Genomic DNA, 288,358 nt, shown 5'->3' with positions numbered 1-288,358 from the left:
TTTTCTTGACTGATACTAATGATAATAGTAATGAAATAATCTGTTGGTACTTGATAGTGGCTTTAATCATGATTAGGAACATTTTTCTTCTGTTGAATTTCATGCAGTAACCTGAAATACTCAGTACTAAGGGATACAGTATTCAGTGTGAAGTAACTTGTATTTCTCAGTCAGATTTTGCATTTCACAAGGGTGTACAATACCCAAAATGCAGCAGTGGGTAGATGGTCCCAAACACCTGCAGCAGTGTATTTCATGTGCTCTGTTGTGTGTCCGACGTTTGGGGATGTGGTTTGTGGGTCATAACCGCCACATGGTTGTTCTGGCTGCTTTCCAAGAATGATAATATTTGGCAAGAGGTAGAGAAATAGGGAAGTGTTTCCTCTTTCATTAAAAGTTTTACAAAAGCATGGCTATGTCAAGCAGAGGCCACATTCTGTGACGTCTCCATGCTGAAAGTTTGTCTTAAACATAGTTGCATTTCAGGTTTTTTTGCAACTTGGAATTACAATTAGGGGATAGATATTGCTTATGCAATTCTTAAGCATATCGGGTAGGAAATGTTTGGTAATTCACTGCTACTCAAGTGTGTTTCAGGAAAGTCATTAGCATGGAACTCTTGGGTTTTCGAATTGAGGAGGAAAAAGTCTTTCATAGTACCTTCAAATCAGGTTAAATTGAATGCCAGTATGTAGTATAATGTTTGTATAATGTTTTATTTGTATGTCCAGACTTTCATTCCATATAATGCTCTTTCTGTAATTAAAAGATGAGTGAAACTTCTCCTTAAATAAACATTTATATTCTTCCCTGGGGAAAAAAGAATAGGTATTAATCATTAAGTCTTGTTAATTAATTGTAAGATAGCAAAAAAAAAAATTGGAGATATTTTTCTTCAGGTTTGAAAATGAAGAAATCTTTGGTATGAGTGTTTTGAAGTTACTTCTCAGTTTTTGTCATTTTCACAAAACTTGGATGTGCTTGTAAGAGCAGATCGGTGGTTTGTGAAGTTGTACATTAAACAGATTCCTGTGTAAAATCTTAGTTCCCTTAAATATGGTCAGGAAGTATGCTAGTTTTAGCAAGACTGGTGTTTTTTGGTGGTGCAAGGGAGAAGAGGGCAGGTCTATGGAGTGAGGTGGAAGGACTCTCATGTTTGTCAAGGCTGGGGACTTAAATTGGGTGTTATTAATTTCAAGTGGTTTAATCTATGATTTTTTTCCTTTCCATTTTTCTCCCAGTAGAACTTGAGAAAGTTTTATTTTACTGTCGGATGGGAGATGCTTAGAAAAGCACGTATATGAGTTTCACTGCTTGACTGTATTGAGCTCTGTCACTGAATCAGTGCCTTCTGCAGCCAGGTGCAGATTCTTTTCTGTAATGGGTTTGTGATGCAGTCCTGTGAACTCTCAGTGTTGGAATAAAGTCAGTGAGTATAGTTTACTGAAAAATGAGCTGTGACTTCTACAGCTGAGCTCAAGGCTACAGTCTAGATGTGTGAAATAAAATCATTGGTGCCTTCTTGTGTTTGATGGTGGTTGTACTGACTTTTAAGGTATCCCGTTGATCTTAACCTGGAAATAAGGATTGTTTGGCTTTGTACTTTGGTGTCTTCAAAGTGGAGGTGGAGCGTGCTTGTGATGGCCTTAGTGTCAGGTAAATGCCAGCTGTCACTGGAGCCTGTTGTACCTGGTGACAACCAATTATGCAAGGGACCGAGGGGGAGTCTTGAGAGTTTGGTGGTTTTCTTGGTCTTGGTGTATGGACTGTGGATCTCCTGGTAGCAGGGTATAAAAAGAATGGTCAGTTTAGTGTCATCTCTAAAGGGAAAAAAATCTGGCTTTCAGTATAATTTTGTTCTTAATAATTTAATCTGCAAAGAAACCTACTTGTGTGCTCCATAAGCTCTTCAAGGCCTGGCCGGTTGTGAGGCAAAATTAAGGTGATAGGGAGTTTGTAACAGGTTTTTAATTCTGCTACAAATTCCTGGTGTAGACACATCTGGTACAAAGTAACTGTGCTGTATCTCATCACAGTTATAAAACAGAGGCTGTGTGATTTTATTTTTTCCTTGGATAAATTCATCAGCAAAGCTCCTATTAGCTGAACTATAACATTTAAACACGTAAACTGTGCAGATCAAATCAATGTTCAGAATTTTGTTGCAACAGGCCCATTTTGGTGAAGTATAAAACCTGTCCTTTGCTACTTTGTACAGCTGTCTTCCGAAATGGCTGTAGGTGACAAAGAGCTGCTTAAGATCTCATCTTCTTGCATTGTGTGGTAAATGAAACAGAGACCTGACATAATGGTTTTTTATCAGAAAAATTGCTACATCAAAGTATATATACCTTGGATATTTTTGGAAGTATTTTGTTACAGGCTTGGAATTTAAGCTATGATGATACTGATGATATTTGGAAATTAAAGCTCATTACATCTGTTTTCACCACAGGAGGAGAGACCACATCCTGTTAAATGTCATATGAGTAATTTAATTTTTACAAATAACCACTTAATTGCAATTTCTAAATACTTTTCCATGATGATGTGTGATGCAATAGCCATTTCTGGGTTAAGCTTGTGGGATACATACATTGTTTCTTGGTTATGCTTAAGTTAATTCAGGATTAGAGGATGAGTTAGATGGAGGGAATGTTTGTCTGCTATGTGGAAAGTTACATGGAAGGGCAAATCAATTCTCAGTGTTTTGATTCTGAATGTGAATGTTTGTTTTTTTAAAACAGATTTTCTCAGGAAAGATTGAATCTTAAATTCTGGTCACCGAATAGAAATCCAGACTGCAGAATTTCTGTGGAGTGTTTTCTGATGACTGCCAAAGTCAGTCTTGAAAATATACCAGGACTCGGTTAAATATGTTTAGATTACAGAAATTGGTTGATAGTAATTCATGGAAGAAGTAGCACTTCAGGGTTGAAGCCTGCAGAGGTTGCATTTTTTTGGGAACAACGGAGTGGGTGGGTTTTGGTTTTCCTCTTATGAAGAAGAGGAAAGAAATTCACTGAGAGAGATCAGAAATTGTTATCTAATCATTTGACTTGAAAAGCAAGGACTTAGTCACAAAGTTTACTGTTATATAAATATATACATATAAAAAAATATATATATGTATTTGCCAGCACCTCTTGACTGTGGTGTCTTTGATGGATACTACTGCATACTTACCTGTCCATCATTTTATCTTTTAAATTGAAATTAGAAAAGATTATTATTTACAAATAACAGTGGCAAACGTAGGGGAAGTTTCCCATCAAGCTAAGCCAACCTCATGGTTCATTACTGCTGAAAAGTGATGCTGCTCCCATGCTTTACTGGTGGTGTAACTCTTCCATATCTTGTAGCATCAGTGTGGTTTTGCTAATCTCACCATCAGCTGTTAATAAAATCTGTGGAGGCACTAGAGATGCAGGCAGTCTCTTTCAAGTAGCTGTTGTTCTTTCTAAATTTTTTCCAAATTTAGTGTTTACACCAGTGCAATTTTAGTGTTTACACCAGTGCTGGGTAGGGGATGGTACTGCAGCCTGGGAAGTCAGTCAGGCTGAAATGTTTTCCACTTTTTTTTTTTTTTTTAGAAGTTTCTTACACAATAAAGTGTGGTTAAAAAATAGAAAAATGGTACTTCAGAGACTATCACTTAAAAAAACCCCTCCTACTTTTTTATTAGATTACTTTAACACTAGCTTGCATTCTGTCTTTTTGGTTTTTTGGGGGGTTGTTTTGGTTTTTTTTCTCTCTTGTCCAGCATTCTGGTATTATGGCAGCTGCTCTCTTAGGGATATTTTGTTTCTCATCTTAAACACTTTCTGAATACTGTGGGCTTTTCTTGCATACTGTGTAATGTATGCATGCTTTTCAACATAGCTTTACCTTCTTCCTTCTTTGGGAATTCAAAAGCAGGATGAAGGGAGCTGGTTATCTGTTAAGCATTCCAAAATCTCAGTGTGGTGTTAACAACTAAGGATGAATGGAAATGTGGAGAAAGGCTAGCTGGGGTGTGCAGGGCGAGGCTGGTCCTGTACAGCAGCAGCCAAAATGCTGCTTTGGTGGGTATTTTCCTATTAGGTAATTATTAGCAGGTCTTTTTTTGTTTGGGATGTGTTAGGGGGAGCTTTTTGTTGTTGTTTTGGTTTTTTGAGTTTTCTTTGCTCAGTGAGTTGGCTGTTAGTTAGGAGGAGCTCTCTTCAATGGAAGTGTTGAGGTATTGTTGCTGAGTGTAGTTAGAACTGCTCACTTTTAATATTGTTCTGGTTTTTTTATGTGTTTGTGCTGGTCTGCCAACTAAAATAAATGCCTTTGTGTGTTTACTGATGTAAAATGCTTTCTACACAGCAAACTGGAAAAAGGATGATAAATTGGTTCATTTGAGAGGCCCTGTATCATGCTCAGCAGTGTTTAGGTCTCCTCTGACTTCATCTGAATTCCCCACTGCAAATATTTGTGTGCCAGAAGCACCAGTGAGTGTTGGTTTCAGCAAGTGGTGCTGCTCCTGGGAGCAGTCCCTGAAGTTGCCACTGTGACAGGAGATTGATGGCCAGCAAGGCAGCTGCTGCATTGAAGGACCCTGAGAACTGTGGGTGGCTGTGGAGGACACGCAGGTGAAATAATGGCAGCTCAGTGGCACCATCAGCGATAACTTTGTTCCAGGAAGGACTTGAAAGTTGACCTCCCCACCCAACAAATGGTAGTCTTTGCTCATCTTCTGCACCCTAAAATGTAGCAGCATTTACATGTTTACTAGAATTGCAGACAGCCTGGGATAGCTATCAGCTAAAGGGTGCTGGTGTAACTGTCAGTGCTTGTCTGTCAGTTGCAAGGGATTTCAGCACTCCCAATTCTTACACGATTTTTGGCATTTCAGGAGATCAGTGTGAGTTTGTTTAGATGCAGTGTACATAGTAACTAATGGTGATCTCAGGCAGCCACTCTTCTGGGAGAAGTGAAACCAGGAGATGCTTTTCCTTTTGGTCAGTCTTTTTTTTTTTTTTTTTTCCCCCGCTCTGTGTTCTCACGTAGTAATTAGGTCCAGTGTGGGATCCACTTTGGGTCTTATAGATGTTATTGGCATAATAAAGAAAATTCTCTAACCAAATGGTCACTAAAAGAAAATCCCTGTGAATGTGAGCAGTGAAAAAGCTAAACCAGGCTTTCCTATGTTTCCTGGAGCATGTGCCAGCACAGTTAAAGTAGGATCTTATGTGCTCTTAGAAAACGCATTCACCACAGGCATCTTTAAAGGTCTCCTTGAGATCTCCTCATTCCTTCTCCAGATGTTGCTCAGCTTGAGATGGCAGTTTTACCATATTGGGCAAAGAAGTGGTTTGGTTTGTTTTGAGCATCTGAGATGTGAGCAGTGGGTGGACTGGTCACTCTTTTGGCATCCCCAGTGGTGGAATGCATATGTGGACAATCTGATCAGTCAGAGGAAGAGGAGAGTTTACTGACATCCACATTCCAAGGCCTGCCTTTCATCTCCGCATCTTCCCCACTGTGCCAGAAGAAAAAGTGAGGATAATTAATATTTTACCAATTTTAGGGACAAAGCTTGAGGGACTTCTGCTGCCTTCATCCCCTGTGTGGTCTGTGAATTCCTCTGAGCTGGGGTTTATGAGGTACCTGCACAGCTACAGTGCTGCAGATGATGCAGCCAAGGAAAGTTTCAGTGGTTTGGTATTCAGTCTTAAGTCCTGTTCTGGTTGTTTTGTTTTTTTTTTTTTCTATACAGTACTCAAGAATATGCATTCATGGTATGTGGCTTGTCCATACTAGTGAAATATAAAAGACAAATGCATGTTGCTGCATTGCTCAGCAGCCATATGTTGATTTATACTGCTTAAGGAAATAACCTAGATTTTATTTTTCTGCTTCTTGGGGTAGGGGCCAGAAATGTTTAAGGAAACTTGGAAAATTCCCCTGGATGATACCAATAAAACTAATCAAAAGATAGTATTCATGTCAGAGTGGTTAATGTGGTTGTCTCACCCCTTTATTTGTTTAAAAAAGATCATTTGAGTTGTAAGAAGATCCTTACAAACAGTTTTATAGGGTGTTCCTTATTAAGTATAAGGGACATGTCCGTTTGTTTCTCAGGAGCATTGATGGATTTGTTTCTCAGGAACTTGTTCATTCTTAAGTGTCATTTTCAGTGCATGTGGTTCCTTCATATCCCATTTTAAGAATTATGTGGTAATCAAGTTGTCTGTATGTGTGCGCATATGTGCTATATAGATACCTGGCCTAATTATACAGATAAATTCTTGAAAGTGCTTATTCTGATAATTGCAGGTATTAAAAACTGGATATAATAGAGTGCCTTAGTCTTATTTAAAGTTCACACAGGTTATACAAGCTTTTTTTAAAAATCAGCTTTTATTTGCTCTAAAAATACAAGTAAGTCATAAATACCATCTCTCAAATTTATAAAAACATAAGTTATACAGCAATTTTTCTGGGTTCTGAAAATGTTTTTTTGTTGAATACATATTAAATAAGTTTATATTCTGAACAGTACCATTAGGAAATAAAATACGTCCTGTGTTTAAATTTTTTCTAAATATTGAAAATATAAATAAGAAATATTAAAAACTAATAAATATTTTAAATACAATAAATAAGTTCCTAGAAGGAAATGGGAATGTATATAGATGCAAACCATTGTTACTATTTCTGGTTCTTAAAACAGAACAACACTGTCGTCTGCCACATGGCAGATTTGTAACAAAAGGATTGTGCCTGAACTAAAACATTCAAGCACGGAAACTCCTGGTGTTTTGCAAATAGCGCACAGCCCTCACTGTCTTCTCCATAAATGAAGTAAAATCTCGGAGGATGAGCTGGATGGTGATTTTCTCTGTCCAGGCCTTAATGGACTTCAGCTTTGTGTGAAGAGATTCCTGGGTAGCTGCATCTGGGATGATCACTTCTTCGGGATTGATCACCTGTGAGAAAGACAGTATTGGGGGGCCTTGGTTAAAACACTGTAACTGAGCCTGTTGGAGAGCATTGATTTGTATGTTCCCAGCCTGCTGCATATCCAGCCTTTCTGTACTGCAGACAGCAGCCCTGCCTGGGACCTGTGCTTCCCTCCAGCCCTGCTTCTGTGGAGAGGTGTGAGTAGTGCTGATGCCTGCTGTAATTGCTGTGTAGGTGTCCCTGGGCTATACTGTTTGTTCTGGGTGTTGCGGTCCAACAGGCTCTGAGCAGATCAGTACACCCCTCCTGCTCTCTGGCAGTCACGTGGTTGGTTAGGTGGGGACATGCTGATCGTGGTTTGTCCTAACCTGTACCTGCTCCATCCTGAGTCATAAGGTGTTCGGCTGACATTGGAGTACTCTCACATTTTGTAGTAGATTAACAGTTTCCAAAGATGTCAGACTTGTTTAGCTGCCTCATTCTTACTTTCCAGGCATTTAGTCACATGTGAGACTAAGTGCCACCAACTTTCACTGATACGTGAGAGCGTAACTAAAAGATGAGTAAAAGGAGTTATTTATCTAATGCTGACTCACAGAACTGTGCACCCAGTACCTAAAGGCCTTTGGAGAACTTGTCCCAAGAAGTGGGACTTCTGAAAATAGGAGTTACACACCCAAATCATAGAGCTCTTTTAGGTGATTTGGAGTCCAAAGTTCTACCGAGTGTCTGCTTAATCCTGTGTTTAGGATCTCTGCTACCCTTTAACAAGTGACAAAAACATGCAAACCTCCTTCTGGAACATCTTTTTAGTGAAATATAAGAGAAAAATATTCTTTCTATTGATACTACTTGGGAGTGGGTTCTGATCACACCCCCTTTTACTTGTATGCCCAGCTTCTTGTTGTGCTCTGTAAAAGTCTGTCTGGATATCTAGACTGCTGGTGGATCTATCTAACCATAAGTGATGGATTCTGGCTTTGTTGTCCTTGCCTTAAATAGCAGATTTTTCTCTCACAAAGAAAAATTTCCAACCTGAAGATCAAGGCTTTCTCTCAAAAACTCCATAGTTTCTACAAGTACAGGTTTTGCTTTTCATCACTGTGTTTAATTCTGCCTGTTTGGATTACCTTGATTAAAAAAAAAATCTAAACCCCCACAAAACCCCCGCAAACTTAACCCAAAGAATCTAGTCTCAGTTATGAAACAAACTTTCTGCAAACTTGTGTATCAAGCTGGAAGCCAGTAATCAGTTGCTGTTTTAGGACTATTATTCTCAGCTGGCAGAGTGTGAAAAAAAGCGGTTCAGCTTCCTTTCACATAAAGAATGATGGGCATAAGTAAATATGTTAGAAAAGGTATGGCAAACACACAATAGTCTTTTCACATGCCAAAAACTACCTTGAAGGAAATAATGCCCCAAGACTTCTGCAGTCCTTACCTGGGTGGTTTTTAATCAGGCAAATGGTTTACCCAAAGACAAAAGGGAGTGTTCATATTAAGGATTATTAATATGGGCAAATACTATAGGGATTGAGTGAATTTTTGAACTGTGATCTTTCAAAGCTCTCCAGAACATGAAAAATGTTTGTCAGAAATTAATAGCATTTTAGTTTACCAAATCAAAAGAGAAATGGATATTTTTATGACAGATTTTTTACAAGCAAAATACGTGTTTTTCAGTAGGGAGCTGTCTGGTGTATTGACAGCAATACTGATATCTCAATATACCATACAGCTTGGCTTATGTGTTAGAGAGTTTTAAAGATCATTAATATTGTAAAAATATACTTGTTTTTTAAATGTGGGCTTTTAAAAAAATTTACTGACTTCTACTTCTCAGTGGGTTCCAACATTAGGAGGTACAGGCTGATTTGCAGTTCCACAATTAGAAACAAGCACCCTGAGAAATCTTATTTCTATCAGCCAGTTTAATATATTTATTGTTAAAACAGTGATGCATTTGGTTGGTTTGGAAATTAGAAGAAACAACAGAAAGTGGGAAGAAGAGTTGTTTCTCTAAGAGAAGGAAACAAAACTTTGTAAAATCTCTGAGTCATGAGGGTAAGATCTGAGCATAAGGAACTGTCACCTGTTTTTTTTAAGGAACTGAAGCATAGCATCCTCTATTTCTGATTTCACATCAGTATTAAGCCCCCAAAATTATCAGAATGAATTTAAAACCAACTCACCATCTGCCTTATGGTACGTGCCAGGCGCTCTGTACTATAGGATAGTGATTCAACATTTTGGTTTTCACTAATAAAAGTTTCTTGTACGTATTTGAGATATGTCTGAAATGTGTAAAGCCCACTGGAGATTGTTCTCAAGCATTTATCCTGCAATGAGAGAAAGGTGAGAAAGTCACTTAGAATTCGAAGTGCCTTGATCTCAATGCTGTGTGCAGGTTAGAAGATGATGCTTATGTAGTGTGGAGGTCTGGCCAAAGCCAGCTGGAGCCGGCACAGATCTTTAGGTCAACTTCCACAGTTCTTTTGAGCAAGCAAAACCTGCCCCAAGAATACAGGATTAGACCAGAAAGGTTCCTTGCCTCATCGAAGCCGGCGAGCAGACACCCATCTTCCTTCGTCACCTTGGGGAGGCTGAGGTTGTTGTGGAGGAGCATTTCCATGCTGTTCGGGCAGATGGTGAACTTCTCGCACACCTGGGGAGAGACACGGAGAGGTTTGGTCGCACCTTGGCAGGAGGCAGCCGCGGCCGGGCCGGGCGTGTGAGCGTGTGCGAGCCCGCGGTGCGGCCGTACCCACCTCGTCCTGCAGCTGTGCCGCCCGGGCGTGCAGCAGCCGAGCCAGCAGCAGGCTCTGGGGCAGCGGCGCCCGCCGCGCCGCCGCCTCGTCCAGCTCGGCCTCCCCCGAGGAGTCTGCGCTGGGCAGCGGGGCGGCGGCGGCCCGCGGCACCAGCAGCAGCAGCAGCAGCGGCGGCGGCAGCAGCGCGGCGCGGAGGGCGGGCGGCCGGCGGCGGCCGGCGCGGGCACGGTCGCAGCCACAGTCCCGGGGAAACTTCATAGTGCGGCTTCTTCTGGGCTCCGGCCCCTTCTCGTCGGCGAGGCTGGCGGGTTGAGTGAGCTCTGGGCATCTCTGAACGTGTATTTATCGAGGGGGCTTCAAGATTATTCATGGCCTGGGAAACTCCGGCATGAGAACACGGGGGGGTGTGTGCACGGAGCGCGCCCGGTTTGACAGAGCTGCTCGAGAGCCGGGATTGTGAAACGGGCCGGAGGGGGCAGCCGAAAGCGGCCGGTGGGAACATGAAGTAATCGTGCTCCGTAACTCCTTGAGGGCCGGGCTGCCCCCCGCACCCACCGCCGGCTCACCTGCCCCGCGGGGTCCCGGCCGGGGCTGGAGCCCCCCGGTCCAGCGGCCTCCGAGCCTGCCAGCTCCAGCCGCACAGAAACTCCTGGAAATCATACATACATACCTACCCATATACGCACATACCTTATATATGCTATATACTTCCGCGTACTTTAATATTTTAGTGTGGTTTAATGTTTTATGAATTTTGTATTATGTATATCTTGGTATTTTAACTATTTTTATTATTTGTATGTGTGAAACTAAACACCCCTGTTTAGGTGCTGGGTGGTACAAGTCCTAAGTTGCCTCTTTCCCGGTGAGCTACTTGTGGGTAGAATTAAATACACCAAATGCTTTAAATGGACCAAAGCCAGTTCCTACGGGAGGGTAGCTGCAGGAAATGCCACGAAGTTCCCTGTTATCTGCTGCCTTATCTCTTTCTGCCTAGCTGGTAGGTGTTGGAGGAATTTTAACCTTTCAGAGGGACTCTTCACCCAGGGCAAGTGTGCCTGTTGGGGTCAATCTTGTAGAATGCAGACTGAGTCAAACTGTGTAAGGCATGCTGACATTGAACTTGTGGAATGTGTTGAACTGATTTTGGCCAAACTGCCTTTTTTCTTTTCTTTTCTTTTTTTTTCTTTTTCTTTTTCTCTTCTTCTTTTTTTTTTTTTTTTGGTAGTATTAAATCGGTTATGTTTTCTCACATAAGGAAGACCAGAGTCTGCATTGGAAAGTGCTAACAGGAGGGTACAGAGTGGGGAGAACAAGAACATGGGGCATAAGAGAAGTGTTAGAGACAATACAGAAACTGAAAAAAGCCCCAGATACTTCTTCATTTTCTAAGAACAGCCTGGAAAGAGAGCCTCAGGAAGGAAGCAGGGTACTACTGGTTTTTATTTAATGTCTCTTTCTGCCAGTAGCAGAAAAGCAGCTGCAGTAATTTTGCCCAGTGGAGAGATATTAGAGCTGGAACGCAAGTGTGAGAGAGCGGTTTTCAACAGCAGCAATCCGTCTCTGCCCAGGTCCCTGAGTGCAGCAGAGGGGATATTGCCAGAACAGTATCTGCTGTAATGTCAGCTCTGCCTTACCAGGTCTGTGGTGTTAGGCATAGAAGAAAGCATGCCACTAGCAGTACGTTTGACTAGTATCAGTGAAAAGATCCAGTTGAAATCTGCTAAAGGATTAAAACAGCCAGACCAGATGAGCTCAAAGTCTGGTGTTTGCTTCTGGATAACCATCAGAGGCAGATACATCAGGGAGGGAACTCCTGCCTACCTCTTTTTCCATTTGCGATAGCACAGGGATGTACATGTCTCGGGGATTTCCTTCCGCTGCTGGGCGACTCATTGGCTGTTTTCCTCCAGACAAACTTTTCCTTTACCTAACCCAAGTGAAAATACTGTTCTTAAAATGACAAAAATTTGGTAGAAGGCTGTGTTTCCTTAATAATACCTTTCAGCAAGCATTCTGTAATTTAGTCTTGTCTGTAGCTCTGTAATTCTTAATTTTGTAAATTTACTTTATGAGTTGTCATTTTCTTATTGTGTCATAAAACTTTCTGTTCCTTAGCAATTTTCAGAGAACCTTTTTGTGCTGATCACTGTTACACAGCCTTGCTGATGTGTGTAGTTACGTCTGCAGAGTGAAATAAAAGCAAATTCTCACTGTTCCCCATCTAAAAGTCTCTAAGCCTTCAGTTACTATTTTCTCATTTTGGAGTTTTGTTTACTTTTTTTAATATGAATGTCCATGTGACTTTTCAGAAGTACAAAGTATACTTACATGCTCCAGTGAAAGGTGCTCATTAATGCCTTAGAAACTCTGTTTGATAATCTAGGACAAAGCATAGCATTCAAGGGAAGAAGGAACTGGAATTTACACAATAGCATTAAAATACTTCTTCTATTGCTCTGGACAATTTCTTATGGAAAATCACTTATTTAATTGGTACTGTACTTAGAAGAAATACTTTTGCACTGATCTATCTACAATAATGGTTAGATTTTGGGGAGGACTTAAAGGAGGTCCTCACTGTATTACTAATTAATCCGCGCTGTACTACACTGAATTACACTGATTCATCAGTAGTCACGTTGTTCAAAATTTAGTAAGCCCCGAACAAACAGCACTTGCTTATGAGTTACTTACAGATCAGGGGATCTGCCTGGTATTTAAAGTGTAGGAGTAGTATTACTGACAGTCTAAGGCATAGTTTCTTGATACCAAGGAATTTCTTTCCCGCATAGCATCTTTAATACTGCAGATTACTGTTCTTGCATCCTTTTATTTCTATTGCACTTCGTTTCACTGTACAAGTTACTCATTTTTCTTTTCATTTATACTGTCAGCAAGATGGCTGCATCCGGGCATGTAAAAATTTCCTAAGGTGGGATTTCAGAAATTCTCAATGTTCAACAAACTTTTTCTTCTTCTGCTACTACTACTGCACATTTCTGTAGGAGCAGAGGGACCAGTTCTGAATGTTGTAAAAGATCTCTCAGATTGTCACACGTGAAAATTGTTCCTGGTTCCACTCAAGGGTTGGTTTATAGCCAATCCAGGATCATCCCAAGTGTGTTTTCTAGGATCAATGTGCAACTCACTGACCCATTCTGGAAAAGGTTCTCTTTCTTCTAGAATTGCTCTGCCTGGGTGCAAGCCCATGCCACTTTTGCTCCTGATAAACCTGGGAGATTTGCAGAGAGGAGCCTGTTTTCAGGAGAGGTGGGTGACACCAGCATGGAAATGCTGTTGCCACTGAAGAATTCAACAAACTGCAGAGCTGTCATGGTAAAAGCTTGTCTCCCCTCTTCTGTCAGCCATCAGGCATGTCTGAAAGGAGCCCACCATGTGCCAAGGCAAACCCCAGTGCCACTGGCAGCAGCAGCAGACCTTGCTTGCTGTGCTGTGAGTCAACATAAATCGCATTCCTAGATGGAAGAGTAGGTCTGTCAATAAAGTAGAATTACTAGGGTTGCAGTAAGTTCCACGCCGATTTGTGTGTTTGGTTTAACTGTCTTTTTCTTCCTAATAATCGCCACTATTTTACAGTAGTAAGAAAACCTGTAATGTTTATATGGGGATTGTGACTTAAAATAGTACTGTTGGTAGTAAGGGAAGAAATACAATGGAAAATGTGGTGTTCTTCTACAGAAGTGTTAGATCGTTTGGGGAAGATAATGCCAATTGTCAGAAGACCATTCAAGTGGGATCATGACAATCACTAAGCAAATAGCTTCCAAATATTTTGAATGAGGAGGAAAGCTGATGTCTGGTTCCCCTGACATATTTTTGTTCCCTGACATATTTTTGTAATGAAGGAACTGGAATTCCTACAGATCTTGTAAAGAGTGTCGGAGTTCTTTGTAATGTTAAACCAAGTTGCCCTGTGCTGTATTTGAAGTGAACAGGTCGAACAGGTCAGTAATACCCTGTGTGTTCATGTTTCTCATAAGCAAACATTGCTTTGACAAGCTGCATGTCACCAAAGAGTGCTGGTGCACTTGACTAATGACCTGTCACTTTTGTGGCTTTGCCAGTTCTTTGCTTCTCTGTTGGTTGTTTGCGAGGTAACTGCAGAGTTGTTTGGGGATTTTTTGGTGAAAAACTTTGGGGATTGCTCATTTTTCTTTCTTAAAGGAAGACTTGCATCATTTTTAAACAAGATTAAGATGTGTAGTAAGACTTGAATTTTTTTTCTTGAGTGCATCATATGCAAATACTATTAATTTCCTTGCCTTAAGCTATTCAGAGGTTTAGAGGAAAAGTTTTTACTTACCTTTAAATTATGTCCTGGTTTTCAGCTTTATCTGCCTAATTGCAAGAAGATAAATAATGCCATGATCTTCTCTAGTCACCTTCCAGCAGACAACAACTTCTGGCTGTGCAGTCTTAGGTGAAAGAGGTCCTAAACATAACTATTCTTGGGGAATATCTGAATGCTACAAGACACATCTAATGGTAAATAGACACATGTCCTTCAAGTCAAAATGATTGCAGGCATTTCAGTGCTGGAATGGGAACATTGAGACACTTGAGAGTGAAACCAGATTTGCACTAGGAGCACTTTGCTGCTGTGGCTGCACTGATAAGGAGGGAAGCAATTCGACAGACTTTTCTCATGGAAGGAAGGTAGCTGTTGCTTTGTCTCCATCATGGCATACTGTGCCTGGTAGGTTGGGTGGTGCCCCTTATAGGGCTGCATGACACACCAGAGCAGAGAGCTGGCCAAATTAGAAATACACTGATGGCCTTGGGTCTTTCATAAGCAGCATGCTGTTATCTGGCTTGTTTGTGAGCATCACCCATGAGGGCAACACACAGTTTTGACAGGGATCCCATTTTGTCAGCACTGTATTTTGAATTAGTGTAGGGCTGTACTTCTAAAGAAGGTCTCAGTCTGTTTTTAAAAATTAATTGACTGTCAGTTCCACTTGTGTTTAAGGAACTTCTCAGTTCCCTTTGAGCTCGCTTTCTAAGGACGAAAGATGAAAATTCAGAGAAATTGTATGATGAAGGAGAAGAGTGAGGTACTTCAGTCACCAGGGAAGATGATGGAGCTGAAAAGAGAACACAGTGAGGAGCCTGAGTGTATGGGACGTACTGAATTATGTAAGTATTTATCTTTATTGTTTGCCATTTTTAACATGGTACATTAGATGTAGATTGTGTTTTACAAAGGATTCAAAAGGGGGGTTTTCCCTCCAAGGAACTTGCTCAATGCCAAAGGAAACTGAAGGATATCAATGTTTATAATCCCACTCATGAACACATGCCAGTCTGGTTCACCTCAGTAAAGAGGATCTATTTCACTCTTAAATAAAAAAGTTCATGTGTCGTTCCATGAGACATCCGTAATCCTAACTGTGTTTACCTTGTTCATGCCCAATGTTTTTGTGCCCATAATCTCATTATCAGACTATTGTCTTGCTTGGTTTGACATTTAGCTGTGCGCTCTCTTGCATTCTCATTCTGCTTTTCCTGGTGATTGCCTTTCTGTGACATTGTAAATTACCTACACATAAGTCACTTAACGAAATTTTTATGTTTTCTCCTGGATAGCAGCAGTTTCTTTCTGTACTGAGAACAGAAGTTGGGTGGTGTCAGTGGTAAAAGTATTTTAACTCCATTGTCAGAATGAGATGCAAGGCTTCAGTACATTCCTTTTGGGAGATAACTTTTCAATAGCACTTTATGTGTGTTGGAAGTTTCTCTTAGCAGATGGGTAACTGCAAAACCAAAATGCATTGTGTACATTCAATAAGTGTGTGCTTTCTTAAAGGTTTTCTAGCTCAAGGGTCCTGTAGTGACACAGTGAAGCTGCTGTGGAGTTTGCCACTTTGGTCATACAATTTTGTTGAGAAATGTGAGTATCACTACTCAGAAAGTGCCTTACACATTGGGGATTTGAGTCTTTCTTCCTTTCTGGGTGAGTTCTAGCAAACTCCTTTATTGTTCTAAACTGAATTTGTGGAAGGGAACCTACTTACCATAGCAGGAGCACTTTCTAACTGCATGTAGCACACTCTAATAGGATTAATAGGTTGTGCTGGATCTGTAATAGTCACTCTTCCCACACTGCTGTTCTTGAAGCAAAAGCATCCTGGGGACCAGGTTAGCTATAAAGACTTTGATCCCATCACCAGAGGGTTTGAATGGTCTAGGTCCAACTAATTTTTTCCTTCAGATGGCTGGTTAGATGGTCTGATGCTTTTTGTTTAGATTGCTCAACCAGGATGTGGGAGATGTTGAATCATATCCCTTCCTTATTTAAAGGGATTATGAGCCCAGATTTACTCCATTACAGGAAAGTCTCCCAACTCCTAAGAAGAATATTGGCCAAGATGTTTTTCTATCCCTCCTCTTAAAGTGAACCATTTTTTTTGTCAGAAAGAGAAGATCAGGAGCCTGTGCCACCTCAGTGGGTTGACCTAGATTCCAAGGGAAGTTTGCTCAAATATGTAGTACAAGAAATTCAGACCTTGGGCAGAAATAGAAAGTGATTTCCAGGGACACGCTGACCTCAGAGCTATTGAGTAAGCCTAGGCAGAGGTGAAGGCTTCACTTCCTCCATGGGCTGCTTTTTGGAAGGAAGAGCTGGTTCCGATGGTGAAACCCAGGAGGATTGGGTGGATCCTCCCTGGGAAAGGGTCCTGGCTACCCAGGAGTCACACCTGCTTCCTGGGTGGGAAAAGCTCCTCTGCCTGGAGTTTCTTTTGTACTGGTGCAAGAGCTTCTCATGCAACACACCAGCTCTCACATACTCCTTCCTTGGCAGGGGCTCTGCGCACGCCTGGCAGGGGAACACCACAGCTCTGCCCGCTCTGGTCAGGCGCTCCTCGCTGTGAAGTCCCCTGGTATTGCTTGTCGAAAATGCAGAATGTACTCTGTTTCCCCTGCTGATGTTAAAATTACGTGCAAGACCAGAAGTTAAAAATAAAAACCAGAAGCAGTCAAGCTGAGCCGCTGTGATACGAAACCATCCCCGTTGCTCCAGCCCTTCCCTATGGCTGCAGCTATGTGTGACAATGGCGGTTTTGGTGTGGAGAGGCAACTGTTGGGAATCTCCTTTCGTACTTTAGCTCAGCATCATCAGCACTCCCTGCTTTTACTTAGATCTTCATTGTTACTTACAAAGGCTCAAATCTTGAGATTCCTATGGTCTACTTTTTTCTGATACTCTTGTCTGGACTTGTCAGTATTTTGAAAGTGCCTAGACTTTCAAAACATGCCTATGTGAAGGCAACATGGGGTATTGTCTTTCTTCTCTGTTAGTATGGGAACAATTGGCAAACATGAACAGAGAGCAGAGGCCTTGGTCAGAATTATAGGCATTTTTAAGGAAGAGTGAATTAGACTTTTATGTTTCATTTCACTCTATTTTCATGATCTGTTTGCAGTAGTCTGTGCAATTTTTCTCGTGAGAAGTTGCGTATTTGATACATTTTGCAAATTACTACTTTCTAAAATTTGATTTTCTACTATTTTTTTTAAAGTTGTATAGGAGACACCCCATGGAGACTGCTATGCTGTTACCAGCTGCATGCTAAATCTCCCATTTAGCCTGGGTACCACACAACAATTTAGTGAAATCTGTTGCTTTCTGCATAACATTTAGCATGCAGTTCCACAACTGTTACAAGCTGACATAGAAACATAGAATCATGCATTAGGGTGCTGCCCCTAGGCTTGTTTATTATTCAAGTTTAGTTTAAAGCTCTTTCAGTGAGCCCTGGTAACTCCTGGGAAGTGGAGACATGCTACCAAATGGGTACAAATGTGCAAAGGATGCTACCAAAAAAGAGTATCACTGCTAGTCTGCAGTCTGACTTCTGCCGCGAGTCACTTTTTCTCACCACCTCCCATGTGTGTCAGCACTGGTGTTTGGGACGTTATGTCAGACTGGGGAGGGGATCTAGTTGGAAAATGAACTACCAAAGGAATTTAATAGCCTTCACTTGGATCCGGTCTGTGATCTGAGTGACTCTCTGCCTGCCTGAACACTTGTGTCAGTATGATGGAGCAAGCTGCAATGCCTGACTCCTTGGACAGTATCACTAATAAATAATAAAAATCATTGTGGTTTTCTGGTGAACATGAAAAATATAATACCTCATTTCAAAATAACTTTCACCTCTCACACCTCCAAAGCAGTGCACACTCTTGAAAACAGATGAAAAAAAGAGAAAGTTTTAAGACATTGATGTGGTCATCACTTTTTATTAACAAACCAAAACTACTAGCTAAAGTCAATTTGAATTCATGATGACTTTTGTCTCCTCACCTGCTTTCAATTCTAGACAATATTTCGGACAAATTATTATTATTATTATTATTATTATTATTATTATTATTATTAGTCCCTGAGTGGTCTTTTTGGTCAGCTCTACCCCCTTGCCCATGGAAAGCCATTGCACGTTTTAAACTGTTGTAACTCCACTGATTTTGATAGAACTTCTCTTGCCTGATGAAAGAGCAAATAGAGTCATGCAGCCACATGACCACTGTCAGTGCATGCTTTGCCATCTGAATGGGTAAGTCCATAGCTGTCAATTTTTTCTGCTAAGCAATGTGATGGGGTTGCAAGACCCTTTAGACGGCAAATTTAATGAGCTGCTAACCCCTGGAAACAGAGCTGTTGGAAGGAGCATTGATGTGTGGACATATGATTCAACCAGAGCTCCCAGTGCTCTTGGGGCTACAGAGAACATCTGCAGAATAAAAAGCCTGCAAACAGCCTGGAAAACAAAGCTGGCCTCCCTAGCTTCTGATGATGATGGAAAAAATGATTGGAAGGCTCCTTTGACACTTCTGGAATTCCATTACTTTTTGTTCCATGTTTCATATCTTCCTTATTGTGTCCCTATTGAGAAAATTTTTGTAAATAATTTCAGGGAATCGGTCACAGGGGTAATGAAAATGTCTGCTTCTCAAAAGAGTAAGATTGGTGTCACAGAGAGGGAAAGTTGTTTCAAAACTTTCTCAAAGACAAGGTAAAATTACTGTAAGAAGGTGAACTCAATGACAGCATTTCTATTGAATTCATTATGAAGCTGGCACTGTCTTGTATGCAAAAGGAAAGACAAAGTGGAAAATGGCTTCTACAATTCCTCCTAATATCTGTATAATTTGTTCACTCTCTTCTGAGACTGAGCTCCTTCTCATGAGGCTTTGAGGAAACTCTTTTAAAAGCAGTACCATCAAAACCAAGGCTAGCATAGTAAGAAATATACTAATTTTTTTACATACCACAAGGAGGAAAATAAGTCAGATGATATCAGAAAAGGAGGAATTACTAGTTGCAAATATTAGATGACATCTGTTTGAAATCCTTTGCTTGCCATTGACACAGAACACTTCTTTGCCAGGGGACAAAGTCTCTCTGCCTGTTCTGCCACTTCTTCCATCAAGTTGCTTCCTTAAGCACTAGTAATCTTGATGTAGCCTGGAGTAAGTCTTCTTGGAGTGCGAAGATTAAATGTAACAAAGTACATGATGGAATCATGATATTTCCTAATTCCAAGATGAAGTCACAGGTTTTCTGTAGTAATAATCTTATTTTGAAATAGATTTTCTGTGGCCACTTGCCAGAGGTGATACTTACTGTTAAAGATTTTGAAATAGATTTTTTGTTAATTTGAAAAAAGGTTGTAACACTTCTAATTTGTTCAGTAAAGGCCTTTTCCTGAATAGCTGCCCCTGACATCTGTAGGAATCTGTAGCAATCCCACAGTCCCTTGATACTTCTGAAGTTTGCTGTTAGTTCTCTACTGATATGTATATTTTTTGTATCATCAACCCTCTCCCCTGCACCTAGGTTCAGCTTCACCAAATGTGTTTTCCCCAAAGTCTCCTTTTGCCTAGGATGTTCCTTTTTGTGGTATTGCATGTGGTAGGCATTAAAACAGCATCACACTACAAAGTACAGAGAATTTTAGCCTTTGACCTGGACTGACAAAGCCATGGAGTATCATTTCTTCCGATAGAATCAGATGATATTTGTTTTCCTGATAAAGCACCAACAAAGTCCTTTGGGGCAGCTCGTGCACATATTTAGTCTACTTTCTGCTCCTTCCTGTTGTATTTTTTACTTTTGCTTCTTGCTTTAGCATTTGCAGCCTGTCATTCTCACCAAGAGTTTATCAGGAAGAAAAAGGTCACATGAAAACCATCCTTACACTACTGCAAGCCAAGCCTTTCAAAGGAAATATCAGCAAGAGTTTTCATCACTTTCATTTTCTTCCCTTCAGTAATCTGGAATGGTTTTAGTAAATCGAAAGTTTTTTACATGAAACAGAAAATATTTCTTTTTTTCTGTGAATGCTCTAAAAAATCAGGAGTGGCTCCTGGCATGTCCAAATTGTGGGAAAGCTGTGATAGCTGCTCAGAGTTTTTGTCTTGACTACAAAGTGAATTAGGAATGAGAGTCTAGAATGGGTTTTTTTGGTGCTAAAATGGGGCATATTTAATGAGGTGGCTATTTACAAATTGAATGCATATTAGGTGATGTGTAAGTGATCACTACAGGGGACCATTGGCTCATGATGTCCCTTGCTCTGGAGCTTGGGGATGATGGCTGTAGTGGGTGGAACCTGAGTTGATGTACAGTCTTTTAGACTAATGACGCTTCTCACAATTTACATATTTAAACTGCATGGAAAGGCGGGAATTGCCTTTTGTCTGAGCTCGGCTGCTGGAAGCTGGGGGGTTCCGAGCCTCCCGGCCCCGCCGGGCCGGGCCGAGGCCATTGCCCCTTTCCCCCTTTCCCAACGCTGCGGCACGGACCCTGGGTGGCTGAGGGGACTGCCTCAGAGCCGCAGGCAGCTAAAACCAGCCATGGGCTGCTACACAGCTAAAACCAGCCATGGACTGCTCACAGCTCAAACCAGCCATGGACTGCTCACAGCTAAACCCATCCAGCGCGGCTTCTGGGGACCGGCGGGTCCCTCTCCTCTCCATGCGGAGCCGGCGGAGCCAGCGGGAGCCGGCAGAGCCTCCTGTCTGCAGCCAGCACACTTCGTGCTGAACTGAAGAAGACACCACGCAGCCAGCAGCACAAAGGGAGCGAGGCTTTCCCCACCGTAAAGGCTGAACAAGAACACCCTTCAGCATGGCGGCTTCAGAGTCAGAGAGAAAGAGAAGTGAGTCCCGTGGGACGGAGCTGGAAATGGCGACGGGAGAAAAGAGGGTGGTGCCGCGATTCTGGCGCGCAGCTTAAAAGAAACCTTCTTGCATGCCGTGGTAAGAAACTGTAATACCACAAACTGATTGTCTCTTTAATCCATTTGAAGAACATGGGGGGATGGAGAATCCTCGTGTGGCCTATGAAGATTATGAAGAGTGCCTATGCCAGGCTATATAGAAGTAGTAAGAGGCTTTTAGAGACTTGTGGCGAAGAAAAGCCTTTGTGTGCAGGCCAAAATAACTTATCTTTAAAAAGATTAATAACCCCATGTGATGGCCCATGTCTTGCAGGGTGAAGGAACTGTGGGATTTTCCATGGGAGAGATGTTCTACACCCAGCAGATTGTTTGTTTCCGGGCGGGTCTGCTGTTGGTGGCAGTTTGGGAACCACGTGCAACTGAAGGAAACCATTTTTTTCCTTAAGCATAGGAAAGAGACTTTTCAAGAACTGCAACACTGACTAACATCCCATGTTCTGTTATCCTTTGTGCAAGTTGGGTAAAAGGAGAGAAGTGCTGGAAAGGGGGGGGGGGATTTGCTTTAATTTTTTGTTATTTTCTCTTTACTTTTAATTCTGTTAGTAATAAAGCTCTTTCATTGTACTGCAACTGTTTAAGGTTTGTGCCTGCTTTGCTTTCTCCTAATTCTTATCTCACAGAAGGAAAATAAGTAAGTAATGAATATTTTGAACCAAAACCACTACACTTAATTGGTGTTTCTGCCTGATTTCGAACTCAACCCACTACAATGGCACACCTCACAGATGTCTGGGGTGAGGGACTGCTGTCGTTGCCACAGGGCCTAGTTGGCACTAAGTGCTGCCACAAAGGAGATGATTCAGAAACCACAGGGACGGACTTTCTGAACCACAGCTCCTGACATCTGTAATGTCATCCTCAGTGACACAGCTGTCCTCTTCCTGATGTAAAAAAGGAACATGATTTCTTCAGCTATGTCCCATACGTCCACTGTAGACAGCGCTGTGCTGCACTGTGGTGTAGTGAGACGTACAGTATGTCAGCTATACTGAGTAACAGGAAGGAGCAGATGCTGGAGGGGGTTCCCTCTCTGGGAGGGGAGAGCATTCCCACTCCCTGGGTTCAAGCTTCCTCGAGCTGATTCACAGCAAAGCTGCTGAAAACTCCACATGGTGTTTTACAGATGCAAACTGAGGAGAAGTAGCTCCTCTCCCTGCTGTGGGACCGAGAGCACGGTGATGACACTCCTCTCTGTAGTGGGGAAACTCTGGCAGAGGGATGGTCTCTAGTGTAAGTTTTAGCATTGGCTCTGAAAGGAGCCAGAGGATGGCCTCGGGCACTTCACATGGCCTGGAATTCTTCCTGATTGTTTAAGGGTCTCTGTTTGCATATCGATTTCCCCAGCTCTTTTCACAGGGTAGTCTTAGATGTGGAGGGAGAGCAAACAGGTACTTCGGCCCATGTTTCTGAGTCAGTCTCTGTGCACGGCTGGTGGCTGCAGGGCCGAACAGCAGTGGGACAGGTGAGGGTGTCTGCTGGGCCTTTGTCCTACAACAAAGGTTTTTTTTAGGGAACGCTGTCTGGAACCTTTAGCTTCAGCACACTTTTCTCAGCACACATGGAGCTGGCAGATGTAATTACCTTATTCTCAGGCAGAATTTTGTGCAACATGGCAGGAATATGTTAAATAATTCCTGAAAATAAATGAAAGCTTCACAGACTAAGCAAGAGAGCACCAGGAGAAAAACCATGCAATATCGTGGCACAAAGCACCATGTTTAGATATAGTAAATAGTCAGTTTTACATAAATAATGTAGTTCATTCCCATTACAAATAACCTTTCACATATGCATTGTTTGTGTCATTTCTCTCTGCTGACATCCAGCTTTCCAGTCTTTTGCAATTTACTCATTACAGTGAGTTTACAGTTCTGATAAATTTAATTTTTGAAAATTCGTGTGATATAGATACCATTTTTTTCCTAAACAAATAGCAGTACCTACAAAATTTAGCTTTTAAGACAAGTGTTGTTACCACTGAGCTGCAACAGAAGTTGAGGTTATTGTTGTTGGCAGTTTTTCTCATGTTTTAGGTGTTTTTTTTAATAAAGGTTTTGTAAAGGACTAAACAGATGAAAGAGTTGGGTCTGGTTTAAATTACTAGGATGGAATTTCAGAATTAGGATGCTTGTAGTATGTTTCAAGCAGATGATCAGGGTATTCATTCACAACTGTATTTGAATTTAGAAAGTGAAACTATTTAAATGTGGAATATCATATTACAACTTGTTTAAAAATCTATTTCTACATGGAGATTCTTTAAATATTACAGGATAGAGTTTTGCCTCTTCTAGAAGTGTTCAATAAAATTGAGGGGATGCCAACAAAATGCATCTTGTTGATATTCCCGATATTGCAAAACTATTTTAGCTATGGGTATTGTAAAAGTAGTGCTTGTAATTGTCTTGCAGGGAATTGTGATCGAAAAGGATAATACAGTGGGGATTATCAGACATGTCTCAGCGAAGAAAGGGATTAGAAGGAAAATTAAATCTCTCCTATTGGTGGTTAACTCCCTATTAATTATTTCACCTCGTCTCATCATTGTTTTTCCAGCTAGTAACTCCAGAAATGAAACTGCAGAGCTATCGAAACATTTTGGATCTCTATAACCTAACACAGAGGCTCTTTTAATAGAAATACAGTTGAAGAAATTTTTGCCTTCACAGCTATGAACATAGTGCCAACTACTGCACAATTTGTGTCTTGTTGCATGCTTTTGGGATAATTATAAGTAAATTTGGGTCTCAGTCATTTCATTATCAGTCATAGCCGTCACAGCTTCATGAGAGGGAAGTCCTTCTTATCAAACCTGATTTCCTTTATGACAAGGTAACCCACCTAGTTGATTAAAGGAAGCCAGTTGATGTAATCCTTTTGGATTTCAGTGAAGCTTTCCATACTGTTTCTCACAGCATCCTTCTGGACAGAATGTCCAGCACACAGCTGGATAAATACATCATCAGATGGGTGAGCAGCTGGCTCACGGGTCAGGCACAAAGGGTTATAGGGAATTGGGTCACATCAGACCGGCACCCTGTCACTAGTAGGGTTCCACAGGGGTCCATCCTTGGCCCTGTGCTCTTCAACATCTTCATAAATGACCTGGGTGCACGACTGCAAGTTCACAGATGATACAAAACTGGGAAGAGCTTCAAAGGCAGGGAGGCTGGCAGAGAGACCTTGACAAATGAGAGGCCTGGGAAATCACCAACCACATGAAGTTCAACAAGGGAAAGTTCTGGATTCTGCACCTGGGATGGGGCAGTCCTGGATGTATGGACAGACTGGGGAAGGAGAAGCTGGAGAGCAGTGCCATGGAAAGGGCCCTGGGGGTCCTGGGTGATGACAAATTGAATATGGTCAGCATTGCCCTGGCAGCCAGGAGGGCCAAGTGTGTCCTGGGGGCAGCAGGCACAGCATCACCAGCCAGGCAAGGGAGGGGATTGAACCGCTCTGCTCTGCACTGGGGCAGCCTCACCTCGAGTGCTTGGGGCAGCTTTGGGTGCCACAAGAAAGATACTGAACTGTTAGAGAGGCAAAGGAGGGCAACAAAGATGGTGAAGGGCCTTGAGGGGAACCTGTATGAGGAGCAGCTGAGGGCACTTGGTCTGTTCAGCCTGGAGGAGACTGAGGGGAAGCCTCATTGCAGTAACAACTTCATTGTGAGGGGAAGAGGAGGGGCAGATGCTAATCTCTTCTCTCTGGTGATTAGCAACAGGGAATGGCCTGAAGTTGTGTCAGGGAAGGTTTAGGTTGGATATCAGGAAAAGGTTCTTCACCCAGAGGGTGGTTGGGCACTGGAACAGGCTCCCCAGGGAAGTGGTCACAGCACCAGCCTGACAGAGTTCAAGAAGTGTTTGGACAACACTTATGGACACATGGTGTCATGTCTTGAGGATGGTGCTGTGCAGGGACAGGATTTGAATTCAGTGATCCTTGTGAGTCCCTTCCGAGCTCAACTGAATCTGTGATTCTGTGATTTTCTTTCTGGCACTTCTGTTGTTCAAGATGCCGTGAATGTATCGTTTTCTTCCAGAAAACTCCTGGATTATTGTGAGGCAAAGTGTGCCTCTGAATTCGGCAGGGACTGGAACATGAACACACAGGTCTGGTAGCAAGTATTGCTGGTTTCAGACCTCTTAGTTAAGGACAGTAACACACATATGAAGAAAAGCAAACTCGAGCCTTTTTGTTAAAAATGTGGGGAGAGGAGGTGACCCAGGGAGTCTTAAGTGGATGGCTGCAATATTATGCAAAGCTCTTAGGAAAAGTTTGAATGAAAGGCAAGTGGAGGTTGGGAGGTGAACTGGATAAAATGAAACATGACTTTGCAATGTTGGATTGTGTCAGCCCAATATACTCATTGAGAAACTATTTCCTACACAAAGGAAGCATGTTTCCTTCCTGGGAATGTCAATTAAGCCTTTTCATGGAGTCTTGTGGAATGCAGTGATTAGGGAGCTGGGAGAAACAGGCATTAGGTGTGCATGGAGCTGGCTAAAAGGGAGAGCACTGCTGAGTGTTAACAAGCAGATGGTGAGCAAGGAATTCATGAGCTGGGTGCTGTAATGGCAGCAAATATGCTGCATGGAAATAGCTGTGGAAGGGAAGGGTGCTGATGTCTATGCAGGTGTGCTGCTAAGGTGATCTTAGAGCAGTCTGGTGAGGTATATCCACCAGAAAAGGGACAATCTCACTGCTCTAATTCAAAGATATTAGTGAGATTTCCCTTCAATTTTGCATATGCTTGTGATTGTTGTGTGTCAAACATAGAGCAATGAACTTTCAAACATGAACTTTAACTGAAGGGTGCCCATAGTAGTCAGCGGGATGGAGGGCTTTGTGCTGGGAAGGAAATGGGAAGTGGATACTGTGTTTAGTCTAGCGAAACAAAGCCTCAGAGGGGACCAAGACAGTTTCTTATTAGCAGTGTAAGTACCAGAGAGGATGCCAACAAACAGATGGGACTAATCTAGCCTTGAATGGAAATGTGTTTTTCAAGTGGGAAAGTGCTTCCTAGCCATGGAACAAATTTTCTAACCAGAAAGGTGTTTATACAGTGGGACTAGTCAAGCACTGGCAGAAATGTGCAGAGGCTGCTGAAGCTCCATCCTTGGAGGTGTATGAAACTGGACTGGATAAGACATTTAGCATCTTGATCCTACTTCAGAATGAATATTTTAGTAAGCGGATGGCCGAGGTGGCCTCCAGGGGTGCCTCCTCCCTGAATGATCCCATGCTCCATTAGAAAAAAAAGTTCCCAGATACCTTCCTCAGCACATGAGTAAGAAGCAAAAGGAAAGAAAGGAAAAGTCCTTAAAACCCAAAATGCTATTAAGGCAGACCTTTGGAACAGGATTGCTTTGTACATGTAGGTGCTGGGCAGGAAAGAGACCTGAGGACTGAGTGTTCTTTCCAGGCTGTGAGCCTTACAGGGAAGACATGCAGGGACAAGACAGAACATGTCTTGCCATCCCCTTTGGGTCACACAGCTTAGCAGCAGTAATGAGAGTTTTTTGATAAAGAAGAACTTGGCAAATTATTTATTGCTTGTCTTTATCACTCACGTCCTCAATATAGTTTCCACAAGATTCAGGGTATTTTACTGGAGAGCAGAGAATGGCCAAATAATGAAAAAAAAAGAGGTGATGAGAGCTGTAAAAAAATCTAATTCTTCACTAAATAAGAGCACAGCTGAAGCAGAATTCAGATATAGAAAAGGAGTGGGTGGAAAAGCAGAATTAGGATATGGAAAAAGAGTGGAGGGAAAAGGAAAGAATCAAAAGAGAATTAAAGTGAAGAAGGAGAGAGATGAGGTCAGATGTCCATATTTGTTAAAGAGTTCTGCAGAATTGATTTTCCTTTGTACGTCCAATAGTTCAGCCTCTCCTAAATCATTTAGAAAGTGAAATTAAGTGGGGAAACAAATTGGCCTGGATTTTATTTTTGCATAGTGGAATTATAGAGCTTACAAAAGATGGGACTCTAGTCTAGACAGAGTAAGCAACAGCATTTTGACTCAGGCCTCTCTCCCTAACTCCTCATCTTCCCCAGTAAACCTATGTGAGCTGGTAGGACCATCTCTAGGAGAAAGAGGCAATTTTTTCTTCAGGCCTATCCATCCCTGACACCAGCAGGAAAGATCCATTTCTTGTTTGTAACACAGTTTTCTACCAGTGTCATTCCACTGAAATAAATGCAGGCAATTTGGCTTTTAGTCCATTAGACATGTTATTAACACAGAAACACGTGCAAGGACTGGGCTGATACTTTTCTGAACTAAATGGAAATATTATAATTGGATGCCCAGGAAAATATTTTTTAATGACTTTTTTTTTGCATTGAAGTAGCAAGCAAAAAATAAGCAAACAAAGGGAAATATGAGTAATTTAAAAGGTATTTTCATGTGAAATGATATCTTATTCACGGTTTATTTTTTAATCTGAAAGGAAAAATTTCTTATGCTTTTGGTAATTGGATTGAGCTACAACTGTTGTTTCTGATGCTAAAGGTGTACTAAGGCTCAGCTTACCCTAAGCTCTGGACCCAAAATATAAATATAAACCTTCATTGACTCATGAGGCAGTTCTCCTTTTATGGGCATGCAAGTCTTGGCCTCTGTGAGGTGCAGGACAGCTGTATATGCAAGATATGTATGGTTCTGCATCCTCTCCTCACAGCTTTTCTCTGATTTTGCAGTTTCAGCCTCGCACTGAGAGCCAGGGCATGGCTTTCCATCTTCTGGTGCCCTGCAGTGTGCTGCTCTCAGGTGCCCATCCTCCGGGCCCAGGTGGCTCAGCAGGCTGCTGGCAGCACACACACCAGTAGCACCGCTCTCAGCCTGCCCTGGGAGCTCTGCACGCATCACCTGTGTGTGAGCATGTACAGGGGCTGCTTGCTGGGGTGGCAGACACCCTGCTTTCCCAGCACAGCCATGGGCAGGGACACAGGTCTGAGAATTGAAATCAAAACCTCCCCAGGGAAAAAAGACCCATTTCTAATTGTTTGGAAGTGCCTTGTATTCATTGCCCAGAGGCAGACAACAGTGGATGGGCAGGCTTCTCCCCAGTGACTCAAGGGCTGCAGTTGCTCGTTTGCTGAAGGAAGATGTGTCATTCTGGGGAAAGCATCACGTCATTCTGCGGAAAACACCACCCACTTTTGGTTGTATTACCTGGCACCCAAGGATGTGACAACAGAGAAATGTTGGCAAGATAGCTTGGCAAGAGAGGCCAAGTGAAAACCGAAACGTGTCTCTGCTTGTATGGGAGAGGGATTCTCAGATACTTTCTTTCACTTCTCTCACTCTCAAGTTTCCCTTTTCCACTATAGTGAAAAAGGAGTGACTGTCTCACAAGCAATAACTTCAATCAGCTGCAGATCTTTGCCTCTGATAATGTCTTTATATTGCACATGTTTCCTCTCAGGACACGCTGTCATTCTCACCACAGCTATAGTTAGTAGGATTGATACTCTGAGTGGCTGAAAATTTGCTCTGCATCCTGTTCTGAGTCTCTGGTCTGTGAGAATCATCTCTTGAATGCATCCTTACTACTATGCCTTCTAATATCTCCTTTCAGCTTTAGGAGCACTCAGTCACTCAGTTCTTTGGATTTATCTCCTGCAATGTGGTTTCTGTGCCTATCTCCTGTTTCGGATCCCAAAGGCTTTCCCTTATTGGATCCACCTTTTCTGAGGGACAATCTGGCTGTGGCTTGTCTGTCTTAGTGGAGGATGCAATGTAATTTGAAGGCAGTGCTACTGCAGCATGCCCAAAAAACAGTGAAAGGAAAGCTGTACTATCTCCAGGATGCCAAGGACTCCTCTGCAGGATCTTGAATCCAATGCTGGACCTGATTACCTGTGCCTTGCAAAGACCAGTCCCACCTCAGGAGGTAAGGGTCGTGGCTGGTGCGCTACACAGAAGAAGAGAGAGGGAAGTGTTTGGTTTAACTTAGTGTGTGTGGAGGCAGCAAAGGACAGGAAGTGACTGGGTCGGTTTGGAAGAGAGGCCATAGGGACAGGGAGAGGTCTTGTTCAAGGACTATATGAAGAATCAGTCACTGGCAGCATCACCAACCTCTTGTGGGCTGCATGGTGGGTCAGTCTCAGGGATGTCAGACACATCTGACAAGCAGGGATAATTTCTACAGATGGCAATTGTATTCCTGATGTTCATTCACTGTTGGGAGAGGCCAATGTTGCTCAGGAGAAGGAGACATTTAAATACTGAGGGAAAAAAAATGAATGAAATGATTCAAAGGCAGTCTGTGTCTCTACTAGTGGAGACGGTGGAGGCTGTCAGAGGGTGTCTCTGGACAAGGACACTCAGACCTTAGTGTTATCAGAATATACTTGTCCCCACTTCAGGCTAAGACAAATATCACTCTCCAAAACAGTTTTTGGGCATGGTTTGGGGGTTAAGACCAATCCATGGCCACTCCTAAGAGGCAGTTTGTAAGCACCCAATCTAGATTGGAAGGTGAGATAGTTTAATAGTGTGAATATGAGCTTCAGTGCCTGAGAATGGTTTTACACTCACAATTCACTAGCAAAGTTGAAGCATTAGATATTTAGTAAAGTTTCTGGCACATAAATTAGACCATGAAGATCCTGGCCAAACTGCCTCAGAAATAGGAAATCCTGGGCATGAAGTTATTACAGGCTGGGGGCAGAGTGGTTGGAAGGTGGCCCAGCAGAAGAGGAGCTGGTGGTGCTGGTTGACAGCAGCTGAACATGAGCCAGCAGTGCTCAGGTGGCCAACAATAGTGTGGCCAGCAGGACCAGGGCAGTGATTGTCCCTCTGCACTGGGCATTGGTGGGGCCACGCCTTGAATCCTGTGTCCAGTTCTGAGTCCCTCAACTCAGGAAGGACATTGAGATGCTGGAGCCTGTCCAGAGAAGGGCAACAGAGCTGATGAAGGATCTAGAATGTTAAGTCCTGTGAGGAGCAGCTGATGGAGCTGGAGTTGTGTAGTGTGGAGAAAAGGAGGATCAGGGGAGCCTTACTGCTCTCTACAAGTGCCTGAAAGGAGGGTGTAACCAGGTGGGGATCGGCCCCTTTTCCCAGGCAACCAGTGACAGGAGGAAGGGACACAGTCTTAAACTGCACCAGGAAAGGTTTAGGTTGGGAATTAGGAAGAATTTCTTCACAGAAGGAGTGATTGGGCATTGGAATGGGCTGACCAGGGAGGTAGTGGAGTCACTGTTGTTGGGGTTCTTCCCTCCTGCCATGGGGTCCTGGGAGAGGGGACCCTGGGGTAGAGGCACGGGGTCTCCCTGCTCCCTGGTCACATGTACTCTAATTCTGTTCCCTGATGGTTATTTTGTGTTCCCCTGCCAGGGGAGGACCCTGCTTGTCCAGTGATTGCTCAGTTCTTCGGCAGTCCCCTGGCCATGTGGCTGGAGAATAAAGATCTCTGAAACTTCTGTCAAGAATCACTCCCTATTTCTTTCCACGGGCCTTGCTGTCTAACGCATGTTGCAAGAGACCCCACTGCAACACACTGTCCCTGAAGGTGCTAAAGGAAAGACTGGATATGGCACTTAATGTCATGGTCTAGTTGACACAGTGGTGTTTGGTCGTAGGTTGAACTTGATCTGAAAGGTCTTTTCCAACCGAATTGATTCTGTGATTCTCTGATTCTATTGAGCCAATCTACTGCACTGACTAATGACTTGTTTGGCGCCTACCTTGTAATTACCTGCAACAAGATCTCTATTTACCACCTTTGTATCTCTGTTTACCACCTTTGCCATGCACTGCCACAGCCTTTCTTTGTTTTTCTGACCAGTTGTGCCAAATACAGCTGGTACTCACAACTTCCCATGGGCACAGTGTAGCAAGGACCCATAGCCTAGGCACACCACTGGAATGCACAACCTATGTTTGGAACACAGGCTGGGACCAGCCCTTCTCATGCACCCCAGCAGACATGGTTACATCAAGTGCCAGATGAATCCTCCAATGTGTCATCTCATGCTTCTGTTGTGTTGCCTCATGCTTACCTCGGAGAAATTGACATTGTTGGAAAACACCAGTGGTCTCTGGCAGGTTGGTCCTTTCTTTTCCCTTGGAAAGGGAAGCACTTCTCAGGGGAAGCACTGTCAGTCATGATGGATGCAGGACACTCTCCCTTCACAAGAAGGCAGGGGACAGTGTAGATCTTGGAACTTGGCTGCACAGGCCCTTTTCAGGACAGTCAGGTCTGAGATGGCACAGAGTGAAAAAGTTCTTTACCAAAATCCCCTTGTAGAAGGGGCCCAATTGAGGATGCCACTTCCAGGTGTGGAAGGTTGAATGAGTGTTACAGCTACTTGGTCAGGTTTTGCTGCTCTGATTTCTGGTGGACAGGGGTTACAATAGAAGCACCAGTTGTTTCAATGTAGTTACCTGGGTTGTAAGCTTATGCTCATGATCAGGGAAACTTCTGCTTCAGTCAGCCTTTGTTCAAGACAGCAATTAAATGCACACAAGTAGTTGAAATACATGCCTAAGATTCATTGAAATTGAATCCATGCTTTAAATGTTTCCTTGATACTGCTTAATCCAGTAGCCATTTAATTTATTACCTCATGAACTCCTTTTTTTCTGGATTTAGCTAGATTTACAGCCCTGTAATTTAAGGACCAAACTTTACACCTGAGCATCTAAAAATATCAAATTAGCTATTATAAACCCAAATTATACAACCTGGCTTTGCACTGCTGCTGCACACAGTGAAGGAACAGCAGAAAAAAAAAAAGAAAGAAAAATCATTAGGAGATATATTTGCCCTCCAGCTGGACTATGTTCTTGTAAAAGCAATAATCTGCGTCAAAGTGATCTAAACTGAGCAACCAGCAAAGGAAGTGAAACTGTCATTCTTTGACACAGAATACTGCTTGATAAGAATGCAGAGCAGCTGTAAGCTAAATGAGCCACACAATACTTCATTTTTCACGGTGTCCTTTATACAGACTTCACAATGGTGTTACCAGCCTATGGCTCTTGTCTGGCAATTAATGGTTTGTGCTGGTTACTTATTTTTGCCATTTAAAAATGTATTTTTCATATTTCGTTGGAAAAGAAACTGGATAAACTGTAACTTGTAACTGCTTTTGGAATGTGAATTGCTTTCTTAGTCTTCTGAGAAAAGAAAACAAAATTTCCAGGCCTAAGTCCTAAAAAAGCAAAAAACTGAAACAGACCTACTAGTTTTTTACATGCATGGTTTTAGAGAACAAGTTTTGCTTATTTTATATATATGTACACACACACATATACATACATAAAATATAAGTTAATACATATTTTAAAAATGAAATTTAAAGGGAAGATAAAACTCCATCAAACAATTCAGTCAAACCCTATTCTCATTTTACCCTGGCTGTTTACATAATTTTAGAAGAGAAGATCTTGGCAAGTGGAGAAGCTAAAGCTTTCCCATTTTAAACTGCTTTATCTCTCATCAATTTTCAGTCATTTCAGGCAAGCTTACAGGAACTATTTCCTGGGATTTCTTAGAGTTGCAAAAACAACCTCTAACCCTCACTCTGCAAAAAAGACCCTCTTGAGTCCTAGCACTGAATGGGTCCTTCCTTGAAAAAGAATTTCATTGCTTTCTCCTTTGGACTTGAAGATGCAAATAACATACAGGGACTACTGTGCAAGTTAGATGAAGAAATGCTCTTTTTACTACTGTTCCAAGGTGGGAAGAAAATCCCCCCCCCCCACCATGACTTAGGACAGAATGGCAGTGGAAGTGCAGGCTGCTGCAGCAGCCTGGGTGCTGGGCTGTGCGGTGCTCCCAAAGGGGCTGTCAGGGGTGATTCTGCCTAGAGATGGGACGAGCGAGAGGATCCTCACCTCTCTTCTTCCCTCTCCACTGGAGCCTCCTCAGGCAAACTCACCACCTTTTTACTTTAATTCTCAGCCTCTGAAAGAGGGGAACTCAATCAGCTAATCCCATTTGTCCACTTCTGTTGTGTACTGTAGGTGGTTTCACAGCATGAGCCTTATCAGGAGGACACAATAACAGTATTGCCACAATCACACTGTGCATTAACCAAACATCCCAGGGAGCAAGGACCCTAAATATATAATATAGTTTTCATTTCCTGCATTTGCTTTACTGGGTACATATTTTGCTTTACTGGGGCATATTTAGCTGTTATTCAAACTCCTATCTATGAACACAAGGTTGACAATTGCTTCTTTATTATAATTACCAGTGGTATTACTATTAGTAAAAGTCCAGTCCACCTTAAAGACTCCGAAGATGTTAAAGCTTTAATAACACATATTGCAACCCTTAATAAAGTCGTGGGAGTTCATGAGGCTCTCAAATGAGTGAGACTGTAAATAAATGCTTGGCCTCAGCATGTTTGGAGTCATTTTCCCTGAAGATAACTTGGCTAAGGAGGAAAACACAAGGCAGTTAGAAATGTTGGTTTATTTCAGAATAAAATTGCAGGGAACATTACTGTCACAGCAAAGTTAAACATCCTGTCAAGCACGTGTAAGGCCTCAGGTCCCACTTCAGCTGAAGAAACATCTTTGCTGGCGTTAGTCTACTATAGCTGGGTTTTGCTCTGTAAAATGTCAAATGTTTCTCTTCTCTTTCTGCCATTCACAGTACTAATACATGGTAAGGATAAATGAAAGTTACATAACATTCAAGATTTGAAAATATCCCAAGAAAAGTATAATTCTTCTTGGCTGCATTCAGAGTCTTTGGTTGGGATTCTCTGTTCAGTAATGTTCCTTGTGTGTGTGAGAATTAGTAAACTAGTAGGAAGAGATTTTCAAAAAGCATAAATTACAGCCATGGGGCCATCTGCCATGGTTTTTACAACTGGTCTTGATTGGATTTCCAAAGACAAGGAGCTTCCTTTGCTCTTCTCCATGCTGATGCCCAGGTTGATGTGGTGGCTCTGATAGTAAGAGCCCCGGTCTCCTTAGAGCACTCTCCTTGGCACAGTCTCACAAACCTCACAGATGAGGAGGTGAGGCTCTTGCCCAGGGGTGTGGGTGATCTGCCCTCAGGGCAAGATCAGGAGCTGACTGGGAGCCTGAACTCACCACTGTCATTTTACACCTGAGCATTATGAGCTGCTGCTTTTCTGTTGTGCCCTTCTGCTGGTGTCCTGCCCCAACTGGACCACAAACTCATTCTACAGGTTATGCTTAGGAAGGACCTCAAAAGATTTGACCCTGACATCAAATTGTGAAATAAAAGACTAGAGCTATTCAGGACAACTGGTATACGCTCACCTCCGTGTCACCCTACAGAAGCCTCTGAGTTGGCTTGTCAGTCTTCCCATCTGCATGTTTTTCAGGGTCTATGAATAGCCACTTCCCTCAGTGAGCCTGTGATGATATAAGACATACATCAGCCTTGGGTGACAGAGAGGAACTACACAGGGACATGAATTTCAAGCTACCTATCAGACCAAAGTCTGTGTAGAGTTGTTCAGGGCTTTTTTGTTTCCTTGGTATTTTCTTGCAGTTAGTTTTGAAGTTTTGGGGAGCAGTGTTGTACCTTTGGATCAAAGCAAAGGAATGGCAGTGCAAGTAAGTCAGTAGACTGGTGAATAGTCTATTAAATTTTTCTTAGACTGATTTTTGACGTGTGATTAACCAACAGTAAGACCCCAACAAAGAGAAACACATGGTGAGGTATGGATTTCAGATGAAACACTTTCCAGGTCTGGTTCGTGCCTGTGCTGCTGCTGGAGAGGAGACAAAAGAGCGGGGGAAGAAGAAGAAGAGGGAATAAGCCGTGTGGTACTGGAAGGATTATTGCCATGTTTTTTTGTTTTGACATAGATCTTTCCTTAACACATGGTAAGCTATGACCTGTGTTGTAACAAGTGCTGAAGAGGGGGTTACTTTTCGGAGAGGACTCATAAGAGAAGCTACGTGCAGCTTTGAGCTTGCGTGCACAGCTGTCCCCAGGAGAGACACCAGTGAAGTCACGGTGGTCCTTGGACGACCTCTGGCAGTCTCGGTTGGAAACTGTGTTGCTCAGGCAGATTAGAAACCAGAGCCTGAGCCAGGAGCCTGACTTAGCTACATCTGTGAGTATGCATGCCTCATGCTTGCAAGTTGGATTTAACTCACTCCTGTAATTTCATCTGTAAGGACTGCTGACGCTTCCCACAGACAGTTTCTTGGCTCATCGTCTGTCAGAGGCCCAACACCAACAGGGTGTTCTAAGATATCGCCAGGGTTTGTCAGCAGAAATTTTGAGGAGAAAAACCCGCCAGCATTACCCATTTTAATTTCAGAAAATGCCAGAGTGCTGAGCAATGAGGCTTGAAAGAGAAATACAGCAACAAGGAAAGTGGTTGTTCACCATGACTGATGAAAATAACATTGCAGATCTCAGCTTGATTTTCATGGACTTGCAGTAAATCCATGAATACATCCAGTAAATAGGAGACTTCACAGTTTTTGCATATTACACTATTTCAAGTTCAATGACAGCATCATTTTGTCTTTACCAAATCCTACCTTTTCATGCTGCCTGTCACACGAAGGATCCAGAAACAGTGTGCAATTAGCCAGGTCTCTGCTGTGACTAGGTCATGTAATCACACCTGCCTCAATGTCACTGTGTGTCACCTTTCACTTTTCTGGTATTTAGTTATATTTAGGTTTTATTTAGGCTGCTTATTTTACTTAGGTTCCCTTTCCTATTTTCCTGCTGCCTATTGTCTGTATCTTGGGTTATAAAATCAGGGTGGGGAGTAGCGGGGTGGAAGTTCTGGTGAGTTATGTAACTTCACAGTGAGTTAGAGATGTGACATTTGCTTCTGGTTGGGGTGTTCAGACTGCTGTGCAACATCAAACAGTGAAAACAAAAACACTCTGTAGATTCATCTGAAGGGTTTAGAGAAAATTAACATTTCCTAAAACGTGAGCAGGACAGGCTAGAAGTCTGAAAACCTCCTTTAACTCATGTTGTGAGTTGGTACTCAGGTACCATTCATTGCTCCTCAGCACCACTTAAGGGAATCACATGGGAGAGAGCATTTGGAGAGCATCCTAGCCTCAAAATGTCTTTCTTGGGGATGAATCTTATTCCTATAATTTTTTTAACTCCGTGAGATGAAAGGTCAAAATAGGCAATCATCTTGGAACACACTCCATTGCTCCAGTGGCTTTGCTCGATTTCTCAGAAAAGATAACAAATGATTTATTAAAGGGTATATCCTCTTTTTGGAGAGATCTTCCCCTAAAAACACCACAGACTATAAAGCTGTGGTGGCAGATGTTCTTCCTCACATTTTCTTTTTTTCCTGTGGAAAAGCTGGTGATCCAGGTCTGCGTTATCATGAATTTAAACTGTGGTACATAGCAATCTTTATAAGCAGTCACTGTAAACCTAGATCCTCACATTGCTAAATGAAGGCTGGAAGGAGGGGTGAGGGAAGCAGCCCAAAGCCCAGACTTTCCTGACTCACTGCTGTGTCCTGGCTCTGTCCTCCAGCTGCTTCCACGCAAGTAAAGTTTTCTGCTGAGTCACAGTATGACAAGGCATTTTCTCCTTGTGATTAATCCCTCTTCTAAGAGCAAACCTGCTTCTGATTTCTGCTCTCTCCTGCTCTGAGGGAAGTGCCTGGGTCATGGAAAAAGTGGATCTTCCTCCTTTTTATATCACTTTCCCCTTTTTCCTGGCTACTGTGCACACCTCGCTTTATCTCTAGGGTATGGGAATAACCACATCTGTCTTAGGGAATCGCCACTTATCCCATTTACTATGCATCCTGTTAACCAACCTCTGCCAGACAATGTCTGTAAATGCTCTTTATGGGGATTTTCTTTGGCACAAACTGCTGTGGTAGCACAGTAATACTCCTGCTGCCTTTGCAGCTCTTACTGTATGTTGCAACAGCTTGCACAGCCAGTTTCCACACACTGTCACTGGCTAAATAATTCTTGGCACTAGTGGATAAGCTTTCCAGAACCTGTAGCCCAGCCCTGACTGAGCCAGGACAGGAATCCGGGTCCTGAGCTGTGTTTTTTCTCTCAAGTGTTTTGAAACATTTTGGATTTGACATCTCTGGGCTGACCTCACTTGGGCCACTGAGGAGCACACTGACCTCCCAAGTCACGGAGCTGGACGCACCTGTTTTCAGCAACAGCAAACAGCGTGTGCCGGAGCAGGCTGGGTCCAAAAGCAAACTGTGAGGTTCAAGTCCTGCTTTTAGTAAGCCAGGTGCTGATATGGGTCGGTGATTTATTTTTCTATTTATCACGTGTTTCAGAGAGCAAAGTGTCGGTTTTTATATTCTTTTGATGAGATTCTGTGGAAAGTCCATCCAGTGAAATCTGTGAGCTCTCCTGTAATAAGATAACATAGCTAAAGCCAGAGAACATCAGTATTTATGAGGCACACACCACAGCTTGGCCAGATGCTTCGGACTGGAGGCCTGTGTTTGTGGAAGGTGTTGTCATTTCTGACACTGGAGAGAGAAGGCAAAGTTGCTTTCAGCTGGAGACCCGTAGCCAGGGCTTGATTAAAAATTTTAAAAATGCAGAGCAGTACAAGTAGGAAATCATAGGGAAAAATGTTTGTATGCAAGTTGGAGAGCTGTCACATATTTGAACCATATTCCTTAATTTCCCTTGTACAAACTCAGATTCACAATGGCCCTTTTGTCATATCCCCCTGCTCTCTCCAGCTGGTCAGTCCTGACATAAGGAACAGCTGTCACAACACTGCTACCAACAGAAGGTTAAAATGAATGGGTATCTGGATATGAGCTGAATCTGCTGTATCTGAGGTCTGCAGTAAGGTTAGCAGGACAGGAAATGTGGGGTTAGTAGGGGAAATGTGAATGAAATTTGGCAATTGTGAAATTTCCAAGTGTCTTAAATATGAACAGAAGAAGAAACAGATGGGATTTTTTTTTTCCATTTCAGACTACCTTGCCAAACATTGGATGTCAGAGCATCAGAGACATATAGAATTATTTAGGTTGGAAAAGACCTTTAAGTTCATCCAGTCCAAGGCTTAACCCAGCTGCCAAGTCCACCACTAAACCATGTCCCCAAGTGCCACATCTACACATTTTTTAAATACCTCTAGGCATGGTGATTCAATGACTTCCTTGAGCAACCTGTTCCAATGCCTCACAACCTTTTTGGTGAATAAATATTTCCTAACGTCCAATCTAAATCTCCCCTGGTGCAACTTGAGGCAATTTCCTCTTGTCTTGTCACTTGTTACTTGGGGGAAGAGACCAACACCTACCTCACTTCAACCTCCTTTCAGGCAGTTGTAGAGAGCAATAAGGTCACCCCGAGTCTCTGAGTCTCCAGGCTAAACAACTCCAGCTCCCTCAGTCACTCCTTGTAAGACTTGTGCTCCAGACCCTTCACCAGCTTGGTTGCCCTTCTCTGGACATGCTCCAGTCCCTCAATGTCTTTCTTGTAAAAAGGAGTCCAAAACTGGACACAGTATTAGAGGTGTGGCCTCACCAGTGCCCAGTACAGAGGGAAAATCACAGCCCTGATCCTGTTCGCCACACTGTTGCTGATACAGGCCAGGCTGCCACTGGCCTTCTTGGTCACTTGGGCACACTGACAGCGCTTGTTCAGCCACTGTCTACCAGCACCACCAGGTCCTTTTCTGCCAGGCAGCTTTCCAGTCACTCTTCCCCCAGCCTGTAGAGCTGTCTGGGGTTGCTGTCACCTAAGTTCAGGACTCAGCACTTCACCCTGTTACATGTCATACTATTGGCCTTGGCCCATTGATCAAGCCTGTCCAGATTCCCCTGCAGAGCCTTCCTACTCTCCAGTAGATCAGCACTTCCACCCACCCTGGTGTCACTTGCAAGCTGAGGGTGCACTCAATCCCCTCATCCAGATCACTGATAAAGATATGGAACAGGGCTTGTCCCAGCACTGAGCCCTGGGGAACCTCTTGTGATTGGCCACCCAATAAACCTCAAGAAGCAACAACTCCAAAGCAATGAACTAGTGTAAGGTGTCACTGGAAGAGATGTGTTACATGAACAGAAGTTCCCCAGGCAGCCTGGTACTTCAGCAAGATGTGCTGCTGCTGCTGCTGCAGAAGCTTGCATTGTTCTGCTGAAAGTGCTGCTGCTGCTTTCACATCCTGTTAGATTTCAGGAAACTTTTCTCAGTCTCCCTGAAAGTGATTGACGTGGTTTCAATCTCATTGCTTGGCATATACTTTGTTCCGTTTCAGGGGAAAAAGTGAATAGGAATGTCTGTCCCTTGACCAGAAACCAGAAGTACCTGCTGAGAGTGAAATAGTGAAAATGAAAAGTCTTGCAGCTGGCTGAAATGCTGGAGGCACTCACTGTATTTCCTGGGGAGCCAGTGAAGAGAAAAAAGGGAATGTTATCCCCTTAAATCCCCTCCCCGTTTCCTAAGGTCTATGATCTGATTTTCTACAGGCTGAAGATGACTCACCAAATAACTCACCCAAAGGCGTTCGGTGCCTCTTGAGAGCTGCGGCTAGAGAATATAACATTGAGCCTGCTAAAGGGAAAATGCCAAGAGAATACAGCAGTGACTGCTCCCAGAACAAGGGCAAGAGCCATTGCTCACAGCTTTCCAGGATTGTGCAGGGTCCTCGTCCACTTCCTTTTTCTGTGGAGGAGACTGTGATGATCTTCCCCTGTGTGAAGAAACAGTGATGCCTGGCTGACTGCTAGCTGTAGTGATATTACAATAATAATCAAACTGGCAGTCCTTAGTAGGTTAACTACAGCTGGTCCCTTCACTGTACAGGCAGTGAATTGAAAATGCAAGCTCTTATCCAGACACAAAATGAATTAGTGTCAAAGCCCACATGAAAATTCTTCAGGCCAAATGCTAATTTCAAATGCCCACATTATCAGTTATATGCATCATCAAAAGTATTTAACTGATGTTTCATAGGCACATGTCTTTACTGATAATTCAGACCAATTAAAATTGATGATTGAAATTCCTATGTCTAACGTTAGAATTAAAGGTAAGAAAACCTTATGTCTGGAGGTTATTCATAAAATGCAATGACCAATGACCCTGAACCCAAGGTAATTCACTGCCTGTTTTCTAGAGATGGCATTTCAATGACCAGGATTTCTTAAAGAAATAACCATACCCTTGATGAATCTGCTGAATGCAAATATGCAGATTTTGCTCTGGTAGCATAGGCTAAAAAAGAGCCCAGATAGCTCTAATCAGAAAAGCAGCAGAGCACATTGCAATTACATAGCAGGCTTTTCTCGGCATCACCCAGAGCAGGACTCATTAAAATTAGTCTCTTTACAAAAACACTCTTCTTACTGTTCATAGCACTCTGGTACAATTGACCAACAGGTGTTTGGAGTTTAAACACATGAGAACTGTGATGGGTATTTTGTCATAGCAGTAAATATTATGCTCCATTCTCCCAGCTCCAGGGCTTGCTACGAGACACACTTGTTCCCTACAGCTTTTAAAAGAGCATAAGCTTTGTGAATTTTCTCTGGTAGCATAGACTGTATCTGAAGCTAGTGGGATTTTAATAAGCTTCCAGGTCTTGCAGGCTAGAACAGAAGTGTAGATGGCACTCTCTGAAAGAAGTTACACAAATTACAGTTGAAAAATGTTTAGCCTATATGGCAGCTCACAAGCACATTCCTCTCTATAGCTCTGCATTCAGATGTCTATCACCACAAGTCTAATCTTTCTTCTGTTTTGTTTTTAATAATGGTTATTTTTGCTGCAATGTAACAGGGTTATAGACACCAGGCAAAACTGGACAAGACCCTGCAAGTGTTTTGCGTTTGTCTGGAAGAATGGAACATGGTTGTTTCCCATGAGTGTGGGTGATTGCTTCATCCCAGAATCACTTCTTCCAGCTTCCCTCTTATCTAATTACCATGTACCACACAATGTAACCACAGCTTTTTTGGATTGGTTTTGGGGCTTTGGGCCTTTCAGCTAGGAAAGTCTTTTTATTTCTTCATATTTTCCCTGAAGCTGTTATCTTTCCTAATTTCCTTGTACATATAGGAGTGCTGGGTTTTAGCACTGGCTGACTGTCGTGGTTTCACCCCAGCCAGCTGCCAAGCCACAGGCAGCTGCTCTCTCACTCCCCCACCACTGGGATCACGAAGACAATCAGAAGTGTAAAAGCCAGAAAACTCGAGGGTTGAGATAAAGACAGTTTAATAGGGAAAGTAAAAGCTGTGCATGCAAGCAAAGCCAAACAAGGAATTCATTCACTGCTGCCCATGGGCAGGCAGGTGTTCAGCCACTTCCAGGAGAGCAGAGCCCCATCACATCTAACAGTTACTTGGGAAGACAAACACCATCACTCCATACATCCCTCCCTTCCTGCTTCTTCCCCCCACTTTATATACTGAGCATGATGCCACATGGTCTGGAATATCCCTTTGGTCATTTGGGGTCACCTGTCCTGGCTGTGTCTCTCCCCAGCTTCTCATGCACCCCCAGTCCCCACACCAGTGTTACAGTACGAAAAGCAGAAAAGGCCTGGGCTCTGTGCAAGCTCTGCTCAGCAATAACCAAAACATCTCAGTGTCCTCAACCCTGTGTTCAGCACAAATCCAAAACACAGCCCCATACCAGCCACTGGGAAGAAAATTAACTCTACCCCAGCTTAAACTGGCCTTGTGTCACACTGCTGGTCTTTATTTCTGTTCTTAATGGATAATTCTTACTGAGAAAACCTTCTTCAAGGGTTAATTGAAAAATTAATTAACTAAAGCATATTCTAAGGAGATAACAGAAGATAATTGTACCCTACCACTGGAGAGTGGTGTAAAACTCTCCTAGTTCTCAATGAAACTCACCAAGGGTTTTGACAGCTCTGCATACACCAGCAGGAGAAATTTCTGAGTGAAACTGGCCTGGCTCACTGCCATCTCTTTGGCTGTTGATGCTATTGCTGTATTTCCTTGGAATCAGTGAGATCACAGACTCTAAGTACTGCAGCTCCCCAGCTGGAAGAAAGGACCCGATCACTAAATCTTTTATAAATATTTAACTTTATATCAGTTAAAAGGAAAATCAAATTGCATACGCAAACATCCCTTCTGAATTAGGATGCACTTTTTCTGCAGTGGTCTGAAATCTGTGTGTCCTTGCCGTATCTCCCTATTTGACCACTTTGCTTGTTTTTCGGCAGTGATGGGGGCTGTGTCTCAGTGCCATTAAGATGGTAACCTTAAATGGTAACCAACCCTCATGGATCAAGTTTTTGTATTAGATTAATTGTGTCAAAGGACACAACTCTGGCAATCTGGATTTCAGTTTTGAAAATTTCATGGCGTCTCATTCAGAGAATCCTACCCCTCAGAAACCATGTTTTCAATAACCTCCTGAATTATACTGGAGTCACCCTTGTAGGAAAGACACTTCTACTCCCCTCTTCTAGAAAAGGTGCCTTTGAATATTCTTCTGGAAATGATGGTGGAGCAGAAGCATTATATTACTGGGTCACTGCATCCCCCAACAAGCAAGCCTTCTCACTTCTGAATGTCTTATGGTATTTCTCTAGAGTAGATCAAACTCAGGTATTTCTACTTACTGCAGCAGACATTGAGGGTAGCTGTCTAGTTTGGCACACAGAAAGCAGATGGGTAGCGAGCAGTTAGGAAGTGAGTAAGTTGCTCCATCTGAGTTTTAGTGGAACAAGTCATGGACCAAGGTAGCACAGGGCCTGGAAAGGCTAGCAAGCGTTCCTGGTATCCTCATCCCATTGAGGTCTCAGTTAAAGAGACAAGACAATGCACCTTAGTAATGTTCAGTGGCTACCTTAGTCCTTTTCCTTGTGCACTGTCTTTTTTCCAACCTTATTTCTCCTGTATGGCAGAATCAAAGTGCAGCATAGTCTCTCTTTGTTTGCCAAAGGTTTACAGGTGCAGTGGATGCTCTGAACTTTCTCTCTGACTGACTACATTTCCCTGGGCTGTGCCCTACAGGTCAATACAGACAGCAGGGGAATATGTGTGTGTGAATCACAGAATCAGTCTGGAAAAGACTTCTGATGTCATTGAGTTCAACTTATGACCAAACACCACTGTGACAACTAGCCAATGGCACTGAGTGCCACATCCAGTCTATCCCTAAATACCTCCAGTGACAGTGACTCCATCACCTCCCTGGGTAACCCATTCCAGTGCCCAATCACTCTTTCTGTGAAGAAATTCTTCCTGGTGTCCAACCAAAACCTTTCCTGGTGCAGCTTAAGACTCTGTCCTCTCCTCCTGTCACTGGTTACCTGGGAGAAGAGACTGACCTCACCTGGCTACACCCTTCTTTCAGGGAACTGTGGAGAGTGACAAGGCCTCCCCTGAGCCTCCTTTTCTCCAGGCTAAACAACTCCAGCTCCCTCAGTCACTTCTCGTAAGACTTGTGTTCTAAACCCTTCATCAGCTTTGTTGCTGTTCTCTGGACTTTGAATTTTAGTTTGTAATTGGGCTGAATAGTCCAGTTGTATTCTGACTCTACCTTTATTCTCTCTTATACTGCCATGAACACTGATGTAACAGTGACATCATGTTGTATGTGGAACTACCTGTTGTTCCATCATGATTCATGTGCTAACGCCTGTTCTGCTCGGGCCGCACTGGCTGTTTCCAGTCAGAGCTATTTCTCAGGAACAGCTTAAAGCACTTCTAGGAGATCTGCATGTACTATCTGTTGGAAGCCTGACTCATCCATTTCTTTGGCAGAAGCCCACCAAACTCCACAGCTTTTGGAAAACGGACAATTGAAAAATGTCTCTTCTCTTTAGAAGGAGAAAAACCAAAACCCACCGACCACTGGGGAGTGATACTTTTGCCAAAGTATTCCATTACTTTGAGATAAAATAGTTCAAGGATCACTCTTGGGCTGACTGTGGAAAACAGAATGACATTATGATAAAACTCATTTGCAATATGGAATACAATATTAGTCAGCTTTAAGCATGCTGCCTGTTTTGAAAGGGGAGTTCAGCACTTTTTACAGGGAAATGAGGGGGTTGAGAACCTACATGTTCACATCCCAATCTGTGGGCTGGCTGGGAGAGGAGCCTACTGACTCCCTTTGACCTCTACTTAGCAAGGGTGAAAACCTGCCAGTCTTTGCCTTGCAGGCTCTGGGAATGGAAATTACTGGAAATTGAAGGTGGTAGCAAAAGGGTTACACCAGGATTTTTGCAGTAAGTAATGAATGAGGTAATTGCAAGAAATAGCTCTCTTGAGCATCTTCTGGTAATATGTTCATGATAGAATGAGATTCAGAGAAAGTGCATAACTTTCCAAGAAATCTGTGGAGTTAATCGAGCCCTTATCCTAAACTGAGTATTGCAATGATTAGTTCAAAAGCTTAGGTATAGCAGGATATAGCTATCTAAAATATCAAACTTGTTGCAGTTAAGGTGTGACCCTTGCCCTACCCCTTATGTTTGAACAAGTGCTGCTAGAACAGAATGTCAGTACTGTATGTAGTCTTTCCATCAGGCAGGGAATGGAGGAGCACATGACAACATCCCCTTTGCTGGGTTTTGCAGTCAATCTTTGGTACTAACAGAATTTTGTATTGACTTTCATGAAAAAATAAAGGGATAGGAAATTCACTGAAGGCTAAATTCTCTGTGGCAGAAAGGCTGCCAAGATCAGGAGTCATCTTTGTGTAAGTTCTCCACAGGTTTAACTTACTCCTCTGCTACAGTGCTGGGCAAATGGTTCTTGTTTAGCAGCTCTGTTTTCGTTCCCTCACTAAATGTGTATTTTCTCCAGAATGTCTTGCTGATGTACATCTCCTGGGAAGGCAGGCAAGTTTTCTGGAGGACAGCCATGAGATACTCCCACGACTGGACTCTGCAGTGCTTCTGGCCTGAGAGAACGGCATGAGAAGCTGGGGGAGGTGGCGGCAGGGGGCTGGGGTAGGAGAGGAGGCTGTAAAAGGCAGCAGTAGGTGAAATGCTTGGGGTTAAAGCCCCAGTCTGGGGAAACACTAAAGCATCTGTAAAGTACTGAGTGTTTTAGCTGTACCAGGGTTATACTAGGTAGTCTTTTAGGGCCATCTGGAGTACAAGAAACATAAAATGGTCTCTGATATAGTGCAAAAATTGTGTCATAAATTGCTAACTTTGTTTGAAAAATTACTCTTTTTTTTGGCAGTGGAAAACTTCTTGGAGGAAAACGTTGTAAAAAAAGATATATATGAGTTTTTCAGAACACTGCATTTCTTAGGAATGGAGTGGGGTTTTTGGATCAACAGAGGAGGGTTTTAAAAATAGCAGCATGAACTCCTACTACTTTTCTAGCACTTAATCAAGTAGTCTTATGCCAGGAAGGATTCTTTTTATCAAACTTATATGAGGTCCTCTCTGACTGCTGAGTGATAACTGCCTAGGAAGCAGTAAAAAATAAAGAAAATTTTCAGAGTCCTATTTAAATAGCAGAACTCATGGTTGACCAAAATGGTTGAGACATTTCCTTATCTTAAGGTATTTATGAGTTATTTTTGCTCTCTATCTTGCACAATACTGCTACAAAACCTGCCGGGCATGTTTTCAGAAAGAGTCTTTATTCTCTAAATTTACTTTAACATCTAGGGAGTTCTCTGGCTGCTTATTTTGATGAGCCAGAAGTACACATCTGACGCTTAGTCTTTGTTCAAAGTCCTGCTTCATAGTTCAACATTATGTTCACTGTTTCATAAACCTGTTATTCTTCTTTCTGCTCCAACAACCACAAAAATCTTATGAGGACTCTTGAATAGGACACTCTGGCTGATATACTATGTTAAGGAGGTATGATACTGTACATAGGAAATGCAACCTGCAGTTCGTATTTTGAAAAAGGTTTTGTGTTCTTCTTAGGGTTTGTGTAATAATAATAGTCAGCCTAGATACATTGTAATGATCTAATTTTAATCCCTAAAATTCTCACTATACTAGCTGTTAAGACTCTGTTAAGGAAATTACTTTGGAAGCAACAGACAGAGAAGGAGGGGTGAATTCAGCTGCTTTTGGAGAAAGTATAGTAGCTAGTTAGTCTGGGAAGTTATGCAAAGATCAGTCTAAGACGGACGTGACGGCTGTGAATTGTGGTGCTTGCTACGTACATTCTCACATTAGGGCACGCGTTATTGGGCTTGTTCACCAAATTGTAAAACTAATAGCTTGTGCAATCCATGCAATTTGTTCCTTTCAAATTCCCTCCCTTCAAGTCTTGATGATAGTGTGTTCCAGTAAATCAACAGCAGAGGGGTTTTTTTCCTTCCCGGTATTTGTCTGAAGCTTCAAATAATGTTATTTTAGCCCTTACAAATTGAAAGTAACCAATAGTAGTTGGACACATCTCTCATTCCAAAGTTGGCAGACAAGCCTATGAAATCCCACACTCATACTTCTGCCAAGTGGAGAGGGAAAGCAAAATGAGGGCAGGGGAGCCACCACTCTGCTGTAGAGCTGGCTGGCGAGAGGTGCGTCAGCAGAGTGACTCCCACTTGACACAAGTCAGAGACTATGGGGAGGGCATGTAAAAAAAACACCATTAAGTTTATTTATCCTCAGGGCTTTATTCACTGTTGGAAATTACATGCAGAAAGGAAGAAGCAGATTTGGAATGAACTCTGAGGGGATATTTTTTGAAAATTTCGTGGTGCTGTAACCACCTTTACTGGAAGAGATGTCCCCTAATGTTGATTTGCTTCTGCAGAATGGTCTTGACCCTTCTAAAAATAATGAAACTCTCTTCAAAAAATATCTTATAGTATTTAATTTTTTTTTTTTAATTCTTATTTAGGGTTAGTCCTTTGAGCATTTTAAAACATCATTTTCCCTGAAGTATTTTATAATCATTTGCGTACCATTTATACACTATATATTAACGGTGCAGCAGCTGCCCTCCGAGGTTTAAGACTTAAAGGAAGATGTTCAAAATTACCCTCCTCCTTACTGAACCCTAAACCTAATACTGAGAGACATGCTTAGTTCAAAATGAAAAATAAATGAAAGACCTTAGTGTGGTGAACTTGTAAAGACACATTAATTCCTATTGCTCCTCAAAGACTTTTTTTCCTTAGAAGATTTTCCTGGAAGTTATCACCAGGAAGGAAGGAGTTAGGCATGGTCCTTTTGTTACCTTCTGTAGTAAAGAAGGTGAACCACTGGCAGTGTCCTATCTATGAAGCCCCTGCACGCCACTGATAATAGCCAGGCTTTAGAAGCTAAAACAACAGTGGTGGTCTTAATTTTCCAGATACCTAGAGCTGAAGTCATTGCAGTGTTCAGCATCTTTATGAAGAAACTGTGATATCTGAAGGAATGGAGACAGTATCAGAAGCGAGGAAGACCTGATTCCTCTACCATGAATTTATTTGTGTAGCTGAAGCTGTCCTGAAAACATTTTATTTCACAAATGAGGCAACTTTAGTGAATTAAAAGAATTAAACACTTTATGAATAGTGTTCCTATTTTATGGTTCACTCTATGTAAAGTCCCAGGAAAAACTCTTTGTCTTAATTTTTTCATGGGAGTGATATTAATGCCATAATTTCCCTCATGTAAATTAATACTTTTGTGTTTTTAGAAGGCTGTGGTAGAAGCCTCCTGTTGTGCTTAGCACCTCTCCACCATTTCAGGTGTAGAAAATTTCAGGAAAGACACAGATGACAATCGGTGAGAGAGGGATCAGCCCCTGTTGAACAGTGAGAGGGCTGAGCAGCTCTTCCCTTCCCTGAGCAGCACTCATCCTGGACTGTGCAGGAGCTGAGAACCCCCTGGAGAAAACAGCTCGTATCCTGCAGATAAAGGCAACCTCACAATGTATAAACCCAGGAGAAGTCAGCATCACGCAGGCCTGCTGATACACTTCAAACCCATTTTTCTTTAAGTGGTGTGTAATACCACAGAGAGTAGACATGATCTTGATGTGGATGATATGGACAGCATCTCTACAAAATACTTTTTAAAGGGCACATAGGTGATTTCACTTGAATCAAAATTCCGTTTCAAGTAAATAAAATTCATTCAAAACAGTTGGCAGCTCCTTTTTTAAAACAGCAGTAATACTGGTTTTCATTTCCTTTTTAATATATATGAAAAAATTGGTATTTCCATTCAAATTAATCCTTTTAAAAAAAAAATTCCTACTTTAACTCTATGGAGCAGGTTGGTCGTGATTTTCCCCATGTAGTGGAAGATCTTTTGGGTGACTCTGAGACTAGGCTTTGCAAGATCTCATGCTGAGGGGACAGAGATGTTGATTCATCTTTTCTTTGATGCCAAGATCTTTCATCTTTTCTTTGAGCCCAAAAGTTAACCAGCTAGTGAAGTTGAAGAGCTAGGAAACTGAAAATTGTAAAGGCAGAAACAATCTAGCTCAAAAAGTCATAGTTACTCAATTTTCACCTTACAGAGTCGGTCTTTACTTCCCTGGTTACCATCTCACCATCATGTATTTTTCTAGAACAAACAGGCCCTTTAGTTCTCTTTTGATGGCTTCTTTAATTTCAAAGTAAAACTAAAATTTTGGAGAGCAAACTATCAAGAAATTGTCATGTATACTCTTCTTGTCATAGCATATTACATGTGATTAAAAAAACCTCCTTAACAAAATCAGTTTATTTTACGATCTTTTGTCACCATTTTAAGGTAGTTTTTGTTTCCAATGACAATGCAGCACAGACACTTAACTGTCAGAAATTTGTTTTAAAAGGAAAATCACTATTCACCATAACAGGGTGAAGGCAGATCTTTTTCTTTCTGTGATTGGCACTGGGGTAGTCTGCTGATGGCAGGGGATTCAAAGGCATCTCCAACAGGTTTGTGTGCTCTTTAAATCTCCTCCCATTAAAAGTCAGTGTCGTGGCAAAGTAGAAAAATAAACACCAAAATACAGTTATTATTTCTGCTGCACGTCTCTTACACAGATGACATCAAATAAGGGGAAGTAGGAAGTGTCCCACATTAGTCAATCTTGCGGCTCAACAAAAGCTTTATTCTACTGCAATAGTAAAGCTGCAAATTTCCTTTAACCACAGTGGGATTTGCTAAATGTTTTTGCTCTTACCACACACAAACGAATGGTATTGCAAAAGGTAGGGCAAAAATTCTGAAAGATGGATATCCTGTTTCACTTGGATGCTCATAAAAGAAAATGAAAGCAAGTTACATGGTGATGAATTCTGCAATTAGTTCAAGAAAGGAATAGTGAAATAAAACCACAAGTCAACCTGAGGGAAAAACCCCCCGATTTCTGCCGGGTGTTTTGTTTTTGTTAAGATCTCTTATTCTATAAGGATTTTAAAAAATGCTCAGTATCTTGTCACATACTTAATTGCTGCAGTTACAGACTGATTTGACAGACTATGCCATCTCTAAGACTCTCCCACTCATAATTGGATTTCTTTCCAAGAACTTTTGCTGTCCTAAATTTTATGCCTTTTTAATTTTCTCAATACATTTGATCACAAAAAAATAGATTTGAAGTGCTTTTTCCTCTATTTTGTATGGTGGCATAATACATTGAGATAAGTTTTCTAGTCTGGTGAATATGTGACTTGTTGAATTTCCCTTCTGAGACATGATTTTTACAGATCAGCCTTTTTTACAGGAACAGTTTCTGCCTGCATCAGTGCAAAAATGTCGCCTAGCGTGGAGATGTGAAGCAGATACTGGACTTGGTGTGTGCTGGTACTAAAGACATTTCCCTGTGTGGCAAAGTCATGATGCCGTGACCCTGTTCCTCTGCTGTTTCCAGCACCTGATCTGCATTGTGTGTGTGCTTTGGAGCTTTTTTTTGGCCACTGTCTGCATGGGCTTTTGCAGGACCTTTTTCTGGTGCTCTTATCCTGGCTGAGCTCTGCTGCTACAGGACCATAACACCAGCAGAGGAGCAGAATGGCTACCACCTCTTCAAACACTCCAGGTACTTTTCCAGGTATTTTCTAATCAGAGATCTTATTATATCATAAAGTCATAGAATGTTAAGTGGTTAAAATGGGCCTTAAAGATCATCTAGTCCCAACCCCCACTGCCATGGGCAGGGACACCTCTCACCAGACCAGGTAGCTCAGGCTTTATCCAACCTGGCTTTGAACACTGCAGGAGTTGGGGCATCCACAACTTCTCTGGACAACCTGTTCCAGTGCCCCACCACCCTCATATGAGAAAAATTAATCCTAATATTTAACCTGAATTTGCCCTCTTTCAATTTGCACCTTGTCCTGTCACTACAAGTTCCTGACCAGGAGTCCACTCTCTAGCTTCTCTGTAGGCCCCCTTCAGATACTGGAAGGTTGCTATGAGGTCTCCATGCAATCTTCTTTTCTCCAGGCTGAACAGCCCCAACTTTCTCAGTCTTTCTTAGAAGGGGAGGCACTGCCTGCCATGTTATCAGCTTCCACATGGAGCATTAATAGTGAGTAGTAATCTGTGGATTTGATCAAGCTTGGCAGATTCTCAGCAACATTCCTGACCCAGGCTCCCAGAAGCCAATGCACCTCCCTCGAAAGCAGGTCAGGCCAACAGATGAGTACCTAATACATTATATATACACTATATTCATTAATTATATGTATACTATTGTATAAAACATGTAATGTAACAAGAATTTTTACAATATTTACATTACTGTAAATTAGGTGTTACAATAATTTGTATGTCTTTTAAAGATGTGTATTTTAACAAGCCATTTCCTCTTTCTACTGTAACCAGACATTCTGCAATTGCGAGGATGGTTCCAGGGAGTGACATGAATGGCATTTTATGAAACTTTTCATGGAATTATGAAACTGGTACTGGAATAATTTTAATTTGGGAATTTCCCTAAACATTAGAGAACAAAAGCCTACATCAGATCCCAGCAAAACCCACTGAAGAATTTGCATACAGTTGTAGAGGAAAGAACGGTACAGTGCAATAAGCATGACTCCAGTGGCACGTCCATCATCACAACTTCATTTTTTCCACGACTCATTAAAAAACCCCAAGGGCCTCTTTTAAACCATACTAGTCTTAAACATTCATGGAGCTGAAGCAGATGATTGCTCCAGACAATGGTGGCAAGAGAAAGGCCTATGTGTAAGGTGTGTTCTGGCCTTAATGAGGGGCACAGGTGGATCATGCCTCCTTCTTACTGGCAGATGTCCCCAGCAGTAGTGACATCCAGCCAGTCAAGTCAGGCTATGCACACCTCCAGGTTTTGGTGATGCTGGTGCCAGCACAGAGGCTGTCCCTACATCACAGCAGAAACCAAAGTGAATGTCCCTTAGCCGTGGTCCCATAATATTAAGGACATGCATAGTTCTCAGAGGTGTACGAGGCCACAGACTTGTGAGGGAGAATATTTTGGTGCTAAAACTGCTCACATAAGTAGTCATAAGAGTCTGCCTGGGAATCAGATGTCCAGTCACAGCACTGAGCTTCGAGTCACACTTGAACACTTGAGTCACATTTGAACACTCAAGTCACACTTGAGTCACATTTGAACTTTGCAAGTAATGGTGTGTGTTCAGTTTTAGATAGAGCCTGATGAGTTTTGTTCTGCAAAGTCCTAGACACAGGATACACTTTTCTTTGATAAGATCCTAATTTAAAAACCTATGTAAGACTTTATTTTCAATCCATTGCATTTTCCCCTTTTGATATTTAAATAATTTGTCATTTTGCTATAGTTTGTCTTTCACATTTGTGACCTGAATGTAATAGAAATTTTACCTGAACATACAAGAAGATTAACGCAGAGGAACCTGTTTTCTGTGGTTTAGAGGACATAAGAAGTGATAGTCTTTATATTTTGAAAAACAATGTGGTTTGTGAAGGAAAATATATAATCACACTTAATGAGTTAAATACTAGTACATGAATAAGAAAAATAGTGTATAGACATTAACATAATTTATCATATTTCATTTAATGGATGAAGATCCCATTTCTTCATCAAAGAGGCCATACAATTGCCCTTAAATGCATTTTACAAAGACATTTCTTTCCCCCTCTTTCAGCAAGCGGCTCCACTAAAGCTGCTGCAAGTCTAATGTGGAACAGCATTGGCTCTAGAAGAACAAGTTAACTGACCCAATGCTTTATTTATCTCCCTCAGTTACGGTTCTGGGGTGCATTGATGAAATTTAGGGAAAAGTGTCAGGACCTCGTGCAAAGCTGTGCACAACAAAGAGGAATTCTGCACTTCACGGTGTCCGAGTTGGGCTCATTCCAATGAGTGACTGCTTTGCTTGGCAGTGGATCCTGAAGGAGCTATCCCCTCTGTTACTCCAAAGATTGTCCCACTGAACTGCACTCCTGTGACAATCTGTTGTCTTCAGTTAACAAAAAAGGTTGATTTTTATGTTTTGTTGAAAGAGAGACTCCTTGAGCCTGGCTGTATCGGACTGAAGGAGGATCCTCCTGATGGCACATACACTGTGTGAAACCCAAGATCTCAGCACTGACTCTCGTCACAAGTTTTCCACTTGACCCCAAGGGAGGCAAACAACACCTCCCTCCCTACTCTGTTGCTCAGATAAAGTCAATAAAGAGAAAACTGGCAGAATTTACTACATTAAACAAGAAATAAAGCCTCACAAGACCTTAAAGGGGACACACTGATACAGTTACCTGATGTCTCATCTAACCCAGATTATTACTGTTTATATCTACTAAAATTGTCTGTTTCTATATTCATCTTGGGTAGCCTGTGTCTGCTTCTACCTTCTATGTGCTTTCCTTTTTTATTTCAGCTTAGTCAGGAGCTGTCTGACTCTTTCACGGGCAACTTCTTCCATGTTTGGTTCCCCGATATCAGAGTAGGCGTTACTTCAGAACTCTCCTCAACTCTCTTTAAGGTTAATTTGGAGATTTTGAGTCATTTCAGTGTAAGCCAAGTTTGTTTCCAGGCTTTCCTATAAAGTAAATGTTGCTTGCTGTGCAGAAATTGGAAGATTTGAGACATCAGTTCACCAAAAAAGATATTCTGAGGTGGTAAAGGAACTAGAGGTAGAGAGAAATATGACAGCAGAAACACAGTATGTATTATTGCATAATTCCCATGGTTAAAATGCTAGTCTTGTCCAATTCTGTCTCTTTTGGTCTGCAAGCAGAGCTGCAAAGGATGTTATGCACAGGGATTGTTGTTGGTTTTCAGTAGTTTCAATCCCCTCAAAATGAAGCCAAATATCTGCTAACCATAGATCCAGTTCCCATCACACATTGAGGGCTGGGATAGCTCTCTGGAATACAGCTGGGGGTGGCAGGAGCTTGAGCAGTGTTGCACAGGTCCCTGCTGCATGCACTGGTGGCCAGCTGGGATGCTTAGGGTGCAGCTGTGCAGTGGCTCCTGCGGAGCTTGGGTGGGTCGGACGGTCGGGACGGACGGAGCCGAGAGATCTCTGAAGTCAGATCTTGGAACATGCGGTTTATTGCAAAGGGCGTGGGTACAGGGGCACTGCTTAGAGCTGCAGCTGGCAGCTCTGAGCAGGCCCAAGAGAGCAAGAGTGTAGCGGGTAAGTAAAGAGAGAGAGGGGGAGTGAGAGGAATGAGAGTGAAGAAGAAGAAGTGATGAAGTCCTGGTTACAATACAATAAATCATCTTCTGTACTGAATATTCTAATTGTCACTAACCAATCTAATACAAGATACAAATCCTATAGCATTTACATACAGCCTATAAGAGTTCTTATATTACCATAGAGTGTTACATCTTAACTCCTAAAAACTACTCTTTGGACCCCTTCTGCTGAGCTAGTAGGGTCTGCTCTGACCCTTGGACCTGCCTGCAAGCAGAGGGTATTGTTCAATCAAGAGGGGATTACCTTCAGTCGGCCATACCATTGTTTTCCAGTTGTTCAGTAACTAAGATTTGGTATTTCAAAAGTGGCTTTCATTTCGATGTCGCCTGTAGTTTTCATATTCCCAAAATCTCCCATCAGGCAATCATATTTATAAGGCTTTCCTGTTTCATCTTCCCCAATAGCTCCACTGCACGCAGAGCCCCTGCAAGGGCTTCTCACCTCCTTCTCCCGTGTCCAGACCTGGTGCAGCTGCTGTGGCTCACCCTTTGGTGTTACAGCCCCTGCTGCTGGCCCTGCCTTTGAACTGTGGCAGTCAGTGTGCTGTTAGCAAGGCTTTGTCAAAAGCTTGTTAAAATTTGCTGACTCGTGAGGCAACTGGCTCGCTGATCCTTAGAGCAGCTTTATACCACTCCTAACCCACAGTCGAGATTTAATATGAGGCTTTATGGGACTAGCCTTAATTGTTAGAAAGGGATGACATGACGTTGATCTCCTGCCCATCTCCTCTTGCAGTGGAGACCTCTCAGTTCTGAACACACTGAGCACGACCCAGTCCTTGTTTTAGGGGGAAAACCCCCACAAACAACCCATATTAACCAGCAGTATATATACCACTGCATCTTTTCAACAAGAAGTATTTTGACATCAGAGAAAACTACTGGCTCCAGAAAACCAAAACCCTTTCATGGTTTGGGAGTAAATATCAGGTGATAAAACAACTGGGAATAAGGACAACACAGCCCCAGTTGCACAGAAATAATGTAGAAAAGGTGCTTTAGATTGCCTGTGGTGAATTCCATGAAAATATTGTTTTCATTTGGTATTAGCCCAATTTGTGTGAGTAACAGCTAATTAAAGAAAAAATAAAGGATGAAAAAAAGCTCCTATAACAATCTGTTAAAAAGGCTCTCAGGGGATTTAAGGAGGTAATATGTACTTAATGGAGGTGCTAAAAACACAGCTGCATGTAATTATGGCAGGAAAAATATTCCCAAAGCTGATTTGCAACTTCCCCAAATGGTAGTCAGTAAGGCGCCCTTAGGGAGATGGAGAAGAGCAATTTTTATATTACATCCTTCATGTGTCTCCTGACAGGGCCCTTCTAGCCCTGCTCCTCATGGGGCTGTGGGCTCTCTTTTAACCCTGGTCATCCAGGTAAGAGAACACATCCATCAGCTCCAGGCAGAAGGCAAATGCAGTCAGCATTTCCACTTACCATCAGCATTGGCTCTCTGTGGCAGCTGCTTCCCAGTCCCACTGTAGCTGGAGTTCCAGGCTTTGTCTGTCTTTTCCCAGCCCTGACACAGTGTGCCGTAGCCAAAGAACCCAGCAGCTGTCAGAGGAGTAGTCTTTCAATTATTTGTTTGAAAGTTATTTCCTGAAGTACATTTCTCATGCCACATTCTAGAGTATTTTCATGGCTGGAAGGCATTACCCATGTCTGGTTATTTGACCCAAACACCAGAGAAGTCCTTGATGACACGTGTATTCTGGAAGCTCCTGATTAAGAGGGGAGGTTCAGCCACACAGCCAATGCAGTATGGAGAAAATCCCATTTTCCCATTTTCTTTAGTCAAAACTGTGGGGTTTATTAAAAGACTGGTTTGTTTTGTGGGTTTCTGAATGTTTGTTTGTTTTAATTGTGCTTTGAAGGTTACCTGACTTGGGCGTTTTTGCTCTGTGGTGCCGCAGCCAAAGCCCCTCAGCATTTGTCAGAGAAGCTGTTTTTCAGTTAGCGGTTTGAGGACTTCTAATGCCTCAATCTAGAAAGAATTTGGGGGTTTTCTTTCCATTTTAAGTACCTTGAAGGCAGTTTAGTTCTTGCTCTAAGCTTGCGGACTTGTTTTTCTCGTTACAGACCGTTTCTCCGTGTTTGTGAAGCTGCATCTTTGTGCTTCCCTGTACCGTTCACGCTGAGCGCGGGCGAGCTGCGGCCGGGACACAAAGGTTTTTGATGTCCTGTAGCTGCCGCCGAACCTGCCCCGCTCCCGGTCCAGCTGCCCGGGCAGCGCCGGAGCGAAGGCACCAGGGGGAGCCCGCGGGCCGCGCCATCCCGGCCGCTCCTCTATTCCTAAAGGGAACGGGAATGACAAGCGTTTGGGTCACGGGAGAGCAGCCTGCCAGGCTACGGTAAGGAGATAGGAACCGAAATATTAAATATTTATAAACTACACCATCAATAGTAATATTTACCTACTAATCACTAATAATGCCATACCACAACAGCCAAAAGTTTCCCCGAGTGTCTGATGAATTAACCTACTCAGCTAAGTGTATTCTCAGGGATATTCTTTTGTCACAGGATGGATGTTTGGTGGTGTTTAATAATTTGGCTTCTTTAAAGTATTTGAGGGCAGAAATCAGAATAGTGCATCTCAACAGCACAGGTTGCCCAAGGTGATGAGCCAAGCACGGGGCTTCCCCAAGTGAACAGAGGGCAAGGCAGCTCTGCTCCTGTGCTGAAACACAAACAGCCTTTGGAGAGGTCTCCCTTGAAAGATGGGATCCAGTCACAAAAATGTAGGCCAAACTATAGAACGTTACATGAATAAACAGAGGGAAGAGGAGTTAATGGGGCTTGAAAGATACCTTCTGGATTAATTGAAGAGCTTTTTGTTTGTTCCTGTTCTCTTCCAATGAATAGGCTACAAATGGTGGAGGAGGGGAGAAACCTAGAAAGACTTACTTCACAAAAATGCCAAGTAGACTGTATTAACTGAGACCAATAGAAAGCCATTGAAAGTAAATTAAATTAAACAGAGATAAGTTGAAAGTTAGTCTTTTCAGCTGTGCCCTTTGGTCAAATGCTGAATCATTTATGATCAGAGTTGATGCTTTGTTTGGCTCTCTGAGGTGCTGAGCTCTCTGCTTTATCTTCAGCTTGGAGAAGCTTTATCTTCACCACTGGAGCAGGTGGGGGAAAGAAAAGGCTTTTGAGACATGCAGAATTAAAAATTCTGTGTAAAATAATATTTCTGTGTTAAAATTAAAACGGAAAACGTCTAGAACATTGAGAATGCTATTGGAAAGGTACCTGGCTTGTTCTTTTTGTGGCTGGATGGTATAACTTCTGTCCAATTCTTTGCCTCAAGCACCAGAGGAGTCCTTGGTCGTGCTCGATGACAGGTGTGTTCTGGTGGCAGCTTCTAATCCAGAGAGGATGCAGCCACCCAAGGTACAAATCCTATTTTGTGTGGCAGGATTTCCCATTTTTTGTACCCAAAACTTTGGGGTTTATTATAATTTCCTAGAAATAATGAAATTTCTCATCAAAAAGTAAAGTCTTTCAACCACCCATGAAAAAAGTTCTTGTAAAATTTCTGGCTACCTCTGGGATTTGCTTCCTAATTTACATAGATAATCCTATGCAAATTCAAGGGGGAACATGAAATAACCGTATTTTTAAAGGTAACTAAAACCAGAACAAAATCTATAGGCATTAGTTATACAAATGATGTATTCGGATTTAAGTTTTCAAAGCACAAACCAACTATGAAATTATTTATTACTGCTAAATTAATATGGAAAAAAGAAAGGGACATGATTGTTCCCTCTGAAAGATTGGCGAGGAGTGTGCAAAGTGGACAGCAAAGCTGGAAAGGAGGCTGCAGGTCCCTGGGTGATCCAGGCCAAGGCTCCATTGCTATCATGATTAATAGAGCTATAAGGCAACTGCTACAGACTGTGGCGGATCCATTGGTTCCAGATATGCTCAACAATCAGTATGCAGATATGCTAATTTACAGTGTATTAGTCAAACTAAAGGATGTTTCTATGCTCCACTAATAGTTCCAAAAGATAATTATTTTTTAGTTAGCGAAAAAGACAAAGCTGGGCCCCGAGTGTTGGAGAAGCTTTATTTTTGTGGAGCTTTGTGATTATGTTCTTGAACAGTTCTGCATTCATTCAAAATGGTTTATAATCTACCAGGACCAGATTTGAATACCACATGTGCCAAGGCAAAAACAGTGGTGGAACACATGCCAGGGAGCAAGCCAGATTAGGCAGAAACTATGTGATGAAGATAGAAAAGAAATTAAGGTAGGCTGTAAAGCACAAGGGAGCTGTGGATAGGGATTTAAGTGAATGCTTTAAGTGGCAATTTGCAATTGGAGAATGGGAAATGCCAGAATGTAACATTATAATGTAGTTTTGCATAGTATACAAATCAGTTCATGTATTATATTGCAAATTATAATTATGCAACATTATTATACTAATTTTATGCATTATAATATTTTGTAATATTGCTGTAATTACATAATTGTAGCAAATTATAATGTTACATTATACTAATACAGAAGTCATTAAGACCCTAAAGCACATGGAGCAGTGCTGCGAAATTCTGGTTTTTGTTCCTGATGGGTTTGATGGAATATTTCAGCGATTCCCCAATTAATGGAACCAAAATCAATATACTGTCACTTCACCATCTCAGAGTTCTCATGTGTTTTGTCAGCTTCTGCTTGTCTCTGGCTACATTTAGCAGTAGATGTACAAAAAAGAAAGATCATTGGCTGCCAGCTAAGTCCCCTAAGTGACTCTCATACTTGTAATATTTACAGTCCTGAGCTCCCAGCACAAGGGTGGCTGAAATGGCAGGAGGAGCTAGGGGCATGTTGTTCCCCTATCCTCATTCTTCTGCATAGCTGGTAAGCCTTCAGCCAGCTGCTCCCTGTAAGCCTCCTGTTAGGGAAGGTATGCTTTGCTCCAGGCACTTGGAATGCATATTTCATTTTTACTGTATGCCTTGTATGCAAAATTATTATTATTTAAATCTAAGATGGTTTATTAGTAAAATTGTACAATAAACACTGCCTCATAGTTCATTACATACACTGGGTGCTTTTAAGTCTATTGTGCCACATAATGTACTGTGTGCCTTCAGTGGAATACAAACACATACAGACAGTCAATCTCCTTTTCAGCAGTGCTGGGCAAGTCATTGAAACTTCATTACTATCGCCCTAAGTTCTCTTCTCACAGTCAGAGCAGTTTCCCACCTGCAGTACTCTGCTGGGGTCTCAGATTCCTGGAGTTAATGCAGGTGGAAGGTTGCAGCCCTCGGGAATGCTGCTTTAGTGCTTTGTGGTAGATCTGCCCTTGCTCAGACCCTGGCAATGTGTTCACTCGCTGTGTTTGTCACTGACATAATTTGCTTACTGTAATAGACCCTTAAGGTTAGGTATTGGGCTGTTTCAGGAAAGTGCTCAATTCTTTTAAATTTTTTTCTTATGTAAGTTGTGAATTGCCCTTCACATAACAAATTACTTGGAGGTTGTTTCATTTGGGAAAGCAGATATTTCTACTTCCTCCATTTTTTCTATATTCTTTCAAATAATTTAATTCTTAAAGGTCATAAGCTCTGAGGATGTGTGATTAGTGCTAGAACTCATTTTTATGTTGCTATAATAATATTAAGAGTAGATTAATTTTTAGGTCAGCTGTGTTACTGATGGTCACTGTGATATAATATGAAGTTGCCATATTCCCAGCACAGATACTTCAAGGACCATGTTAGGAAACACTAAGTTCACAGATTTATTAGAATTTAAGTTTTCTTATCAGCTAGATGCTTCTGTCCTTGGATCAAAGAAAAAAAAGTAATGAAAATATGAGAACAAGGTCTCTATGGGCTTCCTCTGGGAGGGCAGAACTCCGAACTGCCAAACTGTGAACTCTGTTTAAGACAACAAAGCTATTAAAATAATCCAGGCCTGTCCATAGAGACTTCTGGAATAACCTCTTGGTTCATGGCTTGTTTTGATTTCTTCTGGCTGAGTTTTTGTTTCTTTGATGGGTTCTGGAGAGTTGCATCTAATCTTGTTTAGCTGGCGGTGGAGAGTGTTACAGCCAGGGACCCTGGGGGAGGGCCAGAGAGCAGGGTCCAGCTGTGAGTACTAGTTGCTAATTCTGCCTCTACGGAAGGAGGGCATGTAAAGGAAAAGTAAAGACCATATCTGAAGAGATGAAAACCAACATGGCTTGGGAAGGGAATCCATGTCTGAGATAGCTCAAGACATTGCTGTCTTGCTTTCCGGTCTCATGTATGTCCTCCTGTAGCTTCTGCTGACACACTGTACTTGCAGTCTTTCATGGATGTGCTGCTAGGCCAAGCTGCTCGGCAGCTGTTGGATTTCTGACTGCCACGTGTATGGTTGTGCATCCTGCAGATTGCTGCTGCTGTGTAATTCACCTCTGTGAGGCAAACAATGAAGAGAATAAACCCTTTCAGGATGTCATGAAAACCAAAATGTAAATAGCATTGGACCTTTAGAACATTAGGATTTTCCAGTAAAGTTAATAAAAACTCTGGTTTTAGAAAAGCAAACTTCGATTACAATTAAATGAGAAATTTCACGCTGGTGGGGTACAGGCAATGGTTATTAATTATTCATTTGATCCATTTCAGAATGCTTTGATCCTTGCAGAAGCAGGGTTGCAGTAGTAAGGCTCCAGCCATCTATGCCTGGTATTTATGATATTCTGTTCTGTTGGGTAGCTCTGGTTGTGCTACTGAACACTGATTTCTAAGGGGTGTTGCTGCTTCAGCTTCATCCAGGAAAAGAGGGACAGACTTCAACCCTTTGCACCTTGATTCGAATTCCTGGCTTGCCTCACCTCACTTTTCAGAACAGCAATGCAGGGATGATGCTTTGGCTGAATGACTTGTGTTTGAAACCTGTCTCTATTATCTTGGTGTTAAAGAAGCTGAGCAGTTGCTCTGTTGAAACCTGGCAGTCTCACACTACAGTCAGCAGCAACAGCCGCAAGGCAATCCAGCGTTTCCTGTGGCCTCATCCAAAATGTGGGATTTGTATCGTACTGTAGTCGTGCAAGCAGGCTGGTATAGCAGGGCTATGTGCAGGCTTCTATCACAGCCATGATGGAAGGAGAAAACAGAAACAACTCTTCCCTTAAGGAGGCAGCAGTTCATAAATGAGGATGATTTCCTGGACTGCATTTCCTTCTCTCTGCCAAATGCCACACTTGTTGGAAGGAGCTGTCACAGATTCATGGATGAGACTAACAGACTCGGCATCACAGCCTGGCCACAGGACTGAAAATACTTATGCCAGGATGATGGGAACTCATAAATTAAAAAAAAAAATTAATGGGAATTTAATGCACTGAATTGACACTTTAAGAAACATCTAAACACAAGTACCCTAAGTTCTTGTACAAGGAGCCAGCCCATGGAGCTTGCTATCTCGTAGGACAACCAAATTCAGGCTGATTTTCCATTTTCTGAGCACCTTACGTCCTCTCGCTCCCTCCTTCTCCCTAAACTTGTTTCTCATTACTTGCTGTTGGGAAGACAAATAGAAAAAAATAATTGTAACATATAAAGTGCTGAATAAAGATCAGCTGAATAAAGCAAATATTGCTGTGAAGACTGGAGACATTAGCAAAGATGAAGACTTTGAAGGGAGAGTTAATAATTTTCTTAGACTGGTGGGTGGAGTTGAGAGATGATTTCAGGCAGGCACACAAATGGGTTTTATTTCCCCCCCTCTTACGTTGAAGGGGAAGTTGCTTAAATCTGGGATTGGTTTTTTACAGGCTTAAAAGGTAAAAAAGGAAAACACTATCTTTTTTCTTATGCTTTGATGACGTAATTAAAGTTTCTAATTTCGACCATTCGGGGGTCAAACATGACCTGGTTGGCATTTTCTAACTGCCTCAGAAAATGCAAAATAGCAGTTCAGGATTTGTTGGCTTTTCTTTTTTTTAAACTTTGGGACTCACTTATGTAGAAACCCTGGGAAACACTTATTATTCTACTTTGGAAGGACATAATTTGGAAGAATTGTTGCAGTCAGAAAAAACCGGTGCAGGGATCTTCAGGAATATCCTACCCCGTCTGTACTTTCGCTACACTTTGTCTGCATGTTAATTGTTATTTATTGCACTCTTGTTCTTACTGAAGCTTTTGCGGCTGAATTTGTTTTAGATGATAGAAGTTTTTTAGTCTATAACCATGGGTTTTAGGGGTGTTTTTAGACATCATTAAGCCTATACTGATGGCTGCTTTCAAGGTAAACATAAAATTCTTGTAGCTGGCTGAATACCCTCTCGGGAGTCCATTATAGGCAGATTTTCTGCTTAAAATAGGTGTTCTGGGTTTTAATAACCAGGACAGGCTGATCTACAAGAATCGGACTCTTTTGTTGTTATTGGAGGTTTTTTTAATAAACCACAATTCTGATATAACTCATTATTCACTTGAGATGGCGTTAGAATAAATTAATATTAAAATATTTAAATGTAGAACAAAGAGTTTGAAAAGTTACAGAGATTGATCACCTGATATGCAACATTGGTGCTTCATTAGTTGTAGATCTCTGTGCTGCCAGGATGAGGTACTTGTTTCACCTAATTAGCAATTTTTTTCTTTCGTGCTGACTGGACTGTATTCAGGCTGTGTGGCTCAATTTTTCTTCTTGCCAGAAGTTTATATTTCTAGGAGATTTCAAGGTGTGTTGGTGAGAATTCATTCCACTAGAAGAAAAGAGGCTTTGCAAAAAAATGCAGATTTTTGTGGTTAGCCTAAAATTTGGGAGTAGTGGCATCAAGGGAGTGAGAGACAAATGACATCTTCTCTAAGCACGCCAAATTCTTCTTGCATTTCTGGTGTCAGGCTCATCTTGTATACAGAGAGATGAGTTTTCTCAGCTTCCCAAGAAGCTTGGCCCTCTCTAAATCAATAATCTGTGGCATAGCCAACCCACCTTGTTCACAGCTCTGAGGCTGAGCAGAGAAATCTCTCCTCTCCTGGGGAATATTCTCCTTCCAGAGCAGCCTCCAGTGGTAGGTTCCATGGCTGGAAGTGCTTAATTTCAGTAATACTAACACAGACATATGGTCTAGAGCTGTAGAAAAAGGCATTTTTCTAATTGTAGCCAATGGAGTTTTTCCAGGGGGGGAAAGGAAGACAAGCTTTCAAGCAGTTAAGCCCTTTGCCACATATAGAAGTAGTATGCTCACCCTGTAAATGCCACTCTTACAGCACTTGGAGTTTCCCTTGATCCTCAATTTAGGACCACAAATGTAAATCTGAGCTTGGCTTTCTTCCCAAAAGGCTGTTTGTAGGGGTTTTCCTCTGGAAAATCTTCTGCTTCCCCCCCAGTAATTTGCCCTGGCCCGGGTCCTGCAGGCATGATGCAACACAAACTTTCCAGGCCATCGGGGTTAAATCTGCCAGATCGGAAGTTATAAACCAAAAGCAGGAACGTGAAACACAGTGTCTGGCACATGGTGGAGGCATGGGGCAGAGAAATGTCTGCCATTTTCACTCAAGACCACATGGAGCTTTCCTAGACCTGAAGGTCCAGAGAAGGCACAAGCCATACACTCTCCCACTGGTGGGTGGAATTGGCAGAGGCAGTGGTGGCTCCTTCACACTGGGAAGGAAAAACAGCCATGCAGGAATGTAACTTTGCATTTCTCTGCATCCATTTTTTTGTGGGTTTGGACCAGTTTTAGTTTGTGATTGCATGTGATTCTGGCTTTATCTTCAATCCTTACATGCATTTCAAAAATAGAAAATATAAAAAGGACATCTATCTGTGGTTTTAAAAAGTCCCTTCTGCTAGGAATTGTCACTGCTATTACACCTGTACCCTATTTGCCCTCTTTCAATCCTCAACAGAGTAGCTTGAGGTTTTGCATTTGCAGATGTGCCATGTTAATTCAAAGACAGCTTTAAAATAAACCCAGTGGATTCAATGCAGGCAGAAGGCTGAGTGACTTTTGCTCATGCATAGGTATCCAAGGTGGGGAGGTGTCAGTGAGTGAGTCTGATCTCGATTACATGGGCCCTGTGGAGTTTGTGATATGACAAGATACAGCATTTGCTGCATCTGGGGCCTGTTTTAGCTTTTGCTGTATGTGAGATAGTGAGGATGTTCAAATCTGTAAACGCACAGCACATTGCCCTTGAAATGTTTGTGAAATGTTCCCATGGCCTTTCTACTGTCCTGGAAAGCACAATGTGCAGCTGGGGTAAACATGGCAGCTCAGGGACATTGGTAGGTTAGTGGCTTGTGTGGTACGAAGGGTTAAGATGAAGGGGAAGGCTCCCTTCTCTGCTTCCATGCATGTGGTCTTAGATCTCAGATATGGGGAAATAAACCTTCCTGGGAAGTGGAGTCTCGTGGGAGAGGTCTTCTGCTCACAGAAGACACAAAGCTCCCAGGTGTCTAAGGGGAACGGAGCTAACGCTTTGGTGCTAGCTACTGCCTAAGAAATATGCAGTTTGATGCTGTCTCAGTGGACTTACCACCCAGACATAAAAAATAACCAACTCAACATTTTAAAGTGAGCTTTAACTTCTGTTTTTCTCTCCCTTTTCCTGCCAGAGAGAGTTTCCTATTCCCAGGCATCTCTTAAGCACATGCAGAATTATCTGGGGGATTATCCAACACAGACAAAGAACAGCGGGATTTAGAGAAGACCCAAGGGAAGGGAAGGACTGCTGAGATGAACATTTCCAGGAGGCAGATTATGTATAACTTTTGCTTTCATGAGGGAAATCTAGCTATGGTTGCGCAGGTGTGGTGGTGGAGATCACAAGAGTAGAGGGACTAAACCAGGTTCAAAGTGTGCAGCCAAAAGAAACCTTGCTGGCAAGGTCTTCAGATCCTTCCAGCACTATCAAGTCTTCACATATGTTCCCTATCAACCCCCTGCAAGAACAGTATGTGGTCAATACACTCTGCATGCACTTATCTTTCTTAGGTACCCAGCTGGCAAATTTGATTCATATACTTTGCTTTTCCCCATCCCTGTGGCAGAGAAAAGGCATTTTATCTCTCAAGTGTGACAACAACAAATTTCAGAATCATCTTTTAAGTGCCCTTTCTGTGCTGTGGTCTTATCATGGGCTCATGGGTAACATTTGCTTGGGAAGCACATTAAAAAAAATTGTCAGCACATTACTAATTGCTTGATTTAAACCGGTGAAACAATGAAGTTGAAAGTTCAAAGCTGAGGGACTTTCAAAGAGCTGCAGGTGTTTCCCTCTGACTGCTGTTTTGTTTCTTCTTTAAATTTATGCTAGCTGGCAGAACTAATAGCTATAGATTAAAAATCCAGTTGGTTCCAACCTTCTTTTGCCCACCTGGTACTGTTTATCATGGCCTTTCACAGGCGCCCTGCACTCACGGTTCCTGAGCCGGGCACTACTGCTAACCAAAGCTCTCAGGGCAGAACTGGCTGTTCCAGGGAGAGGCGGCGCTGCAAAGGGTGTAGCTGAATGCTCTTTCTGCCTCTTCTTGAGAAGTGTATCTGAAATATCCTGCTATCCCCCTCACGTCTTTAACTGACATGTTGAAAGCATTTGAGAAATTTTATGGAATGTTAGTTTAAAAGCTTTGATGCCCTTTTCCATGACTTCCGTTGGCAAATATGAGAGGGCTTCCCAGTTCCCCAGGAATGGGACTGTATCCTTCCAGCACCTCTAGGGAGAGTGGCAGAAACCCCAAGCCTGCTGTAGGACATGGAAAAGTAGGAGGTAAGAAGGCTGCAGCAGAGGAGAGAGCTGTCTGTTTGCGTTGAGCTACTTCACCTCATCAGGAGAGGAGCATTATGCAGAGCTCCCACTGGAGTGACAGTGACACTTTTAACAGATACTCAGGCAGAGTCAGGCGCTTGTTAGCGGGGTTATTATCTGTCATGAAGAGGTGTTGGAGCAGTTAATACCGCTTACTGGGGGGAGGCAGGGATACAGCTGCTTGGAGCAACACACCCTCCTGCATGCAGAGTTTCTGTTCCATCAGCATCTCACCTATTTGTCGTGACTTGCTTTCTCCACTAAAGATTACACATTGATGTTGGGCTTTGATACGAAAATAATTGTATTCTAGGTTACAACTGTAGCATTGGCATGATAGAAAGCTAGTTACTTGACTCACAAGAAAACTTGGAAATAATTCATTTGGCTCCTGCTGATGCTGCAAATGTATTACTTTTTAACTGGAACGGGCCCAACATTATTTAATGATAACTTAAATCCACGGGACACCACAGAAAAGCTGCTGCCCAGCAGGTGCCAGTGTTGATCGTGAGGGCATGTAGCTGCTTTCCTGAGTGAGCACATAGGTCTCTGGGATTGCCTGGAGGAGCATCAGCCTAGAGGAGCATTGCATCAGCAGATAGGCAGTTGCCAGGGATTGCCCGTGGTGCCTGGAAATCCGCTGTTCATGGGGACTGGCGCTGGGGCTCTCTGCAGCACAGGGAAGGCTTGAGCCAGGTGAAGGTGGGTGCTGGTGTAGTGGCAGAGACACCGGGGTGTGACAGAAAGCTGATGGAAAAGCCTAAAGGTGGAAGTCAGAAGAGCACTCATTTTACATAGGGGCTTTTCTGAAATAGCATCAAAATTATTTTGTCAAATCAAGGATGGAGTCCTCTTAGCAAAACTGTTTTGGTTTTTTTTTTCACTGTGAAAATAATATATATATATTTTTTTAAGTAAATAAAGCTTGTGAGATTAAAAAATGGTGGAAGAATCTTGTCAAACTCTCCTCTTTCTCTTTTTCTCCTAAATCCGAGAGTGCTGAGTTCTGGGCCATTTTTAGGGTTTCTGAATTTTGTCTCATCTAAGACAGTTTGCATGCAAATGATGTTGACTTACATCAAAACCTTATGATGGATTTAGATAAATTTTATTGTTGTTTTGTTATCAATATAATTTTTAAACCATACTGAACAATTGCTTAATCACTGGGTAATAACATTTGTTGAGCTTGTGAGAATAAGTCCTCAAGGACTGTGTTTGTACACTTGTAGTCCTGTGGGTCAAACATTTGTTTAAACTGTGGATGCCTTTTATTTTTAATCACAGGCCTGAGCTGGAATTAAGAATTTCTGAACCTGGGGGCTGTTTCCATCTGAATCTGTAGACTGAGAAGGGCTTTTGTAACCATTGCTCTACTGCTAGACATAAATCAGCCTTTTAACCTTGGGCCTACAGGCAATAAATTTATAGTGGCATTGGCTCTGCTGCTGACATGTCTGATCAGGAGGTGGACTGAGCTTTCAGGGAAGATCATGCTCTGTTCTTCCACTGTAAGCAGGTTAACATACTCATTTTAACAACTGATTTATAGTTTATTTATTAATAATTTTTTGTTTAATATTGTTATTTTTCCAGTTGAGATGCTATTACAGGTAAAGTCTGGGCATTGTGCAGAAAGAATTCATCTGGGAATCTGCACAAGGTCACTAAGTGTGTTTTAGAGTGTGCTTTTAAGAGAATTAAAGTGAAATTGAGCCCCAAGTCCAGAAAACAATGTAGAAAATGAGTGCTCTGCAGTGTGCTTTCCAATAACAGTATCTTTCAAACAGCAAAAGGCACAGATGTGGTTACTCTGTGAGTGCACAGAGGACATAATAGTGCTGTTTTCTCCCTGTGCAGAGAAAACAGTGTGAGTGCTGCTCATCAGGCCCTCTGGTACAGGCCCAATATTTGCTGGCATCCCCAGTTGTCCTTGTCTCCTGCTGGAAGCTCAGGTCACACGTTCCTGGTGCAGGGCCAGAGCTAGCCCAGGGCACGGGGGAGCAAGTGGCTCTTGGGTACTGCCAGGGGCAGATCTGCACTTGCCTCTTGCTGCAGGCAGGCTCAGTCTGGGAGGGAACATCTGGCTTTTCTACCCATGTTTTGGGGTACTCAAGGTTTGGGGTGTTTGGTTACCCAGGCTGCCTGCTGCCTTCCTTACAAAACGTGTATTGTCACATACAGATGTCCCTCATCTTCATCTCATTTTGCCACAGAAGCAGCACAACGTTTTGGCTATTTTCTTTATTTTACAGATGAGAGATGCCCCACAAGGAGCATGGTGGCATCCACAGCTCTTCCTTTCTTCAATTGTGAAAGGAAGGCACCAGGAGATCAAGCCGTGTAGTAATTAAACTCATGTTAAAGATTAAATGAAAGTGTTTAACCCTATTTGGAAGTGCTATTCTAAATTTCATGGGGTAGATTCTGTATTTGGGAAGGAAACTTACTGAAGCAGATGATAAATTTTCTAGACATTTGGGATATATATGAATAGCAAGGACTTGGAGCCTCGATCACAAAGCAAATAAGTCTAGGGGGGAAAAATCACATTTTTGATGGTTTTAATATCTACTAGACCTATTTTGTTAAACAGTACTTAAAAACACATTTATCATAAGTTGCTTATTAAGATGCATGTCACATGCTTCGTCATGCTGATCAGCCTGGAAAAGAGCAGCATCTCAGCTGATAATTTGCTGTGCCACAAGGTCAGGTTAGAAGTCAAGACTACAGGGATTAAATTGTGGTCCCTTTGAAATTGATAGGCATCTTGCCAATCACTTTGGATTTTGCTCTGTTTTGCTGTTTCACATAGATTCTGTTCTTGATTCTTATCAGTGATTTGCTGTGGGACTTGAGGAAGTTATTTAACTCTTCTGGTCTTTTACCTTCTCCAGCAGTTTTTCAAAACCTTCTGTACTATGTATAACTCAGTAAGATCAACATGTAAATACATTAGATATATGTGTAGTGTTAAAAACCTTAATATGATCAACTCCTCTGATTGCTTTCTTGATACACTGATTTCCTGTTCAGGATTGTGTGTAGGAAAGGCCAAAGAAATTTTCTACATTGAGAAATACAGTTTTTGTAGGAGAATATTTTTTGTTCTGTGGGTAACTTTCTGAACTGTTTTCCGTAAGTTCTGTGAGCCCACCCTCTTTTTAGGTCAGCAGCAGGCTTGAGCGAGTAGAGCTTAAGAACTTAATTTGGTGCCTGATGCCTGTCCCAGGATGCTGATGGGAAAGTGTGCAAACTAAGCTCCATGTTTGGAGCATATTGACAGCATGTTTTCTCCAGGCATTGTAGGACACAGAAAACACCACTTGTGCAGAGAACCACAGCCATGTTATTCCCTAAGAACTGCAAATCTCATTTCTCCAGTTGCACTTCTTGTGTCTAAGACAATCCATTTGCCTGCTGTGGAAAGGATCATCCCTCCTCCTTTACACCAGCTTTGTCTGCAGGCCATCCTGCTCCTGCAGGTAGACACCCAGTGCCCTTGCTTTGTAGGTTGATCAGTGTGACGGAAAAGAGAACCACCAAAACTGATGTGGGGTTGATGGAGAGCAGGATTATCTCAGGGGAGCACGACACTTACCATGACATGAAATCTTGCTCCCAGCATTGTGGTGAAATTCAGACTCTATTTTTAAGGTGTTTCTATACCTGACATCAAAGAAAGATAAACACTTGAATACCTTTGACTGTATCCATGCAGCCCTGATGAACATTCCCTCTTTCCCAGGTAAATGTGTGTAAACTGGCCCATGTCCAGAGACCAGCAAGAAGGGACATCTCTGAGCTTTGCATGATTATCCTGATGAGCAAGTAGAATGGACCATGTCCCAGTCATTCCAACAGGATGCTGTGCTGCTGATGGGTAAGCTCCTTCTCCCAGAACAAAGTAGCCGTGGTCATCTTAATTATTACATTGTGGTGTTCCCTGAAATAAGCCCAGCCATTGTCTCGGGAGACACAATTGGGCCAGGAAGCCTGCTGGAAGTTCAACAGTATGGGCTATACCCAAGTTTGTGTCCTGGCCCTGTTTAGTTGCAGACTGCCTGTGTTTCATTCATGACCAAGGATGTCATTATTTTCCAGTACCTTTGCAGCTCAGTGTGAGTGCTGCACCACAGCCTGACAGAGGCTGCTGCAGCAGTACAACACAAGGCTGTACATCCAGGAAAGTGGCAAGCAGATGTACATAGGGTGTTTTCATGTTGCAAAACCTGCTAGAGTAGTGTTGGAAGATTGGCATAGGAAGGAGGACCCAAATTTGTAATGGTGTCTTTCATGCTTTGTCTGTGGGAAATCAACTGGACCATGCCAGTTTTGGTGTGTTTGAGGTGTGGGTGATCGAGGGAGTGAGCTAGGAAATTACATTGTTTGCAACATAGGTACCCCCAGCTTTGTGTTGGTGGGTCTTTCCATGCCCTGGGATCCTGGAATGGATAGGAAGTGCTGTTTAAGTGGAACGAAAAAAGGGGTGAGGGCAACAGCATTACGAGGAAGCTGGAACTTGCTCTGAGCACTGCTGTGAACTCCAGGGTTGCTTGTGGCTGTCTGCTTTGCACATCTGACCCATTCATCCCTCTAGGCTCAAACTGAGCGACAGCAGCCGTGCTGCCCCCCTCCCTGCCAGGCCTCGCAGGTGCTGCTCCACAACCCGGCGAAAGAAGTCCACGTTTACAGAAAGTCCTTTTCCCTCCCTTTCCTTTCCCTTTTAAGGCTCTTGGCCAAGCTGTGTGATTCTTATCTGGTCTCTGCAGAGCCTTGAAGTGAGGTCATTCAGGAAGTTTAATTAATCCTGTACAATTGTCACTACATCCTTGGCTGCACATTGTACTAGGGCCCATCCCACCACCACAATGCCTCTTACGACAGCTGAACATCTGTTTAAAAACTGGTTGCCAAGAAGTAGTACTTGCAAAGCCCCTTTTTCCCTCTGGCTGTATGTGTGCAGCTCATCACAATATTGTATAACAACGTTAAGAGAAAAAACAGAATTTCCCTTTGCTCTAGGGATCAACCGGTAAAGCAAGCTAAAATTATCTGTGAAAGGCCGGTTCCAAAATAGCACTGGCAAAGAAATGGGCTGGTTTATGTGTATCCTGCTCATATTTATTTCCCAGGCTGGCATCATCCAAGACACTGGGCTGTGAAGGGATGCTGCAGGACATGGGATTTGGGATGCTGGGGTGGTTTCACCAGGGGCTTCTGTCCCTGACCACTGCTACTCCCCTCAGAACTGCGGCCTTGCATGTCCCCAAGGCTGTGCTCTCTTCCACTCTTTACCCTCTGACTGCAGAGAAGGACAATATGTTTCTTCTGCTCCTGAGGGTGGAGAGGTGTTGCACACACACAGGTAGTCTTAGTTCTTCCCAGCCTCCCAGGACAGCCGTTAAAAATTACTCTGGAAGAAAAGAAGAGAGAGACTAATAATGAAGAGCGGAAATTGCAAGTCCTTTGTGGGGAGAAAAACAATGATAGATGCTGAGAGATGAGGGGAGCAAGGGGTGCAGGAACCTACACAAATATGGGGCAAGTAATACCAAATGCCATAGGGGCAGAGTAAAGATGAAGGGGCACATAGAAGGCATGGTGACAGGATGTGCTTCTATCTGACAGAAGAGTATTCTTGGTGCCATCTAATCTGTCTTTTACCTTTACTTGCTCCTATCCCCCTTGACTTCCTCCATAATTCTTAGTGGTGCAAGACTATAAAGAAGGCTAGGATAAAGTTCTACAAGGAGTTTTTTGTAATGGTAGGGGAGGTATTGGGGCCTGAAACTGTGCAGCTCAACTTCCAAGGAGAAGCAAAACACTTCCCTGCTCCTGCAGGCAGAAGACCTAACGTGTCCCAGAGCTGCTCACCTGGGATAACTTCTCCTGTCCAAGAAACGTGGAGGTGGGGCTGGTGTGGCCTCTCAGCCACAGCTCACACAGGGTCCATGCCAGCCCTCCTGACCCCTGACTGGCACAGCTGTGGCTTGCTGAGGAGTGATTTGACATGAAGATTGTCTAATTTGGCATCTCTGATGAATAATGGATGGGAAAAGTCAATGTAGTAAAAGACTTTTTGAGTCTTTGGAGGTAATAATCCATGTTTCCAATTTCCCAAATGGTCTTGCCTTTTGCTTCAGTAATGAAATCTATTTTTCATAGTTTGGCCTTTTGGAGCTACCTGATTTGTTTCACTCTTTGCATTTGTTAAAAAATTTTAAATTGCTTCCTCTGAGGTATTGCAGAGTGATTGTGCAGCTGAATGGGCAGAAAGGTGTATTTACATACAGGCATATCCTTCAAGGTTATTAATTCTGGGATATTCAAATTTAGTTCCATACACGGACCATCTTTTATTCTAGAGTAATAATACTGGTTTACCTGGAGATAAGATGTTCTTTCTTCAATATCATATTGCCCTTTTCTTAGACCTGTGAAAGAATAGAATTCAAAATTAGCAACATACACTAATTCATTTAATATTAATTATGAACTTAATTTATGAACTTGTCTTGTAAATACAGTCAAGCTCTACACAGTAAACAGTTGACATAGCCTGCAGCATATAAAGGTATCTTCTATAATTATGATGAGATAATACATATATAATTATATGAATATGTAATTGTTTGTGTTATCTCCAAAGAACTGAGGTCTGTACTGGCTTCATGCTTGCCATGCATTGTCTGAACATCAGGGGAGCTGAGCTTTCCAAGTGTTTTCTGCGTGCAGGTGTTAAATGGGTGGCTTAGGTGGTGTCCTTCTTGGTTGAATTGCTGGTCTCTCCAGAGCACAGAGGCATAACTCTGTGGCCAGGGGCCGCTGCTGGTGATATGATGTTTTCTGGCAGGAGGTGTGAGCCTGCTCCCACCCTCACATCATCTCTCTGGAGTGCAAACCCAAACCCCATCATCCTTCTAGGGCTACCTCTCTTGTTTTGGACTCTAGGCATCTTGCTTTATAGGTATACTGGAGGACTTTACACTCAGCTTTTAGTCTAAGGGACATGTGAAAGCCGACTTAAAGGCGGGTATAAATATTAAGGAGGACTAGAGGTGATATTTTCCTAGGGGGCTGTTTTATTGATAGCTTTCCAGCCAGTATTTTCCTGCCTCAACACAATCCTCTCAAGTACACTTACAGGACTGCGTGAGTTGCATTTTAGGGTGTTTATCTGTCTTACCTTTTGACATTGGCACAGATGTGTCTAGCTCTGATTTCTTTCTGCAGAGCTCTTAGGAGCCGGTGTAGTCTGGGCATTCATCTGTCATGGTGTAATAACTCCCCTGTTGTCCATACCACTGTTCTGTAGCACTCATCATATGTTCTATGTCTCAGAGTTGCCTGAGCTTGCTTCCCTCTGAATAGATGGTACTGTTCTGCGGCTTGAGTGGAATTGCAGGCAAGGGAGAACCGCTTTCTGCAGGTGTAATATTCCTCTTGTTTTTATAAGAAAACAGTTTTCCCTGCTTTGGGGTAGAATTTAAAGGCAGGAGTAGATGGCTGAAGTTAAAATCAGCATTTTTAAAGGCCAGGTTCTGTCCTGATCTGATATCTTGTCTTTAGTCAGATCCCACAATTGAAGCCAAAGGGGATTGTACTGGCACAGTCAAATACAGAATATGCCCCACTACCCCTGAAATAAATGACAGCTCACACTGATATACCCAATATCATATTTTGTCAATGTGCTTACAAGACATTAACTAATTAACCTGATAGTGCTTTTATTTAATGAGATCTGAGTACCAGCATGCTCACAGAAGTCTGCTCTCTAAGCACTGCTCTTTGAAGAACACGCCTTTTGGTTTAAGTGCCACACGCAATAGTATTTTATTGATTACTGTTTTTCTCCTACAGTCCCCTAGGGGTTTTGTGTAGCAATGGGCTGGAGAATCTTGCATTGTGTTAGGTGGCAGGATGCAGCTTGCTAGTGCTTGAAATTTCATTTAAATAGTGTCTAAAAGTCCATGAATTCTCACAGAAATGGGAGAAAGAAAGAATTAACTAAGAAAACGATCAGTCTTAGGCAAAGATATCATGTCTCCTGTCTTAGGCTCACTTTGCCACAGAGTGTTGGGTATTTTAGCATAGTGGCTTGGAGATTTGAAATACAGCTGGATTTAGAAAAGCTTTGGCTCCCTGTTAATCGTTTGTCCTTCCTGGACACTACCTAGACCTGTGAGGTTTGTTCCGCTCTCCACCAAAGTACTCTTGTCTGACACTGAAAATAACTCCCTGAGGCTGCCTGCTGTGTTTTTGGGGCTCAGCAACCTTACTGCCCTGCTGATTGCCTGGGTCTTAACAACCCTTGGCCCTGGCAAGCACGATGCAGCTGTGTGTGTCTGTGGGAAGGGCTGCAGCCCATGGTGGGCGTCTGCTGGCATCTGTCCGACCTCTGGGCCAGCCTCACATCCTGCTCCAGGCACTCGTTTCACAGCCGGTCGCGGGTCAGTCGCGCCGCACACAGCAGGAAGAGCGGTTCATCCGTTCTTGCAGATTGCTCAGAGTCACGTTTTTATCTGTGCATGCAGAGCTGTGGTTATCAGCTGTTGCCTCCAAATAACCTGGGAACAAGACAGATTAGAGGCTTCCTCCAGACACATTAAATTGCGCATCAGATCGGTAGGGATTCCGCTCATTGAACAGCTGAGGTTTGGTTTATGTGGTTGCAGTGCCACTGACACACTTCCTGATTTATATTTACGAAAGACCACTGAACTGCTACGCTTTTTAAAAGCTTTGTAAAGGTGCAATATGGGGAAGATTGATTAAAAATATATTTCTGGATATAAGTGGCATTGCATACTCTGTATATTCTCTAATAATAGTTTATCGTTTTTTCTCCTAAACTCTCATATCATGAATTCTCTAGCAGACATCTTTCTGGTATATCAAATGTACTGTCAGGCACACAGTTTTGTTTTGGCTTCAGCTGTTATATTTTTATACGGTGGTTTTTAGTGTTTGTTACAAGCGCCTTAGCACCACTTTTTCCTACTTTCTCTCCCTAATCCCTCCTCCCTTTTGCTTGCTTTATGCTGAATTTATGCTGAATAAAGGTGGCTGGTTAACAGTCACATATATCAGAAATTTCTGCTTATCTGTATATGTACTGCCCTTGAATTCCTCCCCCACTATCAGGTTTTCCAAACAGCCCTTTCTATGTTCTCAAGCCTGTAACTCAAAGCAGACACAAGGAGAAAAAGGGATTTCTGTCCATCTCCTTCCTCTCTGAATGTCCAGTTTGGGTTGTGTGTGACAGGAGTGAATCCAAGGACTGAAGATGGCCATGCTAGGACCCCTGCACCTCCACTGTATGCAGTTTGCCCCTTTACTCCAAAGCAGGGTTAGTCTGGGTCTTCAGGTGAATGCACCCAGTCATTCACCTGGGCTTTTGCCTTCCCAGCAAAATGCAAAGTGAATTTTTCTCTTTGCACACCCGAGTCATAGCACATGGTTAAGTTTCCTCAGAAAGCAACCTAGTCCATGACCACCGAATTGCCCTGCAAACACCACCAAAATGCGAAGATGAACATGGGGTTGTGTGGCTGCTCTGTAGTATGAGCACAGCTTGAACAAAAGATGTGCAAATTCAGCCAAGGGAGCCTAAATGATACTGGGTTTATGCTAGATACCAGCAGCAGGTTTTGTCAGGCTGAGGATAAAGCTGGCCTGGAATCACCAACCCCATTTCTGTTGGACTAACAGTCACATCTCCCAACTAGCCAGGCTGCCACTGCCCTTCTTGTAAAGGCACATTTATTGACTGTGAAGTGTATCTGTTAAGGAATACAGGATTTCCAAATGAATACTTGAAAAGAAACCCTGGGAACTAGGGGAAACACTAAGCTGGCTTCTTGTGTGTACTGGCCTGAGCTGCTTAGCAGAAACACAGCTGCCCCTCTGTCACTGGAGGCTGCAGTCCTTCATCAACTCTGTGTTGCTGGCCTTGAAAAGCCTTAAGACAGCCCCACTGGGTTACACTCAGTGACGGAGACCTGACCTGCCCTGGGAAGGAAATAATCACAGTCTGCTCTGCCCTTGTCCGGTTTGGAGCCCAAGATGTCACTTCACCACAAAAGTGAAGAGGAAGAGGAAGGAGGAATGACCTCATCCAACTACAGCAGAGAGCACAAAGGAGATGAAACCATTGGGGACAAGCTCAGCTGCTCTAGGAAATTCCCTTCTCCGGCCTTTCTGAAGGAATCATCAGTATTTCCAACCAACCAAGTAATCTTCTCTCTGATGTTTCCTGTCCATGTTCACCCACCCACCCTGTCTGGCCCAGTCTCCACTCTCCCAGTACAGCCTTCCCCTTGGCAGCAGGACACCTGGACCTGTGTAAAGTACCTCCCAGGCTCCAGCCCCACTCTTTCATATCCTGGCACTGGCCTGCCTTTTCCTGTATGTGACAGAATTTGCACCTGCTGGTGTTCTGCCCCAGTACAGCTCAGAGTCTCTCCTTCGGTAGCAGTTTTGGATATAGAATCAAAGAATGGTTTAGGGTGGAAAAAACCTTTAAGATCATTGGCTCCAACCATTAACTCAACACGGCCAAGTCCACCACTAACCCATGTCCCTAAGTGCCACATCTACATGTCTCTTAAATACCTCCAGGAATGGGGACTCCACCACTTCTGCTGGGCAGCCTATTCCAATGCTTGACATGAAAGAAAGTTTTCCTGGTATTTAACGCAAACCTCCTGTGGCACAACTTGAGGTAATTTCCTCTTGTCCTCTTACTTGTTGCCTGAGAGAAGAGTCCAACCCCCATCCCAGCACAACCTCCTTTAGGGTGGAGTGCCTCCTTGAGGTCTCCCTGAGCCTCCTTTACTTCAGGTTAAACAATCCCAGTTCCATCAGTTGTTCCTCATGAGATCTGTGGTCTAGACCCTTCACCATTTTTGTGGCCTTCATTGGACATGAAATCCATCACCTCTATATCACAGCCATGCACTAAAACAAACAAATAAATACATTGCAATGGGTCCTACTTCTTCATCCAGCCCGCCTTCATATTTGTTCTGGGCAAGCAGATCCTAATTTTCCTTCACTGATGAATCATCCTCCAAGATTTTGCCCTTCCTGAGAGTCCCTTTGGTGTGTGTTCAGGTGACTGAGTCTTGGTCAAGAATCTGTCCTGCTGTATTTCATTGGAAGGTGAACACTATCATGGGGAAGGGCTGGTATAACACAGTTTGTATCACACAGACATTACTGGAGCTAACACAACTCCCAAAGTATCCAGATGCTCTATGCCTTTTTTTTTTTTTAACTGACTAAGTAATGAATGAAAGCTAGTCTTATAAAATTCAACTTTTAAGAAATTCCGATTTCCTTTGAACCCAAACTTGTTTTTTGGCAAAAATAGTATCAGAATAATGTTTCCTACTTACAAATCAATTAAGGCAACTAATAGGTGAGCTACAGAGATGTGTATGTTCTTTAGCTGTGAGGGAGTGCATCCTTTTGGATATTTGCTGACTATTTTATGCCCATGGATATATCCCTGTTTCCTTGATTGTGTTAACCTCCTATGGCATGTAAATCTTGGCAGGCTCTCAGGTGTGTAAATACCTGAAGAAGAGCTCAGTTTTAACTGGGGAAACTAAGAGTGGGAACTGAAATTACCTTTTTTTCCCCCTCCTACAATAGTGTAAAAGGTTTGGGTCCTTTGTTTGAACTAATTAGCTTAGCTAATTAGAGACTTGTTTTGGTCTGTCCTGCTTGTGCATTAGTCCTGTGATGGGAATAAGAGCAGAGACCCTAGGGAGCAGAAAGATTTATCAACTACTTTTATAATATCTGAATTGGTTTTCCTTTAACACACGGTATAAAAAAAGGTATGACAGCAAAAGTATGATGAAGAAGTATGGTTTGTATTGCAAGACTCAGCAGTCATTTGCAAATTGCAGTTACTAAATCTTTGGTTGCAGAGAGTTTGGCTCCAGTAAACACTAAGATAAATTAAGGTACATCTTCCAAGGTATTCTTTATACTGTGAGATCAACCAACATGTCTTGCAATGTTACAGCTATTTTTTTCACCACTCTTCGTTCATCATTTCCTTTCTGCACAGGAAAATTCTTTTTGAAGTCTTTGGACATGGTGCTTCAAAGGAAAATTATAACCTTAAACATAAAGTTCCCACAACTTGAATATCCCCATGTCTTCTCAAGGTGATGAATTCTAATTCTATCATCATGAAGAAGATGAAAAAAATGAGCTGTCAGTCTCATCAGCTTTTTTAGAGGAGTGATGAGATAAATTGCAGAGTTAAGCAGCTAAATGTTAGAGTAAAAATACATTTATTACCTTATTGAAATCAATGCATATTACAGAAATGTTCAGTTAGGCAGCTTGCTTTGAACAGAGTAGTCTGCTGATAGATTTCTTAAACTGCCACACCAGAATTCATATGGGAATATGCACGTGCCAAATAGGTATCTCTAATTGTTAGAAAGAAATTGGTAAAGTTTTTCCTCAAATATCACAACAAAAAATCTGTATTTTCCCAAACACTGATCTGGACACTCTGAGTGGTTAGGTCCGGCATCAGCTGGGGCTTCAACCTCTTCTAACAGGTGATGAAGTTAAAAGAAGTATTGCAATGTGTTCATTCTTCAGCCAAATACCTACAAAAATATTTGGACCGTAAGAATCCTTTTCTAAACTAAACCTATTTCTATCAAGAAGTGCTTCTGTGGCTGCTATTTCAGTCTTTCAATTTTCATTCCAGCTTTGCCATTTAGATTGTGTCAAAAGATGAAATTTTTTATGGCCTTTCTCCTGGCCACTTATACCTCTCCTTCACCTCATGTAACTGTTATGTAAGAATAGATATACTGGACATCAGAAAGTTTATATTTTGCTTCCAATTTCATTTAATCTTAGGCTTAATGATGTTGAAAATTCACAGAACCTCTAGAGATCTTTTGGGCTCCAGTCTCTATGCTTACAATTTGCATGAAGGTAAAATCACATGGGAAATACTCAGGAAAATGAGGTATTTTCTTCGCCATGGAAAATGCCTTTCTCTGACAGCTGCAGAATCCTTGATTAGTCTTTGTCTTTCACATCCCTTTTAAGGATGTTATCTGTGCCTGGGTGGTATCTTTGCAGCAGGCACCAGTGAGTAATTTATTTCCTACTGATGCCATGAAGATTTTTGCTTTTTTTTTATACCCCTGCTATACCTTTTTGTAAATTCTGTATTCTTAGTGCTTTTTGCCTACATTCTTGGACTTGTTTGTTCAGCTAGAAGAGGAAACATTTTAGAAGCTTTATAGTTAGGGATCAAAATGCCCCCAGGCCCCAAGGTCCTCTCCAGAACACATTCTGTAAACTAAGATAGAACCATCCAGGGGAAGGTTCCTCAGGGAGGGGGGCTCACTCGAGCCTCTCATTGGGGAATCTTTGGTAGATATGCTAATTAGTAAGATCTATAATGTTATACCAGATCTATTGGGGGTGTGCATTGTGGTGTGCATTGGGGTGCATTCCACCTGGACGCGGTGCACCTAAGGATCCTTAAAATAAATACCAAGGTGAAACCCCTTTTTCTCTTCTAACCGTGTTTGACTCTTGATTTTAAGACCAGGAAAAGGCATCAGACTGACAGAGAGGAAGGATTATATCAAGAGGCTGATTGATGAACTGTCCTTCCTGATTGCGTCGTTACCGGCACTTTGGAGAGAGCTGGGAGGGGAAGCCTGTGGACCGGTAGCCTCGGGATTGACACTCTCTAAACACACTGAAAAAGACAGGGGGAGAGAGAGGTTTTCTTGCAACACGTTAGGAATTGGACAGTTCCCCTGGCAGCAAACTGCTACTGAAGTCGAGTTCGCATCATCTGAAGGGTCTGTGTCCTTGAGACCAGGAGGCCAGAACTTTCTCCCAGCTCTGTCCTCAGACCAACTGGTGTGACTAGAGAAAGGTTTGGGGGTCATGCAAAGCAGAAACATTCCTTGCAAGTTCTGCTCTCGGGCCAACCATATCCATACCTGCTTTTTGCCAGCTAGATGACTGTGGGTGTGGTATTCTAACTCGGGAGACCACAGTGGAAGGTCCTGGTTTCAGTCACCCCTGTGGTGCTTCACCCTGGAGGTGCTCAGCACCACCGAGCCTCTGGGCTGCCAAGCACCTCTAGAGGCCTTAGTGTGCCCATTTCCCAGGGAAAGTGTAACAATGGTGGAATGGTTCCCATGATGCGGAGAGAAGAGGAGCCTGCTGGGCTTTTGACATTTATTTTGGGAACTGACTGTAATTTTATCTGCCTTCAGCACAGTCCAAGCTCCTGTCTTTAATGATCTGTTGCTGCACAACAGGAGGAAGGGATTGCTCTCCCTGTTGTAATATATCTAGTGCAGACTTTTTTTGGAGGTAGCATTTTGATTAGAGACAAGTCCAATGGATGAATTGGTTTAAAAATTAAAGTGAAGGATGCAGGTGTAATAACTTCTCCCTTTTCTTTGAAGTGAAGATATTTAAATGTACATCTCATCCAACTAGAACTGACCTGGGGTCATTCAGATGAGGGTTACTAATGTAGTGCTGTCTCTTTTAAGTCTAGCAATACCTGTACTGACACAGCCATGGCTCAGCATCAGAGCTCCCTCCCTAAACATGCCTGTTTTCAGGGATTTATGTAACTGCTGCTGGAATTTCCTCCTGACTGGTTGACACTTGTCAGGTCTATTGAAACCATCTCAGCAAATCAGGAGAAAAAAAGTATTTCCTCTTGCCTAGAATGAAAGTCTTTTTAAACAATTAAAAAAAAAAAAGGAGAAAAACTGAAAAGGGTATAACTTGAAGAGGCCATAAGTAACCTTACAGGAGGCTGCTCGGGTGGCTCCCAAGATCCCTTCCAGCCTCAGTGGTTCTGTGATGATATGAACTGTGAGTCTTGGCAGTGTGATGACTATGTGTTCCTGAAAAATTGTTTTAGAAACACAGCATTGGGGATAACAATCCCTGCTCAAGACTGACAGTAAGTCATATGCCTGAGGTGAGACAGGACTTTTATCTGAAACCTCCACACCATGGTGGAAGGAGCTGGTTTTTATGTAAGTGCTGTACATCTGTCAAAGAAATCCCATCACATTGTTTACTGTACATAGTGCACATGTATATTGCAGTATACTTCTAGAAGATACAGTCACAGATCATGCTCTTCATAGAGTTCCTTTAGGCATTACCTGAACTCACACTGATGTGACAAGCTGCTCTGTGATGTTGTGGACCTCCCTATCCTTCCAGCAGAGTCTTCAGGTTGTCACAGAAGTGGCCAGGAAATTTTCTCACTGGGCAAAGTTCTGCTTCTTCAGAGGACTTGTGCTCAATTTTCCCAGAATTCACTTTGTCAAAAGCTGTAGTAAACACTAAATGCCATGGTAGCTATTCAGTCTGAAGAGGGAGATATTAAAAGCCATGCATACCACGTGAGGAGGCTGTTGTGCAAGCCAGTACGTGGCAGCATGTACCAAGTGGTGACACCAGGGGTAGTGGCTTGGCTCTGGAGCTTCAGGTTTGAGCTACCTCACCTCCCTCTGCAACACCTTCCTCCCAGAGTGATGCTTGACTGTCCACTAGGAATGAGTGGTGTGGAGGAGAAACCTGTGTTTCTCTGTGCCCATCTTCTCACTGCCAGGTATCTTACTGGCTTCTTGGCTTCAGTGTCTTTAGAAAGGTGTAATCTTTCTAGTGGTGGCTGCGACTTGCTGGCGATTGCTGCTGGAACACTTGCTCTCCAAGCACCTCTGCAACAAAGACTTCATTTTCATGCATGTTCCTGCCACGTCTGCCTATAATTAAAGCTGAGCAACCAATTAGAGCATCAGCATAAGTCTGTGAATGCCAGTGCTGCAGTATGCAGTTGCCTATGCGTAATGAAGCAATAATTTTGGATGTGTGAACCTTGTCCCATGGTTGACTTGACTCAGCATCAGTGTTGGCTTCGTTCTGCTGTTGTTGCCTTCCAATGTGATCCTGTGCCATGTGAAATGATGCAGTTGGGCCTGCAGAGTATAAACACAGGAGCAGATATTTGTTAGACGGTCCAAAGTAAACTACAAACATTATCTTTCATTTCTTGGCTTCCTCTTTCACAAGACTTTCCCACCACAACATTTTCTCTTGCATCCCTTCACTAGGACAGGCAATGTGCTGGTTTAATATTTCTTTATTCTATTCTGGTTCTTCTGCCGCCCACATCAGTATGGTGTCTTAACCATCACATACCGATCTGAGGAGAGAGGATTGAAAAAAAAAAAGAAAAACAGCCTTCTAATTAACATTCTAGTGATGGGAGAGAAATTGTTCTGTTAGCATTTAATTTTTAAAAACCACTCAGTGTAAAGGTTTTGGGAGGAACTTTCTAAATACTTTGCTTAATAAAGCAGCAATTGTGTGAAAATGAGAATAGACAATGATTGCAGAGACCATGGAATATGATTTCTGCAAAATAAATAAAGTCCACTGCAAACTGAAGTCTGCTAGTGTCAAAGAGATGACGATAGGGTGCAGAATTGATAAACTACTCTCAAAAAAACCCCAACTAGCTAATGGCCATCTGCAAGTCACTGGATAAAAAGATACCCTTTTGCTGTCTTTTGAAGTTGGAACAGAATTAAAGATGTTTTACTGCACAAGACTATGGAAAGACCATTCCAGATAGTGAGTTCTTACTCTGGTAGATATGGAAATCAAAATATATAGGGGGGGCTACCCACCTATCTGCCTATATATATGGTAGTCATGATTCAGCTGTGCAGACAGAGTTTGGGGTTAATTAGCATTAACTATTAGATGAGAATGGAGGGATGGCTGCAGGGAGCAGCTATGGCATGTAGCTTCCTAGCCTTATGTGGCAGTTATTTGTTGTCAATTCTCAGAGAATCCAGTGACTGGGCACAAACTATGCAGACAAGATCAAATTGCAATTCAAGATATTCGGTGCCATTTCTAACAGCTTTTCTCATGTCTTATTGTAATATTCCAAATAAACATGGCCTGAGAAAGATAAAAAATATTTTCTCTCATTGCAAACTTCTAAAATTATGAGTAACACCTCAAAAGTGTGAGTGAACTTTGATCTTAGCTCTGTGCTTCAGTACAAGTCTTCACAAAAACATCCAATGTGGATACAGGTTACCAATTGCTTCTGAACACAGGGAAACAAGCTGAAATAAAATATGATACAGAATGTTATAAAACAGCCCAGGAGGAAATGTGGGCATACTGCAATGTTATGTTGGACATATTTTTATCATAGCCAAACATCTAGTTCTCCAGAAAAAAAACCAAAATCAACAACAAAAAACTCCACCACCCCCAGCTTCTACTGCATATTTTCCTTAAATTTGTCTTTAAAAAGCTGTTTAGATTCAATTGCTTCTGGTTCAGACTAAAGGAACTGGAGAAAACAGCATACATAAAAGAATGTGGGGTATTACCTTTTCAGTTTTAATAAACTCACTGGCAGCTTCAAGAAGCAATGATGAAAAATTATTCTAAGCACAAGTTATACCTCATACCTGATGCCAGGTAAAAATAGAACTACAACAGACACTAAAACATACTCCTTGGTTACAGTATAAGGAAATGAGGGCTTTTCCCTGCTCTACCCATCAGTCTATAATTGAAGTTAAACAATACGAGGAAGGGTGCATTAGAGGTAACGTGGGTAACTCAAAAACATGTAGGGAAGGATTCCACACTGGAGTTGTGTAGTAAAGCAGGACAGAGCCAGACTTGCCTGCACAGAGATAAAAACAAGTATTTGGATGATGGTAGTGCGGCTTTCGTGTTATCGAACATACGAACCATTTAGAAAAAAAATGTCCCCTCCGTGTTGGAGGAATCTGCTCTTCCTAGGGAATCCAGCTGGGTCTACTTCAGTGACTGATTCTTCCTTGAATATTGTTAGGGCAGATTTTTCTGTTACTATTGTTTGCAGCAAGCATGGGATGTTATGCTGTGGAAGGGGTAGATTAATCTTTTGAAGACTCCTTTTTTGGCTGTTTTTGGGCTTGAGGTGGTTTCTTTGAAGTCTGTTGCTAATACGTCTGTGAGTGCACACCCTTGTAGGCTGCATTGATCTGAGTCAGTCTTGCCTGGGCTCTATGAAGGTCAACAGCTTAAGAAAAGAATGAAGAAATTATTTCAACCCTCATATGCCTTCACAAGAGTGAAGGAGCTGCGGAGATGCCTCCTAGGTTATAGCGGATATTGTGCAATAGGGAGGATTTAGGGAAATCAAGGTAGGATTCACACATCCTCTGCCTTGTGATTAGTGGGGGGAACTTTTGTGCAGACAACAAAGTGGCTGGAGAGAAGCAGGAGAGCTGAGTAGGAAAAGCATATGCCTGGCATCAGAGCATCCAATTCTCCACAGCTGGACAAGCTGGTGCATGCCCATCTCATGTCAAAATCCTTGTATCGCCTTAATCCGTGAGACGAGTACATTGGACAACTGAGGGACCACCAGGAGGCATTCATCTGACAAAAGCATACCTTCCCATAGGGAATTTCATATGCTGCCTGTGGGAGAATACTGGCATGCAGCTGTGCCCCTGGGCATCCCAGAAATGTTGATCTTGGCCACCCTTGCTGGCTTACTTCCCACCTTGGCTCGAGGTTTGGATTTCCTAACCATCCCCATGCTACCACACACCCGCTGCAGGATGGGGGACATTGCAGGTCAGGCAACACAGTGTGGGCATGTAGGGGTTATGTACAAGAACCTTATGTACCTCAAAAGCTACAAGTTTCCTACCCTTACAGGACTGTAGGGACCCTCAGGTCTAGTGATCCATGAAGAGACAGCAAAAAGGCACCAAAATCAATTCTCTTTCCCTTTTGTAGTTCATCCATCCCATATCCAGCCCAAATACCAGGTGCAGCAGGAAGCAGTGTGCCCTAGCTGCAGAATTATTTCCTTCTGCCATTAAAAGAAATTTTAATGCACAGCAAGCGCCACTGAAGTGCAAGTGAAGGGCCCATTCCATAAAAGATTTAGACACTTTCTCGGTGTATACTTTTGATTTGTACAGCAGGGAGCTTGTACTTGGGAAGAAAAAGGGGAGGGGGGGAGGACTTTGCTTTAAATTACAGCTTTTTTTAAGATTCATTTTGCATTCAAAAGTGTAAATATATTTTCTCTTTCTCTTGCCTTGATTTATGACCTTATAAAAATGAGATAGAATCAGTCCAGAAAGAAACAAAGGTTAGGTCTTCCCAGAGCCTGAAGCCTTTGTGTAAGTCCCTGAAGAACAGCTGTGCAAATTACATTTGCTGCTATCAGATAAAGTGGAGACAGAGAGCAGTTTTTCTAACAGGATCTGGACAAGATTCCATTTTACTTTGTCGTTTTGAATGCAGGTTTGATTTTGTTTGCTGGTAGTCACAGCCTTTAATGTTACCTTGCCAAAAATGGCTATTGCAGGAGAACTTGGATCAATATGATATCAGCACAGGCAGAGAGAGAAACATCCTGTTTATGTGAATGTCCCTAACAAAAGAAGTCAAGATCTAAACAGATAGAAGAGAATGCCAGTAACCATGAAACAAACTACATGCCAGATGTTAGTCACGCTGCTTAGAGATCTAGGAGAGGTTGATCAGCTATTATGTTGATGAGTGCAGCTTATGAACCTGTAGAGAAGGGAAGCAATAGTTGTCATTTGCATGATTAAAGTCTTGTGTAGTACTTCTACATTAAATCATAAATAATTTCATTTTACCTGAGTGTATTAATTAAAAGGTTACATTTTAAGGCATTCACTTTCCTTTCTTTACAAGTTCATATAAAGCATTCAAAAGTAGAAATTAATTTTGTTTTATAGACTAAGAGAGCCACAGAATCCCAAATGAAATTAGGCTGAAAAGGACTTCTGCTCCTAGCCCCTGCTCAGAACATGGCCAGGTTCAAAGTCACAAGTTGCTCAGAGCCTTTAGTTAAATTTGAGTATCTCTACGGAAACCAGGGGTTTTTTCATTGCTTAACTGTCTTCACAGTGGAGTTGTTTTTCCATCCATCCTACTAACAAGAATTTTCCTTGCTGAAGCTTGTGTCTGTTGCCTCCTGTCCCTTCACTGTGCACCTCTGAGAGGACCCATCTCTGCTGTAGTCCTCCAAAGGCCCTGTCAGGCTGCTGCTATGCTCACCCTGAAGCCATCTCTCTTCCAGGCTGGACAGGCTCAGTTCTCTCAGCCTCACTTAGCTGGCAGGAGCTCCAGCCCCAGTCATCTTGGCAGCCCTCTGCTGAGCTCACACCGTTTCTTGGATCTCACTTCTCTTCCGGAGGATGTAAAACTGGACACAATAGCTTCACCAACACCACGGAGGAAAGCTGTGGCCTTCCACATGCTGACTCTGTTGGTTTGACCTGTGTGTTTACTGAGGGTACACTCCATCCCTCTGTCCAGATGGCTGAGGAAGATGTTTAACAGTGCCAGCACTGGTACTGTCATTCACAACCAGCTGCTAATTATATTGACTGCTGAATGTTGTCTTTTGAACCCAATGGTCCAGCTTCTCATCCATCTAGTATTGGTCATTTCTGAACCATGCTTAAATTCTGCTACCTCTTGTCTCTCCTGCGATGGAGGTAACTTGGAGCAGAATATTCAGAACTCGCAGAATTTAACAAGTTGTATAAATAAAATCAGAATCTGATTATTCAGCCTGCTTTTCATTTTGACATTTTTTTGAGAAGGTAGCTGTGTTTCTCAAAGACTAATAGGAGTCTATTTTTCTTGTTTAAATCTCCTTTGGGTTTCCAGATATTTTTGAGAATGGGTAGTGTGGGAAAGACTAAGGCTGAAAGTGAAGGGACTGAAGCCGAGACCAGCAAAGTATGGATTTGTACAGGAATAAGACCTGTATATACACAAAAGTATTTGTAGCTAGCAGACACTCTAAGCACTCTTGCTACTCTGTGTAGTTTCACTGTTTGACTAAGGAAGGAGATACTTCCCCTGCAGCAGTGAATCCTTTTTTCAAATAAAAAAATTTCACAGGAGCCTTTGAATTTTGATAGAACTTGAGCAGGTTGAAAAGAAATACCTGGCTTTTCTTGGTTTATTGATATTAGGCAGATTTTTCAATAATATCAAATAACCTGTTTCACTATATTAGTAAGCACTCATTATTTTGGATTGTATTAAAGGATATGAGAAACAGTAGCAGCATTATTATATCATTTTATGTTGCATATCTGCTTGATAATCAGGTTGTGTAGTCAAAATGAAATAATTACATAGCGTGAATCCCAAATTTACAAAACAGTGTTTCACGGGATCTTTTGAAATGTCAGCTCTCTATTTCAGGTAGCTTTCTTACTTTCTGAAACTGCTGAGAGTTGTGGTGGACCACATACTTCCAAGATTCACAATTCATGACATGGTCAGATTTCACTGTTTTGACCAGCCCAAGGTGGTGGAGACACCTTATGCCTCACTGCTCAAAGCAGCATTTGGTGGGCATTTCTTGATCCCTGTTTTTTTTTCTGTACTGTAATCTGATAGTAATGAACGGTTCTTCTGGCTCTTTCTTGCCTGGCAGGTAATAGTGGGAGCTTCCAAGCTACACCAAGGTCACAGTTAAGTCTGTCCTAAGATGTAGTGCAGATTTTAAGCATAGGGAGTAAGAGGGGCACGCCCAAAACAAAGGGAAGTAAGGGTAAATAAAATTTAGCGCGTCTTCAAGGTGCTCATGTTGTGTGAATACATCTGTGCATTATCATTGTGTTCATTACATATTTTTCTCAGACGCATCAGCCTTAAGAGCAAAGGTAAGGTGACATTGTAGCATGACATCCTTTTCTAAAAGCCTGTGAATGGGGGGTTAGATTTTAACTCTTCTCCCTTTCTCTTCTCTTCTTGAATATAACATGGTTTCTAGCTGGGCTGTTTAAAAGATTCATAAGGAGAGTCCAATTTGTGTTGGTGATTCATTTGTAAAGCTTCAGGTGAGGGAAATGAAAACCTGCAAAGAATTTCCAGCAGAAAATTGTATGTGGAGGAGTTAGACAACAATTTCCTGTATGGACCAAAGCCTTCTGTATAGCTGAGTGTCAAAACTGCAGCAGTCACACTACATTGACTCCCACGCTGGCATTTTGCTATTGCCTCTATATGCACTAGAGCAGCAAAGACAGAACACTCTGAACTGGGTTTTTGAAAGCCAGGATGTAGTATTCAACCTTCCAGAAAGCAAAACATCATCAACAAAAGACAGTGATTGTGCTTTAAAGCCACCTGGGAGCAGAGGGAGAACACGTGCTCAAGCATTCAGAAAGCCGAGGCAGCCTCACATTGTTCTGCTCCTGATTTTGCCAGTGAGATGTGAAACTGAAACAGTTGTGTTGCTGATACAGAGAAAAAAGCAAGTTGCCTACGTGTGCTGGCCTTGAAGGCTGCTCTCCTCCTGAGATAATTCTGTTTAGTTTGTTTCTTCTCCTGAGCCTTATGCTGGAATAAAACAGGAGAAGGACAAGGGTGGGAGATAAGGGGGCACAGCCACTGCCAGCAGTTTGGAAATCTCAGTGGCTTTTGAGCACCTCCAGGCCCCCTGACTACACCAGCACAAGCCAGTGTTGTGCTGCCTCAAGAAGAGAGCAAGCACTGCACTCTGGAGAGCAGCACCTAGAGTTGCCCCAAAGTCCTACTCCACTGGATATGCTGGAAAACAGCTATTAAGAAGAATACAAAATTAATTTAATGACCAAAGAAATAGCCCCTGAAGTTAGTAGCTGGTGAAAATGAGGCAAATCTTTTGCAATGCTTAGTTTTGCCTTGGGACAGTAGACAAGAAATGAAGTGTTGCTATCTAGAATTCCTACATATATCTTTACACTTTTTCAGAAATAAAAGAGAAACGTTCATAAAAGTGATTGAAGCCACTTGAACCCTTACACCCTGCAGCGCAGGTCGGCAGAGAAATGGGGAAGAATATTGTGATGCTTCCAGATTTTCCAGGAAACTAGCAATGCTCAGGAAATTAGAGAAGCTGGAGTCCCTCGCATGGATGTGTGCCAGAGACAAAAGCATTGTTATAACAGCTGAAATCTGTTTCTACAGGCCCCATTGAGCAGGGCATAAGTACGTACTTAAGCCTATCCCAAGGTAGCAAGGAGCAGAAGTGTGGGCTGAAGTTCCAGCTGCGCTACTGATAGCGTGCGGCAGCAGTGTGACTCTCACTACATCCACAGCGGCTTTGCTCTGCTTCAGCACCTCTTTGCTGTATCAAAAGTAATTATGTTGAGGTGACCGACCTGAACTGGAACATGGCTTTAGGTTATCTTTAACTTAAACTTATGAAGGCAAGGATAAATATTTACACTGTCTGATTCTACACAACTATTTAGGTGCCCCGAGCCATGTGCTAGTATTCATGTCTTTCCCTTTGGAAATTCAGGGAAGTTGGGCTCTCAGGCTCCTGAGTTCTGAATCACATTTTAATTAGATGACTAAAATGCCTGTTATAAATATCTTTCTAAAAACAAAGTTTTAACTGTGAACATAATTAACTGTTGAAATCAATTTCAAAAGTCATTTCAATTTGTCATCACTTGCAGTCTTTCAGCTGATCATGAGTGTTCATAAACATACATTTCCCCCACTTGTGTGGGGTTCTTATAGGGCACATTCTAGCACTGTGCTGCATAATTTGACTCAGGTCCATGGCGTGCTTTACTGTGCATTCCTCCTGAGGGAAGAACTGTGTACACCAGGATGGCTTCTTTTGGTAGCAAACTGTGGCATGCGTGTAAGAGCCTGCTTTTCCAAGAAGGTGCCTGGCAGTGTTTTATGGTAATTGCAGTTTCCTGTAACATACACTGCATGCTATAGTCAGCATCAGTCATGATCAAAGCATGATTTACTAAAACCAGATTATAATCTACCAGAAACAAGTTTCCTAGTCAGCCAGGAATGACTGCTAGATGATGCTACGCAATGTCTGGAAAGGTGATATAAATGACTTCCCAAGTAACAACTTGGAACATAGTCTTGGTTTTCCAATTGCTGTATGCAGTGTTTGCTTGTAGACACTGAAAAAGAGCTGTGTGAAAGTTTCTGATAAAGCCGCAGTTTTCTCTCATTATTTTTTCAGTGCCTTGCTGGAAAAAAAGCTCAGACAATTTCAGATTTTTACCTTGGACCTTTGCCTTTTTATCTTAGGAAAAGGAACTGAGCCTCTGAGACAGCATGAAATGCTTTAGGTAGTTCCAGGAGTATGAGAAAGGATGTTTACTGTCTAGGCACTGACCAGAGGAGATTTTGCATCCACTAAAATGGTTTCACATCCAAGCCCTGGATCTGAATATACCCATTCAGCTTCATTTTTACAAGGCTACACGTCATCCTGGGTTATTGTTTAGGAGGAATGGAGTAGGGTCAACCATAGTCAGTAGGAGATTGCTACCTGTGCACCCAGGACATTTTGCACGCCAAATAGTGTCTTGGAAGAGAGCCTTCTCCTGTGGGTTTCATGTCAGCTATTTCTGTCAAGTGGCACCTGCTTACCCCTGATGGAGGAAAAGTAACTGTTGTAGTCGAGTTCTTGGTTCATGCCCTCTCCTCAGTATGTGAAACTTCGTGCAGGTTGATGGTAATGGACACTGGAAGCCTTGATAGAATGCTGGGTGTAGTGGTGTCCTTTTATGCTGCTTTGCATTTCTGGCACTCTTTTGATCCCAAGATCTATCTGTTCAGAACTGATTAAATCATCTGTGAATCATAGGAAGGCTTGGGGTGAGATTTGGCAGTATCATGGAGGGATGTGGGCAGGAAGGTTTTATGGAAGTATGGGACAACCTCAGCTTTTATTTTCTGCCACTTGGTACTTTGGTTTCATGCCTCTGGCAGGGGAACACGTACAGTGGCAGAAAGCAAGGGAGGTATATGCAAACGGTAGGAAGACAGAGCCATATGGTAGTCAGCGTGCTGATTGTCAGTGCTGTCAGTGCTAATGCCCCATAAGCCCCTCATGCTTTCCTCTGGGGAAGAAAACATTTGCATTTTAGCAGGCCTTGGTAGCTGTTGAAGTCTTTGTGGCCAAGCCAGAGGCTCTGGATGTATGGCTGGTGTCCTAATGGAAACGATGGCTGTGATGTCCATAATCTTGATAGCAGGGCTGGCAAGCAGCACCTGGCTAGCTGCTTGACCAGAGATTATCTGTGACAGTTCTAAAGAAGAAAAACGGAAGAATTTGGCAGTTTTAGTCCAGCGGTCTCACAGTGTTCTTGAAACTGGATGAACTCTGATTTACTTCACTACCCTAAATATACCAGTGAGTCCTTTTATGCATGCTGGCATCTGTGGCAGAATGCAAACGTGATTTTACTCCCCGTTCCTTTACTGCTCCTCTCTTCTGTTGTGCCTACTAACTGGAAAACACGGTGAGGCTGAATGGTGTCCTCAGACTAAGTGCTGTGTATTCATCCACAGCAGCACAGCCTCCAGAGAACAGGTTAAACAACAAATGGTCTGTTTGTATATGCCTTACCTTACAGTTACTGTTTTCTCTACACCTTGGGTAGGACAAAGGTGTCAGACATGGAGTCTGCCTTGGAGATCCTAACAAAGAGTTTGAAATCAATTTACAATTTTCTTGTAGTGTAACCAAAGATAAACCCTGTTTATTTAATTAAGGCATGTAATTGATATCCAAGACAATGAATACGTAGGGCATGTATGTTGGACATCTACCTGAGAGCTTTGTTACCTTTGAATGAAGGATAATGTAAATGTTCTCTCCTGGCTTAGTTATATTTTCCCCCCATTTTACAGGAATGAGAATGAAAACCCAGTGCAAGATTTAGGTGTCGTCAGTGCAGCTGCCTAGGTTTGAGCTGCTTGCCTTAATTTGCCTTATAGTCAGTAGAGTTAAAAACGTCATTTGTAAGACCTGCCTTATTCAAAACACAGTGGCTGAATTCAGGCCTACAAAGTCTTCTTTCTCTCTGTTGACAGGAAAGGGGGCCTAGTTTATTGGTTCTTGTGTTGATAGACTACAGATGGCTAGAACCCAAAGGTGAAGAATCAGTGTGAGGAACTGCTTCCATTACATTGTTCTCCATTTGAAATGCGTTTATTTGGTTTTTAATGAGATCCAGTGTGCTTCAAAGCTCTAAAACAGAGTAAGTTCTCAGCCATTCCCCAAGCTGGCTCAGCTTTGTTAGTGGGGCTCACAGACAAACTGTCTGGTTTTACATGACCCAATTAGTTTTAATAACTTCCCGTTCAGACAGCATTCTCACTTGCCAAAATAGAATTTTTCATGAATTACTAAATTAGTAATCTGTTCTTACTGACTGTCAGCTTCAGTGAAAGCTGATAGGAAGATGTTCTTGGCTTGTAATACAAGCCTAATACAAGCTTGGGAAGCACTCACTACATTTCATCCTATTTTTATCAGCCTTCTCCAGCCACCAACATTCCCCTTTTCCCAGGTGCCTTTTATTAGCTTGTTGAAAATCTGTGGGAAGTGAGACACTTTAACCTTTGAAAGTTTCACAACAGGTATTTACTATTTCCTCTTCTAACAAGTCAGAAGAACCAAACAGTGTTAGAGATCGAGTCACCACACACCAGTAAAAGTAGTTTACCAGTCCATTAGTTTATTATTACCAGAAAGCTACCTAGGTCTTAATTAAACTGCAGATCTATCTGCCTGAGACTAATACAGTTTGGCAAGAATTGGGAAAGAGAAACTCAAATATGTAATTTAATATTTTTTTTTTCTGTAGTGTCTGTTAGGGATTTTTTTTTTTAGAATTGCTGCCTAGGACAATGTTTAGAAATAAGTATCTAGCTGTAAACATCTGACTGTATTGAGGCAGTGTAAGGTTGGGGCAATAATGTATGTCCTATTTATTATCCTATAGGTTTGACTGTTAATTATGATGTGGGATGCTGGACTGGCTTCCAAGCTCTATTCTTCAAAAATTATGCTGCAAATGAATGAAAACACTGGAAGAAAAGGGAAGAATTGCTATTGTCTAACCACAACAGTCCAGGCAGGCTGCCATAACAGCATTTTAGAAGCTCTAATTCAATAATTAGATCCAGCTACAAATGTATTAGTTTAGCCAAGTCCTCTAGTTGGCAGAATGTCTTAAATTTCCTTTGACAAATGCTGTTGTTTGCTTAATACATTGTTAGATAGTTTACGAATTGCTTGTCTGTAAGTTACTATGTTCAATATCAACTTGTTAATTAGATTAATTTGGTTTGGTATTTTGCTAGAAAAAGGTTATTTATATGAATGTACAATTTTATTTCATTACAGTTACAGACATAACACTGTTTACCAACAGTAGCGTATCCAATTTTCAGAAAATACTGTAAATGTCTTGCAGGCAAAGGACTAAAAAGGCATTTTTCCAGGGCTTCAGTGAGAGGGAACAGTTTTTTCTTGTGGGAAAGAAAGATTCATCTCATGCCTTTTGCATGTACAATGCCCTGTGCTTACTGTGACTCTCTTCCTGCAGGTTTTACACGGCTGCTGGTGGCGGCTTGTTGGGAGACTGGACTCTAAGAGTCTTGTTTTACAGTTCTGGCTGCTCCAGGTAATCTAAACACATTTCAGACAGATAAATGCATGTAGACCCCAGAGCTAGAACTGCTCTCATGTAGAAGTACACCTCTGTAGCTGAGGTTCCAGTAAAGCCCACCTCTCCACAAGCCAACATCTGTAATCTTCTGTGGGTGATCTCAACAGGATCTATGTTGACATCTTAGGGCAAAGTGGTTTTCTATCCCAAATTCTTTAACTCCCCGACTCCTGTTACCTTTCAGAAATCTCCAGAGGTGCTTGTAAACAGTTAGAGGAGGCTGAAAGGGGAGCAGATTATGACAGGCAGGATAAAGACAATTTCTTCTTTTCTCCAGGTGTGCTGGATATCTCAGCACAGGGAGACCTGTTTTAGCCAGACACCTCTCCTTCCCCAGCCTTGCCCCCTTGCTGTCTGCTACTTCCTTGAACAACAAGATTGGTTTGATCATGTTTTCCCACAGTCCCTTTGAGCAGACGTCCCACAGGACAACTGAATAGTCAGGAATCCCAGGAGTGCTGTTGGTGTGAGATCTGAAGGCTCATCAAGCTGTAGCTCTGGACACAGAGTTGAAAATGCCCTTGTGTAGATCCATTCCAAGCCATTTACTATACCCTAGGCACTTCCTGCACTGGCAGATGTGGAAGGCAGTATCTCTCCCTGGACTTCTGCTTATGCCTGCAGACTTGCTGGATTGAACCTTCCCTGCTTTAGCACCACCCAAATGGAAAGGACAAAGCCACCTGGATTTGTTCACAGCCTCATTACCTCTGCTGGTGCTGGTATGGCTGAACATCACTGCCTTTAATGTTATTCTTAACTATACCAGAGAAACCTATCTGGTCACTAAGCAAACCTACACCATCCCTTGTACAGTGCAGACTGTCTTCTGAACCCCCAATCAGACAGGTTCCTCTTTTCCAGTCATCTGCCTCCCTGTTTCCGTTCAACAGCTGCAGTCCTCTTATTCAGCGGGAAAAATCAGGCATAGTTAAAAGAAAACAAAACCCAGAACAAATACAAACAAATCAAATTAAAGAAAATGTTTTAAAGCATTTCAATACTCACATGATGTTGTGAGATGGTTTCATGTCTAAAATGGTAATATTATTTCTGGCAATCTATCTCATGCTATTCTTTTGTTGATTTTTCCAACCTCTCAGGAAATCGGAATGAAAATATTTTACTGATGTTACTATCCCTGGGAAAAGCTTGTCAGCATAGATCCAGGTCTATGCTGAAAACTCAAAATGTTTGGCATGTGGTTTTGTATTTTTCCTTCATCAAAGAGATTATATGGGGCTCAGGTCTGTACACATGGAGGCAGTGAGAGATACTGGCAATGTAATTAAAAAAAAAAGGCAGCCTTTCATACCTGTGTACACATATATGCAAATATCTCTTTTTGCAAATGATAATATAATCATATGAGATAGTCATTACATTACAGTAGCTCCCTCATACGAAAGCTGACTAGACACTCTAGGGATGTATATGCTATAGAAAACTCTCTCTCTCTCTCTCTTAATTCTGTAGTGGTTCTCTAAGCAGGGGGATCAATGAAGCCTGATTTTGTATGGATTTGTGTCTTGAGGTTGAGACCCTATCTGGACTTTGAGGTCTCATATGAAGTGTTGCACTTTTTACCTTCCTGAAGCATTAACCACAGCTCTTAACTGGTTGCCTAGTTTCAGAATACTTTAAAGGACTTAATAGTTTTTGGATTTCAATACCTCTCAAATGTGCTCAATGAGCTTAAGCATTTGAAGATTCACAGAGAGGTCTCATGCTCAAAGAGGCAGCACAGTATCTTAAACACAGCTTCCACAAAATGAGGCTAAAGCGTCCTCACCCACATATGGAGAAGAAGCATAAAATATAAATTAAAACAGAAAACATGAATTTAAACATAAACAGAGAATTTAACAGCTAAGGAAGAAGAGACACATTTGCAGAATAACCATTAATCACACAGGGGAAATCTTCCATTGCCTGTGAGAATTTAGCACCTAATTGCAATTTGTCTCTTAAAATTTCCTACACAATCTCTTCTGTAAATGTATGTAAAGCGTCTCACACTGCACATTAAAAAAAAAAAATCATGTATATGCCTGTGTGTCTGGGGGCTAAAGGAACTTGAATTTTAGTTGTAGCTGTCAGAAAAACTCCCCGATTCCATGGGTTCATTTATGTGTTTTCTTTTTAAATTTTTAGTTAAATGATATTGATTTGTCATTTTGAGATTTCTGTGTTTAGTTAAAAACCAACCAACCAACTAAACTGAACAAACTCCATTGAGGATCTTATTGGCTTTGGAGTTTAATTTTAGCCTGTAAGAGAAAGAGCAATAGCTCAATGACAACACTGTTTTGACAGAAAAGGCCAGACATATGAGCTTTAGAGTTTTAATTTCCCTGAGGGGTCATAAGGTCCCCTGCTACCAAGTATGTTAAAAAGACAAATCAAACTGAAGAGTTGAATCAGGTTCATTAGCTCTGGCAAATCAGTTACCACAGCAAATGCATTCTTCCTTTGGTTTGTATGAAAGCAAAAGCTTGCTACGCACCAAACAATGTAAATACAATGCTGTATATACATTAGTGTTGCCCTTGTCGTCATGGCTCAGTGATTCTTAAAAAAGACCAGATTGCTAAAGGAAATGCAAAAAGATCCGTTTAAGATTTCAAACCCCCTCCTGATAAGCCTCCTGCACACCTGTCCTCTGACCAGTGCTATAATTCAGGTTCAAACCACAGCACCAACAAACCCAGCAGCGCAGGATGCTCCTGAGCTCTCTTATCTTTGAGTGTGGAAGAGTCAGTAGCAGGGATCATGTCCCAATTCCATGGATGATTCACAGGCAGAACACAGGCTGAGCAGTCATCTGAAGATGCTCTGAGAGTTTTGAAGGCTGGAAGAGGTGCTGAGGGCAGAGGGGCAGGTGGCTCTTAGTGAGGTGTAGGGAGAAAGGGTCAGGTGCTGAACTGAAGAGGTTCACAGGCTGTCAAGAGAAAACTGGGGGTTAAGAGAGGCAGCTTCAGACTTTCCAGCTATGAGTCACACAAATCATGAAACTACTTGAAATATTTCACCTACTCATACATCTCTTTTATCTTTAACCTCTTCCTTCTTTTTTGTAGTTATTCTCCTGTTCTGCTTTCTTTCAAATCACACCTTGCACTGTTTTCCTGCTTCCTGGTCCCCTGTTCCCATTTTGGTATCTTTCTGTTGCTGAGCATTCATTACATTTTCCAGATCTTTCACATTTTGGAAATGCTACAAGCAGTACTTCTGAGCTTAAGTCACTGAATATTTGGTCTATATGATGACACAGTACTAAACAGTTTTTTAAAAAAAATATTACTTGCGAAACTAAATCGATGATTTTTTTTTTTTAAGTCTGCACTACCCAAATACATGCCCCCAATCTACATAGCTCTGATAACGAATTTGTGCTATTTATATCCATAGTAAATTGGTGATATTCAACATTTAAAATGCAACTGAGGTCCCACTCTTTGATCCGGTGGAAGGGAGATAAAAACTCAAAAGTCTCAAGCAAGTTATTCAGCCAGAAAGCAGATCCCTAGCAGCTCTGAGGTGTGGACAGGTTGGTTTTGTTCTGAAGCTGAGTGAACCAATGAAGAATTGCCGAAGCAGAAAAAGGCGAGACTTCTGCAGTGCTGTCTCCAGCTCACAGCACGGCGGCTGAATGGTCACTCGCTGCACTTGCGCTGTGGATGAAGTGATGAGGGGCACACGTGTCCCTTCTTGGGACTGGGAAATGTGTCCCAAGACTGCTGTGAGGCACTGAAGTGGCAGAATGGAGCAAAGCCTTTCCCAGGCCTTCTCTTTTATGGGGTCATTGCACATGTTGTGTTTAAAGCCAGAAACAAAAATCTGCCAGGCCAGGCTCCTCCATGTCAGGAGCCCAAGAGCTGGCAGGATCTCGGAGCAAGTCAGGGGCAGTCTGCAATTCATGTGCACTGGAGTAATATTTGGCAAACTAAAATTTGTAGGATACAATTGTCAAGAGAGCATCCCACAAAAAGGAATCTCCTTTGATGTTCATCTGGATGTTGTATGGGAGGTGGGCAGTACACAGCTCACCTCTTCCTGTATGGGAAAAGAGGTGTTGTGAAGAAAAACCTGCTTGCCTGCTTTTTGAAGAGATAGGAAGAAGAAAATAAACTCAATTTCTGAAAGGGTAGGAGAGCATCAACCCCCATCCCACTCCAGCAGGATTGCCCGGGGAAGGGGAAGTAGTGATTGGCTGGTTGTGCAGCGGGTGGTGTTGTTTTGGAAAAAAACTTGCTTTCTTTTGAATGCCTCCTGCCCAGGTCAGGGAGAGCAAATATTCAAAAAGGACTGATGCCTGTCAATGACATATGGCTCCCACACACCAGTACTCTGCAATTCTGTTTCTGCAGTGCCCATCTCCACATCATGTAGGGAAAACTAAAGTGGCATGTATCAATTATTCCAACAGAGTCAAAAACTCCTAATGCTTTAAGACCAAAAGAAGAGTTTATTATGCTTTGTCAGGAAATGTCTGATACCAGAGAATTCTTTCTTTTTGCAATGATCTACTTAAAAACTGATGTGAAACACATACAGGCATGAAACAGCTTGTATTGTTTTTACTGCATTTCTTTTGATTGTGCTACACCATGAAAGAAAAACAAACATTCAAAAAAGCAGACACTCCCAGGCTCCACATCTGCAAAGTGCAGTAGAGTTGTTTAGGTCTCCAGACTCCATCCTGTATCTATTTAAACATAGATGTTTCTATATTTATATGAAGACTCTTGCAAGTAAGGGAACAAAGCCGAGTCCAGACTACACTCTGGAAGGTGGAGTTTAGATTTTAAGATTTTTTTTTTCAAGTTTAGATTTTTTGCTAGAAAGCCCAAGACAGAGTGATCCTTAGTTTGACTTTATATTGGGCCAAATTGTAAGTGTTTAATCTTGAGAACTGGAAATCTCCAATGTCTGCACCTGGTCAGTGGATCTGATATTCCTTTAGTGTTATTGCTGCTGTTCATGAGGGACAGGAAATCCAGTCACCTGGAGGCCAAATCTGTTGAGAATAGGAACCACAGTCCCTCAGAGCCCTGCTCTGCCTTCAGTGACAGTTCACTGAAAGCAAGATGCTCTGAACACAACATTTTGGCTGCAACACATTGTTTTGGGTTTTAAAATGAAACTGTTTTGCCAAATACCTCCTGACTAGGTCTGGTTTTGCTCTCTGACCCCCATCCCTTTCCTGTGGAGACCAAACCCAGACTCATTCACCATGCTAAACTTTCAGTGACTTAACAAAAAGAGCAACAAAAAATCGAATTTTATACAATTCCTACCACAATCCTACCAAACCTGGAATGATCCAAACAAGAACTAGAGAGGCCTAACTACTATCTGCTCAATTTTCTTGACAACTGATAGTCTGTATTATGCCGTCTGGCAGCTGATAATTTTTAAATACCCTTCAGGGCATATTTATTTCTCTTTCGACACTGTTTACATGTTATACTTATCTTGCTTAGTTAAAAAACAAACAAAAATTTGAGGACTGGAATAATTTTACCCTTTCTTAACATAATCAAATTACTTCTGGTTATGCTCCAGTCTGTCACATTAAGTCCCACTTTATTGAGTTGTCTTACTGTAGGTTGTATTGTAGCAGTGCCTGAAGACTCAGACAAAGTACATGGTCCTTTTGTGAAGCCCATAGACTAAGGATCCATTATTCTTTTGGGTGTAGATACAGTTCTCTTCATAATTGCATCCTGAGCTGTGACAAAGTGGCTGCCAGGCAACACAGCTGTCAAAACTACATTGCAGGGCAGTTGGAAAGCACAAATCAAGTAAAATAATAGAAATGTTTGGGACACAACAATGTTTGGGATTGTCATACCACCCTTGTCCTTGCAAAAGGGTTGGTGCTGATGTTGCCAGTTGGGACTCCCAAATCTCTCTGGCATTTTGAGGTCTGAAGGACACTTTTGGTCTAGAGGCTGTCACTATCCTGTCTCTTTTCTGTCTTTTGTGTCAGCAGTAGGCATCATGCAATGAGCCATATCACTCTGCTAAAACAGGTGATTATTTTTTTACACTTAACCTTTCAGATCTGGCTAATGCTGCAATAGCAGCAGGAAGGAGGTGGTGCCAGAATGTGGCTGGAGCAAACCCTGTCCTTTTCTAGAGTACCCAGGTTGGCCTGATTCATGCTGCTCATCAAATCATGCACACAGGATGCAGTTAAGCTGATTTAATGACAGATGGCTACTGAAAGGAGCAGCTCTGCTTTACCGTACTTCCAGGTTTATGCCTTCCTCAATCCTGCAACTGTGTGGTCACAAGGTGGATCAATTCAGCTGTCTGGCCAATCCATTATTTTCTGAGGTGTTATTTTTCTACTAGATCAATCAGCTGAATAGAGCCTGATGGTTACCAGATCTCATGGAAGGGTGGCAAAGGGAGTAACATCCACAGATTGCAGGTGGGATCCCTGTTTTGCAGCAGCCTGTGGTCAGGCCAGTGCTACTGAAAGGCCAGGCTGCTGCTGCATTCAGGTGACAGATAATCCAATGTCACACTGATGCTGGAGGAGGCCATTGTGTGTCTCGGCACCCTGACACAGCTGGGCACATCTGACATCTTTCTACTCTGAGTAACCCTGTGATCCTAGGGGAGCTGGTTTAGGGACACATCAGTGATGAAATAAACCTACTCCTTTTTTACTTTTTTTTCCCAAGGTTAGTGTCATGGTTAAGCCAGTTCCCCGTGGGGCTGGAGGAGTACTAGGGTCAGTCCTGAAACCAGTGGGACCTCTTGGCTGGGACAAGGCAACAGCTTTCTCTAATATGGCTGTGAGATTGGCTTGGCTACAATGTCATTTACTCAGACATTTAGGCACTGGTAAACTCATCCTGGATGAGCAGGTCAGCCTTATTTGTAGCTTTGAGGCAGAAGATACATGTAAGGGAGACCCACATTATCACCAGTTCCGTGGTCTAAATAAGAGGCAATAGAGTCTGGCAGAGAGGAAGCAACAGCTGCAACACTGAGTTAGAAAAGGCAGGTTCCAGAGACTAAATAAAGTCCCCATAATTCATGGAACTGAATTCTAGACAAGTCTTTTACAAATAGTAAGGGAATTGGTTTCTATCATTGAGAGCTCTCCTGCAGGGATTACCTGAATGACTGGAAGCAAGTCATTCACCTGGGATGAACTGCTTGGTTTCTCCAGTATCAATACTGGCTGGCATTGGAGGATGAAAGACCCCTTTGAGTCAAAAAACCACTGGGTAAGGAACAGAGAAGGTCTTCATCCCTTGCAGCCATAAATAATCTCTGGACCAGAGGGTAACTCGGGCAAGTGGGAACGCGAGGAGGCCTCCAGCCCAGGCAGGCTCAGTACTTGAGGGTCACACCAGCTTGCTTGGGACTTCCTCCAGCCCAGACTTGACAGCCTCCAGGAGGAAGCCGAGGCCATCCATCCCCTGGAGGAGCCCGAACCCCTCTCGCCTCGGCTCGGACGCGCCGTCTCTGAGCGTACTGACCGCTCTCCCACGTGTTCTCGCCGTGGGTGCGGGTCTGTGCGGGGCCCCACGGGCGGTGGGCACAGAGACCGGGCGGCGGTCCCTGAGCGCAAAGGAGTTAACAGGACTTTCTGCCTTTTCCCGCCCGCGCCTCCTCCACCCTCCTCATTACCTGCACTTTATCACCGCCGGAGCCGCGGCCCGGGGCGGGAGCGGTGCAGGGCCGGCGGGGCTTCCTGCGGCGCTGGGGCCGCGCCGTGCGGGGGAAGGTGCGCGAGTGCTGCGCGCTGCGTGCGAGGCAGCGCCTGCCCGCCCGCCGTGTGCCTGCCTGTGGGTGGGAGCGCGGCTGGGGCTGGGGCGAGGGGAAGGCGGGCGGGCGAGCGGGTCTGCGAGCCGCAGCCCGGCAGGGATGCGGCATGGCCGTGGGCTCCGTGAAGATGCCGTCGCCGTCTGAGGGCGCGGAGCTGGCCCGAAGCTGGAGCCCCGGCGGCGGAGCCCAGGAGCCGCCGCCGCCGGTGCAGCTGCGGCAGAAGCTGCGGGAGCTGCCGGCTCTGCTGCGGAGCGGGCTGACGCTGCGGAGGAAAAGCGCGGCCGCCGCCGGCCGGGTGAGTGAGTGAGTGAGTGAGGAGAGAGCGAGGGAGCCCTGCCCTGCCGTCCCCTGCCCTGCCCGCCGGGCCGTGGTGCCCGGGGCAGGCGGGGCGGCGCCCGCAGCGCCCCCGGCCGGGCCGCGGGGCGCGGGAGGCCGCGGGCTCTCGGCGCTGGCCCCGCGCGGGGCCAGGCGGCGGCCGGGGCAGAATGAGGAGGGAGGGAGGAAGGGACGATGCCCGGGCAGCGGAGGGGCGGCACCTCGGCACCCACCGGGAGAGGTGCCCGCGGGGGGCCCCGGGCTTGGGTCACCGCTGCCAGCTCTGGTATAATATGAAATACCGGGGTGAGAAAGCGTCCTTGTCCCGTCTTCGGGTTCCTCGTGGCTCTTCCATTCCGTGCTTTTCCCCTCGTGCGGGCTGGTGCCCGCTCTGCCCGGACAGGAGGTACAGCGCGGCCGTGCTCCGACGCCGGTGCACACGCGTGTTCCAGCAGCGAACTCCAGCGTGCCCTGGAGCGTGTGAAGCTCAGATGGAGTGAAGTTGGGATGCACACACCTGGCCCTCAACCTCGAGTGCCTTCTGACAGTGAGGCCGTGAGGTCAGGTGGGCATCACGGAGATCTCCAGCCAAATTTCGCTCAAGTTCACCCATTTTTCAAAAGGTTGATGGTGCATCTTCACGCGGCAGGCAGTGCTCCGGTGAAGCACAGCGTGACACTGCCGTGGCTGGGAACTGCAGCGGGGAGCAGCTGCTCACGGCTCCGAACTCTCCCAGCTGTGACTGGAGCCATATCGGGGGGTGGCATTGCCATCAGGTCAATGGCAGTCAGTCTGGTCAGACATTACTTGTAGGCCAACACTGGATTGCAACCCACCGCCTGAGCAGTCCAAATGAAGGGGTGGGTTAATTCACTTGGGGATGGATTTGTCTGCATGGGGAAGAATCAAGCGAGCTGCTGTTTTGTTTTAGTGCACTGGTAAACACCTCTGCAGAGTTAGTTGGGGGGGAAGTCAGCATGGTGTGTTTGTACCCTCATCAACTTTGCAGTACTTTGCCCATGTAAATAAATGATTTCTCTGCATGGGGAAGTTGTTGTGAAATATACCAGGGTGTGAATTGCAAACCAAACTTCCTGGGTGAATGCTTTGTTATAAGAGGATATATAGGCAAGGAAGAGAATTAGGATTAAGGTAGGATATAAATTCACAGGAGAATAGTTATTTTTGAGTAATGTGGATTCAGATTCCGGTTCTACATTAATTTCTTTCCTCCAGCACATTCAACACACAAAATAAAGACTAACCTCCATGTATGGAGATGCATAATGATTTTTGTTGTTCAAATGAATTAGTAATTCACTTGACAAGTTGTCCATATGAACACAGAGCTAAGTGGAGCCAAGCCTTGTTTTGCCCTAAGAGGACGCTTGCAACGGATACCTTTTTTCCCCCAAAGAAAGTTCTTTTCTGAATTGAGTGTGGCTTGTTCCTCATTAAAGGCATACTACCAAAGAAATGGAGTAAGCGTGCAGTGAGGAGGAGAGAAGCAGTGCAGAACTGCTGCTGTAAACAGCATTAGTCCGCAGGCAGATCTGAAACACTGTTTTAACAAACAAATTCATGACACTTCAGGGAGACACCGTGCAGAGCAGCCTCAGGTTTACTCTCATGGTTGTTCCTCACCACTATTGAAAGAATCTGACAAGTGAGCTACAACAGTTACTCTGTAAATATTTGCTGTGGGTGAGTTAACATCCCGGTGAGGAGCCGGCGTAGCTCCTGGGTCATGCAGCTTCTCAGTTGCACTTGATGAAGCCTTGGTCCCCTCTTGTTTCACACAGTTACGGCTGACACTCTACCTGCCTTTGCTGATGTTCTGTGTTATGGACCAGCAAACACAGTGTGACAGATTTAGTGGTGGTGTCACCTATGGCTTCACCTCCCAGTACCCTCTGGGTCATCTTGTAAAGTTTTTCTTGAGCCATCTGTCTTGGTAGGAAGACTGGAGGGAGGATGGTGAGTCCGTAAGGCAGTCTGGAGTCAACCCAGCAGATCTTCTGTTAGGAAGAAATTCTTTACTGTGAGGGTGGTGAGGCACCGCAACAGATTGCCCAGAAAAGCTGTGGATGCCCCATCCCTGGAAATGTTCAGGGCCAGGCTGGATGGGGCTTTGAGCAAAGTGGTCTAGCGGAAGGTGTCCCTGCCCATGGCAAGGGGGTTGCAACTAGATTGTCTTTAAAGTCCTTTCCAACCCCATCCATTCTATGATTCTATGACCTTGGATCAGTGGGTGATGCTGTGTGCAGCTGCTGTATAGCTACAGCAGGACCTTCGGACCAGTGTCTTGCCCCATGTGGAGAATGAGAATGCTGTACTCTGCTGTCTCTGAGTTTGCAGGGACTATCCTGCAGATGGAATTACTCAGCAGCATGAGTGCCTAGTGGGGTGTTCCGTGGGGCAGGTCATACAAAGAGTCCAGCAGGGTTGTTAATTCGCTTGTTCTCTTCGGAGACAAAGTGGGCACCTGAAGTGCATGAAGTGTCTCCCCACATGTGTCATCATCCAGGGAGCAGTTTGTTTCTGTGAGCAGTACCCTGTGTTGATTCCTGTCTCCTTTGTGCATGTGCCTTTTCCCCCCAAAAATGGACTTTTAGGGGCATGACACTTTTCATGTACTTCTGTTTAATATGAAGAATAACTTAAACCCTGAAAATGACAGTATTTGGGAGAGGAAAGGGATATGTTAGAACAATGAAATGCAGCATTTTTTATACTTTCCCTTTTAAACATGACTCTAAAATTTTGTAAGTCTTAAAATAAGGTTGGAGAAAGGTTGAGTAACACAAATATACGAAACAAAGATTCCTTTTTTTCCCACCTCAACAAAATATTTCAAGTTAATACAAAGTTAATTTTCAGAGGGTTTTGTTTGCTTATGAAAAAAATGTAGTCTGTTCTTCCTCTCCAGTGACTTTTTCTTTGTGCCTTTTTGCTTGTTCAAACACCAAGCTGAGAGTCTTATTTGTCCAGCTGGTTTCATCAGGAGTGTTGCTCACTTAGGTGAGCTGTTTTCAAGTAAATGCTGACCAGCTGAAATTCTGGTTTGTTTAATTTCCTAGAAAAATATCATGACCCCTGAACAGGGGTTCTGCTTCTGATGCTGACTTGCTCAGGGACTGCCTGCAGTGCAATTCGCTTCCACATCTATAAAGCACAGATAATCTACATGTGTGCATGCCTGGGGACTATGGATAATAAAATATAATGGAAGTGTTAAGGGTATTATAATTGTTTTAAGGATGTACTTCACTTCATGCTGTTCAAATACTTCCGGGGCTTCAGGGGAAAGGAAAGCATTGTGTAGTAGAGGGTAGTCTACATTAAAATAATTGATTATATTTTGAAAATCAGTATGGGGTGAAATAAATTTTTTCAATCTGTTTGGACATCTCAGTCCTTAGCCCTTCACATCAGACTATCTGAAAATTGTGACTAGAGATGGGGATAATTGAAAATACAGTGTAACAAAATTAGATTTCCCTTTCAGTTCAGCGACCCCCAAAACTGGAGAGCAAATACGTATTTCTGGCTTTCTGTGTTAGGATACAGCCAGTATTAATACATGTAAAGAACCTGGAGGTGGAAAAGCACCTTGTAGAAAAAGGTGCTTGGATGTTTCTGTGCTGCGAAGAGTAAACATGGATATACTCCACTGCTTCAGTCATTTAGATAAAACAAACCTCCAGTTCCTTGTCCATGGGAGCCCAATGTTTTTTTTTTAAAGCTCCTGAACTTTGAACTCTGCATTGACCTTGTCCTTGATGATGTTTTCTCTTAAATTCATTTGTAGGGCAGGTGTAGCAGAGTTATCCAAGATGGCATGGATGATTAGATTGCATTTGCACAGTGAGCTGCGAGGTGTAGGTTTTACTCATCATCCTCTGCTGGATAAAATAGCAGAAAATGACTCAATCTTTTGCTGTTGTAGCTGAGCATGTGTCAGAGCTTGTGCAGAGGCAGAGGAGGGATCTGTTGTAGTGGGTCATTGTGCCCGTGGAACTGTTCCCCTCTGCCATGTACTTTCTCAAAATCTCTGGAAAGACCCTTCTGTTTCCCAGTTTGTCTCCTAGAGTTATGTGTTGAGTGTATGTGGAGTAAGCACGAGTACTTTGCTTATGAACTGTCTTTACTGCTCTTCCTGCTGCCTGTTAAAGATATCTTCTTCTCTTCCCTTTTCCCTTGTGACTAGTGATGAAATACAGTTCTGTGCCTCTGGAAGCACCAGCAGAGAGGTCTTGCAGGCCACTCCATCATGCCAAAACTCCTTTTCACCACACTCAGTTTCACTCTAATGGAGCTAATGCTGCTCCTAGGAGAGGAAGCAACTGCTCAGAAGGAGGAGGAATTTTCTTGCACACACCTTTTTAATCACCTCTTCTGCTTTCTAGGTTCATATTTACACACAGATAAATACTGTTAGATGTGAGCATCAGTGTTGCTCTTTATCACAGTAGTGGATCTGGAAAACCTTTTGAATGTCATGGTGTCAAACCTCAATACTCTGATATTGTGAAAGATCCTGCTGGTCTGTAGAAACCTTCATCATGGGATGTACCTTTTGGCTTGATCAAAGTTGGAGAGATACCATGACTGTTTCCTCTTCTGAGACCTTGTAATTACCTCCGTGAGGTTCCTAGGGGTCTTTGGCCAGGCTGATTTTCTCAGACTGTCTTCATCTTACTTTGTTTTGAGCAGCTACTTTGCTGTATGTTTGTCAGGATGTAAACTGACTGCAGGGTTCCAGGTTTAAAATAAACCACAGCAGTTTGGGCACAGCTGCTAAAAGTCTACATGAGTTCAGGGTGAGTCTGGAGAAGTTCATGGAAGGGAAATATATTGAGGATGCATAATCCTCATCAGGCACAGAAGGTTCCTGAGCTGAAAATAGCTGGAGGGTTGGAGTGTATTAGGGGTATCTATCATATATTCTGGCACTAGCAGTTGTCATGCTGTTGGAGACAACTCCTCTTTGGCAGAGGAAAAAAATCAAACTATATGCAATCTGTTTTAATTAAATGAAGTATCAGAGCCTCTCAACCTACATTCTGCTAAACTTTTCTTCATCTCCTGTTAGGAGCTTTCAGTTGCTTATGCCATTCAAGTAGCTATTCTCTAATCAATTCATTTGGCAGCTGGGGAGACTATAGTGTTGTCGATGAGGTTTTCCCAGGACATTAGAAATTGGCTGCTGGAAACACTTGGAATTTACAGTCCTTTTTTTTCCATGGCTACATCATGGTGGTGGTTGATAGGTTTTGACTAAGCCGAGCATATAGATCTGCCTGGTACCCAGATAATCCTCTTGCAAATGACTGACATTTATTGCAGTCCATATCCTTGTCAGCAGCTTCTCATCTTCATGGTGCCTGAGTGACCTTGTATTTCATGCTGCTGAATTACACTCTTTTCCTAATATTACAGTTCTTGAAGGCTCCTAATCTTCCAGTATGCCATTCTGTTTACATGGGTTTTGACAATACCTCCAATTTTGTGCCATCAACACATTTCATTAGCAACTTTATGCTCCTTTTACCAGTGTTGTTAATGAGAAGAAAAAAAAAAAATCAGAATAATTTCTCCAGTACCTCTGTTTGTATATACACTATAGAGACTTTAATTTTGACATTTCTTCTGCATTAAAAAGATGCAGTGATATTTTGTGTAGATGCTGTACTGGCTGAAATCAGCACACAAAAGTGCTGGATTGACTCAGTGGGTTGGAAGTTTTATTGTCAGAAGTATTGTCGAAGCTGACTGATTGATATTGGTGACATTTTGCTTTTAAGTCTGCCACAGAGGTTCTACTCAGTAACTTAATACCCCCATCACTTTAGCAGCTATTATGTGGCTAAAAATACTTGTGCTAAGTAGTCTTAATTTTTCCTATTGTAATCAGGGTTATTATGTATTCCTGCTAAATGTATTCTTTCACATATCACATATAGTATCCTTAAACTTGTCAGGTCTCTGATTGGAGACACATGAAATATTGAGCAATGGATAAAATAGCTTTAGCAACAGTGACCATGGTAGCTGATGGGGAATTTCAGTGTCTTGTGTGTTTATTTGCATAATAATTTGTTTCATTGTCAGTCTTGAGTGAATTACTAAATTGAGAATACTTCTTAATTAGCCCATGTGTTATGACATCTGAGAAATTATGCCTGGATTTGATTAACTACAGTTGAATGAAGTGGAAAGTAAACCCACACTTCTGCCCTAGGAAGTAACCTAGTAAGTTTTGCAGAATGCAAAGCTATTTTTCTCCCTGAGGTTGGGGATTAGCCTGATTGACAGGATGATGCCCACTGTCTGTGGTCTTATACTGGCACTGGGAGTGAGGCTGGCAATTCCTGGACTGACATCTCAGCTGTTTTCTAGCATCCCTGGGAAAGTCCAGATGCAGCACTAGCTGGTGACGCTGCCAACACATGGAGAATAGGTGCCATCATGTGGCTTGTGTTCACAGAAGCTGCATAAAATTGACATGGATTCCTTGACACATCAAAAATGCAGCAGCTTGCTTTAAACTATGGGAGAGGTTCTGTTTCCTTTCTCTGTTTTGGTCCAGAGCACATCCTGATAAGCCTCTCTTTGACCTGCCTACCATAAACCAGACTTGACTGTAACCACTTTCTCATGCTGAAAATTGAGCTCTAGCTGAAAATACCTTGAACTCATTTTGCCTGTGCTCAGTCTTTAAGTGCCTATTGTCTTGTGTTGGAAATAAAGCCTTCAGTTAAGGATTGCAGAAGCAAATCTTGATCAGCCCTGTATGTGTTTTGTAATTCTGGGTGGACAAGGCTCTCACTGGTTTCACTTTTGTTTTTGCTCCCTTTTCTAAGGGATACAGATCCTCAGATGTGGTAGTGCTGTGCATGGCTTGGAAATCTATCAAGGAAGTCCATGTAGGAAATAAGATCGACTCCACTGGAAGTAAAATTTGCTTATTTGCAAAACTTCTGCTAGTGTTACATCCTGTTGAAAGTCTTGATTTAAATGTGAGCTGATTGTCCCCTTAGTTATATACTTACAGGGAAATAAACAAAAGTCACTTAGTGGAATTGTATACTTTAATTCGCTTGGTTGCAAACCTGTATTATTGGTTAATTCACACTAGATTTCCCAGCTGCCAGGATGAATGAACAACACCATACTGTACAATTATGACAAACTCCGTTAAGATTTGTATTCAGCTGTTGTTACTTGTGTGTCCCCAGTGGTTTGGATTCCATTTGCGCTGTGAGGAAATTGCAAAACAAGCTGTGCATTTTTATGCTGATGAAAATGCTGAAAATAGACAGTGATAGCTTTTCAAAAGGAGAAAAGAAAAAAAAAGGAAAGCAGAATATGCCAACTTTTCAACCTAAGTCACATAAACCATTGTAATAAAACAGTTTTATTCTAACTATATAACAATTAAAATAATATTTCATATGTAGGAAAGGAAGGTCCTTGTTCTTTATACTTATACTATGTAACTTATGCTTTATATAACTTTATATTTATACTGTATAATTTGCTTGTTCAGTTCCAGATGAAGTGCTCCTTCCCAACCATGGTTTCTGCTCGTCCCAGGCAGGTGCTGGGTGTAGCAGCCAATGTATGAAGCAATGGTTCAGGATGTAGACTCTTGGTCTGGCTCTGCTAAAGCACTTGAGCCCTCTGATGGGTCTGGCTGCATTTCTGTGCCTGATCACCAGGCACCCAGATGCTGCAGGTCTAGTCACACAGTCATCTCCTTGTGAGATGGACATGAGCCATCTCCTGATAAGGGTTCATATTAATGCTTAGAAATAGAGCCTTCATGTTGGTTTGGGCTCAATGGTGCTGTCGGGCTGGAAATCAAACGGGACACCTTGTTCCTCTGGGCAGAGCAAGAGTGCCCCGTTCTTCTGCAGTCTTTCAGGGCTGGTTAGTGGGGCCATCCACTGCTCTGCTCCTAAACACCCTTTTCCCCCAAATCAGGCTGCTTTGCCGATCATGTAGGGTTCGTGTGAATGGATCCCTTTCAGTGGCATATTTTAGTTTGCTTTTTGGTATCTGGTGTATAAACTTTATCCATGACACCTTTTTATTTAAACATTAGTCGTTATACCTGTGCTTCTGGCATGAGTTTAAGGATAAAAAAGAAGTCATTTGGGCTCTGAAGTTAAAAGCCATGGAAGCAGGATGTGAATATTTGCAAATGCTAGGTATAAAACACAGTAGCTATTCATAATTGTCACTATGTCTTTTATCTCAGTTAACTTATTGTTTGGTTTGGGTTAGTCTGACCTTGTAAAATGATCTTCTTATGGACATTGTATTAAGCTAGAGTCAATTATTAATTTAATAATTTAAATCCTATGGTATACAATTTTCTCTGATTAATTCCTTTTTGAAAGATATTTTCCTGCAGAGAGACACAGCAGTCTAACTGATTAAAAGTCAATATACTTTTTTACAGTGCAAAAAGAAAATATTCTGCTGATTGAAGGAGAAAAAAGCCCTTCAATCTCTATAAATACCAGTAGATGTGTATTCATAGCATCTGTAATGATCTTCTGCCTTCAGTTTTAGAACTGAATGAACCCATTAAATCTTAAAATGCCAGATGATTTCTACTTTTCCTTTTTAAAAATACTGATTGTGAGGAATGCAACTTTTTTTTCCTTGTTGGTTAGGAGGCTGCCTTTCTTTCCCTCATACTCAAGCCTTTATGTAACTGAGCCATACATGGGCTACATGAGTTAGAGCAGTAAGGAAATAAATAGTTCAGAGCCTCTCCAGCAGTCTTTTGTTTAATTGCGGGGTGCATTTTATCTGTGTGTGTGTTTTATTGTGGTAGCTTCTCCTGCAGCTGCCCCTCCTGAGCCCCTCCACAGGTCATGCATGTGTCAGCACCAGCACTCTGACTGTGGAATGAGTGGCACCAAGCACGGAGCAGTGGCTGCTTGAAATGATACCACTGGTGGAAGAAATATATGTCAAACCATGCCCTTCATGATAGTATGCAATTTGTAGGTCAGTATTGAAATAGCAAACGAATAAAAAAGGACCCAAATCCCACAGAAAAACCCCAACAGAAAATTGAGGTCCAGACCACTTGTGAACATCAAGACTTTATGATGTGGCTTGGGGGAGGGAGAGAGAGCAGGTGTTTGGGGTTTGTTTATAAATTTTTTAAGATGATAAGCATTTAATTGTGGTTTTCTGGCCAAGTTCTCACTAAGAGAGCTAGACCCAGTGTTCCTGAAACACTCTGTAATTTCAAATGGATGTGGTAATCATTTGCTGTCATAGACTGCTACTGCACACTGCTGAGCAGATGCTCCATTTCATCCCATAGGTAAATGCAGTTCAGTGATACATCAAATTATTTTTAAAATACGGAAGGAAGTGGAGAAAAACAATGCACACACATGGTTAGCTTTGAAAGTTGCAAAGCTGTTGTTTATTGGGTGGCTGAAGGAATGAGACAAAAGTATCCCTTAGATCTGCTCGGGATCTCAGCTCATGTACAATCCAGTGCTTTGTTGTGGTTTGCCATTTCTGCAGTGCCTGAAGCCTCTTGGCAGGAAAAATAAATCTGGGGGTGTGGGCTGTGAGTCTGCTGCTGAATCTGTGTTGCAGGACAAACTGAGTTGTGTGATGTTTGTTAAGGAAGGCCATGGGAGATCCAAGCCCTAAAGGAACAGATGCAGGATCTAGCTGTCAAAGAAGAAAGGGGAGGACACAACCTATCCCAAGCTTAAGTGTGTTTTGACTTGAGCAGGATGAACTGTAACATCTGTCAGTGCTAGCACTGATTTGTGTGTGGGAATACTTTAAAGTAGTCTTTAAAGTAGTCCTCCTTGCATTGTGTTGGGAAAAAATTATTTAGGACACAATAATTAATAATCCTGTTAGATTTAACTGTTATAAATGCTTTTGAAAACTTAAACAGAGTTTAATTTCCATTCACAAAGAATGGCATAATCATGTTAAAGTTGGAGTTTTGATACTTGAAAAACTTATACTATGCATACCATCTTAAAGTTATACTTTGTCAGCTCAAAGAGTGTTTGCAAATGATTAAAAGACCTATTCTCTTTATTCCACATGTATGAAAGAGATGGATAAAAATGTTCAGCCTGTTAGAGTACTGTAATTTTATGAATAGCATCTTTGTAATTGCCTTTGACAGCAATTGCTGCAACAAAATGCAAAAAATAATAATGGTAGTCAAATTAATACCTCTTTATTTATATTTTTACTACTGTGCTGAAGGATGCAAAGAGGAACATTCAGCAGATATTTAATTTCTTGTTTTATCTCATTAAACAGACAGTCACAAAACAAATGAGTTTCAGATTAGTATTACCAAAGCTATTTATCTAATTATGGCTTTCACTGCACTTGAATGAATGGCTGCAAATCAATAGGTCTCTTAGGTTGCCAGGACATGCATTAATATTGGTGAGTGTCCAAGCTGAATAGCAGGAGTGATGTCTCTTGGTTTTTTTCCATTCAGATATATGCATAAACTGAGAATTTATCTGAAGGCCTGCTTAAAGAGTTCCATTTATAATTTGATCATTCACAATTCAGTGTGGCAAAAAATATTTACATTATACTGGTAGAGGTTTTATTAAAAAAACCCAAAGCAATTATTTCAGAGGAACCTACAGTAGATAAAAACATGTTGTAGTGGCTCAAGATGATGGTTCAACCAGTTCGTGTATCCATAAGTTTTAAGGTTAGTCTAACAGGTAACAGTTTTAACCATAAATATAATGCTTCTTGTGGGCAAATGTTGTATAGCCTGCCTCCCACACTGGTTTTGGTTTGTTTGTTTTTTTTTTTTTTCTAATTTCAAATAGTCAGTTTATACTCTGATGCTGGGGGCTTGTTAACATTAACCATTTTAGTTCCAGCTTTTCATGTCATGCATCTACAAATCCAGTATTTAATTAATCTGGATAGTGTTTTACATTCAGACTCATCTTGGAACACAAATTTACAAAGCTTCTCTGTGGGGTTTGGTGATAATGACTTTACATGGGAAGGAAAACTAAGTTGTGTTTTATTCTCTTTTTGATGAAAACATTTATTTTTTATCAGTTTTGAGTATTCTACCTTTAATTTCAGTGACCTTTCCTCTGTTCCTATGAGGCAGGGAACTTCCAGCTTCTGTACATTTAATTTCTTATTCTTTTTTACAGCTGTTTTTAAAGCACGCAATTCCAGTCTCTCTAGATGACTCCTTCCATGCTGTAATCATTTTTGTTACCTTGTTTTGAACTCTATCTGGTTCTGCAGTGTCCCTTTGAACTAGTGATGGCTTGTGCTGAATGCAATGTTCTAGATGAGACTGCACTGCTGTTTTATATAAATCATGCAATTTCCTTCCTCTCTCCATCATGTAGGATTTTCATCCTAACAATGTGCTATCTTTTCAGAGCTCCTGGGGCCACTGATTAGTTCTTCCCACAAAATGTCTTCACAGTCATTCGGGTTGCTTTCTTTCAGCTGATACAGTTAATTTAAAGCTATATAAATTGTCACCATTTTTTCGTTGTGTTTGATGTGGATAAACACAATTTAGCACTGTTTACTTGCCTACCTTGACTAGGTCTATTTGAAGTTGTTTATAGGCTTCTGATTGTGACTAACCAAAATTGTATGAGCAAAATTTGCTTATCTTGATGCTGACATCATAAATATGTTTCATGAAACAGCATCCAGCCTAGGACACAATGTTGGGGCATCTTTGTATTTTCCTTTTCACAATGAAAACAGTCTGTTTAATCCTGTTCTTGTCCTTCATTACTTCTCTGTTTCTTGATCAACTACAATGTTTTGGCTACACATGAAAGATGGCTTTAGCCTCCTTTGAGGAGTCTTCTGGGTTAGGGTGAGTCCATACTATCCTTGCTGAAGCTGTAGAGTATTGCTGGTGGTCTCTGAATATACAAGAAAAGCAGCTGATAGCACGTCAGTTTTGACTTTGTTGCAACATACTCTGTCAAAGGCGTTGCTGTTCTTCTAAGGAATGCAAGAGTATATATTCATGACCAGTGAAGCTCCTGTTTGGTGGGTGTACAAGTGTTAGGAAGGCTTTCCACAGACTGGTAAACAACAACTTTGTCAAATAACCTCTGAGCAGAGATCTGCAAAAGTATCTCTTGACTCTGCTCCTGTCAGTATTTTCTTTAAAAGCTCTAGTGATGGAGTGGAGAATAAGTTGTTCAGAAGAAGCTACTGCTCTGATACATCAAAGAAGAAAGACCAGGGAGAAAAAGTGCCTGTTTTGTTCTTTTGAAAAGAATTTGTTTTTCTGCTTTGGCAACTTTATGGAAAAACTGCTATTAGGAGCAAACCTATCTAAAAGGTAAACCAACAAAGGCTTTTGAATAATGTCACATTGCAGGCATTTGTTCTCTATTCTTGTAGGGCACTTCATTAAAAACAGAGACAAACTCCTTGTAGTGAGTGGTCTTTTGCATTTAAGCAGAAAGTGTAGCTAACAGAGCAACACAGCTATTAAATCAGAGTTGTGCTCTGATTAAAAACAATACAAATTTAGGCTCTTTGAGAAACCATTTATTATTGCTGAAGAAAAATACCTACTTCCATTGTTTATTAATAGCAAAACATGTTACAGGAAAATTTATGGCAGGATAGTGGGAGTGGATAAGGAAACATTACATTTGTCCATTCTGTAAATAACAATAATTCCAAAGAAACTATCCAGAGACGACAATTTCATGTTAAAAACTGTCCCTGGTTACTGAAAAGCTAATGGTAAATTTTGTGAAACTTCTAATATTGGAAAGATTTTTTTTTTTTTTTTTGAGCTAAGCAAGAAAGCAGACTGCATCTTTATCCCTTGCTTTAGCAGTTCTTGGTGTTATCTGACTTTTAGAAACAAAGCTAAATGCTGAGGGTCTGTGAGTCATCTTCTTTTCAGCCTGAGCCAACTCCAGCTTCAGTATGTGTATGCTTGTTTCTTTATACCATGACTTTTTCCCTCCTAAGTTAGTCATTGTTATCTCTTGGCACAAGTGAAGAGGTTAAAAACGTCAACAAGCATGAGGCATGCTAAAAACATGCAAACAAACCTCCCATGTAATCTTCCAAACCCGAGAGTGTTCCCATTCTCATTGCTGTGTTGTTCATGAACCCATCTGATCTTTTCATCCTATCCTGATGGAGGGAGCAGGGAGGTGAATTCCAAGGCAAGGGTTTAGTGACCAGGAATAATGTCCTAGAGGCCCTCTTCACTTCTGCTGGTGTGTCCAGTTTCCACAACAGACATTATGGCATTGCATAAAGAAAAAGAAGAAAATAGATTAGGCAGAGGTGAAATTTTTCTGTTAATCTTTTTTTGAATGCTGTGCGTTTTGAAGAAGTCTCTGTGTGTGTGTATCTACATACCAAAAACGTTTGTAAGCTCCTTTTAATTTTGGTACAGTTATTTCTGGTGCTTGAGAAGTGACCAAATAGTGACCCCTTAGGCTTAGGCTGGTTTGGATAAAATGGGTGAAGCCCTTGTGGTCTGTGGTGGTCGTTGCAATGAGTTAAGAGTGGTTTGAAGCCACCTCTAAAGAAACAGTGTTGGGAAAGGATGGAGCAGTGAGCAAGGTGATGGGGGTGAGCATCAACTGTTTTTTGAAGACAGTGCATCTCAAAATGAAGGTCTCTTACAGTGAGTGGTGATTTGCCATCAGTCTGCGCTAGGGCCACAGTTTAACCCATGGGTGGGGTGTTCTTACTGCAGAATTAGTGATCGAGATTGTCATGGTGAAGAGGTTGGAACAGGAACTACCTACTTTGGTAGGACATCCAGGCTGCCCAGTCTGCTTTGGTGAATTGATGAGAGTAACCTCAGCATCCCAGCAGTCTATTAGGATGTCACGGACATCTTGCTTTTAGTTGGTGCTCATGGAAACACAGATAGAGCATCTCTGCTTCTCTCTGACAGATCAGTCACTGTGGGGGGAATAATGCCCTGTATTAATGTTTTGGATAATTTTTCTTCCCTGATTTCAATCTAAATTCTCTATCAAATTGGCATTTTCCATGTGCATATTACTTGAACCAACTTTTCAAGACAGCAGTTTCCCATCTCTCCCACCTCCTGCTTTGCGTAGGTCAGAAAACATTTGCTGACTTAAAATGATATTTATTAGTGACTTTTAAAACTGAGTAGGCTGGTAACTAGGATACAGTGGGTAAGTGGAAGGAGGGTAGCAGCATACTGAAGTGATCAATGTTTCAAGCTTTGGCTATGATGCAGAATATTAACAAATAAGAGAGTTAATTCTCTTTGCCCCTAGGCCTGAAAAAATGTGGTCATTCTTTACCTCCTTTTATTCCCACGGGACAAAGCACTCCTTCAAGGATCATGGGATAAAAACTCAACTTGCTGAAGCAGAAGAAGGTGGCTCTGTTCTATGCTGTTGCTTTCCATGGATACATAAAGGAGGAGCCTGAGGAGTCCTGGACACTGGTGTGTGTGTGTGTGGTAGGGCAAGAAGGGTGCAGCTTCAAGTAGCGCACAGAATGCATGAGCTGCTCCTTAGTCTGGCAGTCAGAAGCTCCTCCAGGTGTACTGTTCCTAGCACTGGCTGCCAGGCCTGGCTGTCCTCAGGAGGTGGAAACGTGACCCTGTGGAAAGGCAGTGATGTGTGTGTGAGTCCTTTCCTCTGATTGTGCTACGGCATCAGCAGACGGTTCTGCTGGCTCTTTGAGGTTGCTCTGTTCAGGATACACTCAGCTGTACTTCGTCTGTGACTAATGCAGAGGCTATTCTGCTTTCCTTTTGTAGGCTCCGTTCACACAACTGATAAGCAACCTTCTATTCACATTGTGTCCTTCTGTTTCTCTCTTAGGTGTTCTAATGAGTGTTTCTTTTAAAATAGTTACAATGCTACTGCTGCTGTCTTCAGTGAGGGATGAGGTGCTCTCCTGGGTGCATATCTCAGATTCTGCAGGTGCAGGCTGTGGATACTGCCTCATGTATATTTTGAAACAGCCTTGAAAAAGTCATCCACAACTTTCAAGCCAAAAGACAACAGTTTAAAACAACAGTTCCTCTGGAGGAGTAATTTTTCCTTACAGCACTTGATGTACAGAGATCTTGTTGAAAGGGTTCAACCTCTTTGTCAAGAGACACACCTTACACAGACATGTGTGTTCAGTTTCATAACATACAATTCACCTCAGATCCCTGCTCTGCTGTAATACTGTGGACTTTTTTCCACTGCACACATGTTTTTCATGCTAATTTAGACTCGAGCTTTTTTTTTCTTTTGCATATGCCTTTGAGTATAAGATTGACTAGGATATCATATGGTGGGACTTCTGTTGGGATGGAAAACTAGATAATAGTTGCAAATGTAATTAAAGGTTAATTAATTCAAATAATTTAATCAGATGTAAAAAGTAGAAAAATCTTCTAATCCTTTGACTCTCAAATTGTGAGGGTTTTTTTTCTGTTTATGGAGTAGTATCTTTCTTTTATAGGGAAAAATATGTCTTATAAGTAATTTAAATTCTTTGTAAAACGTAAAAAAATGGAACAAAGGGATAGGAACTTTCTGCTTTAAATGCCAGATCTAGTTTTGCTGGAGGGAAGTTATTGACGTCATGGGGGACAAGGGACTGATATGGGACAAACTGAAGCAAGATTTGTTTGTTTGTTTAGTTAGGCTGCCTAAAACAGTTTTTTCATAGGTACTTTCTCCACAAAAGGTTTAGTGCAACATAGTTTAATACATTCTTTTTCTATGAATTTGAGTGGGGTTGTCATCTCAGAGGGTAGTATCTTGTCAAATTTTGTGGCTCTTTGCTTAAACTGACTTTGCCCGAATATCTGAACATATTCTAAACCTGGGGAGAGGTGCAGGGATCACTTCTGAAAGCCCATGCTGTCTTAAATATAAATTATAAATGCAGAGAACCCTAACAGGACAGTTTCTATTCATGATATTTTCAAAAGTCTATTGTTGGACCAAGGCCCTAGCTTTCAAAACTGGAGGTCGAAAAGAGAAAATTCCCTGGTACCAGCTGGAAAATCTCAAGAGATAAAGAAAACCCAGCCTTCCACATAGGGATCAAACTTCCTACAGCAGTAGGAAGAAGGACTTGTAGACTTAATTAAATTTAGTGTGAGTAAATCTGTAGCATGCAAATTCAAAATAATACGGCATAAACCTGATATATCTACGTGCTAGTAATATCAAATGTGTGCAAACAGTTGTTTGTATGAATAAAGAATGAAAATAAAGATATATATCAGAAGAAAGGCAGGTAACTAAATTTAAGGATAAAGAATATAATTAAGGAAATCTGCCTCATTAGGGTGGAAGTCTTGCCTGACTTGAAAGGCTGTGTTCCTTTCTTAAACCTATGTTCATGAAGGAGGTTCCTGTCTTAAGGTGCCTGAACTGTATCTGTGACCTTGTGGGGGTGCTGAGCATGTCTTTTACTTTCTTATGAGCTTAATTTGCACATGATATGTCATTTATATTATTTGGTTTTGATTTTATCCTACTAAATTTTTTTACTAAAGTAAAATTTCTATCTCTTGGCTACTTCGCACTTGAGCAGTTTTACTGAGGCAAAAAGAAATACAAAAAACTTATCTGTGTCTTGCATATAATATATTTTCTGATTCTGTTACTTCTCAATCTGGTGAAAGCTAAATTTACCTAAGCAGCTTTTAGTGGTTGGTCATATATTCTAGAGTCTCCATGTTCTAATCTTATTCCATATCTAATGGTTATTGCACACTACTTCCCATGTTGCTCTGTGTGCCAAGCAGTCTGGACCAAATGATAGGCAGGCAGTGGTTTCTGCTACACTGGCAGAGACTTTTGAACGGCCTTCTTTCTAGGTCCCTCCCCATCTCAGAGGTGACAAACCTCCCTTTGGAGTGGATTGCACTTGAGTTTTCATATGTTCCTGCTTTAATGGACAGACTAAATATTTGTAAGGTTATCAGAGTTAGTACAATCTCACTCTGCAGACGGTTTGAAGGTGCTGGTAGCAGAGTTCCAAATATTTCTGAGGCTTTGCCAAGAGCAGATGAGGAGTTCCTGATCTACTTTGCCAAAAAATTGCTTGTGTGATCTAAGGGAAAGCTTTATTCTTTCTTTGTGTATTGAGTGCTTTTTAACTCTCTGTACAGTGAGGCCTTGACTGCTTCATGAAACTAAAGCAGTTAAGCTTTACAATTAAAATTACAGCTGTTCTTCTGGAAGTGGTTAAGAACTCCCACTCTCTGGTTCATAGGAGGCTGGCACTGGCTTGTGCCAAGAGCTACCGTCAGTGAAATTATTATTGTTCCCAAGAGGTCACGTAACGGAACGCTGCCAATACAAACCACAGCACTGCAGATTCTCAAACTGTTCAGGCTCTAATGCAAACTTCTTTAAGCAGAGCTTGTTCACCCACCCTCAAGGCTAGTCCTGCTCTCGGAAAACCTCAGAAGCAAGAAAAGCAGAAGTCAGCAGTTTCAGTCTAGATTTGTTGCATTCTAAATGTCCGATAGATACTTAGAGTGGAGCTGCCCTGGGTACATGGAAGAGTGCTTGTGTGCTTCTGGCCCTTAGCTGATAGCAGATTTTTACCAGTGGGTCTCAAAGTGCTTTCAGAGAGTGCTCATGGTCATCCCCATTGCATGGGAAGGGAAATGACTTGCTGAAGGTTGTGGCCACACCATGTTCAGGAATCAAACTGATGTACACTGAACAGTCTGGTGCTTTTCCCAGTGGGCCACTTGGTCTCTACGAAATCAGAAAATCAGTTTCTCAGAAACACAGAGAAAATAATTTCAATATTTTGTACCAGAAAGGAGTAACTGTGCTCTCCTAGTAGGAAAAAGGTTTGGGAAATTACTAGGTGACCTACGTCTTGTGCAGGCAGTGGTAAAAGCAGGGCTCTCTGGGAGCAGGGATGTTAAATAATAGGGACATTAAAAACCTACCTTTGTGCACTTGTGAGCCCATTCATGGACAACCTGTGTGCAGCCTATTAAAAGAAAATTTTAAAAAGTTGCCAGGAAGGCATTTTTCAAAGAGTAAACTAATGCAATTTTTTTGGGAAGTATTTTCATAAATCATAATCAGAACACTGAATTTTAACTTTGCCTTTTTTTACTTGAAACATTAAATGTACTTTAGTTATTGAAAACTATATAACTATTCCTTTAATTACAAATTGCTTCTGAATGAATTAAGATTTTAATGGATTTTCTTATTCAATAATATATGCACTCTGTATTGACATTTTTAGCTATTTGTCGTCATCATTCACAGCTGATTTGCTGAATATTTCCTAATAGTTGGGGTTTTGTTCCTGCATCTGCATTCACTGAAATAGCTGCAGCAATACTGGATATTTTTGCCCTTCCGCTGTTTGCTAGAATTCTTGTGGCAGAGGTGAGAATCCTTGCAGCTGGGTTATGGGGGCAGCTTGTAAGAAGGCTCCTGAACCTATGCTGGCAAAAACCAAGTACCCAGCCATGCTGGTTTTGCCTGACACCAGAGAGGGAACGTTTGAACTTACACCTACGTGGTGGGTGGTTGGTAGTGACAGGTGAGATGAATCACTTAATTGATAGTCTGCTTTAAAATTTTTATTATATTTTATCTCTGAAATATGTGGCTTGCTGAAGGCCAAGTTCTGGCACATCTGCAGTGATGTTGACAGCTGGGGTATGTCAGCAATTGAGACCTGGCACACTGGGTAATGTGATGGGGAAAAGTTTTGGTGGAAGGCTAACATGAAAATATGTGATTTTAAGAGCCTTTTTTTAAACACAGAATGCATCTAGAAACATACTTCTGGTTGCCCTGAAGCTCCATAGACTTTATCTCCCATGCCTGGTGCAGCTGGCTGGACTAGCAGAATTAAATTGTCTGGGGGTGATGGAGCAGGAGACAATTACAAAATTACTTGGGTGCAAAGGGAACTCCAGGAGATTGATTGATCCAACCCCTGCTCTGTTCAGGACAAAATTCAAAGCCAGAGAAATTGTGCAGGACCCTGTCTGGGGAAGTTACAAAAACTCCAGGAAGAAGATTTTACAACCTGAGCATTTATACTTGTGTTTGACACACAATTTCCTCATAAATTTCTTTTTACTAATGCATGTTGTAAGTCAGGCTGCCTGGCTTTCAGAATGCCTTTGCTAAGTAGATGTGCCATGCTGCTTTCTTTTTTTTTTTTTTTCATTTGGAAATGTGTCGTGAGAAGGTATTTTGCTGGCAACATAAGAAACATGTCAACAGAGGTACTTTGAAAAGCTTTTAAGTATGCAGACAATCTGCGTTTTCCTACTCCTGATCTCTCTTTTAACTGTTTTGTTGGTGTCTTCATTTTGATTTATCTGAAAATAAATGGTAACCTGTCACTGGGAACACTGTTTTAATTGTAGTGTGAAATATCCAGTGAACATTCTTTTGAAAGCTCCAAATAATGTACTATCAAATTGCAACTTGCATCATTAGAAATATTAGCTGTTACACAAAATTTTAACAATTACTAAACCCCCCTACCCATCTGCTCTTATATGCTGCCCTCCAGATCAAAACCAAACCAGATGCTGGTGACCAGGGACACAGTGGTAGATGACAACGACCATCTACTGCATTTATTTGGTGCTAAGTTTTAAAGAAATATAAATACAACAATATTGCTAAATCTTTATGGTAACAGCCTGTTCAGTGCCTATTTTGTACTGGAAAAAAGGGAGGATACTGCTTTCCTGTGAAATGTTGCTGACAGCCAGGAAGAGTGAAATGCACAGGGAATTTTGTAAGGTAGCATTAGGAAATGTAGGGCCGAACTGGCAAACTAGAGCACAAATGCTGCAATAAAATTTAGTTAACAAAGGAACAGGAATAGACAATGAAGTGTACTCTGCATATTTTAATGCTATATAAAGCATAATAAAAAGCAGTAAAATTCTGATTCTTTCTTTTCATATTTAATGAACTCTCATTGCAAACATTGCATTAGCATATGAGTTGAAAACGTCCATTCTCTCTTTATAAGAAAGGGAAATCTTGTTTAAACTCTATTCCTGTTTTATAAACTATGACCATGCAGTCTACAGTTGTAGATGAGATGGGAATTGCATTTTGCGTCAGCTGATGCACTTACATGAACATGGAATCAGAAGTGAAGTTCCCCATTGCTGACGCCCTTGAATTTTGTATTGTCATTTTTTGTGAGCATGGTTAACTTCCTTTTTATGTTGACAGAATAGAGACACTGCTATGTCAACATAAAAAGGTTTTATTAGGCATGTTTTATGCCATCATTCCTTGGATAGCTTTAATTTAGCATAAACAAGTGCTTCCTCTGAGCACAGCTGTCCCTTCCTGCCTCCCTCCACATCCCACAGCCTTCGCCTGTGCCCCTGCTGCTCGCCGTGCCGGGATCGTGTTTGTGTGGCTCCCCAGTGACCCCACCAAGGGAAACCATCGCTGTTGAAATGAAGCTCTGTTTAATGAGCCGATTCAAAGCCATTGGTCCTTCAGCTTGGTTCAGGACACGGCTTCACAGACGTGTGGAAGCACAAAGGAGAAGAGTGGTGGGAACAGGTGTAGAGAGGACACAACCGGCTTCTTAGCAGCCTCATTTTAGGGTACTTTAATCTGATCATGGAACTCATCATTAGCAGGAGGGTGGCTGTCTCCTTTCTCTGGTAACATAAAGTTCCTAACCGAGGCATCCCCTTCTGCCAGCTTACCACTTCTCCCTTTCTCTCGATCTGGGTAGGTGTCAGGGTGCTGCAGCTTTATTTGAGGCACAGGATACAGATGGAGGAGCCTGTGTTGGTGCCTTCCTGAAGCTAGATTTACCCTGGTCTTTTCGCCATGGTAGGACTGAGGAAGAGGGAGGAGAGAAACCAGCCAACCCTGCCATATTGTCTTCTATAATACTCTTTTCTATTCTTAACTTCTTTTGGACAAAGAAAAGGGCATTGCAAATAAATTTTGCTCTTGAACACTAAATTACACTCCTTGCTAGGCTCCAGAGACTTTAAAAGTGAATGGTTTATGCCAGATTAAGTAAAAATTAGTTGTGTTTGAAGCACAGACCCATTCAGCCATATTTAGTTTGCTAGGTACTGGAAAATAGAGAAATGCTTCTAAATGCATGACTTTCCTAACTGTCGCGGACTCAGAAATAAGTCTTTAAACATAAAGAGCTCTGCTTATCTTTATAAAGAGCATCCGTTTTCTTCTCACATCCCTTTCTGTTTTGGGGGAAGTGAGAATGAACCTTGAATTGTGGATTTCCCCTCCATGAAATAACTTATTTTGTAAGTTCTTTCTATACAGAAAACAGATGACAATACCTCCTTGTTTTTCTTTCATTAATGACCCATTTGGGTTTCTCCAGAGAGCTCTTCAGGCTCATCTGGGAGCCCTAAATTGCAAGCTCTGCTGAATTCAATAAAAAGAAAGATTTTTCTTTTTACAGCTTTTTGACCTTTTTATGCTACACCTAAGTATATGAAGTTTAAGATGATCAGGAGAAGATCTTTCCTTTATAAAAAAGATCCTTTATAAAGGGTTGTATATTTAATCTTAAATAAATATTAATGCAGAGAACTGTCACATTGGTTGTTCTTCATTACCCGTGAATTCTGCCAGTGGATTTCAAGAGGAGCAGTGGGGGAAGGTTGTTTGTTACGAATATTATTTGGCAGAAAGTCAGGCATATTCTACGATTTCATATGAATGATATCCTCTGAAAGTCAGCTAGCTTCCCAACCAACTCTGCTTGCTGTGCCTTAGCAACAAGAAAAAATCTGTTGCCACATGGAAACGGATTGGGATTCATGACAACACTCCCTATATCCAGCCACCTTCAAACAGCACTAGCATTTCATCTACTAAACACAAGACCCATGTCTTACTTCTGCTTAAAACACCTATCATTTAGACAGTAGCAAGTGATGTCAAATGCAAAAAATTCAAAGGTGGCAAAATAATAAGTCATATTGTTCAGTAATTTTTTGCTCCCTTCCCCCATTCCTTGCTTGGCATGAGTAAGCACTGGGAATAAATGAGCATTTACTCCTGCAGAAATTACTGCCTTCTTGTGTTGCAGGTTGAGGAGGGTGTGCCAAGCAGGTACAACCCAGCTTTGTTTCAGGATCTGTGTTCAGATCAGGGCTAGAGTGGAAACTCTCTAATTATTGTAGCTGCTTGCTTTTGGCAACTCCAGCAAATATTTTTGATAAAAAACCCCCACAGCTTTCTGTCAGGTGTGACAGTTGCAGTGGTTTCTGTTGCTCTTGTGGCATTGGCATTGTCATTGTCAGGGTTCATAATGGGAGAACAAAATCTGGTTGAGACAAAAATAATTACTTTTTGAGTTGTTTGTGGAGTGGGAGAGAAGCCTGAGGGAAATTAAGCAAATACCTCTGGTGGATTTTAAAAATTTTTCCTGAGCCACTGTATTCTTACAGCTGAATGATCATTGGAAGGAAAAGTAAAAGCAGATGATTGTTTTTGAGAGTGAATTTGTATTTAGCTTTATTTGTGATCCTTTTCCATATGCTCTCATAGTTGGAATGTGAGAAGTTTCCAGCATGAGTACTTGTGAAAGTGTATTTTAGGTTTGGATGCTTAAATTCCTGTTGGATATGTGTCTGAATATATAATTTCCTTTGTGGTCACATTAGCCAATTTAGGATTCAGGTGTTGAGTAGTTGCAGAAATCCCCCTGTCAGGGAATAGAAATGATCTCATTACCAGGTAGTCTGTGCTATGCCATGTGCATTTCAAAATGAGATGATTTTTTGTTCAGGCTATTTATATTTAGGGAATAACAACATCGAAGCATTTGCTTAATTTTAAGTATATTGAGTAATCCAGTTTGAAATGCACAAGTGCTATACTAAATTCTTTAGGGACATAGTGACAGTGCCCTGAAACTATGAACAATTGTTTTGCTATATTTGTATATAACAAAAATGTTTCTAGAACTGCTCAGCAGTATGGAGTTGAGCATGGGCATGTTTGCAAATCAAGCTCTGATCAAACAGAAAAATATCGATGAGTGGGTTGTAAACTGAAACCAGGTAGAATTTGATTGCACATTGCAAACTCCTAAGCACAGAATATTATGCTCATATTTTGGAAACACAACCAGTTAAAGACCTAGATATTTGAAAAATCTGGAGTGGAAACTTGAACAATATATTGGGGAAGATGAGCCATGAAGAATCATGGCCTTTCCTCATTTCTGTTAGTTTTAAAATAAATCCCACTCTAAAAGATTTAGTAACAGGAGTAATCTTGACTAAAAAAGAAATTCTTCCTTCCCATTTTTGTCAATTTTTTTTCTTGCTAACTGCACATGAATATCAGAAGCTCTTAGAAGAAAGGCAAAACATTTCTGTTCCATATTTGAAATTATTATTTTCCTACAATTTCTATAGCCTCTTTTGAGGTGTTACAGTGTGACTTCTAGTGTAGACAGGTTGCTGGCTGCTACCACTGCACTAAATCCCAGCTGAGGAAAGCACTTGAACTGGAGCTTGAAGCACTCTTGCTTTGTTTCTTTCTGAGCATGATAGTGATTAAATTGCTAGCAGATGTATGGAGCATTGCTGATGCTACTGTGACTGCAGTGCTGGCAATGGCAGAAATATCAGCAGTTGTTGGAACAGCTTGGGCAGGAGGCAAAGCACAAGCAACTTGTAGGCAAGTCATTCTCCCAAACTGAGACGTGGCCAAAGCAAAATCCCAGGTCTAAAAATGAGGAGAAAATTCAGATGAATCTCCAAAAGATACGACTAAACCCATGCTCTGTAGTACCATTAGTCCTTGAATAAAACATTAACCAGGTTGTAGTAAATGCACAGGGAGTTGCTGTAGTGGAACCGGTTCAATACTCTCCCAAGGAAGGAACTAAGTCAGCATCTTACAGTAAGATACAACCTGTTCTTTCCAGTGGAGCCATTAGTATACTTTGTTGTGCAGTATGTTGTGGGGGAATTTCTTTCCAAACGTCTCAAAAATCAGTTTGTGCTGACATACTAAAATATTATCATCAATATCTTTGCATGCTTAACTTTAAATAATGTCAGAAATTCTCAGTTTGTTTTAAAAACAACTGTACAGTTCAAGCAATACTAACTTAAACTTAGGTATAGACCTTGCATGTAGTATTAGTCACTGAATTAGTCTCTGCTTCTAAAAACCTACCTGGCATATTTAATTCTTTGGCTTATAGTTCTATAAACTGATCATATAGATTGTAGAGAAATATTTCCTTCTGGATGTTTCAATTACTTGCTGGTCACTTTATTTTAATCCTCCCATTCTTTTCACATCATTATTCTACTCCCTGCAATTTTAGTGATTTTAAATACCACAGTAAACTCCTTTATAATTTTTCCCAATTTCAGACTAAATTATCTGTGGTGTATTCAGATTTGGATACTAGCAGTCCTATTCCAAAACCTTCTATGGGCCTCCTGGCCCAGCTGTCCTCTCCTGTCACATGCAGGTTGTGTCCCCAAGCTAGGATGGTGCCATCCCTGTGCCACGTTCATAGTTCAGGCTCTGGATCATCCAGCCCACAGGACTGCTCCCTGCCTCTTTCTTCCTGCGTCCCCTGCAGGGAAGATGAAGCCACCTATGCACACCTATCCATGTATGATGGGGCAGCCCTTCTGGAGGACACCCAGTGCTCTGGATCTCCCACACATATGGTCTTCTGTACCAGGACCACATGTACTGCCATAGCCTGGTCCTCTCCCTGACATGTGGTTTGGCAAAGCTTCTCCTCAAGCTGGTGGAGAGGCACATGGGGTGCCAGGGTGGCCGTAGCTGGAAAGCAGTACTTGGCATTGGCATCAATAACTGTTCCAAGGTAGTTTTCACGAGAGATGAGCTGTTTGCTAGATGGTGAATTAATTTGCTTTAAAAAGCAAATTAATTAATTAATTTAAAAATTTGGGCTTATTCTTAGAGTGGTTTGCAAATGTATTTTCAATCCGTGTGTGTGTCAAAATAATTTGGGAGGAGCAGCCTACATTTACCAGCTATCTTCAGGGAGAGCCACCCAAAATCTGGAGTCTTTAAAGATAGGCTGGACCATTTACAGCCCAGTTTGTCCCCAACAGCCAAAGCAGAGTCTGCTGAACAAAGGTATGCTCAGTACCTAAATATTTAGTGAGGCAAGTTAAAAAAAAAAGGAAAACAGGATCTATCATGGCAGCTAGGACATAAAATCCTAAATTTCTGTATCAATTTCAGCCTAACTGCAATGAGTGTTACAACATTACACAGGCTGCACTAGCATCAACATGAAAGACCATTTTTTCTATTCCAGAAAGCCACTTCCACTTTTGTTTTGTTTTCTCCCATCCAGTTTCTATTTTCTTACATTTTTAGAAATTTTGGGTGGTTAGGTTCCTGTGTAGCAAGCTAAATGTAATCTCATGATCCCTCCAGTGTTTCATGTTTGCTCCAAGTTGATATGGGTTCAGGCTGCCACTGAAAAGCCATTGTCCTGTCCTCCCTCCTCCCATTTCAGGGCTGTGAATTCCTCCTCTCTTCTCTGCACCAGAGCTAAAACTTTGTGGTCTGAAGGATAAACTAGAAATTTGGGGTTTTTTTCTCTCCTGGTTTTCAGCATCAGACACCTTTTGCAGACTCCTTGGAATTTCTTCCTAATATCTAATCTAAATCTACCCTGTTTCAGTTCAAAATGATTACCTGCTGTCCTTTCACTACACTCCCTGACAAAGAGTCCCCCTATGTCCCTCCTGTAGGCCCCCTTTAGATACTGGAAGATACTACAAGATCTCCCTGGAGCCTTCTTTTCTCCAGGCTGAACAATTCCAACTCTCTGAGCCTGTCTCCATGGGAGAGTTGCTCCATTCTTGTGATCGACTTAGTGGCCCTTCCCTAGACTTATTCCAACAGATCCCTGTCTTTATTATGCTGGGAAGCTGACATTTGGATGCAGTACTGAAGATGGGGTCTCACAACAGTGCAGTAGAGGTGTAGAATCACCTCCCTCAACCTGCTTGTCCTCCTTCTTTTGATGCAGCCCAGGATACAGTTGGATCGTGTCCAGTTTTTCATCCACCAACACCCCCAAGTCCTTTTCCACAGGGCTGCTTTCAATCCACTCATCACCCAGCCTGTGTCCATGTTTGGGATTATCCCAACCCAGGCACAAGACCTAACACTTGGCCTTATTGAAATACATGAGGACTGCACAGGCCCAGCTCTCAAGCCTGTCTAGGTCTCTCTGGATGGAATCCCTTCCCTCTAGAGTATCAGTCACACCACTCAACTTGTCATCCCCAGACTTGCTGAGGGTGCACTCAATCCCACTGTCCATGTTTTCACGTTAACATGAGGATGTTCAATAGTATGGTCCCAGAGGGACATCACTCATCACTGATCTCCACGCAGCCATCAAACCGCTGACCACAACTCTTTGAGTGTGTGCATTTCCTTATCCACCGAGTGGTCCGTCTGTCAAAGCCATGTCTCTCCATCTTAGTGACAAGGATATGTGTGGGATAGTATGAAATGTTTTGCACAAGTCCAGGTAGATGATGTCCGTCTCTCTTCTCTTGTCCATCAGCACTGAAAGCCCCTTGTAGAAGGCAACCAAATTTGTCCTTTTTGCTGCGTTTCATTTTACGCTGTTATGTAAGTGCACGCTGCAGTACCAGTATTCTTCCTGAGTGAGCCTCCCTGTCCTCTGTCAGCGCCAGCCTGGGAAAGGAGAAAGGAGCAAGGAAATCGATGTATAAACTTTGACTGTGCTGCTGCAGTGAGTGAGGCTTGTGGGATGAAAGGCTTGGACAGAAACCAAGAGAAGTGGTGGTATGTAGGGCTGCTGCAGAAGCGAGGTGTTAATGACATGCCAGCTAGGAAGGGTGAGTGGGATCTGAGGCAGTGTTGCGCTCTTACAGCATCTTTGTTGGGTATGGGAGAGGGAAATAAGGCTTATATGTTACAGTATTTCCATATGGAGCTACTGTTTTGCATGGAGCTACATTAAGGTTCGTGATGAACATGGAAGGGTAAACAGAGATAGATGCTTCTGTGGTTCCTCGTCCCTTCCCTTTCTAAAAACACAGTAGCAAGAATACAGGGAGGAAAAAGCAGGTGGCGTTACTGAAATATGGATTCTGTAGTTCTTACAGGGTGTGAAGGATGGGGGTTTTTTTATGATTGCAATATACCAAGATAGAATTGGGTCCCTCTCAAAGCAAGAAATTAATTATGCTGCTTACAAGTTGGAATAATGTGAGGGAGCACCACATGATCTTCCTGTTGTAGTGCCAGTGCACCTGCACAACATCTTCTTTTCCACTTCCAGGCTTATTTTAGGCAGTATTTATTTGTGTCTTGTGTGGCTTATAGTAAGATAGAAGTTGCAAGTAAGCATCAGCATAGACAATATCTTGTCTTTTAATTATTACAAGGTATGGGAGGATCATGGTGAGTAAAAGTGGGGTAACCTGATTCTTATGGAGATGTTTATCCTGTCTTTGCCTTTCAGAGTTCTGGTTCACTGTGAATTTTATAATTTTAAATCACATTCTTTATTGATCAGTGGTAAGATTTTGGCATTTGCATTTCCCTGCTGTGAAGACATATTTGTGGTTTTCCTTTCTGTCTCCTGAAGTATGATTCCTCTCTAATTTCATTGAGTGATCAGTAATTCTCATGTAATGTAAAGCAGAGCACAGAAAGTCTGTCTTTTCTTTGTGCCATTTTGTATAATTGCATTATGTTTCTTGTAATCTCTCCTTTGTAAGGTAAATAGTCACAGCCTTTTCTGTCTTTTCTCATATTAAAATGTATCCAAATCCTTTATTATTCTGACTACTTTTATGAATCCCCTCTAACACTGGAGCATTCATTTTTTCAGACACTGTTACCAGTGCAATATGTGGCACAGCAGAGATAACACTGATCTATATTCGTTACCTCCCCCCTGGTCACCATTTTATTCACTATTTATCCTAATTTCTTTTAACTACAGTTAAGAATTTAATTTAGAAGAGTGGTCTTCCTTGAGAAGGGTTCTGTGACCCTGAGGTGTCTTCACTGAATTCATAAACTTTGCTTTAAAATATGTGTAATTACATTTTCTCCCTCTAGTACATGCTGGTTTCAATGTTGAGCTCATCATGATACTGTCTTTTCACCCAGCATTTTTTAGGTTTATCTTGAGATTCTTCACTGTCATTTTTGATCTTTCCTGAGCCAAATAATTGTGCGTTATCTATAGGCTTTGCCATCTCATTGTTCATCTACTTTTCCAGATCAAAAATAAATGCAATAAACAACACAGAACTGAGTTTATCAAACCTTTTTCCTATGTAAAACAGTCATTATTTGGAGACATGAGTTAGATTATTCAGATTATTTGATAAATTGTTTTTATGTAGATTTCAATAGCTAAAAGACTAGATTGCAGCTACTTTTTTGGGTTTTTTCCATACAAAAACCCTAACAAAACTAACAGTCTCCCAAATTACCTTACAGACCCTGTCCAGAAGAATCTCAAATCCCTATTTGGAAACTCCTTCAAATAAGGTACTTGTGAAGCTTCTTTTTACTTCCATTTCATCAAACAACATAGTAGGAATGTTTTTGCTTCGGTTCAACCTCTTAATCATAGGTTTGAAGACACTTGTGAATGTGACCTGCAGTTAAATCCAGTTAAGGAATTATCATTTTGTGTGTGTGTGCTACAAATCATGTCTTTCTATTACTGAGTTTGCAAACTGAATTGTTGCTAATTCCAATGTGCACTTGCTTCCCAGTCACTTAAATTATTACCACTGTTTAGCTTACTTTTACAGCACTTGAGAACTCTGCTTTGCATGCCACAAGACTTTGCTGTCTCAGAACTATTCTATATGCCTCAAAAGATTCCTAAACATAAGGGGCAAACAAACAAAAAGATGAAACCAAACAGCAGTGTTTTCCTTTCAAGTTAGTAACTTGTGTCACTTGGTGTGTTTTTCTGGGACAGTGAGGAAACATCACAAGAGAAGCCCAAAGTAAACTCTTCAGTAAGGAGTGGTACACAAGATCTGGATGGAATATGGTTTTATGGAAGACTGAGTTGGGTTCTATTTTGATAGACACAACTACAGCCTTGAGGTGCAAGGTAGAAGTCAGGTGTGGGGAAATCAGAGGTTTGTCCATTCTGAAAGACCATATCCTGGCAATGCGTGGAGGAAGTGATCTACAGCTATCACAGGAAACCTCTGAAGGTTCTGAACAAAACCAAAAGACTATGAAATAGTCTTCCAGTGTGTATTAGGCTTGAAATAAATTATTTAGCTCAAATACATAGGAAATTATATTTATTTTTAACTGTATCTGTGTGTTTTTGCAATGGTTAATATGTCTCTGCTTTGCTAGGATAACGTGTTTTCATTTAACTTGTCTGTTGTTCAAAGGCAAAGCTGATGGACAGTAAAAACTCTCCTTTTCTAGGGCAGCAAATTTAAAACCAGCCCAGCTCGTGGGGCACCTGCAAGCCATGATACAACTGGCAGAAGCTGGGGTGCATTTCCTATGAGACTTTGAGTGCTTGCTTGTTATTTATGGGACGAAGCCATTGCTCAGAGGGAGGGAACGGACAGTGGCAAGGCAATTTACTACAGCAGGAATAAATCCCTGTTTGTCACAGTTTTCAATTTCTCTTTTCATTCAGATTTATGGAGAAAGTTCTTCCTGTGCTGGGAGAGCTCTCAGGAATATTTTTACTCTACAAGCTTCTGACCTAATTAAAGACAGGGTATACCTTACTGGCATTTGCAGGTAAATCAAAATAATTTGTTTTAATCAACTTTATGAGTTTTATTTAGATTTATCTATGACCTGATTTGACAAGAGAGTATATTCTGTGTGAGAGGTTCTGTGTATGTCACTAAGAATTGAAAATATTTTCTTAAGAAAATTCTTTAAAGTCTCATGTATCTTAATATTTTTTCTTACATTACTATGTCAGTTGTCAGAAAGCAGCAGTGGCCTGATTGTACATCCATTAATTCAATTGCTTGTGATTTTCATATACAATAGTGTTTGTCAGTTATTTTGTTGAAAAGAAAGAGTATTAATTTCAGCCCTGGTTTGGAGTTATAAAAGAGCTTAATTGGATTCCAAGATTTAGTGACACAGTGATTTTTGCATGTAATTTATGGAATATTTCTGTAATGAAGTGATTTTCCATTTGTGTTGCATTGTAGCATAAATGCTTCCTCCTGTTTCCAATTATACCAAAACGTGCAGCTCTCTGTTACAGCACCATTCTTTTGCACCTGTGTTTAAGAAAAATCCACTACTTTTTATTTATTGTTATTTAAATATATAGATTTACCAACAATATGATAGATTAACTACATCCTAGAGAAGCACTAAAGGTCTTGCACATATTGTTTACCTGTACTGATTATGTCTATGCTCAGAAAGGAAATAAAATCCTGAGGCTAAAAGCTGGATTTTATTTATGACATTTAGATCTCTTATGCATCTTTGGATGAACTGTATGCAGCACAAATTGATAAAAATGCTATATATTGCAAAGTATGCTACATGAATCAGGTATGTAAGGGAACTTGCTCATCTAACATAAGTTCCCTCATTGTAGCTAAAGGTATCCCCTGAGGCTTGCCAATGTAATTTCTTCCCTTGAAATGAATAGGTTTACAAAAATTAGCAATTGAGACAAAGAGTTTGCTCTGCTGAACAAAAAGGTTGAATTTTGATAGCTTTAAAAAATAGCTCTTTATTATAAAAGAATGTTTTAACATTACTGTAGTTTAAGAAGTGAAGTTTTGCTTATTTTCAGGAGAAGCTGTGTTGGATCAGAACTCGTAGACTGGCTTTTGGAGCAGTGCCCTTTTGTCAAGTGCAGATCTACAGCAGTTGGAGTGTGGCAGCTTCTCCTGGATATGGGCATAATATTGTCAGGTCAGTCTTGACAGTACTTCCAGTGTGAGGAAGGCTATCCCTTTCTCCTGCATAGGACAGGAGTCCTGTGTTTGATGGGAGGAGGGAAAGAAAAAAAGCACAGATTTATCCAATTTTCTTGTCTGTTTTTTATTTTACTATCCTTTTGGGAATTTTACCTCTGTGACCTTTCATTTCATAAATACGAAAGAGCAATCCCTTGTTTTTGGCAATTTCTTTCCTTTTGCTTTTGCAACTGTAATTGCCTATTATCGAGTTCCAGACTTGTGGAACTATCAAGTTCCAGAATGTGTGTCTTTTCCAGCCTTTTTTTTTTCCCACAAGCTATTTTAGGTTTCTCACAAGATAGCAGCTCTTTAGTCACTGCAGATCATGGCTTCACCAGATGACTTCTGTAGCTATTAATGATTTTTGTTTTGTCTCTGTTTTCCATAATTTTTAATTACAATGGATTGAGAGAAGATCCAGCTCCTTGAGATGGTGGTGAGGCCAGGTTCTAGCCTGCTGTCCCTACCTCCTCCACCAAACTGAGGGATTTGGTCCAGCTAATGTGGTTGGTGATAATTACACTGGTAACCAGCCTCTGGATATCTGATGGATTTTACCTTGAGGCTGGGACTACTTAGGTAGCTCAACTCAGATCATACCCTACCCTGGGGTTTGTGCTAGACACTAAGTCTCTATCCTGTGAAAAGATGAGGAGTTATGGAAGATCTCTGCATATTTACACTGGCAGTGTACCTTAAGGTTTTCTTCAGCTAAACTGACAGTATGTCTGGTCATGCAGCCTCAGCAAGGACTAAATTATTTGTAGCAGGATCTTGTGCTTTTGGCTTTGGAGTCTGTCCTTTTTTCCCCATTAAATCCCATTCTTTTCAAGGAAGACAACTGATGCATCTTCTTATCCAGGTCTAGTCTACAAATCTAGTAGCCCTGAATCTGAGGAGAAGCTTGAATAATGATGGGCTGCATCCCCATTACTTAGCTTTGTTTATTAGTGCCTCACCATTAGTGAGAACAGTTTAGAAATCAATGGAAACTGAGACTCAGAAATCTAACAAAAAAGAGGAAGGTTTTTATACCCTAATCCTGAACTGATTCCAAAACCAATTAAATATTCATCAGTCTTAATGCTTGAATTTCAGGATCCTGGATATTTTTAAACTGGGGTTCTGGGGTTTTCCTGTTTGGATGCACTGAATTAAACTGAGAGGGCAGGATTGTTTCTGTGTTAAATTTTCAATCCTTTTTCCCTGTGTGATGGTACAACTCAGCATTAAGATCAAGTGCAATACAGAAGTAGGAGTATGGAATCTTTACATAGTGAAGATTTAAAGGAGATCTAATATTATTTTTTCTAACAGTGGACAGACAACTCTATTTTCAAGACTCTCATGCTTTCTACCAGTTCTCAGCGGATGAATGTACCTACCTGTTCTGTGAATTTGAGAAAGAGGAAGCATGGAAGAATGGAGTAAAGCTCCTGCTTCAGCTACTGCCGCTGTCTCCTCCCAGGGTTGACATGTGCAATCTGTAAGTGTGCATGCAACTTTTACTGACTATTTTATAAGTGTCTGGCCTTATAATGACACTGTTTACCCCCAAATCACCTTGCAAATGAGACAGCTTTCTTTTGGGGGTTGACAAATCTAGTAGAGATGTGCTTTTAATCTAAGGTCAGTATGGGTAGAAAAACTGAGGCACTTGACTTGGGGTTTTGGGCATATTACAGTTTTTAGGCACTAGCTTGCTGCTCCTAGCTTGCTATGTTACCTGGGCATGTGATTTTTTTTTGGTCTCCTCTTACATTTGGAGGTTTGGTATGAATTTGGCGGCAGGGATGCTCTGATGCTGATTGACTAGCAGATCAGATGCCCTTGTGACGTGTCAGGATCAGCTTTCAGATGGATTGACAAGATGGATGGAAATGTGATACCTTCAGTCATTTGATTTTAGTTTTCGACTGTTTGTTTGCCAGAGCTCTGTAGTCTCACATTATTATTCCTTTTTCAGAATATACCTTTTAAGAGTTTTGCTTCCTATATGCCTCCTCTTTCACCTGACTATTGGATGTTATCCTACTCTCTGTGCTTGTATGGCTGCACTCTAAGGTTGCCTTTTTAGAGTGGCTAGAAGGAAACCATAGTTATTTGTTCCACAGCAAGAGACCAAAATAGAGGAGAAAGGTGTTAGTGAGAGCTCTGGAGGCTCATGACCATTTATTCTTTAGTAAATCTGCAGGAGCTGGGCTGAATAGACAAGTTGAGTTAAATTCTTTCACTGTCCCTAACATGATGATCCTCAATACTTTGGAGATCTATTACTCTGGCAGTACTAGAATTTATTCTTTTTGATGCCAAAGACAAAACTTTCCTCTATGAGTACTTTCCTTTTCTACATGTTAGCTTTTAAAAATGCTCATTCTCTAAAATGGATGTCCAGTAGAAATATTTTAAATGAGTACAAAAGCCAAAGACCCTGTAAGCTGCCTCAAGCCCAGATTCTTAAATTCAGACATGTTGAGCTGGTTGGAAAAAAACCTCAGTAATTTCTCTACCTGGGTCAGGGCAGAAACTTGATTCCCTCCCCTATTGCTGACTGCCCTCACCAATCAAATATTGACAGTTCTGGAGTGGTGCCTCCCTTTAAAATGCATTTATTTGATCAGCTTGAGTGAGTGTAGACAAGTGACAAGAACCCCAAGCTGGCTAGAGCAGCAGGACTGAATATGATCTTCTAAGCAGCTGACTCATATGGGAGAAAACCTTTGACTATTTTTGCAAATAGAAATTCTTGTCTTCCAGCCAACTCTGGTGCTAAACAGTTTGTCTGTCCCTTAAATATCAGGGCATTTTGTTCTTGATTTTAATGGGAATTGGGATTTTTCTCAACGCTGTAAATCAGACCACTTTTCATGGTTCATGTCTACTTGTTCTAAGGATTTGAATCAAAAGGTCATATTGATGTGTTATGTGAAGGATGTTGGGTAAGAAAATGGATTGAAGGCTTTTTAGGTTCAAGTTTATAGTCTGCTTTGCAGTTTTATCATTTCAGTGCAACTGTCATTTCCAGTGGAAGATGATCCCTGTCACATGAATTGAACAATTATTCACTAATGTACATTTCCAGCTCCTTCCTGCTCACATTATTCAAATTTGAGTTGAAGCTGGATTCCTTTTGGGAATATTGTCACTGAAAAATTGTTTTCTGGAGCTTTTACCCGTCAGATTGTGAGGGTGCTTTTCGAAAAAGTATACATTGTAGGAATTGAATTTTAAGTAATGGTATACCCTCGAGGGAATGTGATATTAAAGCGGAAGGAGACTTTTCCAGGTTCAAAATTCTTCATGCTTGATGCAAATAATAAACTGCTAAAACACAGTCAGAAAGGGAATGGGTGTGATGAGATGTTTGTTAAAGTTGTCTGACTTGGTTAAATAAAGCCATATACTCTTTTTCATGAGGAAAGAGGGCAGTTCTAAAAACCTTTCCCTGAAGGGTTTGTCCTTTTTCGAATATATGAGCTGTTTTGCCTACCTTTAGAAGCATAGGATTTTTATAATTTAGTATTTTTGTACTCATTTTTCTGTCTTAAGTTTTCTTACAATCTGTATCGACAGCATTAATTCTAAATGTACATAGGGATAGATAAATTCTTACTTTATTAATTAGATTCCCTGCTTTTGATGAAATCAGAAAGAACTGCCTGCTTGTGCACCAGAAAGCAACACTGGACATCTCCTGGTGGTCCCGGAGGCTAGATGACCTCTGTCTCCTCTGCAGCCTTGTGCTTGCCTGGGCTGCTGGGTGCATCAGTGGGTCTCTGAAGTACCATGGTTCTGCTCTCCCAGAAGAAGTCTGTAGACATGAGTAGGCAGTAGCAGCTCTGGGGACTTCCTTCAGCAGCTATTCTGGAAACCCTGTTAAATAAACATAGCTCAGATTTGACTTGCTGTACAGATTTTTGATGGATCTGTATTTGTTTCTGGTCAGTTTTAGTGGTGTTCCCAAATAAAACTATAGAAAGCTCTACAATGATTGTACTGTTCTGAAGTCTGAGATATGCTTATGGTTCCTGAATAAATGCTCCCTGTTGACCTTGGTGGAAATTCCTTACATTCAACATAACATTAGCGGGAATTCACCATGGAAAACAAGTGAGGACATAGCAGGAATTCAGTTCATGCTAATCTGAAGGCTAATGTTGTTGTGCATATTCCACAGGACTGAGATCCTGTAAATGTTGTCAAATGAGATGGGACCAATGAAAAGGCCTCTTGGAGTCATTAAACACCCAGTGTTAATCACAGTCATCCTACTTGAGTAGAAAACAAGTGAATTTTGCAATAGCCTGGGGACAGAAAATCTGGGTTGAAAGCTGTGCCTTGGACTCTCTTACAAGCTTGATCAATCACTTAGGTTCTCACCCAATGCCTCCTGAATTCTTTTCCATTTACTGCAATAGTGTTGTATCAGGTGTTTAATCCTTGCGTGCTTCTATTTCCATCTTTGTAAGTGGGAGTGTTTATAACAATTCCTAAAACCACTGGTAGACTCAGTGAACATTTCAGGAATGCACTGGGTACCTGAGGCTGTTGAAATATATCCCATAGTACTTTTAAAAATTATTGGAAGAGATGTTACCAGAGATTTTTTCCTTAATCTTATATTGCTTTTTATTTTCAGAAGTGTTGCACTATATTCGGTCTTCTGTCCTGAAACAATTGCATTTTACTGATATCAGAAAAGTAATCATTTTTAAAAGCAATTTGGTTTTAATGCAAATAGCCGGGATGGGATATTGATTTAGTTACTGCCTTATGGAGTTCCTGGAAAGCTTTTGATGAAGACAAACAGCTCTCAGGTATTGTAAGGAAACTTACTTGTCTGCTAGCAGATCTAGGACAAGCATCCCTGAATCTCGCTCTGCTTAGCAGATTAAGCCCACAGGTTGCTGAACTGGATAAGCACTAATTTGCCTGGGCTTTATAGCTCCTGTTTGGTATCAGCCTTACTAGGTCCTAGCTGTCCACTCTTGAAAAAAATTAGGGTGATAAGTGTTGCTTTTGTCCATTGGCCTGGGTAGCATAATATACCCTTCCTCTCTGATTCTGAAGAACTGACTCTAATTTTTAGTATATTCATGGTTTCAGAAGTATTTGATGCTCATATGCAGATGAATACTGGGAGTACTTTTAAATAGAAAATGAAGTGATAAAGGCCCAAGAAGGAAATAGCTATGCTATGTGCTCTTCTGGGTTTATAGATTGCATCTGTGGCTGTGTCTACTGAGCTGCCATCTTCTGCCTCCAATGTAGAAGAATCAGGTCCTAGCCTGGTTCTGAGAGATCAGAAGAGATCAGATGTGTAGAGAAACCTCTAAAGAGTTCAGTTATTTTAATCTCATTCCAAATTATAAAGAGACAACCTGAATAAATCAGTCTTTGTAAATGAAAATGCATCCATTTATTTCTTTTGGGCTGTTTATAACACTTAAAATGTTAAATCATGTTTTCTTTGAATAGGAAAGGCAGTTGTGGAAATAATTGTGATTTTAATCTGAATTACCATTTTGATCTGAATATGCTCACCCCAAAATGAATGCATGTGTCATTCTGTGCTTTCTGACCTTAATTTTTTAATCAGGGAATTAAATTTTTTGACATGGGATGTAAGAACCACAATATACCAGCTGCATATTCCAGATGTGTTGCCAGCTCTCTCCCAAAGGACATTGAGGCATATAAGCAATTAAATAATTTAGTTAAAGACAGAAGCTTCTGCCGATACCTGGGATTTATGTTTATTACAGCAGCTGCAGTTTTGTGTATCTATTCAGCTTGCTGGCATGCCAGTGCTTCCTGAATACCCTGAAAAGTAAAGATCTCAAGGGCATTTTCTTTTACTTCTTCCCATAGTTATAACCCTATCATATTGGTATAATGCGTCTGATTATCAATAAAGCTTCTGAAAGGCTTACAGATGTTTTAAGGATGGGAATTAGACTGTTTAAAAGAAAAACACAGTCTTATCCTGTACTGTCCTTTTTGTGTGGCTATTTCCATGTGGGCCAGACTTCTGGGACAGCTTCTAGGAGGGTTCTATCTTCACTGCCTCACTTTTGAAATGACACATTAAGTCTCTCTTTCCTGTGAGTTACTGTCAAGACAACCAAATAGTGTTCTCAGCTGTTACTTTAGTTTGGTTATTATGGCTTCTTAAATACATTATTTTCACTTTGGTTTATTTTTTCTGAATATTGAACTTCGCATGTCTCAAAATTATTTTGATGTTGTCTGTTTTCATCTACATGAAGTTGTATTCCATAGGTGCTGCTCCACACATGAGCAAAGCAGGGTCATGGGCAGATAGAAAACTCTTTGCTCTGTTCATAGAGTATGTTTTTAGCAATGCAAAATACACAGTCAAATAAGCAACTCTGATCTAAAGGGTCCTGCATTCCTCAGTCCTTCATCATATTTTTATAGCTGAAGAATTCTCTCACTGCTTCATGTTGGTCGGATCAAAAGAGTTCTTGACAGCAAGGGACAAAGGGTGTACTCTGTCGTTACTGACACGATTAATTATTGTCATGTTGCAGTCCTCATTTTGATGTGGAATCTCAAAGGCCCTTTTACATTAGTGCCTGTGGCTACACAGTTCCTTACTTTTCATGAATCAAAAGATGTTGAAACAGAATGAAAGAAATAATAAAATCTTATTTTTATTTTTTAAGGCCTGATCAAAAAATAGAAGATACAGCAGAAACCAATGCTGAAATTCTTGCTCGTCTCACTTCTGCGGTAAGGTCATTGCATCAAAGTTTGAACTGATCATGTTTGAAATATTGTCATGTTTTGAATCCTTTCAAATGAAAGACTTAGTCTAAGTGAACAGATGTTTGTCTATGAAGACTGTTTTTTTAGTCTGTGGAAGGGGATAGCTTTAGTGAGACCTTAGTGTACAATTCCAAAGCTATTAAAATCAAACCAAGCAAGGACTGCTGCAGCCTGCTCTTGTAATAGATGCTATTCATGGCCCAGAAGACACCAATTTGGAAGACCAAGGTTACTTTTGTGCCATGTACTTTACACTCAGACCCTCTTGGTCAAGTATACATCGATGGGAGACAAAGGGAGAGAAAAGGCTTCAGCAGCCCTTGTGTAGATTATCATAAATTTCTGAGGAGAGACACCTGGGAAACCTGGGCTTCCCAACTATGTTTAGCCTCAGTTAACTTCACCATAATAAACAAGAGATTATCCTGTTTCTGCTAGACTTTGGTGCATCTTGTTTATCTGGTGCATCTGTTTATGTAAGATCAGTGTTCTAAGAAGCAGACAGACAGGACTTCAGAAAGTTAAGCTAGACTGACTCAATTTAATGTAATCTGTATGATGGCACAGAGTGCACCCTTAGCAAATTAGCAAGCAATGCAACACTGGGAGGAATGTCTGCTCACCAAACTGCAGGTATTTCAAAGATGTGTGGATGTGGCACTTGGGGACATGGTTTAGTGGTGGACTGGGCAGTGCTGGGTTAACAGTTGGACTTGATCTTACAGATCTTTTCCAACTGAAATAGTTCTATGATTCTATGGTTGTGCGGCCACTTAGAGGGACCTTGACAGTCTGGAGAGATGGGCCAACAGGAATCTCAGGAAAATCAGAAAAGGTCAATGCCATATCCTGCATCTGGCAGAAATAATCTCATGATTCTATACAGACTGAGGGTTGACTGAAAAGCAGCTTTGCAGGAAAGGCCCTGGGGGTCCTGGTGGACGGCAGCTTGAACCAGAAACATGTCCTTGTGGCAAAGAAAGCAAGTCCTTCCTGAGCTGCATTGATAAGAGTGTTGTCCTTAGGCTAAGGGAGGTGATCATTCCCCTCTCAGCACCGGTATGCCAGATGTGGAGTGTTGGGTCCAGTTCTGAATTCCCAGTACAAGAGATATGGATGTACTGGAGTGTATGTGAATGACCGTGAAGATGGTTAGGGAAACAGAGTATCTGATTTTCAAGGATAGTCTGAGGGAAGTGGGAGTGGATCTTGTAGAACAGAAGGTTGTGGGAGGACTTTATCACTATGTACAAATACCTGATGGACAGGCTCTAGCTGGCCATGCTTTTCGGCAGAGGTTTCTATCAGGTGAAGTCCAGAGGTGCTTTCCTACCTCTACCATTCTGTGATTGTACAACTCTGTGAACACCAGCACCCAAGTCATGGTGTCATCAAAACATGGAATTAGTGTTGGTTCTGGTTTTGGCATGTAAGAAAGTACAGAGATGAAATTGAAGCAGGCAAGGTAAAGTCCTTATGAAAAAGGCATGAGGCTAAGGGTTATTTTGAGAAAAATAAGTACAGTGCTATCTTGAAATTGCTGGAAAACAGAAGGGAAGGAGAATTTTTGCTATATTTTGTAATGTGTTTGGAAAGCCAGTGATTCTGTATATTCAACCTTATGCAAAAGTAATTAAAAATGTATGACATAAGCAAATGCTGTGTTTGAAATGTCTTTATTTTTTTATTGTCTCAGTATTCAAATTCCTTGTTCTCCCTACATTTTTTCTTAACTGAAAATGAAAGGTGAAGTCAGAACCTCAATATCCTCCATTTTCAGTTCCATACAGAGCAAAAATAGAAAACTGTGAAATACTTTCTGCAAAGTTATATTTTTTCCAAAAACTTGCAAAACTACCAACTCTATAAAACCTTGCCAGTATCCCTCAAAAGCTTTGCTTATAAAAAATAGAATAATGGGGGGTTTTGTCAGTTAAAAAAAAGGGACATCAACAAAACTAAGTGACCTTTTGAGTTTAAGAACTGGATCTACGGTTGCTGGATGCACTTGAGTAACATGCATATCCTTGAACACCTAATTGACAGTGAGTTCAGAGTGTTTCACATCTGCAAGGTCAAACCTGTGGACTACATCCTGAGTCATTCCAGCAGCAGGGCACATGGACAGGGTTTCTTAAATGAACCGTTTTATTACTGTAGCTAACTAGCTAAAGAAAAATTAGGCAGTTCCATCTCCAGATGGCCAGAGACCCATCTATTGCCATGGTGATGTCAAGAATTTGATCTTTTCTCCTGCATTTTCTGAATTTCCACACAACATTGTGGTGCCTCTATAATGATTTTCTAGTCTATCGCTGGGGAAAAGGCGCAAAACCAGAGTAGAATCCTCCAAATTTTAACATATGTATATGAACTTCTCCTGTTTATTCCTCCAGAATACTGCTTTTCCTCCATACAGTAGATTGGGACCTAAAGTACTCACTGCAACCTTATGGAAAGACTTTTATGTCCCAGAAGAATCTGAAACATCAGCTCACACCATTCAACAGAGTCCAGCATCTAGGTTCTCTTTTTTTTTTTTTTTTCCTTTGCTTTCAGCTTCAGAATTTTTATGAAAAATAAAGAAAAAAAGGTTTCTGTAAGCAGGAGCTGGAAACTGAAAGTGGAGTCATTAGCCATTACTGAAAATGTGTTCACGCTGGCTTTTTGGCTCACTGAATGTTTATGGATTTTGTACAAAATTAAACCAGTCTTCTTCGAAGGATTCATAATTGAGAATCCTGTTCACACCAGTACTTCAGAAGTGTGAAAAAACCCACAAAATCCCTATTCCCAGCCCAGCACTAAAGCAGTTGAAGATTACAGTTGACTTTGTAACTGGAGATTCAAATTTCACCACTGTCTCTTCTGTTTTTCTTTTGGCTTTTCATGGAATAAAACATTTTTTTCAGGTCAGAAGAAAGTTTCTGTGTCAGCTTTTTTTTTCAGAGGATTCTGTTCCAAATTTTCAAACCTAAACTGATTGTGAGGATCCAGCCCAAGCAACATTGGAGGAAAACATGTGCCTAAAATATAAATCCCTCTTTCAACCTATCAAATTGTGTGCTTATATTGTATGCTCTATTAAAATGAGGCACCATTAAACTTAAATTGTAAAGGAAAGCAGTGGAAAATTTGCAAACAGTGCAAAATGCCATTGGAAATACGTTTGCATCAGATAATCTTTTTGGTCATGATTTTTTTTTAAAAATGTAATGATTACTCATGGGTTTAAAAAAGCATTCCAGAGCTGTCATGCATCCCATGTCGTGTCCCAAAGAGCAGTTTCGTATTCAGTGTTTTTTCTGGTAAAAGCAGAACAGGATGGGATAGCTATGAGTGTTTCCACTGCAAAGCTTTTGCTTTACTTTGTGGTGGAAGAAAAGAGAATATCAGGATGTTAATGAAGTGTATTTGGAAAATAGTTTTCTGGTGCTATAAGGCATCAGCCAATATTACTTTTATTTAGAGCCCATCAAACTATCATAACTTGAGATACAAAATGTGAACTAGACTCGTACTGTTTTTCAAAACCTTGCTGTTTAGAGCCTTGTGTTGCAGGATTTCATTTTGAGATTCTGTAAGGATTGGCACTTTCTCTCTAGATTTGAAGTCCTATTTGGCACAATGGCATCTAGAACATTGTCTTACAGAAAACTACTATGGGCAGAAAAAAGAGAAAGGAAAAAAGTAGAGGTGGTATGCACTGTTTGCTAGATGCAGAACTATATGCACTATAATAAAATGATAAGTTTTGTGATAAGAGCAGTAGCTGTCATTTACTCTTTTAAATTCTCTATTCTTTGAAGACAAGATTCACCATATAAATGTGCCATTTGTATTTAATCAAGCAGAAGTATACCTGGGTATCACTCTCTATGCACACTGTTTTATATTGCAAAAAGAAAACTGATTGAGATGTGGTAACATACCAACCACCTACTCAAAATGTCCTCTTTCAGACTTTCATGATATTTGTGTAAATATTGTGTGGTGAACTGGCCTTTAAACTGAATCAGTTTTGACATCTGCAGTGCTACTCAAATGGGATACTGTTTGGATAGTGTTAGATCAACAACAAGCGGTATATATAAAATATTTTTTTAAATTTAATACCTCAATATGGTAGGCATACATAGTTTTTGTTTAGATATTTTATTTTGTGTCTGCATTATTATCTTCGATGTGATGTGCAACTATCGATTTTGTCAAACAGGCAGTAACTGAAATCCTGTTAGGAAGAAGTATAGTAATGGGTAGCATGTGTGCAATGAGGAATGAATGTTATACATGGATTTCCATTGGTGTAATGATGCAGAGGAAATGCATGTCCAGCAGAGATGTCAAGTGCATTTATGCTAAAATAGACAAAAGCATATAGATTATGAAATCTAGGGACACCAATCAAGTCCAGAAGGATGCTCAGCAGTACAAATTTTTTGTGATTGAAGTGAATCCTGTGAGAGGCAGCTCAGATTATCATGATGGAACCCTTTGATGAAGGAACTTTTGGTTACTATTAACACTAGAGAAACATATTTTCCTCCTGCTTTATCTGAAGTGTTTTGCTCAAGTTATGTAAAAGGCCCACTGCATTCCTGGCCCACAGCAAACTATGAGGTATTTAGCTTGACGTAGACAAAATATAGAAACCCAGCCTTTTTATTACCTGTGATTTTAGCACTATCTTTCAAACTTAAAAGGTGCCACCTTATAAGTGAAAGTAATACCACAAATAAACTGCAGGATGCCACAATGCTGCCTTTTCTTCTGACAAGATGGGTTTTTCTTTCCAGCCATGGAAAGATTTGCATTTCTTGAATGTTTGATTGGGTTAAGTGGTACATTTGCAATTGTTTCAGGTTGTAGTGTCTCTTGAGGCTAATCTTAGGATAATGTATTTATTAAATGCTAAAAGATAAAGATGCGACATCACTGCAATGCTTCTTACTGTCAGTAACCTGAGACTAGACCAGAACAGAGGCATCGACAAGGGTTCCTCCTGCTGAGTTTAATGAAGGGAGAGGGTCTGAGAAGTGTAGCCATGAAAAGTCATGGTGCTGTTATTCAGAAGCAACTTGGGCTTTTATTAAAAATCCCACTCTTAACTAGATAGCTTGTGTGTGTTATTATAATACTCGTGTATAGCAATTGCGGCGAGGAAGCACACGTTGTTTTTCTACGGAATAACTGTTCTTTCCCGTTTTACTTGAAGTTTATGCTTACATTATCCATGATTAACGTTTCTCCAGACATGGGAATGAGTGTACAGGAAGGAAGGAAGGGAAGGTAATACTGCCAGCTTGCACAATTGTGCTGGAAACAGGATGACATTTAAGAAAACCGTGGCACTGCCTTCATATTTTCCTGCTTGGAGTGGCTGAAAACTCTGTCCCTCTCAGTAGGGCAGCATCAAGGAATAGAAAAGATCCTTGTACCTTGCAAGGACAGCAAAAAAATCTTCTTGGTCCTTTGCCACAAAGGAAAGAAGGATGCAAGCAGAGGAAGGATGTGGCCTCTGGTATGACTGCCTTCTGCTGGGTGGATCCTGAGTATCTGATCAGTGGGTGCTGGAGTTACCATTGTACCAAGATGCCCTGAGTGATTTTGTCTGTCTGCTCAGACATAATGTTAACTATTCTTCTTTCACATTTTCAAACTTCTCTTCAGAGCCATGAGAATGGGATATTGACAGCTGTTAGTAGTTGTATTACTTTGGGAATCCTTTGTGGGCTTTGTGGCTTATGACCAAACCACATATCTTGAGAAGGATGTTTGAAATTTCACATCTTTCAGAAACTGCATGTCAAACCTGCCACTGCAGAATAGCCTTGAGCCTTGCCTAGGTCTGTTAGACAAGATGGCTAGTATGTACTGCTGGAGACTTTGTAGAGAGAAGTGAGACAGTCCCTAGAAAAAGTTGGAATGTGCCATATTTAGTTTTTTTAATATTAAAGACAGGCTGTCTTGGGAAAATTATGGAAATTGGAAGGAGCTGAGAGATCTTTAGAGGAATCTGAGAGCACGGATGAGGCAGAAGAAGGGAAGAACTGAGGTGTATGCAGAAGAGCATCTGGGGTGCTGTAGGCCAAGTGCAAGCAGCTGTAGTGGGACAGACGATGGCAGTGAAGAAGTAGGAAGCATAAGAATAATGAATAGAAAAATGATAGAAAAAGAAATTGTATAAAAAGGAATAGATCTATGGAGAGAAGTGGATGTAGAGTTGAGCTGGCTAGAGACAGTAGCTGGTCTATATAGAAAATATGAAGAACGAAGACAAGAGGATGAGGAAGGGAGTTGGTTAGCATGGCAGGGCTGTGTTACCACAGGCTAGTGAGAGAGCCTGTAAAACTGAAAATAGCTCTGACTTCTGCATTTTCATCTCAAGTGAAATTTTGGTCATGAAATTCTCAGCAATGCTACTAGGAGAGGCTGTTTCGTCCTGGAAGATCCAAAAAGTGAAGGTCAGTTATATACATGAACCTTCAAAACCTCAGCATGAAGAACTTTCTTATTCTGGAGTCACACAATAAATCCAGCATTATAGTGTGCTCAACAGAGGCAAAACAAATATGTAACAAGGGAAGGGAGAAGATTCAAGTGTGTACTTGTGAAACAGATACGCTGTGCAAATAAATTACGAGTCGGGCTACTGAATTGCCCATTCCCTAAGGAATGTGTGGTATTTACATGAAATTAAAGTCACAGAATTCCCAGCTGAAAAGGAGATAGATTTGCTAGGAAAACTGACTGCAGTTTCAAAACCAGGCATAATTTCACATGCAGTTGATTGCTGCAAAGCATTGATAGCTCATATCTTACCAGTGTTGCATTTTGTTTTATTTGACTGTGCTGGGAACTATAACCGTCCTTTTCTTTTTCTGATATTTTAGGTACAGAGAGAACTGGCTGCTGTCATTGCCTTGAAAGCAAGGAAGTCAGGTGAGTCAGGCTGAACTTCAGAGGGGTTTTTGTTGCGCTGTTCCCTTTTGTCATTTCTTGAAGTATCTGAATTGTCACTGCTTTTTAACATGGGGAAGAAAAGATAGTAATGGAGAATCTGTGTATACAGCACAATGCAATTGCAGTTAAGTTTCTCTCCTTCTAGCTCATTGCATCTAATAACCTAGCTAATAAAATCAAAGTGTTACATTTGAATCTGAACTTGGATCTTTTTCTGGCCAAAATCACTATTTTCTCTAGGCTTGCACTTTATAAAAAAAAGCTGATGTCTTTATTTGACTTATACTTAAGACAAATAAGTTTGTAATTTCCTCTTTTTTATTTTTTATTGTCCAGTATCTCATGCCATCATATTTTCTGTCTTTTACCAGCCCACCCAGGTGTTTTTCTTACTGCTAAAACAGAAGGACAACTTCATGCACAAAGGCTTTCTTTCCTGTGTGGCTGTAGAGGCAAGTTTTGATCAGGGCAGGAAAAGGGGAAAGGCAACTGGATAACTGAAAGTCTCTGACAGTAAGAGCATTCACAGCCAGTGCTGGTGTTACAGTGCAAAGGCACTGAAATGTGTGGCCATCTGAGCTCCATCAGGGTTTGGTAGCACAGGCGCTTCAGAAGAATCTGCATCGCTGAGCTGGAGTGGAAGCAAGGAAGCTGTGTTTCCAGGCACTGCACAGGAACCAACAAAGCCTGCTTGGCCAGACTTGACTCTTTACAAAGTTAATTCTCTGGTGTCTTTGTGCAGTGTCTTCTGCACCAAGTTGAATGCATTTCTAAAGTAAAACAGAGGCCTTAAATTTTAGGGGGCCTAAAATTATTAGCGTGTTCCCAAAGCCATCGAGGTCTTTGAGTGCATTTTCACTGAGCATCTCCTGTGATTTTCAGTGATTTTTCTAGAACTTAAAGTCACAGATTTTGTACTTCTTGAGATATTTTCTGACTTGTTAATAGTGCTGCATCATAATATCTCTATCAGTCTGTCTGTTGCTTACACGTGCAGCACAAAATTCGCTACACACATGCACAACACACAGCATGGTATCTTAAACTGGGGGCACCAAGAAGATGTGGCTGGTGTACCTGCAAACATTTTCTTGTGAAAATGTAAGTATTAAAAAAAATATTCTAGGCATAGTTTGATGCCATTTTTTCTAGAAATAGAAGTAGCCATAGGTTATATCCACACTCATCTATAAAGGTAAATCTGTAGAAAGCGAACACAAATGTGAGTGTGAATTCAGGCCTGAATTGCTTCTGTGAGGTAGCTTTGCTTCTGAGAGTGCTGTAGTCATTTATGATGTCAACACCCCTCGGCTGCTTGCCCTTACCTGGTGTCACCCCAGTCCCACCTGACTTGTAATGGCTGAACATGGAAATGCTTCTTCTCTGGCTCAGTGCAGAGGAAAACAGGCTATTTTAAAGAAGTGCTCAAGGAAACCTTTTGTTTTGCTGTTAAATGGGCTGAGTGTGGTGCCATGTACATTTACTTCCTGCTTACGGAGGTATAAGAAATCTCTCTGCTTCTAAACAGTTTTATCAGCAAATATTACTACTGCTACTAGCAATAAATAAAAATCTTTACCCCCAAAGAGTTGTTTTTAGCCCAAATTAGCCTCTTATTTCTTTTTGGTGGATGGTTGTTAGAGTAGAAAATGGGATGGGGGTTGGATTAGGAATGAGCTGCAAGAGATGAAAATCCAAAAGAAGAATATCTCTTGGAGTCTCCTTTTTGCTGGTGTAATTGCAACCCTCGATGAGCAGGTAGAAATATTTCAGTTAAAAATCACAGCCTTAAAAAAACAAAGCTCCTTATAGACCTTTGCAGTGCTGTCCAGCCTTTTCTAATACATTAATGTAAACACTTAAAATATCTGTTCAGATCTGAACAAAAGATAACTCTCTTGTCAGTTTAACTAGTGCATGCTTGTTGAAATTTGCATTTCTTTATGCCCCATCTTGGATGACAGTAAAAAATAGGTGTATGATCAAGCATAACTGTAAGGTCTAATTTAAGTTAATGCCTTTAGTGCAGTAGGTGCAGAGTAAATTAGGGTGGTTAGTTATGCTTCTTTATTTTATTGCTGGTGGTTAAATTCACAGTGTAGCAGTTACTGTTAGCGATCAAGCTATGGTGTGCTGTGCCTGGTGAAGCGAAGCATGTTTCAGAGAAAGTACTTCTGGAGCTGTAAGCCACTGTATCTGTCAAAGATATTGTGCCTTTAATCCTCTCCAAGACTCCGTATAATTCCAGGAAATAAGCCACCAAAAATTGGACAAAGAGTTTATTTTGGCTTGAAAGGAGTGGAACATGGCTTTTGGGCCAGCTGCCCTGGGTAGCTTCCAAGCTGGTGTGAATGGTGTGGGAGCCTGGCTCATCCACCCTGGGATTCATGAGCGGGGAGAGCAGGCGACAGGCATGGTCCTAACCTGCTGTCTGGAACCTGGCTGCAGAGGGCAATCAGTTCATTAACTGAAAGCTTTCCTAGAGATCAGCAGCTCCCCCATCAAAAGAAAAAAAATTTGCCTAATAAAAGGACTATATAATTGACTATATAATTTTTTCCTGAATTATTTTAATTTCTGGTTGTACCTCTGCTCTTAGAGAGGCCCTTCACAGTGATTTAATTGTACTAGAAAAAATGGCTGATTTAAGTTTTTACATTATTTGTCTAGAGCTGCTGTAGTAATCACCATGTTAAGTTGCATGGAAAGTGCTATGCAAGCACACAAACACCACAGCTCCCTCTGCAAGAGGTGGAGAGGTTCCAGGTAGGAAGGTGTGCTGGGTTTAGAGGGGGAGGACAAGTATTGCCTTTGGTTACCTGAATAAAACAGTTTGGTTTTGTTTAAATGCAGCTTGGTTTGCTACCTAGTGTATGTATGTGAGAGGTAGTAATTGCAACTATTACAGTTCTGGCCGTGTCAGAGATTTACACACTCTATCTGCTGACAAAAACCGAGGTAGAGACCTGACCCTGCTGTGGGGTAGGGCAAATTCTTGCTAGTACAGGATCTGACTTGATGGAGAATGTTGGCTACCAGAAAATAAAAAGCCAGTAGGGTGTGGAGTAGAATGCCTTTCCCCAAGAGCCATTCTTCTGTTTTTACTGTGGTGTAGAAGAATAGGAGAAACTCATAAAGCTGGCAGATGCTGAAAGAAAAATGAGGAACCTGAAAGATTAAAAACTTCTGTGCCGTGGAAAAAAAGCTTTGTTTTCATATTCCAGATGTGTGCTGCAAGTAAACCACTCTGATAATAAGGCATATGCTGACAGAGACCTACTAGAGAGCCTTCATGCAGAAGGAGCTCAGCACTTTTAGTTTCTTTGCAAATAAAACTAAACCAGGGTAAAATAAGTGTCTGTAGTTCAGAAGTGTTGATGTACCTCGGTAACACTGTTGACTTGAAATCACATTTCATTAGAATAAAGCTCTCATGATAAAGGTGACCGAAGAGGGGGAAATGAGCTTGTGCACTTCCCTGTGGCTTATAAAAATGCATTGAAATTATTCTTGCCTAGCCTTAGAAATAAATAGAGTAAACGCTGTCTTCTGTGGTTTGGTAAAAGGTCTTGGGGAAGCAAGTAACTGGAGCAGAAGGGAAATTTTCTTTAATTGTAGGCACTTGGCATTAAATTGTTTTGTTTATTTATACCTTGCTGGCTTCTGATACTTTCTGCAAATGTGGTGAAATGTAACATAAATGCAGCTTCCCATCTGAAGGTTTACAAGGGTCGGCATTTATCTCAATTGCTTGTCATGGCTCATGACATGTTTCTTATGTGTTAGAGATGGTAGCTAAAACAAGGATAAAAAGCAGCAAATAGCCTAAGGCTGGAGGCTTTAGCTGGTGGCAAAGCTACACGGGTACATCTGAACTGATCAAAACCTGTCAGGTAGATGCTTTGTAGTGGTGTTAATCCCATCCACAAACAAGATGCCTTGCATTTCTGTGCACAAACCGAGCTGCACCCTGTGGCATCACTCAGCAAATCCCTTTACAGAAAAAGGAATTTCTATAATTTTATTTGTGCAAAGGATCAATTGATAAGAGCATGGCTCTGGTCTTTGTGTTTGTGAATATGGGGGCTAATTAAGATAGTAGGTGACAGGGTATGCATGAGGTAGGAAGATGGTGACTCAGCTTCTCCCTAGGCATTGCAGGAGCAGCAGCAGGTCTGTGGGTGCTTCTCCCTCCCACTGTGAAAGGCAGGGCAGCCACAAAAGCCCTCGCACTTGTGTGTGGTTTTGCTCCCCCTTATGAATGATATTCAGGTTTCCACTATATAATTAGACACATTTTAGTCATGCCATTCTTGACTTGGCAAGCTTTATTGACTTTTTAATATGTCGTTTACATGTTATTTATAATAATGTACAATAATTTTTAATAATATGACTTTTGCAGTGTATTAACTCCATATTTGAGACCTTCTGGATTGCTTCCACCCTATTCTTACGTATAAGTATGCATATCCACCCTTCCCCTTTTCTTTTGTATTGCTTCTGTCAGAACCTAACTGCCTATGTGATTTGCTTCGTATTTTTATTTTAGTGCAGACGATTCAATATGAAGCAGTCACTGGGGCTTGAGCTTTGCCGACATGAATGAAAAGCAAGCTGTGAACAGCTATTCCTTTTCCCAGCTGCTGCACCACCTCTACAGCACTGCTGTCAGAGCTGATTGCGTGACTCGACTCAAACACACTCCAGGCAATGTCAGCTCGGTTAAACACATGAGAACAGTCAGGCTGGGTCAGGTTAAAAGTCCATCCAGCTACGCTCCTACTGTGAGTGATGAGTAAGGGATGCTTAGAGTAGGAAACAGAGCAAGTACAAACAGTCCTTCTGATGTACATACTCAGCATCTACCAGCCTGTGATAGAGGGATTTTGCTGTACCCATGCTGCTGTGATAGGTAACCCTTGCTGGACCTTTTCTCCATTAATTTATCACATTGCTTTTTAAGCCTGATTATACTCCTGACCTTCATCATCCCTTATGGCAGTAAGTCTCACAACTCACATGTGTAGTATGCTAAAACATATTTTTCCGTGTTTGTTTTAAACACATTCCCCACAACCCTCACTCTGTTGTGATACAGCTCTTTGCTGACAGAGACTGGTGAATAATCCATTCCCTATTTGTCATTATACTATTCAGGATTTTGTGCACATCTGCCATACCCCTGTGAGTTGTCTCATTTCCAGGCTATATCACTAGTCATTCCTTGTACCAAATCTCTTCCATTAAATCTGATCATCTTTGCTACATCTCTTATATTACTTTTGAGGTAGGGCAGCCAGAGCAGCATACAGTATAGCAGCAGCACGTGCTAGAGTTGACACAAAGTGAGGGTGGCAGCTTCTTATCAGGGAGGGGAGGTGGAGGTGTGTGGGAAGGAGCCCAGTAAGATACTTTTGGCAGCATTAAGCTGTTTTATCAGCTTGGTTAACTCACAAAACTGCATCTTTATCATTCAGCCCATTTCCTCAAGTAGTACAGATCCTTGTGAGACTTTTCAGTAAATTTATTCCACAATAATTAGCAAAAGTTTGTCATATGGTGCTATCTGAATGTCCTATGCTATGTTATTAATTTTATTCACTTCTAGAAGTGTTGTTATATAGAAAATGGAAATCATTACAAATTTGAGTTAGATTTGTATTCACGCTTGAAGAATGAGGTTACAAATACACGATCAAAGGTCATTCAAGAATAGAGCAGTTCAGCATTGTGTGTAAATTTCAAACATATTAAATACTATTGAATATACTAGGTATTCAGTATCTTTGGAGTAAAATGTGCATGGTTTGTTACCACTTATGCCACTGAAAAAGAGCATAATGAGGTGTGAAAAAACTTGGTCCTATTTACAGAATAAAGTGACACTCATATGCCAGAGAGGTGTGCATTTTCTCTTGTGAAAAAATTGAGCAAGTTTGAAGGGTGGGAAAAGGGTAAACCAGTAGGATCTTACTGCTTTTCTATTCTCCTCATGTCTCTTTTCAATCAGTTTATTTACTTGACTCAAGTAGTACCTCATTTCATTACAGCTCCCAGTTCCTCCAAGCATCCACTTGTTTAAACCAAGGATTGAAATTAGTAAACTGTGTGGAATGAGAGTTCTTCTGCAAATGTTGCCTACAGGATTCACCCTGGAAAAATGGCCACTCAAAGTGAAGGCGCAGGACTGTTGTGCTTCTGTTCGGTCACGGTGACTATATCTTTACTTTTCCCCTGCCCACTGAAATGTGGTTCAAAGTAAAAGCTTCACCAGAAAACGTAGCTAGCAATATTTTAAGTTACTCTGTACTTTAGGGTCTTTCTTTAAACACATTCCTTTAAGGTCTGTGATTTCAGGTCTTAAAGTATGGGAGGTAATCTTGGTTTGTTCAGCCTCGGGAAGAGAAGACTGAAGGAGACCTCGCTGTGGTCCCTCATGAGGGGAAGCAGAGGGGCAGGCACTGATCTCTTCACTCTTGTGACAAGTGACAGGACTCAAGGAAATGGCATGAAGCTGAGTCAGGGAAAGTTTAGGTTGGATACCAGGAAAAGGTTCTTCACCCAGAGGGTGGTTGAGTGCTGGAACAGGGTCCCCAGGGAAGTGGTCAGAGCTGAGTTCAAGAATCTTTGGGGCAATGCTCTCAGGCACAAGGTATGAAGAATGAGGTTACAAATACACAATCAAAGGTCATTCAAGAATAGAGCAGTTCAGCATTGTGTGCAAATTTCAAACATATTAAATACTATTGAATATACAGGTTTCATAAACAGGTCCTGGGCTGTCCTGCTCAGGGCAGGAATTGGACTCGATGATCCTGATGGGTCCCCTCCAACTCAGCATAATTTATGATTCCATGATTCTAATCATGTTTGCTTCTCTAAGTAATCCTTTTTAAACATTCTGCACCCTATTGAAGGGAACCCCTTCCCCTAGGGACCAATGGGGATTACAATGATGCATTGCATCATATCAGGGATTCTTCCATTACTCCTGAGATCAAGCACACCAAGAAAATGACAGCACTTCAAAAGAGCAGGATCAGACCCCTGCTATCCCTGGGGATAATGATGCTCCTTGTGTTGGCTGGTCAGGAACACTATGTGTATCACACACACAGAGCTCTGTTGTGCCTTAGCTGGATCTATAACCACCTGCTTTGTGCCCACCCTGGGCGATGCTGGGGATGGGAAATGCCCTGGACAACATCAGTGAAAGGACTACACAGTAACACTTACCAGCTGTTGTGTGTTCAACAGCTGATAAAAAGCAGAATGGACTCAGACTTGGAAAAAGAAGGAAAAGAGCTCTCTGGTGGGAATTGTGGTGAGACAGATTTTGGCAGTTTATGGTTTTGTTTTTGCAGTTGTTGTAGAACCTTGTGCATAGTTCTTTCTGTGTGATCTAAGGTGCTCTCACAGAAGAAATCAGCAATGCAGAGTAGCCATGTAGGGGGAAGATATTTTGCACATACACAAAAAGAGACAGCACAGTAAGGTCGGAAAGACAGCAGTTGTGCAAAAAACAACCCCCAGGTGAATGTTTTGTTTACTAGGGCTTGGGAGAGGCATTTACAATGAGTTCACAGAATTTATTTATTCAGAGTCCTCTTTGTTTCCTGCTCCTTTCCTGGCCATGCCTGGGGGATGTTTCCATGGAATAGAGAGCAGTGTTTCACTTTGCACCAGCCTGCTCAGCAACAGTCCATACCTTTTTGTTTGATCTGTTCCCAGCAATCATTCTCTGATCATGTAATGGGCTTTTCTCCATCCTTCCATCATCTCGTTTCAGACAACACTGCTGTAGATACTTTCATTGCCACATGATTTTTTTTTTTTTTTTTTTAGTTTTTATTTTGAATATCATGCACATGAGAACAAATATCTACAATTACTGGATAAAATTTAAAACTTTCTGCATTCAAGCATTAAATTGTTTCCCTTGAGCTGCGATTGGTACAAAACCCCTTTCTTTTGTCTGTTTGTGTAGTAATCCTACAGTGTTTACACACCATTTTTCACATATTTTTCCTCCTTGATAAAAAAAATATTATTTCATATGTTTACAAAGTGGGTGTAAAATATGGCTTTATCTTTGCATGCATCACAAAGGGCCAGCCATTGAAAACCAAATCTCCTCTGGCCACATGAATCAACAGTAGTTGTTTATCTATTTAAAAATGCCTGTCTCGTTTAGCCAGAGGTGTTTTACAAATTATGTTGTTCTAATTCACCACTAACTTGGATGAAATATGGACCTTCAAAGCCAAATGAAAGGCTTCAGTTCTGAGAAATAAAATAAACAGAAGTTCCTAAAAAACCATTGTACAATAATGTGAAATGACCATTTTCTGACTGAGCTGGGAAATATTGGTGGCTTTGCTTGTTACACTCATTTTTTAAATTTATAATGGCTATATAATGTAGGCAGGCCCGAGCCTCATTTAAACTGAGGTTTGTCCTTCCTGTGGTCATTTAGAAGCAGTGGGAAGGAACGGCGCCTTAATGGTGATCAGCAAGACCAAATCTTCATCTGCCAGCCTCCTTTCTTACCACACTGGCTTTCCTCTGTTTAGATTGCAGATACCTACCCTTGCTGTTATCTGCCTTTTGATAAACTCTGCAATGAGAGGAAATGCTTTTGCATCATTTTCTGGAGTCCTGTTTCCTATCTGAGATTTGGGAAATGGCTTGTAGCACTAGGACCCTTGGGAACTTCTTTTTCTGCGTGGAAACTAGATCAGAATAATGAGTACCCTCTGTGCAAATTCAATATTAGTTCTACACCTAAGGTCAAGCAAAAGTTAATGACCATTTTTTATATACAGAAGTCAGTTACGAGATCAACATTACATTTCACACTTTTGTAATTGTAAAATAAAATGCTGGAGTAATTTATCTTAAATTGATTTAAACTACAAAGCATAAATATCATAGCATCAGATAAGGGTTTGAGAGAAAATGGCATCATTGTCACTTGTGCAATAGTTCATTCACTGATTTACAAGTACTTTTATTCCATCTTGTGCTGGCTGTGCTTTTTACATACAGAGGTGCTGAACAATGCTGTAAGCGGGAGTCTGTCTCTAATAATTTTTGCATTTTCTTTGTTTCTTTAATTAGCTGATTTACTCAGCTGATTGCACAGCTGTCTGGGCAGCACCCCCCCAGGGGTCTGCCAACTGTTTCAGAGATATGTAATGTACTCAGTGAAGGGAAATCTGTATGATAATTTCCATATATATATGCAGAAATTGTGGGAAGGAATAAGAAAGCTCAAAGGCAATTTTTGTATTGCTAATAAAAGGAAACGTGTTAAAGATGAGCTTAAAAAGCTTTCTCTTTTCAGTAATTTCTGGGAAAAGATTACCCTTTCATGGTAAATAAGGAACCAATTCTCTCTTGGAAGGTTTTGTTCCTGGGATTATTGCTCTCTTACAAGCAGCTTTTGGGGATTTCAGAGATACTCAGTGCTTGTTAGTTTTCCCCTTTAGTTTGGAAACAGAACTTGGAAAATGCAGGAGCATGCATGAGGATGTGGTCTGGTCTAAAATGGTCCCCAAATCCTAGGTTTGCAAAGCATTTACTGGCTGCTCATCTTCTTTTCCATTGCTCAGCACTAGTGCTTTACATAGCCTAGAGGACCTGGCTTTTAGTTTCCCCAGTGGTGTCAGTATGAGCTATTCATTTTTTTCCACTCTGATAAATTAATAAGCATCAGCAAACATTATAACACTGTCAAGCAGCTCAGAGCTGCCATAGTAACCAGCCTCTCTAGAGCTCGCTGCATACCCTCCACAAAGAACAACAAAGGATACCACAAGTTCCATTGTTTAAAATAACAGTAAAGTTTTCAAAAATAATGAAATTAGCTTAGTTATGTGATTAAAAAAAACAAAATGGGGGTTTGTGTTTTTTCTTGAAAGCTTCATGCTAGCAACTTCCACTGGAAAAAAAACCAAAACAAAACCAAAAAAAGCTAACCAAAAAAAAAAAAAAAAATCCAGAAGAGAAACAAACATGCCTCTTAAAAAATTTGGAATATAAGAAGAGTGCTAGAAGTTGTGAGCTTCTCAGCAGCTGACGATAAATCAACTGGTGCACGCTGCTGTAAATTCTGGAGCCTTCTCCCAGGGAATATTCTTGCAGATTCCTGAGGTCTTGTTGGTTTCACAGGGACAAAAAATCCCCTACAACAGGCTATAGCCATCCAGCAGGGATGAGGTCGTGGAAGTCTGTTGGCTTGTCAAATAATCAAAGTTCTTGTGTTCAGAAATAGGCTCTTTACCTCTTCCAAGGTGGGAATGTGCCTCCTATCTGTAAAAGGCATATAGGTGCCTTTTACTTAGTGGCTAGAAAAAAGAGATTCATATATGAATTGTGATCACAGAGTACTGAAAAGACTGAAATCATACAAAGGGCAGAGTGGTTTGATGTTTTAGGATGTTAGCAGGTAAAAGAACAATACTAAATAATAAATTAACATCCGCATTTGAAATGAAGGAGCATCACTGAGTACATTAGCGATGTAGCCTTAGGGGGGACCGAGCTTTGTATGGCAAGCAGAGCTACCTCTGGAGCAGCTGTGGGGACAGTGAAGTCCCCATGCAGCCCGTGCAGTCCCAGGTGAGCCTGGCAGTGGAATCCCCCATGCTCAGGCTGCTACTGAAGCCATGCCGGAGGGTTTGCAGTGGGCTGAGTGATTTTGGTCTTAGGAGCAGCCTAGGGCAGTGCAGAGGCATGTCTGCTGAAGGTGGTTTAGGGGCTGTTGTGCCCAGAAAGCAGGCAGTCCTGGCTGCAAAGATGGGTTTCACAGCAAGCTCAAGGGCTGAAGCTGGAGCTGTGTGGCACGAGGGGTCTGGCAGCAGCGCTAGCTTGAGAGGTGTCCTGTCCCCTGCCTGCAGCCTGGATGCTCTGCTCTCAACCAGGTCATCAAACCCAGCCAGGTTAGTAATAATCCTTTGCCAATCCACAAATCCCGAATGCTTTATGGTCGCACAGAGGGGAACAGTCCATACAGGGGGTGCGGGACAGCCAGCAGTGATGGGGAGCTAAACTGGCTTCCTGAAATGGCCATGTGGGTGCCATTCCAGGAGCGAGCTGCTTAGAGATGGGCAGGTGTCCTTGCCTGTTGTTTGGCAGCAAAGTGGTTAACTGTGATGACAGTCCTTTCTTAAGCATTTAAATAATTAGCTTTCACAGTTAACACCCTATTAAGCCAAAGGGAGGAAGTTCACACCTCTCCTGGTGTTATTGTTTCAGTCTGGCTGGCTGCAGCAGCAGAATGACGCTAGTGCCTTGGTTTGTGTTGGGAAGGTTATCTTTGCAGCCAGAAGGGGTAGAAAGAAGAAATTTCATTTATAGAAAAGGAAGAAAGCACAATAAAGCAAAGCCTCTGGGAAGATTACAACCCTGTGGGTTCCAGGAGTTGCTTTGTGTGGATTTTTTTAAACTGTCCTTCCCACTTTCAGTTGGACAAATGATTCTGCTATATTGAACAAGCCTCAGTATTAAAATGAAACAGTGTGATCGTATTATTATCTGACTTTTAAAAATCTTACTCATCAAATGTAATTAATGCAATTAATTTACCTTCAAGTTTGTGGCATAAAGAGGAGTGTGTCGTGGAGGCACTGCTCTGAGGGTAACCTTGGCAGATTCTTCCATAGGCAGGAGAAGGTCTGTAGTGCTGCTCGTGTTACCCTCACTGGATGCCAGCCTGTCTAGCTAAGGTGAGCCCTTTAGCATGTGTGTAGTGCTCCATGCTGCTGGGAAAGACAAATCCTTTCCAGTGCCTTAATTTTACACTAAACTTTGTGGCACGGCTGTAAAAGCAGGGGGGAGCACGGTTAGTTGGTTCCAGCGTGAGCGATGGTTGCGATCCCTTTCCTTTCACACCCGGGTGTGATGGCTGATTCTGGTGAGGTAGCAGGTACCAAATGATTCACCTTGGTTTCTTATTTCTTCATTTATTTTTTTCTGCTGATATAATGATCTGAAATGGAATTACTAAAGGACAAGCCTCTCCCACACAAGAGTTCCCTGTTCTAACATTAGTTTACAGAAGAATCTGCTAGCAAAATCTCAGCTCTGGTCTGAGGGGGCACAAGGAACTCAAATAAGATGATGGCCCTTATGATCCGTAAGTGACTATAAAACATCAAAGTCCTGAATTCCCTAGACTAATTTGCAAATGGACATATTTGAACTGCACATTAGCAAGCTAATGCTCATTTGACATCTTTTTCTTTTGTTCATAGTGACCTTTCCTCCAAAGGAGAAATGCTGCAGGTAGAAAAGGGAATTGGTCACTCTGCATTTGTTTGTATTTTTTTCCTGTCTTTGGTCTCAAGCCTGAACCCAAACATAACATTAAATAGAAACATACAGATCAGGGTAAATCACCTTTGCCTTTCCCTGTTATTGCTGCTTTGTAAAACATGCTGTGATATTTGTATCAGGGAGCAAAGCTGGAATTATGGTGGTGGAGAAGGAAATGTTTGGCTTGGCTCCAAAGGTCACAACTTTTTGTATGTACAGTTCCAGAATCAGCACTTGCCTGGGAAATACTTTCCCATCCCACCCTAAGCTTCCACTCAGTTTTCTTATCGTTGGCTTGGCGATGTCAAAAGTTTTTATTAAAAAATAAATAGCCAGCTAACAGTAAGTAGGAAATTATCCTTGAATTCTGATATTTTGTGACAGAAGTTGTATTGCATGCACAATAACCCATGAGGGCAATGCCTGGGCCAATTCAAGGGGTGTCTCTGAGTTGTTATGGTGTCTAAAAATACTGAAATCAATTTCTAAATATACCAGAATATTTAAAGAAATATTTTAAGAAATATGTGGGTTTTTTCTGTTTTGTAGACAAAACACATAGTAACCTTTTCCTACAGAAACCAAGAAAATTTAATTAAGGGTTGTTGCTTGTCTGTGTGGCCACTTCAGCCTTCAAGGGACCTAGTTCTTGTGATGGGAAAAAAGTATGTGATGATGTGATTCCTTGCGTGTTGTTCCCTGGGTGTAGTTAAATGGTTCAGTTGTGGCTGGTTCTTATGGGTTTGGATAAGAGGCAGGGAGGACAAAAAAAATCAAGTTTGTGATGGAAATTTCATGAAAAAGAGGCCAAATGCTCATTCTCTCCCAAGAGAGCTGTAAGAATGTCAGTGTGAGATCTGGGACTCTTTTTTTTCCTAAAGAAAATATTTACTGCTTCTTTTCTACATTCCTTACACAGTCTAAACAACATTGAAGCCAAGGAGAGCTGGGTTTGGATGATAAACTTATTCAGGCTTTTTTAGAGTTGAATTGTGAAATTGCTGATAAAAAAACTTACTTTTTTTTTTAAGCCATTCACTTAGAGAACACTTAAACTGAGGCAATTTTCTCGTCAGCTTTAAAACTGCTCATGTTAAAATCGTTCAACACCTAAGGATACCTGTATTCATTGGGGGTTGTGGACATGTACCCTCTTTCTCCTTCCCTTTGTGCCAGGTAAGAGATCTTGCTGCCCTCAGTTCTGGGTGTTTGCTGCTTGTCAATATCTCCCTGGCCAGACACCCTCCACTTGCTAACCTGCCTGCCCAGCCAGGTGTGCCACAGGTGCTGCTCCTCAAATGTTCACTTTGGTTGAAGATGCTCCCCTGGCACGGGGCAGGGAAGGGGACACTTGTAACCAAGGCCTGTGACAAGGAGCCAGTTGGCAGGCACTCACCTTTTCCCCTGGCACAGCTGTTTGTGGAGCGCCCATCTGCTCAGGACTGTTGGAAAAGCTGGCTGGATCAATGTAAATCACTTAAACCTGGATGTGTGATCTTGTTACTAGCAAGGTGCCACACCTTTAAATGCCGTGATTAATAGCCAGAGTCTGGGGGGATATTTTGCCCATGAGTGCCTACAGCAAATTGATTTTAGAAGAAATCAGAAAATTGAAAGGAGAACTGGGGAAATGTTCTCCTAATGTAGACATAACAATTTGAGAAATTGCTCAAACAACCGATTTTTAGCATTTGTTAATGCCTTCTGGCATTGCAACGTTCCCGTCTCATGCAGGTTGCTCTGTAGTGGTCAACAAATAGATGTTCTGAACGCTCTGTGTCTCCCACAGGGGCAGTGGGTAGAACAGGGTCATGCATGTCTGGGACTGTGCAAGAGGATGAGGCAGCTCTTGGGGAGGAAGGCTGGGAGTTGGGTTACATGGGAAGGCGCTGCACAGAGCCCCCAGCCTGGCTGGATGGAGTGGGTTGCCTTTAGAAATGCTGCCCTGCACTAGAAAAGCAGGGCCACACATGGCTGTTCAGGCCATCCCTCTTGTTACTGGGTCATTGTGTTGTTCTTTTCCAGGCTGGGGCAGAGATGTCCCACAATGTCCCAGGAGTGTTTTGGTTTCACCAGCTTTAAGTGCTGCTGGGATCTAATGCCGGTTACACATGCTGTCTGTTACAGCTCTAGTCTGACCCTCTGTTTCCAGTATTCACCTTCAATTTCAGAGGTTTGCTTGTAAAGTGATGCCTGCAAACCCAGTGGTGAAGATTTATATCAGAGCTCTGTTTTCCTTTGATAATGGATTTAAAAAGATCCTGGAATGGAATAAACTGTATTGACAGAATGACTTATTTCCCCTTTTATAATTACATTTTTATAACCTTTTTTTTTCGATAGCATAACTGTGGGGGAAGAAACAAAATTATATCCAGTATGGTATAGCAATATCAGCAGCAATCCCGGCATAAGAAAAAATAAATCCATACAATTTATTTTAGAGGTCAAGAACAGTCTAAAGTTATGTTTCTTTTAAGTTGGTAGATGCTGCTTGACTGAGGTGTCCTTTCATGAGAGATTCCTTGTTTCTTTAGCTGGATAAACTGCTAGCTCTGATTTTGACCCTTCTGGGGATTACAAGTGTGATACAAATCTTTAAAGTCCAGCAAAACTTGCTGGTGTTAAGTGATTTAACTTATGTTAGTTGAGTGAGGTTGCTGGTTTCTTCTATTGTGCCAGCAGCAAAGAACTTTCAATAAAACATATGCTACCATTTATTTCTGGAGATGACTCTCATGGCTAGTGGTGATGTTAAGATTAAGATCACTTTGCTTACAAAGAATTTTCCAAGTCTAAGGTGAGGGATAAATCTGCTTATTTTGTTTCGTCTGAGCTGATCTTCTGCAATATAATGGAACAAGAGGGAGACCTTATTTTTTTTATTGCTTATGAGTCATGATATCTTGTTACAATGTATGGAAAAGTGGAGTTTCCTTAAATGTCATCGTTTTATCAGGACTAACAGTAGCACGGCTATAACTATTTAGTACTGGATTTTACTGCCTGGGGAAAAATAAAGTATACAGTATTTAGCGTTTTTCTAAACCCAATAAGGTGTACTGCAGAATTGCTTTCCGAGCTGCTTTTTTGATGTCTGCAATCACTTCTCGAGCCAGTCTCCGAGGGAGTGCAGGGAGACAGTCTGTGTACCTTATAGGATCTCTCTAAAACCACTCCAGGAGTTAACTAGAATGCTAAAGTTTAAACATTCCTTGAATGGTCATCCTATTTGATCTAAAGTGGACCATGCTGCTCTGCTGCTTTTTTGTGATTTAAACCTGCCTGCTTCCAATATTCCTCTTTCTTATTTTAGCAATTCATCAAAATGAAGAAAACAGCAGTCAGGAAATAAGAGGACTAGAAGAGCTCAAGGATACCTCTGATGCACAGGTAAATGTGTAAGATTAATGGAGTCTTGGAAATGTTTTCAGATCTACAAGCTGAAGAACTGCTTTCAGTAGCTCTGGGAAATGGATTTTCCTCAATGCTCTGTTCAGGGAACATGTAGGAGGGACAAAGTCTGCTGGATCTCATCTTATGTGACTATTTAGAATAAGATTGATGATTACTCTGGGAATTAATCCCATGATGTTGCAATTGGACAGCATTCTTCACCTATCTTTCTGCTCCTTTTAGACAATACACATAGCATATACCAGATGTGAAAGTAAAATGAGATGTGTTTTAGGAGGCAAGGGTATATGACATTTTGATTGAATTTTAATCACAGTAAGTAGGCATGCAATGAAATAAGAATATTTATTAGTCATTCAAGTGCAAGCAACAACCTTCTTCTTTCTTTCCCTAACTGCCCTCATTTGCAACCAAAGCACACTTGATATTGCTCAGAAGAAACTAAACTACCTTTTAGAGTATTTTATTGTGGAATTGCTTACCCTTTTTAATTTTGTGAATCTTTTTTGATTAATCTGCAACTCATTCAATCATTCCGTTCATGCGTTCAAGCTGTGCAAGTGTAACTGTATCACTCATTGTACTGGTACTGATTATTGCTTTTAATTTAAAATTGATTTTTCCCAGTCTTGACTGTTTTTTTCTCCTTCTATTCCTCTTGCAAATGTTATGTTCCCCAGCAGTTGCCACCTTTTCTCCTTCCACTATATGCAGCTTGCAGCTCCTGTCTGAGATTTATCTCCCTAACATCTTGCCAAACTGAAAAGTTGTGTGCAAGAAAGACAGGATTTATGCTGATGTCTGCGAGCAAGCCTGGCTGAAAGGGCACAAGCCATGTAGCCAAGAGTGCATTACAGAGATATAGAAAGGACCCAGAGGGACACTGCACAAAAAATCTGGCTTTCTGGTTTTTTGTTGGATTCTTTTTTTTTTTTTTTTTTTTTGGGGGGGGGGAGGGGTGGGGAGGCAAAGGATTTAGTGTGTACTCAGTTCTACTTAGTTGCTGCAGTTATTACAAATTTTTGAAAATGTTTGTTCCCATTTGTGACATAGAAAAAGTATGCCAGCTAATAAGATCACCTGAACTAATTATAAAAGCCCATAAAAATTTGTTATTGGGACATTGATTTACCCAGATTTTAATTGACTGGAAGCCAGCTTCTAAAATTTGAAAGAATACGAAACACACTTAAAATTATGCAATTACTAAATGAGCAGTTAACAGAAGCGTTCATGTGCTCTGCTGGGAGAAGAGCAGGGGTGTTACCAAAGCAGTGGTTGCTCCAGTTTGTTAGCACCATAAAAATGACATCCAGTGAAGGCCAAATACAGTTTGTTTTAAAGGAGTGAATGACTTTTTTACACTTCAGTGGGACTGCACATGTGACTGGAGCAGAGCAAGTGTTCCTGTCTTTTGAGGCAGTGGCATGTGGTTTGTAAGTTTTCGGGTTGATCAAAGGTGAAGTCGGTAATAATTATGTTTTTATCACCAGCTACAGAAAGAGACAGAGGTATAGTGAAAGAAAACCAAACCACCACAAACCTTCTGTTAATAGAATTGAAGGGTGTGGTGCCTGCTCTAAACACTGCTCTCTGGGACAGACGCTTGATTTACATCGGAGTTAATTGACAAAAGGGGCAGAAGTGTGGGAAAAAATTGGCAAGGGGATTTTCAAAAGCAAACATGCTGTAAACAATGTAAATTATGTAAATAAAAGATCCCCTCTTGTCTGCCTAGGGACGTGTTAATTCACCTCTGTGTCATTGCTAGGATGCTCATTTATGACCTCTAGAGAGGGAATATTTTCCAATGGATATGTTGAAACAAGAAAGTATGTTGTCAGCATCCTCCCTTTTCCAACCTCAGTAGTGACTAGTTTGCTTTCATTCCCATTAAACTTTTACAAATTTCATTTCAAACATTACATAAACACATTTAATTATAGTGATTTTGGGCCATGAATGGTAGTAAAGCCTTACTAGAAAGTATCATTCATTAAGGTAAAGCCAGTTAAATTATGCAACTTTGTGATTTTCACCTTCACATAAGTTAGTAATTTTATCTGGTTTGGTCTACATGAATTACAGGCCTAAGCACCAACAAGGGTTTTGGGGGATGTGTGCCTGTACAAAATGAAAATCAAAATTACTCTTTACAAGTAGGGTGACTTTTGTCTAACAGCTTCCAAAATATTGTCTGAAAATTAAATTTGTATTGCGAAGTGAAAATGACCAGTAATTGGAGACTGCCAACATCTTCCTAACCAGGTTTTAGAAGCTGTCATCAATTAATTATTAATTGACCTGGATGTTTTCTTACAAGTATTTAGCAGACAGATTTGTAGTGGAAAGTCAGCATAAGTGAGGAAATCAGAACTAAAAGTAAAGGATTCAAACTTTTTTTCTTAATTACGAAAAAATGTATTTAGCCTTTTGTGTTTCAAGTGCATTTTTTGCTCCCAGAGCCAAACATATATAATTAATTTAATAATACCTTAGCCCTCCCAGAAATTTTTTATCCTCTGGAAACCCAATTAAATACATATTTTTTTTTCATGTTCTCTACAAATCTTTAATTTAAAGAGCTATGGTGGAGGAGGGGATGTGTTAAAATGCAGTGTTTCTACTTGGTGGTTATTTGAAACAGGACAATGTGATTCTTCAATGAGATTGCCACTTTGAATACAGCCATATTTGTGGCAGGCCTAATGCGCTTGTCTTTAGAGTTGCTCCTCTGGGGTGCTCATCCATGTGGAAGGCAGAAACACGCTCTGTGTGAACACAGGTGGAGGGCAAGTGGTGGAAGAGAGCGAGACCCAACATTCAGAACCTTGTCTTTCTCTGGGATGTTTGTCCCACTTGAACATACTGAAGCCAACTCTTGCTCCAAAACAGAAGCCCCCCCCTCTCTCTTCATAACTTAAGTGGTTTTAACCATTGGGCTTTGCTTCGCACTGTGAAGATCAATAAATATTTGTTCAGCCACTCGTAGGTCATGGTCTGCCTTCTTTGGGCACGTGTCCTGGTTCCGGCCAGGACACAGTTCATTTTTGCAATAGCCAGGACCCAGAGGTTATTCTATACCACCTCACATCATTGGTGGGGATGGGGGAAGGGATTCCCTTCTGGGTTGGGATATTGTGGAGGAGGGAGTGGTTGGGTATTGTCTGTTGTCGAGGGGTTTCCATGTGAATCATTCGTTCCTTGTACTCTCTGTCATTATTATTGTTGCTGTTACTGTTTGTTTTCTTATCTAGCTGCTGGTTTCAGTAAATTGTTCTTATCTCAACCTGTGATCTTTACCTTTTGTGCCTTCAATTCTCCTCTCCAGAATACCTGCAGGAGGTGGGGGACACGGGAGAGGGGAAGGGAGCAAGTGGCACCTGGTTTAGTCACAGTGGGAGAACTAAATTGGGGACTGCCATTCCTAAACCACGACAGCACAAAACGAAGGTGAAAAAAGTGCCTCCACAGTACTAAGATCCCAGATCCAGAAAGACTCCAAATCTTTATCATCCTGAAGTCCTAGTAGACGATAACTCTTTGAAGTTGTCCTTAGCCTACATTACATTGATGTAATACTCTGCTAGAAGCATCCTGCAGCCACAAAATAAGCAGGCTTGGTTTAGCTGATGTCCCCAAGTCATCAAAGTGTTGGAAGTGCAGACTCCCAAGTCTTAGGTTCCCTGTGTAAATTGCTGGAGAAAAAGGGGAATATTAGGAAACAACTGATCTGACCATTTAAAAATGTCTCTGTAGACCAAAAAAAATTCTCTTCCTAAATACCCTCTTTTCTCTATTGATTAAACAAGCCTGGACAACTAGTTCACTATATTCTTCCACATTTGATAAAATCAGTCTTAATGCTGATCTGCAGGGGATGAGAGTGTGTCAGAACTGGTTTATAAACCAGTGTCTTTGATTTAGAAGATAAGGCACTAAACTTAGACTATGTAAGGAATTTGAGATTAGGCAATGCAATTCCTTATTTTCTCGGAGGGTTTCTGACCTTTGAACCAGTGGTTCCTTATGTGGAAAAGCTGGGTTCCTCAGGAGGCTGGGCTCAGGAGGGGCACAGGACATGCAAGGCACAGGCTGTATCTGAAATCCTTTACTTCATCAGAGCAGAAGTGTCTGATGCAGGCTTCTGAGGAAATGTCTTCATCCCAGCTGGAAGAATATAGGCATGTACAAATTACTTTCAATGAGTTGGGTAAGGATGACTCTGGACTTGGTCATGGACCTTATTTTTTTCCATCAGCATTAAAGCCCTTATTCATAAAGTGGATTTGTTTTCTTCTTCAGCTGAAGAAATCTTAACTCCCCACTTCCCTCCTCCTTGGAGAAACTAGCAGACTGTAGGATGATTTGGGTGGGCACTCTCACACCTTCATCTGTCATGGACAGGAATTTCTCAAGGCCAAAGGATTGGAGCCTGCAGGGTTAGCATGTCAGGGGATCCCTAGGTTTTGGGGCTGACTCACAAGATGTGTTGTGAATTTTGGAGTAGGTAGTGATTCATTTAAACTCAAGGTGAACAGTAGAAAGAAAACGGTGAAGGAAGTGGGGGGAAAATGTTTATTTGCAGATTGCCTTTGAAGCCATATAGCCATATAGCTATGCCACATGATGGGCCTTCTCAAGGCATATGCTGTTCCCATCAGGAAACATCTGGGCTAATAAAAGCTGCGTGGTATCATTGCCCCAGGTCTCAGTTATGCAGAGGCTATATCCATAACCAAATCATGGACAGTGATATTGGCCACTGGCTTTGCAGGGAGCAATTTAGCCCATATCAGCTAACTTTGTGCTGAGTCTCTACTGTGCCTGTGTGCAAGCATGAATCCATCTTCTTATATGGATCTATCTGGCATTTTTAGAAAACAACCAGTGCTGAATGTTTTGACAAAACACTCTCAGAATAGCTTGAATAACTGTCAGAATATTTTTATTAGCCAAAAAAATAGTTCTAACATAGCTTTTAAAGCAAATATAATTTCCTCTCCTAAACAAAATCAAGAGATACAGATTTGTTATTTAGAGAATAAATAAATGTGGCACAACTGTCTTTTAACTCTTGAGTCTTGCATATGTGAAAAGTAGTTGGAGCGGGAGCAGAGGGAGTTGTAGCCTGTTATTTTTAGGAGTGCCTTGTGTTGCACTTCATTCTTTTTCCAGGGCTGTTCCTGGCTAACTTTCCCATGAGTTTTTAACCTCTTGCTCTTGTTCTCTTATGTAACAGGAAACAGGCTGACAGGAACAAATAAAACACAGCATATCTGATAGTTGCACTCAGAGGAGCAGTTGATTTAGTTAGCCCTGCCTTCTTTCCTCCAGAGTAGATGCATTTGGAGATTCAGATGTGCCTCTGTTCCTCTCCATTTGTTTCCCGGGAAGCAGTGACTTGTTTGTGCTCAGCAAGTGGCACCGAAGTACCGCAAATATGAGAAAACAGATGCATTTCTTTTAAGGTTGAAATTTGTGGCAGTGTCATGTCCTGGGATTGTGGATTTAAGTATCTGTTTGCTCTTTCTCCCACCCTTAAGGCAGGAGTTTTATGCAAGCTTCAGGGAAGAGATGACATCGGACGGATTGAGCTGGTCCAAAAGCTGGCGAGAGAGAACTGCCAGTTTTTGCAGGCGGATAGAAAAGCACTGGAGAAGGCAGAACAAGTAAGACATTTCTTGTTTGGGTTTTTTGTTTCTTTCTGGTAGGGGAGGGAAATTTAGGTCACAAAGCTGAAATAGCAAAGCTGATGGTCAGAATCCAGGGCACACATTAGTGATGGAGCTGTAGCTGCTCTCCTCTGGCATTTACATTTCTCTAAAGTGCGTTCAGGTCAATAATTGTCAACACACTTAAATTATTATGTTGTCATTAACTGTCGGTTGCTGTTACTAATATCTTAGACACATATAGCAGATGATTTCAGGATGCTTTTTACCAAATTGTTGGGCTCTATGATGTATTTAAATAAAGTATAAGGCATATGAGTGCTTCAAGTACTTACTCTAAATTATCTTAAAATTACTTCACTGTGGGTATATTTGGATGCAAGCATTGGCTGAAACTTTTCAGCATGAATTAAAAAGAATGGTCTGGATAGGGAATTCAGCAGTTTGTGTTTTTTTCTTTTAAATTGTGTTTTCAATCAAAAGTTACACTGAAGAAAGCAGCATTCTGTTTAATGCTTCTGAAAGCACTTATTCAGATGTTAATAACTGGATTGAAAACGCACTGCAACTTGACTGGTCTGCTTATAGGACAATGTCTCCTAATTTTGTTCTCCTAGTGAAGGTTTCTCTCTGATTGCATATTCATCTAAAGGTGCAGAGGATAATAACTGCAAGAAACAACAAAAATCCCATCTAGTCCTCATGTCTCTTGCCATTATGTATATGTAATTTATTCCATTTTTGGCTCACTGGACAGTAGAAAAAAGACACGTACTTTAGAAAAGAAATACTTTTCAGCTGATCGGCAAGTTCATTCCTACTGAAATAAGGAAAAGAGAATGATGAAATCTTATTTCAGAGCTTCATGCTGTTCTGCTCGGTAGTGTAGAGGGTCTGGTCTGGTGTAGTTAGATGTGTAATTGTATCAGGAGGTGTGCAGAAGGGAGGAGGCAATTAGCCAGGCTAATTCCCCAAGATTAAATTGTTTCTCAGCTGACCTGCCAGCAATGGACATCTGGGAGAATTTCTGTGTACCTTTAAACTGTATCCACAAAGCACAATTAAAAGTTTAGGTGATCAAGCAAAGAAGATTTTAAACCAGGGAAGATTTCTATTGTGTTTTAGGATTTGGAAACAGGATTACAGATATATGGGCATAGATGAGAGGGGACTGTTGGGACTGATACTCAAAAAATTCAGTGGATATTTTTGCTGCTACTTTGGTAGCAGCAAAATGGTCATTGCAAAGTGTGCTGTGAAGGCAGCTGCAGCTCTGTAGCTGCACAGATTACAGTAGAGTTCCAAAAATGGAAAGGAAAGAAGCACTCAGCTTTTCTTCTCCTTTTGAAAAGTATGGTACTTAGCAGTTGCTGCTATTTAGGAGATGAGTGGCTTCAGTTTAGCAGGAGCTCAAGCAATTTGCTCATGCCCGTTCTGAGCAGTATAACACAGCAATTACTGCTCTCAGACAAGGATATGCCTTTAGACCTTTAGGACATGCTTTTAGAGGTGACAGCAAAGAGAAATGTCTCCTGAGAGACTGCAGAAGCCCAGGTCATTCCTCATGTGCCCTTTATTTCTGGGTGGGGAATGTCTTACAGCTAGTGCTGGCAATAATAAATCATGGTGTGCTTCTTCCCCGTTCTGCACTTTGCTGGTTGTTGTAGGGTGGGTCCAGGCAGCCCATGCCCAGACCTAAGGGAGCCCTACAGTCCTCGTTGTGGGTGTGTCTGGTAGGCCCCCAGCTGGACTACTGCCTTCGTTAGGAATAGTCACCAAGAAGGCATACTGAACATGGGCAAGGTTTGTCGTAGCTTCTCAGTTTAGCTGACTCAGGTAACTAACTTTCAGTGGAAAAAATGCACACGTTGCCGTGGCAGGGCAGTGGGTTGCAAATGTTCAGGAAGCTGTGAGCTTCCATCCCTTCCTCTCCCTCCCTTCCTCCCTTGTGGTCTGAGAGCTGATCTGGTGCACGTGCAGGTGACAGGATTTGACTGGCTGGGCAGGGTTCACTGCTCCAGGCAGATATCCCCCCTCTTCTCCAAGGAGAAAAGCAGCAGGCTGAATTGTAGTGAGTACTGCTTGGATCCAGGATTTCAGACCTTCCCACCTCATCCTGCTGCTACAAAAGTGATGGCAGATTCATTGGCATTGGCTTACTATCAGTCCCTTGGACTCACTGTGAATGTTAGGGGAACAACATGTTCAGGGTGTGGTATCCTTATTATGTGCAACATGCCCATCTTTCTTCCTTTTTTTTTTTTTTTGTTTTTAAAACCATAGCTGCTTATTTTACACTGCTTTCTTAGTAACACAGGGTGATGGGCACTCAGTGCAGGAGTAAAATGGAGATGCTCTGTGCATTTTCCACTGGACCCTCATTTCTTAGCAAGTATCCCTGCACTAAAGCTTTCCCCAGCTTTCCCTCCTGGGGAGCTCAAACTGGGCTTTCTTGGATGATCTGCCTTCCCCAAAGGAATGGCATGCAGTCTGTAAATGAGATGCCTGAACACCCTGCCAGGCTGTTCTCCCTGCCCTTGGAGAGCTTGCTATCCAGGCTTGCCTCCTGGCAGCCCAGCTCAAAGCAGAAATGCTGCTGGCTTGCAGGGCTATGTGTTTCTGTCAGCCTGGGCCAGTGTCACTGTTAAAAGCTGTGGGCTTTATGCCCTGCCTGGAAGTTAAGCTGCTCTTTCCAGGATGGCCAGTGGGAAATTTTGCCTGAAGCAGATTTCTCCTCTAGTTTGTTCTCCTCCAGGAATATGAAAAAAACCTCAAAACCCCAACTTGAACATGGGATTAGAATTGTGCATATTCATAATTCCTCTCTGCCTGTACTGTGTCCCCGGTATGTGATGGGAAATGGAGTTGTGGCTCCTCTGGGTGTTATACCCACTGTGTTTCTAAAGCAGGTCTCTTCAGATCAGTACAGCCTCACATGGGTTTCCAGCACTAACAGAAAATATAAATGTATTACAATTGAGCTTTTATGATTCTTGTACTTTCCTGTGAAGAAGAAACGGTTCTCAGCCTAATTGAAGAATTTGGTACTGATTTGGTACCCCAATACTCTTTGCAGTACAGTGAATGAGGTGTGGCATGTGATAGAGAGCTAGACTGGATGACTCGGAGGACTGGTAAACTCCTGTCATTCAAATAAATAGTCACCATCTTCATCTCAGTTTGAGGACAGAAGTTAATGACTCACTTAAAGAAGATAGATGACAGATGTGTATGCACAAGTGATTTTCAAGCAGATAAAGTACCTAGAGGTGTTCTTTAAGGTGTGGTGTTGGAGGTCTCTGGTCCACAAGGACCAGGTGAAGCATGGATTGGTTTGGGTTTCTAGTTCAGGAGATGAAATGTAATTTTTTTCTCAGAAAAAGCAGATGGTCTGGAAGAGGGAAAATACGTGACAGCTGGCTGGCTCACTGGAGAAAAACTTGGTTTGGAACTGTAGTGGGTGGGAAAAGGGATTCCTTTAGTCTGGCTGTGTTCTGGAGGCTGTAAAATTGGGATATGTATATATATCTAAGATGATTTGTACAAAATCAGAAAGTCCATACTGCTTTTTTTTTAAAGTTTTCTGGTATGCTATGGTTTCTTTTCACATTTATGGTCTGAACGAAAAAGAGCTTTGAACAACTCTCATACTTTAAGAAGTTCTGTGCTCAGTCTCTGTTATATGTGAGCTGCTTAATTGATTTTGACACTGGAAGCTGACAGTGATCAGGTTAGATTGGTATTTTGGAACTGGTGTTCCTTGGTAGCACACAGTGCCAACATCTTCTCTGGTGAATATAGTGTTTGCAAAGTGCTCTAACCATAATGGTGCTCCCAGACTTGTAGAGAAAAACAAAAACTAAATTACAGTGATTTTTTTTTCTCTCCACTCGCACTTGCTAATGTGTTAGAATAAGGTGCTTAATTAAGGCACTGAACCTATCGTATGTGTTAGGTTTCCTAAAACTTCAGCTTTGCTAATGAATAGAAAGTAAATAGTACTAAATTAGCTTCTAAATAGGCAGATAAGCTTATTCTCTGTGCTTTTGCATTCCTACAATGAATTGATAAATAAATAAAGTGAAATGATTGTCTAAAATACACAGAAATTATTTTAGTATCAAATATGGGATAGAGTAAAAAAAACTATGCAAGCTTGCAGTTCTAATTTTATCATTACATGCAAATCATAAGCCTCAGGAAATGTGAAACTGGATATTTGTATTTTTATGTAATTTAAATATTTCATTTCCTTAAAAAAATTACTTTGACAGAAAATAGATGAAAAATCTGTATTGAAATATTCAGCTACAGAGTGAGCCTGCTTTTTGGAGAGGTTTGCTTATTATTAGCATTAATTATAATATAGGAAGCAAGCTGTGTATGTAAAGCCATTCGAAGTAATTTATCATAGCTTTTTCCCTCCAGCATACATTGGGATGCATTTGAGACATATTTGCACTAAACCATAGTTTTTGAAATTCCTTTTAGTCAACTACAACTCAGTTAAAGCATGCCTTTATAACAGATGTGAAAATGCGTTGTACAGTATTTCCAGTTAATATTTCAATGAAGTGTTGCTCTCATTAAGAAAATCATGCCTGTTTATAGTGTCATAGTAAAATTGTAAAAGGGCTTTTCACCTCAGCAAATGGGGAGAATATTCTTTAGATTATAGTATCATTTTCATAGTCAGATCCACTGAATAAGACGTTCACAAACTGACAATAATGTTCAAAGGAGGCTCTTCCAGTACTTCCCTGAATCAGTAGGAAGGGGAACATTTCCTAAATCCACCCTGTAATCCCTTTATAGATTAATCTATATATTAATTAGAATTATGTACTGTTTAAAGGTACATAAGTACATACAGCTTGAGTGTATTGATTCTGTGACTTAATTCAAGATGAAAGAGATATATTATATGAGGCAGGTATGTTTTCAGAAAGAAAACAGGTACTGAAGAACAGTTCTGTTAATTTGCTGGGTACTAACTTTTGTAGTCGGTGGTCTCATTAGGAAGATAGATGATTTGCTCATTGAAGCAGGTTAGTGGTTGAGCTGAAGCTGTTAAAAGGCTCACAACAGAAGATTAATGATTTAGAGCCTTGGGTTGTATGGATTACTCACAACCAAGGAATTTTTTAAGGAAATTCCAGCCATGACACACCAGGGATATTTTTAGGGTGCCCAGCTGGACGCCTGCAAGGAGACAAGAATCAATGTCAGGACATGTCCAGAGCTGCAGCTTTTGTTAGCTTGACAAAGCTGTGGCATTGTGCTGATGTACTGCTGGATTGATGGTCAGTAATCAGGGATCTGATGGAAAAATATTCTTTAAAATACATCAAATGACGTCTGAATACAGTCAGGGACTGACATCTGTGCATTACTTTCTAAAAACATGATCACTTTTGTTGTATCTGCTCTGCTTGGGACAGACCTGTTGAGTAGCTTGGGAGCAGGTTTACTACTTTTGACTCATGGCAGCTGCTCTGCATCTCTTGCAGAGCTGTGGGTCAAGTGGTCATAACAACTATAGCACAGTTTTGCAAAAACTTTCATGGCTTGAATAGCTATGAGGTGCTATAGATGTCTAAAGTCATTTCAAAAGAACGGACTTGGCATGTCAGCACGGGAGTTCGCTATTTCTCTTTATACCTCTTAGACCCACCAGCATCAGCATAGAGAGCTGTACCAGGGTAAGATGATAGTTTGTAAATTTAGCCTTCAGTTACAAGCCAAGAAAAAAATGAATCTGTCAATGAGGTTGTCAGTTTATACCTCCTTGTTGAGTAAGAGTTAGGTACATGTTTGCTGTGGAGGTAACCTGAAGTTCAAGTCTCTGGTCTGAATCAGGGGAAACAGGGAGTGGAATCTAGTTCTGTCATGTTCTGAAGAGAATGTCCTATTCCAGATAGTCGATTTTTCATCTGCTGGAATGAATGCATAGCCCCAGGTGATCACCTGTTCTTCATAAGCCAACCTCTTTATGTTCTGAGAAGAAAAGGTTTCTGCAGGTCCTAAGATTTTGTTTTTTCTAGTATGGAACAGGCACAGGCATCTTTTTGAAATGGAAAAAGTTTGCCAGAGATAAAGATCCTTCTGCTCAGATGTAGGACTGGGATCATTTGCATGCTAGGAAAATCCTTGTTTCAGTCTTTTGCAGCACTTTAAAAATAATAACATAATTATTCTTATTTGCTACATACTTTTAAGAGGACTTACCATTCCTTTTGTTGAGTCTGCTTAATGTGGCCAAAGTTTTGGAGGAGAATGTCCTCTTGCCAGGAGTGCAAAATAGTGGTGAAATTATGTGATCCTTCTCCTTGTAAAAAAAAGCACTAGAGTCATTCTTGTGCTCCCACGATATGTTGTGAACACAGCATAGGAACGCATTGAGTGGAAACCTCACTATTTTTCTTGAAGTCAAGTTACATATTCCCACAATACTTTCTTTCCTCCAGATGCTCATCATGGTGTTTAAAAGAAAAGAAAGGCTAATTTTCTCCCCTTTGATTTTTTCTGTAACATTATACTACTTTGTATAGGAGGAAATTCCACATACACATTTTGCATGTTAGGCTTTCTTTAGAGTGGAATGGTGACTCATTCTTGTGTGGGACAATAACTTAGCTCCCGTGTTGAAAGGGGTAAAAAGGGCATATAGTATTTAGCAGGCTAAAACCTGGGAGCCAGAACTTTGAATTTTTATTTTTGACTCAGTTGGTTATTTAATAAATAAGCTTCTTCAAATCTCATCACTTTTCTGCACCTTTGTTTACCCAGGTTAAAATGAGGTCTTAAATATGTGGAACCTTGAAGGGTGCCATAAAACCCATAGTGGTTAATGAATGTTGAGGAATTGCTTTGGGATCCTTGAGACGTGGTTCAGGGATCCCAAGGAAGCTGCAAGTGGGTTGAAATGTTGACAGACAGGGGGATCTTTTTTTAAAATCTTGAGCATAGCTGAGGTGAGGCCAAACAGTTGCAGTCACTGTGCAGCCTCTGGGTCCTCAGGCACCGCTTCAGGGGCTGTGCTGCCCCAAACGCTTGTCCCCAGCCCTGGGCTGGCCCATGTGGTGCTTCTTTGTGGAAAGACACAGAGAATAATGAAGCTGAAAAATAAAATAAATACACCTTCCTTGTGGGGTTATTTTCCAACTGGATTGGTTCCCCTCACATTATGGGGAGATGGATATGGGGTGAGAATGAGATATGGTGTCAGGGATGACCTGTGCTGGTGAGAGCTACTCTGCTGCTCCTGGTGAAACACAGCCATCCTCCTTAATTCCCCAAAGCCTTGTGATTTACCCAATCCAAAAACTGAACTGGATCAAATGAAATGTCCTTGCATTTTTTTGGTTGGCAGTATTTTAATCTAGATCCTGTGTTTCACTGAGTGGCTTCATGAAGGCACACACGTGCAAAGAAGGGGGTGAGTGATGAGTGGGGGTCAACATCCAGGAGCAGGGAGAGGACAGGAGTGTTGTTTATCATGGTCAGCACTACACAGTTCTGGTGGTACCAAGACTGAAAGCATGGTTCCTTGGTCCTGCCCTTCCTCCATTTATCCACATGAAGAAGTAGAGAAACTCTTTGAGAGCTGCAATCTGCAGGTTGTCACTGTTCTCTGCTTCTGTGTTTCTCTCCAGATTTTGAACCACTAACCTGCTTATGTTTCTAGACTGTCCAAAGGCTTACAGAGAATCAATCTCATAGTCTCCCTCTAGAGAAGTAGAAATTACCAGTTTATGAATTCAAAGCACCTGCTCTTTTGTTTTCTGACATTAAATTGTTCCTCTCTCTGTGTGATAAATACATTTGATGACATTCTGAATGTTCCTTTCTCCATTTCCTGATTTATGACATCAATAAATTCCCAGTTATGCTGATAATACAGTGGATGTGTCCTGCCATCTACTTCTGTAAAGCTACTTCTACTTTTTTCTGGGAAGTCCAAATAACAAAGGTGTCTGGATCTCTCTGTCAAGTTGATACCTTTTCCTGGTCTTAAAATCGAGAATCAAACATGGTTAGAAGGGAAAAAGGGGTTTCACCTTGGTATTTATTTTAAGGATCCTTAGGTGCACCACGCCCAGGTGGAATGCACCCCAATGCACACCCCAATGCACACCCACAATAGATCTGGTATAACATTATAGGTCTTACTAATTAGCATATTTATCAAAGATTCCCCAATGAGAGGCTCGAGTGAGCCCCTCTCCCCAAGGAACCTTCCCCTGGATGGTTCTATCTTAGTTTACAAAGTGTCTGGGGCATTCTGATCCCTAACTACAAAGCTTCTAAAATGTTTAGTCTCTTAGCTTGACAAACAAGTCTAAAAATGTAGGCTAAAAACCACTAAGAATACAGAAGTTGTAAAAAGGTATAAAAGGGGTATAAAAGAAAAGGCAAAAAATCATCATGGCATCAAAGTTAGGGAATTTGTTACCTAAATTCAAGGAGATTAAAAAGAAAAGTTGATCATGCTTTGACTATGTACCATGCAAACTTAGGTCAGAAATTTCAAGCAGTTTCTGAATTTCGGAAGTAATTTTGTCCTTCGCCTTTCAGTGATGCAGAACTTTTAAGTAATTCACAGCTTTACCAGACTTTTCTTTTGGAATTTAAACCAATCAAGAACATCTCATTTTGGCTCATAGTCTGGACCTGGCTGAAAAGAAATATCCAAGATAACTGGAAAACTTTTTGGTAGGCTAGAATCTGATGGCTGTCTACCACAGCTTCCTCTTTGGCAATTGTCTGAGATTTGGTAGTCTGCCCAGAGATCAGAGTCATGTAAAAAGGATTCAGTGCTTCAGGTTTCCTTTTTTTCTCTTTCTTTTTCCTCCTATCCTCCTGAATAAGTTCAGGAAGAACGTTCAGTTTCATTGCAGATTTGGGCCAGTAACGCAGAAGATACCTGGCGAGTGTCATTAAACAGGTGAACACATTTCTACATGTCAAGCTTTGCTTTGTTTGGAATAGAAACTACACCGGAGCAAATTCTGTAGTAAGATCTGGAGTTTATGCTAAAGTCAGTGTGATTCCAGTGGCAGGATGCTCTGGAGTCTATGAGGCCTGTGTCAGGACCTCATTGGAATAAATGCTGACAGCATTTGTTGGCATCTGTTCCTGCAGACACGCTCTGGAGACCACCTGGAGCATGCCAGTGGGGTGACAGCCTTTTCCCTATGTTCAGCTGCCTCTCCTGGACCAGAGTCAGGCTATCTGCACTGAGGACTTTTTGGAACAGTGGCAGCTGTAAAGCGGCTATCTCTGCCTCCATTGTTGGAACCACATACACAGCAGGAATGTAAGGACGCTTTGACCTTGTATTTTTTGCAGGCTTCTTTTTTTCCCTAGGATTTATTTATTTTAATCATGAAACTTCCCTAAAATCTTCCCCCAAACCGTCTTTTTGCTATGGCCATTCTGTCACTCACTGTGCCTCCATTTTAAAGTTTAATTCAGCCCCTGCTGATGTTAATAGATATTTTTTTGATGAGAGTAGGGTATAGCCTGTAGGGTCTAATGCTTTTGTCACACTATAGCCATGGAAGGTGGTGGCATTTTGCAAGATGTGCTTGACACATGGCCACCTGTGGAGAACGCTGATTTGGTAGCAGTTAATATACCACTTGCATCCATTTTTCTTGGTTCTGTGTGGCAGCTCAAAGAGCAAAGGAGTGAAAACCCAGGCGATTAGTGGTAGTTTTGCTGACTATCTGCCTCTGAATCAAAGCAGGTATTCCCCTCTCCTTCCTCGCTTAGCGTTCCTACCGCTGTGTGCAGCACCTCCTGTATTCTAATTCACAGCACATGAAAATGTGGTCTCAAGTGCATATGCACAGATTTCATTTTAACTACCCAGTGAAAAATTTTAATTAGGTGTTTCATGTGGAAACATGAAACAGGGTTTGAAATTAGCAATGACCTTGCAGCCTTCCTCGAATATATTTTCTGATACTGTGCAGCAGGCAGTTCCCAGCTCCTTTTGTCACTGCCTGGAACGTGAGCATCCGAGCGGGGAAGGCTCTGACGTGTGGGAACAGCAGCAGTTGCTGGTTGCAGGAAAAAGTACTTTAGCCTCTTTTGATGACTGGGAAAATAATAGGATGACCTAACTCAGGAAGAGCATGAATAGTAGCTGGTAATTCCTTTAACAGCTTGCTGAAGATCAAATCTTAGATGGATTTCCAGTCTCTGAACAAGGGTAAGCCCTGAACAGGGGGTGATGCTGAGCTACACAGCCCTGTTTGATCAAGGGAAGGGCCCACAGCTCACATGCCTTTGTTGGCTGCTGAGCATCAGCTCTGTCCCCTGCCAGCCTGGCTGATGCTGCTTTCTCATTTGAGGTGGCTGGACTGAGAGCACCATCCCTCATTTAATCTCCATTTTCCCTGGGAGGCGAGGGGAGTAGACCTGTGTATTGTATCAGGAGCAGCATTCCTACGTAGTCTGTTGCTGGGACAAACAAAGAAGAACCTGCTCTTTTTGGCAGAGTAGGAGATAAGCACAGAATGCAAATGTGCATCACCTTTTTGGTTTGGTTGCAATATCACAGTGTCTCTTCTGTTTTTAGAGGCACTAATATTTGTTCAATGAGTACAGCATCAGTTTAGGCCTTTTTACAAAATACTTTTGATATTGCAAGTAGGGGATTATTCACCACAGAAATGTTTAAAACATATATGTGGATACAGATACAACTGTTAAATCGATTTACTGTTTGTAATATATGCTGTTTGGCCATATTAGCAAGTTAATAGAGACTAGATGTGGTCAGGGTCAGAGAAGACACTAATCAGAGCTGACTGAAGTGGACAGAATTTCAGTTCTCATATGCAAAGCTTGGTTGTTCAGGCTTTGAGCTAAAAACCAGATAAATTCAGGCCTGGGCTTCCTTGTGTGCATAGCAAATAGCTGGAAAGTGTGCCGACACTTTGGCTTTGTCTCCTCAGGTGAGAAAACTGAATCTTTTCAGTGGAATCCACACATTAATTCAGTCTGTCTAAATAATCTGCCAGGCTCTATGCAGTACCTGTATCGAGCTAATCACTGGGCTATATTGATTTCTTTTTGGTTTCTTGGATTTTGATGAACTTATATAAAAGAAGCATGTGGCTTCTAAGCAGAACTCTATTTGCAGTGAGTTCTTTACTGCTATTTCCCACCGAGACAGAAGAAGTAATTAAGCCTAGGTAGAAGGTTTTCCTGCCTGCTTTATTATTGGCATTGCAAGATTTTTCCAGCAGAGTTTGAGCAGTGTCCAGTGCTGCACTGGGAAGCTATCAAATTCTGCACATTGCAGGTGATGGCCTCCTGCATCTGGGGCCTTTTTCAGGATTTCACTAAGGGCATGGCAGAATCCTTCTCCACCAAGGAATTTGCAGTGCTCATAGTCCCCCAGTTCTTCTTCTGTAGAGACACCTGCCTATGTGTGCATGTGCTGTACATATTTATTCATTAAACAAACTGCATACCTTGCTAAAAGCAAAGATAATCTCTTACTTATGAGTAAGACTACTTGTGGAACCCTTTTTCACACTGTAGAATGAACCAGTCATTTAAACACACAGTTTCAGTTGTTAGCATAAAGAAGCTGTTTTCTCCTGCTGACCCATCTGTTCTGACAGTCCTCTCCTCCTCTTCCTCTTTTCAGATTGCATCAGGTTTTTGTCTAGCAGATTCTGAAAAAGTTTCAACCTCCTTTTCAGTTCATCAGATTAAAACCTGAGTCTTGGTCATCAGAAGGGGTTTTTGAGTAGTTAGAGTGCACTGGGTGGCTGAGTGATACTACAGATAGTTTGAAGCAGCTACCCTTTTTAAGTCTGAACACCTGAACCACCTGCAACTTGCTTCAGGTGGCAGTTTTTTAATGTGTGATACTCAAATCAGGTACTTTCTTAAAAATGACCTCTATAAACTCTTTCTCAGAGCATCAGCTATCGCTCTTATTTCCAGGGACCCCTAAAGATCTGCCTCTGTTACTTCGTTTTAGACACTTCCTTGTTGGAATGTATGCAGGAACTGGAGGAACATGTTCCAATTTCACAGCAGAGCTGTGGGTATGTGTGCTGATTTGTGTGGGATCTGCAGCCATCCGTAGAGCAGAGCTGCTCTGCTCTTGCACTGGGTGGCCGTATGCTCCCTGTAACTCGTCTGTTCTCACTCACCCACCCTCAGCTGTCACACAGGCACACATATGTATATGTGCAGTTATGACTGTCTCTTCCCCAGACCAAAACTTAGTTTTCTACTATGTAGGGAAAAAAGTTACAGTTTCACCACACCATTTTCCTTTGCAGCTGCTGTAGCAATGCTCTCCACTTCTGTCTAATAGTTTTACTGGTTAATCAATTGACACATACTGTTTTTATTGCAGTGACATGTAAATAGTAAAAATTTGCATTAGACAAAAGTTACACAGTAAATAATGCATATAATTGTTGTTTTAAAATGCTAGTAGTTTTTAATCTGTGTGATGTTCAATATATATTAAGGATCCCCTAAGAACAGAAACAGTGAAACAAATAGCAATTTACTCATTTAAGTATGTAAAAATTCATGTCTTACCTGATGTAAGAGGAAATGAAGATTCAGCATTTCAACAGAAGTATCAAAAATCTGTAAAAGTTGCTTGACCATTTTATTGTCAAAATTAACTCTAAAATCATAGTCATTTGCAGTCTTCCTTGTAATTCATTAATGCTGCAGTTTCCGGTATTCCAGTGCTCTCGCGTGTGGAAAAGATCTGCATCAAATGGTTGGATGCCCAACCTGCTTGAAAAAAAAAAAAAACATTGAAGTCTAATAATACATCCCATTCCAGAGTTTCTTCATTTGGGCAATTTTGTGAACTCAGCAGAACATGCAATACTAATATGTCCATATCACCTTTGCTTTTGTAAGAAATAATTTGTTCCAATTATTTTATTTTTTTTTCGTGCACAGGTTAAGTGCTTGCTACAGCAAAACTTCTTCACTTTCCTACCTTAGACAGTATACTTAATGAACTTTATCTCTATTGCTTTGTTAAGGGCAAAGAGCTAGGAGCTACCTCTAAAAAGACTAGGGCTTTTATGGAAATGAAAGAACCAAAGACTTGCTTCATCATGGGAAATCACTGCCAAATGTCGTGTGAGCTCTTGCTTTCCTGGCAGACACAATGTAGAGAAACATTTTCATTTTTAGTATCTTGACATTCAGCTTTTTGACTTCTAATGCTTTACCACTTTTTAGGATATGAATATTTTCCATTAAAATGCGTTGTTACGAATTTGCTTGTATTGAAATAACAATTGAGATAATATAGATATAGATAATTAGAGGCTTAGATCATGCTGTACAGAAGGATCTTAATTAGATCAAATTAAAACCTGCATTTTGTTTTTAGCATAGCCTAATGTTTAATAAGCTAAAGCTTAAAATCTGATGAATTGGCAATGATTTTGTGATTTGATATTCAGAAAGAATGCGTCCTGAATACCAAATGAATGAAAGTTGCCATGGAATATCATTGCTGCATTTTTTATTTTGACCTTGAAAACTGGGTTGGTGTAATGTTTTCACACTGCTAACCTTGAAACACAGTAATTGGAAAAACAGTGCTGAAGGTTAGCAGTGCTTTTTCTTGAGTTATCATAGGGGAACGGTTTGAAGTTTATGGGGGTGGAGAGAAATTGTCTTCAAGATCTTCAAATAGCCTGAAAGTTTTGGTGATAACAGCACTTTAACTTATCACTATCCTAAAAATGTCCTTCTGTGCCAGTGAAGCCTTACATAGCTAAAAGGAAAAGTGACTGTAGAAAGGAGTTTAAGTAATGTCAGGAGGATGGGGATGCCCGGGAAGCTGCTACCAAATCCCTTCTGCTGCTGCACAAACATAGCCTCCTGCACCGTGGATGTGTGTCCCCACAAAATATCCTTGGTGCAGCACTGTTTTGGTAGGTCAGGTGAGTAGCTAGGTGTAGAGATCATACTTCTCATGTCAAGTAAATGCTCAAGAGCCCAAGTCTCATCCCCCTCTTTGCTGTTTGTTAGCCGGCAGCCAATGCACCAGTACAGACTACGGGTAGGTGAAGAAACATGCTTTGCACAGGGAGTGTTTCATCTGGAATAAACAGAGGTATAAGACAGAGACAACAGGCTTGTGTTTTCATTTTTTTGTCTTTACTGAGTGGGTAGTTACACTGTAAATTGCACATTCGTTACTTACAGTGGGAAAAAATCCTAACATATTTCAGGAACATTAGATTGTGATCACTTGCATTTTTGGGGAGCAGAAGAAAATGTAAGCAACTTCTGCTTAGGGCATCTGAAAATAAAATTAATTTTATTAAAAACTTAACAGAAACCTAATGTTTTAGATAGGATTTTAAAGACTTTGTCTTTCCCCAACCTATGCCCCTGCCCCCCATTGTTGTCTCTGTGTTTCTGATTGCCTCCAATGCCTGTGTTAAAATTCAAGGCATCCATAAGGCACATGTCCTCCTGACCTAGTGCTGTAGTTATGATGATGCATAAAATAAATCATGGCAATTACTGAGGCAGTCTCAAGCACTTAGTAACTCATGCAATTGCTTCTTGAAACATGACTGAACTGAAGAAAGGATCATTAGTTATTTCCCTGGAGTACTTGGATATCGTAACCCTCTCCACAGGGTTCTATTAGGGAGTTAAGACCTGGTCATCTGCTCACACATCTCATTTTATCTTTCTGTTACTCAAATGCTCTGTGATAGATGGTGAATTCCAGACCATGTGTCTTCTTCACACACAGTATCTCCTTATTTATCAAAGTTCAGGCCAAATAGCAAATGGCCAACCATTTGGGAAGGAAAAACTCATCAATGACAAAGTAAACAGGTTTAAGAAGTCATTTCTGGAAGGACTTATGAGAGAAGGTGAATTTATGAGATATATGACATAAAAATAATTTCCTGAGTAAGCAGAAAGAAGTTGTCTAGATGAGATCTCACAGTTATACATGAAAAGGATGTAGCTGTAGAAAGCTATATAAATTGTTTAAAACTATGATGGTCAGGAAGGAATCAAAGCTAGAAATGGGGGAGGGGAAGCAAGGATCAGAGATATGTGAGAGTTTCAATATTTCTTGGGTGGCATAATAGGTGTTGGCAGTGTCTAAGCAGTCTGTACTATGCAGTCTGAAAGTAATGGGATGTGATGAGAGAAAAAGAATGGGATCAGAAGGTATATGTCAGTGGACAATTGCAGCCCTCAGTGAAGCCTTTGTTGACTGAAGAAATCACTGTGCATATAATATGATATCAGAAGCTGAGAAGTGGCACCCTGGAGTGTGACTCTCTCCCTGTAGGTAACACCAGCTTGCTCAGGAGGTCAAGGAGGAGGAGATATTTTGAGGAAGGTGAAGTGGAGTGACCCAAGGGAGATTATTTGGGAACCTGGTGTCAATGCTGCTCCTCATGGTGAATTTCATGGAAGAGAGAAGGAGCCTTATGAAGGCATGATAGTGGCTGAAGGAGAGCTGGAAAAGGGCAGAAGGGAAGTACAGTGAAAGGCCAGTGTCTGATGGATGAGCTGAGACTTTATGGATGGGACTGTCACAGAGCAACATGGTTTGAGGGGTTGTTCTGAAGACAATTGTCCCCTACCATGGGGAGGAGGGGAGGCCCGCTGAGGCAGAGCTGGTATGTGAGGTGCTGATAATATCAGAGCCTGGCAAAACATGCAGCAGCCTGGTTAAGGGTAGATCAGATGTCCTTGTTTTGGAAGCGGCAGCATCCCTGAGAAGGGTGGAGCACATGGCTGGAGGCGGTAACAGCTCCAGCGCCAGCGCGATGTGCTGCTGCATGTCTGTCAGCCTCCATGCTGGCAGCAAGGTTTTCTTTCTAGTGCTGTTGTGGACGGTCTTCTAATGCAGGGGATATAGAACGAGTTTGAGGTACATTGTCATTGTAAGGTTTCATGGTCTTGATTGAGGCAAATCCCAGAAAAACATTCAATATTTGATCTTTTTCCCCAGTATTTCTTCCTATTCTAATGATAGATCTGGTTAAGCTTGCCCATGCAAAAATTACACTTTGAATTACTTCTGTCAACTTTTTGCAGAAGAGACAGTGACTATGCCACAGATCTGCGAATGTTCCTCCACAAAGGAACCATTCCCTGTGGAGGAGGTCACACAAGGAGGCAGATGAGTGTTTACTCAAGATGCCTTGCATCTCATTGCAGATACAATGTGATTTACCAGTTGCCATGGTAACAATGCTTTTTTCATTCCATAACTTGAATAAATGTTGGGGTTGCCCTTGGTAGAACTAACTTACCTCCCTTCTAAAGTTGGGCACGATTGTATTATCTAGGGAAAGCAGAGAGGAAACTCCCAACATTCCTACTGAAATAAATTTAGAGCATGTAGGCATCTAAAAAGCAGCTAATGATTCCATCAGGAACAAAATAAGAGTAAATTAATATATGATTATTTAAAATCACAAAATACAAAGAAATATAAAATGTTGCTTCATAATGTGGTGTCATTGTACATTTTTCTGTAATTTGTATTGTTTGTGACACTTCGCTTTCTTCAATACATGGAAACTTAATGAATCATTTTACAGTATTTTACTTTATGTAGGCATGCAAGACAGCACTTTTCTTCTTTTTCCTTGTCGTAATCCTGCAAAAAAATTTTTTTATTTCTTTATAACTTCCACTTCTGAATTAAAGAGTTGATTGTTAACCTGCTATTTCCCAACTCCCTTATTCTTTTATGTATTCCTTTTGCTAAATGTGGACAACAAACATTGTACCAAAACAACAAAAAAAAAGGATCATTTAATTTGCTCCTCTGCATGTAACATTAGAAAAGAGCATTCTATATAGAAGCAGCCTGATTTCTGTAATTTCTATGGTTGACTATTGATATCAGTGAGCATTTTATCCTGCATAATAAATGCAGAATCAAATCTCCTGCTATTAGATGGAAGGAGTGAGTTTTATTTTTCCTTCTTACTCCTTTCTCTTTTTTTTTGGCAAATTTATTGCATGCTCTACACATTTCTGTCTACTTAGGATCCGTTATCAAGTCTGCGAGTGATTAGTGGCTTATCTATGTTTGAATGATTTAGATTCATGAATTAATTAACAAGAAAAGAACCATTAGAAAGCATTAGTAAAAAGGCTGGTGATTTCAGACTATTTTGGAGAGAATTAGAACTGTCATCCAAACCCAAGAAAATTGTAGCCATTGTGATTCATGCTTTCCTCAAAAGAAATCACTGTATTATGTCTAACTTAGTTGAAAACAACCACCAAACCACAGGATATAAATTCTACTTTATGATGACTGCTGTTGGCCGAGAAGTTAAATGAATTGTTTTGATTTTAAACATTAGCTTTGGATTCTTATTTTTTTTATTCCTTCACTCAATGCTTTTTCGCACTTGCTGTTAAATGTCAGTGCATTTGAGAGAGTTTCATTCTGGAGTTCTTGAGAGTGAGCTTGGGCTTTATATAGTATTCTCAGTTTTAGAGTTTTTCTTAAGCCTTTTATGAGGTCAGAACCAGCCCCTGACCTTTGCTGAGTACTCTTTTGTGGAAAATTAGCTGCATCCTTCTGTGAGCATAATGCTTCAACAAAAAGATATATGCCTTACAGTGATAAGTGTAATGAGCAGCAATAGGCAATTTTTAACCTTCCTAATTTGGAATTGTGGCTTATAATGGCAGTAGTATACATATTTCATTTAATTTTATTTTTATTGGAGTGATGGCATTGGCAGCATTGAGAGGTATTATGGACATAAGTCAAGAGACAAAGGTTTCTCTAAGAGAGAGTAAGGGGATAAGTGAATTTTTTTAAAAACTATTTTGCTACTCACCTGGTATAAATTGGAGTGGAAGACAAAGAAAGGCATCATCAGTCTTGTCTATTTGCCTTAGAAGTTTTATGTGTTCAGAACTGGTAATTAGAGCAATATAAGGCTGACAGTGTCATATATTTACTGCCATCTCTCTTCCATTCCTTCAGGAGACCTTATTTATTGCTGCTTCCATTATAAAGGTTGTAAGGCCTTTGTATACATGTCCTTACCGAGATGAATATTAGTCTACATTAATAAATTAAATCCACTAAAGTTAGTGAGCTGTGTTCCGCAGTTCTCATTCTTGAGTGAAAGCTGTATGGGGGCTGCCAGAGAAGTCAAGTTCTAGCCCTGTTAGATGTCAATCAAGTTATTAATTTCCCCTCATATTCCAGTAGTTTCTAGAATTTTTCCCGTTTGATGTTTGGATTATTCTCAAGTATAATTTCTGTATATCTACACAGTCCATTTTGCTTTCTCTGAGCCATATGGTAACAGTAGTATGTGTTATCAGTCCTAGGATATCCAGGTTAAGCCTGCAGTCCTCCTTGAAGCCTTGGCACTCCTCCCCCCTTCCTGGCTGAAACATAAGTCCTGCAGTTTTTATATCATTTCCCTCATGCTTTTCACTGCAGCTAAGGCTTGAACCACTGCCACTGACATCACTGGAAGACACTGTTCCAGCATCTTCCAGTGTCTCCCCCAGATAGCTGGGGGATTGAACTGTTGTTTCATCTACGTACTCCTATTCTATTCTATTCTATTCTATTCTATTCTATTCTATTCTATTCTATTCTATTTGCAAAGGAGATACTTGCATCTGGTCTTTGACTTTTTGTCCTGAAGGAAACTTTACAGTTCTGATTCTGGTGAAAATAATACAGTTGTAAAACTCTCTTGGGGCAGAAATACAAATCAAATTTTCCTGACAATTACCTTGGGACCTGCACCTCCATGCTTGTTGAACACTTGTGTAGCACGGGATGCAGAAGCTCTGCCAGCCTGGGGTGGGCAGTAGGTGCAGGCAGTGGGGGAAGCCTGGCTGGATACTTTCTGTTCAAACTGACGTGTTCTGGCACAGTTTCAGTTGTAGTGAATTCATATTTTTTCAGTGAAAATAAAAGGTTGCATTGGGAAATTTCCAACCAGCTCCATACCCCACCACATTAATTGCAAGGCCACTGGAAGGGATGGTTGGCATCTACCCTTTTTGTTCTACAGTCACGTTAACTTGCCCTGGTGTGGTTCAGGTTTTTCTACAAATACAGATGCTCTAAGCCTGCAATTCTTCCATATAATGATATTTTTTTCACGTAAATTCTGTCCTGCCAGCTGTGAGAGAATGATAGCAATATTAATACCACCATCACATCTTTTGTCTCTCTTCTCTCGCTTCCCCTTTCTTTTTTCCCATCTGCTTTTGTATGGTTGCAGAGAGAAGATCTCCTCAGTTGTCCTTGCCAAGGCAGCAGCTCTCTGTCAGGCTGTCAGACTCCCCCACTAATAGCTATGAAGAGAGTGTGCTCCGAGAAAGGGGAAACTGAAATGCATAGCCTTCAGTTGTTGAGAGAAGACATTTCTCATTAACCGACAGAGACCTGTGGAGTGTTAAGGTTATGATAACATTACTTTGGTGGTTGTGACACCAGCAATGATTTTTTTTTTCAATTATTTTAGAAAGTGTGCCCTTTTTCCTGTCTTAGAGATTTTGCTTCATTTCATTAAAGCCCAATCCTTAAAGTGTTCTGACTTTAAATATATTTGGAGGAAATTGGGGGCCAGCCAGGGGTATGGACAATTTGGTCTCCATTTAGGACATTTCTTGCAGTTACCTGCTATGACGTGACCAAACAGTGTGCCTGCAGCTGTACTGGAGCTCAGCACCATCAAAGTGTGTCACAAGGAAGTGTACACCAGAATTCCTGTTTGACTCATGGATTTTATGCTTCTGTTATTTTCCAAAGAAAATTAAGGGTATTTTTCTTCTTAACTGTGAATTTTCTGGTGGTTGGACTTGATCTTAAAGGTCTTTTCCAACATAAACAATTCTGTGATTCTATGAAAAGCTGCATGAGGTTTCTCTTTTTTAACTTCTTTTGCCTTTCTTTAACTACACAAACTTTTTTGATATTTTTAAGTAGCCTGCACAAGGAACCCCCACCCTGCTTGTAGCAGGACCACTGCTTGGGAACATCAAGCAACTGAGCTTTTTTTTTCCCAAGGACCTAACTGCAGCCCTTTGGCTCACGTAAAGACTTGCATTTAGCAGCGCCCTATTCCCATGAGCAGTTTCTTTCTTCTTAGTAATAGAGAAAGCAGAAATAATCCTACTCTCAGCAGTTTTGGGATTACAGGCAAAAATTGTGTTCCTTGATGTATGACTGTGTGGGGATATTAATCTTTTCCCTGATGCCTGTTGTCTGTCATCTCTGTCTTACCAGCACTGTCCTTTTGACCCCTCTACAAGGATAACTTGTTATTAACATTGCCTTTGCGGCGGATGCTCAGTAATGCAGATGACAGCACCAACAGTTTTTCTAAAAGGGCTTGTTCTGTGCATTATCAGACACAGTATTCAAAACTGGCTTCAGAACAAAGGATTTTGATTTTTTTTTTCCCATGTTGTGGCTCATGCCCATTTTATCACCATTTGTGTAGTTGATAAATTCAGAGGAGGTTGTGTTGAGCCGAATGTTGTGTTTGTGCATCTGTGAGACTGATAGCTCAGTGTGAGACCACTAGGAAGTTTTGGCACAATGGCTGTGTGCTTTTTCCTGAAGGGAGGTTGTGGTCAAAAATTTAGAGTGTTTTATGGTTTTACAGACTGGTCAGAAGTCACTGAGAGCCAAAACAAAATCACTGAGGCATTTTAATGTCATTAGTCGATTTCTACCAGTGTACTGTGATTAGCCCATGTTTATGAAAGGCTTTAACAACTGCATAGGAAAAAAAATATGAGAGTACAGAGAACTGGACAAAAGATCATGATATCAGAAAAAATAATAAAATGCAATATGTATATCCTATGAGCTGTATTTTGTAGTGAAATGACATAACACAGACTTTTTAAACTTTTTTTTTTTTTGATACTTAAGAATTGCCATATGACAAACTGCTGTTGACGGTCCTCAGTCCTGTAAGGTAATTTTTCCCTTAAAATTTGGAAAAAAGTGGTGATCTTGCAACTACAAAACAGTCAGTCCCATTGAAAACATTTCATTTTTTGATATTTTAAATTGAGGTAGAGTAGTAACTATTTTTTATTTTTGTATTTCTAAAATAAAGAGAGGGTAACTACTGCAGAAAATATACTGTCTCCTCCTTACACAGTGGGGTTAAGCTGTGCTGGTGACTTTGAAAGCCTTTCTCCTGTTGTAGTTGAAAGTGAATCAAACATCTTAATACAGATTTTGATCTCTCTTGAAACTCTGGGAAATGCAGTAGCATATTTTGAGACGGATTATCCACAGAGATCAGAGATATTGTCATCCACCTTCATGTTAATTGTGGTTTGTTCACTTCCATTTTCTTGTTAAATGAAGAGGAATAGCCTGCAAAGAATGGAGTAATTTCTATACATGTTTGTATTTTGGTGACTGTAGGTCTAATTTTGCAGTTTCCACAATAACAGATTCCAGGGAAGAATACAGTGAAGTGTAAGAAGGTGATCATCTTTAGTCTTGATAGAAGCTGTCTGAAAGTGTATCTTAAAGCTGTTAATAGAATGTGTTTCATTGTAGTTTTTTTTTTTTTTTTTAACTTTCTTTTATGTTTGCAGTATAAATGTGCTCATATTTTATAGCCAGGACTCACCTCATTGTCTATTACTAGCACTAGCGAATGTCTCACACTGTAAGATTTCATTTTCCATTGCTTCTAGGAGCTGTTGCATCTTATCTGTTTATTCTGAAAGGTGTCTGCCTCAGCCTATGCAATTTTACATGAAATATGCAGCCAGCATGGTTCAGAAGCAGCTAAGAGTGAAGTTAGGGGTCAATACTGTTTTGCTATGTTAAAAAAAAAAAAAAAATTAAAAAATTTGGCAGTAGTTCTCTGAAAAGCTCCTATGCCCTTATTCTTCTGAAGTGAGATCTGAAATCCCTTTGGGGTTTTTTTGCCATCTGCATAAATATTCACCCAAATCTGACCTGAGTTAGAGGCCAAAAAATGCAGTTTGTACAAGCTCTGTAAAGAGTTCCTAGAGCTCTGCTGGTTAATATTTGAAGGCTCTGGAAGCACTGAGCATGCTTCAGCCTGAGCTGCGAAGGGTTTTCTGTACAGCTGCAGCTCCTGGCTGTTACAACCAGAATGTGCTTGTAGGATGTAATGAGCCAGGATGGAGATTTAACTCTGTCACTTTTGGTGTGTCCAACCTAGTTCTCCGTGGGCAGGTTTGGGGACCTCAGTGCCACACTGCAGAGGCAGGTGCTTCCAGCCTTTGCAATGGGTACAGAAGGGTCCCAACAGACAAAGGTCTTTTGTCTTAGCTTGGACCCAGTCTCAAAGTGAAGTCTCAACACATGCTGAAAAAGGAAAAGATGTAGGGATGGAGCAGAACAAAGTTTAAAAGAAATTTTAAAAAAACCAACAAAAATAAAGTGTTTTATTCAAAGGAACTACATTAGATAATACAAAGAATACCAGTCAGTGTTTCTCAGTTTTTGGACTTGACTATTCTGTCTTTTTCATATTCTTGTAATTCTTCTTTTGCATGGATAATATGCACCAGAGATATTATAATATCCAAGCAAAAGGACACCTGCCCAGCAAAACAATCAGTCTTTGGAAATGAGGATCTTGTTATTTCATGGGTTTTGTCAGGCTCTGTCACCAATTTGAGCACTTTCCCTGCATAGCAGTGGAAGCTTCTCTACACGTGTTCATCTGAGCCCACTTCCCGACTCTGCTCTCGTGTTTCACACTGCTTCCATGGATATATTCCTGTGTGCACAGGGAAGCTCCTTACATTCATTGAGGGGAGCGGTCTCTTCTTCAGAACACGAACAGCCCTGGGAATCCTCTACGTATGCCTTTTTCCGTACCTCTCAAGGGCATGACCTGGCACCAGCATCAAAAGACATACAGGCAGAAGTGATTGACATTATCTGATTGTGTTGAGTCAGTTTTACGAAATTATGCTATGAAAACAAAATGTTCCTGCCCTCCATAACTTCTAGAAGATGCAATTTCTTTGTTATTTAATGTGATTTTGAAGCAGATAGCCTGTGTAAAGTTTGCTTTGTTGCATGTTGCCCAAAGAAGATTCTCTTTGCCTTTGCTTGGTTGGTTGGCAGCAAGAAAATCTGTCTGTGCACTGAATTTTCCATGCTCCATTAAGTTTATAGGTGCCTTATAGGTTTTCTCCTAGCTCCTGTATTACTTTTTTACCCACTGAAACCAGCAGTGTGTAAATATGTCTGGATCTGGTATTGGCTGGGGTAGCTCTGTGTCTGATCCCCTTTAAAAAAAAAAACAGGTGAAGAGGTGTTGGACAAAAGTACTGTCATTGGGAAGAGCATAGATTGCACCGCTGGTTAGGGATCTTCCAACCTAACAGGCACTTCAGTAATGGGTAACATAGACAGAAATTAATCTTTGCGCAGTTGTCCTGTCCTGGAGAAATTATGTGAAAATGGATTTTCTTTTCAGTGAAGCAGGCTTCTGAATATACTGTCTGTTGCAGAGCATAGTGGGTTTTTTTCTGTTAGAAAGCTGTTGGAAAGTAGAGCAGCTTTTAAATGCTATTTCTAGCAGTGGAGGTTTCTCACAGGAAGAGAGGAGGCAGTGCATTCTGGGTGTTGGATCCTCTTTTAATTAATTAAAAGCCCCAGCCCAGGAATTCAAGGAACACAGAAATATCCCTGATACCAGAGTTACCAATTGCTTTGGCCAGAGATTGGGTTCTTCCCTGCCAATTGCAAATAACCCAGAAACCTAATGTCTCCTACAAGGAAGCCAGCCCACTGCAGCTGTTTTCAACACTGCCATACGTACCTCTGCTTCCTTCTGCCTCTGTGCTAATTTAGGGGGTCATATTTCTGCTCATGCAAAGTGTAGCTCACAAGTTGAGGCTCGCTAAGCAAGGACTTCCAGCTGTTTCATTCCTATAAGCATATAAATATTTATACCACCCCAGGGTTCCTTTCATGCTGAAAATAAAGGTAGCACTTGTCTGCTGTTAAAATATATTACCTGAGAGATAAATGGCTTACCTCAGTATTAGGAAGATGGATGAGAGGAGTGGAAAATTGGCTATAGTATTGGTTGGAAGATCCACTGAGTCCAGAGAACGTTGCTGTTTACTTGAAACTCCTGCTGGGAACTGACATTGAGGTTGATAGTGCTGTGTTTAGCTATCAAGAGATGATTAATTAAAAGCTGTAATAAATGTGAAATATAGTGGTTGACAGATGCAGAGCTAGCTAAATTCCCTAGGAATGGGTAATGTGTACCACAGATTGATTATAACACCCAAACAGGATGTGAATGGTACTTTTGAAGGGACAGATTAGACAGGGAGCATGCATAAGGCCACATGTAAAGTGGGATGGCAGTTTACCTCTGTGGCATTTTGTTGTTCTACCCTTTCCTGTCCCACCTCAAGTCCAAATGTATTCTGATCAAGGCTGCTGGGAGTAATTTCCTACCCACTGCACTGGAGCAAAGTAAATATCAGATAGGCAGCATGGAGGGCTCCAAGCCCAGGTGCCGATGTAGCATCACCCAAGCAAACTGGGATTCTGTGGTGGCCTCTCTGGCCCAGTTCTTCTACCTGGCCATAAAATGAGAGATAGTAATGCTGTGCCACTGTGCCCCTGCACGGCCGGCGCAGGTTGCAAGGGCTGTGTGAAGGTCTGGAAAAGTGCTGGGAGGCTTCGTTTTTAACTGGAAGTGTGATGAGAACGTCTCTTGAGTCAGTCTGCTGACTTTCAGGGACTCGGCTAGGATGCTGCCTTGCCCTTCAGTACACGCTGCTGTCACTTGGGGGCCCCTTGCATCCTCCTCATCTGCCGCTGGATTTAGATGGAGCATGCTGAGAGCAGCCCGGTTTTCTTCCAGCAAAAATTATTTCACGGACCATTCCAGATTCTGGTAAATGAAGCGTGCCTTGATGTCATTTTAGAGTAATATCTGTATTGAAATCGGAACTTGTGAAAATATGTAGGACTTGCCTTTGTGCTTTGCTTTGTTCAGGTTAATTGTTGTGGCTTGTTGTATGATTAAAGGGCCTGACTGAACACAAAAATATGTCATGTATAAGTGGAGGTTTAATGAAATCATAATCCTTCCCTTAAAGTGAGATTATTTTTGATATAAGATAGAAAAATAAAGAAATTCTCTACTCCTCTCCTTTTCTGGGGGAAATATTTATTATAGGTAATGGAAATCCAAATTGAAACCAATTGGCCTGAGTTTTGCCCAATTTTTGTCTTTCCTGATAAAATAGATTGATTTTTCTCTTCCTTGAAATTGGTAAAAGAGGCGAGGACAAGAGGAAGAGCCTTATGAAAATCTTACCATTGGGGCACTTTATGCTGTAAATTTGCAAACACCTACTCCAAAGGTTTTTTGAAAATATTTCTGCCTAGTGAGATGCTGAAGGGGAAACACCGTCTTCCACACCAACCATTGTTAATGTCCTTTCAGTGTGAGAGAGCTTTCGCCCTCCCAGTGCTCCCCGTTGACTTGCTGCCAGCTGCTCATGTATGTAATGTATATGGGTGTGCTTAAAATCCATTCCCATCTATGAGGAAATAGATGGCTTGTACAAATACAGCACCATACATCACATACATTCTCCATATGTGCTGCAGTTTGTAATGTCAGTGAGCACAGGGAAATGAGGATCCAGGGCTATTTTAGAGGATGGAAATGCCAGAGAAGAGGCAGAGAAATTGAGCGATTTATTTGCTTGGATAAATCTCCCTTTTACTGAATTGCTTTGATGCTATGCCTGTTTCTTGTTCTTCCTCTCCTTCTCTTTTGCTGTTTCTTTCATTGCAGTTTTTCAAATATGTAGGCAACAAAAAACCATGTCCAGTGAAATGGAAGATTACAATTATGCATCAGTATTCCTGTAACGTGGCTGCTCAGTAATGTCTCCTGGGAGTGTTACAATGAATATCTGACATTAATTGGCTCAGTACCTGTATGTCTGACCTTGCAGAAATTTAATAGATCAATTCTGCATGTTTTTTAGTGATAAAGAAAACTTCTTCAGGGCAGGGGCTGCATCTTTGGGCATGCCTGCACCACAGTGACAACCAGAAGTAGCAGTCAGATTCACTGGGTCTTAGAGTAAGAAATAATATGAAGAGGAATCATAAAGTGGTTTCTCTCCCTTGTTTTGCCAAGGTAGCTTTGTTCCTCAGCAATTTTTAACCCACTCAAAGTTTTTCTCACTGCTGGATACTGTACACTTGATGCACAAATGCTGTTTTCTTTGAGTAGTACATGTATGGCCCTCATACATGTGTTTGACGTACTGAGCAACACAACTAAACCCGGTCAGAATTAAAGGAACAGCACCTACTAGATGTACTTGCATTGACACAGCCGCCTCTTTTGTGTCGCTTACTCTCCGGTGACTGAATCTGCCAGGAGGATCTCGCAGGGGGCTGCGCGCCGCTCTTCGGCAGCCGCTGTGTTTCAATGCACCCTGCTCAGTCAGCAGCAAGCCCTCATCTCCCGCACTGCTCAGTCAGCTGGCTTTGGCTGCGCTGGGGAAGCGGGCTGCGTGTGCACAAATGGATGATGGTTCAGCTCCCTTCAGTTTCAGGGAGCAGGGAGGGAGAAAGTCGGCGTCCAAACCGCAGCTTAGCCAAGATTCACACACACGGCGGTCACTGGGCTGAACTTTCGGGGGGGGGGGTGGGGGGGTGGTGGTGTTTGTTTGCCAAGTTAAAAAGTTGTTGAAAAGAAGAGAGATCCGTACACGGAATATTTTAGGAGATGCTCAGAGGCACACATTGCATGCCCGCCCCACTGCTCTTATTGCCTTTACTGAAGTACAGGAGAGAAGCTTTACAGAAGGTGTATTCTGCCTCTGTATTAGTGGCGTGCTCGGGAGCACTTGCCGCTTTCAGACTATTGTTACCTGTCCCCTGCTTTGTTTGACTGGGAATTAAGCAAGCTATCACCTTGGGGACACGGAAACCCGCATATTCAAAGCCTCCCTCCCACTGGCTTCTGTGAATTAAAATCCAACACACGGAGCCCAGTGCCGCTCACAAAGGGGAGCCCGTTCCGCCTCCCTGTCCCGGGGTGCAAAGAGCCCCCTCCCCAGTTTAGGCCTCCGGCAGCGGCCCCCCGGGCGGCGGGACGGCAGCCCCAGCCCCGTCCCCGGCGGGCACTGACCGCGCTCTCTCTGTCCCTCTCCCCCTGCGCACGGAAGGTGGACGATGGAGGCGGCGGCGAGCGGGCGCGGGAGGCGGCCGGCGCGGCGCTGGTGCTGCGGAAGGTGTGGTCACGCAGCCCGGCCCCCGAGCGGCGCGGGAGGTAAGGCTTCCGCGGCTCCGGGCGTGCGGGGCTGGGCCGGCCGGGCCGGGCTCGGCGGCGGCGGGCGGGGCGGCGGCCCGCGGCCCCCGGCAGGGCGATGGCCCCCGCGGGGGGAGCTTAGGGCCGGGCGGCGGCGCGCAGGGAGCGGGGCGCCATGGGCAGCGGCAGGGTGCGGGTGCCCGAGGCGCTGGCGGGCCGCGGCGGGGAGCGGCCGCTGCCCACCTTCGACGTGCCTTACTTCAAGTACATCGACGAGGAGGACGAGGAGGATGAGTGGAGCAGCCGCTCGCAGTCCTCCACCGAGGATGACTCCGGGGACTCTCTGCTTTCCGACAGATACGTGGTCGTGTCGGGGACGCCGGAGAAGATTTTGGAGCATCTCCTCAGCGACCTGCACCTGGAAGCCGCCCAGGACAAAGAGACGGGTAAGGAGCGAGCCTGGCGGGGAGGCGGCGGCGGCCGGGAATGGAGCAGAGGTGCCGGTCCCGGTGCCGGCAGAGCGGGGCGGCGCGGGGATCGCTCCCGGGCACCCCTGGCCGAAAGCCGCTGCCAGCCGGGCGTGCAGCCGGGGCGATGCGGGGAGGAACCTCCGAGTGCGGCGCGGCAGCCGGGAGGTGTCGGAGCGGCACCGGCCCCGGGGCGGGAGCGCCGGCGGTACCGGAGCCGCTCGGCAGCAACTTGAGCCGCTTTACCGTGGCTTTGGCTGCCGCCGGGGTAGCGCAGGCTGCGGCGGGCTTTGTACAGCACCGTCTCTGTGCAGGCAGGGCTGCCATCCTTCGTAGCCTGCAGCTGTTCCTGTGTCTATCCGGATGCTTGCAGTACACCTCACGTCCTGGCCAGCTACTCGTTTTGCCACCACCCCAGTACTTTGGCACGTCTCTTTCATAAAAATGGCTTATAAATTTCCTCATAGCCCAGGGCACAGCATATCGCCCAGTGCTCTACTTGTGTGTCTTCAACCAGAGACATTTCATTCCCGCCTAGAGCAATTTTATATGAATTGGGCTACTTGATATGCAGTTTAATTTTCAGCTGGATCTCTTGGCTACATGCACAGCTTGGTGTCACCAAGCGCTCATGGAGTAGTTTATCAGAAGTGCCTGTAACCTGCAATTCACAGATAGTTTTAATGGAAGTGGCCAGGCTGGTGAGACTTTCGGAGTCCTGAAGAGGAGGGTAGGTGGCTGCCAATGTCACTGTGCATTTGGTCATCCCCAATAGGGTTAAAATGTGTACTCCTGATGCCTGTATATATCTTTCTCTACAAATGAGATTACTGGGAATAAACACACTTTAATCCTTTTAAATGTCTGGAAATATAAATAACATCTGTGATTCCCAGAGGAATGTCTCAGAACAAGGCATTAGTTTAATGTGGGACAATAGGCATATTCCTAGTGCTGATGTGCCAATGCCCCAAAGAAACACATAGAGTGTCTGCCAGTGATATTATTACAGTGCTCCCAGTGCTGCTTTTGTCTGCCTAGACATTAATATTTAGTGCAGAGAGAGGCTGTGGTTCCACAGATGCACTAGGCTAGCTATGGGTGTAATTTACTTGAACCAGCTCTTAGGCAGTGTAGTGAGAATACTTCCCTGGCCTTTTAAGGTCAAATATTGGATCCAGAATAAGTTTTCCCATTAATGTTTATCACACACAGATTGGGGAACATCAGCTGCCAGTCTTTATAGTCTGTTTCATCTTATTTTATAAGCTTGCAATCTTGCTGGAAAACAATTATATTTTCACTAGTGATATGCATTATATTTTGGTGTTTGTAAATGCAAAGCACTCCTTACTTAAAGCATTAGATGCTGTATACATCCTCCCATGTATTACCTTTTTTTTTCTCCCTCTTTGCTCTCTCTCCCTCAGATCACAGAGAGGCTGTTCCTAAGCCCGGTCTTTTTGTTATACAGAGGGGGTGGTAAACTGTCCTCAAAGCCAGTGTTAAACCACTACTTGCTTGGTTGTTAGCAGATGGTAAAGTATTTAAAGGTTGATTAGCTTCCCCTCACCTCTGCCTTATCCTAACTCGTTTAGAAAGAAACAATTAGGCTCTGCCCTGTAGCCAGGGTAAACTGGATCCCAGGAACAGAACAAAGTGGCTGTGCCTTCGGTTTTTTGCCATCACAAAGGTGCATGCTAAACCTTGCCCAGCAGCCCTCCACTCCCTCAAGGGTAGTTCCTCAGATACCATTTTCTTCTGACTTTATTAATCTGGAAATACAGAACTTCATCAAAATGAAAGACTTTAGGAGTTATGTTTCCCAGTGGTTTATGAGGGGGATGCCCCATAATGGTTTTTACCAGCTTGTTTTGCAGACTCAGTTGCCTTTGGCATGAGGAAGTATGGGATGTTGACTGTGCATATGTACAGCTTTGTGTGTGTACCTGAAGGCATCCTTCTGCCCTTTGGGTGCTTGGATTTGCTGGGTTTTGTGTATTTTTCTAGTTCAAATCTGGCCCATCTCAGAGAACGATCGAGTTGTGGAGCCCTGCAGGCTTGTGTTTTAGCAGGCATACCTTCGCAGAACATAAAAGGATGATGTTGTTGTACCCAGCTGCTGCTCCTGCTGTCTGTTTGCCAGTTCCAGGATGACTTCTGTGGCCTCTTGCTTTCCCTGCAGCCCCCAATGCAGTTTCCTTGTTTGTGTCTGTAAAGAACATGAGAAAGGGCTGTACTTACATTCGTTGGTTCCCGGGGGACTGTTGTTCTGTTTGACCCTTTGCACTGCTTCCCAAGGAGGGGTGCTCTGCATGTTTTCATTCCCACCCTTCGTATACCAAATCATAACTCCAGCCCTCTATGGTTGTTAACAAAAAAATCCACCATCCTGGGGCTGGTGTGGTCATGGAACACCGCCTTTGATAAACACCAACGTGGCTGAATGATGTGCCATGGATTACTCCCAGCCATCCTCCATTTTCTAGCCCAAGCCAGCAGATACTGCTTGCACCTGGGAGCATAAAGCACATTTTGGGGCTGGTCTGGAAAACATTTTCCTGGGGTCCAGCCTGGTCTCCAAGGCTTCCTTCAGCTGCTGCTAAACCTGCAGCAAGCCACCTTAAGCACTCAGTTTAATAAACTCTGCTATAATAAAGAGGTGGGGACCCAACCTGAGGAGTTATCCCAGTACCTGTGACATAAAAGAGCACTGTTTTAGCAGCTGAGGATACCTGAAGAGGACAGTGCAATCTGCAAAGCTAGACTAGTCTATTGCTCTGGTTACTTCCATAGACAGGATGTCTGGAAAGCCTGAGGTTTGCAACACTCTTTAGGCTTAACTTACTTTGTAATTGCTTAATGACTGAGGGATTTTTGTGATTACTATGTCAGGGAGTATATGCAAATTCTTGGGAACTCACCTTAAATTTGGGCTTGCCACTAACAAAGGCTTGCCAGCCTTCCATCTCAAAGGGAGGAAGTTTCATCTCACTGAGTTACTATAACCTGTAAGGTGCCAACCCCCAAGAAGACCATTCTTGTTTCCTACCATGAGATGGATGGAAATTTTAAATTGCTGCTACAAACAGCTTTTCTGAGTCATCTCTAAGGTGGCTGGAATCACTGGGAAATGTCTGCTGAGTATGTATGTTACAGTGCAGTTTGAGGTTTCAAGAACTGAATAGAGTGATACACTTCAAATATGTCAATATCTAGGTGAAAGGTGCAAGACACACCCCCTGGATTAATCCTCGTCAAGGGTGGGGATTTGAACCCTTGATGTAATTTGAAGTAATCTCCAAGAGGCCAAATTTTAGCATCTCAGGATCTCTAATCCCTTCCCATTGACTACACCATTTATTTCAGAATCATTGTTCGTTTATGCAAAATCTTTATTTCTTGGATGTTAGCAGCATTTCCTTTTCTACATATTATCCTGATGTCATCTTTGGAGTGTCCTCCAACTGGTCTCTATTCAAACGTACTGTCTTGCCATGTGGTGGCTGCATTCAATGTTTGGCAGCCTCTGGAATGATGTAGTGATCATCACATCCACTTCTACTACTCCAGGCCTGCCTGGATTGCTCAGACCATTTCCTTCAGTCCAGTGGGTCACCTCTCTCAGGCAGCTTAAGCAGAACATTGCTGAAGTAGAACATAATCTCACCCATTGCATCTGCTGACAGCACGTCTTTTACCTCCCTACTAAGGGATTCATTTTAGGGAATGAATAGAGAAGAGATTAATTTGTGAAGGTCTTTGAGAGCAAGAGGCTGAGGGAAAGGGTGATCTGGAGAAAGGAAATAAATGAGGAATAGTATGACTGGAGCAACATGGTGATGTCAGTATTAACTGATTTATCTTTGTGGTGGACTGGGGGATGGTGTGTGACAAAGGAGGAGGCGTGACAGTTTTGTTAGGCTATTGCAGAAGTTGGGATGGCAAATGATGGAGGGCCTGGAGAAAGATTAAAGGGACAGAAAAAGAGGACAAATCCTCATGACATAGCTAAAAGAGAGGCAGAAAAGTGTAAGTATGGTTTGGATTTCATTGGAGTAGGAAAAGAAAGGAGTAATGACCTTTGTACAATGCTGTGTCACCTTATCTGGGACTGTGCATGATCCTTGGATTAGTGGGAACTCTCCCGTCACACAGATGCAGTTTTATCTTTAGGATCGTAACATAGCACCTAGGAGCAGCCTTCAGACAATGTCTATTTGTCCTAGAAGTGCTGCATAGTAAGAGTTACTTTTGTTTCACACGTTGTTTCTACACTGCACCGATGACACTGCTGTGATACTGGGCAGTGGCACCCTCTGCGGAATGTACATGACCTTGGAGGAGAATGGTACTATCTTGCATGAACTGGCTGTAGTCAGCTGCTACATGAAGTTGTGAAAAAGAGATACAGCTCTGCCTTTTCTAGATTGTCTTTTGTTTAATATTCCAAGAAAAAAAGGTCTGGTTTCTTTTAGGTATTTTTTGTTTCTTAGTTAGGAAGGATGTTGTTAGGTCTTTTGCTCACTATGCTTTTCACTGATGATTAAAAGGTGTTGAAAACTGTACTCCTGTGACTGCCACACAGTCAATGGAAGTGTATCTGATGCACGTGGACTGATGTCAACGAGGATAAATATTTGCCCAACACTTTGTGATCCTACCTTCCAGGTTTTAGGATGGAGAGAAAAAAACGCCTGCTAACCCTTCCTCTTAACAGTCCTCCATAATGAAATGTTATCAGTCATAATTTTGAGGGATTTTGTAAACATTCCCCTGAAGTTTTAGGAAGATTTGGTAAAATAAGTGGGCTTAATGCATATTACTGCCGTGCTCATAGGAGGGGAATAAGGGTTTAGCAGAGTGCATCAGTGTAAGAATAACAGAAAAGATAAAAAAATACTAATATATGTCAGTGTTCAATATGAGAGAACCTGGGGAGGCTCTTGCAGAGGACCATTGCTTTATGAAGTGTGAGTCTAAGCTATATCTGAATTAGACTGTCAGTAGAAGTAGGTTTAGAATAAATCAATAAAATGAATAGTAACAAATCACCAGGATCAGATGTTACTCCCCAAAGACTTCTAAAGGAACTCTGATATGAAATTGCTGAACTCCTAACAGTGGTATGTAATCTATCATATAAAACAGCTTGAGTGGCAGAGGAAGGTGGAAAATGTGATGCCAATTAAAAGAAATGGTTCTATTTGGGGAACATCTGAGTAATAAGGTTGTCATTTTATCAATACATTATTCCAGCATAAACTGTGGCTGCAGTCAGAAGAAGCAGTTCAGCCTTTCCCAACCACTCCTGCCACTGGTCTCTCTGTGCTTCTGCAGTCTATTGTGTGATTCTGTAGCAGACCCAAGCAGGGAGCTGCTCCTAGTTGACACTAACCCAGGAAATACTAAATTATTAGTTTTAAGATGGATAAGTCTCTTGATCCACTTAATCTGTCAGTGACACAAAGTTTGCCCCCCTGACACAGGGAGAGGGTGGCAGGGAGTGAGAGGTGTGCAGGTGAGGACAGCAGGGAAGAAGGACTGGTGTCTTCAGCAGCTAGACTTGCTTGCAGGAGTATGTTTAGATGCAAAATTTCAGCGTGAAGTTATGAATTTGTGCTGGGAAATTGGATGGCAGCACAGTAGACACAGAAGGAAGAAATGCATACAGAAACATACGGAGAAGAAGGAAATGTGGGGATTTTTTTTTTTTTTTTGCAGACGGTTCAGATCTTGTGTATCCTGTAGAGTTGTTAAAGGTTTGAAAGAACATGAGGATATATGTGATCTGGTGTGCCTGTATCTTATATTCATATTTTCAAAATGCTTTTGATAAAGTCCCTTGCCAAAAATCCTGAAAGAAACTTAAAGATCGTTTTGATCAGGAAGGAGATGCTTTTTGGACTGATGATTACTTAAAAGAGAGAAAATGAAAGGTAGGAGTAAATTGTCTGTGTTTAAAATGGAGGGAATTTGCCATTGAAGACTGGGTGCTGCTGAGTGTGGGATGAACTCTGAGGCAACAGCGTGTGCTGGTATTATTAAATGGTTGAGGATCTGCTGATAAATAAAGCCATAGTTTCACCTTTGGTGGCCATGCAAAATTTTATTCTTGTACACCCTATTATCCCCAGATCTGACTGCCTGTTTGAGCTGTTGTGCTAGATCAGGAAGCTGATGAAACTCAAAATTAGTCTCATGAAAGTAGTAAGAATGGGGCAGTGTATAACTGGGAAAATAAATTGGGAGCAGGCCCCTCAAACCAGCCCTATGGCTGAAGAAAGATGAAAGGGACAGAAATCTGTGTGACTGCAGGATAAAATTGCAGATGGGATCCAAGTTTGAAAAATGCAAAGTAATGTGTTTTTCTACCATGGAGAAGAGGAGATTTTCATTATACATATTCAGCAGGGTGCTGACTTGACTATTATCATGCAGAAAATAGGTCTATGGAGGTAGTGTGGATAGTTCTTGGAAATTTTTGATCAGCATTGGTCAAAAAGACAAGCAGTAGTTAGGTTAATTAGGAAAGAAGCCAAGCAAGAGCTGTAGTTATAGCATTGTATTACTGTGAAATATGGAATGTATAACATGATTCCTCCTTCTCCCCCAGCTCAGAAAGGTTGAAAATTAAGTAAAGGGCAGCAAGGGTGAATAGAATTATAGATTAAATACATCTAAGAATAAATAGTCTAGGTCTTGTCATCGTAGGAAGGCAACTTTGGCAAAGGAAGTATATGGTGATGTACAAGACTAATAACTGTGTGGGGAAGGTGACATGTAAAGATTGCTCACTGTTTTTCATAATGAGGCAAGTGCTTTCATTTGTTTTGCTTTTCACATTTCAAAGAGTGAAATAATTTGGTTTATAACTAATAAAGAGAAGTGATTTTCTGATAATGCACAGCTAAACTGAAATTCATTGTTGTGAGTATTCTGTGGAAGCCAAAATTTGGAAGGGTTTAAAAATGAATTAGGCAAAATCCTGTCAAAAACTCCATCACTGGAGTGATGTCAATACAGTTTACCATTTGGAAAGTCTACGCTACCCATTGCTGGAAGATAGATGGGTGTGTCTGAGAAAGAGAACTCTGTATTCATCTTTTTCTGAGGTTTTTTCCTTCCCTTGGGCATCCTGTGTCAAAGACCTGGTTCTTTTTATTGGGATTTTTGATCTGACCCAGCGTACTGCAGGCAGCATGTTGCCATTTGGAAAGAATTAATCAGAATCTAAGATTATAGTAAGATAGGTAGGACAACTGAGTGAGTTACCAGTTCAGCTGGCAGCAGAGTGGGAGTCATTTTCTGCTGAATGGCTTTGCAAACGGCATGGTGCAACCTGAAGCTGGGACTAGAGGAGCAGGAGCTCTGGGTATAGCATGAAGTTGGGACCCAAGCTGCCAGCAGTGACACTGGCTTCTGCTCAAATGGGAAGGTGTGATATCCTCTGTCCACCTGTACATTGCCATGGTACCCCATCTCCTCTGCTATACTTGGCTTGACCTTGTGCCAAGTAGATTTAGGTATCTTAATAGGAATTTTTTTTTTTTTGCTTTGATAGGATTATTTTCTGTCACAGCAGTGCGCTGAATCAGCTTGCAGAAGGAGCACCATGTCTGGGATTCACTACAGACAGACAGTGTGTCGCATGCTGCAGTGCCGAAGATAATGGGAAATGCCAGTGAGGGGAATATGTCCAAGATGCTCTCTTGTGTCAGCTCACACGGTTTTTTTCTGAGAAATGAGGACATGGAGCCTTGAAAAGGGTTTATTTGCACTTGGGCACTAAAATTTGTTTGGGCAAACTTTTGGAAAGGCAGAGTCCGGGAATGCTGCTCCTGAATTGTCTCACCATTTATAGCCAATGACTGGGAAACTAGAGTCAACATGGGGAGTGATAAACATCCTTATTCATGATCAGGACTCTCTTTGTAGATACAGATGGTGCTTTTTCAGTATTTTGCAAATACTTTAATGCTTACTTAGCAAGTTAGATCCTTTCAGGGAGAGAGAGTACCTGAGGTAGCCATCAGACAAACACATGGTTTCGGTGTGCCCAGGAGCACCGAGGCACATTGTGCACTGCGGGCACCTAAATACATTTTTTTCTACTCAGTCAAAGAATACCTGGTAGAGCCCTAAGTGTTTAATGTTCTGTGTTTGAGTCAAATTTGCAGAAGAAAAAGCTACCCATTCTATATGACAGCCAATTGGATCATAGTATTCTCAGTTTCTCAGTCTTTTCCCTGTAATTCTGTGATTCATTATTGCCAGTTGTCGCCTTTTGCTATGTGAGAAAGTGATAAGGAGCTGTCATGAAAGCCTAGTGTGAAACCATTTATTATGAAGATGTTCATTGTAGACTGTATCAGGGTTTTTGATGATCCTAGTTGTTTAAGCAGAAAAGAACTGGGAACTGTAGGTCTATCAGGAGAACGTTTTTAGGGGTAAAAATTCTTTTGGCAGTGAAAAAGGCTTTTAAGTCAAAAAAAGCAGAATATGTTAATTTGTTGTACTGCAAAATAGGCTTGGATGATATAAGCATTTTGATGAAGTATCTGGAAGATAAGATGTTATGACACTGGGAATTTGATAAGTTGCTGGAAATGTAACCCTAAGGACATTTAATCAGTTATTTGTAACATCCCTTTTGCTCTCATAACTTTGGATATCTAGGTGATATAACTGTCAAATCAATGGAGTAAGTATTTCAGATATGTGAAATTATATGGGGTCATATATATATATATTAACAGATGCATTAAGTAGCTGAGATCATAAAGAGACATGTTTGTATATTTGAAAACTTTTGAACTTTTTCCAGAATGGTGCTTTTGATAATTCCTAATTGTCTGGTGGTGCTAAGCGAAGAAGTGTATGGGAGGGATAAAAAATTCTTGGAAGATTTTATAAAAATTGTTGTATTTTAGTGGTTCAAAGAATAGCAGAGGTTGCTTCTTAGTTTCTGCCTTAGTCTGAATCCTTTTCTAATCACTCGAGTGTGTCTGGTCAGTGTCAAATGTAGCAGAAATAACTCGTGTTCCCAGGTCAGAAGGTTGGGACTGAGGGCTACGAAGTCGAAGGGGAAAACAGAGTCACTGCACAGGGATCATGCCAAAGAAATCTCTCTCATCAAGAGACCTGTCATCTTAAATATACACCAGCCACTTGGGTTGCTTCCCTGTCTGGCTTAAATGCTACACAGGAGGTTAAGTCAGTTCTACAGCTGCAGGTCTGGAGATGAAGCAGGCTGAGTCTCTTCTGTTACGACTAATGTCGTATTGCCTCTGGAGAGCCATAAGAACACCAAACCAAAACAAGTCAACATCAGCTTAGCAAAAAATCATAGCCAAATTCTGAGATGAATCTAAACCGTGCTAACTATTTCTGTCTTCTGTCTACTGGAGATCCATTCCCCTGCAGCAATTTGATCAAACCACCAAGAATGAGATACATGAAGGGAGAGGACAACCTCTACTGCGGAGGTGACACAGCTTGGGGAGATCACAGTTGGGGAGATCCTCTCAGCCCTCCAGTACAGCACTGTCTTCATATTTTCCCAGAATGTGGCTTACTGGAGCTGACTATAAAACATGTACAGTTATTTAAAAAGTGCTGTTTCTAGTAGATGAAAAGTGAGACCAGATTTGTAACAGAGTAGCGTAAGAGGAATAGCAACAGATGGTGTGTGGGCTGGCAGGTCAGTTAGCTGTGAGAGTAGGAACTGGAACTGCAAAACTGAAATATCTGTGTTGCTGCTTCTTGTAAAGTGTCCACACACCATGTTCCTTCAGCAGGAGCTACAGACCACCCTGTCCTTCAGGAACCTCAAACATGGGGCCCTTCACCACAGGTCCGCTATTTATCGTTCTCACCGCTTAGTATTGTACTCATTTTCTTCCTTCTTAAAGCTTTTTACTATCAAACCCTGATCTGCAAGCTGTTGAAACACTGGACGCTGAGGTACTCTTTTTTTGTGTTTCTCTGATGCCTTGATGGGCTACCTAAAAACAGGGGCTAGACAAAATTAAGAGAATAAAAGCAGTTATAGTTGTTGAAGGGCCTTCAAGGTACACTTTGGGCAGTAAAAGTCCTCAGAGAGGCTACACCCAGAATGGACAACCGGGTCAAGGGTTTCCATACTTTTATAAGTTTGGTCCATTTGCATATTGGGAGTTAATCCTCCAATTACAATTTCAGGTAATGAAGTCATTACCCCAAGTTTGTTCCCCCCTTAACCCACTTTTTTTTACATATTTCAGGGCCTGAGACAGTAAGGGGTCCTTGAAGTTCAAGCCTAGGCAGGATTTGTCTAACCAAAATGGGAGAACAGTAGCTAACAGGCTATATGGAGTTTTACAGTTACATACTAAAACATTACAGGATATGAAAAATATAAAAGCTAAGATCCTAAGGCATCAGCTCTTCGTTGACACCGAGATTCCCCAGCTGCTGACCTAAGCAGGCGTGTTCATACACTAATGACTCCTGTGTTGCTATTAGCGCTCAGTGCGATGGTTGTTAAGTTGGAAGCTTGTTCTCAGGATACAGTAAAGCATTCCTTTCTGAAAGCAGAATCTGCAGTGGTATAAAACTCAGAGATGGTGCTCTGAAATTCAGATTTTTTTTTTTTTTTTAAAGAAAAGCTCTTACGGAATGGGGGAATTTTTGTGTAAGAGTGCTGAAAACATAAAACTGTATCTTGGCATGCTTACTGTATCTCTGAGTCCAAGAATACAGTTCGTGCACTGTCTTCAGAGTTTGAATTGCAGTGTTTCCAGTGCTCCAAGTTGCTATAATACAATGATTTTCTTGTGAGATTAATATTTTCTGAGGAATATAAAGAGCGCCTTCATTCCCCGCCCACAGGGTGGAAGGATGGATTCGCTGCAGACCTGTGCTTTGAGGTTGTGTATTAAGAATCTGAAAGAAATCTGTTCTTCAAAGCAGCTTTTTTCCCCTCTTGTGAACTAAATTTACTCTCATGCTGTTAATTCCTCCTTCCCCCACAATCCTTCTTAACATGCCCTGAGTTCAAACCGTTTAACAGTACTATGGAAGTAGCAGCCTTGGTCTTTTTGTGAGCAAGAGTGGGACAGGTTTTGGCTATAGCCAAACTACAATTATTGTTACTTTACTAAGCTCCCTGTCATGCTCCCTGTTACTGCCATTAGGTGATGCTTGGTTGTGCAGTGTACTGGTGCAGTCCTTTTCTTTCCCACTTTACTGCTTTCTGTAAATCCCTGGGCTCAGAGGTCACCCGGGGAGATTAAGAACAAAAAGCCACAACCCAAGACCTATTTGTGAACCATTAATTGGTATAGATTTCTGCCTATTTCCCAATGGGCTTTTTGTGGGCTCTTAAGACCTCCCTTAATAGCTGGGAACCCTGGGCTGCATTACAGCATGGAATGCCTTTGCTTGCTGTGTAGCTGAATAAACACAATTGCTTGAGAGAGTCTGTCTGGGGCATTGGCAAACTGGTGCCAGCACCCTCTGGATTACCAGGTGCAGCAGAGCCAGGCTCTGCCCTGCCCTGCCCTGCCCTGCCAGTGGCTGCTGCCTTCTCTAGCGTGTTCAAGGGAAAGGGAGAAAGAGCAGATGTGATAGCAGCTGCTTCAGGCCAAATTTGCTGTGTGCTGGAAGAGGTTGGCAGGGTGTTCTGCTGTGGTTTGTGATGTTTTGCTAGGTTTTCATTTTAGTGGGCAAGGGAGAAGATTGGCTGTTGAATGTAGGAATAGATGGTTGTAGTAAGAATACTTTTGAGAGAGTGGAGGGGCCTGTCTTAAAAGGAGATAATAGAGCAGAATGCGCTGAGCATAAATTCAGAAGCCCTGTGCGTTAACTGCAATTGGTAAGCTCATAATGCAGACTTTACATTGCTGTTGCTATTTTTAGAGGGTAAGGTTTGATCCAGTTTGATATTACTTGGGGCGTAGAACACCTTTTAGGAGAGTCTATGTAGTTGGCATTGGAGACAGTCCTGCTTTTTTTTGTAGAGTCAATTTTGATCCTTTCAAAGATTGAAATAGGAGTAGAATTACAGCACTTTGACAGCCAAAGGTTTTTCATGAGGTGTCAGTTACCCTCATGGAGTATATCTGGCACTGACCGAAAGAGCTTTTCAGAATAGCATCAGTTACCACAATAAAGTACATTACTTGTCCTGTCTTTTAGACAAGGTGAAAAATACCGATGTGATCTGTAGCTGTGGCAGCAGCTCACACCATTCTCTCCCAAGCCAGGCTGAGATCATGAGATGACCTTGTCTTAGTTCAGAAAGTTTGTGAGATCCTTCTAAAACCAAAATCATACTTCTCTCTCTGAAGTGAAAATGTGATGGCTACAAGGACACTGAGTGCAAAAACATCTTGGGGTGAAAGTTTGGGGAAAACAGATGAATGTAAATAAAGTGGCAGCATTGATGGATCTAATTTTGATGGGAGCTAATAATAAAAAACTTTGGTTTTCTTGCAATGGCATTTGGCATGAATTGTGATTTTATTCCTTTGCTTGAACTTGAGTTTTGATGGAGATATAAATTGCCAGAATGAGAGATGTAATCATGGAGAAATCATGCTGTCTGACTTGGGACTGCTAGAAGCTTTTATATCTCACATTTCATTGCTTTTCAGTTTCTTTCCTTTTTTCTTTTTTCTACACCCTGCATCCCCCTCCTTCCTTCTTTCACTGCCCACAAGGCTCTGTCAATTCCACAAGCAGCCTTTCTTTAACCCTCTTCACATCCATTTCTTGGAATTCAGGGCTGGTTGACCTCTCTCTAGGAACCACTGCAGTTAAAACCAGAAAGCCAGATCCTGGTTTTGTTCTTTCCCAGCCATGAATTCAGAGCCCCAGCATCAATACAATAATGAAACCCTTGTTGGATTTCATTCCCTGCCCCATCGGAGCCTTATCCATAGGATTTTGTTTGTTGATACTGTTAGTAACATCATGGGGGATGCACAGCCACAAGCTGGAAGCAAACAAACAACAGTGAAAAACAACCACAAACAAATAGCATTTGTCAGATCCCCTTTGTCAAAGGGTTTTCATTCAAAGCCTTAAAGCAGCAGTGACCATGTAGCATTGCCCCAAAGTGTGAAACCACCAGGAATGGGCAAATGCAAACATTTTGCCTATTAAGGTGTCTACAGCTTCTCCTCTTACTGTCTGTAGAAGTTAACTGTCTGCGTTGCTGTCTGTACACTTCAACTCTGTAACAGGCAGGTGGAAAATTTCCGTCCTGGTACGTGCCATCAAGCAGTGGCAGGGAGGCTACAACAGGATGATGCACAGACATGTACCCCACTTCCCAGCAGGCAAAATGCCTCCTCCCTTCCACTTCAGCTGTGCAGGCGTTGAACGAGGAGGCTGCATGGGGGCAGCCAGGTGGTTCTTGGGATGGACAAACAGGTGCAGACCTCTGGCCTACTGGAGCCCAGCCTGTGGCAAGGAGGCAGCCCTGGACATGCTGCAGGCTCTTCACTGTTCTGCCCCCTGGACGTCCCTGGAGCAGGGCCAGGGAAGCAAATGGACACTGTCTGTTCCCTCCTTGCTCTCCTTGTGACCGCACTGTAGGGCTCCTAGGCCACAGCAGCTTGCAAATGCCTTGGAGACTCCATCAGTGCTTGGGCTGCTGATGGGCACAGAGCCCTTCCCCACGGCAGTGTGACAGCTGGGGAGCCATTGCCATCATGGGACCTCTGAGGTTTGCTGTGGGCAGGAGCCCCAAAGCACATGCAAGATTTTGGGATGTGATCAGTCGGGAAACCTGGGCATGTTGGACAAGCGAAGCCTAAACCTGTAGACAGGAAAAGATCTCTGCCAGCTGAAACTTGCCTTCTCCCATTGCAAGGAAGGCATTTTCCTGATGTGTGTGTAGTATCACTGGCTTGAGGGAAATTTTCTTACGGTCTACAGCATGATGGCCCATCTCTCCAGGCAAATATATCATGGGCTGCTTGTGCAGCTTATGTAAATATTTTGAACAGGTTTTTTTCTTTGATGTGGGAGTACAGACTGTGTTATTATTAATGAAAATCTAATCTCCCTTCTGGGCTGAGGGTTTTGACAGGCAAATGGGCCAGAGGACATTTTATGTTAGATCATAGTTTAATGGATACGAAATTTGTTCAGGGAGTCAAGGTTAGTAAGATGTAATTTGGGAAGTTACAACTATGCTCTTGATTACAAAGAATGTTAAATACTTGATAACAGTTTTCTAAAAGCATCTGGAAAACATGAAAATGCTATCAGCTTTGCGAGAGACTGCTGTACTGGGTTTTCTTGACAAATGGAGAGGATTCAGATCCTCGTGGAGCATATGGTCATGTAGGTCTGGGATGAGGGAGTTTACAGCAAAAGGAAGGAGCAGTTGCCCGAAGTGCTGCTATTTGTAGTGTTAGGAAGAAAGGCAGCTCCTCTTCTGAACCCCTGTTACTTAGGGGAGTCCTGGGTGTGCATCAGAGCAGAGAGAGTAGGAAAGTCTGTCTTTAGACTGTACACAAACTGTGTTGAGGTGAATGTCAGAATTTTGTGTCTCCTACTGCAGAGAATGTCAGCTCCGTATGATCAATGGAACAAAAAATTTCAAGTGGGAAGTGAATGCACCACTTCCCCTGCTAATCTCTGAATCCAGAGATTCACAGCATTTGGCTTGACTATTCATGATCTATTTACTTTTTAAAATTCAGACATAGGCATGTGTGTGACGATTTATTCCTCCTTGTAATTGGATACAGTGATTAAATGAGCTTGCATATTATAGTTCATTGTCCTTCTGGGATGTGGGCTACTGTTTCTTCAGAACAGTAGCTCCTAATGGAATTAATTCCAGCTCCTGTATGTTTACTGTAATCGGTGATGTGTTTCTAAAAACTGATATGGAAAATCACTTCTAAATATATGTTCTTATATATGAAGTATTCATCTAGCTGGAGGGTGGTATGTAATCCTCAGAGTCTTCCTTAAAGATGCTTTGCTACCTTCTCTGACAGGCTCTTTAGGAACAATAAATACATGCTCACTATTTTGTGACCTGAAAGAAACTATAAGAAGTGTTAAACCTAGCAGAAGTGTTTATCAGGCTGCAGCCATGGGAAAGTGATTGCAGTCTGAGACTGTCATCACATAATTGATAATTCCCCATGGGCTAACTGGTGGTGATATGGAAAGCATACTGCTTCTTAGTATGAAAAAAAAAAAATTTATAATTGCCTTTAATGACTAATTGAATAAGCAAATCAGTTTAATAAAAAAAAGGAGAAATTATGCTGTTAGCCTATTTAATTTGAAGAGGGCTTGGAAAACTGATAGGCAAAGGCAATTTGCAGTGGGATCACTATCTGACTCAGATTTGATGGTGTTAGCCAAAAGCATTGGTGTTGGCTGCATGGGACAGTGGGTCAGTGTACTCAGCTTTGGCAGGTACCTCCTGCCTCTCCTGAGCCCAGATCTGCCTCCTTTTCTCTATACACTGGAAAAATAAAGCACATTTTGTGAAAACTGTGCTGTCACTTACGGCCTAAAAGAGCTATAGAAATGAAAGATGGCAGCGAGCACTCGTCACAGCCAGGTGCTGAGTGGTGAAACATGGTCATGGAGCAGATGATCCAAGAGGCACCGTTTAATACAGGGGCTTATCTGTTATCTCAGTTTGTGATTGTCACCTTTTTCCTTAACATTGCAGCAGATTCATGTGTGCTTGTGCAGAAGGGTGGGGTTTACCAGTCAGCCAAGGAGATTCCTCTGTGCCCTGTGAAGTCCAGGAGACAGCTGGCTGTATTTATTTATGAAGGGCTAAACATTGAACACTTTCCATGAAATACAGAATACATCTCTTGCATTAGATGCTTTCCAGTGTGTGCATGAAAAACACAGCATCTCATAAGACCTGGAAAAGAAAGATACAAAGGAAGAAAGCTGGACTATACCAGTCCAAAGTTATGCCTGTCTGAGAGCTGTGTTTTGCATCTATTTTTTTTTTTTTTTTGTGACTGAGTCAATAAATAGCACTAAAAATCCAAAATAATGGCAAAAGGGAATATAAACCTTTAGAAAATTACCCCACTGTGCTTTCATCTATAATTGCTTAGTATTTCCACTTTATTTAACTGAAATAAGCAAGGCCATCAAATAAAAACCCCTGAGTAATTACGGTACAGCTGAACCAAGGATCTAATTCTGAACTCCCCAATGAGTGTAAGTAGTTTGAAAATTATCAAAATAAAGGTCTTCTATCTTAAAAGTGTAGCATTGAGATGCTGTGTATTGCAAGCAGCCAAATTGCACACAAACACAGTTCAGCTGCCACAGGAAAATATGCCCATGCAGGTGTTTTAATACTTAGAAGCAGCTGAACTCTGGATAATATCTATTCCTTGTGTCTTACCCCTGTATGATCTTTAAACTGTGCAAGCAAGAAGCTTTGTGATTTCTTTTATTCAGCTGTCAGCACAGGGTTGTACTGACAAACACAATAGTTTGAAGTTTTTAGATGTTCTTAATCCATATGCAGACTATGTGCAAGGCATTTTTTTATTGCTGTCTTCCATTAAGTTGTAATAATAGTAAGGAGAAAAGCTGTCTTTAATTACATGTTAACCTGTCACTGGAATGATTTGGGCGTCTCAGTGTAGCAAGTACAATTTCAGGTCATAATTTAAGGACCTATATCTTATAAATAAGTCTACAATTAGTGTAACAATGTATTTTAACACCACCATCATGAAACTCATCAGATTTTTTTGGAACCCATTCACCACATGGGGAAGCAAAATGCAGCTGCCTGACGAATGTTCTGGTGCTCATTGTTCTGGTTTTATACTGTGAAGCTGTGCTTCACTGCCCTGGGGAGTGGGGAGGAAGACAGGTGTGGAAATGTAAGATGCAGCTATGGCCCTGTTTGGTTTTTGGGTTCTCTTGGATGTCGTGTTCCTTGTGCCACCTGCCTCTGCCGCGTTGCAGGTGTGTTGTTAGACATTGCACAGGTTATTTCGGAGGGGTCTGAGAACTGTTTGCCCATCAGCCTGAAGTATTGTACAGCCTGGGCAGAATGCTGGAAGTGGCATCCTCCAGTGCAGCTGTGACATTGCAGTATGCCAATGTCTGTCTGGGTCTCCTCTGGGGTTTGCCAGATATATTCCTCCCTCCCCAGCAGAGCCTGTAACACATCACAGCCATGCAGCACCCTGGCTGGGCCTTTTGCCTCCATATGTCAGAAGATGTTAAGTGAGTCTCTGCTTTTGAGGTTATGTGACAGTGGGCCACAGCTGTGTATGCAAGACCCTAACCTAGTGTGTGTGACCCAATACACCAAAAATATCCCACCACTTGACCTTTCGTGTGCTGGAAGAAATGTGTGGTCTGTTCATTAGTCTAGTGCATGCTATTCCCATCTTGTACAGAGATTTGGACCAAATCAAACAGTTCTTGCTCGGATGAAAATGCCATTGTTCCCTTTATAGGCAATTCTGTCAAATCAACAGAAGCCAGGAGTGTTTTGCCAGTGGAGGCTTTGTCGTGCTAGGCTTCCCTGAAGAGATGCTGTGATGTTTACTGCACATGCTCCAGTGCCACATGTTGGGGAGCTTGCCCTGCTTAGCATATTTATGATAATTTGGCTCCCAGGGGCAAACAAGGTACTCCTTATATCTCCTTCCTTGGGCTGAAGCACAAAGAAATTTCCCCTTGCTGCTTTGTAGGGGGGAAAATAATAGATCAAAGCTTCTTGCTAAACACTTTTAAAAATACACAAGTGCGGATCTGTACATTTCTGTTCCCCCAAGGGACCTGGCCCTCTGGTTGTAAGCAAAGCAGTTAGCAGCAGGTGTTGGGATAACGCTGCACACTGAAGTCTAGGCATTGTGCCTGACCTGCAGAGCTTTAGGTGGGGCACTACCACGTGTAGTTTGACCTGTCCTTTATCCATGTCATGTACCAGCATGGAATGTATTCTGGTCACTATACTGTAGTTGTCATAATCTGCTGGACTAGATGCTGTCCAAATACAGTGGATTTTGAAGTAAAGCCTTCTGGGGCTAATAGTCTCAACTTGAAAATAATGCCAATTAAGAGTTTTTAAATATATACACCCAAATATATATGTTATTTTTGGGTTGTAAACAGAAAATGTGGGCTCATGTTCTCAGAAATGTCACTGAGAAGCAGACTGTTTCAAAGCATCTCGATGATCTAGCGATTAGGAACTCACAATCATTTTTTGAAGATGTGATGATTTTTATGCTTATATACGATATTAGATTTGAAGATTACTGTTTCCTAGGAGAAGATTTTCCAATTCAGCAATGACAAAGATGTGCTGAACATGAAACTTGGTTGTTCTTTAATGCCATGTAAGTGTTGGACAGCAAAGATTAAAAGAATGACAATTAAGTGCATCTTCCTTTGTGTTAACTTTCTCAAAGCTGAATGTCCAATTTTCAGTTTCCTTTTATACTGGAATGTGTGCTGGACTGGTGGACCAGGCAAAAGTTTCGAGCAGCCTAAAGGCACCTTAGAGCACCCATTTGGTAGGACCAGGCTTCCAGTGGCAGAGGGGAGAGAGGATACAGCCCCTTTTTGTGTACTGGTGTCAGTTCCTGGAGGATGGCTGCGTGCTGTGCTGCCACCAGGCAACCAAAAGTCCTGTCCTGCTGGCACCACTGAGGCAGTGACAGCTGTTGGTGGCACCTGGAACTTGTCATTGAAGGGTCTGAGCTGGAGACATTGCATCTCCTTGGTTGCCTGGGGAGGAGGGTGATGGCACTGATGCAAAGAAGTTCCTGTGCAAGACAGAAGCAGAAAAGTAGAACCTTGCCTTGTGCTTGCTCGTACAACTTTCGCTGAGCCACACCAGTGCCTGGGGTGGCAGGCAATGTGCAAGCTGGAGGTGCAAACCCAGGAGGGCACATCACAGCAGGCTGTGCTCAGGCAGCTGGTCTGCAGGCAGAAGGATGAAAGGGAACCATTAAATCTTTTATCCTCTGTCCTGCTGCTCCAGGCAATCTGGGCCTGGCTGGCTTATTTTAATCAATCGATGGAAAGAGAGGATGGGTTTTTCTCCTCAAGTACTTTGGGAAATGCCTGATGTGAACAAGGAGTGTCTGCCTTCTGCTTGCGTGAGGATTTCACATTTCACATGTGCATTAAAATACCTCCGTACACCGTCAAGTTTCACTGCATGGAAAACTTCAGTGTTTTAGATGCAGCAGTCAAAGGCACTTTTTTAACAAAAAGTATCAACATCTTAGGGTGACTGCTGTAGGCAACATTTCTAATACTTCAAAATGTATTAGGTGCAGAGGATTTGTCCAATAATTTCAAGTAACCCTGGCCATTACAGCTGCACATGAATCACCAGGGCTCCCTCCTACCTGGGGGAAAATAAGAGAGCTTCAGATTTCTATATGGGAAAATTAGTGTCTCATTAAAGCTGGACAAGTTTGACATTTGCTCTCTGCCTGTGGTTTCAGGGCTTTTTGTCCCTCCAACAAAATAAGAAACTGCTCCAATACATGTGATAGCAGCAACTGGAATGCAACTTTAGGAGGATCTTTGACCTTACCAGACAGAATGTGTTTGATTCATTCTGCAGATGTTAAAATACTGCCAGAAGTTTCTGGGAGATGACCTTAGAAATGATTCCTAATTCTGACTTTTGTGCTCCAATAAAAAATGTGGTTGTACAAGTTAAATATCTTGCCCTTCTGTATTTTAGTTTTCCAACCTAATGCCAGAAATAAATGTCTTGCTCTTTATTCTTTTGTGCATTGATTTCTCGGTGCCTCGGTGGTTAGGTGACATAACTACTATAATTGTTTTAATACATTAGCAGCAAATTATATATCAATGTTCTTTTTTTTCATTGACCTTTCTTTCTCAACATCATTTTCATTTTTTTGCTTCGTGCTGTGTCCATGGTGGCATAGCACTATTAGAGGATTCGATTTTGAATTAAGGGCTAATCCTTCAAGGTCCTGAGCACCGTTGCCATTGCCTGAATGCAAGGGAGGTCTGGGACCTCTCAGCAGCCTCTCAGACATGAGCAATATCTTCCTAGATCAGATAGCAATTTGCATTTACTGTTTGTACTCAGAAACATCCTGACATTTTTACTAAATTGCTGTGGAATTACAGATTACTGAGAAACTTCTGTCTTTGAAAGAGTTGGCTGCCATCAAATCGTTTTTCCGTTTCTGCAGAACAAGCAATTTTCTGATTACAACTCAATTCTCAGGACCTGTGCTTGCATTGCTGAAAGGTTTCAGTGCATTGCATAGTATTATGTGAACTAAACCACACAAAAAACCTACATGTAGCATTGTCTGCCTTGAGGTGTGTTACAATTTTCTCGTTTTGCAGAAGGGAGGAAAAAGTGTGACAAGAATTTATCAAGGCTACAAGCTTTCAGCACCAAGAGGCTGAAAAAACTTGAAAATGTGTTGCTGTAGCCTTCATTTTGTTTAATTTGAACTAAGTGACTGAATATTTAAAATAGAAAAAAGTATTTATTCCCTATGGAATAGTAAGTAATCAGCATCCATTTTACTCAGGCACAGGGCTCATCTGTCTGTTTGCCCAGCTGTAACCCCATCTCACAGGGCTGCTTTTCTTGATGATTTTGAGAGATGCAAGTCTTAACTATTTCTCATCAGTATGTTGTTGCTAACCCCATCAGTGAATATTTTCTTTTAAAAAAATTATTTCCAACGTGCTATGAGGTCAGAAGGTGCATTAGTGTTATTGATCCCAGGTTTTCAGTCACAGACAGGAGGATAAAAATTCCAAAGGATTTAGCTGGTCTAGCTGTTGACTTTTTTTTTCCAAATACACTCTGGGGGATGAGCCTCACAAAACATTAGAGAAAAGTGTCTGGTCCTGCAAGGTAGGGATGCTGCACTGAATGTACCTGAGAGCAGAATTGATGACGATTATTAAATTTGTAATTCTGGCTAATACTGGTAAGTGTATTAACATAAGGGGATGTCAGGAGCTGACATCTTACCATCTTTGCCATAGTCACAATTGGGAGATGGCATAGCTAAAGGGTTTTAGAATTCGTTCTATGTTGTCTAAAATACATTTATTTTTCTCTTCATCTTTGTCTTTCCTGAAAATATCCCCCCTCTTCAAGCACCAAAGAGATTTCATTATCACACAAAAACCACCTCAGTTTGCATTGATGTTTGAAAAATGCATGTGAAGCCCCCACTTGTATTTCGTGCTGCTGGAGTTACTACATGCTGACGACCAATGCATTATACTAAAGTTCTAACATGCTGAGGTTGAAGAAGATATTATGACCTCTTTTTATTTGTTACATTTCTGAAAGCTAAGTTGAGCAGGAAGGACACTTAGTGATTTCCTCTGCTTGGAAAGCAGAGAGTTTGGAGTGTTATATTTTTGGTTCGGTGCATGAGTTTTCATTCTCTCAGTTTAATTCTCTCATACACACGTAGTGACAACCACAGATGCTCTGTAGCATGACTAAGGCTTTCCACTACAATGGCAGGAGTAGTTTTAACCTATGAGTTACTGAATTCCAGTGGCTTGTTCATTCAGGCAATTTTTTTTCCTCTTTTTTGTTGTTGTTTGGTTTTTCCTTCAGTCTCCATACAGGTTTAGCCTCCACCAGCAAATCCTTGGACAAAGCTGAATCACTACTTTGCATAAAGTGGAAAAAAACTTGCATTCCAGTGCTTTATCTATATTTTCTTATAATCCGATTTAGTGTGGAATACAAGCCTGAAAAACCCTTAAATCTTTCTGTAATTCTTGCACAGCCATTCACAATGGATTTGTACAGTGCAAAGTCGAAGAGATTTGGGTTTAGAATAGTGATAAGTTTAAAAAAAAAAAAAACCAACCCCCCCCCCCAAAAAAAAAGAAAAGGAGATTACTTGTTTTTCTTTGCAGTTTAACAGATTTCACTATCAGTACCCTCTTCCCAACTAACAGTACATGACATGTACATGACATATACAATCTGCAGAGAAAGGAATATAGAGTTTATATGCTTATATTCCTCTGTATTGAGGAATTTACCTTTTGTAAGCCATGCAGTTATAAGAAGAAAGCTCCATGCATTGGATGTTTTAAATCCTGTTGTTGCCTTGTTTTGCATAGCTTTATTTTTTTCATAATATTTAAAAAAGCATATAATGGAAAGGTTAGAACATGGAAAAAGAAATGCTACGGAGTGGAAAAAAAAGAGTCTGAAAAGTTGCTCTGTAAAGTCTGATATGAAAAAGAGAATGGTTCTTGTCATTTCAGAAGTCAATTTGTCACCGAAAGTGGGAGGACTTGTTTGGCTTATTTTTCTGCTTCTGTTTATTTTTTCTTTTTTTTTGTTGGTAGCCATTGAGAAGTAACAAACCAAAATCTATTCAGGATGTACTAGTGTGATCCAAAAACCAGGACAAACTGGAATTTGTTATCAAGTTATCTCTTCTTGTGGATATAAAGGGATTAATGACTCAGGCATTAGGAATAATTATATCTGGCTTAGCTGGACAGTGTGTCTAATATTAGCAGTAGGGCAGTAGGTGTATTCTAAATGCAGCCTGAGCTATTGGACATGTTTGTAATGTACATGTATGTGCAGTATTGGTTTAGCTGTGGGGTCTAAAGATGCTGGTTGGTGCACGTGCATGTTAGTAAATAATGTGTGAACATATTGCTAGGCGGGTAGTTAGAGATGTGTAGCTGTCTGTGACACTTGAATGTTTCCCTTGCTTTTCCTTCTTTACTCATTCTATGAGATAGCTTTTTTAGTATTTGCATTTTAGAGCTGTCCTCAAATATAATGAATTTAACTATTACTATTTAACTATTACCTTTGACAAAGGCATTTCCTTTAGATTAAGTCTCTTTGAATGTTTATGTTACAAGTTATTAGTGTGAGACTGCTCCACTGATGTCTTGTACCCCTGCAGCAGTTTAAGAAAATGCTCCAGTTTGAGAAGAGGGTACAGATGTTTGACATGGCAACACCATGAAGTGTACTGCCTGTCCTGATTTGTTAAATATCTGTCACAGATGATTTTTCTCTACAGATATGTAATAATTTCTGTCCTAAGCCTTAGTGATTGATACCCTGCCTAGAGAAGAGGGTGGAGAAAGGAGAAAAGAAACTACTGGAAAATCATATTTGGTGTGCAAACCCATGTAGGAAACCCATTATTTCCTCCTGGCATTTATAATTGTACCATCACCTTGAATTGGTATTTGTAGAGTTGTCTTCTCAGAGAGAAAGGGCATCTTCTGTTAGAGAAGTAAGTGGGCACGTGGAAAGCAGCAGGGAATCCTGTCTGTTTTTTAAGTAGGTGGGAATATATGATGTGTTGTTCATCTAGATATTTTATTTCTTTTATTTATTTAAATTCCTAATATTTACTGTCTCTGGGACCCTAGGTTCCCCTTCCCACCAAATACACCATGGTTCCTATTGGCTGTCATCACCCTATACACACAATACAGTTGTAACTTCTCGTGGAGATGTACTGCCGGGTCCTTCAGTAACCAGCTGAAAGCAAATGTTTCACATGGGTGAGAGTGTCTATATACTGCTCTTTCTATCCCTCGGCCACCCTGAATGTGTCTTGCAGGAGGACTTGTCCATTGCAGAAAAATGGGACGAGCAGTACTAACTGTTCCTGCTAAAGCTGTGTCCATGGTTTATTTCACTTGGGAGAAGAAGAGGGCTCATAGTCCGGGAGAAGCTGTCTCAGCAGAAGCTGGTGCAAATTGATTATTTAATAACAAACAAGCACTGAGCCTACTTTTTTATTATTTTTATGCCTATGGAACTTGCACGCAATTGGTGTGGTGAGATTACTGCCTAAGGCTGCCCCCAAAGAGCTGCAAGAACAGGAGGCCATGGAACTCATGCTGGTTCTGTTGCATGTCTTAATGAAGCTTTAAAATGCTTGAAATTGTCTTTGAAATGAAATATTCCATAGCTGCAATTTAGCTGCAGACTTTGTAATAATTGCTTAGCCAAATAAAGGAAAATTGTGAGGAACAAAGAAAAGTTAGATGGATGGCTAGAAGAAAAAGATTAAATAAAAAATTCATGAAGAAGACAAATAAAAATCATAGCATCACAGGCTTTTGCACCAAGACTTTTCTTCCAATATCTTTTCTTTTCCAACTATTACTCTGCATTTTATTCTCTCTGTTTGCTACAAATGCTAAAAACCCACTTTTTCTACAGTAATAATAGGGAAAATTGTCATGAATTTAAGCAGAAACTGGAACATGGAGTAAAATTTTAAAAGGGGTATGCATTTCACTGCCATTCTGAGTGGGGGTATGATTAACTGTAAATTATTAGTGATTTGACTGGAATTGCTCTTTTTTAACTCTTAAATCAAATGTGACTAAACACAAAAAAAACCAGAAAGACTTTTTTTCATATTTGTCAGCCCAACTTGTACACTTAAAGCCCTTCCTCGTTCAAGTTTACTGCTCTTAGTGGCCATTAGTAGCAGAATGAATAATATGCTGTGAATTAATCCTCCCATGGTTACCCTTTCTCTCCATTTGTAGATTAAGACTAGCAAATCATTTTTTGTGGACACGTATTAATATCCAGAAGTGTCTGACAAGTGTGCAGTGGTTTGTTTAAAAAATTATTTTTGAAGTATCAGTACACCCTCAGGTTTTGTGTTCCTGCTATGACATGGAAAACCACTCTGGAATGAGTTTAAATTACAGGGCATTTAGGAAGAAAATACAGAAGATAGTTACAGTGAACAGTAGGACTTCAGGGAAATACCTACAAGCTAGTTGAGGCATTTTAAAATACGAATATTATTGTAAAGTCTTTAGGTGATGTATGGTAATAGATATTTAATCTTGCAAAAACACTTTCATTGCTTACTTGTTACAGTAATTTAACGGATGAGTGATGCTATTAATGGACCACATGTATAATCCAGACTTTTTTTGTTCAAAACATTCCTCTAGGGTTTAAATTTCTAAACATGTTCAGAGGTAATTTGAAGAAATTTAGCCTATACACAAGCTGTGGGAAACACAATTTATTAAGGTTTTTTTTAGCATTTCTTCTCCATTTAGGGGATAAAAGAAATCACTGTGTATACATATGTGCAACTTTAAGTGGGCTGAGTGATATACCTTATTTTGATGGGGCTGTTAGAAGCCAGAGACTGTGAATGGAAGGACATGGAGACAGAGGGAGATGCACAGAGGGCTTAAAACTAATTGGAAGTTATCTGAACAAACATACAGACTTTCCATCACTGTTTGGTTTGTTGTGTTTTGTTTTGGGTTTTTTTGAGAGAGAATTGCATTAGTAGTAACATAGTTCTTGCAAGAAAATAAAAAAGCAAAAAACTGACATTATAGTAAAACCAGCCTTTCTTCCCATCCCAACACTTTGGGATGCTGGGAGAATTGAAGATAGACATCTGGAAAACAGATTATTATGATATAATAGAAATAAACCTGTAAGTTGTTTTTAAACACCAGTTATTGTGATAAATTCACACTATTTTGAACAATTAGAGAAGTTCATTGACAAGTATTGCAGTTTTTGCTTCAACTAGGACTTAATTTCTTTTCTGCACACATGGCTTTGTTTTGCTGAAGCTCAGATAGCCCTTACACAGAGCAGGAAATTAGGGAAATAATCTGTTGTAAATGTCTCTTTCACTTTGTGAGGAATCACTGCACAGTCACATAGTTCAATAAAGAACTAAAATGTGTTTGTTGACGCCAAGCTCAGCTGTTTCCAAATAAATGTTTGTGAAACCTCCAACGTTAATAGCCTCATGGTACCATCCAAAGGACGTGCAAGAGAATGAATAGATGACCTTTCAGATAGAGAACAAGCTGTTCGCCGTGCCTTTCCATTTACTGAGACAAAATACTCTTTTTATGCAGAGATAACACTTTCCACCGTTTTAAACAATGTTGGGTAGAATAAAGAATTTAATTGTTTTGCTTCTGGGTGCAAGGGTTTTAACCTATGTGTCCTTAGACCAGGACTCTTTCTAGATCAGCAGTGTTAAATGCATTGAGCTAGATAGACTTATTTGAATTTTTTTGAAAGACACTGGAGGTATTTTGAATCTCATGCTCACGGAGTGTGATGTCATTAGCGATCCATCCATGTTTATCTGTGTGACATCTGTCTGTGGATGATGGATGGATGAATCCTCATTGCCATCGTGCACCGCAGCTATGGGATCAATAATTTACTGATAAGGTCCAAAGCAGCTGTAAGGGAAATTGGTCTAAATTATTGTGAAATTGCAGCCTTGCTGTGAAAAGCTGCTGGGATGCTCTCAGTTGCACACTCGTACACAAGCACTAGCTTGGACTGGAACAGATCACAAACAAATAGTGAGAAAATCAGGTACAGAAATCAGGGCTCAGCCTTGTCTTTCTCATGTGAGGTATGGTTTGGCCCTTAGTCTTTGCAGTTGTAAATCCACCACTTAAATCACAACTTAGTATAATTGGGGCTAACTATTGCCAGCTAATTATACTGGTAAAATACTTTTGCTCTACCATATAACTGGAATAATTTCTGTTATTGTTCAGCCTCTGTCCATGTTTCTGTTCTTATCTGAAAAAAACAGAGTTGTTCTCTTGTTAAAGGGAACACAGAGTATTTGCTGAAATTAAAAGAAATACAGTCCACAGGAATCCCTCAAAACTTGAGGAAATCTTACCATTTGGGGAAAACAAAACGAAACCAGAAAAACAAACAGAAACATTTTTATTTTGAGGTTAAAAAGACTGATAAAATTGTCCGTTTGCATAAAAGAAGAGATTTTGTTGTGTGAACCAAATACAGATTCACTCCTAGATTATGCATCATGTATGAGTAGTTTACTAAAATTGTAATCAAATTTGTTTAAGAGTTTTATAATGATTTCATTTGGAAGGGAGCTGTGAAACCAGCAGGTCCAACCCATGCTGGAAGCAGGTTCAGTAGGACCAGGATGCTCAGAGCTTTGCACAGGAAAGCCCTGAATATTGTGATGTTGGAGATTCTGCAGGTAACCCGTCACAATGGTTGGGTGTCCTCACAGGAGGAAAAAATAAGTACCTTGATCTCGACAGATTTTCTTTGGTTGCCATCTCTGATGGTTGCCCTGTATCATTTAGTAGCACACCTCCAGGAAAAGTCTGGCTTGCTTTTATCTCCATTCTGCCACTGGGTTTTTGAAGACCACCATGAGATTACCTTGAGCCCTGCCATCCAAGAGCAAACCCAGAGCTTTCAGCCCAGTGATGTGTGTAGTAAAGGTTTGGAAAAATCCTAAAAATAGTGTGACATGGGAATGAGGAACAAAAGTTACACTGAGATCCAGAGTGGTCTTCATCCTGACAACCTGAGGTGCTACAACTGCAGTGTGTAGGGATGGTCTGTTAGCAAGTACCTTCAGCCTGGTTTTGTAAGACAGAAACCAGGTGGAGAAAAAAGCCTTCATTGATACAATTGAACAAACCTTAGAGAAAACATCTCAACACTTACAGTGATGCCCACAAGACTAGCCAACCAGCTAAAGATTTGAATATATTTATGTCATAGTTCTCAACTACTGTGCCTAGATGTTAATCACAGTTCATGGCAATCCTAGTTTTCTGTCCTGTTACTAAAATGTGAATCTCCTGAATTTCCAGAACAAGCTAACATGTGGAAAGGCTGCTTTGTGTGCAGCTGAGCTAACCAGGATGGCAGTGTTTGTTACAAAGACTCTTTCTTACTGATTCCTTAACTATTGTGAATTATTTTGTGCATGCTTGTGCCTGTTGGTGCTTTGGGAGCTGAGGATGTGCTTGTTAAATAAAGGGGCTGATCTCTGCAGTGGCAACACATTGTTAACTTTTTGAAACTTAAAGGTTTATGTATTCTGTATTCTTTGAACCTTTTTTTTAAGGGTGGGGGTCCTGTTCCTGCCATGCCCAGTAACAGGAGTAGATACTCTCTTCCTGCTCTTACTAATGTATTGTACCTTGGGCTCTTTTTGTCTTCCTCTGCAGAAACACTCCTGGATGACTTCCTTCTCACATACACAGTTTTCATGACGACTGATGACTTGTGCCAGGCACTTCTGAGGCAATATCCTTTTACTGAATGTTTTATTCATGGGGGTCACACACTTACTCGTAGTTTATCTATTGTTGAGCCTTATATCAAAGTTACATGCCTGGATTTGAAACAGATGCCTAACTTACAGCAACAATGCAATTTTATATCAGGTTTTGTTTAAAGATAAATAAACCTTTATAACTGTGACAAGGTAGAATTTAAAGTGGGGTTAAAACCTTCCCAGGTTATGTTAATTCATCAAATACCTACATGTGCATAACACATTTCAGAATACACAAGGAGAAAAAGTAAAGAATTTTACAGTCTCTGCTCCTTTTATCATGTGATACAGGATGTATGTCTTAAGTCATTATTAGATAAAAGAATTATTTTCATGTATTTCCAATGACTTCCATAAGCTATGGATCAATATTTGAATAAACTTGTGTCTATAAAATGAACTTCCTTTTTAAATTTTTTTTTTAAATCTTTTTCCAGTCTTTAACTTCTGTGGTGAAAACATCATTTTTTTACCTTATAAAAGAAAGAACCATGAAGGGACAGGAATAATGTACAAAGTGGGTATCATGTGACATTTAGTCTTTCTACCTTATGAACAGAGAACAATAGTAGAAATAGTATTTCAGGGTTTTTAAAATTTTATTTTAATAGTGTTACTTCTGCAGGTAATGTAATTTGTGCAGGCAAAAAGAAACTGACTTCCTTTGCCTGTTTTTTGTGTTATTGTTAATGATGCTTTGCCCTCCTTCCCACAGACATTCACATTGTCATCCGTGTGCAGGACAAAGCTTCATTCTCAGTTCTGCAGAAAAGATATGACTGAACATTGTATAATTCCTTTTGAATTGATTTTACTTTTATAGACTCACCTCTCTGATCTGTGAGGGAAAAAACTCCTGTTGGCACAGAGGATGAATTACTATTCCTATTACTGACAATTTCATTCCCGAAAGTTACGAAACTCCTAAAGCTCCGGACAGGATAAAACATTTAAAACTGAGCAGTGCAGTGAAAAAAATCTTTCATTAGCAAATGAGATTATTGCAAAGTTTTTGTCAGTAATTTTGAAGTTTCTGTGAGATCTTATTGTATGTTCCTTAACCTACTGCACCTATTGTGCTAAGAACCACCAAGGGAAAGAAGACGACTCTGATGTGTCCTGCAGGAAAAGAAAAGTCTTGCATTTGGTGTCTCAGTGGACTTCTCTGTACAAAGACTGGTTACATGAGGATGAGCATTTAAAACAATTTTTAAAGGTATTGAAACAGTTTCTGTGATGCATTTCAGCACTGTTTAATTACATACTGTGTCTAAAAAGCCCCAACAGCAAAATCTATAAAACGTATTTTTTCATACTTACTTTCATCTCTATGAAATCTATAATATAAAATGATTTACATGTGTCTTCTTTGAATGCCTTAGATATAGTCAGTTTAAACAGAAATCCTGTGTTCGCAATATAGTCAACATTAAAAGCTTTCCTTTAGCACATGAGACTTACGGAACTCCTGTGGTTTCTAGAAAATGGGAAAAGTTGGGAAGGTAAGAAATAAAACTGCAAAGATGTGGAGGTTCCTTGGACACACTGATCATATCTGTCAGAATAGGGTCTGCAGTCAGTATCCAGAGGATTATAGACATAGCGAGTTTTGAGATGTCTGTGAGAGATGCTACTTTGACTGAAGAGTGAAATCCTATTCCACAGTGTTTGCTGGGTGCACATGGAGAACAACATAGCTTTATGTATTTTAATAAATAAAATTTTGTTCCTTACTTGTTAGCAAAGTTCTTCTGATATTTCTGTAGGAGTTCCAAAAGCTCTTAAAATTCCCTTGTAAATTTGCAAATAGTGCTGTTGTTGCTAACCTAAAATCTATCTGGTTACTGATTTTTTTTCAATATATTTCTTTTCCCTGCTGGTTGAAAAATGAGAGTATTTTAGGAGACTTTGCAGTATCTTCCACTTTTCCTGATGAGACTCTTTGCGACTGGAGATCTTCTTAAGGGTCTTTTATCTCTTCAGTCACTCACTCAAGACAAAGGCATGAAACATTGAATGAAATGTGGAAAAAGTCTTGAGATTCCTTTTTTTTTTATGGTTTTGTTTTGGTTTTAAGTAGGACACGTTGCATATGGAAGCAGAGACCCCAGGATTTTTGCTGTTTGGTACTAGATATGTGTTGATGTTCTGGAAGGGGGGTTTCATTTCAGGCATCAGTTACATCACACTGAGTTGCACCTGTCTGTATGCAGGGCTTTCTGGCCATGGTGGTGTGTGACTGTGCACTGTCTCACAATTCCTCTTCTGGAAGCTTGTATGCAATATTAAACAGCAATAATATTAATGATGGTTGTAGTTATATGTGAAAAACCAACATACAGGGTTGTAGGCTAAAATCATTCGTGCAGAAGTCTGTGAATGTGGGGCTAAAGCAAACCTGGTGACTCAGCTCAGCCGTATGATCCTCGTCTTCTTGGAAGGGAAAGAGAAGGCTCTACATGCAGATTCGGAAAAAGCGTAGAGAAAATATTTCCTAGGATTTCAATGATGACAATGTCTTCCCCCAAAATTAGAAGTAAGGTTTATTTATGTATTAGTTTACAACTAGGGAGAGTTGTGGGAGTTGGTGGGACACATCAACTCAGTTTAAAATGCATGCAAGTGTGAGGAAAGGTACAGTAGAATATTTGCCATTTTAAAAGTCTTAATCTAATTAAGACTTTTAAAGTCTTAATCTTAATCTAATCTTTGTTGTCATTTTGGATAAGTGATGATGATGTGGTGTGTTGTCATGCTTCAGAATCTGACCTAACCCAGATTTCATGTAATAGCCACAAATGGTGTTTTAAATTTTCCTGCTTATAGACAAAATAGTACAAGCATTTTGCCCTCTCACTTGGTAGACAGTACTAAGAGTGTTTCTCCAAAGGCAAGCTGAATATTTACCAGTCTGGAAATTTAAAGAGGAACATTCTCTCCTTACAGGTTTTCCATAAATACAATGATAAAACTTGTTTTAGTAGGATAGTGCCTGAATTGACTTAGACCACTGATATGATGCCTTAGATTTATGTTTGAGTTGTCAGATGTTTGCAGATACTGCTTTATTTTGTAGACTATATACAGAAATGTGTTAGATGATGTGTATGAGTATCCCGTTCTTGAGAAGGACCTGAAAGAATTTCAGAAGATACTTGGGATGCATCGCCGTCAGTAAGTATTGATTATATTTGTGATCAAGTCGTCTTTTATTCAGAGTGTAATTTATTTTGTTTGCCATCCTTCTGTAATTCAGTAAAGTGATAAGTGATACAAGTGGCATATTCATTTTTACGAATCATCCCTTCTTTAACGCTAGATTATTCAATATTTGCTGATGTTTGTTGGGCAGTGTTTGTGATTCAGCATTCACTCCCATCAATTTCATTTGGGATTACTTACAAGCAGGGCAATAGTTTGTGGAGAAGCTGGCAAAAATTCTCTCAGAAGTTGCAATCTGTGACTTTGGATGGTACCTTCATTCCCTCCACAGTACTGAGAAGCAAGTCACTTGGAATAGTAATCTCAGAGTTACTATTTTACTAATAATTATGGCATCTATGAAAGATATTTAATTGGCATGTTTTTCAACAAACGGAGGTTGTTTCCATGGTTTGGCTGCTGGGGAAGTGGAAGGAGCGGTGCCCTTGAGGGTGACCCTGACTGCTGTGTTTGCCTACTCCAACAGCTCATGGGCTGGCAACATTTTCACTACATCGATTATACAAGTCAAAGGAAAGTTCTCTGGCTGAGCCAGATGCCTTTAGTGTTTCCTGAAGAACCTCTGCAGCCTTTCTGCAGTGACCATTTAGAGTTAAAAACTTTCTGATGTTGTAAACTTTGTAATAGCTAAAACTTCCTTTTCCTAAACTTTGGCTGGAAAGAATAATTGAGATTTTCCTTTTTGTTTCAGCACTGTAGATGAGTATTCACCTCATCGAAAGGTAATGCCAACCTCATTGTTGCTGATTGCTAGATAACTTACCATCTCACTTCTTCCCCCTCTGCCCACTTCCCTCTCTTTTCTTGGCTTCTTAACTGAAAGTGACTGGTGACCAAAAACATGACAGGACATGTCAGTGACCTGCAATGCTGCTTAAGGAATTTTTTTTTTCCTTTGAGTGCATCCTGGATATCAGGATATGAGCTAACCTGCAGTGGCTGTGACAGTATTAGCATCTTAACAAGATGCTTTGAGATGTCAAAATTCAGGAGAGGCCTTGGAGTGTGTCCCCACCGAGCTAGAGGGATGTAGCAAGCTGGGCAAACCAGGCTGAACACAGGCATTGACATGGATGTCAAGTAAACAGAGCAAAGGGCGGATTTGTTGTGACAGGGACAGACAAAAAGAGAGGAACATGAATCTGTCTATTTAATTGGAGGGAGAAGTTGGAGCCAGAGAAAGTTGGCGTACAGACTGCTCAGAGGTGAATTGCTGTGCTCGTCAGTTTTACTGGACTGAAGCTGAAGTGTGTAATAAGCTTAAAATGTTACTGCAAAAATGTGGAAGGCAGAACATGAGATTGTAGTGAAATTGCTAAATAGGCTGATTGGTACATGGGAAATGTCTGTAAGAATAAATGTATAAGAAGTGGGCTCTGAACATGACTACAGAAAACTTTGAATTGTGCAGGCTCCTTAGCCTTGGCATGTCCTACTTCCTCCAAAATCCCCACCTTGGCCATAATTTAGTAAGGCAACTCCCAGTTTACTGCTCCAAGAAAGGGTGGGTGTACTTCCTATACAGAAACCTTTTGGCCAGACGTATGGGTTGAATGCTGTATTCTGTGAATTACTGCTTTGTAAACAGCAGGGATGCAAAAAATCACTGTTGTCTTTTTTTTTCTTTCTTTCTTCCTTTCTTTTCCACTCCCTCACAGAATAAAACCTTTTTCCACCAGTTCAGTGTAAAGGAGAACTGGCTGCAGCAAAGAGGAACCATGAATGAAACAGAAGAAAGTGAGTATAAATGAAAGAGTGGAGGAAAAGCTCAAAAACTGTAAAATTGTTTCTCAAGGACTTCAGTGTAAATATTCTTTAACTGACATACAGTTTTTGAATAGGACCTTGGGGACACAAAAGAAGAAATATTTGGCTGTGCAGGTTTACCTTCCTTCCTCCTGGCTTACAGGGGTCAACAGTGCCATGGTATCTCAAGGGGTTTTTGCCCTGTCCGGTTCCTCCAGCACCCCTGTCTCAGATCTGTGTGCCTCCCAGGTGTGCCAGCAGCCCCTCCACCAGGCATTACTTGTGCTCCATTTCATGCTCTCAGTCTCTTGACCTATATCATGGTTGTGAAAGGTGAACAAATAAGCCTGTCACATGAAATGGTCCAGGATCTGCTAACTCTGGGAATGTGCCTTAGTTCCTTCTCTGCTCAAAAACATCTCTGCATGGAGTGCAGCTGCCACTTCACTTTAATGTCAGCCATTTCAAAAGCGATCTCCCTCCATTACTACCAATACAGTAACGTAGTGAGGCTGTCACCCTCCTGTAATGCCTGTACGAGGAAGGAGGCAAAGAGGAGAACACTGTGTACACGAGCAGGGGACTGCAGAAGGACCTCCTACCTGGCAGCCTCGCTCCTTGACAGTGTATCTTCATTTCTTACTGGGAACAAAACTCCGGAAGTTCACTTGAAGTCAGGGTATTTTTAGTGCTCATTTGTGACAGAATAAAAACTGAGCTCGTTCGATGCCAAGTAGAAAGATTTGCACAGTATGTGCTGCTGATAGATAATCCTCTTTTTGTGCTTCAAATGTAGGGGGTTTTGAGGTTTATGTTTCCAAGGCTTCTTCTAAAAATGGTCTTTCTGGATGAGAACCCCCACACTCATTCTTCTTTCCAAGGTGGACACAGCTTGTGGGTGACTGGAAAGGAAAGAGGACTGGCACGAGAGGGGGGACAGACCATATAACTGTGGTGGGACAGTCACCAGGACAGAACTCAGCAAGGCCAGTCCTGACTGAGTTAAATTGCTTTTGTCTCACTCCTTGAGAGCAGGAGCCATGGACTATGATGGAATGAAATAGCCTAAGTGACTTTGGGGAAGGGAGAGACAGATGCAGAGGGTGACATCTAATCCTGTGTGGTGGAGTGCTGTCTGACTGATGGTGCTTGTGGAGGATGAGTCTGACTGAGATTCACCATGCCACTTGACCAGAGGTGTTTTATCCTCTATTGCAATCATTACCAGGACAGCTTGCAGCCCATGGCCACTTCCTCCCCCTGGCATTCCCTCCTTCTCACAGAGGAGCAGCACAGGCTCCTGGAAGAGATGACATGGTCCATCCCAAAAGATGGGATACCACAGATGGAACGTTGGAGAGGTGTGAGGGGGAGGGTCACTATGGTGGTTGTGCTTGAGCACCTGACCTGTGGGTTGATTTAGTTCAGTGTTAAAGAAAGGATAGATCAATAGCCCATTTATAAATTGACATTGCTGTCATTGTCCCTTTGCAAATGGCAGAGAGGACATTTCAAACAAATTCACTCTAAGCAAGGTGTGTCACTCTGCATTTGGAGTCCAGATATTCCTGTCAGATTTTTTAAAATTTATTTTTCTACCTAGTAATTTAAAGTGCAATTGGATGTCTCTGTTTTCATGATGTGTATCCATTCTGATGAGAGATTCTGCCATGAGCATCTCATTTACTCTCTGTCAGCAGAGACCGGTTAAAAAGGAATTATAAAATCAAATGACTTATTTTTCCCCAATACTCAGTGTTAAGTTCCTCCTTCATTCTCATATTCATTTTTTCTTTACTACAACAGGAAAAAAAATCCCTATTCTAAAGGATAGAGTTCTTAGCTGCTTCTGGCATAATCTTCACTAATGAAAGTGCCCCGAAGCCATGAAGATCCATAGGACAAGCAAAGAGCTATTGCTACATACATCTGTCAGTAAAGATAATCAAAAAAATACAACAGTTCTGGAGAAGAAAAAGTTGTCCTGTATTGGCATGGTAGCAGCCTGTCTATAATAAGCAGTGCCAGAGTAGAAGGAAATGGAAAGTTTAATTAAGCACTGAAGTGAGTGTGAAACCAAGAGCTGTGACAATTCTGATTAGCAAATGTAATTTTAAAAATATTTATGCAAGTCTGCAGCTCAGTTTCTTCCGCTTTAAGTGTGGCAGCTGTATTTCAAAGAACTAGCTAGGGCAAACTCGGAAAAAGATGTAAACCTAAAATTCTGGCAGGCAGAGAGAGTGTACATCCCTTTTTGTAGCAGAAAAAGGTAATCGCTGAGCTGACCACAGCATTCCCAGAGCTGAACCAACTCATGGACCTCAGTAGAGGTAGTGAGCCCGGGGAATTTCCCCAAACCAGTCCCATTTATATGTGCTGCTTGTGATTCAGGAAATGAGTTGTCAGAACTGATTGTATGGCTGTTTGGGCAGTCTCTGCTGGTGCTAAAATACTCTGGCAATGCAAGTAGTTTAGATGTCTAGACAGATAAGCTATCAGGAGTGGATGAAAATCTGGGAGCACTGTTCTTGCAAAGCTTCCTGTTCCAGGTGGAAGTGGAGGTTCAAAATAATTTCTGCAGCAGATATGAAATATACTGAAAGGACAGTGATTTATCTGAACCTAAAATTGAGGGAGAAAAGATGGCAACAGCTGAGTTTGCAGAGAAGACAGGCAGTGAAGGAGGTTGTCGGTGTCAAATCCTCAGGGTATGAAGTCTTAAATAGATACTGCTGTGGGAGTCTGTGTTTCCATTTGCTTGCCTCTCTCATTCCCAGGAACAGGAGGTGGGGAGGGGGGAAATGGTGATGTTTATGGTTAGTTTCATGTCCTTTGTGTCAGGGTGCAGTGACTGCCCTTCCTGCAGTAGCCAGGCAGCTGAGGCATTGCTGTGGTGGGGTCTGCAGGTTTGTTCTTTGCACTGTTCGGGTATCTCTGCCTACAGCTGAGCATGTCTTTCTTCCTTTGTGCAGTTTTCTGCCGCGTGTATATAACAGAGCACTCCTATGTCAGTGTGAAAGCTCAAGTGTCTACTTCAGCTCAGGAGATACTGAAGATTGTGGCAGAAAAGATCCAGTACCCCGAGGAGGAGTTGGCGCTGGTGACAGTCTCATTCTCTGGTGGTAAATAACTTCCCTTCATCTGATTATTTACCTTTTATTGCATCAGGTAAGGGAGGGCTGACATTTTCTGATGCAAGGATACAGCTGTTCCTCTATGGGCCCACAGCTGGATGACCAGGGGAACAATGAGGAGCTGCTTCCCAGAGACTTGTTTCCATGGTAACAGCTCTTTCTTGGGTACTGTGGGATGTAGCATCTCCTGGCTGGGAAGGGAGTGTAAAGAACTCTCACTCTCCAGCAGTATTGCACAGTTTTATTTCTTTTCCAAAGATGAATCTGCTACTTTGGAATTTAAATTAATTTTGAAGGCAATGAGGCATGGTTTGCTTTAAAAATATAGAAGGGAATAGCAAATACTCTATGCATGGCTGTCTTCCTCATCTATGGCAGGGGTAACAAAAATTCTTGAGGAGAAAGGAAGAAGATGTGTTTGCACAATTGAGATACTGAGAGCAATCTCAGCAATATTTTGTAAGCACTCTTCCTTACAACTGACACCTTTTGCCTGTTGTTTTAGTGTAGAATATCTTGGCAGTATTCTCAGATAACATTAGTTGTTGTTGATCCCCTAAGACAAAGGATGAACTCATTGCTACTTGTTTGTCAGTCTAGTTAAATGAAATACAGACAAGTGCTGACTTGTTCCATTTATATCTTTGATTCAGAACTGGAAGGTCACATTTTTTTCCCCCATGCTGGGCTCAGTTAAAGAAACATACTTTTGAGTGCGCTGGTGTGGGTGGGAGGGAGATGGTGCCCTGCTCTGGTTATGGAAAGCCTGGGCACAGAGCAGCCATTGGGAGCATTACACATGGGTGTCCTGGCCATCCAGGCTACATCATTTTCAGACATACTCTTTTTACCCTCGTGTGTGCCCAAACTCACCTTCTGTGCATTTCACAGCACTGCAAAATCACTGTGCTGCTGTTTTTCAGGTCTTTCTCTCCTATTCAAGAGCAGGGCAAGTTTTGATCTGATAGCAATAAATCTGGTTCTAACTGCCTGCTTAGCTAAAGAAGACCAACCATTCATAAATAATGAAATATACTATATTGGTTCCCAGGAAAGCCACAAAATAGAAGTGGTTGCCACTTGGTTGCTCAATGAGAAACAGTAAATAAAATGCAGGTATAGTAGGAAAGCCATTTGTACATGACCTTTGTAACCCCTAAAATGTTATTTAGTTATGTTGCCTGAGTTAATTGGAAATACAAGTTCAGTATCTTCTTATGCATCCTGTACTGCAAGTGATAAACACCAACCTGCTATGCTTTTTTTTCTGCTTTGTGTTTTTGCTATTTGTGTGACTTAGAACTCATGTCTTTCATCCACTTGCAGGGCAGCAGTGTGAGCACTGGAGAACCTGTTTTTATTGTACTCCAATGATGGACAAGCAAGCTCTTTATTCAAAATTACCTTGAAAAAACATAATGATAGTTCAGCATAATGTATCTGTGTATCAATGGATAAGTGAGCATGGATAAAAGGGAAAACTGTCTGAAATTATGTCAGGCTCTTAGACTCCTCCTAGTCCTACTCCTCATGGGCAATGCAGAGTCCAGGGTAGCTCTCAGTGGTCTTGCAGTAGTTTTGGGTCTGCCATGTATCAGGTCTCCAGAGGATTACTTGGAGCTCGCAGGAAGTGAACGTTTTCTCAGGGCAGTTTTTAAGCTGTGTTTGGGGTTTTTGCTTTATTTTTCCCCCCATCTTTCCCTAGTTCATTCAAGATTCCACAGAGCTGAACCAGTACTCTGGAGTCGAGGAAAAAAAAGCCCTTTCTCTTTGCCACCTGTGTCCTGCTCTTTTACCCAGATATTTCCTAAATTAATTACTCTAGGTCTAGAAGAATTAGTGTAAATACTATGTAATAAAGGACTCCTGAGCACTGCTCTGTGGGGTGAATTTCATGGTGTTGGGATCCTTTAAACTTCTTTTCCTGTTGAATGGCTGTGGCTGCTGATTTCATCTCCACGCCTGGTTTTGTCTCCAGTGAGACACAACAGCTCAGCCTCTGGAGGCTGAGACACTCTGCTCTAACAAAAGTCACTACATTTATACTAGATACACTGGGTTGAAATTAAATGTTCTATACGGCATAGGAGGCTAGACTAGATGACTTCAGGGCTTCTGTCTATTCTATGTGAAGTGCAGTTTGAAAGCAAAAGCAGGAAGCTTCTGTGCTCCAGTCCTTCAGAGATCTCTTGCCTTTATCTTGCCTGAGCAGGATGGAGATAATGGGTCCCCACAGAGACTGAATTGGGTGCTTAGTTACTAAGGAGTCGATGTGGCATCACAGATACAACTGTACCTTTATTTCTCATATGCAGCTTTTATTCCTGTTCTGAAACTTGTGTGTTTTGTTTGCTGTTTTTACAGAAAAACATGAACTACAACCAAATGACTTGGCCATCTCAAAATCTTTGGAGTCATCCAGTCGTATGTTTGTATACCGAAAAGATCTGACTGATTCTTTGGTAAGGATCAGGATTTATGTTTCCCATTTTTTGTTTGTCTGACTCCAAATCAAAACATTAGTATTCCTCTCAGAGGGCTTTTCCAATGCAGAATTTACTTTTTGCTTCCTTAGTAAAGCTTACTACTGAGCTGCTCTATTCCTAAAAAAAAAAATCTTTCATTAACAGCAGTTATTTGACTGAACAGTAATGGAATTTTGTTCATCAATTTTAAATAAACCAAAGCTTCTGTACAGCTTAAATCTTTCAATCTACATCAGCCTGGAAAAGCTGACCTGTGTGTGTACCAGAATGGATGGGATGAGGATTATTCAGGGCTCTTGTGACTCTTTCCTCCCCACCCTGCCTTGTGCCTCTGTAGCACTTAGAGTGGCTGGTACATTATCATACAAAGTGGTGGACAAATTCCATGGAATTACTACATGTAGAAATAGATGTTGTGAGTTCCACCAGACCAATCAGTGCAACCCCAGTGCTGTGGCAGCCACATGGTTAGCTGGTGTATATCACTGGTGGTGTGTCCTCCCTTACTTCTGCCTGTCTGTCACTCCATCCTCTCACTGGGGCTGGGAAGGTGAGCGGATTGAGAGGCAGCAGATCTCTCTCATCCTTCCCTCTGTCTTCAGAAACCAGGATTGCCACCTCCCTCCCTCCATGTTTTCCCAAAATCTCAGTGAGGCAGGCACAGTCAGGCATTTTGCTGTTTCAATAGTTTTCTGCTAATTGTGCAGATGTTTCCAGGCAAGAGCAGGGACTGTATCGCAGCTGACTTCTACATGGTGTCAGTACCTCCAGGATCTGTGCATTCATCCTCAGGATGAGAAATGTCTATTTACGTTTTGTTGGATCAATGTGCCCTGAAGAGCTGACATACCACTATTATTGTAATCTGTCATCTCCATTATCTCCAGCGTTAGAGCCACCTCTAAAAATGTGAATATTAAGGGAAGGTTTCCAGTGCAGACAGGTGACAGCCAACCTAGTTTCATTAGTTACGTAATAAAAATTGCAAAACTTGCTGTAACTGTCAGAAATATAGCACCAAAGTAATGGCTTAACTGGTAAGAATAATCTTTCATCTTGGCAGATGGTTCATGTACCAAGTTTCAGACTGATGAGGTTAAAAAAGCCGAGAGAAACGCGAAACTTTGAAAATCCAAGCTAAAAATGGAAATGTCAAATGACCCTGAACACCAGCAATACCACAGCACTCCACATAATATACTAAGTAACTTTTATGAATCAGAACCCACAACATTTTACTCTTTGTTGATTACATTTGGGGTAGATTAATCATAAAATATATGGATTTATGTTATTTGTAAAAGCGGACTGGAGGGCAAGTTATGTGTATTTATTCTAAATCCAATGTGTTTTCAGAATGATTCTTTTATATCAGAAAATTACTGATGTCTTAATTTAGATTTTATTTTCTGATGGTTTCAGGGATTTTATTTTCATTATGCTGTCTGCTTGGCTGGTGTTTTATATTCAAGGTTGGGAGAGGGAGAGAGAAGGAGAGAGGGAGAAGGCCTCACTCTCCAAAGCAAATCATTGATCCTATTGACCCATTTCCCATTTCAAGCTATTTATTAGATAGGTTATAGCTCCTTCATTTTGATTAGTAGGAAAAAAAGCCCTCAGAGTGCACTTAGAGAAGATTACTTACTCAGCTCTGTTTGGTAACTTAGTCCAGTAACTGTTTCATTGCAGAATCTTTGGCATTTCTTGAGGAATATTTTTTGCTCTTGTCTATTCATTTAGAACCCATTTTCTGAAAATGAGGAATTGCAGCAGAGATCTGTGAGGATTTTGGGAATTAACACCTGGGATCTTGCCTTAGAACTAACAAACTTTGACTGGAGCCTCTTCAATGCAATTCATGAGGTAAGAAGCGCCACATCCACTTCCAGATATATTACTGTATTGCAGTGTTGTGCCATGGTGATGCATTTTGGAGCACTGGTGTTCCTGGGTGCTTGGTTCCCTGTCATGACAGCATGATTGGCAGCTCTCAGTAGGGTGACAGGTCCAAGAGTTATCTTGCAGTCCTTGAGACTGAAAGGAATTGTCAAGCGTTTGTAACTTCCCTGTGTTCGGGCATCTCATACGCTCCCTGTATACCTGATGTGTTTTATTGAGATTTGCCTCAAGAGAGTAAAAGACCATGAACATTTTCTAAAAACCCTCTCTGTGAATATGTTACATATGCAAAATGTCTTATGCACTTGATAGTGTTTCAGTAAATACAGGATTCCACAAATAGCTGTCTTTCATATCACTTTAGCCACAAAAGAATTCACTGTTTCAGCAATTTAGATGGTCACATTACTGTTCGTGTTAGGCTTCAGTGGGATGAAAAATACTGGGCAGGCTTTATTAAATGGGATAATGGTGTACTTCAAGGCCCATTGGGTTGTTTCAGTGACTTTGATAGGTTCTGGTTTGAGTTGCTGAGTAAAACACACAGTTAACAGCAGAAAATCTCTCTTGAAAATACCATTCACTGAAAAGCATGTTGGCTTTCAGAGAAAATGAATGTGAAATTCCCTTGCTTTTCATCAGATGCTTTCCTTTTCTTTCATTTTGGGTTCTTTTAGTCAGTTTAGACACTGTGAATTTGGAACTGGCCAAGCTTGAGGGTTTTTTTTGAACAGAAATCAAGACCCACACCTCTCTTGATTAAAAATTTGCTAATATAGAAACAAGTTTGAATAGATATTTTTCAGATTCTGCAGTGGTTTGGTATGGTTACTTTTTCATACTGGAACAGAAGTGATGAAATACAGAAGTAGACTGTTTATGTCTTTTACCTGGCTATAGCCAGAAGTGGAACTGCAGGAATTCTCACAAAAAGGGCGTATCTTGCAGGACTTCCAGTCCACCTGCCTTCTGTAATAAGTCTCTAGATTTTTCTGAGCCAAACCTGAAGCTTTTGAGATTGGCTCATGGATAATGAAAAAATAACCATTTGTGACCAGACCTTGTTTCAAAACCATACTTATAAATAATTTATAGTTCATTTATATTTAAATTGTTTTTATATCCCTAATGATGTTGTCAATGTCTTCCAGCAAGAGCTGATATACTTCACGTTCAGCAGACAGGGCAGTGCTGAAAACACAGAGAATCTCAGTCTTCTGCTTCAAAGATGCAACGAGGTCCAGCTTTGGGTTGCCACTGAGATACTGCTCTGTAGCCAGCTCTGCAAACGTGTGCAGCTAGTGAAAAAGTTCATCAAGATTGCTGCCCAGTAAGTTACTAGCTTTGCAACAGAAATCCTTGAATTCACATGTTTTGTTTGGCAAAAAGCAGGTGGAGAGGCAAGGAAAGAAAATTAATTTGTCATCCTGTGTTTTGATAGTGTAGTAAGCATACCTAAATAAAATAGTCCATAGGTAACAACAGCAGGCCCTGGTCAAAACTAGACATGGTTGAGTATATGCTGCTCAAATCTTCCCTGGCAGCTTAGCTGTTGTGTCTGCAGTGTCAGCTGCAACATCCCTGATGGTGCAGAGGTAGCTCCTTCCTTAGCTGAGATAACCTGAGCACCATTTGACAACTATTTAGGCAGCAAAACGATCACACAAGACTAGATAAAAACCAAAACACTCTGTTATAAATTTGGAAGTCCTACCCCTAGAGAGGAACCTAACTGCAGTAAGCTGTTGCCCCATGTGATCCTCTCTGGAGTACTCTTTTACTTATAGGAGGGGTAGGTATCTTCATGTATTAGGTTTGACAGTCTACGCTTCCACTGTTACTAAATAGTACTGGCATTTGTTCTGTGCCTTGCAGAATACAAATACATACTATACACAGAGATTTCTTTTCTCTGTAATGACTCTGTCTTAGTAACCAAGGAAATGGAGCAATTTAAATATGTGCAGTCATCCTCCTCACCTCTCTCTCCACTTGTTGGTCTTCTGCAATATTTGAATATGCATGTTCATGGAAACTGTATAATTTGTTCCCTTCATCGACTGAGCTGATTTAATTTGCAGGGCACTTACATACAAAGGACTGTTCTCTGCTGAAGCACTGCCTTTAGAGAAATTAATTCTTCTAATTTAATCTAGTGTAACTCATAAATGCAATCTGAGGGAGTTTGTAAGTTGTGTGGTATCCAGTAATATGTTCATTTTCTGCCATATCAGTGGCCAAAAAATGGTTGGTTCTATGTGACTTGCTTGCACCACTGTAGCATTAATTTGCACCCAAGAAGAGTTTTGTGTCTGTCCCACATGAATAAGAATGTATTTGTTACCAGACTAAAGTGCTGCCCTATTTTTGTTGATTCCATTAAGTGAAAGCCAAAGTTACGGAGACTGAATACAGTTGTCCCTAAAGAGTAGACAGGCTCTCCCAGTGCGCTGCAGAAGCTCCTGCCCTGGAGAATGTAGGTGATGAAATAAGTGAGTGTGTAGTTTCCACAGGATTTTTTTTTTTTAGTCATAAAAGCTGCTTTCCAAATGAACACACCGCTGTATCTCATCAGTTCTGGAAGAGTTGATGACGGGAACATTTAGGGTGGAAAGATGGTGTGCATCATTTTGTTTGAGACACAAACCAAGCAGCCCTCCTGTTTCGTTTATGACTAAGGCAGAGAGGTAGGGAACTATGAACAGCTCTGGCTGTTCCCTGTTCTCTGCTCACAGATTCAGCCAGGAATCTTTGTCTGTGATATTCCTCTGGCCAGGAAAGCACCAGGACTAAGATTTCATGTTCATCATCTGTGTGCTTTGCTGTTGAGGAACGCCTGAAGAAAATAAAAGCATTTTACACAAGAGTGTCAATACATAAAAGGGAGACAGAGTTTTTGAAAAACAAATCCATATGCTTCTGTTGATGATTAGTCTAAAAGAGGAAACAAGGGGTTCAATAAAGCAAATTAATTAGCATGTTATTAGGAATTAACATCCTGGGGAGTTAAAGAAACAAGTCAATGTAAGGTTAGAATAAATAAATTATAACAGCAGCCTTTTTGCTCCCCAGGCAAGCAGTGGCTGACTGTAAGAGACATTCCTTCTCTCTACAGCTTGCTGTGAGGAATGGGCCCACCCAACAGTTTATGCAGGATGTATTGGACACCTTCCTTGTTTTGAAATGAGTTGCCTTTGGGAGCTGCCTGGCTTTAATGATAAAAAGAATCTAAGCAACAAAGTTAGGATTAACTTTAAGACAGCTGAAGTGAAGTGAGAAATACACTGTCTCAAGATAGTACACAGTGATAAGGGCAGGCTTTATAAAACTTGTAACAAGTTCTGGCCATTTTCCAGGCCAAGGCCTTGGCATGTACTTTTCCCTGATGATAAATCCCAGTGAAGCCAGTGGATTCATTCGTACTTAAAATTATCTTAAAAGAGGATTCTCACTCTCACACACAAATGCACCCATATATTTGTATGATCTTCAAAAATCTGCAAGAGACAGGGCAGTATTTTTGTTTGAAAAGAACTCAGTATTTAAGGATTTCAAGTTTCCTAATGGACTAGAAGATGAACTAGAAATAAGCATAGTGTGATTGTATATGGTAAAATGTCAAAAAATAGAGGTATTGAGCAAATTCCATCAGGACCTGTACTGGAACCAGTACTAGCTGCAACTGCTTTATAGGCCTATGTAAATTGAACACTAACCAGATTTTCACAATAAAAATGATGAGGGATTGCAAATGCATTGGAGGATAGATAGAAAAAAAAAAGAATTATCTAAGGAGTCTAGTGGCATGTGCAAACAACAGTAGGATAAGATTTAATTTAGATAGATGCCAAGTAATTCAGCTACAGAATGCTAATACTGAGCTGAAGAAATAAATGCATGATTGTAAAGAACAGTGCTGTGAGAGAGATCCTTGGGTGATAATAGATGACAAATTAAAAGAAAGGACAAAATGTGGTGCTGTTCCAAATAAATAATTTGCTGTTTGTTTTATGCTTGCATAAGAACTTAGAACAGTAATTATATTTCTTCTTCCCTCCCCACTGTCTCATTACTTGGGAAAGGTGTGAAGGAAAGAAGAAAACACATGAGTTAAAATAAATTACAAAGAATTCAAGGAAGGATAATAACAATATGGAAAAGCAGATTGCAGGCTGCAACCACAAAGAGAAATTGAAGGATCCTATGTTGTACAATTTACAGAAAAGATGAAAAAGGGGATGAAAATATTTATTATACAACAGAACAGAGGTCAAGGAATTATTCTGTACGGTAAAGGACAGCTGGGAGTAACTTGAACATTGAAAAGGGAAAATTACTTTTGACAGCAAAGGGGAAAAAAAAATAACCTGCCAACAACAGGGTTGATGAGGCAGTAGAACGTTTTCTAAAAAACTTCTTAGAGACCCCATCACCTAGACTGCAGGTGGTTATGAGAGGACATTTAATGAGTTCATTTTGTGGAAGATGATTGTATGTTAGTGCTGAGGGTTGAAATGAGACTCAGTAACCCAGGATACCTGTGCATTCCATTTATCTCTGATTCTGAGTACAAAAAAATCATATTTTTATTCCTCAGCTGTAAAGCCCAAAGAAATCTGAATTCATTCTTTGCAATTGTTATGGGTCTCAACACTGCATCTGTCAGCCGGCTGTCTCAGACCTGGGAGGTAAGACACATCTTTATATCTTTTAGATGCTGTCAAAACCATTTTGCACAAAGGTTGTATACTGGTGAATTACCTTTTCTTTCTAATTATTGGTTTTTCATGCTGAAATCAAACATGGAGGGAGTGTTGGTGGAGAAAATTCTTTGTGACCTGAAACCTTAGATACACAGCTATTAAAAAAAACCCCTAAATGTGTCCTTCCAGAGTTTTAAATAGGAGCAAAGTATGGAGACCTTATCCTCTTAAAAAAAAATAAATTATTCTATCATTTTAAGTAGATGTTAGAACAAAAAGTCTTACAAAGGTGGCTCCAAGGAAGAAGTTCCTTATTTTGGAATAATTAATTAAAAAGGCAAAACAACAAAAGTAGAAAGAAACCTTCTCTAGTTGTCTTTCATCAGGTTTATTTTCAGCTGCTCATCTTGAACAACAAAGTTAGGAAATGAACCATGAATAAGGAGTATACTGGAGAACAGAGATTATTTGCTGAAGAAGCTACTGGTTGCTACACAGAGCATGAGCATGTTTAAAGGAGGGTCCCACTGGGATCTCTGTTTATGTTGTGGATTTTTTGTTTCCATCCAAGTGGTGTCCATATTGAGTCATAGTACCCATAATGAGTGATAGCATCTTCAAGTTTACTGTATCTTCTGAGGAACCAAATATTGGGGAAGGAGTAATTGCACGGGATGGGTTGAGCCTTATCCTTCCTTCATGCCCTTAACACCACAGGTGGGCAGTACTCCAAAAGTACCAGTCTGTAATACAGAGTGAGAGAGGAGAGCTGTGATCTGCCTTGGAGATACTCTTGAGCACCAGCAGCTGAGACCAAAGGGCCATTAGAGACTTACAAACCTACCTGACACTGTCCGGAGCAAAGTCTTCCCCCTTAGCTGAAACCATGCATATGGAAACATCACTCATGTGTCTGCGGCTTTGACACACAGAGAAACAACGACAGTGACTGCAGGGACTTGGGCAAGGAAGAGCTGACTTAAATAAGAGATAAAGTAAAAGTTTTAGAGAAAAATACATATCTGAGGACGATGATACAGAAACCCCTTGCCGCTGGTATCTCTGAAACACCTCTCTAGGGAACATTTGCCCTGGGCTCCTCCTCAGAGTTGCCTTCATTCCATTTCTCTTGGCTTTGGTAGGAGAGTGAAAGAGACCAAGTATGGTCTCAAAGGCAATGATACAGATCTCTCCTGCACAGAGACATGCAGAACTCTGCTCTGTGCTGAGGCCTCTGGCGATCATGCACTGCTGGTAGACTTCTCTCAGGAACAGCAGAATATGTTGCTTGTTGGAACAAAGAGTGCATCTGCATATGGACCGCTGTAAATATGTCATGTTTCTGTGTGTAAAATATTTATCAAGTCACATCCTTTCTTTTTTTTATTTGTAAAACTTCATTGCACTGGAAGTTTCAAAAGCAGAAGGTTATTTGCATTAGTAATGTGACTTTTAGAAAGTAGAGCAATGTTTTTAAATTAATTATAATTACTTACACATGTAAATGAAACAACCTAAATTTAAGCAGCCATTTAGACACTAAATCATATTGGCTCTGCACTTGATTTCTTAAACAAGTAGTATGTTCCCAAGCATATTCTACTTTTTTTTTCTACAGTATCCAGTGTTTTAATGAGCCTCACTTTCCCTGATTTAAGATAGAAAAAACATGAAATTGCACTTCCATGTTCAGTCATTTTAGCATTTTAATCGTACATATCCACTTAATCTAATTGTTCTAAATCTCTTTTCTCTTGGTAGTGTCACTGTGGCTGTCAGGATCTAAGGACAAAGACAAGACAGGATTTGTACTAAGAGGGGATCTCTTTTACTAGACTAACTACTATGGTTGGAAAAAATAGACAGGCTTTAAGGTCCATACACCATTCTTCAAGTCTGAAATACAAGCATGAAAATTTAAATTGCAAAACAGTTGCTTTAAGTGTAGTGATGTGAATCCATTAAACCATCTGAGAGACAAAGGAAGTGGATGCTTGTGGAGTAGAGCAGGTGTTGGCAGGAAAGGCAAGACAGCAGTTTGTGTCTGGGCTCCCTTAGAAAGTGCTTTATGCACCTCTCTGTGGGATTAGGGTCAGATACCAGAGACAGAGTAGTCAGTTTATTAAGGAAATGTCTCACTTTGGCACCAGATTGTGCCAGTGTTAACCCTGATCAGCACTGGCATGATGTATGAAACAGCACTGAGTGTGGCACCTGTTAATTTCTAGAACCCATGTTCAGGGAAGATTGATTACAACAAATTATTTAACCTGGATGTGATTAGTTTCTGAATTCTCAGCCTGTGTTATTGCTTCTAGCTTGATATGGATATTTAGGTAAATGCACAGTCATGGAAGCTGAGGAAGAAAATAAAACCAGCTGCTAACCAGCAGTTTCCATAAAAGAAGGATGCAGGTCCCCGAGATGAGGCTGCAGGACTCAGTGCCTTGCTGGCATTGCACTGAACATGGTCTGTAATTAGGGCTCCGGGAGCTGAGGAGCAGAGGTTAACTGCATGTTGGTGCTTTCACCAGGCACTTCACCCAGAGCAGTCTTGTGGAAAGAAATGCCTCAGCATTTTTCTGCCTAAATCAAATTCTCTCTTTTTTTTTTTTTCTTTCCCTCTCCATTTTCCACGCTTCAGAAAATTCCTGGGAAGTTCAAGAAACTTTTCACTGAACTTGAAAGTTTGACGGTAAGTATGGTGTTGACAGCAGAAGAACATTGCTTGTTTTACCTGCCTTCCTTCTTCCTAATTTATTTGGAGTCTGCCTGTTATTGTCTGGAGCTGAACTTGTCATGTCAGATCCATGATTTGCTGCAGGCCATGTGGCTCTCCAGAGCTCCAAGATGGTCTGCAAACATGAGAAGGAAAGAGGCTGTGTTCCTGACAGAGGGAGGAAGGGCAGAGAGAGCCAAATGTACTATCGGTTCACCAGCGTCAATTTGGGAGCTGTTCTTTTGCTCTGGTAGTTAATCAGCCTTTATCTGAAACAATGTACTGCAGATCAGGGGGAAAAGAGACCAGCTCAGGTTTTAAAAAACAAATGTCAGAATCTGAGGCTTGAGGGTCTTTGTCAGCATTATCAAAGCAGAATAAACAAATGTTTCCTCTGGCTGTCATGGAAGTGGGTGCATGGTAAGATCACTGCCTGGCATGGGGAGCAGGAGATCCAGCCTTTACTGGCTGTCACGCTTCTGTACTTGGAGTTATTAATAAATGAATGTGTTTTAGTGATTCTGTGTGAGCTGGGGTACAAAAATGTTTGTTTATATTGGAAATTGAGATGACTTTCTGAATTGCCTACACAATGCCACTGAAACTTACTACTTTATTTTCTTTGAAAGTCTCCAGTGTGCTCCATGGATCTTAAAGGAGTTTTTGTTGGGATTTTTTTGTTGCTGTTTGGTGATGTTGGTTTTGGTTTTTTTTAAAAAGAAATTAATTAGCAATATATTCTGAGACATATTTTGCGCTATATAGTAAGAGATTTTGCTAATAGAAATTTGTGGGGAAATTACAGAGCAGTCCAAGTGAATCTATTCTGCAGCTTCCTCTCAATTTAGCACTGCTTCATCTAGAGGAACATAATTGCTTTTGTTCCTTTCACTGCTTATTTTTCCTGTTCAGTTTGGCATGTCAGCTAGCTTAGAAAACCTTTAGCTACCTTGTATCCCAAAGAAACCTTTTATATATAAATCATGTTCAGATCATAAGTCTGTAATGGATTTAGAATTGCTCTTTTTATAGCCTATTGATTTTTCTGTCTATTACTCAAATTGTTTTGTAGGATCCTTCTCTGAATCACAAAGCTTACAGAGATGCATTCAAGAAAATGAAATCTCCGAAAATCCCCTTCATGCCCTTACTTCTGAAAGGTAATGTTAAAGCTTGGCTGCTCTTCACTGTTGTTAATTAAAATAAGTGTAAGGTGATTTTTCCTTCAGGTGCTCTTAAAATGAGTATGTGACAGATACAGTGGTATCTACAAGATAGCACTTGGTCTGGATAATAAACAACTTCCTTTTAAGACAGGGGGAAGATGCCAATTTTCACACAGGTTTTAAAACTTCATACTGTCCTGTCAGGTATGGATAGAGCTGTGATAGAGCTTTTGCTTTGACCACATCCTCTTCAGTACAGAAGTGTGACCCTGCAAGCCCCTGAACCAGTGGCCATGGCCATACTGCTGCTCTGAGATGCCTGTTGGGAGATGCCTTCCTGCTTTGCTGGGATGAACCTCCGTGGTGCCACCCTGAAAGCAGAACCTGCCCTGTCTCTCTGTCCTGAGAGGAGGGGATTTCCAGGTCTCTTATAAGTCTGAAAGAGATAAAATCTTACTATCTAAAATAATTTAAAAAAAATCTCTTAAAGTACAACTACTTGCTAATGCAGTGAGCTGGGCAGCTAATTAAGTGGCAAGTATTTCAAATATTGCATTGTCTTGAAGTCATTAATTATTAATTGTCTAGTCTTTGAACATGGCAAATTCGTTTGTTTATTCCTGTATTCTGAAAGTGTTCTCTTTAGGCTGTTTATTCCAACCTGCTGCTGCTGCTGTGAAATGTTTGAAGGCAGTTCTCCAGATCAGTTGGTGACAGTTTGGGAGCCACCAGACACTTCCCCTCTTTGTATACATCAAAGGAGTTTGCATTAATTCAGATGGATACAATTATCAAGGCTTCAAAATCAATAATTTTAAAGTGTTCTGGAGCATGTCGTGCCTGCAAACAAAGGCAGCAAACATAAGTCACTTGTAGCAATGATGTTTGCACAGCACTACAATGTGGTGTATAAGAACATGCACCTAAACAGCATTTGTGTCTTTAACTTGTACTGGAGATAGCAAGAAGACTTTGAAATTAATGCAGTAATGTCCTTCAGTACTGTGGTCCATAAAGAGATGTTGCCAAGGTTGATAATTCCAAAAGTATTTCATGGTGCGAAGGAATTTATTCCATAACAGGCACATTTGTATTAAGGTCATTTCCAAGACCAGTAAAATAGGCATGGGTAGCATAGAAATCATTAATAACTCAGCAAATTGCTGTATTTCATCACAATAGGAACAAAAGTAGTTTCAATTAAAAAAATGAAAATTCTTAAATTATGAAAAATAACTTCAGAGTGTCCTTTTAAAAGTTAATTAAATTTAAATGCAAAGCTCTCAGCACACAGGCACAGCTTTTGAAAATCAGGCAGATTTTTCAAATGTGTAATAAAATACTGTGATATACCCTTATAACCTAGTTCAGATGCAATTTTCTGCTCCACTGAATTTATCTAGACTCTTAGTTGTTGGCTGCAAAGCAAATTTCTGTTCCTTCTGCCCTCAGAGATACACACATTGCTGTCAATGACTTAAAAAGCTGTGTGGAAATTTCTGCATCCAGTATAGGTTTTTCATTAGAAGTGATGGACAGTTTTTAACTGCATTGATACAGACACAAGTACTGCCTGTGTCCTGAAGTCGTGTCCTTTCTGTGTCCCTTTCCCTGGGTGCCCCAAAGCAGCCCAGCAGAGGAGGTGTAAAGGGTCCTGCTCCCTCCTTTCCCTCTGGTTTTTAGGATGCATCCCAGGGTTAGGAGAGGTGCTGGAGGTACCAGCAGCATATGCTGTGCTTTCTGCGTGTCCAGGCTGGCATCCTGCGTGCCGCAGCCCAGCCATCCTAGGGGCACAGCAGCTCTCCATCACCCCCCCATAAGAGTCCCAGCCCCGGGTTTCCTCCCGGCATTTGAAGCCGTTTAGCATTTCAATTCCAAGCAATTACAAAATGCCCCTCAGGCACAGAGCGAGCCTTTGAAACCCAAGGAAATAAATCAGGTTGGCTGTTTTGAGGGAGGGTGAAGGTGGAGGCGGATGGGGGTGGGGGTATGTGTGACAAACCATCTCTGCAGGTTTCCAGTCCTAAAATCCCCCTAAACCATGGGGTCCATGTGAGTATCAGAGGGAGTCCTAGAGGTTAGCACAGGAGAAATGCTGAGGTGCACAGTTGGACTGGTGGGCTGGAGGCTGGCACCTCTGCTGAGAGGGAGACTTGTCCTGTTTACTGTGTGCCATTCTCCTGCTGGCATACACAGCTGTGACCTTTAAGGAGTAAAGGTGTTGGAGTGCCATCTCATTCTGTTAACGTTTTCTCCTCATGGATCTCCTGGGCACCCTCATATCCAGGAGAGAGCTGAGGGGGGCATGGTCATGGTGCTCCTTCCAGTATTTTCAGTAACCTGGAGGGTGCACTATTGAAGTCAGAGCTTCCACTCCCACAGGGAATCTATTCATATTCTTTGTACTTCATGTCCAAGATAGGTCTCACTTCTGACCTAATACTGAATCACCCTAAACTGGGCCAGGAGACACTTCAGAGACAGAGTCAGAGAAGTAGGTATTTGCTTTATTCAGCGTCAGGTGTGGGGGATCTCTCCTCCTAACACACACACACAGAGCACTCCATACAGTCCAGTATAAGGTGTAAAATTTATGAATATTCATCACATTCCTTGGGCTAGGAGTGGTTATATAAATTAGTTCTTGGAAGTCATTAGTATCATTAGCATATGTGTCACACATGCATGGTGTGTCCTGGTGGTCGAACTGAGGAAGCCTCCTCTTCTTCCTCGGGGTCTTTCTGATGAAGGCTAGCAGTCTTCATCACAATGCACTTTTCACCTTTCTTTCTGGAGCACGCGCTGTCCTTTGTGGGGTGACCCAGCAGTTTCTGTTGGTTTCAAGTAAATCCTTGTTCCTCTTATCTTGGCAAGATTAAGGTGAATCCTGCTTCTTAGGTTTTGTGATCAACATTTGCTGTCTCCCAATAGTTAACTGTGCTTACATGAGTTAACTATTGATCAATTTTATCAATATGCAAAAAAACCCTAGAGCAAATGGCCTTGAGCTACTGTTTTAATTATAATCTTAACTTGGCAACATTTATTTTGCCTGATATTCCCTCCCTCCAGTTCATTACACTGTGTTCAGTTCTGTTCCTGGAGCCAAATATAGACCTTTCCCTTTTCCTCTGACCTTTTTGTTGCCTTTGGAAACTCCCTCCGACAACACTGCATAAAAGTGTTTTTCCCTAGCCATGATGCTTATTTCAAAGCTTTCAGACTGACTTTGGTCAGTCTCGTGTTTAACCTCTCTGGCTATCCACTGCTGTAGCCCATGTCTTTGGGAGGACTTCAGAGCCATTGTGTCCTACAGAGGGAGAAGAAGGGGTGCCAGAGCCAGCTCCAGCATCTGGTAGCTCTGCCCCTGTGGAGCTCTGGGCTCAGGGACAGACGTGTCCCAGCCTGGGCACAGCCATGGGCAGAATGTCTGGATTGGTGCTGCAGGGAGAGCAGGTATGACATGCAGGGCCATCCCTCTGGATTCCCTGCCCTACTCCCAACCATCCTCTGTATATTATGCATCCCAGAAGTAGCACAGACCAGGTTTAATAAGAAATCCTTGCTCCCATTTGAAAACACTCTCCTTAACCATCTGTAAATATTGTTGTTATCTAATAATCTCTGCATGTCATTATTAGGCCAGGCTTTTGTTTCATTGTTACAAGGTATTGTGTCAATCCTTAATGAAATGCTTTCCTTTTTTCTTTTTTTTTTTTTTTTTTTTTTTGGTTGCTGTTTAGTAATTTTATTTATTTGCATTAAAACACAAAGTTGTGAATAGTAATTGTTTTTCTTTTTTCTTTTTCTTTCCAGATGTAACATTCATCCATGAAGGAAATAAAACATTTCTGGATAACCTTGTTAATTTTGAAAAGCTGGTAAGCTAATTTTGTCCTTCCTGTTTTTCAAAACATTCATGTTCTCTTCTTCCCTTTGCCTTCCTTATCTTGTAAGACTAAAACGTTTTCTTCTGGCTGAACCAGGAAGAAATAATTGGGGGTAAAAAAGAGCAAGCAGGATAAAACAGCCAAGTCACTCTCCCCTGCCCTTTTCCTCTGCTCCTCTCTCTTCTCATTCCTTCCTCCTCTACTTCTGTGTAAAATGGCTAAACCAGTAATGGCCATCATCACTGCCACACAGTCCACTCTTCATTTATGTCCAGTGAGACCAATTCCTTTGTACCACCTTGTGGGGTGTTTTTTATGACTTCAGTTCTCCTGCTTCAGCTTCCTCTGAATTATGTTCCCCCCTTTTTTTTTTTCCTCAAGGCTTCTCTTCTTTATCACTTAAGAAAAGATTCCTCTAGTTTATCACCTGCCAGTGGTATTGTAATTTTGGGGATCTTAAATGAAAGTGAAACTTTTTGATCTAGGTTAAATGAGAAAGAAAATAATGCCTAAAATATGAATTAAATTGACTGTACATATCACTATTGTAGCTTTTATGCATAAGGGCACTTGATGTATTTTCAGCCACATTCACTGTAGATGTCACATGACATCTACTCTGGCATGATATTACTGAGAGAAGTTCGAGTTGCCTAATTTGCATTGGCTTTTGGTGGTTTGGTTTTTATTGTTGTTTGTTGGTTGGTTGGTTTGATTTTGGGTTTATTTTTGATAGCATTTTCATGAGGTCACTTGGTGTGTTCAACCTGGAGGAGACCTCATTGCAGTTACAACTTGCTCTTGAGGTGAAGAGGAAGGGCAGGCACTGATCTCTTCTGTGTGGTGATCAATGATAGGACCTGAGGGAATGGCCTGACGTTGTGTCAGGGAAGGTTTAGGTTTAGGTATCAGGAAAAGGTTCTTCACCAGAGGGTGGTTGGGCACTGGAACAGGCTCCCCAGGCAAGTGTTCACAGCACCAGCCTGACAGAGTTCAAGAAGTGTTTGGACAACACTCTCAGGCACATGGTGTGACTCTTGGGGATGGTGCTGTGCAGGGCCAGGAGCTGGACTCGATGATCCTTGTGGGTGCCTTCCAGCTTGGCTTATTCTGTGATTCAATGGCACTGAAAGGTAAAGTCTATATATCTGAACAGTGGTGGAGTAGAGAAACCTGGATTTTTTTTTTGTTGGCCTGTAGTATTTGACCAAGAAACCAAAATGTTCTTTGCAATTGCTCCAGGTGTGCCATGGGACTGTTAGTCCAGATGGCTGTGGTTGATGAATTGTGCCCAAGTATTTTCTCCATGTGTTTACACTTGTTTGGGAATGAACACACCACCATGGAGTTATTCATGAACCAGATGCTGAACTTATTTTCACATTTTATCATAATGTATGTTGTCTTTCAACTTGCAAGCATATGTAGACTCTGACTTTTGAACCTGAGCTCCTTTTTTTCCTGTTTTCTATTTGACTTCTGTACCTTTTATTGTTGCAGAGTTTACAAGAACACTGATTTGCATTTAATGAAAGATTTTCTTGTCCCAAGTCCATTAACTCTTTGACCTTTAGGTGTTTGCATAAAACTCATTAGCATGTTCTTCTTCATTGCCCCTTGGAAGTACATCCAATTAACATGTAAATTAAACTAGCCCTTGATGTACCATAATTGTTACTAAAATCCCCCCACTGGCCAATATATTTATTTAGTGAATATATAGGATCTAATTCTTGTCCAGTCTTAGCAATGTTCATTTGTTTGTTTGTTGTGTAATCATGTATATGTTTAATGTATGCTGGGCTTCCTGGGTAAGAATCCCTTTCCTTTCTGTCTCCGTTGTGTCTCCAGAGGCAGGGGAGCTTTGCTGATTGACTTCAGTGAGCTGGGATCTCACCTTTTCCATTCAAATGGATAATGGGCATTTTAAATGGCAGGGGGGGAGAGGCTGAAGTGATGGTTGTGGGGTGAGGGTTGTTCAGATTGACACTTCCTCCAAATTGTCATTCAGATCACAGCTCTCAGAAACATGCTGTCTCATGCAGCCCTGTACATGTGAATGCAGACAATAGTGCAAGCTTAGGAAGTGGGGGCTTAGGAGAGATTTAAATACCAGTGTGGTGGAAACTCGGGCTGCACGCTGGTATTACACTGGCTCAGTTGGACCTTAAGGGATTTAGTCAATGGCCATGAGCTAACAAGATGCATCACATGTGATCACGTATTCATCAGTCCACGTTTCTTTTCTAATTATATGGGCTTTGTCCCAAAGGACAATGTCCTTCTTGGTGTTCTGTATGGAACACTGAAGTGCTCAGCACTTCTTGGCCTTTGCTGAGAAAAATTAGGATTGACATTGACTCCTGCTCAATTTGGATCAAGCCACTGAACCTCACCTGCAAATTTGCTGTTGCAGAAAAAGAAGAAAAGAATTATTCTACCATAGCAGATTACTGCTTTGGGGAAGGAACTTACTTGCTGTCATAAATGAGTAGAATTTCCACTCATGAATTTCAAAGCAAAGATGGTTTCTTGTGTCTCCGTCTGCATCAGTATTTTGAAATATTTCATTTCTGCATTAAACATCTCAGCTGAAGGAGGACTTGTCAGTTTGAACCATTAACTTTTCCAACTATATTAGTTGGTTTAATAAAAGATCTTCTTTCTCCCTACAGTCCTTGCTTCTTTTATATTCTTAGACCTCAGCAATCCTACCATGACTGAATTTGATTTGACATGACATGATTGCAGTGGATACTAAGTTAATTCAAAATGTAAAGAAGGAAATTTGCGAAGAGAAGAAAAAGAAGTGATCTTTTGTCTCAGGAATGTTACCTAGCTTTAGCAAAGGTGAAGGGGTTGCAGTGGTTTATTTAACTGCATTTTGGGTAAAGTCTAGTCTATAATAGTGTTAGATCAATATTTAGTACTATACCTACTTCTTCAACTAAATCTGAAGGAATAAATGAAGATATACATGGTCACATCTCAAGGTATTTCCGTGGTATTTTCTGAGCTGCTTCATTGAAATGTGGCTTCTTCAGGTTTTTCTCTCCAGCCATCAGCTATGTCTTAGCAATGACAGGTCTTAGCCGCACTCCAGCAAACTCTGTTACAGGTCAGTGGCCATTACCATTTTCAGTAACACCTGCTCACCTAGAGCCTTCAGCTGTAAGGACTGTGTACCTGCAGCTGTAGGTTCTCAACCCCAAATATCTGTTCAACCCCAAGCCTGAGGCTTTGCTTGCCTCAGTGAAAAGAGTGCTAATGATCCTGGGTAGCTGGTAGGCTGAAAAGCCACAGGAAATGTGTGTGTTACTCATCACACTAACAAGTGTGCAAGCACCCCTTTATGCAGTCAGGAGATAGCATTTGCTTTGCAGGTACATTGGCTGACTTTCTGCATTACTTTTGGATCCCAGAGAGTTGTAACCAGAGAGAAATGCCTGATTAGGATACTAAAGCCAGAGGATTTGGGATTCTGCTTTAAATGTTACACAGAGGCTCTTCCCTTACCAGAGCAGCGCCAGAAGCCAGTCTTGGGATGGACCCTCACAGTGACTGACTACAAAGGAGAGACAGCAAAGAGTTAGTTTGTGCGATAGTTGGGTCTCTCTGACTTCTAAAATCCAAATGCAAAGGGTGTTCGCTGGAAAACATCACAGTAGCAGCACTGGTGGAAGTGGTAGTACTGCCAGTACTCACATTATTGATCGTGAAATCTAGATCATGTCATTAGAACTTCATTATAATCAGGACATCAGCAAAAGAGATTGTCTAATTTCATGGCAAATGAAGCACAGCAGGTAACGAGAAAAATTATTTTGATTTACTGATGAAAGAAATACGAAGTTTCCATTAAACATGCTCTTGTGATAAGCTTTTCTGTGGAGGAAAGTTGTAAGCCACTCCCAGGATGCTGAGAGATGAGCTTTTCTGTATCATCCTGGTCTTAAATATACTCTGCTCAAGACAGTTAACCCTTTCCACCTCTGATAATTTTTGAAGGAGATGTGGAAGGAGCATCAGCTGTTTGCATGAGCTGTCACATCATTCCTGTTAACTGCAATTTGCTTCTGTTACTTACTAGATTTGGGGAGGAATTGCCTCAGAAAAAGTCAAATTTTGAAAAAGTAGTGGCTTAAAAACTATATGGGTAGTATCTAGTGAAATAAGTTCCCTCTACTGATTTGTAGTGAATAATCCCAATTTTTGTAAATGGACGACCTGAGCCTGAATGAGAAAATTAATTTAAACCTTTCGTTTCCTCTGCTTTATATAAGTGAACATCCAGTATCCCTGTAAGCACCAGTTTTTGTTAAAGTACCCTACCTACAGGACAGTTTTACTTGGTACATACCTGTGGAGATGTCAGGGTGCTTGCTCTGCAGCATTTAGATTATGGACTCCTTTTTTTTGTGCTGGTTAGGCTGCAGAGAACTGCCTAGTTGATACTGGTGCCTGAGTGTGGTAGGCATTACACAAGTATGCACTAAGGGGTGTAGTCTGTGCCACAAAGAGGCTTACAGTCCAATTATACAACCTGTGGAGACAGAAGGAGAGGCTGCAGGCTACACAATACCTTAGGTAATGCACTAAAGCTGGGATTGAACTCCAAAGCATTCACCCAGGCCACAGGACTTCCTTGCTGTAGGCTTTCAGTTTAATAAAAGTCACTGGAACCAAAATGAGCAATTGTTTGGTTATTTTTCATTACCACTTTCCACTGAGTTCCTAGGGAGTTGTTCTCATTTAATCTGTGTGATATCAATAAGACATCTAGACTAACCCTGTTCATCAAGTGGTATCACTAAGATAAAAAGCAAAGTTTCTCCTGCTGTCTTCATTTTCTACCTTAACCACAGTTGCTTTTTGCTGTACAGTGTAGGGCAAGGAGATTTTTCAGGCTTTTCTAATGATAGAATCTGTCTCAGTTCTTTGCACTGATGTTTTTAATTTTGTCTTTGCAGCACATGATTGCAGATACTGTTCGGTCATTGAGACATTGCAGAAATAACCAATTTGGTGAGTAGACAAAATTTCTGACTTATTTTGCCTTTGTACATCCTCGAGGGTTTGTTGGGTTTTTGTTTTGGTTTTTTTTCCCTGTTTTCTTTCCAGTTGCTCAGGTTTACTACAGCAGCAGAATGTGGTCAAAAATTATTTTACCGAAGGGCAAGAAAGGGCATCATTATTGGAAGTTCAACATAGCCAAAACTGCAGTTGGAGGAAGCTTTAGTTTACAAAATGTTTCTAGGAACAGCTTCCAAATTTTAATAAATTACTTTCCTGCAAAAATTGCCATCTCTTCAAAACCCTATGTAAGATCTGTGCCAGCTGCATTCAGTAATGGAGGCCTCTGGTATATGCTGCTGTTCCTGCCTTTCCCAGCTATAACTGAGTTAGCTCAGTCTCCTGCCAGTCTGAGTGTTTTGGTAAGGAATTCACAGCTGCCTTGGCTTCCAGTAGCTGAAAGATGGTACTCATCCCCACAGCTTTTCACTCAGCTCTTCACCAAGAGCAATTGTTTGCTTATTTGGGGTTCTTAAGGACATTTCACAAAACTGTTGGAGTCTTGAAGGTATGAAGATCCTGTGGGTTTCATGAAAGTGGTTGAGTAGGAAGAAGTGAGGGGGTTGTTTCCTCTTCTAGGGGAGGCTGCAAATATAGCTGTGCCTGCTTTAGACACAGGAGGATCTATGCTGAAGGCAATGATCGCGAGTGCCTCAGCTGCACAGAGGACTTCTTTTTCTTTGCTTTTTAAAATTTTTGTTGTTGTTGTTTCCGCCTTATTAGCCACCAGAGAATCCAACCCTAAGGGACCATGCCAGAAAACTTCAGCTGTCTTTGTTCTGCTGCTTACAGAGGAGAAACCTTGTTTTTCTCCTTCTCAGTGTTCTTATTCTCTGCAGAGATGTTAGATACAGGAAGGGGACACAAGAACTACTTTAGGAAGCAGTCAGTTTTTAAGCCAAACCCACTAAACATGTCGTTTATTGAGGCCACTAAAACCTCTTTTTCAAAGAGAAGTTCAGAACTGTGCTGCAGCCTTGGGGGAAACAGACTTGAATAATATCTTTTTTCCACTGATTTTTCAGCAGCTGTCAGCATTGAATCCAACAAAAAGAATAATAATCGTAAATTTAATTATAAATACAGGTACCTTGGAGAATAATAGGTACTTTTAAGAGTTCTGTTAAACATTTGTTCTGTAGAATTACCACATGTACATACAGTATTACTTTTAAACAAAGACTGCTCAGTATTATGGTTCTTGAGTAAGTCAAATACATATATATAAATGTATGTAAATGTATGTAAGAGAGGAAGAAGGGAGGAAGGAACAAGATGTGCCTTTTTAAAATTTCAGATACTGAAGGAAATACTGATTAATCTAAACCATGCCTCTGTAAGTTAAAATGTCCCCTATTTGACATTAGGAAAAGTAGCACTGGTTCCTTTCAGTGAGATGAGGGTTTTTTGCATCTTCCCTGAACAACTTTCATCTCGTTTTTGCCTTTTTATTTTTCCAAGTGATTTTGTAAGTCTTGCAGCATAAATCCAAGGTTAATACCTGAGATTTATCGTATAATCTGGTAGTTTGAAGTAGGCAATTGTTATTTTGTTTTACCATACACTTGATTTATTGTGAAGCTGGCATTTAAAAAGCAGCTTATACGGACATCCCTGTAGGCACTTTTTTTTCCTAAAATTCGTTTAGGCATGAAATGAATTCACTGAATATTTATTGAGACTTTATGGACAGTTTCCTTTTTTAGTGGGCTTATTTTGCTCTCAGGAATGTGAATCTTTCTACTGCATCAATTCCCATATTGGCCTAAGAGCAGCAGGCATCTCACTGTAGGAAGGAATTCAAACAAAACTAAGCAAGGAATATTATTATTGTTTATGAACTGTATCATGTGTATTAAGCTTGCAGGCCAAAGTGTTTCTGGGTTAGAAACTGGTTAGCTTCCAAGTAAGACTGAAATGCCTTTTTAATGGAAATAACATTTATATCCTAAATCCTGAAAACAAATAATAGCATTTCCAAAGCGAGGAAAAGCAGCCTGAGAAAATAACATAATTCAAGCTTTTGTCATTTGAGGTGTTAATGAGAAATACAAATGTTTTTCAGTACATTCAGCACAGCTGCTGGGATCCTATTCCCTCAGAACAAAAAGGTCAGCTCTGTATCCTGGCACAAATTTATCACATTATCCTGTTCTCTCCAACATTGCTCAAGTTAGATGGCTGCTGTGCAAGAGCTCTTTAAAACAGCTGCCCAGGAGCCCCTTAGCAACCACATGCAGAACTGGCTGCATTCACATCTCATGTTACCCACACAGCATCATGCAGCAGTCTTCAGAAACAAGTGGGATTGGCGATTCCTGGAAACTTTCTTGTATAGCTGGAGAGTGTGGAGAAAAGGATGATAATGAAACAAAGGAGAGGGGAAAAGTGTGTGAGTTAAGCTGATTGATTCAGGCAATTTTGAAGGGTTTTCTTTTTCAATTTATGGTGATATTATTAAAAAGTCCTTGAGGACATGGACATGAATTGAGCTTTCCAACCTTTGCTTGTTTGCCAGCAGTCAGCAATGTTGCTTTCTCTGCCTGTCTTGATGGGTCTTGGGCTTGGCTTTCTTTTTTCAATTTCTGCTAGTACCAGCCATGCTGGAGGGTTTCACAGGCAGCAAGTTCCCACAAGCCCATTTTGAGCATAAATCTTGTAACAGAGAACAACTGCTATTCAGGCCACCCTTCAGTTTGCCTGTTACACAGCTAATTCCTCTTGCTGCGTAAACTCCCATGAAATGACAGCATGACTCCTGTCTCTGTTACTAGATCAGAAATCAAAAGCATAACAGATCAAAATGCAGGGGCCTGTCAGAGCAGCTTTGAAGAGCTTTTGTATCCATCTGCTGCGCTGTCACCTTTCACCGGCTCTGAAGACAATCATCCAGGGCCTGCTGTCTTGTGGACTTGTGTTAAAATTCTTAAAAAGTTGCAGGCTGGGTTGCCCACCCCTGCTTAAGGTCCCATTGTGCTGCCAGAGCAGCACAAAGGAAACCTTGAACCACCCTTACAGGGGATGGACTGCCTGTACTGCCAGCAGAAGTAAATCTTCCTCTTCCCAAGAGTCAGCTTCTTTGCTGTCCTCATGTCCCCCTCCTTTTATGCATGCTGGCTGCCCAGAATTGCCTATTTCTTTTTTTCTTCTCCCCTTTTCTCTATCTAGCTGTTACCTCATGCATTGCACTTAAACAGCAAGTCCTTTGGATTACTGGCTGTCTTTTCTGTGGCTGTCTAGCACCTGACAGGTGGCACAGCAGTGACTCTGTGACACAGGACAGAGAAGCAGGCAAGGCACAGCTTTCTGATCCATCCCCTTTCTCCTGTCTTGCAGGCAATGAAGTTCCTGCGAAAGAGCATCACGAGCTGAAGCCATACGTCCACCACCTGCATGTCATCGACAACCAGCAAGCTCTGTTTGAGCTTTCTCACAGGATAGAGCCGCGAGTGTGAGCCTACACAGCTTCATATAACCTTGTAACTGCAGCACTTTGAATTAAGTGAATGTTTATGCCAAGCATGTTGCTTCCCTATATGAGAACAGTTTACTGAGTTTTATCAGTAGCTCACACAACATGCACAGGAAAATCAGGCAAGAGCCAGCAAAGGAGCTGCTCACAGAGTTGCAGGGCAAGCTTGGTGCCATTCCCGCTGGTCACTGGGACCTGAGGGAGTGGAGCAGTTTCCTTTGAGCTCAGGAGCTTGGTTTCTCTGAAAATATTGTTTGGTCCAGTGTAGCTTTCAATGCAGATTCTGCCAGTATTAGAAAGAAAGGAATCATCATGTCACAGCAACAAAACATTTCAGCAAGCAACATGCCGCAAGGGGGTTGATTCCCAGTTCACCACAGTATGTACCTCACTAATTCAAGGCTGCCAAAGTATTATTGCCAAAAATAATGTGCAATCTGTGCAGCTGCCATGAGTCCACTGGAGCATCATATCTGAGATGTGCGAGCAACCTAGAACGGGAATATAACAACCAGATGAAACTCAAGAGTGTGTTGTGATGTGGAGGTCAGCAGTAAACTGTTCACTCTGTTATGGCTCCTTCAAGAATATGCTTTATAAAACACACTGTAAGAGCCAATCCACTTCTGTTGCAATTTATGGACACAATTGTTTGTATACTGAAAACATGCTATTTTCTTCCTTTTCAGTTATCTCAGATTTAGCACTGGCTCCTGCAGTTAATGTGTTATAAATTACTATAGCAGGAGTTTTGTTTTCTGTTTGGATTACAGCCTCCTTGGTATCTATTCAGAGGCAAATGCCTAGATCCATCTGCATTTCTAATTCCCCCCACTGGAAATACCATTTCACCAAGTAAAACTCACCTAACTTGCACATGCTTCTAGTTTTAAAGAACAGAAGGGTGCACCTTACAGGGTACCAGTGTAATTACCTGCATACACACCAGGCTCTCACCATCAGGATCCCTTTACTGCTTTTGTCCCTTTCACAGTCCTTCCCTGGACAATTCTCATGCAGCTAGAAGTACTGCACCTGGACCTGTACTGAGGCAGCATTTCTAAAGTCTTGTCTAAGCTGACCTACATCTCGAGCACCACCATCACCTGGTTTCCAGTGCTAAGAAGTTGCCCTGGAATGATCTAGTGAATGCCTCAGGCAATGTGCAGAGTGCTCTTTGGCCTGTGTTTGTGCACTGACTCACGGTGATGGTCCCTTTGCAGAGCAGGGAGGATACATTGCATTGCTTGCCCATCTCTGTTGTATGTTTTCCACATAAGGAAGACCTCCAAGAAAATGCTCTTTTACTAAAATGTGGGAATGCTGAAGTAGCATGCTCTTCATCATCCTGTTATCTCTGGTTTAAAGGGATTAAAAAAAAAAAAACAGCTTTAACAAGTAGTCTGTGGGGGAATCTGTAGAATGCATTCAGTTTTCCCATCTGTGAAATATTGTATAGATCTATTGTAAAGGAAACAGATGTTTCAGAAATGTATTTGCTTGTACTTTGTTATTATCAAATACTATATGTTTGGGGTTTTTTTTTTAAGAAAAAAAAATCTTCTTTTTACCCAGTAAAAAGAAAAAAAAAATAAACTCTTGCTGGCCATGGAGTAAAAATTTCCTATGTTCTTCTGTAGATGTGACTGCACATATTGTAAATAACTCTTTTGTGCAAACAGACCAAAACTGTTCAAATGAAGTTACTAGCTGTGGTGGGCTCCTTTTTGCAGTGTAAGAAAAAAAAACTGATACAATTTGTTGCTTGTGTTTTTGCAGTTCTTCCTAGGGCTACTGCACTTGGAATTCCCACCCTAGCTGAATTACCTGGATGGTTTCCTGGGTTTTGAGCTCCCTCTTGTGATTTTTTTTTTTTACTGTGGCATTATTTTTAGGAGCCTGTATGTAGACCAGCCTGCATGCTTCAGCTCGTGTGGTGTAACACTCTAGTCCACAAAGTTGTTCTGGAAATCTGTGGGAGAGGAAACATTCAAAGGCATTCAGGGTGAGAAGGTGGGGCTGTTTGTGATTTCACTGCATTTGGCTCTGTGATAGTTTTGGTAGCTACTGTGGATGAAGCAGCAGCTCTGTTGGAGAAGAATAAAAGACAAGGAAATGAAAGAAGGGAAAAAAAATAGAAGAAAAAAGATGACTCTGTGCTGAGGCTTTGATTTGAAAGCCTGATAGAACTATGTGGAATACTCCTCACTCTGCCAACTGACAATGAAGTAAAGGGATGAGTTAACTAATACTAATAGGCTTCGAGGCAGCTGAGGTGTTGGCTTTCTGCACCACTGTAATTTCACACTAAATCAGGTGTTGTCTACCCCTTGAAGCTGGCATAAAATCAGTCTGAAGGCACACAGCCAAGCGTTAACCTTGTTATCTGTGCTGTGACTAATCAGACAACTAGTCACAGATTTACAGACTAGTTTTTATAGTGACATGTATAACTTGGATTTAAGTTTCAGGTGGGAGGGTCCAACATGGCTGCATCAATTTAATGTTGAAAATAGGGCCTTAGACCTGTTACTATAAAGGAAAAGTAAATAGCCCAAACCTATAGCTAATATGTCTAATTTTTAAAAAGGCCCTTCAGAGTCTTCATTCCACAGGTGAAGTATTGCAGAACTTTGCTGCAGACTGGCAAGCAGTTTGAAGGTGTGGTTGTGAGAAGAAGTAGAAGTAAACCCTGTGTTAGGGAAGGGCAACACTATACAGCCTTCTGCCAGGGTCCAGCACTGGTGATATCGTGTGATTTTTTTACATCCTTCAATAGTGCAGTGAGGTTACATGGTATAAAATCTATAAATCTTGTAAATTCCACTTACTGCAATCACACCTGGGGTTAAATACTCTGCATACTCTTTTATTTTAGTACCTAGGAGGAGTAATTAGACAGAACAAAGGAAGGAGCTGTGTCACTTTATACCTCTTTGATGTGGGATTTTGTGGCAACAAATTTAGGTGTTTCTCTGACACAGCTTTTTGATTCCAGCATCATCTTGGATAGCAATAAATTTCATTTGCATAGCAGTGGCAAAAGAAAGGGTGTTATCAGAAATAAGATGTGTGCTGCTGTAAAATTACAAAGAAAGATGTAAATACTAAACATTTTAGCAGAGTAATATTTATTTGCATAGCCTATTTATTGTCATCTTATACACTGTTAAACACTGGGTGAAGTCAATGAGCTGAGGTAAGAACACCTGCCTGTTCTCTCTTGAGTGCCATAGTGGTGTCAGCTTGCATTAAAAGTAATAAAATAGAAACCCCCAAATCAAGGTATTTACCTAACTTCTCAGGGACTACAGCTAGTAGTTATCCACCATCATGAGACCTGGTATGTATGAAATAATCTGATTTACCAGAATCAATGTTGCCAATGTTTTCCTTTGCATATTTCATGCTTGTTTGCCTCTGTACATATTATTGTGTTGTGTATTTATGAGAGCTAGTAAGCAATAATTTATATGTCAAAATGGCCAAGCAATACAAGGTTAAAACTTGTAGAAGCAACTGTTACGTTTATCTTGCATTTTCCAGTGTTTTTTAATATTGCTTTTCAAAATATAAAAACTACCTTAATGAAATCTGGTTTCTGTGTCTTTATGCCTATCACACGTACTTATTGTTCCTATATGGAATATTTTACTACCAGTCATTCAGTTCCACAGACCCTCATTGCATTTGTGAGATGGATGCAGACTCACACAGAGGCTCACAAGCCTGACCCCTTTCAGAGCTGCTCATCTGTCTCTGGTCAGTGGGATGTGCTGGTACCAATGTTTCAAAGCACGAATGATGTTAATGGGGCCTCAGCTGTGCCCTGTCATCACAGCACAGCCAAAGAGGGGCCTCGAGCTACCATGAGAAGTCTCTGTGGGAGAGGGGAGGAGTAAATCTGTCTTCATATCCTCTGGAGTCTGCTTATTGGCACTTGATCCTCTTACTGAGGACAGCAAATGCTTTCCCCTGTCATCAGTCATCCCTGATGGTGCTGTTTCCTCTCCTTCCTCTGGGCTGGTCTGCAGCAGGAAGGCAGAGCTCAGGATGCACTGTAAAGCAGCTGAGGCTTGCCCTGTCCGTCCTTCCTTTCCTCTTGCAAACCCCAGGAACCAGGAAGCCAAATCTGGCTATTTCAAACAGATGTAACTCTTGGTACTTACTCTCTGTTCAGAGAGCTTTACAAATAGGCAGTGCTTAGTCCTCTGAGTGCCTCCACCTCAAGCAATCTTAAGCCTGACCTTAAAAGTGTTTGTGCTAGTGTTAGTATACAGACAAGGTGGATTCTAACCTTAATATTTAAAATAAGCCTGAATTGTTGATACTCCTCTGTAATGATGTTTGAAGATACATTACAGACAGACCTACTTTTCCAGACCCAGTTGCACAATCAGAAGAATTTATGGTCTCAGCTGTTTATCACTGTGCCTTCATTGAATATCCCTGCTCCCCACAGTGTAGCCCGGAAGACTGGGAGAGAACCTCCAAACCTGTTGCGGTTGTTAAGCCACACGTGGCTACGTGCAAGCAGCTAACTTTGCAGAAAGGGCTCTCCTTCCCTCTGTTGCCCTTGCTGGGAGACTTTCACAAAAAGAGTGATGATACCTTTCAGGTGATATGCAAATGGCAGGGTGTGGAGCTGAGGAGAGCTGCCTTACAGCTCCAGTTGTGCTAGAGAGCCACGAGAAGAGGCTGCTGTGCTGTGGATGTTGTCCCTTGAGACCATCTTACTAAACTGTTCACACAAGGGTTCCTCTATCCCTCTCCACTAAAAAGAGCTTGACTGGCAAAGGCCTGCAATTTCAGCTGCTCAAGGGACTCTGTGAAGTTTAACTGAAGTAAGCAGAGGGGTCTGTGATGAGCCATTCCTGCAGGAGCTGTGTGACCCCAGAGGCAGCAGGTGGGGGCAGTTTGCTGTGGGCCAGCACAGCCCCCTGTGCAGAGCAGCACTGACCTGCATGGGGACAACTGCTCTACCCCATGGAGAGGTGATTTCCTCTTCTCAGGAGGAAAAAGCTGCTCAACCTGAAAACCAAACCTCCTGAATATTTGCTGTGTTTCATGTCCCAGCAGATTTCATGCCACCCAGAGCACCTGCTGTGGAGTCCTGCTCACTTCTGCCCTGGGAGTGGCAACGGAGTTACACAAAAAAAACCGAAGAAAGTAAATCTTCCACTCCTAAATGTCACACCGTTTCACATTGGAGACTGGAGATGTGTGGGATGGCATCTTACACTCACAGGTGTAGGGCATGAAATGCTGTGATAATGCTGTGAAATGCTTGTAGTGGTATCAGAGTTACAAGAATTGAGCAGCATAGTTAAAGACTGGAGAACTGAGGAGGCCTGCAATGGTGGGCCAAACAAACAACTGTTGAAGCAAGGAGAGATGTGTTCTGCATTTCCTCTTGTCTGGAGGAAGGTCTGGTGATTAACTCAGTTGGTTAGAGCATGGTGCTATTAATGCTGGGGCTGTGGGTTTGACCCCAGTAGGGGCCATTCACTTGAGAGTTAAACTTTGATGAACCTTCTGGGTCCCTTCCAAGTCAGAATATTCTGCGATTCCATAAGACCCCTGTAAACACCCTTGAGCAGCATCTGCCTCAGAGCCTTTAAAAGTATGACAGTGATACAGTCTGCATAATTTTAATTTTCACTGCCCATTGCTGTGGTAAGCAGTTGCCGCTGGTGGTCTCCTCAGGAGGTTTGTACAATCACTTATTTGCAGAGATGCAAATCCATGCATTTTGGGAACTGTCTGGACTTCAGCATGGCTTTTTCATCTGTTTCTTTTGCCAGGGAGGGAAGTGGCATTATCAGGAAAATCCATAAATGCCAGAGGTTTATCTCCAAAAAGGAGACAGAAGAGTCCTGGAACTTTATTCAAATAAAGGGAGAGAGTCCACTGGAGCACACACTCATGCGGTTTTCTCTCTCGAGGTTTCAGAGGGCGCAGCCTCCGTTTATCCTAAACTCCCGGCCACATGTTGCCCTCTTCCTTTTCCCATTGGCTAAAGTACTAGGAAGGTACAGCCTTCCCGAACAGCCTACCGCATATTCCGCCCTTGAACCTTCTATTTTACCCCAAAGTCGAGAAGTTCGAGCTTGTGCAGACCCACTTGTTTGCTTCAGGAGCCAAGCTGTCTGGGCTCTGTAAGGAATCTGCTGCCCAGAATTAGTAGAGACATTAAGGCCCATTTCACAGATGTTCACACCCAAACCTTCACCTATAGAATTGTTTGTAAAGACATTCTCTTTCCTCTCATCATGATCTTGAAAACCTTGGAAAACTTCCTTTACTCTGAACAGTGCTCCTGACCTTTTCCAGGTCCAATTTCCCCAGGGGAAATCTCAGGGTAGAAGCAATCCTCCCCATTAAGAAAAACAACCATCCTAGAGAAACCAGGCAGCTAAAACCCAGGGAAAAACTCATTTTAGGGTTAAGAAAGAGAAGAGCCATTTGGGAGGTCACCCAAATGCAGAAGATGAGAAGGAAGTTCTTCCTTTGTGTTCTCTGCATGGGTCTGATTGCTTGCACCTGGATTTCTGGCTGGTGAAGTTGTTGCTTTGCAAGGAGAGGTGGATAGTGCTGGGTTTGCATTTCAGGGCTGATTCCTAAGAGGTCTTTGTGGGCTGCCTTTAGTGCTCTTTACAGTCCTAGTTCCTACTCCTAAGGTTTCACCTTTCATCTCTGCGGTAAGGAGTCGGAGGAGACCTGGGGGTGCTAAGGAATAGTGAATCAACATCATTTAGAATAAAATTTGATTGGAAAACCAAACGTCACCCTTTTTAGCTGAAAATGTGATTCAGTTGTATAAGTTTATAGAAGTACCTGAGCAAGACATAGATGCCTTTAAGCAGAATCAGATTAGCTAAACCCCACTGAAGGACAGTCACTGGGGTGGGCAGCCTGCCTTGAGTAGATAGGTCTTAAAAGATAGTTTGTGCAAGGAGATGGGCTATAAATTTCTTGGTCTTTCAGACAGATTTTCTTGAAGAAAGTTGTCAGGGCTTCTAAAGCTTGCAGCTTTTTGTTCTGCTCTCCTGCTGTTGCTGACACTAATTCAAGTCCTTTGCTGTCTGCAGCAGAGAAAGGGCTGGTTCAGAGTGACTGCTAGTGCTCCAGACAAGGTTATAAAGAAAAATAAAGGAAAGGAAAAATCTTACCATTGTCCCAGCCGAGTGTGGGGCTGCCTCAGTAGGAAATCAGTTAGATGGGAGTGCTACTTAGCAGGGAGAAATGGCACTGGTAGAACTCGTCTATTTAACCTAAGTGGTGAAGTGTCCCTTGAGAGAGGTACTGCCAGCTGTGACAGATGGCTTGAAAGCAACAAGCTGTGGTTTGCTGGAGGGGAATTTACTAGCAAATGTAAACAGGGATGTTTCAGACCTAGAAATGACAAAGGATGGTGAGGATCAAGCCCCAGATCAAGCGCCTCCTTGGTAAGTTATGGAGGCTCCTGAAAAATGTTTGTGAGAGCTCTCTGTAACTCTAGTCAGAGGTTTTGTTGCTTCATGAGCAATGAAGCTGTTAGTGAGGTCACTGCGGGCTTTCCCCCAGCCAAGCGTGGCTGTTGGTGGGGGTGACCGTGGTACACTCAAGTGTCTGCTGAGAAAGTCAGCTCAGCAGCTCCAGGTGACAATTCTTAGGCCATAAAGCCCTCAAAAGTTTGAAGTCTTCAGGTTATGTCAAGCAGCTTGGAAAACCTTCCATCAAAACAAGGCCAGCTGCTGTCATAAGTCTGTCTCCCTTTCATTCAGAAAGACTGTGTGAAATCAAGTTCAACTTCTGTTGATTTCCCCTGGGTTTTAAAAATCCAGGATCCCCAAATGTCTGTTGTCAGACTGTCTTTGGCTACACTACAAAACAGAATATAGTCTCTCTATCCAATTTGAAATACTTGAAAGCAGCAAATAACCCTGAACTACTTTATCTGCTACTGGTGCTGGGCTTCCTACTCCTGTCATGGTGCAGTGCCAGAAGAGGACCAGGCAGGGCTGCTTGGTGTTGGGTGCCCTGTCACACTCACAGTGATGAAAACTGTGGCTGACACCAGCTGCCAGCACTGAACTTGGCTCAAGGCGACAGCTACATGCTCCAGCTTCAGGGCACATTGTTGGTTGGAGACCACTTTTTAAGTCCAAATAAGTGATGATGTGATAGTAGGAGCTAGAAGAGAGACATAAGAGAGGATGGAGAAAGAACTGAACAGGTCCAGCACAGCAGAGGTAGAACAGGGGAGTACTGCTAAGGGAAAACAACATGCAAATCTGAAGAAAAGTCACACGTCTGAAATTAATTTAGACCCTTGTTAACTGCTTAGTTGATAAGGTTTACTTAATTTTAAGTGAGGTAATTCACTTTGCTTTTAAATTGGAGTTTCTGCTGAAGGGTATAATGCAGTTTAGTCAATCAAATTTAATTCTGTGCATTTTGTAAATTTGATTGATTACTCAGAGCAATTTGAGTGACTCCAGGGAACCTGGTCCAGCTTTGTACAAATGCAAAAGAGGAAAAACTTCAGCTAAATGTTAAAGTTTCCAGTGGACACTGAGAGATTTCCCAGAAGCAGCTGGACAAAAACGTTACTGTAAGACAGACAGGGTTCTTATTGGGGGCATCTCTGCAAAGAGTACATCAGCATCCTCACCAGGCAAAGCGTTTGGTTGACTTGGGGTTGGCTGGTGTCAGCTAGAACAAACTTTTCCCATAGGTAGCCTTCTTTTAGCAGTATCTTCCCTTTCAGAAGCTCAGAATACCATTGACATCTAGTGGTGAAATCCTGTGCCCAGAGAGCCAGTTTATTACATCAAAACTGCCGGCCTGACCTCGAGGGACTGCAGGACATAATGTAGCAGTAAGAGGCTCCTCTGTCATCTCTGTGGTCCACTGACCCCATTTTATTAGATTTGTTCACTCAGATTCCTGTTTAAGTGGACTGATGGGATTATCTGTTCAGCTTTTTTTGTGCGTGTTCTACCCTGGGTTTAACTTTCAGACTTTACGATGAGAAGGCACATTCACTTAGGACAGATGCTAATGCGAATAAAGACTGCTGCCTTCTCATCTGTCAGTAGTCCCTGGAGGCAGCATCTCATCCAAAGCTGTTGGCTGTAGTGTGAGCATTTGGTCTGAGGCATCTTCTCCAAACATTCTGCAAAGTTGTCTGGGTGTTCTTGTCAAAAGCAAGCAAATCCCCAGCCTGCTGGGTTAATGGTGTGAGGCTGAATTCACTGTTTGCCAAAGGACAGGTTTTGTGAGCTCAAGGAGCGAGTTTTCTTCTGAAGGTGCTGTTGTACAAGTGCTCCTGGCAGGCTGGCGATAGCGTGTGGCTCTGTTCTCCATATCAGTGGTACCCCCAGGAGCACAGCTGCAGCCAGCCAGCTGCAGCTGCCACATGGTGTCACAGGGAAGCTGCAAATAGATAAGATGGGAGCATTTTGTAGTCATATACAAGGCAAGCCTCCTCTGCATAGTAAACCTCGCATTTCAGCTGCACACGCAGCATGGGTATTTGTGCTTTACCCTACCATTTGTGCAGCTAATGAGTGCAGCTCACCAGAGGCTTCCCCAGACTCACTGTGATATTGCAACTCTAGTTGCAGTGACAGCCTGGGGACCATAACAGGGACTTCTGACACTTGGTCTTTTGTGGAGGGGGCAGGAATAGTGCTCCTGGGCAGCACCAAAAAGTACTGTCGATAGAACTTATTAATTTAGTGCCACTCAGAGAGCTTTGAAGGTCTCTGTCAATAGAACTTATTAATTTAGTGCCACTCAGAGAGCTTTGAAGGCAAATAGAAAATGCTCACCTGTTTAAGGCACAAGGAGGCAGAGAGGAGTTGCTGTTTCAAGAAGAAACTTCAGAAAGAGAGAGGCAGAGAGACATGGCCAAAATCACACGGCACTAGAGCACCATCCAGATGGAGCCTCACTCATCCTTGGGCACTTCCAAACCATTGGTGCTTCCCCTGCTCCTGCTCACCGAACCAGTTATACACTGTAAAAGACTCAGTGAAGGGGAAAGAGGCAAGAGCCTGATGGAGACAAGTGGAAGCTGAAGGGTGGCAGGGCACAGCCTCCTCCTGGATGGCTGCCCACAGCCTGTCTGTCTCCAGAGAAGTGCCCAATTATCTGCTTGGTGGAGCAGCTGTGGTGTTGCTTACACAGGCTCTCTGTTCTGTGGACTTTGAGGCATGTCCTACTTTCGAGGAAATCAGTGTGACTTGGAAAATCTTCCTCTTAAGCAGGGTCCCCATCCCAGATGGTGAACTTTCTACAGCTGCTCCTCCTCGGCTGCCTTGTCCGTTCCCTGTGCTGGCTGACAGTGGCTGGATAGGCGTACTCTGCAGAAATGAGGTGGTTTTATAGGTTTGGAAGGTCACTTGCACAGAGATAGATGATGCAGTCCACAACTGCAAGCATGGAGGAGGCATTTTGGAAGCTGGAGAAAGGTGCTGCACCTTTCTTAGGCTGCTTGGAGCAACCTGCTTCAGAAGACACAGACCCTCCTCTTCCTGGGGGCTGTTCCCACTATGGGGCCTCCTCACTGGCCACAGATAGGCACATTTCCTTTTCATCTTCCTCAATGGCTTGCCACTGACATTGGTTTATTCCCAGGGTCTCTTATTCTGCCAAAATACCAACCACCTATTAATAGTTTAGGCTTTAGCAGCATTTGGGTTTAGTTTCGTCTATGAATCACTTTATTGAAAGAAGGGGGCTACTTTTTATTCCCAGTTTGCAGAATCTCTGGCTGAATGCCAGAAAATGCATACTGTGGCCAAAAAACAGGGAACTTCACCTAGAGAATTGTATCCTGTCTTGTGCACAGGGCTGCACCATCAGCTGATTGACAGATTAGGGAACCAAGCCACTAAATTTTGCTTTTGAGCTGTGTTCTCCTTTATGCCAGCAGTCACTTCTGGAGTCACAGAGAGTACTTGCGGGAGAAAGAACTTACAAATGAAAAAATTTAGGGGAAATAAGTGGTTTTAACCTCGTTTCTAAAGAAAAATGACTGATTTTTTTGCCCTTTCTGTCGACGATTGAATGATAGGCCCAGACCGGCAGGGAATCTGAATTGTTTATTCAAAGGAGTGAGTTGGTTTTATACACTTTTCTAAGGCACAGCATTTCCTTATATGGCATGACCTATCCTGTGTTGCTACATCACCAACACGCTTTCTCAATGTCCTTTTATGGGATTATCACTCACTGTTCACTCATCAGCTCCCGGCAGGCTCCTCTATGTAGGGGTCAGCCCTGTGACACCTCCTCCCCCCAGGGTCCGGAGGAGACAAGCCTCTGTGTGCTGCCATGTGCTCCTTTGTGCTGCCATGTGCCTCTGCAGGCAGGTTTTACAGCTCACAGCCCAATTCTCTCTTATAATTCCCCATAGTTTCCCTTTTTCTGTTTTATACAAATAAGAATTATGAAACAAAACAATTCTAACATTAGAACATGTTTGACTCACTGTCTAAACTAAATAAGCTCTGTTCTTCACAAGACATGAAAACACTTAATATCTAAACAGATTGAACTTTGAGAAACAACATAAAATTGTCTAAAACTTTTACCATTACTCAGAGTCTGCAACTGCTGGAAGGTCCTGTTTCACAGTAAGGATTTAAAAAGTCTTTCCTAGGCAAGACTTTCAAGTTTACTTTGGAAGAGGGCCTAGCTTTTTTAAGATCAAATTAGCAAGTCAAAATGACTTGATTACACTTTTAGGGCAGAAACACTTGGGTCTGATGGTGTAACCTCCAGTCAGCCAGGGCTATGGCTTGGCCAGAGCCTCAAGCCTTGACTGAGAGAGTTTCTCTAAAATACTTATAAAATTGCTTAAAAACTTTATTAATATCATTCTGAACGCAATTGAAAAATTAAGAACATATAAACTTCTTTACAGTCTTTCCTGGGGGGCACACCCCATCTCTGCATTCCTCCTTTTTTGTTCTAACAATACTTAACACGAACATTTTTCAGCTTACTAAATTCAGGAAAATGTGTAACATAACATGCAGTTATCTTACTATGAACAGTGAAATAATACATCTACAACAACAAGTGCTCACCAAGTAAAAATAAGCACGGTAATATCATTAACTGCTTAATATTATCAACTGTGTAAATACTTCACTGTTTCACAGAATATATATAAATCTAGGCTTTGGAAAATTACAATTATAATAACATTAACTTTTTAAGTGGTTTCAAAAGGTTTCAAAAGGTTTTAAAAGGTAACAAGCTTAATTTTTGCTTTAAAAAATAGCTTACAAATTATAATTATAATCCGTCACAAAAAGCAAATAAAACAATGCAGGGTATTACAAGGTGGTGTGGTAAAAAAAAGCAGTAGCTTCCAGCTGCTCTCGCACAAGCTGGTGCAAATGCTGAATGCTGCAGCTCCCCCACCCCCAAGGAAGGGGCAGGAGACGGGAGCCCGGCTGTAGCGGCTTGAGTCTGGCTGTTCACGCGGGTCCTGCGGCTGTGCGGGTCCCGCCGGCCTGTCTCTTCACATGCAGAGAGCTGCCCGCGGCCCCCGCCATGCGCTGAGCGGAGCCTCAGCCACACCAGCCTCCAGCGCCACCGATCTCACCCGTCTGTGGCGTGGGGGCGGTCACCGAGTGCAGCCGCGGCACAGCTTTGCCATGTGCTTGCTGCCATGTGCTCACCGCCATGTGCTTGCTGCCATGTGCTTGCTGCCATGTGCTCACTGCCATGTGCTTGCTGCCATGTGCTTGCTGCCATGTGCTTGCTGCCATGTGCTCACTGCCATGTGCTCACTGCCATGTGCTTGCTGCCATGTGCTTGCTGCCATGTGCTCACCGCCATGTGCTTGCTGCCATGTGCTTGCTGCCATGTGCTCACCGCCATGTGCTCACCGCCATGTGCTTGCTGCCATGTGCTCACCGCCATGTGCTCACCGCCATGTGCTTGCTGCCATGTGCTCACCACCATGTGCTTGCTGCCATGCGCTCACCGCCATGTGCTCACCGCCATGTGCTTGCTGCCATGTGCTTGCTGCCATGCGCTCACCGCCATGTGCTCACCGCCATGTGCTCACCGCCATGTGCTTGCTGCCATGTGCTCACCACCATGTGCTTGCTGCCATGCGCTCACCGCCATGTGCTCACCGCCATGTGCTTGCTGCCATGTGCTCGCTGCCATGCGCTCACCGCCATGTGCTCACCGCCATGTGCTTGCTGCCATGTGCTTGCTGCCATGTGCTTGCTGCCATGCGCTCACCGCCGTGGCGCAGCTCTGCCATGTGCCACGCTGCCATGCGCTTGCCAGCGTGTGCTCCCCAGCACCACTATGCACTAGCCCCCACGGCGCATCTCTGCCATGTACTCGCTGGCGCGGCTGCTCACCAGTGCTGCGAGAGTGCGGCGCCACACGCTCTCCCCTTGCCGCTGCACTCTTGCAGAAGGCAAATGGAGAGGGAACACGCTCCTCCCCAGCTCCAGCTGATGCCACATGGCGCAGGGCGGGGCGTGCTTTTCTACGGTACCGTCTGGCTTCCCTCCAAGGTCAAATGGGTCAGGGGACCAGGGGCCATCTTCTGGTTCTCCTCCCACAGCCCCGACAGACTTACGGTCGCTCGCTGGCGGCGCAGAGGGGCTTGGCATGGCTGCTGCAGTGGCACAAGCGGCTTTCTTTGTCTGGTCTCTGGGTGCGGCATGCGCTATGAGCGCCTTAGACGCTGTCCTCCAGGGACACAAAAGTTTTGTCAGCGCTGCATCGCCGCATGTAGCTCGGCTCCACAACGTGTCTGAAGTATCCCATGTCTGAGGATAAAAAATATTGGTCCTTTCTAAAGTTGAATTACCATCTTTTGCCCAGAACAAGAGTCTGTTCAAATCTGTAGACTCAACTTCCTTGCCATGTTTGTTTAAAATCTGTTTTAACGTCTCTGGGACATTCTGTTCCTGGGATACTCCATCCCCTACATCCCCCCTGGCTCACCTACAATTTGTAGGGATTGTAGCTGGCCAGCATTCCTGCTTCTTGCAGCAGCATTTCAAGTCCGATGGGGCTCACTGACAGACGCACAGAGAGGCATATAATAAATTCCTCACATGGGGCACCATTTGTTGGCAATTGAATGATGGACCCAGACCGGCAGGGAATTTGAATCGTTTATTCAAAGGAGTGAGTTGGTTTTATACACTTTTCTAAGGCACAGCATTTCCTTATATGGCGTGACCTATCCTGTGTTGCTACATCAGCAACACGCTTCCTTTTATGGGATTATCACTCGCTGTTCGCTGTCTGTCAGCTGCTGGCAGGCTCCTCTATGTAGGGGTCTGCCCTGTGACACCTCCTCCCCCCAGGGCCTGGTGGAGACAAGCCTCTGTGTGCTGCCATGTGCTCCTTTGTGCTGCCATGTGCCTCTGCAGGCAGGTTTTACAGCTCACAACCCAATTCTCTCTTATAATTCCCCATACTTTCTTATCCCTTATTAGATTTCTAGGTACTTGAAACATATTTGACCAAATCTGGAAGAGTCAGGAAAGGCTCAGAAATAAGTATATGTCTGCGAGGAAACTCAAAAAGCAGCTGGGAGAGATAAAGGGTTACAGGAGGCTGCAGCACTGCTCCTCATCCCTGTGATGTTCTGTGGCCACTAAGAAGCCAACTCTTGCCTGATTCATGTCAGTTCTTTCCCAGTAGAAATTTGGGTGGTCATAGGAATCAATGTGTGGGCACATTTGAGCAAGGTACCACTGGTGAACCTTGCTTTTCACCCTGGAGGTTTAGTGGCTGCAGGTGCTGTCCAGGCACTGATCCAGGGCCATAATCTAGTTCCTGCTTTTATCACCCTAGGCAAGTCTTCATATTCCTTTGGTTCACATCACAGTCCTTTCCTCCTGCTTTTTTCCCAGTCCTGCCTTTTTGTACACCCTGCAAAGAGGGTGAATTGTCTCAGGCAGGAGACTGACCATTTGTGAGGTCTGTACCTGACAATGATATCCTAATGTTCCTGCTACCCCATTCCTAGCAGATTACTACTAGCACAACAACAGTGTATTTTTTTTTTTTATATTTAATGAGGAGCAGGAGTAATTTTTGCTTTCTTCTCCCATTTTTTTTTAAGTCTTCAGACACAGTATGGAGAAGAGAGCCATTCAGGGCAAAATAAACTGAATATCAGTCCTATTTCTATCCTGAGTATTTTATGGTAGAAAGACTAATGTCTGAGTACCTTACAGCATCTTTTCTGAAGCTCACAAGGATTGTAAGCAAAAGTGCTGTAGGAAGAAAGGAGCCGTCATCCTAAATGTTGTTTGGCCAAGCCAGACAATTTGAATATGCCATAATGGCACCAACCTGAGGCAGAACTGCTGTTGCACAAAGCAGATAATAGTACAAGTGTACTTTATAATGAAGACATATTGGCTTGTCTTTTAATATACAGAGAGGTGTTTCTAGCTGGAGTAAGCTGGGAAGGAATCAAATGGAGCTTCCTGTCTTCATTTCAAATATGTGACATGCAATGAGCTTGAGTAATGTGAACTGAAGTTTGTGTAGTGGTTGTTTTGGGGTTTTTTGTTTGTTTGTTGTTGTTTTTTATTTTGTTTTGTTTGATTGGGGTGGGTTTTTTTGGTGTTGTGTTGTTTTGTTTTGTTTTGGAGGGTTTGGGGAATGGTTTGGTATAAAAAGGAACAAAAAGGCAGGAAATATCCCATCTCAGCTCAGTGTTGGTGAGTGGGAGTCTCACAATGCCATCTAAGGATTCCCTTGCTTGAGAGAGGACTACCTATGCTTAAGTCCCACTAGCTGGGAGCTGGCAATGCATTTTAACTGCTCTCACCAGGGCAAGAGCAGTTCCAAACATCACACATGGATGATATCTGTTCAGCCCCTTTCATATGGGAGAGAGCTTTACAATATTGTAGAAATAAGCTGTCAAAAGTTACAGACACTTATGCCCAATCTGTGGGAGATGTCAGGTAACTCTTGCATTTGAAAAACACATGGATCATTATTTACTATTTCATTAATCTGGCTGCAGACAAGGAAAGAGTAATTTTAGTTCTGGCAGGGAACTGGATGAGACTTTTTTCTTTCTTCATAATATAGCAAGGTTTTGAGTGGCCCGTTTCTCTTCAGTAAAGGTGGCCTTGACCTTGTTCTGCTCTTGTTTCTATAGCATGGCTTCACATTTGTTTTGCTGAAAAGCCTGTGTAGAGTGAAAAATCATTTGTGGGAGAAGTAACTGTCTATGGCAGAATTTGATTTGGGAAAATGGCATCCTCATAGCAGGTCAGTTGAAGCAAAAGTGCTGGAGCAAAAGTTTGTCAAATACAGCCATAGCAACACTAGTAGCAGGGATGATGTGGATTGTGGTGCTTAAGCTAGAAGTGTGTAACATCACAGTAAGACACAGGCATTTGGCGCCCTGGGTCATTCCACAGCAACCACAGCAGAAGCTATTTTAGGCTTTCTTTATTTTTATACATCAGTGACTTCCCCTGCTTTAATTCTGTGAGTAAGATGTCAGGCAGCCTTCAGAAAGGTATGGTATTTGGGGTTTTTGTGATAACTAGTGTGACATTGCTGAATAGGTATAACCAGCAGGTTCCTGATGGCTGCCAGGCACCTTCCTGGGACCACGTTGGTTCCTGGGAGCTTCTGTATTCCCTGTGTCACAATCAAAGCATTCCAAAGCACAGGCATGTTGGACATGGCAAAAGAGTGCAGATAGCATTCTATAGCCAGTGTCACACTCTCTCCAACATGTTTTTTATTGACACTTGGTTAAAATGGAGATTTTCCTTTATTGCCAGTGATTTAAGGCTAGATTCTGTGAGATTACATACACACACACACACTTGATTAATCCTCCTTAAAAGGAGATGAAGTGGAGGACCAGCCTGTGATATTTGCCTATATGTATAGTTAAATTCTCTGTCAGGAAATATTTAACCTTGAGCTTAATATGGGATAGACTGTAGCTGAAAGAGAATGAAAAAGATTAATGTTCTGCGGTGACTTGCAGCATGCTGAACACTAGAGAGAAATTTGTCAAATGGAATAGCACAACAATGACACCTTCTGTAAAACACTAGAAATGTCATGTCTTACTGCTTTGGCTTCTTCCCTTGGAAATTCCTGACCTATACCTGGCAGAGGCCTGAAACAGGCATCTCTACAGAGAAGTCCTTTCCCTATCAGGCTGTACACATGTATCCCAAGCTGTCATGTCTCAAGCTGTAAAAACCATTTTGGCAATCCTATTCTACCTTTGTTTGGGGTTTTTTTCCTGTTCAAAGGCATGCTTGCCCAAATGAGTGAATAGTTGAGTTCCTCACCTGAATGGCTTCAAGATCATGGCAGCATACATGGGGGGTCCAGCCCCAGGCTACAAATACTTCTAAGTCACATATTAAAAATATTCCACTGCATTGTATTTCCTAAATGAAATTGTTAAAAGGAGAGAGCACAAGAGGGAGCCAGACTCTGCATCCTGCTAAAGGCTCTTGGCTGTGTGTTGGGAAGTGGTAAGGGGGGCCTGGAGCTTGGTCCCTGTGCTCCGTCTGTATTTGTTCAGTGGCTCTTGCACTGGGTCCTGTGGGCACCAGGTCAAACTTCCAGGACTCCCCAGGCCCAGGTGATGTCCAAGGACTTGGCCTGCAAAGTCAAATCTCGTGTCTTTGACATCAAAGGAAGTAGAAGAAGAACATCCCATTCAGGCCAGGATGCAAAGAGGTGTAAGATATGATTTTGATCTCCTTCCCTGTGAGGAGGAAACACAACACAAACCTCCTGTTTCATCTCTCCAGTCTCCACATTCTCATGGTGCAGGTGCTGGGTGAAGAGCAGTGGCACTGCTGGAGCAGGTTTATTAACTCTCTAACAGGAGCACAGCTGCTGGGGGTGTGTGGGGGGCAATGGCACTCGTTCTGCAGTGGGGTTCCTGAGAGCAGCTGCTGTGGGGGCATGTGAAGCACGAGCCTGAGCCCTCAGCTTCCTGCTCCATGTGTGGTCAGCACCCACATTGGTCAGGAGATGCCCTCCCCAGTGTCTGCTGCTGCACAGGTGTCCTGGCTGACAGACAGCACTGACTTTGGCAGCAAGCCCTAACTTTAAAGCATCTGGGACTTTCACTGGCACTGATTTTAGCTGAAAATCACTCTTGCAGGGTACGACAGTCAGGAGCTGATTTTCTGCCCCCTGAACCTCAGACCAGGGTCTTTACCACAGGTCAGCCCCTCAGTTGCCATATGCATCCTGAAATAAACTTCTGCGCTTCTACTTTCTGTAAAGGTGTCCTGCAAAGTCCTTAACTACCATTTTGCTGGGTTACTGGCAACGGCGTGAAGCTCTCTTTAAGAGTAAAAAATCATCCAGATTACTTCACATTTGGTGCAGCAATTATCAGATATCACGAGGTTAACCCAAGGTTTCAATGTGTGAGCAGTTACCTGTCCTGGGTTGCAGTGTATTGTATTACCATCCTCATGAGCTGTTGAAATCAGGTGGGGCAGTGTTTCCTTGCCTCCTCCCCCCAGACTATCTTGCTGTTAATGGCCCATCATTGTCCTGCTGCCTGACTCATAGATAACTCCCTCTGGACTATCTTCTGTCAATGAGCCTAATCAACACTTGGCCTCATGACTCATTACCCCATTGTGAGATGCTCCACCCAGAGGGAGGAACCAAGCATCTCATCGTGGATATAATCTGGGACTCTGAACACCAGAGACAAACCTTTCCACTGGATTTCCAGAGGACAGGAGCTACAGAGCCACCACTGGACCCTCTGAGGAAGAGCAGACCTTTTTACTACAGGATCACTGCTTCAGAGGACTGCAGCCACCATTCTACCAGACTGCTACCACCACCCTGCCTAACAGGGACTCAGGTTGTATCTGGACTCTGTCAGTTTGAACCAGTGTTTTCTTTTACTTTTTTTCCCTTTTCTTTAATTTTCATTAAATTGTTATTCTGACTTGGTGCCTCCCACTGGTTTGTTTTCAAACTAGTACTCTACCCACAGGATGTTACAGGGTGAACACACATCAGGATACAATAGAGGGTGATTGTACAATGGGAATATGGGCTGTATAATTCAGTGTACACAACCTGTACCGTGCAGCTCTTCCAGCACACAGGCATCAGAGTGGCAGGGGCAGCTCTACTCTGTTAACACCATTTCTTCCATCTGAAACTTGTACAAGGGCTCAGACTAGAGTCCCTAAAACTTCTTGCAAGTCTGTAAGTGCTTCCTTCTGAAAAGAGAGCAAAACTAAGAACTTGAACGCTGCTCCATATCATATATCCTCAAGAAGTTTTTTTCCAGTGTGATTTGACTGACTACAGCAGTGCTAGTTCAGATCTTTTTTTGTGTTTATTTCCCAGGTAATATTCCTGAAAGTGACGGACTGCACAATTAAAATGTAGATTACTTCACAATTTTTTTGTATGTATTAGAATTCTGAAGGCTTTGCACCATTGTGCCCCAGGTAAAGAGGTGTCCCCTTGTACATCAAGCAGCATTAGCTGGGTTTTACCTCTATTTCAGTGACCTGCACCCTCTTGAGTGTACCTGGTATGATCAGAATTAAGCTGAAAGAAAATTGAGAAGAAAGCATTGTTTGAATGGTATTTCATGTTAAAGTATCAGATGCAGTGTCAGGAGCAAGTAACTGCCATGGCTGCTACCTGGAACTTTGTATGGTGTTAGCTTTAAGTACCAATCCATACAAGTTTGTGTAGGTGACTTAGGTGTTGATCAAGTCTCTGTTGGCATCAGTGACACATTTGTATTTCAGTGCCTTTTGGATTTCACCCTTTCACTGCTGAAATTTAGTGTTTGAAACTCAAGGCTCTTCCCACTCCCTGGCTACACAGCCCACACCCTGTTGGCCCATTCCCTCCTCCAAGGTTACTGGTCTCCCACAGCAGGTGGTGGATGCCCAGCTGGCCCTAAGGGCAGGCAAGGGCCTGGGCAGCAGGTCTCACACCTGTTTGGCATCTTCTGTTCATTTTGTTTTGGTGTGGTTGAGAAACATTGACAATGCTTGCACGCCAGCTTGTGGCAAGGATAGCATCTCATTTGGGGTTAACATTCTGAATTTTCCCGGAGATGCACTATATTTACATCTAGAGATGTATATCTCCTCCCTCTCCTAGTCTGGCACACCCAGGCACTCACACAGCTCTTATCTTCATAAAGAAAGGGTGAGCTATTCACAGGAGCCCAGCTGGGTGGGTGCTGGGGATTTTTGTTGGTGCTCCACAGGGTGCCTCATTCCTCAGCAGGGGTAGGCATCCACTCAGCCACACAACCATAGAGCACAGTGTCACCTAAAAAAGAGCAGTAATTAAAGGGTATCAGGAGAGGTAAAAAAAAAAAGATCTTTTTTTTTTGTGGGGAGGAGGAAAGCAAGGACAATATATTTTCTTTAAAGAGGAGAAAATAAAGAGATATTTTTCTGCCATCTCTAATTTTTGGAGGGAATTTTCCTTCTAGTATTGCATATCAAACCTTCTGCCCATTTCCATTCAATTTGGCAGGGCAATGTTTAGAGACAACACTGGAAATGGAACTGCTTCTTTTGGTTTATTTTCTACATTTAATACAGCACAAATCCTGCTATGTGCTTTCAAATCCAACCTGCTGCTCCCTAAAAATGTCACACACCAGCAGTAGGGAAATTCTGCAGTATTTAGGTGAAATTATGTTGTTTTTCAGTAGAATTGATGGATTTTTATTAATTGGATGCTATAATGCAAAACCTGTAGGTATGTGCAATATATATACATATATACATCTTTAAGAGAAAAAAAGAATCAAACTAAACAAGTGCCTTCTTTTTGTGAAGGGCCAGGAACTGGATTGTTACACAGCAGGGCAAGTTTGCTAAAGAATACTGCCAATTCTATAAATGAGATTATCTGCTACTAAATCAGAAAGTCGAAACTACTTGGGATTAATGACCCCTCTGAACAGTGACAAATACAAAAGCTCTCTGCACAAAATGACTTCACTGGGGCTGTGCTCATCTCATCCAAGCAAGCTGAAAGGGCAGCCCTCTGGATGCCCTTCCCCCCCTGCCTTCGGGGAAGTAGGGTAACAGCGAAAGAGTGTTTGTTTTCCTCTTATTATTATTTTCCTTCCCCTTCCCCATTTTTGTGGTGATGCCTCTTATGCCTCCCTGAAGCAGCAGGTTTTTGCAAAGTGGTTTCAAGAGGTTCTGTGGGAGTGCGTCAGGATCACAACCAGCTCTGCAAGACTTTCATTCTAACAAAATGCCTACAGTGCTGACTACTGGGGTTAAAGCTAGGTGGCAGAGCTACCTTTTGCCTGCAGTTTCTGCAGGAGGACATGGTTTCCTTAATAAATGTGGCTGCAAATGCCAATGATGCCAATAAGGCTAAAGTTAGGTTTCCATTAGCAAAATTCATTTTTTTTAAAGTAAATTTCACTTCTTTCCATTTCTCCTCAGCTCACCATTATAAAACCACTGAGTTGCTGAATACTAATTTCTTTGTTAAACACTCTGTTCTGTGAACAGTGAAATTAATGAAAAATGGTTTTCAGTTAATTAAATTGGCAATTTCCATGTTAATTCCACAATTTTCAATCCTATCATGTCCACTACAACAGAGCCTGCATCTTTCCCCCATGTCCTATTTTATTCTCAACCTCCCTCTCCTCTGTCCTTGGCCCTGATTCTCTCCACGCCAGCCTTCCCCAGGGCTCAGCACCCTCAGACCATCAGGCTGTGTCCATCATGACTCATCCCTAGGTGGGTACAGGCTGGCCAGGTTGTCTGGTTTGACTCTGGCTAGGAAAAGCCCAATGGAAAACAGATGGATTTCACTCAACAGATTTTCAGGGAAAGAGGGAAGATGATAACCTGTGACTGTTCCTTCTCTCCAGCAGCAACTTTTCAGAAAATGTATGATAAATTTATTTTACATTTTTCTTTTTTTTTTTTTTTCAAATTTAATTGGAGTTGGCTGTAGAACTCTTGAGATAAAACTGGGAGTTTGAGCAGTAACTGAATGTTACAATTTCATCAGTCTTTCTTCTTTAGAAAAGTAGGCTAAAATGGCTTGGGAAACCTGAGCACGAGAAGAGCATTTTGAGATCTGCTGGTCCCATAATGACCAAAGAAAATAGATGAGTAAACCAGGAGGGATTGCCAATGTGAGACACTGGTAACAAGGAAAATTTAAGGGAAACAAGTATCCTCAAAAAAGCCTGATGAGAGTAAAAAGTAGCACCATAAGTAATGAGAGAGGAACTCGCTCTACTTTCATCTGTCCAGAAACTCACATCTTTTCTCCATGCATTTGAAGTTGTGTTTAAGACTGAAATGACCCCCCCACGCACTTTAAGCCTTAGTACTTTCCCAGTGGTGCAAATCAGGAGGCAGTTTTTCAAGATAATAAACACACATGTATTTGCAAATTAATTTTTATAGATTTCTAAAAGCTTTTGGAACCTTTAAATGCTACACAGTGCTGTGCAAAGAAACTGTGAAATGATAAAGCTCCACATAACCTTCAGGGAAGTTGGGATAGTCAGTCTGAAGAAGAGAAGGCTCTGAGGAGACTTTGTAGAAGTTTTTCGTTACCTACAGAAAGGTGGAGAGGGATTTTTTAACAAGGGCATGCCGTGATAGTACAAGGGGTAATGGTTTCAAACTGAAACAGTAAAGATTTAGATATTAGGAAGAAGTTGTTCACTGTGAGGGTGGTGAGACACTGAAACAGGTTGCTCAGAGAAGTTGTGAATGCCCCATGCCTGGCAGTGTTCAAGGCCACGTTGGATGGGGCTCTGATCAACCTGGTTGAGTGAAAGGTTGTCCCTGCCCATGGCAGGGGGTTTGGGACTAGGCAATCATTCAGGTCCCTTCCAACCCAAACAGTTCTAGAATTCTGTGATTCTGTATGTGCATTGGGGAGCCATATTTTTCTCCTCAAATGGCAGCCCTGAGGAAAGCATTTCTCTGGGGTATAACACTGAACTTTTTGTTAGTAGTTTGGAAATATGACAGTGAGACACCTGGCACAGCAAGAGAGTGGAAAAAACGCGTGAGCTGCACATCAAACAGTGACAGTGTCTTCCTAGCATTTATGTCTGTGCTAAAATATTTCTACTTTTCCCTTTTGTTGCCTCTCCTGTGAAGTACTTGGGCTCAGGGGATGCTCCTTGGGTGGGAATTTGGGTCATGATGGCTGGCTGAGCTATGTTCAAACAAACACCTGGCCCTTCTGAGCTCTGGGATATAAAAAATGCACAGCATTTCTGTATCTTTTCGGTGATATAGCCCCAAATGTGTGAACAGAGCAGAATTCATGGTACTTTCATGGTGGGAAAAGTAAATGAAAATGGGTGATGTTGGATAGTGACAGATACATGCAAGTGCCGCTTGCCTCTAAAACAGTTTCCTTTGTAGGAACCAAGGCTGTTTCCTATGCAGCCTGGGATCAAAGTGGGCAATTAAGTAAAAATAAATTAGGTTTTCATCTCTGTTTCCACTGAAAATTTGAGGGCATTTTTGTAAAATCCTTCTTAACAATGCTAACAAGTCCTGTCTCTAAAGATTTCGGGGAAAACATCTTTTCATCCAGCAATTTTTTTGGCTGTCTGGAGGAAGCACATGCCATGTTCAACGTTCCCTGCGAACCCATCCTCCCTAAGAGGAGGACGTCTTCTGTGTTGATGGGCTAACTTTCATCCTTGAACCTCCTGGCATGGATAGACAGCACACACTAAGAGAAGAATCAAATAACCTTTTACTTCCTCTCTTACCTGTTTGCAGGATTAGTGCAGTAGTATCTCTATGACAAACTGTACCATGGCAGCTCTGCATTCAAACATTCCTAAAAACCTCTGTGAGGACTGAAAGATTTCATGACAGTTAGGAACAAGCAATGTGACATTCCCAGTCACAGGTGTACAGTTTGATTTGTTCCTTTTACAACCTTCTTGCTCAAGACCTCAGTTTTGTGCAGCACACCCCAGGGATGCTTGTACAAAACCAGCCATAGGTAAAGACAGCTGTATGTTTCATTAAAGTAGGTGAAAGGGCTGAAGGTGTAATGCCAAATGGACAGGAGCAGTGGGACTGAAAAGCTGAAAGCTTTTCTACTAAAGCTGCAATTTATCACTTGCTTACACAACTCGATGTTAGTAGGGCTTTTGCAGAAAATATTTCTTTAACTCCTAAAACCCCCAAATGTTTCATATTATATGTGTTTGTTAGTAATAAAAAAACCCAAGAAAGTGTGGCAGACCTCTTTATGCACTTAATTATGTAGCTAATGTAAGTTTCCTTAATTTCCAAATCTCATCTGCATAGATACAAAGATCACAGAACAATTTGGAGGCTTGTTCTTTAACCAAGGGAAAAATAACAACAAAGGGAGTAATTAAACCACAAAAAGTATTTACAAATAAGATAGCATCTGACAGAAAGCCATGGGGGGCATCTTCCATTGTAATTCTTCTTTTTAATGGCAGTATTTAAAAGAAAATAGAGAAAGAAACAAAAGGCACAAGGAAATATCTGACTTTTTTAGTTTGCAATGCTGGTTTTAAAGGTTTTTAGTTTGCAATGCTGGTTTTTAGTTTGCAATGCTGGTTTTAAAGGTTTTTAAAATTATTTTTAGTTTGCAATGCTGGTTTTAAAGGTTTTTAAAATTATTTTTACCTCGTGTTGTCCCATTTTATCATTCTCTATTCTAGAAAAGATTTGAAAGGTTCTTCAGACATGCAAGATGTGTAAAAGGTACATCATTATGTCCTGCAACATTCTGTTGCAATCTGTACTCTATGTCAATAACTATGTGATAAACACATATGCAGATAAGCACTAAATTATATTGAATATCGTGTGGAGCTCTATGAAATCCCATATTTTTTGGAATTGGGGTATTCATGCCTTTATTTCTCTGAAGGAAAAGGATCTGAATGAGACATCCTGTGTCAGAAGCTTCTGGGCAGGATAAAGAAAAAATGCATTAGAAACAGGCAATAGGTATTATTCCTCCCTCTTGCAATGTCTTAAACAATTGATGGCTTTTCCCGGTCTTAAAATCAAGAGTCAAACACAGTTAGAAGGGAAAAAGGGGTTTCACCTCTGTATTTATTTTAAGGATCCTTAGGTGCACCACGCCCAGGTGGAATGCACCCCGATGCACACCCCAATGCCCACCCCCAATAGATCTGGTATAACATTATAGGTGTTACTAATTAGCATATCTATCAAAGATTCCCCAATGAGAGGCTCGAGTGAGCCCCCCTCCCCGAGGAACCTTTCCCTGGATGGTTCTATTTTAGTTTACAGAATGTGTTCTGGAGAGGACCTTAGTGTCTGGGGGCTTTCTGATCCCTAACTAAGAGGCTTTAAAGATGTTTCATCTCCTAGCTTGACAAAGTAAGTCTAAGCATGTAGGCTGAAAAACACTAAGAATACAAAATCTGTAAAAAGGTATAAAAGGGGTATAAAAGAAAAGGCAAAAAATCATCATGGCCTCATTCAGTGAACAGCAACCCTGGGAAAACAAATAAGCAAAAACCAAAAACAGCTGTTGCAGAAATGTTTGATTCCTGAAAGACACCTTTACAAACTGTAGCACTATCTAGATACCATGTGGAAACTGTAGAGCTAGAGCGCCATCAATTAATAGAACCAAGGCAGTATGTCTTCAGGTCACGTGGAGACTTTTGAGGTTATAAAGGCTGGTTGCCTAAATAGCCCTTTGAAGCAGAGTAAGTTTCTGCAGATTATTTGTTAAATTGATTTAAGATTCCTTAGTCCAAAAACCTCATGACCACATTGCAATTTTTAGTTATTCCAACTGCAAAATCCATACCCAGCTTTTTTTTTTTTCCAGCTTTTAGATTTATTGTTGTCTTTGCTACTTTGTTGTTACTATTCTACAGGGCATTGGGCACATTCATGAGAGAGAAATCCATGGCTGATTGTTAAATGCATAGAAACATGAGGCACTAAAAAGTCCCTGAACTAAAAATGGGTTTAGGGCAGGAGATTATAGAGAGAAGTATAAATTTGCTCTGTCTTCACAACCTCTTTTCCAGATGCCCATGTCTGGTACTTTTGGAGAGATGATATTTGTCTGAACTGATGTTTGTTTTGATCTGTTCTGGCTGTCCTTATAGTTCTCGTGTAGATATTTACTCAGCTTGTTAAGTAACACATTAGGTTTTTATCTGCTCTGTGAATACGTAGACTGTGCTCTCTGGCAGATTCAACTGCAGGGCGCTTGTTTGATCATTATGAATGCATCAACGTGGGTTTGAAATTGTAAAAGAGTTGTAGGTGGTGTGTCAGTAAGAAAAAAATCTAACTTCTCTACAGCTCTGTGATAGCTCTTTCTTGGAATACACACAGGTCACATTAGCCTTTTGCCACTGGTAGTATGCTGAGAAGAATTCTACATTTTCACTGTCCACCAGGACTCCAAGGTTTTACTTTAAGACAGTGTTTTGCTGGACCATATCCCTATTCGTAAAGACATGCTGCATATTTAGTTTCCAGATTTATAAATACAAATATGTATTTTCCTTGCTTGTGCTTGTTTCTCAAACCACCCAAAGTGCTCTGTCTTCATGAGCACAACTTCATACTCTCTTTGTCTCAGAAGAATGCTGTGGAAGGTGGTCATCCACTGTGATGTGCAGAAAGTGCCACCTGCTCCCGCTGTGTATTTTTACTGTTGGAGGATGGATCTGTGAGCATTCCTCATCTTCAGCCTCTGAATTGTCAATGACTCGGAAACCCAAAAATCTACTTTGACAAAGAAGGTCAAAAGGGGGTACCCTTTGACTGTTTGATCCTCATTAAGAATTGGTTTTGCATTCTAATTATGCAAATATTTCCATGAGGTTTGAGAAATACCTGTGGGGTGACATATATAGTGGAAGATGAATGAGTCCAGTTCTTTCTTATCTAGGCTTCTGTCAATGGTACATGACCTACTTAAGAAATTTGTCTCGTGTCTTTCATTAACTATGGTTGTAACTGCACAAAGCCTTGATTTGGGTTAAGTGAAATGTGTCTATATTCTACTTTTTACCGTGCTCTTGGATTTTCTAGGTTCATTTGCCTTAAAAAAAAAAAAATAATAGGTTGGTTTGAGTTCTTTTTATTCTTGGGTTTTTTTCAGCTCCGAAAAGTAGTTTTGAGTAAAGGATGGGAAGAAAATATTTCAGATAGTCAGCTCTTCATGTTCATGCTGAAGAAGTTAATATAAGAAGCTCAAACTTATTTTTTGTTACCTTCTCAGTGAGATATGGGCAGCATGTAACTGAACTAGCATATAAACACAACAAAAACCACCCCCAGTCCATCTAACCATTTATGAAAAGGCTTTAGCTACTGAGTGCCTTCATCTAGTATTAGCAAAATTTTAATGATAGCAGATGGCATTATTTTTGTACATTTGACTTTACTGGGGTTAATTTTTATACTTTTTTTTTAATGTAAGTGTTAAATACATTCAATATTAAATATTTTAATGCTGGTGTTGCTGGGGAAAGTATCTCATTAAAATCAGTGAAAGGCATTTTGGGCACAGAGAAAAAAATATAAAAGTTCTGCTTTTGCATACGTATGTCTTCCCACTATAGCTATCAGAGATAATTTTGCTTAGATCTGCATAAAATATGCATCTTTGGGGAACTTTTAGTTAAAGAGCTGTGTATTCTGTCTTGATAAGCACTGGGCATATTATGTATGTTTTGGGTTTGGTAATCCAGTAGTCACTTCTGTGATCCATACAAACAAAATACCCAAACCAATAAGGTAAGTAAACCTTTAATTACTATAATGTATGTACAGAGCATTTCTCCTCCTCCCTACTTCCCTTCGCCCAAACCATCCCTCTTTCCCCTGGGCATCGTCTGGTTGCTAAAGCATTGAATCCGTCACAGTGCACTTAAACGGCTGTGGGAAATTTGTTTTACAAGGCTGGTTTTAACTGAACTACCTGCTGTGCACCACATTGCTACTGTTTGTGAAATGAATGATGGGAAAAGCAAGTCTGTGATTTCATTTGTTGAGACCGATTAGTCACACGTTGCATATGGTATCATTTGCTTGTCACTTAATGACTGACCAGCCTGCCTGAATCATTAGTGCGGCAGTGCAATGAAAGGAAGATATAAACATAATGATGAGCTCAAGGAAGTGGAGTGCTGTTTTACCTAAAAGAAATGGTGCGCAGAAATCCAGCACAGCTGCAGGTGCTCCGACGACAATGTGGGAAGCAGTTAGCTTCCAATTTAGCAGAAAATTAAGAGGGAAAAAACTGTTATTTGTGAGAGAAGATACTCATGGCAAGCAATCATCCATGCTCTATACCCACAAGATGAGCATTCAGCTGTCTTTGTCGTGACTTAAAACAATTGGTATCTTGGGCAGCATTCAACACCAGATTGGTGCTTATTATCTGCAGTTTATTCTTTCTTGGGATATTTTGTAAAACCCCCCCCTTTATTTTATGGTTAATTTGCTTGCTTGAATGTAAAGCCATTTAAGCTGAAAAATCTGGATTGGGGTTCATCATTGTGCCAGTGCTCTGAGCTGTGTGATGCAACATAATTGGCAATTTTCAAATTCATAATCCATTTTGTTTCATGCATATACACACACACACACACACACCCTGACACTCCCTCTTTGCAAACTGGTAAAAAAGCATGATTGGAGCATGTGGATTCCTTCAGTCAAATAACAGGAATCAACAAGAGGCGAGTTTTTATAAAGTTAAATAATGAATTTCCACTAGTCAGGAGAATATAATTCCCAAAGAAGAACTATGGAAGTATTAACGGACCTGAAATACCCTCATTCTTAGCTAGGCAAGGCTTCTACCAGCTTTAGTAGAGCTTCACATTGCACAAAAATACTGGAAAATCTGAAATTTTTATTTATGCTGTTTTTAGTGATTTTGGTAGCAGGCTACCGAGAGAAAACATTGCAGTGCAGGAGGGACTGGAACTTGGCATTGAAAACAAAAATGCAATAAATTCGTACATGCGTGGCGGCTTCTTATACCAATGCACATTGCCATTTGTTCAGAAAAGGTTAAAATTTAGTTTATCTAATGATAAAAGGCAAAGCAGGGAAAATTCAGGCCCTGAGTCCCTCTGTAAAAGCCTTTTGGTTTTTCTCTCCTGTTTTATGTCTGGTCTTTGTTCCTGGAAAAGCTTTCACTCCTCTGCACTTGCCTACAGGCCTTGGAGGCCAAGGGATTTTCTATGTCTCACCCACTTGCCATAATGTATGGCGCTGTCAGGGTTGGTTATTTTTTTTTTAAGTTATTGCTTCAAGAGTAACTTGAGTTTCTACATCAAATTCTGTCCTGCCTGAGCTTGTGATTTTAGTACTTCCTTGTGCTCCCTTTTTGTTTTCACCAGCTGGCCACAGACAACACTCAGCTCTACTCTATTTCCCTCTGGCTAATGGCCAGCCGCCTTTCCTGCCAACTCTGCCTGCGATCCGCTGGTTCCTCTCCACCCATTTCCAACATTCCTGTCAGCTTGCGTCCTCTACTTCATTAAGCATATCCTCTGGTTTTTCAGAAATGAAGGATTCTTTATGACGCTGAGACAGAAATGGTCTGAGTTCACCAACCCCAAAATACCCAATCTGCAGGATTTTCCACGTTGCACCTACCTGGAAGGAGACCACACTGAACTGTTCTCCTATCAGGACTCTGTTCACCCTAGAGTGAAAACCTTTATATCTGAGGAAGTTAATTTCATCTGCAATTGATAATGGCATTATAAACTTTGAGTGAAAATTTTTTGCTGGGTATTGTATAACCCTTTTTGAAGACTTAAAGGACTTCTCTGTTCTAGTCAGTTCAAATTCACTAGGCCTATATGCTCTGAATGTCTCTGTTTTCTGGCAATCCACCAATCTGCTCTTCAATGGGAGGGTGCTGCAGCCTTTAGACAAGTGACCTCCTGTGAAAGACAGCTACAGTGTTCATAGAAACACAGAATCATGAAATAAGCTGAGTTGGAAAGGACTCACAAGGATCACCAAGTCTAACTCCTGGCCCTGCACAGCACCATCTCCAAGAGTCACACCACGTGGAGTGTTGTCCAAACACTTCTTGAACTCTGTCAGGCTTGGTCCTGTGACCACTTCTCTGGGGACCCTGTTTCAGTGCCCAACCACCCTCTGGGTGAAGAACCTTTGCCTGATATCCAACCTAAACTTTCCCTGACTCAGCTTCATGCTATTTCCTTGAGTCCTGTCACTGGTCACAAGAGTGAAGATAACAGTACTTGCCCCTCTGTTTCCCCTCACAAGGAAGTTGTAGACTACAATGAGGTGTCCCCTCAGACTCCTCCAGGCTGAACAGACCAAGTGCCCTCAGCTGCTCCTCATACGGCTTCCCCTCAAGGCCCTTCACCATCCTCGTGGCCCTCCTTTGGATGCTCTCTAACAGCTTCATGTCTTTCTTACATTGTGGCACCCAGAACTGCAGACAGAACTTTAGGTGAGGCTGCCCCAGTGCAGAGCAGAGCGGTTCAATCCCCTCCCTTGCCTGGCTGGCGATGCTGTGCCTGCTGCCCCCAGGACACACTTGGCCCTCGTGGCTGCCAGGGCACTGCTGACCATATTCAATTTGTCATCACCCAGGACCCCCAGGGCCCTTTCCATGGCACTGCTCTCCAACTTCTCCTTCCCCAGTCCATACACACATCCAGGGTTGCCCCATTCCAGGTGCAGAATCCAGAACTTTCCCTTGTTGAACTTCACATGATTGGCGATTGCCCAGGCCTCTCATTTGTCAAGGTCTTTGCAGGGCCTCCCTGCCTTCAAGGGGGTGAACAGATCCTCCCAGTTTTGTATCAGCTGTGAACTTGCTGAGTATCCCTTCCAGTCCTGTGTCCAAGTCATTTCTGAAGATGTCGAAGAGCAGAGGGCTGAGGATGGGGCCCAGTGGAGCCCCACTAGTGACAGGTCACCAGTCTGATGTCACCCCATTGCCTATAATTCTTTGTGCCTGGCCATGAGCCAGTTGCTCACCCATCTCCTGATGTGTTTATCCAGCTGTGTGCTGGACATTTTGTCCAGAAGGATCCTGTGAGAGACAGTATGGAAAGTTTTACTGAAGTCCAAAAGAGATTACATATCTTTCAGCAGCTCAGAAGGTAAACAGAAAGTTGGCAATTTCTAGGAAAGGAGCTATAAACAAGACAGAAACCATCATTTTGCTCCTGTGTAAACTGTATATGCGCTCATACCTTGGACGCCATTTGTCTTCCTAATTGGTCCACCATAGACAGGGCACCAGAAGGTATAGAGAAGGGCAGCAGAAATACCAGAGACGAGGATTTCCAAATGGAAAAGTGACACCAGGGTGGAAAACAAGAGAGTCATACATGATCATAAACTGGAATTATTCTGAATTTCTCACCACACAGGAGCAGTGTCAGACAGCACTTTTGAAACAAATAAAAGGTGATAGTACATTTTCACCTGGCACGTGGAATTCTTCTCCAGTAGTTGCTGTGGAATTCAAAACAGGAATATTAATGAAAAAGGGGATTCTTTTTTTCTCGTGTGTACATTTGGATTTGGAGAACAGGAAGGATGTGGGTAATTGCAGCCCTCCTAGAGAATTTCAGCCTGTTGCTTTCAGAAGTTCTGTATAATCTTTCACATATGCTTATGATTAGT

At 41.7% G+C, this 288,358-nt stretch overlaps 2 protein-coding genes across 2 annotated transcripts; one reads left to right on the top strand and one right to left on the bottom strand.

The window, feature by feature from the left end:
* Window positions 1–6,764: 6,764 nt before the first annotated feature.
* Window positions 6,765–9,956, bottom strand: IL6 (interleukin 6; the record flags this gene model as incomplete). The annotated part of the gene is made up of 4 exons (XM_082281638.1): window positions 6,765–6,956; window positions 9,123–9,269; window positions 9,482–9,595; window positions 9,699–9,956. The coding sequence occupies 4 exons, from the start codon at window positions 9,954–9,956 to the stop codon at window positions 6,765–6,767; spliced, it is 711 nt and encodes a 236-aa protein (XP_082137764.1).
* A 90,814-nt stretch (window positions 9,957–100,770) lies between these two features.
* RAPGEF5 (Rap guanine nucleotide exchange factor 5) lies at window positions 100,771–260,226 on the top strand. Its single transcript, XM_082291232.1, has 26 exons — window positions 100,771–100,995; window positions 129,560–129,610; window positions 130,743–130,849; window positions 131,880–132,001; window positions 133,366–133,534; window positions 138,738–138,804; window positions 145,734–145,782; window positions 161,441–161,517; window positions 167,088–167,213; window positions 194,463–194,566; window positions 194,903–194,991; window positions 223,039–223,117; window positions 224,220–224,364; window positions 226,225–226,322; window positions 227,062–227,092; window positions 228,029–228,107; window positions 231,089–231,238; window positions 233,615–233,712; window positions 235,477–235,599; window positions 236,787–236,965; window positions 240,233–240,323; window positions 242,983–243,033; window positions 244,130–244,217; window positions 248,040–248,104; window positions 253,084–253,138; window positions 256,523–260,226. The coding sequence occupies exons 1-26, from the start codon at window positions 100,807–100,809 to the stop codon at window positions 256,639–256,641; spliced, it is 2,601 nt and encodes an 866-aa protein (XP_082147358.1). The 5' UTR covers window positions 100,771–100,806; the 3' UTR covers window positions 256,642–260,226.
* Window positions 260,227–288,358: the final 28,132 nt, after the last annotated feature.

The sequence above is a fragment of the Coloeus monedula genome, assembly GCF_965178545.1.
Source record: "Coloeus monedula genome assembly, chromosome: 1".
Classification (NCBI taxonomy): domain Eukaryota; kingdom Metazoa; phylum Chordata; class Aves; order Passeriformes; family Corvidae; genus Coloeus; species Coloeus monedula.
Note: the sequence above shows the minus strand (reverse complement) of the source record. Positions and strands in the feature narration are given on the sequence as shown.

What these genes read in the sequence shown, in the direction of transcription:
- RAPGEF5 (XM_082291232.1), top strand. Translation starts at nt 100,807, where the DNA reads ATGGCCGTGGGCTCCGTGAAGATGCCGTCGCCGTCTGAGGGCGCGGAG. An exon ending in CATGAATGAAACAGAAGAAA is followed by an intron (nt 228,108 to 231,088) that starts GTGAGTATAAAT and finishes TCCTTTGTGCAG; the next exon opens with TTTTCTGCCGCGTGTATATA. An exon ending in TTGTTAATTTTGAAAAGCTG is followed by an intron (nt 248,105 to 253,083) that starts GTAAGCTAATTT and finishes TTGTCTTTGCAG; the next exon opens with CACATGATTGCAGATACTGT.